At 39.7% G+C, this 256,073-nt stretch overlaps 3 protein-coding genes across 34 annotated transcripts; 2 read left to right on the top strand and 1 right to left on the bottom strand.

The window, feature by feature from the left end:
- Positions 1-4,796: 4,796 nt before the first annotated feature.
- Positions 4,797-14,123, bottom strand: PEX26 (peroxisomal biogenesis factor 26). Of its 2 annotated transcripts, XM_026678666.2 has the most exons (6): positions 13,773-14,123; positions 13,339-13,595; positions 11,448-11,594; positions 8,625-8,935; positions 6,549-6,695; positions 4,797-5,159 (listed from the first exon to the last, which is right to left on the bottom strand). In XM_026678666.2, exons 2-6 carry the CDS (start codon positions 13,557-13,559, stop codon positions 5,056-5,058), a joined length of 930 nt encoding a protein of 309 aa, XP_026534451.1. In that variant the 5' UTR covers positions 13,560-13,595; positions 13,773-14,123; the 3' UTR covers positions 4,797-5,055. The 2 variants fall into 2 exon arrangements, with proteins under 2 accessions (XP_026534451.1, XP_087824796.1); XM_087968670.1 differs by lacking the exons at positions 4,797-5,159; positions 6,549-6,695 and adding an exon at positions 6,703-7,558.
- Positions 14,124-35,552: 21,429 nt separating this feature from the next.
- MICAL3 (microtubule associated monooxygenase, calponin and LIM domain containing 3) lies at positions 35,553-252,017 on the top strand. Of its 31 annotated transcripts, none has more exons than XM_087968628.1 (43): positions 35,553-35,638; positions 130,300-130,679; positions 137,406-137,613; positions 140,123-140,239; positions 141,583-141,684; positions 142,316-142,471; positions 143,194-143,294; positions 144,890-145,147; positions 146,769-146,884; positions 149,025-149,151; positions 149,827-149,920; positions 151,286-151,433; positions 151,569-151,765; positions 152,686-152,798; positions 153,844-153,906; positions 156,955-157,128; positions 158,191-158,274; positions 163,887-163,985; positions 167,929-167,985; positions 168,989-169,102; positions 170,443-170,550; positions 174,642-174,749; positions 175,952-176,138; positions 178,578-178,666; positions 180,331-180,418; positions 197,288-197,483; positions 200,480-200,754; positions 203,253-203,342; positions 206,852-206,989; positions 210,153-210,215; positions 212,716-212,808; positions 213,722-213,856; positions 215,318-215,409; positions 217,189-219,004; positions 221,191-221,285; positions 224,852-224,902; positions 227,596-227,703; positions 228,309-228,402; positions 234,789-234,839; positions 242,423-242,488; positions 244,943-245,042; positions 246,368-246,441; positions 246,543-252,017. In XM_087968628.1, the coding sequence occupies exons 2-43, from the start codon at positions 130,416-130,418 to the stop codon at positions 246,725-246,727; spliced, it is 6,894 nt and encodes a 2,297-aa protein (XP_087824754.1). In that variant the 5' UTR covers positions 35,553-35,638; positions 130,300-130,415; the 3' UTR covers positions 246,728-252,017. The 31 variants fall into 31 exon arrangements, with proteins under 31 accessions (XP_087824754.1, XP_087824784.1, XP_087824782.1 ...); XM_087968627.1 differs by lacking the exon at positions 35,553-35,638 and adding an exon at positions 62,050-62,444; XM_087968631.1 differs by lacking the exon at positions 35,553-35,638 and adding an exon at positions 62,050-62,448 and having other exon boundaries at positions 200,483-200,754.
- LOC113419349 (ATP synthase peripheral stalk subunit OSCP, mitochondrial-like) lies at positions 81,666-82,487 on the top strand. Its single transcript, XM_087969129.1, is given in 3 exon segments — positions 81,666-81,792; positions 81,936-82,223; positions 82,225-82,487. Coding segments are annotated over 3 exon segments (621 nt in total). The 5' UTR covers positions 81,666-81,694; the 3' UTR covers positions 82,460-82,487.
- Positions 252,018-256,073: the final 4,056 nt, after the last annotated feature.

Here is a 256,073-nt window from a genome sequence, read left to right as displayed (position 1 = left end):
GGATGAACCCAGACTTAGAGCCAAAGCGAATTGGAGCAGGATGGTGTGCTTGGTTATTTTAATAGTTATTTAATAGTCCTAGATATTTAATCAGAAGAAATGGGGGAGGGGAGCTTAGAAGCTTTGAATGTCTCCTGATAACAGTTGCTAGGAGATTGTGGGCTGATCTGACAGGTCGATGTGTAAATAAAGGTGAGGGACTATATAAATGGAACTACCCACTGTTAAAACAGAATTCTCTTTGGAATTTATTTTGAATAGACTTGTTTCAGATGTATAATTTGTGAGATGGGTGGCATATAAAATTAACTGATTAGTTCACAGGCAAGGCAGCGGGCAGTGGAAGGCTAGCTCCAAGCTTTCTTTTCAATCCATTATTGGGCCCAATTCGGAGTCCAACACCCTTTGTCATTCAGGTGTAGAACTCTGAACCTGTGTCAATTTTACAAAACTGTACAGCTTTCAGCAATATGAGTCATGGTATTTTTCCAGGACAGGACTATGATGCAGTTTTGCAGGTCCTTTCTTCAGAAACAAAATGGGAAAACTTGGGACTCTTTCAGAACATACAGTCCATGTTGTGCAAAGGTCATTGCCTGACTGTGTTGTTTCAAAGCAGAATTTCACTTGTTGGCACTTACATATAAAAGTGTTATAGTGATCAAACCACCAAGCTAGCAATCAAGAAAGTGGACGTTCTAGTCCCACCTGAAGCACACAGCCAGCTGGATGACCATGAGCCAGACATGCTCTCAGTTTTGGAAGAACAAAGCAATGGAAACCATTTTTGAGAAATATTGCCTAATTAATTACTAAAGCCTATAAAAGCTTTAAGCATCACAGACCAGACAGCACTGAAGCAGTCTTCTTCTGAAAAAGAAACTTGTCTGCTGTGATAGAAAGCAGGGGTCGCCAACCTTTTGGACCTCAGGGACCACCAAACTCATAATTTTAAATCCCATGGACCAGAGACCCTGGGAAAATCCCAAAAGAAGTCTGCAGGAAAATTCCCCACCCTGTTTTCCTACCGAACAATCATTCTTTATTTGGGATCATAGGATACCGTCTCCAGCTCCGTTCTCGTGGGGGGGGGAGGGGAAGAGAGAGAGAGAGACTTTTGGCTTCATGCAAGGAAAGCAGCAGAAGCAGCAGAAGTCTTTCTTTCTCTCCCCCAAACTCCGCCAGAAATGGGTCTTTGTGAGACTTGTCGTGTCGGTGCAGCCTCTTGGAGCAGGATGCCTTGCAGGGTCCCAAAGACTCATTTCTGGTAGAGTTTTGGGGAGAGAAAGAAAGACTTTTGCTGCTTTCCTTGCGTGCAGCCAAAAGCAGAAGAAAGAAACAGAAAGAATAAGTCCGGTGGCCAAGCCAGGCGCATGGGGCAAGTTCTCCCCCGCCACCCTTTCTTCCCTCCCCTCACTACGTGTTGTTCACAGTGCAAGAAACGCAAGCCTTGTCTTCCTGCAGGCCATGTGGGTGGCGCAGCCTGGATTAATTGCTTTGGGGGGTGTTTTGGGGGTGACATTTCTCTGTGGACTACCAAAATTTTCTCGCAGACATCGATGGTCCTCAGCCCACTGGTTGGCGACCACTGATTTAAAGTACTGTTTTCCCAGTTGCAAGGTATACAGAGGAAGTGTGAAGAACCTTTTAGGTACAACTAAACAACCTGTGACCCATTCATCATCATTTCAGAGATATTTTGCTACTAAATAGAGAAATAGAATGATCATAGGCAGGCAAAAAAGTAGTGGGAGAGTGACTTTTGACTTCCTGCTGCCTTCCCCACTGACTTGCCTTATAGGAAGCTGGCAGGGAGCACCACCTGACCATGGCTGCATGGTGGTGAGACAGTGCAGAAGTACTGAAGTGGTCACAAGTTTTGCCAAATTTCAATCCCACAGGAGTCATGGGTCCTGGATTTGGGGTGTGTTAGCCCATTTGAGATATATTGATTTGAAAACCGTTGCTCTGTGATGCACCATTTTGTCCAGTTGAAAGTTACAATTAGACACAAGAGTTTCAGTAGTATATAAATATACTCATCTTTCCCAAAATCTCATAAGTGTGTTTTAATTGTTCATATGTGTTCATTTTGGCATTTGTTGTTTTATGGGAAGTGTGTACATTAATAGAGTTGCGGTGGCAAAAAAATTAGGAACCTGAGTTGAAGCGCACATAAACACAGTTCCTCATCATTCTGTGTCAAGCAGTGTCAGTTAATTTTGTTAACAGTGCATAATGTTTTGAATAAAATATACACAACAGTATAAAAATTAATTACCAAACATTTCAGCTAGCTAGGAAATGTCTCTCTGGAATTCCGCTGCCCACTGAAGACTTCTGACCTCTTCAATTTGGCAGGTTTTTCAGCGGTTATTTTTGTTTTGCTTTGTAAGCTCCACTTTAGCTAATAAGTGTTTGGTCAGCATTGCATCCCAGGGTTCCACTTAGCATTATCTTTAGCCTGTAAAATATAATTTACTGCTGCCTACAGGGGAGGGGGTATGTGGTCAAACTATAACACAGTTTATCTATTGCAATTGCATTGACAAAGTCAAAACAAAAACTGGAGTTCAGCGTTACCGAGTAACTGTGAGAGGGATCTTGGAGTCTGAGTGGACAACCAGATAAATATGAGTCAGCAGTGTGCAGCAGCAGCCCAAAAAGCGAATGCAATCCTAAGTTGCATTAACAAGGGATACAATCAAGATCAAGTGAGGTACTTATACCACTCTAAAAAGCCTTAGTAGGACCACACCTAGAGTACTGCATCCAGTTTTGGTCACTACACTATAAAAAAGATGTTGAGACTCTAGAAAAAGTGCAAAGAAGAGCAACCAGGATGATTAGACGACTGGAGACTAAGGCATATGAAGAACAGTTGCAGGAACTGGGCTTGGCTAGTCTAGTAAAGAGAAGGACCAGGGGAGACATGATAGCAGTGTTTCAATATCTGATGGGCTGCCATAGAGAGGAGGGGGTCAATCTATTTTCCAAGGCACCTGAAGGCCAGACAAGGAACAATGGATGGAAACTGAACAAAGAGAGATTTAACCTGGAAACAAAGAGAAACTTTCTGACAGTGAGAACAATCAACCAATGGAACAGAAGTTGCCCTCGGAAGTTGTGGGAGCGCCATCACTTGAGACTTTCAAGAAGAGATTGGACTGCCATTTGTCAGAAATGATGTAGGGTCTCCCGCTTGGGCGGGGGGTTGGACTAGATGACCTACAAGGTCCCTTCCAACTCTGATTATCTGTTAAGAAGGAAAATAAATAATTTCATTTATTAGATTTCTTACACTGTCTGACTCTGGGCAGCATTCAATATTCAAAACAAAAAAGTATACATCAGCATAAAAGTATACATCAGCATTCTTTGCAAACATATGTTTTGAATCCCAAGTAAAATAAAATAAAAATGTAGCTTTCTAACGCATTGGGATACTTTTGCAATCCATGCAGATACAAGCCAGTTTGCTTTAGTGGTTAAGGCACTGGACTAAGAGCAGGGGATTTTGAGCTCTAATCATTCTGGGAAGCCAGCTGGGTGCCCTTGAGCCCATCATACCCTCTCAGCCCTAGGAAGCAGGAGACAAGGTCAAAGTGCTTCTGAAAATATTGCCTAGAAAACCCCTGGCATTTGTCCTCATAGCTGCCAAGAATCAAGACTGATTTGAAGGCAAGAAAAGAAAGCATTGTTATGTGGGTATCTTGCCTTGGTAGTATTCCATTTCTTCTTCATCTAATTTCTCTTTGGTAGAGATGATGAAAGATGCCAAACAAATAAAACCAAAACACTTTTTAAAACATGAAATAGACATTAAACGGGGACAGCAACTGGTTTGAACAACATGTAATATCATTTGCAAATTTCTCCCATCCCTGAAAATGCTTACTCATCCTAACCCTTACAAAATAACGAGCAAAGTTGCTAAAAGCATCACAGCTCTTCCTTATATAAAGACCTGCACAGAAGATCACAAGAATCTATCGCTCATTAGCAAGGTCTTTTTTTTAAAAAAAAATTGTTACATTTATATGCTACCCATCTAAGGTGATTCTGGGTTTCACTACCAAGTCAGGAAAAGCAGTGTCTATACTCCCCACGAAAAGACCCAGGGCCTCTGATGAGCAAAGGGATGAAAGGAAGGTTGGGATTAAAGTGATTAATCATTTCATATCTTGCTTTCTGCACTGGCAGCTCAGTCTTAAAGTTAAAGAGAAAACCACTTAATTTGATGTGGCTTCTCTGCTTTCTCTGGAAGAATCACTTCCTCTTCTTTGCACAAAAACACTCATAAATTTTACATGGAATCTGCACCAGCTGTTTGCTCTCCAGATATGATCTGATGAATGAGGGCAATGGGATTGCTGTCCATCCCATCTGAAGGCAGCCACCGTGCTGGAATGTTGTGGACTGGCTTGCCATGAGAGAAGGGTGTATTCCAGAGAAATAAGAGGCAGCTCACTCCAGATAGTGTGAGAAGAAGTAGCTGAGACATTGCCTCCTTAATAGTTCTCAGAGAATATGCTCGATGTATACAGTAGAATGCTTTAGTCTGGCAAGATGCTGTCTATAGGTGTGGAAGAATAAAGAAATCTACTTGGAAGAATCAACAGGTGTCTTTCTTTGGTTTGGAGGGCCTCACAGCCAGGTAGAGAAGGAAAAACTTCTGCATGACAAATGTATACCAGGAGAGGAGAGGCAGGCATAGTCTTTCCCAGATAGAAAAAAAAGTTTAATGTCTCCTTGCCAAAGTGAAGATTTAAAAAAGCACCTGAAATAGTCTGTCACACCTTGATCTCAATGTTTACTTGGAAGCAAATGTCACTCACTTAAAACAAACATGTTTCTAAACAGGAATGAGCACAAAAAGCACGTTCTAATACAAGAGAAACCTCTTAATATGGACTTTTGTATTCCATCCAGCCATATCTACTTTCAGAACACATTCTTGGTCTTGGAAGAAACTCCCGTAGCTTTATGTTCAGCATTGTCCCCAAACCTGCAGTGTTGGCTTGGGAGCATATCATAGTATCCAGAGATGACAAGCTAGTCTTGAACAGGAGGTCTTCTGCTTGGAGGAAGTAAAGCCAAACGAGCTTGATGGAAAAGTTGGGTCAGCCTGTAGAGGAAGGGTAGAGAAGTAGGGGATGCTAGGAGGGAGGGGAAAGAGAATAGAAGAAAAATAAAATTAATGCCATATGCTAATTTCCTTGTGGCTTCAATACACCCCCAACCAAATTGGGATCCTTTTGTGATATTGTTTTGAAAGGCAGCCTTCAAGCTTGATTTAATCACAGATAGGCAGCTATCTGTCTGAGATAGATAGTCAGATCTGAGATAGGCAGATAGTCTGATTTTTTAATCAATCATTTCATCAATCAATGCTCACTCTGAGGGATATGGATTTTATCCCCTCACTCTCTCTTACTATTGAGAAGACACCTTTAATCTTCTGAATTTGGATGTGTTTCTCTGGCAGAAAGCAGACAATCCAGAAGAACTCACAGAGGCCAGGAAAAAGGAAAGCCACAACATTGCTCTCCTAAGACTGTGATATGAGGGAAACATTCACAAGAAGCAAGGGGAAAAATACAAGGAGGCAAGTAGGAAACTTTAGCATTGGGCATCAAGTCATTCTAAGGAAGTAACACATTTGCTATAAATACAGCATAAGATTATTTTAATTACATGTGTCTACTTTTTTTGCCTCTGACATTTATTACCTCTGAACAAACTCAGCACCTATAATGTATTGTTATGAAATTCTTAATCTTTAAATGAACTAGTATTCTCCTCATTAAAGCTTATCATAATAATGCATTTTTTCACTGTAACTAATTGCCAGCTGCTTTTCTTGGTAACTTGGATCAAATTAGTAATTGTAATAACAATCATGTTTGATTTCATTCAGCTCTTGTAAGATAGATCTATCTCCCAAGAGCTACAATTGATAGCCACATACCTTGAACTATTGTTTTAAGAAGTGGTACAACAGCATTTTCCTTTGATCAACCCATTTTTCGTTTACACATAATGAAGCACAGGTTATGTGGATCTCTATCTATCTCACACATTGAGATTAGAGGATATTAAGTACAATCATTTGTCTAAAGACATGTGGTGATAGGAGTACCTTCCAAAAACAAGATCCCAAGACCAGAAGATAGAGCCAGGATTTATTTTATTTATGCAATTTAGACGCTACACAATTTCCAATCACAGTTAAAAAAGTAAGAATACCATAAAAAAGAGAGGGATTCATAAGCAGCCTGGAAACAGATATATGCAAGAAAGAAGAAAGGAAAAATAAAAAAACCAACAGGGGCTCCACCATCAATCAACTCCAATATTTGGGAGATCAGATGGTTTTCAATAGTTTCCTGAGCATCATCAGAGTGGGAGTTACCCAGAATCCTTCTTGGTTCACACATTGTGCCATTGTCTAATTACTCATTTTCTCCACTTTCTGCCCCATATTCCTAGTTGTCTTCAGACAAGAAACTATATCTCTAGATGCTTCTTTTTCCTCTGTCCCCTACCTGGGTCAAGTCTCACTACAATGAGACACAACAGGAGGGCCGCCAAAAGTGTCTTTTTGAAGGGGATAGAACTGAACTGGCTTGCCAAAGACTCCAGCGCTCTTCTCAACTGGACCAAGATGGTCAACATCCTTTGAGACACTGAACCTGAAACACAAAAGAAAATTCACAAGGGAAAATGACAAGGACCAAGAACACCAAAACTGAGCTTTCTCGTTTCATTTTTTTAAAGATGAATGACTTTATATATTTTCTTTGAGGTTTTAATGGAGATTCTTTAAAAAAATGAACTGTCATTTAGTGTGTTATTTATATAACCTAGATTTATTATAGTAGCTCCTGACATTCAAAGTTGAACTAAATGTGTAAAAGGGTTTGCTTTACTCAATTCTTTCTAAAATATCTCAAGATTGGATCTATAACTGTCTTGATCATTGTTTTTAAACAACTGCATAATTGTTTAACAGGCACACAAAGTTAATTTCTTCAAAGTATATCAAACATTTCCTGGTGAGTTTGTTAGACAGCAATAATCATACTTAATCAAATTAAGAAACTGGGGTTTTTTTTTATTCTGAAAAAAGGTGTAACCTATCTATTCCACTAATTAATCGGCTGTAATAGGACAGCTTTATTACCCCTTATTTACACTAGCCCTGTAGAATATAAATTACACCATTCTTGTTTGGAGTTCAGATAACATGTTACACTTTAAAATACTTGGGCTCCTTATGTGTAGCTGTATTCTTCAAGATTATTAATCACTGTTAGATTATCTGTTCACCTGGCCTAATACCAGCTCCTCTTACTGACAGTGATACTCTGTAATTCCATCCTGGGATCTTTCTTTTTCCTTTAACTAAAATGGTAAAGGATTTAACATACAGTCATACAATGTTTCATGAGTCATCTGTATACATCTAAGCTAAGGTGAATGGACTCTACTGTAGACCTGTTTTTGCTTCTGATTGAAATTGTCATAGTTTCCATCTGCCTCAAGGAGAGAATTACTGGGAATCAAAAGGCATATAAATTAAATTTATTATTATGACAATTAGCACATCCAGATGCTGTGAAATACGAAGAGCCAATCTATGCGATGCAAAGGGAGAGAGACGACTACGGATCTTTTCTCTCCTTGAACCTGCTCAACAGTTTTATCAAGAAAACTCTCTGCTTGGGCCATCAATCATTGAGATGGATAAGGCTCTTGCCTTGAGCAGGGGGTTGGACTAGAACCGTGATGGCGAACCAATGGCACATGTGCCACAGGTGGCCGCAGAGCCATTTGTGCTGGCACAAGAGCTGTAGGCAAACTTACCTCACTGCGCATGTGCGTGCCTCACAGCTGATTTCAGCCTGTTTGAGGCCTTTTTCGGCCTCCCAAAGGCTTGAGGAAGGCTTCTTCAGGCTTCTACAAGTTTTGTAGGCTGAAATCTAGCCCCGTTTCGTCACTTCCAAAATGGGGCTAGATTTTGGCCTACAAAGCTTGTAGAAGCCTGAAGAAGCCTTCCTCAAGCCTTTGGGAGGCCGAAAAAGGCCTCAAACTGGCCGAAAATCAGCTGTGAGGCGCAGTGCAGGTAAGGGGGCGGCGGGGGGTGGGATTGCGCGTGCAAATGTAGGGGGGTGGGGGGGCGTGCATTGCCTTCTGGGTGCTGGCACGCGAGGACGAGCGTGCAAGCACGTGCACAATTTTTGGCACAGGAGCCCAAAAAAGTTAGCCACCACTGGACTAGAAGAATGCTAAGGCCCCTTCCAGCAATATGATTCTGTGTTCTATTGCATGTATCTAAGGAAACAGGACTGCCAGAACACAAGCTGGTACCACTGCCTTAGCGCAGGGCTCTCCAAACTTGGCAACTTTAAGACTTCTGGACTTCAACTCCCAGAATTCCTCAGCCAGCATAGTTGGCTGAGGAATTCTGGGAGTTGAAGTCCATAGGTCTTAAAGTTGTCAAGTTTGGAGATCTCTGCTTTAGCACAAGTTCAATGCTCATTGCAGGCAATGGTGCAAATGATTTCACAAGACCAGACAGAACGTTTAGACATTCAGAGTTCCATCTACAAGAATCCTACCCAACTGCAGCTTCCATGACATCTCTGGCTGCTCCTCAGGAATTGGAGATGCTTCTTTCTGTAGCCACTGATGCTGCTTCTCTTGAAGGGTTTTGTGCATGTCTTCTCGCTGCTCCTGGCTCAAAGCTTTGCAACCTTGGATCAGCTCCTCTGCCTCTGAAAAGTGTCCGAGTGGCAAGAGCACATGGAAAAGATAAAGCTGAGCCAACAGGCCATAACTTGACAGGTTCTGATTGGATGGGCAGTATAACCAGTCCCCACCAACATCTAACATCACATGAGGTTCTTCCACTTTGCTATGGAGGAGGATGCTGAAAGAGAGTATACAAATAACAGTTTAAGTCATATTTAAGACATTTATATTTCAATTGGACATGTCTTAAGACATTCAAAAGTGCCATATACAAAGTACCAGTAAGATGTAACCTCCATGCGCCCCATTGGATGCAAGATTGAAATAATTAGACCTCCTAGCTTTTATTTAAAAAAAAAGAAAGAAATGGGGAAGTTAGCAAAGTGAAGGATGTGCCTCCAGCAGAATCTATTTCCAGCAATTCTTAGGGTTTAATATGAATTCTCAGAATATTGAAAATAATGAAAAGGCTTAGTTTGACCATGTACCTATCAGGAAAAAAAAAAGACCAAGTCAGATAGTTGCATACTTCCTAAGAAGCTAGAAGATCCTGTGGTTCAGCTAAAAGAATTATCCAGTATAGGTGTGTGTATGGGAGATAACTTTTTGCAAGACTTATTACCTAGGCAAAGGAGGCCAAAACATTATTTAAGTCCCAGGAGACAAAATAATATTCAGAACTAGCTCAGGCAAAAGTCTCCCTGATTCACTGGGATATAAGACATTGTTGGGGGGAGTGATAGCACAACCAGATGTGCAAGATTCAGGTATTATGGCAAACCTCAATCAAGTGTGGCTCTAGTCTTCCTATGGAGTTGATTTTCTGGTCTTTCTACCTAATACAGGGGTCTGCAACCTTAAACACTCAAGAGCCATTTGGACCTGTTTCCCACAGAAAAGAAAACACCAGGGGCCAATAATTTAACAACAGGTGTGACTGGATGCTCCTGGCCAACTCTACGTCACTTACTCCCCCACAGTCACCTCCTGTTCTGGAATGTAGAGTGAGTCTCCATCCCACACCATCACCCTTACCTTCTCAGGCAAGGCAAGGAGTGACGGGGAGGGGAGGGGCCAGCCAGTGGTGGGATCAGCCAACTGGGAGCCGCAGCAGAAGACCGAAAGAGCCGCATGTGGCTCCAGAGCCGCAGGTTGCAGACCCCTGACCTAATGGCAGCTGGCGGTAGATGGAAAGAAAACAACTGTCCAAGATGTCAACAACTGGATTCAAGAGATGTCTTCGCTGACTTTTGAGGTGTCTTTCTATGGTAGAAATGAAAAGATAGGTTTTTGTGTGGTTTTGTTTCAATTAAAGAACTGAACCATGGGCATATTATTATAGAAATATTTTTTTCTTTTTTCCAAAGTCAATCAATTCACCACTGCCCCCAAAGGTGCAGTGCTCTCATGCCTCCAATGCCTCTAGGCCTCACAACCACTGCCAACTCCAGCATGCCAGGTGTTCCTCTGTGTCCTACTATTGTTTTTCATTTATCAATTTGGTTTCTTGCCCTCAACAAGCTGGGCAAGTCTGCTTTTGTTCATTATTATAATTATGATCTAGACAGACATTATTGTTTATTACTTTCACCTGTTAACAAGCAATTAAAAAAACAACCTAAAAATTATGTTGGACTCATGTATTGAATGATGGCTTATTTTCCCAGTATCCAAAATTGTTCTCAACATTCTGGATGTGTCAATGTGCCCAAATGTTCCTATGTAATAACATAAAGATAGGAAAACCTTTTCTTGCTATGAACTACGTTCCTGTGAAGATTATTTGGCACAAGCCAATAAAGGTTTTCTTTCTTTTCTTTCTTTCTTTCTTTCTTTCTTTCTTTCTTTCTTTCTTTCTTTCTCTTTCTTTCTTTCTCTCTCTCTCTCTCTCTCTCTCTCTCTCTCTCCCCCCCCCCCCCCACAGGATGCCAGAAATCTGCTCTTAATAGGGACCTGATGTTTCCCACCTTATTTCCCGAAGTCCATCTTATTTTCTTCCTTTGAGTATTGGTCACCTGTATGAAATCACACTGAGGATACCCACTGCAATATAGTGGACTGAGTGCATGAGAGAGAGGTTAGGTTTCACTTTGCCTGGATCATGGTCTGCACTGGTTGACCATAGCCAATCATCTCTTTTCAGCTTAACCCACCTCACAAACTTATTATGACCATAAAAATGAGGTAGCCTTGTATAAAGCATCCTGAGCTGCTTGGAGGAAAAACAAACATGACTGCAGAAAAACAATAAAAAACTCTCTAGTGTATTTAGCCAACCATGCTACTGCAAGATAATTTAAAGCGGTACATTTTTGCTTCAACAGCTAAAACAACTTAAGTACTTGCTCTCAAAAGGTTAACCTCTAAGACCACAATGATTTGAGGTTTTCTAAAAACTGGAATTGCGCCCCTACTGAAGATTAAAAACTGTCTCAGCGAGTGTAGAAAAATCTAGTCTCAACTCAATTCCTGATTTAAGCACTATTCATCTAAAAACATGACAGAATTGTTGCCTATTATTAAATTAAAAATCAGGAGTGACATGCCTGGAAGTACCCATAATTCTAGTGTAAGATTAAGTTGTAAACATTCTTGATATTTAGGTGGGAGCTATGTATACAGCCTAATATTCCTCCTTGGGGTGGAACAATATATGTTTTGCCATTCAGACGCAGAAAAAGGGGACTCACCAGAGCTCCAAAATTTTGGGAGGCCAACATTTGGGTTTGTGGTAATACTGAAGAATCCATGGGAGGACTTCTCTCCATCGATCCATTTCAGCCAAAGCTTGGATGCCAACAATACACAAAGAGCATTTCAGATCTTCAGAGTTGGATCTGCAAGTCAGATAACACTTCATATACGTGTATTGGGGTTCAATCAAAAAAAAGCAGAAAAACTGCAGTCCTATAACCAATCCAACTGCAATCTCTGCTCCAATTCTAAGTCAAGATTCACATAACCCACTAAACCACAGTTTGCTTAACCAACCACATTAGGGTTTATGACATAAATCAATCATTAAAATTCATTTTCCAGTTTACAAATCTGCTAACAGAAAGCTTGACTTCTGTACTGAGTGTGTGCTTGGTTTAGATTTGGCAATACAAGTAAATAGTCTTTGACTTATGACCAGCTGCTTAGCAACCACTCAAAATTAAGCCTGGCTCCCAAAAGGTACTTACCATCTGGTTCTGAAGTTCCAACAGCACCACATCTTGCAATTATGTGACTACTTGTCAGGGGGGCTCAGCAACCAGACTGCATTTACAACTGTTTGCAATGTCCTATACTCCCATGACTGTTTAATGACTTTTTGCCAAAAACCAGCATGTATTTCCGGTTTTGACAAAAATGCCCCATAACTAGCAATGGGTTCACTTTACAACTGCAGCAGTCACTTTACAACTGCTGCAAAAAAGGTCACAAAATTGGGTCAGTCATGTGGGTGACTGTTCTGACCAAGGCTTCCTGAGACACCAATAAACACACATTAAATCTAAAACCCTTTTATTTTAGTTCAACGGCTGTGAAATTCATAGCCGTAATGAGTGTCAACCAGTTATAAATAGTCCCCTGGAAGTCTGCCAAAGTCCTTCAGAAGAAGTCTGATAAGAATGCACCACTATCTTTCTTGAAGTGCTGCTAACAACTAAAGTACCAATTACTCTTTCAAAACCAAACTGAGCACAAATTCACCACAGAGCTTTCAGGTTCCAAACCAACCAGAGCAAACAATGTTGCTTCCTGCAAAGGTTCCTGTCCCTTTGCACTTCCTTTATATCTTATGGGAGGGGCAATCATCTCCAAGCCTTACTCCCGAGTCACCCCTTTTGTCTTAGCTGCTCTTGCCTGTTGGGAACAGGCTTCCCTTGTTCCTCTGCCTCGCTGCTGTCAGATTCTGGAGGCTCCGGAGTCAGCACACAACTCCCAGATGGCCCTGGCCCCATCTCTGTATCAGATTCAGGACTCTTGTCCAAGTCCTCCCCAGACTCCCGGACAGGCCCATTCTTCTTCCCCACTGTCCAATTATGCTGCCGTCTCCTCAGGCTGCCAGCTGACCACAACAGGTGACCACTTTATGACTGTCATGACTTATGACCATCATGGGCAAGCTCCATTACAATCCTAAGTCGAGGATTACCTTTATCGTTGCTGTTTCACTGTTTTTCTTCAGTTACATTTATTATTTTGCTGTAATACATTTATAAATTACTTTGCGGGCTTTTATATACAGGTCAAAAGACTTGGAGACCCCTCTGCCCCAAATTTAAATAATATGTCTATCATTCACTCTTTTAGTGTCCCCATATAATATATTCCCTTCATTCTTTAGACTTCCATTTCCATCCCTATTCCAGATAAATATAAATAAAAATAAATAGATATAAAGCATTCCCTTAAAAGCAGAGATAAGAAAGTAGGTTTTGCCCAACTCCAATTCTGATCAGCCCAAACAATAAATAATAAAATGGATGGGTCAAGTAGTCCAACAGCATCTAAAAAAAAATACCTGTTGTGAAGAACAATCAATTACCAGCCCGTTCTGAATGCTCACCCTTCATTCCAGTTGGCACCTACCCGTCAGAATCGCCATCGTTTTCCAAAAGGCTCTGGCAGCCTTTCTCACATCTGTCCACCGCTGCAGCAAAGTCCCTGTCCAACACCAGGAGTTCAGCCGCTTCCTCTAACAAGGAAACTGCTTGGGGTGCCGCTGGAGAGAGAAGGCTGGGCTCGCTGCTTCTTAATAGGCCCCTTGCCCTGGCGACGGCAGACAACATCACCGGCGAATCGTTCTTCATTATGGCATGGTCCTCAAAGTCAGCCCTGCTGGAAGCCTGGGAAAAATTTACACAACAGGGCGTGGATCAGTTTTGGAATTTGATTTGATGATTATTTGGATTCTCCTAATATATTTCCACGCCTAACATCACCCCGGTCCATGCAATTAGTTGCTAACAAAGAAGAGTAGAGGATTGCAACAGCTAGCACTGTGTCCTACTAAAAGATTTCACCTTGCAGTCTTCAGTACCCAAGAGAAAAAGGCCGAACAGCGATAACGATCTGCACAAAGCGAAAGGCCAGCTCCAAGTGTAGCTAGGATGGTTTATTGACTCTTGATCCTTGTCCCAAACCTTTTCCTCTCCCCTCTAATAATCCTTGCAAAAACAACCGAAACGCGCTTGCTTTCTTCACCACTGGCTGCAAAAGAGATTCCAGCAGTCCCGTCTCTGCTTCCCCGGGACGCACAGAGTGCGTTTTCTGCAGCAAAGTCCGGGTGCTTTTTGTTTTCAGTGCAAAAAATTGTAGGAACGTGAAAGGAAAAAGAAAAGAAAAAAAAGGCTGGCAGAGGAGTTCCGGACTACAAAAACCAGAAGGCTCCTCTTACAGGAAGTAGTTTAAAATGGGAGGAGCAGGAAGCGGGTTGGGATTCCTACCGTAACGCGAAACCTTAATTTGTCTTTATTTTGCGCTTTTGTTGTTGCGTTGTGCGAATACACTGTGAGGGAGGGTTCAGTGGGTCTGCTTTTTCTAAAGGTTCCTCAGATCTGATCTTTCTGGTTTTTAAAAAAAAAATTCTGCATGCTCCAATATTAATATATTTCCATTCCAGTCCCTTCCGCCCAAATTTCTAATTAGCAACTAATTAACTCAGTCTATCCTAGGTTTACCTTATTTTCTAATTTAGGTAAATTGGTTTATGTTCATAATTTGGGTGGCTAATCTGACACGAATACACACGATGGACTTTCAGTGAGATGTGTGCTTTTGAGGAACTTTTATTCTGTCTCCTCATTTTCCGTAGAAAAGAAACTGGTTTGTGTGAGATAGTAGGCTTACATGAGGTTCCCCAATTTGGGGTCCTGTTTAGTAAAAGAACCAGCGAAGTCTGGGCTGGTGTTTTTCAACTGTAGCAAGTTTAAGATATATGGATTTCAACTTTCAGAATTCTTGAGGGGGGGCGGAGTTGAAGTCCACCATCTTAAATTTCCCAAGATTGAGAAGCTCTGATTTAGGAAACTTTGTATTAAACTACCTTTGCAAGCAGTTGTTACTATCCAGAGGGATTTGGGGGGGGGGGGAATATACCATTGAGATTTTGGGGCGGTGTTGACTAGGGATTATGGGAGTTGAAGTCCAGTATATCTGAGGGCACCTGTTCTCTCCTTAAAGGCTGAGAAAAATGCAATGAAGTTTTTAGATCAGGGGTCTTCAAACTTGACAGCTTTAAGACTTGTGGACTTCAACTCCCAGAATTCCTCCTCCAGCCATGTTAGCTCAAGAATTCTGGGAGTTGAAGTCCGCAAGTCTTAAACTTGCCAAGTTTGAAGACCCTTGTTTTAGATAAATGTAGGATGTCTAGCCACTCCTCTACAAGTGAGCTGTATCTCATGAAAGTTATGTCTTTCGATATGATTTATTAATCCGGAAAGATTCAGACTCCTGATTTTTGGCTATAGTAGGCTAATATTGCTGTTCTCTTACAAGGAGTAGAAGATGCATTTGTTCTTTCTGGTCACAAGGTGTCACTCCAACCATGCGTTGCATTGAATTAAATTTGAAAATAAGAAAATAAGACTTGATCAAAATAAGACTGAGTAGCATGGATCATAGCATAGAAGATTATATTAGGTGGATTTCCATAACACACTAGCCTAAATCCCACTTTGGGCACATTATGCCAACATCCAACTCTCTGAAGAAGACACTAAGGTTGGAAAGGTGGAAGGAAAGAGTAGATGAAGACAAGCAAGATGGATGGTTTCAGTTACAGTAATGACAACCTTTAGACCTTCAATAGGTTAGAGATAAATCACCATGGAGAAAATATATGTGGTTGCTAGGAGTCTAAAATGACCAGGTGGCACAAAATCAAGTCTATGTTGTATGACTGTACGTATAAATTCAGAATACACACACACACACACACACACACACACACATATATATATCTCAAACGTTAGAGGTGTTACGTGAACACAATTTCAGAGTGCTAATGGACTTCAAAGAAAGGAGGAGCACTTTTTCCTCAATGTTATGGTATTACTTTAGAGTCTCAGTTTATTCACCAATGCTGAGAATGACCGAGGGGATTTTGGAGAAACGATGACTATTTGGGAAAACCTGAATTAAGTCCAGGATAGGAAGAAAATATTAGAAAGAAACTCTAACTAGTTTTGCCTTAGCTCCCTGCAGTAGAAGGGGAAAGGAGGGAGTATATTGTGAGGCTTCAAGATGAATGCCAGCTCTTCAAACTGGAGCCAGATCAGGAAAAAGATTCTACAAAGAATAATGAAAGTCAACTGAATTGATACAGGTTATCATAACAGAATTTGAAAGGCTGACAGGATTTTCCATCCCTCCTCCTTATACTCTTCTTTTTTATTTTTTCTTCCTGTTTTTTGCTTAAGTCATGTTTTGCTAACTGCTATGGCCTAGTCCAAGATTATCTCTGTGGCTCTTGAGAATAAGCCAGATGTGTGCTTGTCAATAAGATCCTGCAAAATATTATCAGGATTATACTTTGCTTGGAGAATTAGAACTGATCAACCTTTTCCTAATTGTTTAGCAGGTCGGAATCGAACTCCTGGCAGTCAGCAGAATTAGGCTGAAATACTGCATTCTAACCAAAGAATGCAAAACTAACATGCTGCAAAGGAAAGAAAAACCATTGCCTCAGGCATAACTTGTAGCCAAATTAGCCAAAGAGATAATCCTAGAAAATAAAGTAAGTACTGCATGATCCAAGTATAGATTTTTGTGAATGGCTGTACCAACAACAGCATCTGTTTTGTGAGACAACATGACATGCTCTCAAAATTCCAAATATATCTTTAAGGGCATTTTGCATAGTTTCTCATCCAATCCAGCCAAAAGTTAACATATCTTTAAAACATATCAATTGCAGAGAAATAAAGCTATTGCATGTGTTAAATTTTCCCACTGGGATCAATCACTGCCAGTGTAAAAGAAGAATTTTGTGTAACAGACAGATTGGCATTCAATATTTCGAATACAAGTTCATTTCATAAAAGGTACTGACTCACCTTAATTGTAGAACCATCAATCCAATTGAGAATTTTCTAAAATAGTGCTATTGAAGAGATTAGTGACATTTTCTGTCATGCCTGATAATTGTTTTGCACTAATACAATAAATACTGCAGGGAATGCAGATTTTCCCATTTCCTATATTGTCCTACAGAGTGTAGTGTGGGACCGCACAAAATCAATTGCTTGATTTTCGTGACACCTAGATTAGTAATCTAATATTAGAGTCTGAAATAGGAGCAGGTGAATATTATCATCAGCACAATCACATGGTAAGCCGCACAAGGCCAGATGTTCCTTTTGGAAAGACAAAAGGATCCCTGGGGGGGAAAGGTTGGGAAAGAATGAGCTAAGCTAAGGAGACCCACTTAGAATAAAGTAGTTCAAAATACAGCAATAGACTTATATACTGCTTCACAGTGCTTTACAGCCCTCTCTAAGAGGTTTACAGAGTCAGCATATTCCCCCAGCCCTCTGGGTCCTCGTTTTACTGACCTCGGAAGGATGGAAGGCAGAGTCAACCTTGAGCCTGGTAAGGTTTGAACTGCCAAATTGCAGTCAGCAGAAGTAGCCTGCAGTACTGAATTCTAACCACTGCGCCACCACAGCTCTTATGCTACATTTTAATATGTTTAATATTAATATTAAAATTTAATATTTTTCACCTAAGCACAACATTTTATATTACTTTGAAAGAAAATCATGATCAGCCTTTAAAATTTTACTCAATACTCCCAAAGGTGATTTCCAAAAGGCAACTGGACTTTCTTGATTTTTTCTTTGAAAATGTTTCACTTCTCATCCAAGAAGGTTCTTCAGTTCTGCTTCTTGGATGAGATGAGCCAACCAGGTTGTAAGTTTGGAACAACCATGTCCTAGATAATTGAGAATTTCCACAGACACTGGGTACTGATTGCATTGTACTTATCTCCTCCATTAACCCCATATTTTTGAAGTTAAAAGCACAATTTTCTTTCCATGCATGATTTCCACCTTTACCTGTCCACCTGTTTTTAGCTGCTTTTATGTTGTTTTCTAGTTTTGCACACCACCCAGAATCTATTGGAACATTTTTAACATTTTAATTTATTTGTTTATCAAATTTAGGTACCCCTCATCCTCTCAGAGTGACTCATACATTGATATGGAAACCTGGGCCATAGATTGAATACAGAAACCAACATCTGTTGGTCAACTGAAATCAGACTGATCTAGGTCTCCAAATCAGGGATTCATTTTAAAACCTATCTGAACCTGTTTCTCCCACCACCCAAAGCAGAATTTGCCAGCACCCAGACAACACCCAGGGACAGGACGAAGGGATGTTTCCATCCCAGCCTAAACTAGCTCAAAGGTTACCTGACTGCACTACAGCCAGAGATGCTTAATGAAGTACCTCAGATTGTTCCGTGGCAAAACCTGTATCAGTTTAGGTGGCTAAACATTAGTTTAATGCAGGTAGAGATAGGATTGGTTCATATTTGAATTGTGAATGAAGACAATATCACAAAGGCACAGTGGGAAAAATATTTCCTGGGAAATGTTTGTGTTTCAGTTAGATACAAATAAGGAATGTATCCAGGAGGCATATATTAACTCCCTGTTTTTCTTGAAGCCCTTTCAAAATGCAATATTTAAAGTCAGAGAATAATAGTGTTAATTGCATTACATTATATTTTATTTTAATCAGAATTCAGTCAAATATAGATTTTTGTCTGAGCTCTGCTCATTTTTCAGCCCCAGCCCTACCGATTTTGTCATGGATTTCCATACTACACAAAGTTGGCAGAAAGCCTAACTTTAATCTGGATTTAAACCTTCCTTATATATTCAGAGGTATAAACTCTTTTGCACTTTTATCTATCTGACAGCATGGGCGAAGTTGCCTTGTAACTTATTTTTTAATGTTCAGCCTGGAAGAGCTTGAGAGCAATAACTCGGAGCAACTACAAAAGGGTTAATGAAAGCTTGCTTTGCAAAAGCTTGCAGTTTTCTGCAGTTGCTAGGAGACATTGCCCAAATCTCCAGAATGGATCGGCTAATAAAAGATCATCCTGGTGATGAAATGCTCTTGCCTTTGTATCCCATTGGCCAATGCAACTGTCATTCCAATTTCTACTTGAGGAATAGCTGAATTGATTTCGGGAACTGAATCTTAGGTGCAGATATATGTCTATAAATTATATATAAATTAAATACAGATAATATTGCACCCACCTTTTTGAAATTAGGAAAACCTCAGGGTTCTGTCTGGTGAAACAGATGAATGTTGAAATATGTGGTGATAGAAGGATACTAGAGTTCAATAAATGCAACAGATACAGGGTGAATTGGACCATCTACATTTGTAAAAGTAATCTTTTGTATTTACTTACGTAAAAGCTGTTGCAAACAAGAAATTGTTAGATAATTTCTGAAAGTGATTTTAATTTCAAAACCATTTGTTTATTTTGAAGCTACACATTAGATGCATAGTCTTTCTTAGGTTACTGTGTGCTTCTCTGGGATTAAATTAATAGAATTCATAATAGAAATGTATTGGAATCCATTTTTCACTACAAAACTTTTGTGGGGGGTGGGTTGTATTGGCTAGATCACTCTTGCTGGGGAATTCTGGGAGTTGAAATCCACACATCTTAAAGTTGCCAAGGTTGAGAAACACTGGGCTAGGTCTTTTTCATCTCAAAAAGTCCTAGAGATGTCAAAGCAGGAATTTGATGTCTACTTAATTGTTCTGGGCACTTACGTCTCAACACTGGAAAAGCAGAAGGAAGTCAGACAGTATTTAAAAAATGATCTTGATTATCTTCCTCACCCATTCACGTGTGACACCTGAACTCCGAGGCATGAGTTTTAACTTCAGGTAGACAAGACTATATTCAATGTGAAGATAGCACTTTTCAGAAAAATTGGACTAAAATAGCTTTTGTTCCTTTTTTGCTTGCAAGAAAGATTTTACTTGCCATTGAGTTTAGTGTACCAGTTGATTGTCTGCTTATTTTGGCTCACACTTTTTTCATTGCTGAATGGATTAATATTTGGTCTAGGTTAAGGTTAGGATTATTGATCAATGGTGGACATTTACCTCTGTGAATTTATGTACTTACACCATAACTGCAAGGATGTTGCACCAATCCTTTTCATCTGTGGCAAGCACCAACTTTTCCAATCTGAGAATTCCACCCTAGAGATGAGCAAAGAAGGGAACAAAACCCTTAAAATGTTTAAAAACCCATCTTTGCATGCTTAAGGACTAGAAACTTTCAAGAACTAAAAATGGAAGGGTGAGATTCTTAATTGAAAGTCCAAAACCCAGCCTGAGGGCTGCAGCTTGCTTGCTCTTTGTGACTTGAGTGAAATTGGAGAAGGTGCAAGAGAAAAGTTGGCAGGTCATCTGGGGACCACCAACTCCTAGGAACATTGCTCTGAATAATCTAGAGGTGTTGACTCCTTTCTGGAACACCTCCAGGGCTCCTGTTCAATGGCTCCACACTCCCAAAGACAAGAAACACTTAACATTCCTATTTGTACATTGGTTCTCTTTTATCAACGAGCCCTAAATGGGTTCCCTTATGAGACAGCTGCATTGTGTTGCAGCAGCCCCAGCACATGTTGAAGTGTGGCTGCCATTAATAGCATTAGTGCACACTGATCTGCAAACTGATGCAGAGGTCCTGAACTAAAATGAAATGTATGATGAATAATGAAAGCAGACTGTTTTTGCAAAGCTGTGGTGCTTGGACTATCATAGCTGTCATATATTTTTACTTACATATTGTATATGTATATTTTTACTTACATATTGGCAAAAAAAATCAGAAAATAAAATACAAGCTGAATAGTCAAGACCTTGTTGATGATCCAAACTCTGTCAAGGACCTTGGAGTACTCATCTCTAATGATCTAAGTGTGAGAGCCCACTACATAGCCAAAAAGGCATTAAGAGTTGTTAACCTAATTCTGCGTAGCTTTTTCTCTGGTAATATCACACTACTAACTTGAGCATACAAATCATTTGCTAGACCAATATTTGAATACAACTCATCAGTCTGGAACCCACATTACGTATCTGATATTAACACAGTTGAGAAAGTTCAGAAATATTTCACAAGAAGAGTTCTGTACTCCTCTACTCATTGCAGAATACCTTATGCCAACAGACTTGAAATTCTAGACCTAGAAAACCTAGAACTATGCCGCCTTCGGTCCAATCTTAGTATATAAAATCATACATTGTGATGTCTTACCTGTCAATCAATACTTCAGCTTCAACCATAACAGTACAAGAGCACACAATAGATACAAACTCAAAGTTAATTGCACCAAACTTGATTGCAGGAAATGCGACTTCAACAACAGAGTGGTCAATGTCTGGAATAGTCTACCTGATTCTGTGATTTCTTCCCCAACCCCCAAAAACTTTAACCTTAGACTGTCTACTATTGAACTCATCCCTTTCCTAAGAGGTCTGTAGGGGGTGTGCATAAGCGCACCAACATGCCTACCGTCCCTGTCCTATTGTTTCTTTTTATTTTTCTTATATGTATCCATTTCATGTATTCATAACTATGTTTATACTTGTATCTATTATCTTGTAAGCGATTGACAAATCAAATCAATAAAAATAAATTATGATACCATCCATTGGCTGAAAGGTATGTCACTGCTTTGGCAATTTTGTATGTGTGTTCAATTATCCTCTTCACATTGGACAGACCGGGCCAAAGCCACGCTGGCCTGATGTTTCCTCTTCTCACTGGGTAGACTAGGCCAAAGCCATGTAGTCCCAATGTTTCCTCTTCGCATTGGGTAGACAAGGCCGAAGCCAAGCTGGCCCGATGTTTCCTCACGGGCTGGATCTGGCCTGTGTTTGACACCCCTGATTTAGGAGTTCTATGGATGTAGGCAAAGCAGGGGGGGACACAGAGTTAAATGTGTCATCATCTTAGAGTCCTTGTGTTGCCATAAATAATCCAAGTCCATCCCTCCTTGAATTCCGTTGACCCTTATCTAGGGCCAATTTAGTGGTGACCATTAATTCGCTAGATTCCTGTGTATAGCCTTGAAAATAATAAATGTTCTATGCTGCAATTTAATGATCCTTTGCACCTGACAATTCCCCTTCAAGTGTCAAGTCTTCTCTCCAAGAAATTATGCTTATGGCTCTTTTACTTTCTTTAAGCATCGGTTAGCGGCAATAGGTCAGACATGAAGGTTTTATCATGTCTGATGTTGCCATTTCACTGCTTTTCTTAAACTTCACTGAGGACTGTTTTGTTTTGGGGGTCATATAATCACCATTTGTGACTTTCTCAGCTGACTTCCAACAAGAAAAGTCAATGGGGGAAATTTGATTTGTTTAACAACCGTGTGATTCACTTAACAACTGCAGTGATTCATTTAAGCATGACCAAAAAAGATTGTAAAATTGGATATGACTCACTTAACAACAATTTTGCTTAATAATGGAAGCTCTGGTTCCAGTTGTGGTCGTAAGTTGAGGACTATCTACATCATGCTTCTGGATAAAAAAACCATCCTTGGAAGGAGACAACCAATATAAGGCAATCAAACAGTCAGACACAGTTTCCCTTCCACCCACCATGGTAAGATAGTGGTGGGGATGGCTGTAGCATCAGTAGGACAATCACATGTCTGAAATGGTATTTCGTGATGGCGAAACTATGGCAGAGCCATTCATGCCGGCATGTGAGCTGCAGGCAAACTTACCTCACTGTGCATGAGCATGCCTCACAGCTGATTTTTCAGCCAGTTTGAGACCTTTTTCAGCCTCCCAGAAGCTTGAGGAAGACTTCTGCAGTCTTCTGCAGGCTTTGCAGGCTGAAAACTAGGCCCATTTCTTCACTTTCTGTTTTTCTAAAAATACCAGAAGTGATGAAATGGGCCTAGTTTTGGCCTGCAGAAGCCTTCCTCAAGCCTCTGGGAGGCAAAAGGCCTCAAACCGGCCGAAAATCAGCTGTGAGGTGCAGTGCAGGTAAGGGGGCAGTGGGGGTGGGTGGTGATTGCGCACGCATGTGTAGGGGGCGTGGGGGGGGCACGCATTGCCTTCTTGGTGCTGGCATGCAAGCGCAAGCGTGCAAGCGCACATACAATTTTTGGCACAGGAACCCAAAAATGTTAGCCACCACTGGTATAGAGTGTCCTGCTTGAGTAGGGGTTGGGCTAGAAGACCTCCAATGTCCCTTCCAGCTCTACTCTGATTGATTGATTGATTGATTACTTTGCGAGCTTGTGATACAGTTCCTGAGCCAGAACTCATCCAGACAACCACAAGCTCAAATCTGATTCCACGTTTAGAGCCAGAAAGCAGCAGATGGAGGACTTCCTGAGAAAACCCTGTGTCAGCCTCAAGATATCTTCCATAATATATATATTCTGTATCCTAACTATTGCATCTTCTCTGCTGCTATGCCAATCTGTTTCTTTCGGCTGTCATTAGCAACGGAGGGAGGGGGGAACTTGGAGGGGAAGAAAGCTGGAGGTGTTTTGCATTCCTTTGCTGTGGGTAGCAAGGGGAGGGGGATTCCTGTTTTTAACTTTCCATTTCTTGGCTAGCTTCTATCCCCTTTTGCGCAACTGCGAACTTTTATCAAAATATGTCAAGGTCAACGGACAGAAGCCTCATCACCACCTGGAGATGGCCACATGATCATATTCAGAACTTTTAATTGGAAGAGTCATTTGGACTTTGGGGGTGGGAGCATTTCCATTCCTTTGTATATGTGATCTGCGCGCCAATTTCTCAGATTCGAATTAAATCTGTAGCTTTCACTTTATTCTCCAGTAAAAGGATAACTTTGCTCTAACCCATGGAGTCTGAGTATTTCTTTCTTGGATTGTGAAGGGAGCACAGACTGACACCCTGGTTTTGAATTGGGGGAAGCTGGGAATTTCTTCCATTAAGTCTTATCTGAGCTGGTGTTGGGGACCCTTTGAATATAGCTTCACATTATATTTCTGGTACTGGCAGAGGAGAATATTTGTTCTTCAGGGTTGAAATGAGAGGTCCTTGGTGTTCTCTAAGCCTGGCTGTTTTCTTGTAGACTTTACCCAAACTTGACAGTAATACACTGCAACGATGGTCACCTTGTTTGGTTAATGAAATGTCAGCAAAAATACAACCAAGCTCAGACACCATCTCATTCCTGGTGCTATTTTGCAGCCTCTGTTCAGTTCTTTGCTATGAAATGAAGACTAGGAGTATTTCCTGACCTCATGAACTTGGCCTATTCCTTTTGATCCTAGACTTTATTTATAGTTTTGCCTTTGCCAGCTGGATTTATAACCTTGTACGTGATAATAGTTGATTCCAGCTTCAGGAATCCAGTCTGCAAGCATTTTTCTTTCTTTGTCCATCTTTCCCACAAGGTCAGAAGCTCTCAAGCTTTGTACTATTGTGACCTCTTAAGATGAGCAATGAATTTGTGCAACATCCCCCTCCCCCAAAATAAAATGAATATTTTTAAGGTTGAACCAAAAATATCCCTCTAATCTTTTATCATCAAATTTCAATCTAAAGTATATAACTCAGCATGTCAATTTACATCTTACAAAGTAGAGATTATTAAACAATAAAATACAAGGACAGAATCTAATGCAAATTAAGGTAGCCACAGATTAAAATCAAAGTCATCCAAATAGTGTTTTAAAAGTATAAGAAACATTGTTTTGTTGTTGCTGAATGTGGAATTTAGAAGCCTAAAAAAATGAAGATTGTTCACTTGCATGAAAAAAAATTCCAATTTGCTTTTCATACATCATTATAAGCTAGGCATCTGTCCCAATATGCCTGTTGGTGAAGCTTAATATAATATGTAATTTGGGCTTCAGTTAGTAGAAACCAGAGAACAAAAGCACACTTCATTTTAATGTTTGCTAATTGCTTTGCCCCTTGGTTTTTTTCTGTGCTGACAAAGCCAGAATTCTATGTTCATAGAATGGTCTAAGTTTGTTTTTCTAAGTCTCAGACAACATGTTGACCATCTAAAACTAAACTAAAACACTGGTTAATATTTAGAACTGTGTGCAAATGAAGTTAGTATACAAATCCACATGAGTGTCTGTGTGACAGAATTTCACAATAGGGATTTCATTACTGAAAAAGCTTCTGCCTTGAATTCTCCACATAACTTCATGTGGTGATGTGCTTGTGGATACAAGCTTTATACAATTGTATCACGGAACAACTAATATAGATCGACATGGCTTTCTACTCCAGATTTGGGAAATGCAATGTAAGCATTTTCAATAAATAATAACAGGCAGAAAAGAAACTTCAGAATCAAGCAGAATATTATTTTCTACTTTATGTTGTATTATAATAATACAAGAGTGGGGGAACCTTGACAATACAGTAATACATTGAAAATAGGGGAAAGGAGTATGTGATAAATTCTTTTCCTGACTCTTATTTTTTATTCAAAATTCATTTTTCTTCCACTTGATACGAAAATACACATTTTTTTTTCTTGCTGGAGCAGAGATGGGTAGCATACAGTTGGCAGGGAAATGGAGAAATGTAGACATCTACACCAATAGACATCATAATTGTCTCTTCCATTGCTGTTTGTGCCCTTGTATCTAGTTTTTTTAACTGGAGCAGGAGAATGCTAGCAAGTACCACACAATGCTTGGGAGTTTGACTCTTAGTGAGTCTGGTTGTGATAACAGATGCTAGGGATATTAAAGAGCTGAATCTTTTTTTTCCCCTCTGATAATATGCAGAATAACTTCAATGAAGGCTTTTTCAGATTTTAGCAAAATCTAAGACTCCTGAAGCTGAGGCATGGGTGTGTGTGTGTGTGTGGTGCGGGAGGAAGACAATGCAGCAACATCCTATTGATGGTCCTCAACTTACAACCAGTTATTTAGTTTCCAGTCGAAGATAAAATGGTACTGAAAAAAATGAACTTATAACCAGAGGTGGTATTCAGCAGGTTCTGACCAGTTCTGGAGAACTGGAAGTGGAAATTTTGAGTAGTTCAGAGAACCGGCATATACCAATTCTGACTGGCCCCGCTCCCATCTATTCTCTGCCTCTGGAGTCCCAGCTGATTGGCTGGGTCTTCTTTTGTTGCCCTGCACAGGAGAACAGAGCTGGAAAGCAGGTTAGTGAGGTGGAGTGGGAATGGGATTTTGCAGTAACCTTCCCCTGCCACTCCCACCAAGCCACACCCACCAAGCCACATCCACAGAATCGGTGATAAAAAAAAATTGAATCCCACCACTGCTTATCACCATTTTTCATTCTTACAAATGTTGCAGCATCCCCATGGTCATGTGATCAAAATTTGGACCCTTGGTAACTGGCATGTATTTATGTCAATTGCAGCATCTTGGGATCATCACCATTTGTGACCTTCCCAAAGCAAAGTCAATGGGGAAAACCCAGATTGGCTTAATGACCGCCTCCTTAACAACTGGCAGTGAGTCACTTAACAACTGTGGCAAAAACGGACATAAAATGGAGTGCAACTCATTTAACAACTGTCTCAATGGAAATTTAGGACTCAGTTGTGGTTTTCAGTCACCTGTATAGAGGTGGCTATTGAATCTGCCTTCCAGGAGTAAGACTTTTCAGATTGGCCCCATCGGTGGAGGTGGAGGTGAAAATATTGCCAGAATCTCTGAATTGCATTGCAATGTAACGAATGTTGTTTTTATTCTGCCTGCTTCTTTCTTATACCTCTTTAAGAATGAACAAGATCCTCCCCCTCCCAACCTTGGAAAGGGGAGGAGATCCCCACAGGTGAGGAGGTAATTAGGAAAATATTAGAATGTGCAGAAATGAATAGATTAACACTAGCAATTAAGGAGAAAAAGCAAACTCTTCTCTTCTCTTCTCTTCTCTTCTCTTCTCTTTAGGTCATTTGTCTGCTTGACAGAGTTGATAGCCTTTGAATCTTATGCTGTAATGACAAAATATTTGTGCAGTTGTATGGCATGGGAGAGAAAAGGCACCAAGGAAAGCAAAGCTTGTCTGGTGTATTTTAGAAATTTTTTAGCTGCAAATCGTTGTTAATTGTAAGCAGAGATGGTTTAATTTCTCTGTCTCCCTTCAGTCCAAAACATGTTTGGTTCAGCTGTTAGCCATTCATTCATCCTCCCTGCACACCAGACTTTCACGCACATCTTGATATGATCCTAAAAGCATTCATTCCATCACTGGGACAATATGAATGATGTAACTCAGAAATATAACTAGCTTTAGGAGAAAGGGAAGGCTTGAAAATGGTAGTGAGGAAGAAGTCCGTATGAATTGACAGCATTTGAAGGAAACAGGGATAATTTTTATTTTGACTGGCAGTTGTTTCTATTCATTAACCAAAGATACATGAAAAAGGAAAAGGAAAAAAATGTTATATTAATTTTTACCTTTGTAAAGTGCCCAGAGGTATGGAAATGATGGCCAGCTAGAGACAAGTACTGTAGTTCTCAACTTACAACCACAATTGAGTCCAAAATGTATGTTGCTAAGAGATATTTTGTCAAGTGAGTTTTGCCTCAGGTTATGACTTCTCTTGCCACAGCTATTAATGGAATAATTGGAGAGGGTAAGTTAGTAACCCGATTGTTAACTGAATGTGGCTTCCCCATTGACTTTGTTTATCAGAAGGTCACAAAAAGGGATCACATGACCCCAGGACACTGCAACCATCATAAATATAAACCAGTTGCTAAGCATCTCAATTTTCTGTTCTATATTTTTATTGTTTACATATATAAATGTCGAACACAATGGGACCATCCAGGCATTTCTTTCACCATACATATTGAAGTAAAAAACAGATAACATACATACTATTTATGCAGTACTAGTTTTGTGCAATTATTTTCGACCAATATACTCATTTTGGTATATATACAGTATCACATTCTGGGTCTGCTTATCCTAGTTATTTTATTAGCATCTGAATTTTGATCATGTGACCATGGGGATGTCGTGAAAAATGTCATAAATCACTTTTTCAGTGTCATTTTAACTTTGACCAGTCATTTAATGAACTGATATAAGTTGAAGACAATAGATAGATAGATAGATAGATAGATAGATAGATAGATAGATAGATAGATAGATAGATAGATAGACGATAGATAGATGATAGATGATAGATAGATAGATAGATAGATAGATAGATAGATAGATAGATAGATAGATAGATAGATAGATAGATAGATAGATAGATAGATAGATATCCTTATTTTCATGCAAATACTATTCCCCCTTTGTAGACCTTTGGCCATTGATGGATTTACAGCAAAGATTGTTTGAGAAATTAAGCCAGCTGAGTAATTGTATATTAGCCATATTAGTCTATGATGGCAAAGAACAAATCAGAAGGAGGATGGCTATGCCTTTTCTAACTATTGGTAATAATGTTTTATTAAAAGGCATAAACTATTGTGCACTGTACAGGTAGTCCTCGCGTTATGACTGTAATTGATCCTGGCAATTGCAGCTGTAAATCATGACCCAACCCTATTTTGCAACTTTTTTATGCAGCAGTTGTTAACCTACCTCCCTTTTTTGGCTATGGGCCAGTTTTCCCCCCCCAGAAATCAGAATTAAATGCAGGTTTCTGGCAAAAATGTCACAAATCACAGTCATATGATTGTGGGGCATTGCAAACAGCTGTAAATGCAGGCTGGTTGTTGAGCACCTAAAATGCTGTCATGTGGCTGCATCGGGGAGGAGAGCAGGCAAGGTGATAGCAAAACATCAAAACTGGGTCATAAGTAGCTTTGGAGGAAGGTGTCTGAATGGTGTCTAAGTGAGGATTACCTGTAGCTCCCTTGATCACAGTTATAGAATGGGTAGACAAATGTTGACAGCATAGACTTGAGAAGGATAGCATACAGTTACAGAGATACAGTTATAGCTGCAGAAGAAAAATAATTATGTGCAATTGAGAAGGAGGAAATTCTTGGCTCTACAGGTGTCATCAGCTTCTAAGGAATCCGTTTATTAAAACACGTTGTCTGCCTTTCAGTGCAATCCTAATCCCCAAAACTGGGCATAAAATGCCGTTTAAAACCATAACAACTGTAAAAGCAGGAAAGCCAAAGACGTAAGCAGTATAGTTCAACTATAGTTAAGCATTATGTCTGAAGATAAACTGACTCCAAAGATCAGTCATAACCCATATAAAACTGTAATTTGAAGTTGGTTTGTAAATCGTAATTGCTCTGACCAAAATTAACCAGCATATTTGAACTAACCCACACTTATGGTAACACCTTCTTTGCTTGTACATTCCTAAAGAAAGTTTTGTTGGTGGTTTATTATATGAATGCTTCTGGATAGAATTTATAATGTCTAGCTTAATGAAAAGAAGGATTAGGGGTGACATGAAAGTAGTGTTCCAAGATCTAAGGGGTGCTATCAAGATGAAGGAGTTGACGTTCTCCAAGACAGGACAAGAAGCAATGGATGGAAGCTAATCCAGGAGGGAACTAACTTAGAACTAAGGAGAAATTTCCTGACAGAACAATTCATCAATGGAACATCTTGTCTCCAGAAGTTGTGAATGTTCCAACAGAGGAAGTTTTAAAGAAGCGATTGGATAACAATTTTTCTGAAATAGTATAGAGCCATGATGGCGAACCTATGGCATGAGTGCCACAGGTGGCACACAGAGCCATTTGTGCGGGCATGCAAGCCCCAGCCAAACTTACCTGCACTGCGTATGCGCGTGCCTCCCAGCTGATTTTTGGGCCGTTTGAGGCATTTTCTGGCCTCCCAGAGGCTCGAAGGAAACCTCTGCAGCCTTTGGAGGCCGAAAAACAGGCCCGTTTGTCACTTCCTGTATTTCCGGAAATACCAGAAGTGACAAAACGGGCCCAAGGCAGGTAAGGGGGTGGGGGTGGGGAATCATGCACGCATGCACAGGAGACATGGGGGTGTGTGTGCATTGCCTTCTGGGTGCTGGCACATGAGCGTGTGCATGCATGAGCGCAATTTTTGGCACAGGAGCCTAAAAAGGTTAGCCACCACTGGTATAGAGTTTCCCGCCTGAGCAGAGGGGGTTGGACTAGAAGACCTCCAAGGTCCCTTCCAACTCTGTTATTCTGTATTCTGTAATTCAAACCTTCAGTGGCCTAGAAAGATTCTCTTTTCATCCAAGCTTTCTTTCAAATCACTCTCCCTGCTTCCTACAAGCTCAGTTAGAACTAGGATTCCTCTTTTCATGGAAGGGGTAGTAGAATCTATTTTGCTTCATGATTGTTTCGTTCACTTTTTAGGGGAACTAGCAGCTTTGGCAGGGACTCCCACCCAGGAAAGCCCCGTCCAAGTATTATAAATAAAAGAAATAAACATAGATTGCTTTCTCGGCCTCAGCAGTGAGCATTTGAGGGATTCTTGCCGCTCCATCAGATACGGCAACCTTTTGCACAGGGAGCTGTGATGATGAGGTGGCTGATGAGAATGGCGCCTGCCATTAGCTGCTGTCATGTTAATGTCCTCCTTGTGACTGATGGAGCACCCAAGGCCTCTCATCTCATTAACTTGCTCCGGCAAGATGTGGAAACTGCCAAGGAGGCTGGACATGGCATGCTGCAGGTGGGAAGTAGCCGCAAGTGATTCAGCCCTGCAGAAAAATCAGGTGGATTTTTATAGGGCCAAAAGGCTGAAAGGGCCATTTCTACACTGAATTGTAAGTCGAGGATTTGTCTTGGAAGGTACACAGAGAAATCAGGTTTTTAGTCCTTGACTTACAACCATTCATTTAGTGATCGTTCAAAGTTACAAAGGCCTCGAAAAAAGTGACTTATGAGCATTTTTCACACTTATGAGCCACGGTGGTGCAGTGGTTAGAATCAGTGGTGAGATTCAAAAATGTTTACTACCGCTTCTGTGGGCATGGCTTGGTGGGTGTGGCATGTCTTGGTGGGCAGGGCTTGGTGGGCAGGGCAGGGGAAGGATACTGTAAAATCTCCATTCCCTCCCCACTCCTGGGTTAAGGTTACTACCGCTTCTCCGAACTACTCAAAATTTCCACTACCGGTTCTCCAGAACTGGTCAGAATCTGCTGAATACCACATCTGGTTAGAATGCAGTACTGCAGGCTACTTCTGCTGATCACTTGCTGCCAGCAGTTTGGCAGATCGAATCTCACCAGGCTCCAGGTTGGCTCAGCCTTCCATCCTTCCGAGGTCGGTAAAATGAGGACCCAGATTGTTGAGGACAATATGTAAATCATTTAGAGAGGGCTGTAAAGCGCTATGAAGAGGTATATAAGTCTAACATCCTCACAGTCATGTGATCAAAATTGGGATGCTTGGCACACATTATGACCTATATACAACTGCTGTGATTGACTAACAACTGGCAAGAAAGGTCATAAAATGAGACAAAACTCCCTTAACAACTGTCTTGCTTAGCAACATAAATTTGTGGCTCAATTGTGGTCATAAGTCTAGGACTACCTGTATGGTGTTAGGTGTCTCAACCACCTATTTATAATGTTGAACACATACCTTTGTTTAGGCATACAAGATAATCCTCGACTTACGACTGGTTGGTTAGCGACTATTTGAAGTTACAACAGAACCAAAAAAATGGGACTGATGACCCAGATTCAAAGTGTCAACACTTCTACACTTTACAGTCACATGATTGCATTTTTGACACTTGGCAACTAGCTCACATTTACGGCCATTTGCCACCTCCCACAGTCACATGATTGTAATTTACAATGTTCTGTGCTGGCATTTACTTCTGTTTCCAGCAAAAAAAAAAAAAAAAAGGAAATGGTTCCATCAAGCAAATCCCAAATATTATAGACTTTAATTGCTGTCATTTTGGATTAGACTTGGATGCTCTGTTGCAACCTAGCCATTAAATTGTACATTGAATGACCAATTAATTTTTAAAAAGTAAATTATTACTGAGTCCCTACAACAGGGTTGCTCAGATTAAGGATGCCAGGCAGATTCTCTGACAATAAAACTTCCAGGCAATCTTGTGCAAATTATCTCTCTTTCCATCTTGAGGATAAAATGTCTGTGGAAAAACGTGAAAGACTAGTCTTTGATTTATGATCATTCATTTAAAGACTGTTCAAAACCAGATGATCAAAATTCAGGCATCTTATTTATGATGGTTGCAGCCTCCTGGGCTCATATGATTGCCATTTACAAGCTTCCCCAGCAGTTTGTGACAAGCAAAGTCAAGGAAGAAAATAGGATTTGTTTAATAACCATGTGGTTTGCTTAACAACCACAGCAAAAAAAAGGAATAAATTGGCACAAATCAATGACTGCATCGCAGCAGTGGACATTCTGGTCCCAATTGTGGTAGTACATTGTGGACTACTTATAATGAAGCCAGACAACATAAATTGCACTTTAGATCAGTGGTTGCCAACCGGTGGGCCGGGGACGACTGGTGGTCCACGAGAAAATTTTGGTGGTCCGCAGAAAAATGTCCCCCCCTCCAAAGCAATTAATCCAGGCTACGTGGGAACACAAGGCTGCGACGCCCACATGGCCTGCCCACCTGCGACTCCCACCCTTCAGCTGAGCACAAACCTTACCTTGAGTAGAGCCATGCGAGCTGGAACTGGAAGGTAAGACCAACGGCGGGGGAGGGAAATTGCAAGGTGGCTTGCTGACGTTGGTGGGAAAGTCGGTCCCATATTCCAGAGCTGCAGTAGTCACAGGACTGGCCCTTTGGTCATCCTGGAGCAGCTCCTCCAGTCCATGGCAGGCCGGTGCACCCGGGTGGAGGAGCAGCTGCTCCGGGATGACCAAAGGGCCAATCCTGTGACTACTACAGCACTGGAATATGGGACCGACTTTCCCACCAATGTCAGCAAGCCACCGTCAGTCAAAATTCATTAGTAGTCTGCGGGATTTAAAATTATTGGTTTGGTGGTCCCTGAGGTCCAAAAGTTGGCAACCCCTGCTTTAGATAATTAAAAGTTCTATTTAAGCAAATGTTGGAGTTTTCTTTCTGGCCACTGAGATCTATGAACTATACAAATGTATAGCAACTTGCAGCTGAAGAGATATTGATTCACTCTGGAAAACATTGCTTTCTAATAACTCTCAAGTGTCCAGAATCATTCTCCATGCATATTTTTCCCAATATAGTCTGCAAAGCAGCTTCAAAAATTTTCTGTTATTTCACTGAGAAGGTTCCCCAGGGATTAGAGTCGTTCAGAGGATTAATGAATATAAAACAAAAGTTTTAAAAATCCATGGTCAGACAAGATTTCAGAAAACTGATAAGAAAGAAGCTCTTAAATTTTTCACAAGTCTTAAGCTGAGATTGTAACAGAGAAAAGCTTGATGCTTTTAAAGGAAAATTTATAAAATTTATATCAACTGCATGCAGGCTCATCAACAACAAACTCCATTAAATAAGTACTTCTAATAAGGATTTCTTCTTATCCAACAAAATTTATTTTCATGATAATTGCACCATTTATTTTCATCTCCAGTGTTGCTGTTTGCTTGTAATGGATTATACTTTAGTGGCTTATATGAATTCATCCATTGTTGTTTATTTAATAAATCATAGTTAAACAAATCATGGATTAGTATGAGGTCTGAATCTATCTGAAACTAAGACTGCTTAGTAAAAATCACCTTGAATAAGGTGAGCACTTTAGGAATTCACTTTAGGAATTTAGTTATCTCCAAACTGACATTCTTAAATATTTTTCAATTTCTAGAATTCTCTGCTAGCAAAAACAGTTTTATTAGCAGAGGTTTTGCTACTAATAGTAAGTTCATTGCCTGATATATTGAATTATAATAAGCTTCACCATATATTAATCTCTGATTATCACATTGTTGAACAAAGACCAGTAAAAAATAGTTGGCAGCCAAAATGTCTATGGAAATTCTCAAACATCTAGATCATGGTTGTCCCAATGGTGCTTTTTCCAAAGGGCAACTGGACTTTCTTGGTTTTTTTCTCCCTTCGAAACATTTCACTTCTCATCCAAAAAGCTTCTTCAGTTCTGAAAAGCGAAACATTTCCAAAAGGAAAAATAAAAGCCCAAGAAAATCCAGTTGCCTTTTGGAAAAAAAGCACCTTTGAGACAGTTGGCAGCCTAAAATGTTTATGTGTGTGTGTGTTCATGTAAAACATAAACACATTTATGGAATAAGCATTAGAGTAGTCCTCGAGTTATGACCAAGATTGAGTCCAATATTTATGTTGCTAAGTGAAACATTTGTCATGTGAGTTTTGCCCCATTTTACAACTTTTCTTGCCCAAGTTGTTAAGTGAATGATTGTATTAAGTTAGTAACACGGTTGTTAAGTGAATCTGGCTTCCATTGACTTTGCTTGTCAGAAGGTTGCAAAAGCGGATCACATGACTCCTGGACACTGCAACCATTATAAATATGAACTCGTTGGCCAGCATTTGAATTTTGATCACGTGACCATGGGGATGTTGCAATGGTGATAAGTATGAAAAACGATCATAAGTTACTTTTTCAGTGCTGTTGTAAAGGTGAATGGTCACTAAATGAATGAACTGTTGTAAGTCAAGGACTACCCGTATACAATTATAGTGGCCTGGTGGTCACCTGGTGGCCTGGTGAAAAACTGGCATCTCTCCTTGCCTTAATATCCCAAATCTGGACCAAAAGAATGACTTTCGTTGCGAGACCTACCGATTAGAAACCTACTGCATACATTACTGAGTCTTTCACTCTTTAGCATCTTTCTAGGATTTAAAAGAAAGGCAGGTGATGAGAATAATGACTAATCTCATTTCAGATTACTATACAGTAAAAGAGTTTTACTCTCTTAATCTGGCAGGACCCTGTTAAAGGGTGGGGGAGGGGGTGTAAAGGAGAAACTATATTGGCACGCTTGTATAATGAGGGGAACACAATTCGCTGCTAAGCAGCTTATACAGCCAAGATGCAGTCAGCAATCCAAGCAGTCAAATTTATGAGCCAATATCTTTTGCCAATGGACAATGGGTTCTTCATTAGCGTGGAAATGGCCTAATTTCAAACATATTCAAATATTAGAGAGGTATGCAGAGGACTGCATTATTGTAGTCTAATGCTACTAAGGAATCTCACTACTGTCTGACACATGTACAAAAAATAATTATGCATAAAATTATTCTTTTCTTATGGTGTTCCCCCTCCCTTGTCCTTCCTCTAAATTTTAGATTTTAGTCTTAGATGCTTCCATTGTAAACATACAGATGGTTCATTCAATGTAAATATACAGATGGTTTAAAATTTTCTTACTATAAGGAATTTTTGTGGTAGTTCTAAAACTACACAAAATAGGATAGTGGCAGGAAAAAAAATGGTGTTCTGAAAATTGACATTAAAAAAAAGGCATATATGAATGGAAACGTCTCTGGTAGCCTCTCCCCATAACATACGCTACACAAAATGTGTGTCCTACCTTTGCATCTGCAACATTCTGCCATAGGGACCACATACTGGTTGTCATGGCAACAGTGACGACCAGAAGCCTGCTGCATCATCACGCCATCTCCAGAAGACCCTAATAAGATGCTCACTGAAAGAGATGCGCATTGAAAATAGCAGATCGTTTTTTACCTAAGTGTTCTGTTTCCTCCATGTCTTCAAACGGGATTGAAGAAAGGAAATAGCATCTGTAAGTTTTCCAAACCAAAACAAAATAATAATAAAAAAAAAGGAACTGTGCAGAGCTGGAGGCGCCAGAGAACAAAAAAAAGGAATTTATGATGCTGGAGATTTACCAAGACAGAGGCTGTTAAAACTACAGTATGAGCATGTTAGTTAATGGCAAGGTTTTAACCAAGGAAAAGATGAAGAGGACAGCTTCATTTCTGTCCTGTGAGTAGATAGCCTTCTTTATATATGTTCTAATAGATGTTATTTGCCTTGTTGGAGCGGAAATGTGGTTGTTTTTAACGTAGCAAAACAATTCAAATAATGCTCTTTGTTAACTGGCTCAAGCAAGATACTCCAAGGGATGGGTTGGGGCATATTATCAGTGTTGTCAGCTAACTAAATATGCCTTGGAGATTGTTGCTTTAGAACTGGATCCCATGTTTCTGTTGTTCTGGCATAAATGTAAATGATGCTTTGGGGGCTTTGTTTTTTAAAAATCTACTTTTCAAGGTTTGGTTTTGCTGTTGTTCACATTTCAGTGCTTAATAGGGGGGGGGGGGAAACAACCCAGATTGAGGAAATCATCCAGGGAAGTTCCCTCGTTCACATAAGCATGTATTACTCTAAAATGATCCCTTAAGAGAGCAATTTAAGCAAAAATACAAATTCCTGGAAGCTGGTAATCTAAATTACAATAGAGGGATAAATAAGAGTGAAATACTGAGAAGTACAGGGACAACAACAAATATGTAACATGGCAGATACATACAAATCTTATCCGTGCAATCCTTTACATGCTCGTTTTGATTTAAACTTCATTTCTATTGGAATCAGACCCTTAATATCTGCATTTTAGATAATAGCTCCAAAATTTAAGATCTGTATTACAAAACAATAGGGAGTAAACACAGCAGTGTTTATATCCAGGTATATATGAATACAATTGTATTAAACATAGTTTTACTACAGTATGAGGGTGAAACATTGCAGAGCTCTGTTCAGGGAGAGATGGTTTCAAAGTCTGTATGAAAGCAAAATTGTTCTGATGTACATGTAATTGTTAACTCATACCAGACAGGACAGGTTCCTCAGTTATGGAAGCTCATGAGTTGACTTTGAGCAAGTTGTTGACTCTCATCCGACCTTATTGTCAGGGTTCCAGCAATTGCCCTTATCTCACAGGGTTACAGTGAAGGAAAAGATTACAGGAGAGATTGTTAGGTTTATTGTTAGGATGACCCTTGTTACAGCTTCAGCAACAGCTGAGAAACAAGAACCAGGTCCTGTTAAGAGTCCCTCTAAATTAAAACTATCTCCTTGTCAATGCAACCCCAGTAGGGTGACAAAATACAGAATCCCAGACTGTACCTTGAATAGTTATATAGGAGAGGGAATTTCAGCAAGTGTGGATCCCATGCTTGCCCTTCTGTTGCATCCAGCAGGAAAAGTCAAAGGCATTTTGTTAATTGGGAAGAATTAGTAGCTTCTTTTCCAACCCAGATTTAGAAGGTCACCTTGGCAATGGCAAACATTCTTCTCTGTTTGCGAGAGTTGCAAGTTGTAGCTTGGGGAATGCAGAAGGGGTTGTGTTACCTTCTGCCCTTCAAGTACCCAGTGTCTCCTTTCATCACAACATCTACCACCTTCTGTGGTGTTTCATTGAGCTAATGGTAGGTTGAGCCCTGAGATTTGACCACCCTAGGCTCCAGTGTCTCACATAGATGTCATTCCACACACACTTCCAGCTCCATTTAAATTGAAGATGCTAGAGACAAGAACTTCTACATGAGAAAAAAAAGTTCTTCATTAATTTTCTTTTTAGGACTGATTGATTGATCAATCAATCATGTTGAAGGTATAAATAACTTTTCTCCAGGAAGATCTGTCCCCAACCTATCCCTTAAGGTCTTCCAAGGTGCACCCATCACCATGGTAATCTAGTCTATTCTCGTTGCCATTCCTTCCACTTTTCCCTCTTTAAGGACGTGTTAAGGGAACATAATTTTTATATCATGTGTCCAAAATATGATAATTTGAGGTTGATCATTTGAGATCATCCAGTGAAACTCTGGACTGATTTGTTCTACTGTCCATGGGGAAGGAGAGGAAAGGTTAGCTATCTATATACCATGTTTCTCATAAAATAAGGCCGGGTCTTCTTCTTTTTTGAGCCCCGAAAAAACGGCTAGGCCATCTTTTTGAGGATGTCTTAATTTTCCTCCCACATGCAGCCTGGTGGTAGTGTGTGTGCATGTGTATTTACACCCTTATCAGTGAATGGCCGTGTTCCCACGACACCCACGCAGCCAACCACTTTCCACCCTGTGCATCGTGCCAGCTCAGCCTGTGCGGGTAGTTCTTGGTCCAGTGCATTGGCAAACCTGCAGAGCTCCATTAAGCGCCAAATTCGGCATGCCATGTGGACATGCTCGAGCTCGGATCAAGCTGCAGCACTCGGAACCGTTACTCAGGAGGCTGCTTTCTTAACCTGCCCTGCTGACTGTTGGGTTGCTTAGAGCCCCCAGGCGGCTTCCTGCCACTGCACGAGAGACAAAGGCAAGTGGGCTGCCTTTCTGGCACTCCCACCATGGCTGGTGCTCCGCCAGCTCCTCTTCCCCCAGTGCGAACACCAGCCAGCCGGTCTCGTGCACCAATTTTGTTCTACCCTCCCTAACCTCCTGGGATTTTCCCAAGTCTCTCAGCCAGACCTTTTCAAAAGAATGTAGTTGCGCCATTCAGGTGTGGTGGCCACGACCAACCTGCCCCGACTTCTTCCCTCGACAAGTTCTCTTCCCTCAACAAGTTGTTTTCTAACCCATGGACTCCAAGCTCGCAACAGGGCATGGAATCACCAAGGGCCAAGGCAGCCCCGTCAAGCTTCAGGCACTCCCAGAGATGCACAGGATACAGACTCTCTGCTTACAGAGCCGTTGCCGAAGTATACACAATGGTGCCTGCAGGTGCTCGGAAGGCCAAAAGTGCAGTCCAAGTGGGGGCTGCTCGCTGTTGCCCTGGGGCCCAGCAAAACTGGAATCTGCTGCCTGCTGCACGAACCCCAATGAGCAGCCTCGCCCGTGCTTGGGGGGAAAGGAGCTGGCAGAGCACCGCTTCTCTTCCCCCGAGCGCAGGTGAGTCTGCTCATTGGGGTTTCCATGGTGGGCGGCGGATTCTGGCTCTGCAGGATGCAGGGGCAAAAGCGTGCAGCCCTGGCTTGGGCGCCGCTGGGCTGCGCTTTCAGCCTGCAAGGCATGGCCAGCAGGAGGAGGTGCCGCTGCTGTGTAAGGTAAGAGCAACTGGTGGTAGCGCTGGAAGCCAGGCTGAGTGGGGCAAGTGAGCTTGTGGTCCCCGAGAGGAGTGGGACATGTGGGCTTTGCTGGGTTGCCGCTGCGCCCGCTTATGCCCAGAGTGAAGTGTTAGTCAAAGGTTGACGCACCAGCAGCTGGCTGGGTGGTTCACTCTTCTGCGGTTCTGCTGGAGGCATCTCTGCCGAGTCCTGCTCTGGCTGCCTGAGGGGACATGGATGGAGTCCGTTTTAAAGTCAGCTCCCGCGCCCTTGCCGGGGCTGTGGCAGGGGAGGGGGGAGCCGGTGCCCTTTGTGCAGATGGGAAAGCGGAAGCATCCACCTCTTGGTGCAGCCCCGTCTTTCCTGCACAAGAGCCCCTGGCAGCAAAGGTACTTGTTGGGAGTAGGGAGCTCTCCGAGCTCCGCCATGATCGGCCATTAGGAGTGGCTGGTGGCGAGGCATGGCTGCCTGCGGGGCACTCCTAACGGCAAGTTCTCCCCCGCCCTTCCCCCCCATTTTGCATATTTTAAACTCAGCCTAAATTTGGGGGGAGGGGCTTAATTTAACCTTATGCCTAGAAAACATGCTGGGTCTTCCTATTGGGGAAGCCGTATTGTTGGAGAAACACGGTATTATTAACCAACAATGGTTTTTATTACTTTTTATACTTTAATAAAAGTTTCAGGCTAATTAACTCCATCCAAATCCATAGAATAAAGCTGGATTTTATTTGTTGGCAACCCTGCTTTATATTACTTATTTGTGTGTAGACAGTTCAAGAGTAGCCCTTAAGATCCACTGTTGTTCTGCTCTTCAGATGCCTCTGAAAAATGTCAATATGTCTTAAAATGAGCATTATATAGTTTTAAAAGTTCCAAAAACCAAAGCAACTCTCCCAAACCTAGAGGTGGGGGGGGAGAAAACCTCAGCTCTGCTTACATGTATGATCCTGCCTGCCTGCTTTGCACCATATTTCTACTCCTTATGAATCTTATCCACTCGTAAAGTCAAAATACTGTCCATCTTTAGCATGGCACCAATGTAATATAGCAGGAAAAAAGAAGAAGTACTTCTTGCCCAAACAGAATTTATAGTCTTCAAGGAAGGGAATTGCAGACCCTGACTGCCACCACTGAGAAGGCCCCGAGTATTTGTAAAATATAGAGCCTCAAAAACATCTAATTAAGCCAATTCACTTGGAATTAGGTACCCATCTGTTCAACACCTTGTGGAATCATGGAGCTTATGTAACCTAACTTTTTGATTGGGGAATTTTCTTACTATTTAATCAGTCTGGCTGACCCTAAGCCAATGTTACTTTCTTTGTCCAAATTTAGTGCTTGTCCTTGTCTTTGGAATAAGCACTTGAGAATGATACTCAATGAGGTGGCATTAAACGTGGTTATTATAAAGCTGTTAAATTGTGCTGTACTCTGCTGTCTAACAAGAAGTTTGGAGGGACCGAAGGAGTTTGAGAGGAGGAGGACAGAATCTTTCCCAACAAAGAGAGAACAGGGCTGATTTTGGACCCAGAAGGAAAACAAAAGCCCAGATAATCTTACCTAATCAAGTAACAAACTATCTACAAGAAAACAACCAAGCTTGGAAAGCAAGGGATTGGTTGGCTCAACTAGATGGACAAAGGAAAAGGTATACACACATCTCCTTACAGTGCTAATGGAAATCACGAGATGAAATTCTCTAAGCCCCATGAGCCAAAGCCACCCCCTCAGTGTTCAAGCAGCATAAAGACGTGTCTGTGTATGTGCTGGCATGGCCACAAGCCTAGCATGAAAGAATAATAGGCATTAGAAATGTACATGAATTATTTGTACATCTTGCCTATCCCCACAGAAACCACCCCAGGGTTACACTCTGCTGTCTCCTCCAGAGAATACAGCCCCCAGTAAACAAACACACACAGAGAAGTGAAGCTGTATTGAGAGCATTCTGCAGTTCAACAACAGAGACTCTTGGAGGCTAGTTCTGGCTGAATTCTCCTAGCCTTCATTCTTCAGCACCATTTTGTATTAATCATATTTGTAACCAACTGTCACTCTGGGGTGCTCAGTTGTCCTGTTTATCTTCAAAAATTTTATTTGATCCCTTAGACTGTGATACAGTGAACAAATCTAAGGGATTTTCACAGCTGAGCTGAGCTCTGAAGCCACATTCTAAGTCCAAAATTGCTGAATGCGTAATACATTGACCTACTCACCTGTTACTGTCACATTAACTAAAACAGGGTTGATTTATCACTCAGCTTGTTCTGTGAATTCAGCCAATTTATAGTTTATTCATTAAACCCAGGTTAAGAGAATCTTAGCTCGTGTGCATTGAAAGGCAGATTCTGCGATATAAAATATAAATAAAAGGAGCAGGAACAGGAAAACAAAAGGTGAAAAAAATCCATTCATTCACTAGTCATACAGCGCAATGGTGGGATTCAACAATTTTTACTACCGGTTCTGTGAGCATGGTGTGGCTTGGTGGGCATGGCTTGGTGGGTGTGGCAGGGGAAGGATACTGCAAAATCTCCATTCCCTCCCCATTCCAGGGGAAGGATACTGTAAAATCCCCATCCTCTCCCCACCCCACTAACCTGCTTTCCAGCTCCGTTCTCCTGTGCAGGGCAACAAAAGAAGACCCAATCAGCTGGGACTCAGGAGGCAGAGAATAGATGGGGACGGGGCCAGTCAGAGGTGGTATTCTGAACTTCTCAAAATTTCCGCTACAGGTCCCCGAACTACTCAAAATTTCTGCTACCGGTTCTCCAGAACTGGTCAGAATCTGCTGAATACCACCTCTGATACAGAGAAGAGATAGAACATCAAGATGGTTAAAAGATGGTGGAAGAAAAAGCTCATAGATCTCTCTAAAAAGAGCATTCTAAGCAGTGGTGGGATTCAATTTTTTTTACTACCGGTTCTGTGGGCCTGGCTTGGTGGGCGTGGCAGGGGAAGGATACTGTAAAATCTCCAGTCAGAGGTGGTATTTGCCAGTTCTCCGAACTACTCAAAATTCCCGCTACTGGTTCTCCAGAACTGCTCAGAACCTGCTGAATACCACCTCTGAGTCTAAGGCATATAGACCTCTGTAGACAGTCCATTCACAAGCAGCCACAAAATGGCACTCTACTCTTCTTAGCATTTGCACTAGTTCTTTTCCTGATTATTTCAGCCGTTAGGTCTGTAAAGGTAAAGAGGGCCTGTCCGTTATCCTTGTTCTAGATCTTTATATCAGAGCCTTGAATCTGGCTCACTAGATAATTGACAGCCCAAGAGGTCCCATCAATTGTAATGAGCAAAATCCTCTCGGTCCAGGGAAGGTTCTTTTCTCTGGGCAGGTTGTAGCTTCTTTTCATCACAGCACATAAAGGAGTATCTCTTCTCCCAAGTCAACCCACCTTAGCTAGCATTAATAAGCCAAGATGGGTACCGATTAAGGGAACTTAAGATAGGTCATTTTCTTTGGCTTGTCATGGATGATGTCTGTTACGCTATGTGTTTATAGATAATAACAAATACACTGTGCTCTCTAGTATTTAGGAAGAGTAGTTGTTGTTTAGTCTCTAAGTCATGCCCAACTCTTCGCAGTCCCATGGCCCATGCCAGGCTCCCCGTCTTCCATTGTCTCCTGGAGTTTGCCAAAATTCATGTTCAGTGTGTCGATGACACTCTCTTACTATCTCATCCTCTGCCATCCCTTCTGCTTTTGCTTTCAATTTTTCCCAACATCAGGGTCTTTTCCAAGGAGTCGCCTCTTCTCATTAGATGGCCAAAGAATTTGAGCTTCAGCTTCAGTATCTGTGCTTCCATAGAACAGGATTTCCTTTAGGGTTGACTGATTTGATGTCCTTGTACTCCAAGGGACTTTCAAGAGTCTTCTCCAGCACTGCAATTGGAATACATCCATTCTTCGGCTCTCAGCCTTCCTTTATGATCCAACCAGTGGTGGGATTCAAAAAATCTGTGGGTGTAGCTTGGTGGGCATGGCAGGAGAAGTTTACTGCAAAATCCTGATTCCCTCCCCATCCCACTAACCTGCTTTCCAGCTCTGTTCTCCTGTGCAGGGCAACCAAAGAAGACCCAGCCGATCAGCTGGAACTCAGGAGGAAGAGAATAGATAGAGGCGGGGCCAGTCAGAGGTGGGATTTTCCAGTTCTCCGAACTACTCAAAATTTCTGCTATCGTTTCTCCAGAACTGGTCAGAACCTGCTGAATACCACCCCTGGATTCAACTCTCGCAGCTATACAGTACAGCAGTGTAAATCTAATCAGATTTTTTTCCCTCTATCAAGTCCATCTTATGCCAACCAGGAGCCTTGGAACATTCCACGGTTAAAACGATTTTCCAGATAAAATATTCATGTAGTATATTTTAACCCATCATAAGAAAACTACTGTCATACTTGTAATGGAATATTGAATTACAATATTATTTTGCAAATGTGAAATCATCGTTAAGTACAAAATAACCAGAACGTTAAAGCAGGAAGAGGTAAGATATGAAATACTTGAATTAGCATGTGAGATAGGTCTACAATGAATTACTTAGCAGGCTAACTAGGTTTGGACAAGAGAGATCTTTGTAAAACAAAAGAAGACCATCATTGATAGGGTAAGAGGGCCCTTTCTTGGCAAGGCATCCCAAAAGAGTCTTGAAACCTTGCCAAATTCTGCAGACATACATGCCAAAAAAGTCACGCCTTTCAGTATTCCTGAATGCTTTCCAGCTCTCTCTCTCTCTACAGCAGTGAGATATTTTGAAATGCAGTATAACAATTACCTCTAGAAGCAAGATCATAGGTGTTACCTACAATGCATTTAATGCATAGATATATTTAATAACATCTGAGTTTATTTATAAATATTAACATACTTGGCATCCAGCTTCATAGTAAATCTAGTCTCAATGATTCCTGAGGAAAATAAAGTGGACTGGGACATATCAATGTGTATCAGCCCCCAGAGGTTAATATATCTTTAATATATTAAAGCCTCTCCAGCTTTAAGGCATCTGATTCTGCTTGTCTGTGGTTGCACAAATAAGGAAAAGCGGCCTGCTGAATTTGCGTGGCATGCAACTATTAAAGGGACAGTCTCAAGTAGAGATAAAGGGAATGATTTCATCATACATTGTTAGCCTTGAAATTGCTTCAATTCTGAGAGGGCCCCAAACTTATTATAATGTGTGTTTGGGACTAAAGGCATAATGCAGCCAACTATAATGGAAAGAGCTTTGATCATTCTTATTATTAGATTTCTAATCTCATCTCATCTATTATTAGATCTCTGTACTCCTGAGTTTTCCAAAAGTTAAATCTGAGTTTATATCCATCTAAACTACTGTGCAAATGCATACAAACCAGTGTGTGTGTGTGTCAGTGGTGGGATTCAAATATTTTTACTACCGGTTCTGTGGGCGTGACGTGGCTTGGTGGGCATGACTTGGTGAGCATGGCAGGGGAAGGATACTGTAAAATCTCCATTCCCTCCCTACTTTTGGGGGAAGGTTACTGCAAAATCCCATTCTTTTCCCCACTCCACTAACCTGCTTTCCAGCTCCATTCTCCTGTGCAGGGCAACAAAAGAAGACCCAGCCGATCAGCTGGGACTCGGGAGGCAGAGAATAGATGGGGGCAAGGCCAGTCAGAGGTGGTATTTACCAGTTCTCTGAACTACTCAAATTTTCACTACTGGTTCTCCAGAACTGGTCAGAACCAGCTAAATACCACCTCTGGTGTGTGTTCATATAAGCCATTATCTGCATTTTATTTTCATTGCTACCTATACTAACTATATATTTATTATCTAGATAATAAATTGAGTAAATCACAGAGGTTTCTCTGTACTGACTGTGTTCCTTTGTTTTTATCCCTAGTTCATATAATCACAAGAGCCAGTTTGGTGTAGTGGTTAAAGCATCAGGCTAGAAACCTGGGGCACTGTGAGTTCTAATCCTGCCTTATGCATAAAGCCAACTGGGTGACCTTGGGCTAGTCAATTTCTCTCAGCCCTAGGAAGGAGGCAGTGGCCAACTACATCTGAAAAGAATTGCAAGAAAACTGCAGGGGCTTGCCCAGGTGGTCTTTAAATATTGGACAAGAGTAAATGGAAGAAAGAATATTCAGAATCATGACTTTCTCAATCAGTTTCTCCAGATTCACACAACACACTGAATCATAAACACACAACATGGGCAATGCCTCAAAATGTAGATGGTTACTGTATTTCAGTGTATTGTGTTAATAGAACCATAGCACTATTTTATAACTTGATGTGTTCTAAATGAACTTCACCTTCCATAATTCCCAGCATTTGCCATATTGTCTGCCAATAATGGGAAGAGAAGTTTGACACATCTGGAAGATATTAAGTTGGAGGAGGTTAAGGCCAGAGACCATTAATTCCTGTGATAAAAAGGATTAAAGTTTATGTAAAGCCCAGGTGATTCTTTTTTGTAAATAGCTAATTGTATGGATCCTTTAAAAGAGCAGAAATAAAAATGTGACTTCCTTTTTAAGTAAAACAGGGTTAGAGATAACTTTGGTAGCCAGGAGTACCTTTCTAATTTTTTAAAATTATTTTTAAAGATTTTCCTATATATATGTAATATTTCTAAATTAAAAAAAATTGAAGCTCATTGAAAATATTATTACCTCAGTGTATCTATTCTTACTTAGAAGATTTTTTAAAACTACAGTTGGATCGCCACTTCTATTAAAAAGGTAACTGGGTTGTTCTTTAAAACCCATAATAATGCTTGTTTAAATCTTCTTAATCTTTTTACTGTAATTTAATATCTTTGCTCATTAGGTTTTGTTTTATCACTTTTGCTACTGGTCAGCTGAAATAGACTACTTTGTAGCTCAATCTCTTGCAAAATCTCAACCAGTATGCTAATGTTGAATGAATCCTTGGCTGTCAGTTTGATTAAATAAACCATGATCAGCTAACAATGGATAAGACACCTAAATCGTTTTTTAGCTCTATATTGATACCATTGTGTGGAATAGCCCTCTTGGGTAAAAATTATGAATTCTTCCCATCATTTCTGTTATATAAATACTTTGTGCATGATAAGGTGGGTCTAATTTTCTGCTCTATCAAAAGATGCAGTAACCAAGAATATTTTCAGATTAGCCCTGGCTAATCTGAGGTTTATGAGGTTAAAATTATTTTACTTTGCTTTCCTGACTATAACACAAGGAATATTTTTGTGTTACCTGCACAAAAAGCCTCTTAAAATACAGATTTTTAATAAATATAAGCAGGAGGAATTTTGACTATTACAATAGTTTATGAAAATGAGAACATAAATAGGGTATTATAAAGAGGGGCAGGCAAAGGAATACAGTATAATTAGGAGAAAAACATACTTGTGGAATAAAAAAATGACCAGATTATAACAAATTTTCCAAACCAGAAATTAAACACATAAATCATGCATCTTAAAGTTGTAAATATGTTAACAAGTTACTTAGAATTAATCCAAAGATTAAGCTGTGAAACCAGACAGAATTGAATAAATATTATTCTGAACAAAGAACTGAATCTGATTAAAACAAGGGAGGGGGATTATGCAAATAAATCACATCTAGTTCTATTTATGTTCCAAAAATGAAACAAAAAATATGGTTCAAAAATGAGCAGAAGTTTTTATTGTTTTCCTTAGCTTGTTTCTGCAAGGTGGGGGGAATGACTGACTCAAATATAGATTTGTAATATTTGTATAGCAGAAGGAATTTCATCAAGTGTGTCTATGGTATGTGTGTATGTGTAGTTATTCCCATGGCCCACAAATTTGCTCTCTGTAACATGGTTTAAGCCTCTATACCAGGGATGTCAAACTCTTTGCCCACAGGCTGGATGCGTCACGTGCTGGCCATGCCCACGCCCGGTTTAGCGAAGGGTAAAAAAAGTTGCAATACATCATGTGACGCCGCCATGACGATGTGAGTTTGACACCAGGGGTCTTCAAACTTGACAGCTTTAAGACTTGTGGTCAGCTTAATCTTTGGATTAATTCTAAGTAACTTGTTAACATATTTACAACTTTAAGATGCATGACTTATGTGCTTTATTTCTGGATTGGAAAAATTGTTATAATCTGGTCATTTTTTTATTACACAAGTATGTTTTTCTTCTAGTTATACTGTATTCCTTTGCCTGCCCCTCTTTATAACTCCCAGAATTCCTCCTCCAGTCATGTTAGCTCAGGAATTCTGGGAGTTGAAGTCCACAAGTCTTACACTTGCCAAGTTTGAAGACCCTTGGTTTATACCAAGGTTTCTCAACCCTAGCAACTTTAAGATGCGTGGACTTCAATTCCAAGAATTCCCAAGTCAGCCATATTGGCTGAGGAATTCTGGGAATTGATGTCCACATATATCTTACTTGTCAAGGTTAAGAAACACTGCTCTGTACATAATATAAAGTTACCTTTCCTTTCATTTGATTCTCATTTTAATTTGTTTTTTAATGTTGAAATGTCATTTTCGTCTGGGATTTCCTTATTGTAGTCTGACATATGCATCCTTCCAATGAATCATTCAGTATCTTCCTGTTTTTGAATATGGCTTTAGAGAATAGTGACTCACTCACTTCATAACAAAGAACGTCATAAAAAGCTATTTTAAATGTCCAGCTTGCTTTTCAGTACAATTTTTTTTCTCAGCCATTCTGATGAGTTTCATGGCAGCAGGGCAAAACACGTAAAGGACTTTTCCTAGATTGTTTAGTACTTTTCTAATTCTGATTTTTATTGATGAATTTTGATGAGTGATTAGCTTTAGTTGAAAAAAAATGAAACAGGTTACAATATAGATTTGTTTTGTTCAGAACCAATACAATTTGAAGTATCCACGTTGGGGGCAAAATAATTGCCCAAAGTCACTGACACAGAGTAATGGGAGAAAAGACCAATAGAAGTGAATATGGGCCAAAATTGGTTCAGTATTAGAGGCATTGGAAGGTATCATGGGAAATGTGGACGGAAGAGAGAATTTGGGATGCAATTTGGAAAGGAGGGTTTCCAAAAGAGGGCAAAAATGTTTTCTTGGACTTCAGGTGCAGTTAACATTTGTAAAATGGTAAGCAAACAAGGATTAAACACCCCACTTCATAGATCTGGCAACTGGCCTTACTTAGCATCTTTGTAGAAATTGAAATACATTGTTCTATACATTGTGCAAAGCATTTGTTTCCTTTAAACTGTCACAAATGATCACTTTTAATTGTGGAGATAGTAAAGATTAAAACCTAGCTACATATGGAACAAGTGAACAGGTCTTGTTCTGGTAGAGATGTGTGTTCATCTGCATGCTTATAGACACAGCCATAATTGCTTAGGGCAGAAGGTCCCAGGCCCAACAGATGTAGAAGGGGCTGTAGAATGAAAGTCAAGCTTTCCTAATTTGTCACTCTTCCAATGTGATGGACTACTCCTTCCACTCATTTCCAAACAATGTAATTCATGCCGATTATGGGAATTGTTTTCCAGCACGTGGAAAGCTCACCGTATTCAATACAAAACTCACTGGGTGACTTTTTAGCTAAAGACTCTGTTTCAGCCCAATTAATTATATGTGGTTAGAATGAGGATAAAATGAGGGGAAACTCTGCTGCATGTTTCATGAATTCTTAAAAAAATGTAAATTAATAATTACTAAAGAAATAAACAGTCTGATATCTGCTGTTTCAGATCTGGTAGGTTGATATCAGCAAGGTCATCAGATAATTGTTGGGTAATTTTGACGTTAACCCCAGCAACAAACCACTGGAAAATAAAATAAGATACAGGTCTATATATTGTACCGTATGAATTTCAATCAAATTAAATCTAATTCTGGTATATCAGTATTTATGATACTAAAAATGTATCTTTTTTCATGGCTTTGCTTGGAAAGTTCCTATGGAAAAAATAATGTGTATTTAAAAAACAAACCAAAATCTTTTAGAATATGAAAATGTTAAGTACACTGGCAGTAACTCAGTCTGAGATTAGCTTCAAATAATGCATCAGAACATAATATTGGTTTGGTGTTGACTGATACTTTGTCTAAACCCATCCTTATTGTTGATTAAACATGTATCATGACTTTAGTATGGGGGTTGCTCAGGAATTTTGATAGTTGAAGTCCACAGGTCATAAAGTTGCCATAATTGCCTGCCCCTTGCTTAGTGTAGTCATACCCAAGCTGTTGTATTTTATTCAGTAAAACACACTTTGCTACATAATGGTTGCCCGAATACATACTCAATCTTTGGCTTAAGATATTGTATGAATTCAGAACAGATTTTATCCCTGATAGTGTCAAACTTATAGAAGCATTTAAAGTTATAACCAAAAGAGCTAAATAAAAAAAATACCTCCCAGTGTTCTCTTCTTGTTCCATAAAGAACTGCAATCTGATTAAATCTTATTTTAGCATTTGATCCCTGTAGTTTATCAGCTAGTCAGTACTGCTTGTTTCTTAAGAGGCAGTGATATATATCTTTCTCAATTAAAATAATGAAGGGTTCCTTTGGGAGAAGGAGTAGTATAAAAATAAATGAAATATGAAGGCTAAAATGAATGTGTATAGGTTGTAAAGATAGGGTTTATAATTGATGAGTATGACTTGCAATAAAATGTTGGAATATGATTTTATTGTTCAGCCGTGTTCCTTTCCATTCTAGCCCTCAACTCCACCGCAGGTCAATCAACAGTTTGTAACCACTGATCATAATCTCTTCCAAGTTTGTTTGTTGTCGGTGGTGGGGGAGGTTCTAAAAATAGTTTCTGCCTCCTCCAGATCTGCTGATACCTCTCTCTCTTTTGGAGGGGTGGTTTATTTTTGGCTACATTGACCCTGCTGAGATCAAAAACACAAAGGGGATCATGAGATAGGTCTTCTTAAGCCAGAAGTTGACAATGGGAGGGAATAAGGCTCTCTTTGATGCAAACTTAAAGCTGACTAAACAGAATGGTTGGATTGGTTTTAGGTGACCAAATGATAAAATGATGTCCTTAAAGTCAAGCTGGTGACTTCAAGGGAAGTGACCATGCAGTTTAATGATACATGTAGTCCTCGAGTTATGACCACAATTGAACCCCAAATTTATGTTGTTAAGAGAGGTACTTGTTAAATAAGCTTTGCCCCATTTTACAACTATTCTTGCCACAGTTGTTAAGTGAATCATTGCATTTCTTTAGTTTAGTAACACAGTTGTTAAGTGAATCTGGCTTCCCCCTTGACTTTGCTGGTCAGAAGGTCTCAAAAGCAGATCCCATGACTCGGGGACATCGCAACCATCATAAATACGAACCAGTTTTTGATTATGTGACCAGGGGATGCTGCAACTGTCCTAAGTGTGCAAAACGGTCACAAGTAACTATTTCCAGTGCTGTTGTAACTTTGAATGGTCACTAAATTAACTGTGGCAAGTTGAGGACTACCTGTAGGCAGTATGGAAGTGTCTTGTTTTCTGCTGGGATAATGCTTCCAACTTCCCTGCTTGGAAGGGCCCTCACCAGGCGGTGTCCCCCTCACTTAGCTTCCAGGCCCAGAAAAAGCCAAAGCAGGAGAATACAATGCTCACTGCATTTCATTTAGAATAGAATAGAATTCTTTATTGGCCAAGTGTGGTTGGACACACAAGGAATTTGTCTTGGTGCAAATACTGTCAGGGTACATAAAAGAAGAGGTACATTTGTCAAGAATCATAAGGTACAACACTTAATGATAGTCATACGGTACAATAAGCAATCAAATCATACTAGGAAACAGTCAAATCGTAAGGATACAAGCGACAGTCACAAGTGGGAGGGGGTGGGTGATAAGGAATGATGAGAAGATGAGCAGATTTTGTAAATAGTTGAACAGTGTTGAGGGAATTATTTGTTTAGCAGAGTGATGGCTTTCGGGGGGAAACTGTCCTTGTGTCTAGTTGTTCTGGTGTGCAGTGCTCTATAGTATCGTTTTGAGGGAAGGAGTTGAAACAGTTTATGTCTGGGATATGAGGGGTCTGTAAATATTTTCACAGCCCTCTTTTTGACTCGTGCAGTATACAGGTCCTTGATTGAAGGCAGGTTGGTAGTAATTGTTTTTTCTGCAGTCCTAATTATCCTCTGAAATCTGTGTCTGTCTTGTTGGGTTGCAGAACCAAACCAGACAGTTGTAGAGGTTCAGATGACTCAATAATTCCTCTGTAGAACTGGATCAGCAGCTCCTTGGGCAGTTTGAGCTTTCTGAGATGATGCAGAAAGAATATTCTTTGTTGTGCTTTTTTGATGACGTTTTTGATGTTAGATGTCCATTTTAGGTCATGTGATATAGTAGAACCTAGAAATTTGAAGGTCTCTACTGTTGATACAGTGTTGTCTAGTATTGTAAGAGGTGGTAGTATGGGAGGGTTTCTTCTAAAGTCTACCACCATTTCTATGGTTTTGAGCGTGTTCAGTTCCAGATTGTTCTGGTTACACCACGAGGCAAGTTGTATAACCTCCTGTCTGTATGCGGATTCATCGTTGTCTTGAATGAAATCAATCACTTTAATCGGATGTTAAATATAACAGGAACTTAAATGAATTTTCTGTTCTTTCCCTGCTGATTTTAGGAACCACAGCCAGATACTCCAATGTCAAGTACAGGTAGTCCTCGACTTACAATAGTTCATTTGAAGTTACAACGGCACTGAAAAAAAGTGACTTATGACTTATGACCACTGCAGCATCCCCACGATCGTATGATTTACATTTGAATGCTTGACAACTGGTTCATATCTATGATGGTTGCAGTGTCCCAGGGTCATGTTTTGCAACCTTCTATACAAGCAAAGTCAATGGGGAAGCCAGATTCATTTAACAACTATGTTCCTAACTTAACATCTACAGTGATTCACTTAACAAATGCAGCAAGAATAGTCGTAAAAGGAGAAAAACTCACTTAACAAATTTCTCACTTAGCAACATAAATTTTGGGCTCAATTGTGGTCGTAACTCGAGGACTACCTGTGGATTTTTAGCCCCTCAAAAAGTTACTCATCTCTACCTGTTGTATGCTAGCAATCCTCAATACACGTGCCATGTTTTACAAGTACATGGGATCTCTTAAAATGGAGGGAAGGTGTCTTGAAAATACTTGATGGGATTACAGATTACAGATTGTACTTTGATTTCTTTATAATCACAAATGCTAATATGAAGATATGAACTGGAAGTCATAGAAGCTTACTGTTGTTTTGAAGGTCATTCCATTTTTCCTCCAGAAATGTTTCACAGCTTCATAGAGAGAGGTTTATTATTTTTGACTCTGCAGATTAACATACCCATTAATTCTGAAGCATATCGCTACAGAAAATGGGCATTAGTGAAATCATGAATCTCAAAAATGAATTGGTTTCTCTTCCAATTCATTCTTAAAATTTAATATAACGAGAGTATCGGAGTTCAGGAGACTTGCTCAGGCAAATGTAAACAAACACTGGCTTGGATGATGAAAACAGAGGGATTCCCACAAATAAAAGGATTACTATCTGCCATGAAAGGACCCTTGTTAGACTTAACACAATAATCCATTATGCTGGGTGTTTATAATTTGACAGCAGCAAGTTTTTATATTTTCTCATTAGTAGTTGCTTGTTTCCCCCCCTCCCCCCCCTTCACTGAAAAGATATATGTAAGAGAGAGAGTGCAATGTGGTATTTATGAGCAAGAAAAGGCTGGACCAGGCAGGGAGCCTAAGGACAACTACGTTGGTTCATAAGAGAAAGAAAAATCTGTGATTGGACAATGCATTTATTAGGCTGTTGAAGAATTCTAAATCTTGCACGTTGTGTGGCAGTTTGATGGCAGCTGAACAAGAGTGCCAAGTGGCTCATTTGTGCAAATTTATTGGCTAGTTTTGAGAAACTGAATGTGCAATGGTAAAAAGAAATAAAAAAGTAAGGGTAAATTGCAGTGGTTTATATAACAATGTAAGCTGTGTAGAGATTATTCGGGTCTTTTCTGGAAGATGAATGCATTTCTCGATGTCAGCTTACAAGACCATCATGCTCATCACAGTGGAACATGGGTGGCTCTAAACCCCTAATGGGAAAAGATTTACTTCTCAATTATATTTTTAATTTGGCTTTATTTAGCTGTATAGATTTGTTCTACTTTGTCTCCAAGAAAAATAAGGTACCATGTGTGATATTCCCCGATTGCATATACTCATGTAATCCCAAGAAATAGATCATACTGAAATTTGGTGATGGTTTAAAGCAGGGGTGTCAAACTCGATTTCATTGAAAGCCACATCAGAGTTTTGTTTGACCTCGGGGGACAGGGTGGGCATGGCCAGTGTGGGTGTGGCCATCTTGACGTCACTCGTGTTGGGGGCACCTGTGGTAGCCCGAGCGCTCTGCCAGTGAAAACAGGTTCCTGAGCTCTGTTTTCAGCCGTGATGGCCTCCTGCAGCCCTCTGCAAGCAAAAATGGAGTTTGGGTGGGCTGTGTGTGCCCCCCCCCCGGGCCCTGTGTTTGGCTGTGACAGCCTCCTACAGCCCTCTGCCAGTGAAAATGGAGCTCCGTTTTTGCTGGCAGAGGGCTACAGGAGACTGTCATGGCCAAAAACAGGGGCCTGGAAGGGCTGCATGTGGCCCTTCCAAGCTCTGCTTTTGTTGGCACGCCGGTGCTTTGTTGTTTCCAAGGCAGCCCTGCAGGCCGGATTTGGCCCCTGGGCCTTGAGTTTGACATCCTTGGTTTAAAGTAAATCAATGAGAAGTTATTTCTCAGCCCTGTTCTTATTCTGTAATCTAGCCTAGCCACACATTCAGGATCAGAATACCACTCATTTGGATAATTTATAATTTAGCATACTGGATGAATCAGGCCACCCCATTAAATAATCATATAGTTATTTGCGGAAAGGTATCATGTGAACACAGACAAGTATGCACTTTTAAAATCGGGATTTATAAATTCAGATGTTATATTTATTTATTTATTTATTTGATTTGCCAATTGTTTACAAGATAATAAGTATAAGTGTATACATAGTTGTGAATACATGAAATGGGTACATATAAGAAAAATAAAAGAAGAATAAGAGAAACAATAGGACAGGGACGGTAGGCACGTTGGTGCGCTTATGCACGCCCCCTACAAACCTCTTAGGAAAGGGGTGAGGTCAATAGTAGACAGTCTAAGGTTAAAGTTTTTGGGGTTTGGGGAAGAAACTACAGAGTCGGGTAGAGTATTCCAGACATTGACCACTCTATTGCTGAAGTCATATTTCCTGCAATCAAGTTTGGTGCGGTTAACATTGAGTTTGTATCTATTGTGTGCTCTTGTGTTGTTATGGTTGAAGCTGAAGTATTCATTGACAGGTAGGACATTGCAATGTATGATTTTATATACCATGCTTAAATCAGACCGAAGACGGCGTAGTTCAAGGTTTTCTAGTTCTAGAATTTCAAGTCTGGTGGCATAAGGTATTCTACAACGAGTAGAAGAGTGGAGAACTCTTGTGAAATACTTCTGGACTTTCTCAATTGTGTTAATATCACATACGTAATAAGGATTCCAGACTGATGAACTGTATTCGAGTATTGGTCTAGCAAATGTTTTGTATGCTCTGGTTAGTAGTGTGATATTACCAGAGAAAAAGCTACGTAGGATTAGGTTAACAACTCTTAATGCCTTTTTGGCTATGTAGTTGCAGTGGGCCAATCATTACTAAAGACCTAATATGTTTAACACTGAACAACCATAATGGCCGGATCCACAGAATACGATGACACAAACTCTTAATAAACCACATTATGAATTTATGTGATCTAGTTTTAGGCTTCTACTTGCAGTCGGAGTCACTGGAAATTTTTTAGCATGGATACAAAACAATCTGAACTTCTCTGGCACACTGAGATAGCTGGGTTTGTTTCTGAGAAAGCAGAAATGAGAAGATTAAAAACTATATCTTGTAGTAATGGTTATGTCCACTTTCCACTACTATGGAGTTTGAATGTATTCATAGAAAGCTATGCAAAATGATGCAGAGATAACCCTTTTGTAGGATTAAGCCCGAGCAAAACTGATCTGAGTTTAACTGCCTAAATTTGTATGGATTTCAACTTGGATGCCAGCTGAAGAGTTATTGGAGTTGAAGTTTACACATCTTTATTTATTTTTTTGAACAAATTTTTATTAATTTTTAAAGACATACAAAACATACAAAAATTCAAGACATATAAAACATAAAAAATCTCTTTTCTGAAAGTTGCTTAATCCCGGGTCAAAACTCTTGGTACAGACACACATTCAAATTCATATTCATTTTACATACCATTCCATATCTTATTACATTTTCATTTTTCTATATAGCTTCTCCTTTCTTTTAAATTTTCTCAATTTTATTTTATTTATCTCCTCTCAATTCAAATCATAATATTTATTCTTTGTCTGTTCTATTTCCAACTATCCGTTTATCTTTCTTCTTAAAAGAAAAAAAAAGAAAAACCTTCTCCTGTACACTGATTGGAGTATGACGCCTATGTCTCTTTCCCCTATATTTATAATACTTGATTTAAAATACATAACTTACGTTGGGATTCTGTCTGGTACATTCTGACATTATACAATATCATCAAAACCAATACAAATCTATTCATTAATATTAATATTTATTCATATCTTAAACATCTAGCACATTTCTTATCAATTAGGTCACATATTTCTATGGGAGCACCTATTTGCCATATTAATTCCATCCCCCACATCACATATTATAAATCATTATTACATTACATGTTCCCCTCTCCTCCTTCAAACCTCTCATTTCATGAATAGTTTCACTATTATAACATAGCCTAATCATTGGTGTTAACAATCATTTATATCTTTAGACATTTTACACATTTCAATTAATTATCATACCATTATGGGAACACTTCTTATACTTTCCAAAATTATTTCCCCCCCATCACCGATCTTAAATCATTATTTCATTAAAGTACTCCCCTCTCTTAACAAAAATTTCACTAAATTATACTAAATATTTATCACATTTTAAATTACATATTATTTCCAATCTTCTATAATTATTTCTAAATACAAATATAAAAATGCAATCTTATGTACCTTTCTAGAATCCCTTTTCCAATAAAATCTATCCATTATCTCTAAAAAACTTTTGTTTTTTTGCATTTTGCTCCCCACCATTAGAGCTTCTCATCCCTTCCTTTCTCCCTTGCTACTTCTTCTCCTTATTCTCTTTACCCCCTTGTCTCTCCACCTCCCTTTTATCCTGTTTTCCCTCTTTCTGTTGTTTCCTAACTCGATATCCTCTTTTCACCTTATTCTTCTCTTTTTGGATTGTTTTCCCAGGTCTTAAAGTCTTCTTCTCCTTTTTCTCCTCCTTCTTTTCTTCCCCAACCAAAGTCACATGTTCTTCAAAAATGGCTTCTTCTTTATCCTGCTCATACGATTTTACATAAGCACAGACCGCCATTTCTATAAACTGAAAAAGAGTGCCAAAGACATCTTTCCCTTCTTGCTTTTCTCTTTCATATTTTTGATGTATAAGTTCTAGTTCATCCACAACTGATGCCATTGTACAGAGAAATTTTTTTTCAAAACAACCACCCAAGTGCTTTTAGTCTGAGATAATTCTCATAAAATCCAAAGTCATCAAACAGTCCAATCAGCTGATTCTTTTTAATACTTTCTCTTTTTCCACTTTCTCTTTTTGGGATAAAGTTTGATCACAAAGTTCTCTTTAAAATATATCTTTAGGAAGTCTCATTGCTGTTTAATAGCTCTTTAAAATTAACTCTTTAAAGTTTTAGGCAGTCTTCTCCTTATTTTCAGGTTGCTCCAATTTTTTTTTTCCTCTCCCTTCCCACTCACAGCCAAAAAAAATTCTTCTTCTTTTTCCCCCCCTTTGAATATTCAGAAATCCTTGCTCCTTCAATATTCATTTACCTCCAGAACAGATTCCCGGATTTCTCTTATGGTTCCACTGCTGTCACATTAGGGAGGAGAGTGAAAGGCAAGAAAAAAAAAAACTTACTCTTTTGAAATGTTCGCCGCTTGTATCTCTTTCTAGAAACAAAGTATCCTTAGCAGCCTTCGAGGTTACAGGAACTCTCTCTCTTAACTTTATCCCAGTCAGAAGCAACTTCCACAGCTCTTCCCTCTTCCTCCAGCACAAATCTTACCCGGCTGCTGGCTTCTTTGAGGCGGCCATTACTGACCGCCGCTCCACCACCTCAGGAAAAAGGGGTTATTCCGGCTGGAAAGGGGGTCTGCGTTACCCCCAAACCTCTGTCCAGATCCCCTCTCTCTTTGGCTTCCTCTACAAGGCAGCCATAGCCCCCAGACCTATTTAGATCGGGGGCACCTTGGCAGCGAACGCGGCAGGGATCGCAGAGGTGTGAATTCCTGCCGCTACCGAAGCCGCGCAAAACCGGAAGCCCTTTACATATCTTTAATAGCAAGGTTGAAAAACACTGCCCTGGAGAAAATTGCTTTGGACTTTATTAGCATTTTATGCAGGGGTAGGCTGCTGGGGGTTCACAGGGGTTCGGGAGAGCCTCTAGCTAAGATTCTGTGCAGTTCAGAGAACCCCAGGGGTGGGATTCTGCCAGTTTGCACCTATTCACTAGAACCGGTTGTTAACATTCTAAGCAGTTCGGAGAACCAGTTGTTAGAAGAAATTACTGGCCTAATCCTGTAAGGAAGGCAGGAAGGAAACATTCTGGTGTTGCTTACAGAAACTGCCTCTCCGTTAACTCTTATTACATTCTTGGCAGGACTAGACTTCCTGTCTCAGGAACTTCTCTGGAGTTTTTTCCCCCACCTTTGCTGGTACTTTGCTTGTGTGGAGTGACCATTCAAAGTTACAATGGCACTGAAAAAAGTGACTTATGACCGTTTTTCACACTTATGACTGTTACAGCATCCCCACAGTCATGAGAGGCCAGACGAAAAAGATGCGTGCCTCAATGTGAGTGATATTGAGTTGGCCACGCCCACCCAGTCACATGACCACCAAGCCACGCCCACCAACTAAGCCACACCCACAGAACCAGTTGTTTGAATCCCACCCCTGGAGAACTCCCAAATCCCACTCCTGGCTGGCCCTGCCCCGCCTCGCCCACCCCTCCCAGGAGTCCCCATGTGGCCCATTTTGGATGCAGCTAAGTGCAAAACATGCACAGAGGCTCAGGTAGGGCAAAAAATCGGCCTCCAGGAAGTTCGGGAGGACCGAAAATGGGCCAATTTCCAGCTTCCAGAAGTCCTCCAGAGCCCGGAGAGGCCATTTTTGCCCTCCCAGAGGCTCAACAAAAGCCTCCGGAGCCCAGGGAGGGCTAAAACACCCCCACACTGTGGTGCAGAAGGCTGGCTAGGCCACGCCTACCATGTTCACGCCCACCCAGCAACCAGGCAGTGAACCTGTTGCTAAAATTTTTGAAGCCCACCCCTGATTTTATGGTGATAATAAATAGATGAGAAGGACAAAGGACAAAGAAATTCTGATACCATCACAGTAGCAGTACAACAGAGCCTGCATCCTTAGTCAGTAAGGCGTGTTTTCCTAGCTGTGAAAACATTATTTACTTGGTTGTTTTCTCTTTTTCTCCTCCTTCTTCCAACACACAATTTCCATCTCTTTCTCCAGCATGTCTTTTACAGTAAACCTAATATATTACAGCAAGTGGTCAAGAATGTGGGTGTTGACGCCCAAAATCCTGGGATTAATTACACAATTATGCAGCACTCTGGTCACAAATCATTCAGAATGGAGCAATGGGAATTAAAAAAAATTACAACCATGATTGTATGCAGAATTGATCTAAATATCACAACTGTGATTAAATTCAACCCACTGGAAACTCTTCCTCCTTGTAATGGCCAGTATATAATAGAATAGCATGCTGTGATTTTATGGAGAATATATGTATTTCTTCAGCCAACTGTACAATCTGTTAATGCTGTGGGAACTCTTTCGCAATCAGTGTAATTCACATATCAAGCTACTCTACAAGCCATATTGTAAGTAATATGATATATTTTCTCACTGGCTTTGATGCTGCAATTGGAGAGACTAGCTGTAAAAGATGAGGAGAAAAAGAGGACACTGATGTTTCATTCAAAAGTGTACATGTGTGTATGTATTTGTATGCACATATTCTTTTTAACCTTTCTTTTTCCAGATGCTAGAACAGAACAGAAGAGAACTTAATAGAATAGAATGGATTAGAATAGAAATAGAATAGAAACAGAATAGAACAAGAACAGAATTAGAATAAGCGTAGAATAAGAATACAATTATAATAGAATAGAATAGAAATAGAATAGAAATTGAATAGAATAAGAACATAATTAGAATAAGGATAGAATTAGAATAGTATAGAGCAGAATACTTTATTGGCCAAGTTTGATTAGCCACACAAGAAATTTGTCTCCGATGTAAACAACAAAGCAATAATAAATGATACCAATAAGAGAAGGTAGTGGAACAGATGAGAAGGATATAATAATACAACCATACCAATGGGTAAATATATTTAGACATAAGACAGAACTGTGGGATTAGGTATTCAACAGAGTGATAGCACGAGGAAAAAAACTGTCTCTGTGTCTAGTTGTTTTGGCATGCGATGTCCTGGAATAGCGTCTCAAGGGGTGGGGAGGTAAAACAGATTATATCAAGGAATGTATATTTACTGACTACTTAATTACTGCATCATGAGCGCATACAGCAAAAATGAGAACTAGGGCCAATTTCTGATGGTTCATTTGGTATAATGGGTGTCTCAGGGCTGCATTCATTTTGTCTCTTAAGGTCCTCCACTTCCACACCCTGAAAGATATGTGTGTGTGTATGTGTGTATGTGTGTGTGTGTACAGCATGTATGTATGTCCTTTTCATTCTTTCTGTACTTTTTATATATCTAATTCCTCTTTCAGTACTTTGATAAAACCTTTGACAGTGTGTCCGTTTAATTAATGAAAGCATTTGAAAAATTAGTTGCATGCACTATGGCAGAATTCTACTGTAGGAATATCCCATTGGCTTGGAACATGTATCTATCCGTGGTGGCGCAGTGGGGTTAGAGTGTAGTATTGCAGGCTAATTCTGCTAGTTGGCAGTTCGGGTGTCACCAGCTCAATGTTGACTCGGCTTACCGTCCTTCTGAGGTTGGTAAAATGAGGACCCAGATAGTTGGCAATATGCTGACTCTGTAAACTGCTTAGAGAGGGCTGTAAAGCACTGTGAAGCAGTGTATTGCTTTTTTTATGTGTTTCCAAAGCTGTGAGAAATTCCAGTGTTTAATTTTCTTTGAATAAAAGAGTACTGGAGAATTACGTGCTCATATTTTATTTACAAAAATAGAAGCATGGTAGAAGCAAACAGGTATTTTTTAAACAAACAGGGAAAGTACTGTACACAAGGTTCCAAAGGCACCAAATTTTATTCAAGAAAACTTCCGCTCTGATTGTAAGTTATTTCTTTTTTAGCTGACCATAACTAGATAGCACTATCTTCATAAAATTAGTGTTATATTCCAGTTATTTGAGGGAGATCCCCAGTTACCGTATTAGGGACTTTTTGCAGTCCAAATATAATACTATAAGTCCAAATATAATACAATAATACCATTTGGCTACCCCCTCGGGAACGCTAATTCCATAACTCTATTCAAGGCAGTATGTTGGCAAGTTTAAATTTTTCTGGTTTTGATGGTCTCTCGCCAGGCTAAAAGATGCCATCCTTGCAAAATGCGTTTTTATGACTTCATTTGCCTCAGACTTCGCGGATAAGATGTAAAATACTGTACAACGTTAGTTGTGTGATCTTGGAAAATGAGCACAAATCTTTTGCTGTGGTTTTTTTTCTCTTTTTGACAGATGTTTACGGGATTATCTGTCTACGCCTCACTGCAAAAGGGTTGAATGTGTATTGAATGTGTATTTGAATGTAGACACCTCGCCTGGGTTGCTTAACAACGCAAAAACTACAATTCCCAGGTTTCTTTCGAGAACCAACGGTCTCCGTTTTGTTTTTCCGGCAGTTAAGGCTTCCATAGAAACGGCTTTTTTCCCCCCTCGGGCGTTAACGCTGGTATGTCCTGCGGTTCCTTCAGAATTACCTTCGTTACTTTTTTCTTTTCTTTCCCCATGTGTGCATGGAGAGGGCAGTGACAAAAACTGATCTGTTAAACGGCTGTGTCTCTTTAACAGAGGTCTCCAAAGTTGGCAACTTTAAGACTTTGGGGACTTCAACTCCCAGAATTCTCCAGCCAGCATAGCTGGCTGGAGAATTCTGGGAGTTGAAGTCCCCAAAGTCTTAAAGTTGCCAACTTTGGGGATCCCTACCCTTTTAAGCTTCGGCTTACTTTGTCGCAGCTTTGTTGCGGAATCCTAACGATCACAATTCCAAATGTACATATTGTTAAGCGGTCGTGCCTCAGGCGTTTAAGGGCACAGGGCGTAATTCCCTGAAGTTTGCGGTGGAACAAGGCTGCAAACCTGATCCTAAGCAGCTCCCCCCCTCCCCGATTTAAAAGTCATAGGGTCGCATCGTGCATTTTAAGGCGCCCCAAGGAGAATCTTAATTGGTTTCTATTTTCGAATGTAAATAGCCAGTGTTTTTTTTTTTGACATACCCTCCTTTCCCCCGTTGCTAAACTTCGCCCACGATGCGCATCAGGATTTCTAGCGCGCTGCTCCGACTGCAACAACTAGGTGTCCAACCTTGGCTACCTTTTTAAGTCTTGTGGACTTCAACTCCCAGAATTCCCGGGGAGAATTGGGGTGTGTGTGAAAATGAAGGGGAATTCTGGGAATTGAAGTCCCCAAGTTTTAATTTCGCTACCCCTGCTGCCAGTCAGTAGGAGATCCTTCATAAGCTCGAGCAAAGTCGATTGCCAGAACGATTTTCTCGAGTTTAGACCCTCCTGGAATTCCGCCCCACCGTCTTTTAAAAAAAAAATGTTTCTTTTCGCTATGTTGCTGTTTTGCAAACAAGGGAGGTCACCGCTGGTCTCTCCTCACGTAGCCTGTGACGTGGCCCCGCAGGGCGTATTGCTGTTTTTCTTCCGTGTCTCCGCACGCGGTCCTTTTCTCTCCGGTTTTTGGCACGTTTCCAAGACACCTGAACCGCTCCCCGGCTTGGCAAGTCGCGGCTCCTTTAAGGGTATAAGCGCCTTGGCCCTGCTGCAGTCCTTTGAGCCATGCTTCGCGCGCCTCCATTGGCCGCTCCGCTTCGCATCCCTCCACCCCTTAATCGAGCCTCAGCCAACCGCTGCCCTTGCGCTTGTATCAAAATTCGGAGCGTACCAACGGGCCCCCCAAGAGAGGGGCGCAGGCGGAAGCAACCAAGGAGCCGGACACTTATTCCCGGGCGCTTTGGCTGGAGCCTGTTCCCGCTGCGCCCGGAGACGAGCACCGCCTGGCCCTTTAAGGCGCCAAGAGCAGGCTTCTCCCTCCCGCGTGTCCAGCGGAGGAGGAGAACCGCGGCCAAGGTGTGTGCGATCGTTTGGCGGCTGCTCTGGAGATTGCACCGCCTTCTCCCTTCCCATCTCCCGCCGGCCGAGGACAGAAGCCCCGGAGCGCTCCCGAACGCCGAAGAAGCGCCCAAATCCCGGGGCTCCCGCGCGCTCTGCGGTGGGAAATCAGCCGCCGGAGCGATCCCGCCCGCCCTTTGCAAGCGGGCTTTGCCCGGGACTCCAACTTTTCCGCGCGCCCTGCAGTCACCGGTCATGAGCGGAGGGCAAGTACGGGAGGCTGCAATCTACCGGCAGGAGGGAGGGAAGGAGGGAGGGAAGGAAAGGAGAAGGACGGGCGGGAGGAGCGGGGCTGGCTGGCTGGCTTCCAGCCCCGGCGATTAGAAGCCAGCTTTGGCTGGCGGTGAGCTGGCATCGGCCACTCCGCCGTTACCTTCGTGGAAAAAACTGGCCTGTCCTTTGCAATTTGCGTGGGGTGGGGGGGGAAGGTGATCAGGCGGCGGCGGAGGTGCCTCTCCTCCGCAGGGCAGTTTCGATGCCGTTGGCTGGGGTTGCCTTGCAAGCGAATAAATGGGGATTATGGAGAGGTTGATTTTTCTTTTTCTTTTCTTTTTCTGGGAACGGGAAGCCCTCCTTGCTCCCCCTCGTCCCTTCCCTAACGGGAGAGCAGCGCCCTCCCTCGGTGCTCCCTGAAGCTAAGCCTTTCCCTTTCGGACCTGGGGGCTGGGGGTGGCGGCTTGCCGGAGAAAAAGCACGGGGGGGTGGGGGGAGGAAGAAGGCTGCAACGCCTGATTCATTCGCATTAGTGGGTATTAATTAATCCATACCGTATTGCCCTTTTTAAAAAACTATCAAATCAAACCAAACGCAATGCACAACATGCGTACAATGAAATTGAAATGAGCCTCTCTTGGTGCTGGCCCTGCAAGTCTTATCATGTGAAACCGAACCGTGGTGTTTATGTTGCGTTCAGAAGTCTGACAGCCCATGGATAAAAGCTATTTTTCAGCCTATCTGTTCGGTTGGCTATGCTTCGATATGTCTCCTACCCCGACGGTAGGAGAGTAAAGAAGTGCTGACCTGGGTGTGAATCGTTATTATTCCGATCTGGCTATTCCAGGTTTCCAAATAGCAATAGAATTCTAAGCGGGTTTCGATCACAATTACTGTAATATACCAGGTAGACTTGCCGGTGGAGACAGGACGAATTGTAATCTCGTGCGTATTTGGTGCCCAACGAGGGCGAAGGAAGCTATAGCCCCTCGACGGATCGATTTGAAGCCCCCTACCCACCCACTCCGTGCGCCTTTGCCTGCTGCTCTTGCTGCGTTCACGCTGGCGAAAGGAGAGCCTTGAGATGCAGTGGGCAGTGTTGAATGTCTGTAGTGCAGAAGCTTAAGCTGGCCTGGGAGTTAAACGTTTTTGATCCAAATCAGCGGTCTTCAGCTTTAAGACTTGTGGACTTCAACACCCAGAATTTCTCCTCCAGTCATGTTAGCTCAGGAATTCTGGGAGTTGAAATCCACAAATCTTAAACTTGCCATGTTTGAAGACCCTTGGTCTAAATCCACCCAGTGTGTAGGCTGGCCAGAGAAAGCAATTTTGTCCTTACTGTATATTTCACGGAGATAAGTGGTGATTTGGGAAGGAACAGGGTCATTCTGTCTCAAAAACACTGAACTCTTGTCTGGGAAGGACAAAAAAAAAGATTCTTGTTTTGCAATCCAGTATCATTCCTGGTTAGGGGGATATATTAGCCCCTTAGGATAAGAATTGGATGGAATTCCAAGTTTGCAAATTCTGTATCCTTTCCTCCAGGAAGGACTCTTGAGCCCAACAGTAAGATCGGATTGCAAAGTGTATGCATGTGAAGAACCCAAATAGTTATTAAAACTTCAGAAGTTGTTCACAGTCCTTGCACACATATGGTTGTTGCTCGGAGCTGCCAGAAACCTGTGACAGTCTGCTGGAATAGCAGGCATCAACCAGTAAATCCAGACCCACCTTCTGCTGTGTCCCCTTGCTTGCTCACCATATGCTGATGCAGCCCATTTTGCTGGGTGAAAGCATGATCTGGTACCAAAGGGCTGCAAAGCAGAGCAATTATCTCCAAGTTGAGCTTAGGCTGGATTTGTGAGCATGCTAAATCCCGTGTGGGGTTAGTTGTGGCTAAAGGAAAGCCAAAAGAAACAAATGGAAAACAGCCTACATTTTTAGTGGTGGTGGGAGTCTTAAGGGAAGATAGTACAGTTTTACTTGTGAGCGGTCTCCCAGGGGCAGAGTCAAGTTTAGAACTTCAATGGATTTTGGAATTGCTGTAAAAAGCTCAGCAACCTTTTCCTCAACAATTTCAAATGCAATTGTTTAAGCAGGATTTATTGAGGGGTTATCTTGCTTTAGTATAAAATGAGAGATGAATAATAAATCCCGTGAACGGCTTCACCTCCCTTATCTAAAGCGGTCTTTTGTATTAGACACAACTCATTGCTTTTCCTCCCTCCTGGGATTATTTTACGTATTACGTTCCACTGTTTACTCCAGGCACTCCTTAGATTATGCCTGAAGCATCTTTTCCCCAGGAGAAATGTAAATCTTTCCATTTGCATCGACTGGCAAATAAAAAACCCTGGTTTTTGCTATCACTGCCGTGTTACTTTGGTATGCCTGGAGGAGATGTCCTTTGAGAGGCAAAACTCATCATCCGCTGTTTCATTGAGTCAGGTGTTGGTTGTACATTAACTGTGAAGTGAAGGAGGGGTGCAGTCGCTGCCATTTTTCTTCAGGAGGAAACTACCTGGAGTCATTCAGAAGAATGATGCCAGTGCTGACGTCTGTCTCTAAAATGCCTGTTGGATTTTCAAGTATCATCATGTTCAGAACTGATTATATATAGTAAGGAATTTTGGGGTAACGTTCAGAATGGGAGGAAAATATTTTTCAGCTAGGATTTAAGGCATGGATTAATATTTCAGCTAGGATTTAAGTATGTGGGTTGATGGTTAGACGTGATTTTCATTAGATGTATCAATGCCCAGTTGATTAAATAAATATACTTCAGTTCAATAAACATATTTCTTAGGAGAATGGGTAATGGATCCTAGACAGAAGAAAAGGGTATCTTGCTTTTTCCCAGTACATATAGTCTCCTCCTGACCCAGCTTGTCTGCAGAGTTGTACAGGAAGTCCTTGCTTACTGACTGCTTTGTTTCATGACTGTTTGAGGTTAAAAAAGCTTTGCAACTAATCCTTGTAACAGTAGCAATAGCACTTAGACTTATATACTGCTTCATAGTGCTTTACAGCAGTGGCCCCCAACCTTTTTTGAACCAGGGACCGGTTTCATGATTATTTATTCTTCCACGGACCGGTACCTGATTAACGCGAGACTCCACTGCCATCGGATCGGCTCTTCGCTCAAGCCGCCCCTTCGACAAAACTAAGGCGCGAGCACCCAAACGCCGCTTCAACTGAAAACCCGAAGCAACCAAAACCGAAGCACCGTCGAAACAAGATGGCGGCGCAAGCTTTGCAGCCCGCAAAAAATGATCCACGGACGTCCCGATCCGGGACCGGTGGTTGGGGACCCCTGCTTTACAGCACTCTGGGTGGTTTACAACTGTCAGCATATTGCCCCCAACAATCTGGGTCCTCATTTTACTGACCTCGGAAGGATGGAAGACTGAGTCACTTGAGTGAGTCAGGACCAAATTCCCAGCAGTGAGCAGAGTTATTGCATTATAACCAGGGCTCTTGACAGTGATCACAACATACGATGGTCATGTGACTTGCCATTCAGGCAACAACCAGTGTGCATTTACGACCCCCGCAGCATTCCCACAGTCATGTGATTGCCATTCTTGTTCTTCACAACAAGCAGAGTCAACGGAGAGCCAGCAGTAAAATTGCAAGGGGCATGCACCTGAGGTTTCACTTAACCACCAAGTGGGAAGAGACGTTGTAAGCCAGGGGTGTCAAACTGGATTTCTTGGAGGGCCAGATCAGCACTCTAGTTTTCCTCTGCAGGCTGGGGGACGGGACCGGATGGATGGCCTCCTGCAGCACCCTGCTGGTTAAAATGGGGCATGGGGGGGCTGGGCTTCTCCGGCCTCCTGCAGCATTCTGCCAGCCCGCATGGAGGCCCCATGCAGCCTTTTTCAGCCGGCAGTGTGCTGCTGGAGGCCAGGGAGGCCAAATATGGGTCGTGCGGGGCCTCTGTGTGGCCTGTTTTGCCCAGCAGAGGGACTGTGGGTCCCTCAATATTTCCAGGCCAACCCCGCGGGTCAGATTTAAGCACCCTGCGGGCCTTGAGTTTGACACTCCTGTTGTAAGCCTATTACAGATGCATGATTTTTCACTCAGTGGCCATAGAGCTTAGCGAGAGAGTTGTGGCCATCTTCTGCCAATTGTGGTTGCTAAGCATGGATTCCCTGTAAACCCAAACACTCAGTTTGAAGCGATTTTTCATTTGCCTTTCTTTCAAGGACCTCCTCCACATCCTGATGCCACTGTTGAGCAGAATGGTGCTTTGGTCTCCACCTCATTTTAAATCCCATTTTGCAAAAGTGTTACCTCAGGGAGAGGAGAAGCATGCTTGAACAGACTCAGACGGAGGTTCAAGATACCCAGTTCTGAAATCACAGACCTTATGCAATCATTACTTCCAGTAGGAGCCATCTTCTAGGGTCATTGCAGGGATACGGTGAATGGCGGGAGAACTGTGGATGTGCCCTCAGGGCGAGATTTGTAATTCAATGCATTTTTTTCATATTTTGACTCATATGCACAGTACATAACTGGGATTTGTAAAATGTTGTGAATTTGATATGCTTCATTTTGGATGTGCAACAATTCAAGCAGTTTTATTTCATTACGTTCATTCTTAGTATTTTATGGCCCCCTCCCTTATTATATAACATTCATGTGTTGACGGTGCATTTCCCTGGCTGGCAAGTCAACTTTAATATATCAGTCAGCACTGTGTAAGGTCTTGAATATGATGGTGTGCTCACTGAAAGCTTACACGTGCATGGTCTCTGTCTTACATAACATTTGGAGTAATAATGGAAACCCTATGTGTCCTTATCACTGCTTTACTGGAGATCTTTTTCCTTTCTGAATTGGAGGAAGACCATCTACACCAGGGCTCTCCAACCTTGGCAAGGGAGGAACTCTGGGAGTTGAAGTCCACAAGTCTTAAAGTTGCCAAGGTTGGAGATCTATGCTCTTAGCTATAGGAGGAAATAATGGAAAATGAGGTTTATTTGTTAAATTACTTTTGCATGCCATCCTTGATTCGATGCACCTAAGGCATCTTTCTCTTCTTCCAGCAACCTTGTAAGACTCTTAAAATCTAGTAGTGTATGCCTCCACTGGCATTCAGTTTTGCAGACGAGAAGGGCTATGGACCCAAGATTTCCACGTCCCGTTTCAGCTGTTAGGCTTTTTGATCATAGAGTTGATCTCCTAGACCTGTCTCTCTAGTCCGATTGGAGGTCAATACCATTCTGTATCTGGGAATGTTTTTGTAATATACCAGAAAGGTGTGTGTGTGTGTGTGTGTGTGTTTTTTCCCCCCCCTGCCAAGCTACCTTTCCAAAGGATTATTCATTATCTAACGCCCCTCCCCCCCTTTGCTGTAAATCCAGAAGGAGTTTTACTGTCTGTTGAAAGCAACCGTGGAGGTGAGAGACAGCTTTACTCAAATGCTGTCCTTTGTCAAACAACAGCTGTTGGGCCTAGTAGACTAGTGTCTTGTCTAATTTGCCTAGCTGAAAGCTTGGGAGGTTGTTATTAATAGATTATAGGAGAAATAGTATCTCTTTGCTATACCTGTAAGGTTATTAGTGTTTATGCTTCTGCTTGTGGTTCCAAATTTATCTCAAGAACACTGGAAACAGAGTAAGCTAAACTCACTTTTATGCTTGGAAAGATGGTTGGCTTCCCTCCCTGACATTCTTAAAGCTCTTTAAAACCACTGTAGTGAGTTTCAAGCAGTTTTAACTGTGCTAGAGATAGTCCTTAATTACAACCCCAATTCAGCCCAAAATTTCAATTGGTAAACAAGACAGTTGTGAAGTGAGCTTTGTCCCATTTTACAGCTTTTATTGCCACAGTTGTTAAGTGAATCATTGCAGTTGTAGTAACCCAGAGAATCTGGCTTCCCCATTGACATTACTTGTCAGAAGGTCATAAAAGGGGATCATGTCACCCTGGGGCACTGCAACCGTCACAAATATGAGTCAGTTGCCAAGCATCTGAATTTTGATCACATGACCGTGGGGATGCTGCAATGGTCATACGTGTGAAAAAAGGTCCTAAGTCACTTTTCCAGTGCCGTTGTAACTTCGCACAGTCACTAAACTGGGTGTCAGCAACCAGCAGCTCCAGAGCCCCATGTGGCTCTTTGGGCCCTCTGCTGCGGCTCCCTGGCCCATCACTGGCTGGCCCTGCCCCTCGCCCTGCCTTGCCCCCCCTCGCCTGGCCTGAAAAGTTAAGGGCGATCACGAGGGATGGAGAAGCAGCCGGGGCTGATTCTCCGGCACCTCACTTTTACTGGACTTTCTTCCAGCCCTTGTTGGTAGGAGTGATTGACATTGAGTTGGCCACGCCCACCCAGGTTTGTGTCTCCTGGTGTTTTTTTTCCTGTGGGAAACAGATCGAAATGGCTCTTTGAGTGTTTAAGGTTGCAGATTCCTGCACTAAACAAATGGATGTAAGTTGAGGACTACCTCTATTTGTTGATACTCATTTTGAGAGAGGATTTTAGACTTTCCGTTGGGAAAACTAAGTGTAGAATTATTGAAAGGTAAAGATATGAATAAATACGCAATTTTAGGTAGCCATCCATATTCATTATATTAAATTGTATTAACTATCTTGGTCTAGTTTCTTAGAATTTTGGAGGTCCTATCTTTATTAATGTTAGGTATTAATTTATAAATAATAGTTGAACTACTGCGTTCACTGCAAACTTTAGCAACACCAAATGACAACACATGGGTGTTGATTTGATTGTGCAAATGCTGCAATCATGTATCTACATTGAGATACCTGATACAGTTGTGTACCTTGTGTTCCTCTGCTCATGTCATTGTACAGGTATCACTGTACAGGTGTCCCTCTGAGCCCTGCAGACTTTTGTGATGTGCCCAGAGCTTCTGGGCATTCAGCTGTAAATTTAAGCATGATGTACCTCTGTGTAGCATAGCTCTTATTCTGCATGACTAGTGACCAAGTCTTAGTTGATATAATTAAACAGCATTGTTTCCAGAACTGCTAACTGTTCACCAGTTTTGGAAGCCTATTTAAAAAATTCTTTAAAAGTGAGAGTTTAGTACACAAAAACATCTAGCACAGGGGTGTCAAACTCAAGGCCTGGGGCCCAGATCCAGCCCATGGAATGCTTACACCTGGCCTATGGGGCCGCCCAGGAAACAGTGAAGGACCAGTCTGTGGTGCTTCTGCCAGCAAAAATGGAGCTTTCAAGGGCCGCATATGGCCCTCCTGAACTCCATTTTTGCTGGCAGAAGGTCCTAGGAGGCCGTCCCAGTCAAAAATTGAGCACGGGAGCCCGTTTTCGCTGGCAGAACGCTCTGGCCGCCACAAGTGCCCCCGACATCAGGCTGGCCACGCCCCCTGCCCCCAAGGTCAAACAACCCTGATGTGGCCCTCAATGAAATAGTTTTGACACCCCTGATCTAGTAGATTCAAAGTGGTAGGAGTACATGTTTTGATGAGGGGGAAAATAAAAGTCTAAAGGGAGGTGAAAGATAAGGGAAAACATATTCCCCTATTGCCAGGAAAAAATCCTTTCCTCACCTTTTTCCACCCACACTTTCCCCTTGATTAATCTTAAGTTTTGGACTCATTTTTTCCTCCCATTTATTTTTTAAATCCTCTTCATTTCCTGCCCTTGATTAATTCTGCTTTTGCTCTCTCTTTTCCTTCAGCCAAAGTTAGGAAGTGATAGGAAGGCAGATTAGCAAATCCCAGCTGAAAACTTTGAGCTGTCCTCATGTAAATATACTACCATCTTTATGATAAGGTTCATATTTATATCCTGAGGAACCTTGTGGCTTCACAATGTTATATTTGAAGGGACAGTGAAAAGTGAAAAATCTTAGAAATCCACAGCTGTAGCAGTGCTTGCAGAATTATTGTTGAAGAGGCCCAAAATTTATTTAATATATGCAGATCTACCAATTATGTCTTAGGTAATAGGCTCCAGTTACTGTCTGAAATAATATTTATTGACAAGTCCTGGACATGTTAAGGCTTCTGAATCATTGCCTAATTTAGCAAAGCCAGTGAGAACCTGACATGGGTTTAAGGTTAAACCTACCAGCCATCACAATTCTTATGATTTAAAAAAAATTAAAATGTTGGCTAGAACTATTTTCCAATTTCCAACTTTTACAATAAAATGGAGAACATTGGATATTCAGTCTTGTGTTGGCCTTAAACCTGAAAATCTGGCGTTGTCTGGCGATTGCTTCCTCAATTTCTTAACCTATTTTTACACACACACACCCCGAGGAATTGCAAAACATTAACATATTCTTAAGAAATCTTTCCCTGAGGAGCTCAGAAAGTTAGGTCAGTAATGTTCGTCTTACATAACGGATACATTTCTTTTCAAGAGCTAAATTTGGAACAAAATAGAGTTCATACTTGTCTTAAAGAGGTCATAATCAGTGATGTGCTCAGAAATAAACTTTCAATTTCTGCACAGCTTGAATGTGGAAGAAGATTCTTGGCAGAAGAATTAATTACATGCAAGTATTGTACTTTAGCCCTGCAAATTCAAGAGCTGTATTTGTATTTCTGCCATGGCTTTATAAAGAGATAATCACTGACATAGATTTATTAGAGGCAAAAGATGGTATTAAGTTAGTTGTGGGGTGTATAAAAATCCCTGTCGCTTGAACAGCCAACTTAAGATCAGTGAATGCCTACTAAACTTTGGCTCCAAAGGCCCTCTGTTCACCAGATTCAGCTATTGCAATTTACTGTTGGAATTAAAGCTTTCATCATATAGTAAAACCCCAGTTCAACAGATTTTGATGTAATGGATTTTGGCTGCAGTGGCTTTTTTGGCTTTCACTTAAAGAGGAGATAAATCTGTTGGATTTGAAGTCTGTCCCTGTTGTTTCTTCTGCCCAGCTATTGCTACCCCTCCAACTGTTTCTTTTCACTGCCCCTACTACCCAAGAGTTTCTTGACTGACATCCCTGCTGCCACCCATCACCCTATGTCTTCTTCCTGTGTCACCTGCCGTCTTGTGCCACTACTTAAAGCCACATGTCTGGACCCAGATCACCCAATATTTCTACTCTCCCTATTATCCTTCACCTTCCACATTTTGCTCTTCTTGACCAACAGCAAATAGGTAAAGACTTATTCCTCCTATAGGTAGTCTTTGACTTACATCTAGTCATTTAGTGACCATTTGAAGTTATGACAGATTTCCCCCAAAGGTACTTATGGCCCAATTTCAAAGTTACGATGACCACACACACACATACTGGCCATGGGATCTCATTCTGTCTCTTTAGCAACCAGCTCACCTTCACAAAAATTTGCAATGGCTCGCTGTTACATTAATGCAGGGTTTTTTTTACATTTTTTGTAGGTTTCCAGCGTTTACTTCCATTTTCTTGAAAACCTGCCTATTGGGCATAATGCTTGCACAATGACTGCAGCAAAAAATGTTGAAAGTCAGTAGTAACCTGCTTAAAGATCATAATGACTTATAACTCTAATTGCAGTCTCAATTGTAGTCGTAAGTTGAGCACTACTTTTACAACCCATTTAATGTCATTGCCACCAGGACTATTCACACTCTTCCTCCTCCTGTTCCATTTCCTCTGTCAGCTTGGGCTTGTCTTGTCCAAAAAGTAAAACATGAAGAATTGGGGGGGAACCCCTTGAGCTTTAAGACATATGAGAATATATCACTCTTCTTTAGTTTGATGAAGGGTTCCGTCTGTCTCTTAAAACCAGGAAGCAATGTGGATTTTAAGTTGATTCTCTGTAGAAAAAGCTCCAAGGGGAGTAAGTACTTGACTTAAATAATAGTGACAGATAGCTCAGAGTTCTGTTGACTAACAGGCCAGTCAGCTATAAGGCGTTGACTGTCAGTAGAGCCAGGCACCAGCAGAACAAGACATAAAAATTTCAAGGATTAACATTGGTGCCAAAATTTGCCCCTGAGGTGGCAATTTGAGGGAAGACTAAAAGAGAACAAATACCGCTGTGTCCTCAGTTCAACTTAGCATGGAAGAGACTCTAGCCAACACATACTGTTCATAAGTGCTAAGGTTACAGCATATTTATTTATTTTAATTAAATGTTTAATTTAATGTAACACCCGCGAAAGCTCAACTTTTAAGCATGAAACCATAGGTTGAAAGTATAACATTTTATCACAAACATGAAATAAAACCTTTTTCCAAGAAATGGGACCTGCTAACTAAAGCCTAGATCCTATTGTTTTCGGGGGCGGGTGTGTTAATTTCCTACTGCTAGACCATCCCTAAGAAAGAGAAGTGAGTAATCTTGGGACTCTATGCATCCCCATCCCAATATTTCTCAGTTGTGTTGGGAATGGCATTGGTTGAATTTCATGGCGGTCAGGAATTGTGAGTCCTGACTATCTAAGACTGATCAGGTGGGAGAAAGCTGGCACAACCGGCCACACCTGGGAGAGAGGAAGAAAGAACCTGGGAAAAGGTTATATCAGCCAAAAGTCATAGGTTGGTCTAAAGGTCACTTGGATTAAAAACCATTTTAGACCTTTCTGAATGCAAAGAGAACAGTTGTATATCAGCCACAAACAGTATCACAGACTGGGGATTGAAGTCAAGAAAGCTTGGCATCTTGTCGCTGTCCCATGGATTCCTCAAGGGAGCAGAATCCTTAACAGGCCTTGTCTAGAAGACCAATCTGACCAACAGGTTGGACAAGATGGTCCTTGATCTGATTTGGTGCCATGTTGTACAGGACTTGTACAGGATGTCATGACCAGGTCTTTGATTTGGGCTTGAAAGCCCACTGGCATCTTTTTAATAGATTAATACAGTTGGAAGGGGCCTTGTAGGTCATCTAGTCCAACCCTCCACCCAAGCAGGAGACCCTACACCATTTCTGACAGATGGCAGTCCAGTCTCTTCTTGAAAGCTTCCGGTGATGAAGCTCCCACAACTTCTGAAGGGAAGCTGTCCTGTTGGTTGGTTGATCTCACTATCAGAATATTTCTCTGTATTTCTTGGTTGAATCTCTCCTTGTTCAGCTTCTATCCATTATTCCTTGTGTGGCTTTCAGGTGCTTTGGAAAATAGCTTGACCCCTTTCTCTCTGTGGCAGCCCCTCAGATATTTAGTGCAGCATATATAAGAGCATGGTTTTCCCCATGTACTTGGCCACCAAATTCTGTGCCAGCTCTATTTTCTAAAATCAATTTTAAATCTAGCCTTATATATTATGTGTGGTAATAAACCACTTGGGTGATGGTCAGGTGCCAGTTACCATTGTAAGAGCATCTTGGTCTAAATAGAGCTATACAACTTGCACACCAGTTTAGTTACTTTATATGATCCTGAAGTAGAAATACAGAATGTAATAAAGTCTCACTGGAATACATCTGCTATAGCAAAATTTTATTTTAAACTAGCATTGTATGTTTAAAAAAAACTTAGAAATAATAAATTTCATAGGGCATTATTGGTGTTCAATAGCTTGCTATCAATGGTGTTGGAGGGTAAAGTTTGGTAAATCGCCCCCTCCCCTTTTAGCCCATTTCTGCTATGGACAGAAGAATAATACATATGGTGTATGTTTTTGGTGAATAGAGAGCCTAAAATAACTCTTTCCATTGCTAAGCTTATAATTGAAGCCTACAGAGTTTGTGTTTCAGCTAATAGAAAAATAAACTAAGCATGCTCACAGGTCTATTATGTATGTTTTATTTTGTTTTTGAATTGTCTGGGTCAATAACCCTAATAAAATTACTTGTTTGCCACCAGAAACATCTGATATGTAAGCAATCTCACCTGCTTTCAAGAATAATGCTGACATTTGGTGGCAAAATGACTGAATTCTTGATGTGATTTCAGCTTGATTTTCAAGGTTTGGGGTAGTTTTGGAAGATTGGTATGCAATTAGTTTGCCTGAGGAAGGTTTTGTGCTTTCATGCCAGCCGTTAAAATCCCTACCCAGAGTCAAAAAAGATTTCAGCCAGCTTCAGTGGCCTCTTGTGTTCTTGAAAGTTAGGAAGTTGAGTTTGCATCTTTGATTGCTTAAACCAAGGATGTCAAACTCACATTATCACGGTGTCATCACGTGACGTATCGGGACTTTCTCCCCCCCGCCCTTCGCTAAACCAGGCATGGGCATGGCCAGCGGGCCAGGAGTTTGACATCCCTGGCTTAAACTCTGCCTGCCTCTTGATGTTGAGATCCATTAAACCTCAACATGGATCTTTTCTTTCTCTTGTAGGAGTAAAATAAAATTGTATTGTATCACATTTCTATATATTATTATTGCCTTCAAGTCAGTGGTATTTTGTGTGTGTGTGTGTGTGTGTGTGTGTGTGTGTGTGTGTTGATTCATGGTGACTGCCAATATTGGTTCCTGCATTTTTCTTGCTAATTTTTTTTTAAGTAGTTTGCCATTGCCTTCTTTCCAGGGCTTAAAAGAGTGTGGCTGGCCCAAGGTTACCCAACAGGCTTTGTGCGTAGACCAGATTTAGAACTCTGAATATCTTGGTTTTTAGCCTGGTGCCTTAACCACTACGCGCAAACTTGCTTTATTATTTGATTTTCTTAATTCTTGGATGAGAATTTACATCAGCATCAGCTAGCATAATTGTTCTTTAAAAGGCTAATATATCTAGTCCCAAATATTTGCAGGGCATCAAATTGAAGGAGAATGTGAGCCAAATCTCACAGCTTTATTAACTATGGTTTATGGCTATGCAAAGCCAATCAGTTGGAACTGGTTAAGTAAGTCATGTTTAAGGAAACCTTGGCTTAGCATGATGTGTGAACCAAGATAATAGCCTTTGCACATTCAGCTATATCTGCTATTTTACCATAATGTGATATAGCTCGCCATTTCTTGTATATATATTTGTTTAGGTTAGTATTTTTGTTTAGTGTTTTTGGACATGGTATGTTGCTATTTATCAGAAACCACAGCTAGGTAAGAGTGAACACTCTTAATATATTTTTAATCTTGGTGGATATTGAAAGGAAAATTGTATGGAATTTAAGATGTTCAGGAGCTGATAGTTTCAGTTGGGCAAACAACCTCTTAATAAATACTGTTTTGTACTTAATAAACACTGTATTTTTTGAAATGCTACACCTTGTTGCTGAAAGAAAACTTTTAGAAGTGTTTGGTTTTTTTATTTGCTTAAACTTGTAATCTTTGTGAAAAAAATTAATCTAAAAGGATATTGCATTTCATAATACTTATTGTGGAATTCAGCGGGTAATCATTTATTTCCTATTTTGTCCATGACAGCGGTGTATAACAATAATTTATGATTCAGAAAAAAATAATTGTTGTAGAGTTAACTCATTGAAAGCTGCTTTTCAGGGCCAGTCACGACATTTCCAAACCATAGTTTTCTTTTTTCTCTCTTTGTATAAGTTTCCATTTATGAGTAATTCATATATTATGTTTTTTGCGGTTTGCCCAAGTAGATTCTCTCTTTTTAAGCAGCAAATCCTGTGCCAGCTGAGAACATCCTGTTAAGATCATCAATCTGTAAGTCATGAATACAGCAAAAACTCTCAAACATTGATCGCCCAGGAAACTAAACAACTACTTATAAAAGCAAGTGTTGGCATATCTTAATTATGAATACTTCAGTTATGATGAATTACATGTTCTGTTTATAATCTAATATTTACCATAGTCTCTTACCATTATATGTGCTTATATACTTTTTTTCTCTAGTACATTTTTGTGTTTGAATTTGTCTGCCTAATGCACTGACTTGGACTAAAGCAAATTATTGACATTCTTCATTAAACTTCCTTATTGATTAGAAAAGATAACAGTTTCTACAGTAATTTTTAAATTATTTGATATTTAAATTATTCTGCGATGTTACATTTTTAAATTTCCTAATCTTAATTTTAATATTTTAATGTTTGATTTGTGGGTTGTGTATATATTGATTATATTGATTATATTGTATACCGCCCAGAGCCTTGGTTAAGAATAGAAAATATAAATAAATAAATAATAAAATTATAAAGAAAACATTGATGTGTTTTTCCAAAAAAGCAATGGGAAGTCTTACAGTTTTGTTTTGTTTTTACTCCAACAGTCTTTAAACACTTGGTTGTGAAAGGCCCAGCAAAATGGTGCTTCCTCACATATCAACTCAGCCTTCTAAATATTAAAACCCTAGATTTCACAAGGAAGTTAAAAACATATGCAAATGTATGTCTTCATTTAGATTGCAGAATTGTTGATCGGGAATTAGTTGTGATGGCATTCGGGAAAAAACTGTTCTTGTGTCTAATTGTTCTGGTGTGCAGTGCCCTATAGTGTCGTTTTGAGGGTAGAAGTTGTAACAATTTATGTCCAGGATGTGAGGGGTCTGTAGATATTTTCACAGCCCTCTTTTTGATATGTGCAGTATACAGGTCCTCGATGGAAGGCAGGTTGGTAGCAATTGTTTTTTTCTGCAGTTCTAATTATCCGTTGAAGACTGTGTCTTGTTTGGTTGCAGAGCCAAACCAGACAGTTATAGAGATGCAGATAACAGACTCAATAATTCCTCTGTAGAACTGAATCAGCAACTCCTTGGGCAGTTTGAGCTTTCAAAAAACATTATGGCAATGGATAAATCTACTGACTAGAACGAGCAAAAGGGATGAAGGAAGATTTCAGGTGGCAGATTTACCTCTACTAATGTCATTTATGGCTTAAGATGTGGAAGGCCTATTTCCTCATAAAACCACCCTAAAGGAGTTTCTAAAAAACAAAACAAAACAACCACCCTCATTTTTTCCCCCTGGGTTGAATAGATGCCACGCTATCCGAATAACCCTCCCACGCTAAACAGGAGCACAGAATGGCATTGTTAATGGAGTTTACAGACGAAATAATAGCATTTCAAAGCAAGCAGCAGTCTCTTGTTGCAAATGTAATCATTTACAGTAGTGCACCAAACTAACTATTTTGGTTAATCCTGATTAAACTCCTCCAGGAAATACCTTAAGGGAATTTAGTTTGGAAGTTTCATATCACCCACTTGGGAGGAAGCACACCATTTTTTCAAAGGCACAGAATGATCTTGTTGGTTATTCACCCTTGGAAGTTTCCCACAAGCAATGAATGAGTAAATATATATTTAAATTTATATGGATGTATTGTTTTGCAAACATGGTCAAAGCCAGCTTAAATAGAGCTGATAAATATTTTGATTTCCTAAGTGGCATATTTAAATCTATATAGATGTATTATTCTGCAAACAAGGTCAAAGCAGGCTCTTAAATAGAGCTAAGAAATATTTTGATTTCCAAAGTAGTATATTTAAATCTATGTAGAAGTATTATTTTTTAAACAAGATCAAAACAGACTCTTAAACAGAGCTGATAAACATTTTGATTTCCTCAGTATCAGTGTGTTGGAAACTGTTTTTATCTCTTCTTAGAGCTACCAGTACCATTGAGATTTCAACCAGAATAATCCTCATTCTGTCACTGAAAGATTTCAGGAAATTTTCCTAACGTGGCATCTAAGCAGGTTGGTCTACAACTCCTTAGTACTCGGAGATAGAATGACCATTGGTTGAGGAAGGGCAAGCCTACAAATAGATAGGGAATGGGAGGGTTGTTCACTTTGCTGTTACAGGATTCAATTTCACCATGTCCAGATGTAGTTTGGCACATCTGGAGGGAGATTGGGTTAAGCAGAGCTGGGTTGGTGAAATCATAACTTAAAAATATGCATATGACTCCAGAGCAGACATTTCAAATCCCTTGTGATTTCAGACAGCTATCTCTACCCTGACTTGGTAATGTTGGGTTTGAACATAGATCTTTGCCTGCCATAACTCTTGGTGTCAAAACTATGACCTTTGTCTGTCTCTTTGCATCATTTTTAAGTTGTGGAACATTTGCCAACCATTCCTTATGTTTGCGATGTTAAATTGAGTATTTGGAAGGTTCTAAAAGTACTATCAAACAGGTGGCAATTGTTTGTAACAAAAATTAGGACTCAGTTCTTGATTATATCAGTTTTCCTTTATACTCATATTCTGTATGAAGTGCCCTTTTTATTGTTTAAGGAGAGTGCTGTCTACTTAATGTACTTTTAACAGCTTTCCCATTTTTTCCATTTTATTTAAAGAAAGCTGTATCAACAATAAAGAAATATGCTCTGAGAAACAAGCAAAGAACATTCCTTTTCCTTTATTGTCTCTTCCCTAACTGACCAGACTTAGGTCATATGATGACATGTTATTGCCAAGTCTAATGCAGTTTTGTGGGCTGTTGTCATAGAAAGATCTATGTTTTATATGAACCTTTTTTAAAAAAACAAAAAAAAACCAGGCTGTTAGTCATCATGATTTCATATTAGACAAGCATTCGCAGATAAGGACTTTGAGAAGAAGGATTGCAATTAGAATTCTGCAAATTTGTTCATTTCAATCTGAAAAAAAAATGCACTTTTAACTTTTGCCTTTATCAAATAAATATGCAGATTTTGAAAATGGCTTACTTTGGTTTTGGCTTTATCAATTCTCCAAAATATAATAAAACTGTACGGCAACTTTCTGTACTTATATCTTAATGTGAGGTTGGAGAAGCTGCAACGTATTTTATGTGTTTGTGTTTAGTTCTACTTTATCTCCTTTTTATACTGCCAAGAAGCTTGGTAAGCAGAGCAGCAAAATCCAATTAATAGTATCCTGTGTTCTATATAGTGTTCTAAATAGTATTCTCTTTTTAGAAGCTTGTATCATGGGGAAATGCCTAAGTAGAGACACTAAAGAGAGCTCCTGATTTTAGGCCAAAAATGCCATTCATTCAAGACTTCCATTTAAGAAAGTGCATTTATTGTTTCAGAAGAGAGATTGAAATAAATACATACTTCTCAGGTTCCTGTGCTTTCAAGTCAAACTTCACTCTTGGTGACTGCCAAGACGCTCCCCCTTGGCATTTTTGGAAGTCTTTTGTCTTCTCCTCCTCCCTCCTCCTTTTTTCTCCTTCTTCCTCTTCTCCTTCCTTCCTGTCCTTGTCCTCTTCCCCTTCCCCTCCTTGATGTAAAATATAGGGTTTTCAAAATGCAAAAGATACATCCTTACAGAAACTAGTAATCCACTTTTTTCCCCTTGGGAATGATTTGCAAACATGCAGCAAGTTATTTTATTGCATAATAATCCATTTTATCACTAGAGGTCAAGAGTAAGGATTGGTAGATAGCTACTGCAGAGAAAACTCTTTTGATATGTAGTGCTACCAAATTCTGTAACTTTCTCCCCAGATATTGTTGGTCTGGGTCTTTGAACTTGGAAACACTAGCATAAAAAAGAGGTGGTTCCATTTTCTTTTTCTTTTGCCTTTTGAGCTGTCCTAAATTACTTGTATGTTGGATTTTCCCTGGACTTTCAATGATGGATCTCTTATATATTTGCTTTTCCTTGGTTTTAAGTTGTATTTCCATTGTGAGCCCTCTTGAAGTTAGAACTATCATGAATAAAGAAAAGAACTTTTTTTCCTTAACAGCTAATTCCAATTCTAGGCTAATTTTCCTTCCCCCCCAGCCCTCCCAGATTGGATATGAGTACAGGTATTCCTCAATTTATGACAGTTCGTTTTTAGTGACCAAAGTTACAATGGCACTGAAAAAAAGTGATTTATGACCGTTTTTTCAACATTTACAACTGTTGCAGCATCCCCATGGTTGCATGATCAAAAATTTGGATGCTTGGCAACTGACTCATATTTATGACAGTTGCAGTGTACCAGGCCCATGTGATCACCTTTTGCCATCTTCTTACAAGCGAAGTGGGGAAGCCACATTCATTTAACAACTGTGTTGCTAACTTAATAACTGCAGCGATTTATTTAACAACCGTGGCAGGAAAAGCCATAAAATGGGGCAAAATTAAGTTAGCCACAGAAATTTTGGGGTCGGTTAGGGTCGTACTTTGTAAGTCAAGGACTTACCTGTATGCTGCCCCAGTGTTGTCCCTCGTTTCTTATTCTCCTTATTGCTACTGAATTGAATGTATAACTTCTCCTGTATTAAAAAAAAAATCGGTCTGCGAAGCTGCTGAGTTGTGTTTTTAAACGCCATAACTTAAAACTATAAGAGAACCACTCCAGTATATTTTACACAAAAATGCATCCTTTCAACACCTCACCAGCTGTTAACATTTACAAAGGAATCTGATGAGGGTGTATCAGGCGAATGTTGGAAACCAGAGAGCTGGAGCACTTCACTTCCCATGGAACAGTTGAGCTTTTTAATCAACGAGATTAGCAAAGCCTCACCAAATGCCCAAGATCCAAAATGTTGGCAGGCTTTACAGATGTTACTTGAGTGTTTGTTTGAAAGAGCGCCTTTCCCAAACTGGTTGTCTCCAGATGTGTTGGATACAAGTCCTAGAATTGCCAACTATTTGACTTACTACTCATGGCGGTGGAGCAACGTGTTGGCGATAGATCAACTTATGTGGAGGTCACCAGCTTAGAGAAGACTGTTTGTTATCTGCTTGCTGCCAGGGAAGTGTGTAGGTTGTTAGACCAAAATAGACACGTAGTCCTCGACTTACAACCACAATTGAGCCCCAAATTTCTGTGGTTAAGTGAGACATTTGTTAATTGAGTGTTTGCCCTATTTTACGACCTTTCTTGCCACGGGTGTTAAGTGAATCACTGCAATTGATAAGTTAGGAACATGATTGTTAAGTGAACCTGGCTTCCCCGTTGACTTTGCTCATCCGAGGGTTGCAAAAATTGATCACATGACTGTGGGATAGAGCAACCGTCATAAATATGAACCAGTTGCCAAGCCTCTGAATTTTTTTTTTTATCACATAATCATGGAGATGCTACAAAGTTTGAAAGACAGTCATAAGTCACATTTTCAGTGCCGTTATAACTTTGAATGGCCATTAAATGAACTGTTGTAAGTTGAGGACTATCTGTACTATAAATAGATCTGCCCTATTTCTGTCAAAGCTCATTCCCTTTGCCAAACAGCTCATGAAAAGGAAACAAAGATAAACATTAGCTATAGGTTAGCTGGTTTTTTTTTCATGTCCTTGTTTTCAGCTTTAGATACGGTAGGTTTGTGCATTCCAAACTGCTATCTGAATTGTGAAATGTTCAAACATACAGCCAAGCGGAGAGAGAGAGAGTCGGTAGCAAAATCAAAGTTCTTTTTTACTCTTAGATTCATCCTTTTTTGAAGATAAATGAGATAAATTTGCTTTAGGAATACAATGTCTGGTGCAAAGACAAAAGTTCAAAATTACAGAGGAGAAGATGGCAGCTTTGGTGGCAGGGTTGGGTTTGAAGCTGCGTCACTTCAGTACCTCTGTTATTAGGCCAGCATCCAAGCTAGTACAGCCCCCAATTCAAATCTATGGGTTAGAACAGAGGTCTCCAAACTTGACAACTTTAAGACTTGTGGACTTCAACTTCCAGAATTCTCCAGCCAGCATAGCTGGCTGGAGAATTCTGGGAGTTGAAGTCCACAAGTCTTAAAGTTGCCAAGTTTGGAGACTTCTGGGTTAGAAGGCCGATATGCCACTGCACACTACTCTGCTGCTTCTAAGCAGAAGAAATTGGATCAAGTAGAAAAAGAACTGACTCGTGTGTTGGCAGTAATGAAGGTGCCTACATTATCCGGCATTGTCATGAATCCTTATGTAAAGGCCAAAGTAAAACAACAGGTTATGAATGATCTTTTACTTAAAGAGAAGATGTCTCCTCTCACTGTCATCAATTTTGTCAAAACGCTTGCTGAAAACAGTCGGTTGCCTTACACTCCGGGTGTAATTTCTGCATTTGGTAGGAGAGATATTGTGCTCTGTAACTACTGCTCAGACCTTGGATGAGGCCAATCTTACTGAATTGAAAACAACTTTGAATGGTTTTCTAGCCAAAGGAGAAACTCTAAAATTGGAAATTAAGTCTGATCCATCAGTTGTGGGTGGAATGATTGTCAGCATTGGAGACAAGTACATTGACATGTCTACAAAGACCAAAATTCAAAACATGAGGAGGATCATGCAAGAAGTTGTATAATGTCCATCCAGTTATGAATGTTCATTAAAAACTTGTAAGGTCTATAATGAGAACAATAAAAATGTTTAATGAAAAAAAAGTTCAAAATTACTGATTTATTGGTCAAGCGTATGAATAGGAATCTTTTCAGACTGATGGTTTGTATCTGGGTGAAATGCATTAAAGAGAGGTTGGTCTTTGTCCCCTTGTGGCTATGTAGAGACTCTAAATTTGTGCCTTGTTTGACTCCTCCCCTTGACTTTGCCAATCTATTTTCTACATACAGGTAGTCCTTGACTTATGACTACAATTTTGGCTCAGTTATGGTACTAGAATTTTCACTGCTAAGCGAGGTGGTCACTAAATAAGTTGTTTCTAATTTTACAACCTTTTTGCCATAATCATTAAATGAATCTGGCTTACCCCATTGACTCAGCTTGTTGGGAACTTTCTGGGAAGATTGCAGATGGGCCATTATCTGAAGCCTATGACCATTGTAGATACATGCCAAATGCCAAGCACTCGAATCACAGTGACTTGGTTGTGGGGACAATTCAACAGTCATAAGTGCAAAGGACCGATTGCAAGTCACTTTCTTCAGCATCGTCCTAACATCAAACAGTCATTAAACGAATGGTTGTAAATTGAGGACTACCTTTATATGCGATCGTGTTAAGATTAAGCTCTTGTCTCGGCCTTGTTTAAGATGTTCAGAAAAGTTTTGTTTGTGGTGGCATCAGATAATGCCTTGCTGTTTTGTCCAAGCCTAACATTCTTTTATTTAGCCTTAACAAAATACTCTAGCATTTATATTACTCTAGTACTTAATTACTCTAGTACTTATAAGTACTCTGATGGTACTTATAAGGCTCCATATCATTTTTTTTTAAAAAATAAAATTTTAATTAATTAAGATGACAAGAGCAAGATTTTACAGGCATTCTTAGAACAATAAGAGCCACAAATATCTGTCTGGAAGAGAGCAGGCCAACATAATCCTCTTAAAATGGGCTCAGAAAATCCTGGCTTGTTAAATCATAAAATTAACTTGGAATTAAATGGATTACAAATCATGGTTAATTAAAAATGAAAAGAAAGTCTACTGATTTCTTTATAACTATTCTGGGAAAAGTCTGCATGTTTCCTTCAGAAGAAGATAAAATACGAAAGCTCCAATATAAATATAAATATAAATCTGGGTAATTCTTGTCTGGCCTTCGAAAATGGAAGCACCACTATGCAAAATTATTTGGTTGGCGTTGCTGGTTACAAGCAATCCTCACTTATCGATGATAATTGGAATCAGGAACTCCATGGCTATGCAATGTAGCTATAATATGCAACATCTTGCGACCATACCAACTTATGACAGCAGTTCTGGCAGCTCCAGGTATCATTGTTAGACAAATCCCTTGTGATCACACTATCCCACAATCACATATAATTGCCACTTGTAGTCTTCCCCTTTGACTTTGCTTGTTGGGAGCTAACTGTGAAGGTTGCAAATGGCAGGTATGTCATCACGGGATGCAGTGATGTCATAATTGTGAACTGGGGATTCTCCATTATGCTGGATGGAGAATCCAAAGTGTGGGGTTGATTCTGCTTCCTTGCTTGAAAGGCTGAATCAATCAAATTCTTAGTCCCACCTTCTCCTATTGAGCATGTCCAGTTTTGATTCAGTCTTTCATGCAAGAAAGACACACGGAGAAAGGGCTCAGGAACAAGAACTTTGAAAGCATGCTTTGGATTCTAAGAAAGCAATCAAAACTAATTCAGCAAGGAAAAGCAGAAATAAGGCAGAACGGAATCCATGAGTAACCACGTCAGAGATGCTCCATGAGTGACTGAGCAGCTGTCGGTCGTGGAAGACTACAAGGACTGGTCAGATATCTCTCATTCTGCGCTGTTGTAACTTCAAAGCAGGCATTAAATGAGGACTACCTGCATTTTAAAAATAGGCTTGATTTATTGCATCCTCTACTTCAGAAGTCTCTAATAGGTGAGAATGTTTTAAATTTCCAGAGTGGACATCATCTTTTTTTGATGCGATGGTGAAACATTTCAGAAGACCTGGAGATGTGACCTAAAGAAAAATATGTTGATCAAGAATCTTGAATTTAAAAAATATTATATCTACTTGTAGATGCTCTAACCTTACACCTCATTTTACTTTCTAGGGAAAAAAAAGACTTATCAACAGAGAATCTTTTAAGACTTATTGGCAAGGTTTGGAAATGTATTGGCTACCGTAGGCACTGCCGTGGCAACCCAGAATTGGGAATGAAATACTGCATTCTTTAAATATTTTTGCCCATGGACTAATTCAGAATGGCTGCAGAAGGTCCATCTGCAGTGGTTGCCAGGGTCAGATGCCACTTTGCCAGTGTATTTTCCAGTTGGACAAAGCGTGATTTGAGCAAACCTATCCAGAGAGTCAGATGTTTTGTGTTCATGTTCTGCCAGCAGCTTCTTTTTCAACCTTCTGTATTCTTATCTTTCTTATCTTTCAGCCTTGCCCTGCTTGTGATAAAGATAGCATTGATGGTCTGAGGACCCAAGCTTCTTCCCCTTAATGCTTGTTGTAAAAGCAGATAAATTATTTCCATTTCTTAGACATGCCTCCTATAAGAACCCTTTCATTTGGATGTTAAAATTACATTTTAAATTGGCCTACTCTGTCAAATCTTGGATGAAAATAGATTGAGCAGATCTGTCAGCAGTGATTTTGGTAAGCTTCCCTTTTTTTCAAAGAAACCACTCCAAAGCAACCACACATTGTGCTGCTCCTGGAGATTACAATGTCCTGAAGGACAAGAATGGTCTGTTTTTCTTCTTGTTACTGGAAGGCCAATACTTTCTACGTGGCCTTAGGAATCAAGATCTGCACTGAAGGCTGGTTGCAAGTTCCCTGTTGGGTGGCTGTCTAACATTCAATGGTTCTTCAGGATTGATTCTTCTCAACCTACAACAGTTCATTTACTGATCGTTCAAAGTTACAACAACACTGAAAAATGTGACTTACAACTTGTTTTTCATAGTTACAACCTTTACAGCATCCCCATGATCATGTAACCAAAATTCAGATCCTCCTCCTCTTCCTCCACCACCACCTCCTCTATCTATCCTTTCTATCTAACCTTTCTATCTACCCTTTCTATCTATCTTTCTATCTATCTTTATCTATCTATCTATCTATCTATCTATCTATCTATCTAATCTTATTTTTCTTTATTATTATTTTATTATTATTATTTGTTAAGAGCCAAGGTGGCCCAGTGCTTAGAATGCAGCACTGTAGGCTACTTCTGACTACCGGATGCCTGCAGTTTGGCATTTCAAATCCCACCAGGCTCAAGGTTGACTCAGCCTCCCATCCTTCCGAGGTCGTCGCTACAACTTTAAAAGCACAACTATAATGATGTGGGAAAATACCCGAACAAAGCTGAATATTATACATATATATGTATGTATGTATGTATGTATGTATGTATGTATGTATATGTATATGTTTTCTTAAGTTTTCACGGGTACTTACATGTATCAGCTTTGTTCAGGTATTTTCCCACGTCATTATAGTTGTGCTTTTAAAGTTGTAGCAACGTTTTGGCAGAATCTCATCTGCCATCATCGGGCTTCTGTATTGTGTTCGTCTGTGAGTCAGACTTTCACAGCCGTTTCAGTTTTAAATTTGGGGCTAGCCTACTGCTGTGCCAGAATGTTTTTTCTTCATCCTGATTGGTTGGGAGTCAACCAATCAGAACACAGCCAAACCCCGAACCAATGAGAACACACCCCACCCAATCAGAACACAGCCAAGCCCCCACCCAATCAAGTCACACCCCCACTAGCAGTTAAAAGGAAGAAGCAGCTGCAAGCTCACATTACTCCGACAAGCACAAAGCTGAAGACACAAGCCTGAAGATGATGAATGAGACTTCATCGAAACGTCGCCTAGATACTTCCAATTTTATGCGGGAGAAAACCCGAATAACCAAAGATCCACCTACAAATACCCGCGAAAACCTCAGAAAACAAATATAAATATAAATATATGATATATGACACCCCTAACACCCCTCGGGTATGTGTGCCTTAAAATGGCTTCTTCCTGTCAGGGCTCCAACAAATCCCCCTCATTCAAAGCAAAAGTCTCTATCTCTGGAAAAAGTATCTTTTTAGTTGACACTGCCATGGTAACGGCTTCACAGGGCTCCCTCTTTTGTGGAGGAATAGAAGAATTGTGACACTGCCCGATAGACAGACAACAGTGTGAGTCCTGACTACAGGATTTTCTTGTCTGATACAGGATTGGGATAAATAAAATACCCAGGCAATGCCGGGTTATTGGCTACTGATGTTATAAAATCATGCACTATTTGGAAAAAACATATAAAATATTCTTTTAATTGCAACAAACATACATGATGACAGATTAATTAAACAGAGGCCAGGATTTTCTCCAAGATGTTAGCATTAATAAGCCAATTGGAAACCGTGGCCACGATGCTATTTTATTCAATGCAGACATTGGATGATTGCTAAAAGAAAAGTCTGACATCACATTTGACTAATAATAATTTCTTAGTTGGGGAGATTAATAAAAAGTCATAAAATTAAATGTCGCCTTGAGTGACTGAGGAAGCATGCCTTCTCCATTGGTTGCCCAGGTCCTTTGGGGCAGCATCCCCCAGAGATTTGAATAGTGCCCAGAGGCTCCATTCTAGCTTTGCTCCCAGGCTGGAGCTTAGTATATTTGGGAGGCCCCTGACATTTTTTTTATTGTTGTTATTTTTAGTCCAAGCTGTCACAAAACTGTGTTACGCATCTTTATGTTTGTAACTGTTCTAACTTTGTATTTGGATTTTGTAAGCTGCCCAGAGCCTACTGACAGCCATAATAAAATCTAATAAAATAAATTTAAGGAAGGAATAGTTTTTCAAAGCCAAATTGTAGAAGTTTAGTTAGGAACTTTAGCTCAAGCCTGGAAGTGTGCCATCCAGTTATGCTGAGAATTGCCAGCATGGTACCAAAGCTGATAAGAGAAAATGATAATGGAAAGGTGACAGTGGAAGTCTTCTGTATCTGAAGAGGATGAAAAGAAGGGAAGAACAGCATTGCAAATATTGTTTTGCATAGACAAGACAAATTCTTAGTCTCACTTTTTGGGACAGTTCTTATGTCCCTTGCTTGCTTAATTCTGTGGCATTGGTAGCAACTACCTATCAATAATTTGCTTTTAGAGTGCTTATAGGAAATTTCTTCCTCCCATCACTTTGTTGTGTCTTTCTGGTAAATAATGATTAAACAGACCCTTGATTGCATCACCTCTTTCCTTTCAGTGTCCCTACTTTGTGCTCCTATTAGAGTTGTTTTTAATTATGTTTTGTGAGAAAACCTTTAAGTTTGAAGAAACCACGTTTCCCCTAGGATTGCAAAGCTAATTGAATGAGCCCCAAAGATAATAAGGAGTCTGGAGGCTAAACCATACAATGAATGGTTGAGGGAACTAGGCATGACCAGTCTAGCAGAAAAAAGGACTAGGGGTGATATGATAGCAGTCTTCCAGTACTTGAGGGGCTGTCCCAGAAGAAAAAAGAGTCAACTTATTCTCCAAAGCACCTGAGAACAGGGCAAGAAATAACTGATGAAAGCTTATCAAATAGAGATGCAGAATAGAATGAAGGGGAAATTTCCTGACAGTGAGAACTATTAATCAATAGAACAGCTTGTATTCACAAGTTGTGGGTGCTCCATCACTGCAGATTTTCAAGAAGATTGGACAGCCATTTGTCCAGAATGGTATAGGACAGTGGTGGCTAACCTTTTTGGGCTCCTGTACCAAAAATTGTGCACACGCTTGCACTCGCACGCTCGCATGCTACCACCCAGAAGGCAATGTGCGCTCCCCATGCCCCCGCGCATGTGCACACAATCCTCCTCCCTTACCTGCACTGTGCCTCCCAGCTGATTTTTGGTCCATTTGAGGTCTTTTTCGGCCTCCCAGAGGCTTGAGGACAGCTTCTGCAGCCTTTGCAGGCCAAAAAATGGGCCATTTTTGTCACTTCCGGTATTTCCGGAAATACAAGAAGTGATGAAACAGGCCTATTTTTCAGCCTGCAAAGGTTGCAGAAGTTGTCCTCAAGCCTCTGGGAGGCCGAAAAAGGCCTCAAACAGGTCAAAAATCAGCTGTGAGGCGTGCACATGTGCAGTGAGGTAAATTTGCCTGCGGCTCGCGTGCCACCACAAATGGCTCTGCGTGCCACAGGTTTGCCATCACAGGTATAGGATATCCTGCTTGAGCAAAGGATTAGACTAGAAGACCTCCAAGGTCCCTTCCAACTCAACCCTTCCAACTGGATTCTGTATGTGCTTCCAAATAGGAAACCCTATTCAGCCAATAATCAGAAAGCATCTGGTATCATCTTTTCAATATTCTGATTCATTGATAAGACTGTAGCTCAATAACTAGATTCCAAGTTCTTTTCCAGTATTTGTATGTTCTGATGTGTTCAAACAACAATTTATAATATATAAATCTATATATTTTGGATCAGTTTATATATAAAACAATGTATAAAACAATGTACAAGTGTTTAAATCAACCTGGCATATATTCAGTCAGCTGTTTGAATGCTGCAGACTGATGGTTATTCAGAAGCATTGGTATAGAATTTCTGAACTTCTCAAGAAGAGTGGTGGAAAGTTTTTGATTTCTCATTACTTTATTTTATATCTGTCCAGGCTAAATAAAATTCCCTGTGCAGTTTATGTTATCTTTTGTTACGTAAGACTTTGAAGTGAGGATATTGTCAATTCTTTATGAATATAGAGCCAGTATCCTAAAAAATTGTAAGAAGTCATGGATACCACATTTTATTTTATGGAACTCTGTGGAATTGGTAGGAGGCATGACAAAATAGTAGATTCCTCTTTTGAGGTTTCTACGTGGACTCTGTGATTTAAAAAAACAAAAACAAATCTGACCTTCTGGTTTAGTTCTAGTCTCTGGTTGTGTGATTGCAATTTCTTTTTATGGAATTGTTAAATGTCTTGCCAAAGGATATTTGTAATAGCTGTTGTAACTGGAATTGCAGGTTTGTACCCTTTTTCTTACTTATCTAAATTAACAATTGCATATTTGCTCCTATCATAAATGTTTTATAAATTGATCTCTTCTCTAATTTATTTATTTTGCTTAGGTACTTAGGACTTCAGACAGGTAGAGGTAGGTTTGGGTTCACACTTGTTCACAGAGCTTCACAGGGTAGTTTACTCTGCCCAGTTATCTTGGGTCATAGAGATAGATAGATAGATAGATAGATAGATAGATAGATAGATAGATAGATAGATAGATAGATAGATAGATAGAAAAGCTCTAGAACAGGGGTGGGCAAACTTTTTGGCTCGGGGGCCGCATTGACTTTTAAAATTTGACAGACGGGCCGGGTCAGCACAAGATTTTGGGAATCGCCCCCACCCTTTCCCCCCTCTTCTCCTCCTTCCCCTCCCCTCGGAGGCCCCCTGAGTCAGGAGTTGCTACCGCCGGCGCGGCTCCGCGCAGCTCCAGTCCCGCGTTGCCTCGGGAAGGGAAAGGCAAAAAGAGCCACGGCGGTGCTTTGCAACGGCAGCAGCGGCACCGGAGGCTCAGGCTCAGCGGCTCCTGGTTTTGCCTTTTCCTTCCCAAGGCAATGCGGGACTGGAGCTGCAGCACGGAGCTGCGCCGGCGGTAGCAACTCCTGACAGCCCCAACCGGACACCTGAGCCCGGGCGGAACTGCCTGTTGCTGCTGCCGGAGCACCGCTGGGTCGCCTCCTCCAAGCAGCCTGCCCGCCCACCGGGCTTCCTTCGCTGCGCGGCTCGGGGCCAGGCGCGGCGCCACGCGAGTTAAAGGAAGCCGAAAGTTGTTGGGAAGTTGCTCGGGTTTCCAGGGCTTCCAGGCTTAAACTTTGCACAGGCAAAGTTTGCAGGCGGGAGCGTCTTCCCGCCGAGGAGCGGGAAGGGTTCCGCCCGCGGGCGGGCTGCTTGGAGGAGGTGACCCGGCAGTGCTCCGGGTTTCACCTTCGCCACGCGGCTCGGGGCCAAGCGCAAGCACCAGCGAGGAAAAAGGAAGCCGCAAGTTGCTGGGAAGTTGCTCGGGTGCTGGGAGCAGGCTTTTAAGTGCCGCCCGAGCAGGACCGCCGAGCCGAGAAACGGGGCACCAAGGCAGGGCAAGGCTCCATCAGCAGCGGCCTAGCTTTAGGTGGCTCCAAGCAGCCCGCTCAAGCAGCCTGCCCTCCCACCGGGCGGAACCCTTCCGCTCCTCGGCCGGAAGACGCTCCCGCCTGCAAACTTTGCCTTTGCAAAGTTTAAGCCTGGAAGCCCCGGAAAAAAAAGGGGATCGGCGGGGACTCACCTTCGGAGAGGTCGCACTCGAAGGTGATTTCGAACTCCCAGCCGAGGCCTTTGCAAAGTTCTTCTTTTCTTTCCTACCCTGAGAGCGCTCCGCACTGTTTTGCAGCTTTGGGGCCATGCGGCGCAGGGTAATAGCCCAGCTATTTTTTTTTCAGAGGCGGGCAGGATTGGACAGACCAACGGGCCGGATGTGGCCCGCAGGCCATAGTTTGCCCACCCTGCTCTAGAAGATGCTTCCATGCTTTTGATTTAAATCTTAACGATCAAAGCAGCTTCTATCTTGAGATTTTTGAGAGGAGCAGGGTGAACAGTTTGTTTTGTGGTGGAGCTGAGTTCAAAAATTTATTTTTCTTCTGGAGTGTGTCTACTGAAAGCAACTTTGGTCTGCATGATGAAAGCTGCTCTTCAGTGTTGGACTGGTATTGACCAATTTTCTATCAACTGTGATTAAGGACGGAAGGCTGAAAAGATCAGAAAACTGGATTTTTAGACAGGTTTGTGCCTCTTTACCTTTATTTTGAACTTCTTTGCAGTGTAAAACATTTTCTTTTGATTCAGTTCAAAAATTATAGGTCTGACTAGAAGAGAAAAAGAGCTTCATTGTTGGTGGAGATTTATATGTGGGTCTTCTGAATGGAATCTATGTTTAATTCCTGATAGCAGATCTAGAACCAGAGTGCTACAGATCTAGAGCAGTAGATTTGCAGTTAGCCTAGTCTACATATTTCAGTACATCTTTATGCTTTGTATGCTTTCTTCTTCTCTTCTAGAGAAAAAAGAGCAGAAAGGCACTCCTGGGAATAGGATGGGAAATTTTACTCAGGTCTGTAGTGCAGCTAGTATTAATTCCTACTGCAAGATGGCTACTCATGAGACGAACTTTTTTACTATTATTATTATCTATATATATAAAAGCGAAATGCCATCATCACAAAATTTCCAGAACCGTAAAGTCTACAAACTTGAAATTTGGCATGTATGTTCCTCTTGAATTCTAGGTGCTCACTACTATTGGAAGAATTATCCTTCTGGTTCAGTTCCAAGTGGGGAAAAAGACACTGGAAACATGGAGGCTGTTTGGAAAGATGGTTTAATGGTGGACAGGATCACATGGCTTGGAGCTCCAAAGAAGGAAGAATGATCACATGCTTCAAGATGAAGGAAAAGAAGGAAAGGCTGAGATGCTGAGTGTGCCTGGGTTTTATATCCTCTGTTGGGGTTTGAATTTGAGCTTGTATTCTGATTGGTTGTCAGACTCCCATGGGGCCAGGCAGGGGCAACTCTGCAGGCTGTCCTGAGTCCCAGGCTTGGTTGAGCCTTGCTGGATGTTGATGTAATGAAAGGGCTTTGGGCAATTACTATAGCTTTACCTGGAGATCTTTGTTATGTAAAATAGGCTGGCCTAGGCCAGAGTAATGGCCCATTAGCAAAGGTGGCGGGGGGCTGAGTTTTTGCTTCTGAGGTGAGTTTCTGCTTCTGAGTTTCTACTCTTTTTAGGGGAAATATTCTGCCTTTTTAATATTTCCTAGGATATTTCATTTTTCTAGGAGAGGGTTGGGTGATAACTTCCTACATTATGAAAGGTGGAAGTCTACCTGCAGCCATATAATCTGACTGGATGATTTTAGTCCAGTCACTCTGTTTCAGCTCAGACTTCCTCACAGGCTTAAAACATTAGAGCAGAGGTCTCCAAACTTGGCAACTTTAAGACTTGTGGACTTCAACTCCCAGAATTCCTCAACCAGCTATGCCGGGAGTTGAAGTCCACAAGTCTTAAAGTTGCCACGTTTGGGGACTCCTGCATTAGAGAAAAGAGTAGTATGTTCGTTGCATTACATTCCTGGAAGAAAAGTGGGGTATAAATCTAATGAAAAAAATAATAATGAATTTGCTGTGCTTGCCTTTGAAGACCATTGAAATGCTGATACAAAATGAGAAGGTTGAATTGATAGCAGGCAAGATCAGTTATGGTCTTCTAATATCTTCCTTGTAAGAGCTTTATTGATGGACAAAGTGGCTAATTATTGTTTGTAAGCCTCCTAGAGTCACAGAGTAAGCGGGTGGCCATATAAATCCTATAAATACACATGCACATACACACACATGAATGCTTATATACTTCAAATTTTACATTTGGGGATGGTGGTATTTGGGAAACCAGATAAAATTGCGTGAAAACACTGGCTAGAACAGGGGTTTGCAATCTTAAACCCGCAAAGAGCCATTTGGACCCGTTTCCAGGGGTGGGATTCAAATTTTGTAACAACCGGTTCTGTGGGCGTGGCTAGGTGGACATGGCTTTTTTGTTTTGCAGTGCACACATACACCCAATTTTGACGGCCTTCTGGGCCTCAGGGAAGCCTCCTGGGGGGCATTTTTGCTCCAACAAGACTTCCCTGGGGCTCAAGAAGGAAATAATTTAACAACCGGAGTGACTGGGTGGGCGTGGCCAATTCGACATCACTCACTCCCACCCAGTCACCTCCTGCTCTGGAATATGGAGCAAGTCTCCATCCCCCACCATCATCCTTCTCAGGTCAGGCAAGGAGGGGAGGGGCCAGCCAGTGGTGGGATCAGCCGACAGGGAGCCGCAGCAGAGGGCCGAAAGAGCTGCATGTGGCTCCAGAGCCGCAGGTTGCAGATCCCTGGGCTAGAAAAAAGAACAGACTAAGAATCCCTAACCACCAAGAGATTTAACAGGAAACAGCCCATATAAACCAATCCCCTTTCCTTTGGGAGAACTTGCTCCTGTTTTTTTTTAAAAAAAAGTTGATTTCCCATCTCACATTTCAAAATATGTGAATTTTTTGCTTTCTCATGGAGCTTTCAAAGCTTGAAGGTTCATATGCATGATGGGAATGTTTTCCCCCTGGTTTCTGAATGATAGATGATGTGTGGAATATGGGCTGATGGTACCTTGAAATTTGGTTAGTTTAGGGGAGGGGAATTATGTGCATTTTCAGTTATATATTGTTAAATGCTATTGTCTGGGTGTTGTGGGCTGCTTAGAGTCATTAGCTTGAAGCAGCATAGAAGCCCCAATAAATAAAAGAAATATTGCTTCCCCCCAAAAAGCAGACTGATCTAATGCAGCATTCTTCATTGTCTTGTTACTTGGAATTATGCAAGTGCAAATCTAGCACAAGAGGAGAATTTGGACTAGCTCCATAAACAGCCAGTTGGCCTCAATAAATAATAAGTAGTCCCATCCCTGCACGTGCGTGCTGTTTTTCCTTGTCCTTCCTCTAGGAATTTGCTAAATTGGCTGCTGTTTTAGCCAGCTTGGTCATGAGGCAGTCTTTACAGCTGAAGCAGTAGTACTACTTCTTGATAGCCCAGCTGCAGACTTTAAAAAAAAAAAGAAAGGCAAAATAGCATGGTTATCTAGCCTGTTGATGCTGGAAAACTGATAACCCAGCCACCTGCTGCTTTGCATCACACCCGCCTATACACTGTGTGTGTGTGTGTGTTTTTTTTTTTTTAATTGGCAAATGACTCTACTTGGAGGAGAGACAAAGCTTGTTTCTGTATTGGAAAGATAGCTCTAGTTGTGTAGCTTTTGAAGGGCCCTGGGCTCTTTTGTCTGATGTTGTTACAGGGCTGGTTCAAAATGCAGAAGAAGGGCATACTGCTGTTCTTATAAAGATAGTCCTTCTGCGGAACATGTCCTTACAAGTTGCCTTCAGTTCCCGTGGGAAGGGCAGTGTTGATCTTGGTCACTCCCCATTAAGAGCTGGATATTTCCCTTTAAATTGGCATCTGCTTTTATCTGGCTAATTTGCTAGCAGTGTTTCAATGGACTTTGTTTATATCCTTCTTCCCCTCTCACATTTAGAAGGGGATGTGTTGTGGTTCGTGGCAGCTGGTGCAGATGGCAGAGGTATCTGACAGTGAGGACGAAAGGGAACCAGTCAGGGAGTCTAGCGAGGACTTGGACAAGGGTCCTGCATCCGATGCAGGGATGGGGCCAGGACCATCTGAGAGTGGGGTGCAGCCTTCAGAGCTTTCAGAGTCTGGCAGCAGCGAGGCAGAGGACCCCGGAGAGCCTGTTCCCAGTGCGCGTTTGCGCAGAGCTGCTAGAAGGCGAGAGCAGCTGAAGCAGAAGGGGCGATTTGGGAGTAAGGCTGGGAGGGGATTGCCCCTCCCATAAGGGATAAAAGTCAGTCCTCAATGACAAAGAGCTTTGCAGGAAGCAGAGCAGTTCAGTAATTTCCAAGTCTGTACTCTGGTCGTTTTTTTTCTGGGTTTTTGGGTTGGTTTATGTTAAGCCTTAATTGGACGTCTGTTTGTTGACAAGCATTCCACAGCACTGAGAAGTGTGCTCTTATCTGGAGGAACTGTGTATAATGAGTTTTGGCTGGGAATGCAAGTAATCCCCAGCGTCGCATTAAAATAGGTTTTACTTTTCAATTCAGTTTGTGTTTTATTAAGTTTGATGAAGCCTGGGTCAGAACAGGATGTGACTTTTCCCTTTTGGATTTCTGAGCAAACAATCAAAGTGATAATGATGCTCCAGGTTGTCTGGGAGTATCTTTTTGTGACTGGAAGGCTTGGTTGGTTGGTTGCTTGAAGATTACTGGAGGTTGCGAGGAGCTGGTAGGGACAAGAGTCTTTTCTTTTGGGCTTAATGAAAAAAGACTTGGGAAAAAAAATTTGGAACTCTGATCTTCAAGATTATTATATGCACAAAAATGGAAGGACATTTCGACTCCCACCATGGATGAAGAGCTACAAAAGTTGATGGAGTTAGCAGAGATGGCTAAATTGACTGTTTTGATCAAAGAAAAGAATATAAGTACTTTTGTACTTATATTCTTTTCTATTCTATTCTTTTCTATTTTCTGTTCTTCTATTCTTTACTTGGAAACAGCTTCTATATTTTTGTAATTTATACTACATACTAATAAAAATAACAATTAAAAAAGTAAGAGTCTTCTTTCACCACCTTATGCTCACCTGTTTTATATTATTGCCAAATATGTTCAGTTTAAATTAAGTAATAATTTATATCAAATAACGGAGAAGAATAAACATAATAGCATCAGATGCTCTGGTGAGTAGAGACTAGCTAGGACTTCTTCAGCCTTTTGTTAGTTTGCTTTTAGTACTTCACTAGCATGGAGTTTATTACATATTTTATGACCCAGGATCCATTTACTTACGAGAGTCTTGTTCTCTTACTGTATGCACCTGCCCATGGCTGAATGTAATGCAAGCACCTAATCAGAGTATGCCTTCATTCTTTTTGAGAAAACAATAGATGCTGGATAATGTATATTTGGGAAACACTGAATTTATCTGAGTGTTGACATCTCTCCTTGTTCTTCTGTAAATATTACTGTAGCATCTGTGCCACTTGCTAGTAACACTACATTTTTTTTTTAATTTTTAGGGGAAATGAAAAGCAACACCCTCATCAAGCTCAATTTTATTCTTGATGCTGCATTCAATATTGACTATATTCCAAACAGATTGTGTTGGGTTTCTGAACTAGAGCAGGCCTTGGATAAAGTTGCCTCTTTGGAAGTTGCCTTATTCATTTAAGTTGCTGCCACCTAAATTTGCAGGTAGAGCATCTTCAGAACCCAACTGTTCACATGGTAAAATATTCTCTATTGCCAGGGAATAGCTTACTACAAACCTGCCAGTACATGAGTAGAATAGAGTAGGTGAGTAGAGAGAGTAGAAGAAGTAGTGAGTAGAGGAACTTTTCTTGTTCCTCTAAGAAGCCGTCTATCCTCAGGATAATAAGGGAAAAAATATATATAGAAACAAATTTGAAAGGGATTCAGGTGAATGTGGCTCTTTTTTCATTCAACATTGAATTGAATTGGAGTTCTGCTAGTCTCTGTAACTTCCCTGACTCTGTGTGGCATTTCCTCTCTCTAGAGTTGCTTGGGTCATATCCTGTGATAGCTGCCAGTGTGTTTGACTGTTGCATCCTCTTCCCTGATTCCAAAGAAATAAAACTTCCAAGGAGGGAAAGAGAGGAATAGAAACAAAAGGCTTTGTTAAGCAGGATTTTTTACTCTTTGAGGATATAACCATTGCAAAGAGATGGTTTTCCATCTGGAATCCAGGCTGGAATGTTCACCTTTCCAAACCAGCTCTTCTTATTCACAGGAGGAGTTTGGAAATGTATTTCAGACTTACCCAAATGGGTTGGACTTCAACTTCCTTACTCCATAGCTAGTGTGGCCACAAACTTATACTGTGTGTTGGCTCAGCTTGAGGCTATGAAACTTGCCAACCCACAGATATTTTTACTGCCTCGTATTACCAATATATTCTTCGAGACATTTGTGGCCGTTGGTGGTCCTTTCCCTCCTGCCCCAAATCCCATGTGTTGGCTTCTGTTGATGGGATGTAGAGAAGGCATTAAGGGTATGTAGCTGTCCACGCACATGAAAGTCAAGGAGTGATGCTATCTCACATATTTTACTCTATACTCCGTATTTTTCATAAGATTACCAAGTGAGTAAACGCAGCAGTCATCAGGATATTTCATTTATATGTACTCTTCTGACATTGTGCATCAGTGTACAGATTAATTGCAGCCTTTCAGATTATTTACATTTCAGAGCTCTGGATATACAAAACTGCATATCAATACTTCTGGCCACATTCATTCATTGCAGCCTCATATGCTTTTGTAATTCATAGATACTCTGAGGGTACATATTTTAAAACTTTACATTCTTGCTTCCCACCACAGCCTGTAGCAAGCTACTCCGTAGTTGAAAATGGATATGGTTTGAGGGAAAAATATTTCCTTTCTGTCTGTTTGATTCTCCATATGGAGGGTCTGTAGCCACGGAGAGTTGAGGCTACGTTGGTGAAGAACTTGCTTGCTAAAAAGGATATATATATTTCCATTAAAAATGACTCTTAGTTCATAGAGAGCAATAGAACAGTAAAATAAACCCCGAATGCTGATTATGCCTCTGGAATGTACAAAATATTCTTTTATCACTCTCTGCTTATTTTCTTTTCTTTGTGGCAATGGTTTTTTGTTGATGCCATGTGGCATCAATGTTCATGTTAAGACCGCTGCAGTTATCCGCATGCATTATCTTTTCAAACAGGCCATCTTCTTTATCTCTCTGTCATGTAAGAACAAAGCACTAGCTTCTTCAGGGACTCAGTTGTGTGCGAGCAAGATTAGTATGACTTTAGTTTTTAAATCTAGCAATGTACTGTAGGGTGGGTTTTTTTTTAGCACTGATAAAATAGGGTAGAGCAAAACGTAGTAAATTTAGCAAGGGATGTTTTGAGCTCCATGGCTGTATTGATGTTTTCACCTGTTTCTCGTACCATGTCACTGTCCTTTATTCCCACTTGCCACAGTATTATGTATCAGGAAACAGCTGAAGTCTCACAGGAGATCATTTTCTGAAACCCACAAATCTGGATCCATTATCCCTTGTGTAACTGACTGCTGTGTTCAGTTTTCTAGGAAACTTGGGCTGAGGAGTTGCATGACAATATGGATTTTGATATGGTGGTTGCCTGGTTTGCTATTGCCATCTTCCAAATAATTGACAGTCTGGTGGAATCATCTCTTCTCTTCATGCTTTCAGGTCTTTTTTCAATCTACGGCTTCTCTGATAATTCTGTGGAAGCCATAGAGATTGAAAAAAGATCTGAAAGCATGAATAGAAGAGATGATTCCACCAGACTGTCAATTATTTGGAAGCCTGCACTCACAAACAAAAAAAATCTCCACACCACAAGCCAGGCAAACACCTGGGCACAAACAGATCCCCCCTGATACCTCCAGCTCAAACATACCCCAACCAGGCACCCAGATGAAACCTAGTTTCCTGACAAATGATATCCGTCCATTTACTCGGAGCCAAGCTGCACTAAAAGCCTCCAATACAGGAACACAATGTTGCCAGCCAATCAAGACAAAAAAAGCCACAAAACAGACAGAAGATATTAGAAACACCAATCAAGCAGAACACAGCAAACTCCAAGACCAATAAACACAGACCAAGACTCCCAACCAATCAGGATGAAGAAAAAACCATTCTGGCACAGCAGTAGGCTAGCACCAAATTTAAAACTGAAACGGCTGTGAAAGTCTGACTCACAGACGAACACAATACAGAAGCCTGATGATGGCAGATGAGATTCTGCCAAAACGTTGCTACAACTTTAAAAGCACAACTATAATGACGTGGGAAAATACCCGAACAAAGCTGAATACCATGCTTGTAAGTACCCGCGAAAACTTAAGAAAACACACACACACACACACACACGTTAATATATAATGAATGTATATATTAATTATATATTACACATCTCTATTGCTGGCTCTTGTTCTGACAAAGCATTCACATATAAGCCAAACTTAAACTTGGATGCTACTGTACATAGAAAGTAACACGCTGTTCTGTGCCTTTATACATTTTTATTTAATCTTTGCTTTTTATAAACTCAAGGAAAGTTTATAATTTATAATCCTCATTATCAGTTAATAGTGGAGATAAATAGGGAGGGAAAATAGGAATTTAATAAGAGAGATTCACAGTCCTTATAACCTTTGCTCAAGAGAAAATAATCTGCTGTTATCTAACCTTATTTACTCCATACCTTAGTATCTCTTGAGTGTAAATCGATTCAGCTATCAAATCAGATCCAATGTTGAGGACATCTCATTGTAATTTGGCATCCTGACTAAACTGGCACGCCTGTTTGCCTAAAGTGGGTATCTAAAACATAATTTTTGCTAATCGATAACACTGTTCTTAGCTTTCAAACAAATGGCTTTGTAGGACTAGAGCTCTGCTCATTTGTGGTAGCAAAAAAAATGAGAAGGAGTCAAATTTCTTTCCAATTGACAGGATGTGTTTATGAAGCATTGCAAATGAAATGCTACATCAGTCTAGTCTCACTTCACCTTATAAAGTAAGCTGCAGTTCATGAAAGTTATTGAGTTATTTGGAAAAGGTGCTACCAGACTACTCCTGACTTCAAACCTGTGGCCTGTAACCCATTATCGAATTCTCAAACCAACTGTCCAGGGCTTATTTGGAAATGTTCGCTCTAAAAAGTTGCATTATATAAATAAAGTAGCATTAACTTAATGCAACATTAAGTTAAAGCATTTTTTCTTAGGTCATTCCCATTTGTATAACTTCAAAGTGGGACTTGGTAATTTCACATTGCAATTTGAGTTTTTAGTTGTTGCCTTTCATTACAGCAACTGGCTGTTAGTTTATATAAGACTCCTAACATAATGTATGCAGTACTGCATGCAGCCTGCTGTGGAACTTTATATTAACCTAGTAATGTTTTAAGTAAATATAGAAAACAATAGTCTGGCTTAACGAGCTGTAACCCATCCACTGTCCTGCTGCTTCAACAGCCTTGCCGATCTAGCAGTGTCCATAGATATAGGAGCATCATCAGAAAACAACATGCAGTAGAATATATCTGATCGGCATCAGATAAGGAATGGCTTTTCCTCTTACAATGACACACCTATTTTCCCCATCAGAGAAAAATTGTAGGATAGACTTATCTTGTTGGTCTCTTTGGCAAGAAATATTCTTACATTCTTTCAAGATTTGGTTTGTGTAGAAGTATACCAATTGAGCTTAGCTTAGCTGAAGGCATAGTTTAATATTTGGAAGGGTTAGTTTTTCTAATATAATATCTGATTATATTCAAAAGAAGGCATTTATGTATCACAGATGCTTTTAATGTACAGCCCCTATCTCTTTTTCAGTATTATTGCAAAGAACAGCACTTTCTGTTTTCCGTACATACACTGAACTCATCCAGCCACTGTTTCATGGCCCCAATGAAGCCTGGGTCCAAGGAGGAGGAAGAGATAACAGCTGGGACTGATGGAAGGGGATGGCGCAGTCCCTATGGTCCAGGAGGAATGACCTGGGGAGGGAGGACAAAGCAGTCCTGTGTCCCTCAGAAGAGTAGGCAGGGAGGAAGAAAGAGCGCACGATGACCAAGGGAGGAGGGAGGAGAGGGAAAGGGCAGGCAGCAGAGCAGAGGAGCTCCGGAGCTCTGGAGACGAGCAACTGCCTCCCCCGCCTGATGCCTGAGTGTGAAAAATGGAGAGGAGGAGTCGTCAGCACAGGATGGCCTGACAACTTGGAATGAGGGCACCCCTCTCCTCCTCTCAAAACTCACTTGGGGGCTTTTGCCAGGAACCAGTGTTTGTTTTCGGATTACACTCTCCCAGCTTTGACTCGGACCTTTTGCCTTGCTGTGAAGACTGTTCTTGTCTTGTCCCAGCTTTGAAGACTTTGCCTTCGAAACTGCCCTTGTTCTTAAGCCTGGGCTTTTGCCTTGTGGCCCGGCTGGGTAATCTATGAACTGTTGTTTAGGGGACTGAGAGTGGAGCCTTACTGGTCGGTGGAGGGTCATTTTTTTTAACCAAGAGAAGTAAAGGACTCTCTGGAGGCTTGCCTAACCATGACCACCTGGGTCATAACACACTGTCTTCAACATTGTTTTATTTGTGTCCATAACATTGCAGAAAGGTTTGGCTTCCAGGAGCAATTTTAAGAATTAACTTCTGTTGATAGACATTACCGCACTATCTTAGCCAGTCCACTAGAATTTGCTTGGATAAAAAGACATGGCACAGGTAGAATATTGGAATACACAGTGCCATACTTAGAAGCAGAAATCTGTGTGTGCTGTCAAGGAGAAAAATCTAGTGATTGCAACTTATTTCAAGGAGTACCTAGCATTCAATATCAAGAACCTGTAATAAGAGAATTATCTGGTGTTGCAGGGGCAGATTTTTCCCGATTGCAGTACCTCAGTATTCATTGTTAATTGCTTCTGGGAGTCACGATGAATACTAAAAATGATGAGTTCCAAACGATTTTTTCCCATAAAAAATAATTTAGTAAACCACAAGGCAGTTGACACTGACAAGTTCTAGCATGTTTATCCCAAACTTCAGGACAAATGTTCATGTCAAAATGTAAGGTAAAGGTAAAGGTAAAAGTTCCCCTTGCACATATGTGGTGGTCGTTTCTGGCTCTAGGGGGCAGTGCTCATCTTCGTTACAAAGCCGAAGAGCCAGCACTGTCTGAAGACATCTCCGTGGTCATGTGGTTGGCATGACTAAACGCCGAAGGCGCACGGAACACTGTTACCTTCCCACCAAAGTGGTCCCTATTTTTCTACTTACATTTTTACATGCTTTCGAACTTCTAGATTGGCAGAAGCTGGGACAAGTAACAGGAGCTCACTCTGTTATGCGGCGGTAGGGATTTGAACCGCTGAACTGACTTTTCTGATTGATAAGCTCAGCGTCTTAGCCACTGAGCCACCGCATCCCTATGTCAAAATGTATTGAGTACTAAATTCAATGAGTTTCAAAGCAGCTGAATACCAAGGTACCACTGTATGTATATAGGTATATTTCATACTTCCTGAACACTCATCTCCCTCAGAGAGGGGTTTTGGGAAGAGTAGAATTTAATCAAACGTTAGACATTAAAATCGGAATAATTTAGGAAAAATTCAAAAGGTGGACTATTTGTGATGATGGAGACTTGGGAAGGAAAATCATGCACTGTTAAGGATGTGCAAAGTGGCATATTTTGGATTTTACAGAAGTCCACATATTGCATTTAAGCTTGCTGGCCAACATTTCATACTCTGCTCCCCAGCAAACATATAATCACTGAGCTATCTTTAGTCCCTCGATGGCTTAACTTCACCTCGGGAGAGACAGAGTGGCACAGATGGCCTATGTTTTACTGTGTAAAAAACATCCACACTAACAAGAATATATCTTTATTCCCATCTACCAGGTCTGACAGATTTCCCCTCCTCCAAGCAAGGCATTGTTCAGCTGACTTCCCTTGCTTTTTAAATTTCCTTTGGATGACCCGCTGAAAAAGTTGAAGACATAAAACGGACATAAATTAAACCTTAACTTTTGTACCTTTACTTAAAACATTTACTGTATTTTCTTTTCTTTATAGTCACGTTGTTCCTTTCCTTGAAAGGGTTGCAACACTCTTTCAGTTACTCTTGCAATGTATTGTGTGTAGCAATAAAAAAAAAACATTGTGTTTCAGTAATTGGCTGCAATTGTATTCATAGGAGCACTGGAGATAACAAAACATATTCAAGCTGTTAAAAAAAAAACCCACCATAAATCCTCGACAAAAATATATAGTTTTAAGATCTCTACTTGGCAAGATTTCTTCATTGTTGATTTGTTGTTTAGTTTTAACAAGTGCTCATCATTGATATACTTTGGCTCACATTAAATGAGCATCTGAGTCCTTGTGTTCAGAATGGTGAACAGAGATTTCGTTTGCTTGTTACTTTAAAAGGAGAATTTCAGCTTAACAGAATTTATTGCCGGACTTGCATAATAAGATTTTGATTTATTCTTACAGCGGTCTGACAGGGTTCTGCAGCAATTGTTTGAAGATGGTCTGTTGAAGACTGAATTAGAGATCTGTGGGACAAAAATATAGATTAAAACTGCATAATCATCTAAGCATATTTTAACTGAGTAGTATTTCTATGTCACAGACAATTTGGATGTAAAGCTGAAGTTTTATTGAGGCTTAATTGCAACTGAAATTATTTACAAACCTGTTTTGGGTTAATACAATTTCTACAATATTTAAGGCTGTTGCCTAACTTAACAAAATAATATACAGTTTATATGTCATACTTTAGGTGGATTGGTAGGTGGGTAGGTAGAGATAGATTTTGGAATTATCTATCAGGAAAACACTTAGGATTTAAGTATCTACAGATTCCATTCTGAAATCTGCCCTAATTAATCTTGTTACAGATCACTGGTAATTAGGCTTTTCTCATCCATGATCATATTATCAATGAAAAGATCAATCTAGCATTTCCTATTGGAGCCTAGCTGGGCATGGAGGGTGGAATTCCCTTCTCAGGATTGGGTCTAGCTAAGTTTCAAGTGTGGCATCAGTTTTGATCCCAGGTGAGTAACTTATCTTGTTTTGTTTTTAATTACATTAAAACATCCTGGATAAGGAGTTCCACAAGAAAGTTTCACAAAGCCAAAGAAGATGTAGGTTTAGTTGGCCATTAAAGTGCAATAATAGGGATATTCAAAGTAAGTTTTAAAAAGTTGAAACAGGTAGAAAGAGAAATGCAGAAAAACATAGTCCTTCAACAAAGTTTCCTTCAACTTTGAAGATTGACTCAGATTGACTTCTCATAGGTGCTTTGATATCTAAGCCAAAGAGTCTGCTTTTCCACTCTATTAGTCAGTGGTGAGACAGCCTTCTGCGATTAAAAAGGAGCGGTCCAGAATTTATTCTCTGCATGTGGAAGAGTTCAGCTGTTCTTTTCTTAAGACCATTACGCTTCTGTTTTTCTCCATTCCTATATAATCTATTCGGAGAAGCCAAATGAAAAGTGATGGCATTTTTTGCATGGGGGCCAAACCCACCTACAATTTCTATTTCAATTGTTTTGCTAGTCCATATTGGTGCCTAACAAAAGTGACATATTAATGCTTTGGTTCTTATTGTGAATTGGAGGTAGGGGTTAAATAGGGCCTAAAGTTTGACAGGAAATACAATCCTAGTTTCCTATCACTGCTACTGGCTGACACATTGCCTCTTGCATATTCACCTCTCCTATCTGTGAAAACTATGAGGTCACAATCACTCTGGTTGTCCTTGTCAGTCTGTTGGCCAAAGGTCATTAAGGGGGTATTCCAGCTGCTTTTTTGACGATAAAAAATGTCTTTTTACTAAGGCCAAATGCGTGCCTTGTTTGATAGTTGGCAACACTTTTCAGTGAAGACCTATGAATATCTACTAGAGTTGAACCCAAGTATTCAAATAAAGTTCTCTATCCACATAATTTCATATTGTATATGAAGATAAAATGAACCTGTTTAACTTTTAATGAACTTTGGATTGCTGCAAACTATCTGGAACTATATAGTTACTGTGTTTATTGCCACAATTCTTTGTCATAAAATCCATAATGTGATGGCTTCATCCATTTGGAATGGAAAAACAATAGTGAAAGAACTTTTACCGAATTTCTGGAATACCTTCTGGTGAAGTGGAGATAATTTACAACTCTTGTCAAACCAATTTTTAAAATTACCTCGGGTTTATCATTCCTAATTTTAACTCCAAAGAATATATTTCAAACACTAAGAATAACATTGGCTGTTACTGTACATGGATATACGCTCCAAATTAATAAACAGTTATCGCTGAAGTGTTTTTAGTTGGTTTGGTCAGTTCATTGCTTATATTTTGTGTTGAATATATTCTAGAAGGTAAAAAATAAGGCAGATCTTGGAGGTGGTTGATAGCAATTTCCTGACTGACTCACTTCGTATTTATTTTGACATTCCTCCTGGTTGAGTATTTTTGACCTTGTGGGCACTTCCTTATTGGAGAAGGCAAACAGTCTGGAGTATAGAGGGAAAGACAATAGTGTTTCCTTTCCATTAAAAAGCTCAACATTTATCTCCAGGATCCTCTAAAAAGGGGTTTTAGGCACAAGCTTGCATTCTGCCTTCCTCCCTTTGTTTCCCTGATTTGGCAGTTACTGAATTGGACAAACTTGGAAAATGAATAATGAGTGTTGACTCTTCGTAGTTCTGCAAGCAGAGCTGCTTTGAGCAGGAACAGCTACCATAATACAGTATGCAATCTTGGTTGTGCCTTATTCCACTTTGAACAAGCCATGATTTGATTTTTGCATTCTGGTTTGTTAGAAGTCCAGTTGATCAGTGGTATTAATAGAACACTTGTATTTATTTTCAAAAGTTACATCTACTTGTAAGGAAGCAGTTCCCTCAATGTTTACGATCACGTATTACAGTGTTTTGTGCCCCTTGGCATCTCGTCATGGTGGCCACATGATCACAGAAGTGTCTTTGGACAACTCTTGCTCCTTCAGCTAAGAAATGGAGATGAGCTTTGCCCACTAGAGTTGGACATGACTGGATAGGAGAAAGCTGTATCTTTTTAAACAAAATATTATTATAGTATAAACTTGAATGTCTAGAGCAGGGGTGTCAAACTCAAGGCCCGCGCAGCGCTCCCCGAGCTCTGTTTTCAGCTGCGACGGCCTTCTGCAACCCTCTGCCAGTGAAAATGGAACTCGGGAGGGCAGCCCCCCTGAGCTCTATTTTCACTGGCACAGTGCTTGGGCCACAGGCGCCCTAGACATGAGTGACATCGAGCTGGCTACACCCCCTTGCCACGTCCCCCAAGGTCAAACACAACCCTGATGCAGCCCTCAATGAAATCGAGTTTGGCACTCCTGGTCTAGACCAGTGGTGCGATATTGCCCCCCGGGATGGATTATGTTTTTCAGGAGGGCGATGGAACGAAAAGGGGCGATGCAGGGGCGAAGGAATGGAAGGGGGGCGATATGGGGGTGATGGAGCGAGAAGTTTTGGGGACACTTTTGAGACTTTTCGTACAGTGAACCACTGTATATCTGTTGTACAAAAACATCAGATCGCTCGCTATTAGTGGATTGAACCGTGTTTTAAAATGTTCCTCCAGCTAGCTTCAATACAGAACGCTGTACATATGTGAATATGCATTGCTGATCTTCATGCAGTCTCTATCACTCTACCCATTAAATTTGTCGCTCTGATCTTTGTTGCTTTCCTTCTGTAAAAATTTTCTTTGTGTCTTTTTAACCCTTTTTACAGTGTGCATGAATATATATTTTCCTCAAATCTTAATTTAGTTTCAGAGTTTTCGTCTTGAAATTTTTAGCTCCTGCATTGCGGTTTGTTCTTATGCCCTTTTTATATTTCTTTTTGCATCTTAAAATTCACTTGTAATTAAATCATTAAATGTTACTGTTTTTTTCGGGCATTTCATTTCCTTGCAATTGAATTTTGTTTTCAATGGTCATTGCATTTAAGTGTCTTGAATAAATAAGGTAATAATGAAATACATGTATCACAAAGTTTGGGAGTAAAGTGATGGGTGGCATCAGAATTTTTCACACAGTTGAGATATGGGAAAAAGACTGGAAATAAATTACTCTCCCATGAGCTGTTCAGAGCATCCAGTAGTGGGAGGTGCTTCAGTCTCTGCATGTCTAGGCTGGGCTTAATTTCTGGAACGCTCCTCCTCCTCCACGGGACTCCTCTCCAGCGTTCCCAGTTTTGGCTCAGCCTCGTGTGGGATAGGGCAGTGCTTGTGATTCTTCCTTGGCCGAAACAGGAAAAATTGTTTTTTATTAGGAGGTTTGAAAATTGACCAGTTTGTCTTTAAGACTGTTTAGCCTCCTAATCGCATTACGATCTCCCGACGTTGGCTCTTTAACATCTGGCAGTCGGAGATCGTTCGCATTATAGGGAAGCGCTAATTCGCGCCCTGAAGTGGAGGGAGGCTTCGGCGTCGTTCCACGCCCCCTCCCCACAACCGCTCTTTCTACTCCTGCCATTCCGATAGATAGCCACAGAGTTTATTACATCTGAACAACGGCGTGAGCGTTTTTGCTCACAACAGGGTCGTATCGCTCTCCTTCCCCCCTCTGAACGCTGTCTGGGGGTGGAAGATTTAAACACTTAGTTCCTTCCACCCTTCCCCGTGTTTGCATAAATTGAAGAATTATTTCCCTGTGTTATGATTGAGAGGTTATGTTGGGGGAGGGGGGCAATGATAACTTCCTCAATGGCTCAAGGGGGCAATTCTTTCAAAAAGGTTAAGAACCACCGGTCTAGGCCAGGGGTGTCAAACTGACATTGTCATGGCAGTGTCATATGACATATCGGGACTTTTCCCCCCTTCGCTAAAATAGGTGTGGGTGTGGCCAGTGCATGACCTATCCGGCCCGCGGGCGAGGAGTTTGGCACCCCTGATCTAGGCAAACAACAATTTTTAATTCAGTTTTTGCTCAGAAAATAACAATGGGGTGGGGAGGTACTGTAGTTCAGATCCCAATCAAAAGAGATATGAATTAATTTAAAAAATAAAAAATGGGAATTCTCTATCTGTGCTGTGCAGCTGACAATAAATGGAGAAGAACTCTGTGTGTGAGTTTGTCTGCCTCTCATTTAGCAGATGTTTTTATATCTGGCTTCCAATCCACCAATAGGTATTTTTGCTGCCTCTGAACACCAGAAAAACAATCTCATTCAGTGAATCACACTTTTTATTGATTTTCACATAACTTGTGACTTTTATGTTGGTTTAATAGTCATCAAATTTACTATCAGCCGGTTTCCTTTGTAGCTTTAATTTCCTTTTAATCAATTATCTTAAAATTAGATAATTGTTATATGACAGCCCTAGCTGAATTTGGCCACTGTGATAAGGCTAAGGAAAATTAGATGTAGTTGGTTAATATTTAGAAAAAAGACCTCCAAACTATACAGACTAGAATATAAAGTTAAAACAAACAACAACCGTGACAGTGGCAAAGCACTTCCATAAAGCTTCCAAGAAAACAAATAGGGAAATATCTAAGAAGATTTTGAAAGTCACACTGAACAAGACTTTGCCTTTTAGAGATTGCTTGTTTATGAGCTATTGGGCGGAGGTGGAGTGACCCTTCCAAAATATGTCTAAACTCTGAAAAAATGCCAGTTTGTTTTTCTCCCTCTGCTCCTTGTTTCATTTCTTAAGCTTAAGAAAAATTCTTGAATCATAGCATAATTCCGGTATTTTCTTTCATTCATCCAATACTGTAACTTGATAAGGCCTATCTTATCCTCTTAATTGTTCTTAGTTGCCCTGTAAGAGAAAACTTCACAAGCTCCTTCAATTAAAGCTGAAAGCAAAGCAGGAACTTGCAACTGAAATTGTACAATTAAGAATCAGATCTGAACATTAAGAAAGTGTGTGTGTGTGTGTGTGTGTGTGTGTGTGTGTGTGTGTAGAGAGGGGGGGGGGGAGAAATTTACATTTTTGGCTATGTTCACAAAATCTTTAATGACTTTCTGTGTATTACTTATCTTTCCTCTTGCTGTTTTGTTTTGTTTGTTTAATTCGGTCCAACATCAGAGCTCCTTGATGTAAGCTGCCAGCAAGTTCTTTCATGTAGTTGCACTTTATATGATGATTCTTCATATGTTTGCCTCTTATTTTATGGAGTCTTCTGTCTGCTGATGTGTATGAGATTGGTAGTGTTCAGAACACAGAATCAGATTTTAATAATATCTTGGTAATGTAGTTCTCAGATCTTTCTCTGTCGATCAGAGGTTTATCCCATCTGCACCTTTTAAAAATAGGAAATAATGTGACATTCTCATTGGAAATCAGTCTTTTTGACATCACAGATGAACATTATTTTATGAACTATTAATATCGTAGTATGGGAGATTTTTTTGTTGGGATTGAACATTTTATTCTTGAGTATTTTAGATGGCTCTCTGTGGTCTTTGACATAGTTTAAAAATAGCTGTAGCAAGCTCAGTGATTGTAGATTTGCGGACAAACATCCTCAGTTTACTCACAAACTCTTCAGGTAGGGTTTGACTGCGATTCTGCTATCTATCTATCTATCATCTATCTTTCTATTTTTCCATCTATCTATCAACTACCTACCTACCTATGTATCACATAAGAAATAAGTTCTTCTTAGCCATATTTGCCTTTTTGATTTGGGTTCAAAATATAGGGTCATTTACCAAGAATCTAAAGCCAGAAGAGCTATTCCCCCCCAAGGTCTGCTATCATTTTTCTGTCCTTCCAAAGTGATTCATACAATCACATCAGAGACTTTAATTACTTGGATCTCCTATAGTTCCAAGTTAAACAGTACCATCAGACTTTCAAATCCTGGAATTGATGTTGGATTATACTTCCGAGAAAGGCTTGCAAATGTTCTACTTTTAATATGGGGTGTATGTGTAAATATTAAGATGTTGAATTCAGACAAGGACAGTATGATTAAAATTTTCATTTGACCATTGAGCACATTGACAGAAAGACAAGAGTTTGTTTCAATCATTGATCAATAAAAATACAATCAATAAAACCAGCAACGCAAGAACAACAACTATTAGCAGCCATTTGCAAGAACAACAACTATTAGCAGCTCTAACAACAACTATTAGCAGCCATTTGCCTGAGAACAGTGAGTGACTTTAAACTACTTACTGTTTTTCTCAGTTGAATCAATTTTAGACTGTTGTTCTGAAAATGAATAAGACATAAGACAAATACCCATGTACTGTAATAAACAAACCATTCGCCTCTTTTCTTGACCTGCTTGGGTCTTTCAAACCATCGGTACTTCAGAAATATTGTAGATTATCTCTGTATTATATTGTATTTAGCAAAACACATTTTTTACCCTTTAATATATAATCAGCATTTAGGAAGTTATGCTATCCTATGATTCCTGATTTAAGTTTTTTGAATTATTTTAAGGCTCTTGACTTTTTTTTTTAATTGCCATGTGATTGGTTGCTCTGATTTTTCCATCAGGAACTGCTCTGTGAACTTTCCATATCTGTCAGTCCTCAAAAGTTCTTTTAGCTGTTGTGGTTTATAACCATCCTTTCAGCTTAATCGTTTGTAAGCTTGCTTGAATACTATATATAGTGCACAAGTCACACTTCTGCTCTAGGCTCACTGAACTGCTTAGGTTACTCATGGATATAAACCGCACCAAACTTGATTGCAGGAAATACGACTTCAGCAATAGAGTGGTCAATGTCTGGAATACTCTACCCGACTCTGTAGTCTCTTCCCCAAACCCCAAAAACTTTAACCTTAGACTGTCTACTATTGACCTCACCCCTTTCCTAAGAGGTCTGTAGGGGGCGTGCATAAGCACACCATCGTGCCTACCGTCCCTGTCCTATTGTTTCTCTTATTCTTTTATTTTTCTTATATGTACCCATTTCATGTATTCACAACTATGTATACACTTATACTTATTATCTTGTAAGCAATTGGCAAATCAAATCAAATCAAATAAATAAATAAATAAATAAATAAATAAATAAATAAATAAATATAGTTGACTGAAAAATACATGCCTCATAGGATTTTTATTACAGTGTGTACAATAAAAGATAATAATACACTCTGTTAGCTGAAAGTGATAAATGGGCACTGTTAAATGGACTGTTGACCTTAAAATCATCAACAGACATGTCCTGATTAGATTTCTTACACTGTAAGAGAATGTGTGCTTTTCACTAAAAAAAATAACCTCATTGCAGTCAAAGAATCAGGTAGCAAATTTTGTGGGAAGAACTTATGAACTGATACTAGAATGGACACTTCTGGGGATGGCTAGACAAGAGCTTGATGTGGCAGAAAGCAGTGTCCTGTGTCAGTTGTATTTGTATTGTCCCTGTGTGTTGTATTTAATTTAGGAATAGGAGAATACTTTTGCCCGTGCAAGTAATGGATCTCAGTGAGTAAAGATCCAAAAGATTTGCCACAAAACAAAGAAGACCTTCAACCCCTGAGAGGTTGATCATATCTTAATGTAGATGATAGACCAGGGGTGTCAGGCTCCATTTCATTGAGGGCCTTATCAGAATATGGTTGACCTTGGGGGGCTGAGCAGGTGTGGCTGACTGGGTGGGTGTGGCCATCTGGGTGGGCGTGGCCAGCTTGATGCCACTCCCCAAACTGCTAGCATGTTTCCTCTTCACATTGACCAGGCTGAAGCCACGCTGGCCCGATGTTTCCTCTTCGCACTGGATAGACCAGGATGAAGCCACGCTGGCCCAATGTTTCTTCTTCACATTGAATAGACTGAGTCGAAACCACACTGGCCTGATGTTTCCTCTTCACACTGGGTAGACCAGGATGAAGCCACACTGGCCTGATGTTTCCTCTTCACATTGAGTAGACTGGGCCAAAGCTACACTGGCCTGATGTTTCCTCTTCACACTGGGCAGACCAGGATGAAGCTGCACTTGCCTGATGTTTCCTCTTTGCATTGGATAGACCAGGATGAAGCCACGCTGGCCCGATGTTTCCTCTTTGCATTGGGTAGACTGGGCTGAAGCGATGCAGGCCGGCCCCTTACATTTTCCAGGATGGCCCCTGTATAGGAATGCATAAACATATGGTGAAAGACCCTTCAAACAAGGGTTGCAGAAGTAGAAAATTTTACTTTTATGGAAAATAAAGTAGTGTTCTCTCCATTTTAGCTACAATTTTGTAGGGAATTTGCCTGTACTATAATCAACATCTCGATTCAGACTTGTTTTTTTTAAAAAAAGAAAGAATATGGACTTGTTTTTAAAGTGTAAGCTAGATTCTACTACAGACTGGTTCATTTTTTATTTACCCTGCTCGCCTAGGCATCCGCGGGTATAAGTACAGGCTACACATAACAAGTACTTAAACTGAACTCTGAAAAGAACAGCAGTGCACAGATTCGGAGCTATAACCTTCCATGTTATAGTATATTATCTGATGTGCATTTTCTGTATATTGAGGCAAGAGAATCAACTTGCAAAACCCTAGACCAAAATATTGGCATTTAAAAGTCATCTTCCTGAAGTGTTGACATATTGCAAAGCAGTGGTGATGTATAGATAGAGTGGATGTTATAAATCTCAGAAAAAGTTGAAAGAGAAATGACTGACCTCTTGCTTCTCTTTAGAACCTTCTCCAAAGAAAACATTGACAATACAGTCAACCCATTTCAGGCAGAGGAAGGGCTATAGATGTATAGAATTTGAAGGAACCACTTAAACCACGGGTGTCAAAATTGCATCATCACGCCATTGTCACATGACATATTGCGACTTTCCCCCCTTTGCTAAACCGGGCGTGGGTTTGGCCAGCACATGATGCATCCGGCCCATGGGCCACAAGTTTGACACCCCTGATTTAGGCTATCCAAAATAAGGCAACCATCCACGTTAAAGCATACAATGAGGGATAATGATACAGCTATGTTTTGTAGACAAAACTTCAGTTTCAATCCTGACAATCCAGTTACAAAAATCTAAGGCCACGGGGCTTTGCAAAGATTTCAGGCCATGTTCTTTTAGAAAACAAGCCCAAGCAAGATACAATACGGGCTTTATATTCTTGTAAATGAGAAATCCTCCATTTGAGTACTCTTACAGGTTGTTCTCTACTTACAATAGTTCGTTCAGTGACTATTCAAAGTTACAATGGCACCAAAAATAGTGACATGACCATTTTTCACACTTAGAACCCTTGCAGCATCCCCAATCGTCATCTGATCAAAATTCATAGGTTTGTCATAAATATGTGATCCCCTTTTGCGACTTTCTGACAAGCAAAGCCAATGGAGAAGCCAGATTCACTTAACATCCGTATTACTAACTTAATCACTGCTGGGATTCACTTAGCAACTGTGGCAAGAAAGATCATAAAATGGGGCAAAATTCACTTAACCAACTATCTCACTTAGCAAAAGAAATTTTGGACTCAATTGTGGTCATAAGTTGAGAACTACCTATAGTCAGTATGGGTTTTCCTTTGCCTGTCCTGTTGCTTTCCTTCTTTCCCCCTTTGCAGAGTGGAGAAATTGGAGAAGAAGGGATTACAAGAGTAAGTAGGCACACAACGGGAAATACACATGAAAAGAGTACGGTGCAACTGACAGCACCAAAGGCACTATGCAGACAGCCCAGTGTGTTTCCCATTGTGGACCTGCTTGTTCTCTTATAATCTCTTCCTCTCCAATGATTGTGAATACAAATATTAATTTCCTTTTTGCTAATTATCCCAGTGGAGGAAGGGCGAGTATTTCGAATGGGGGGGTTGCGGGGGAGAGAAAAGGAAGCACAGTCAAGGTCACGTGATTTTCCACTTAACAGCCTCATTGCTTAATTATGTAGTTGCAGGTCCTAATTGTGGGTTGCTAAACAAGAACTGCCTGCATTTATGTGCAAGTCTCTAGAAAAGTAACTGAATAAATAATGAAATAATCAAATTTAGCAGTTTCACTTAAGTTGGCCTTTCTCTCTCAACTTCGCCCCTTGCATCTGTAAAGATTGCAGGTGGAATGGATTGTGGCCTATTTCCTCAGCTCCATAAAATCCTTGATTTGATGTTGTGAGAGGGGGGAAAAAAGGTTTTGGAAGTCCATTAAAGGGCTGTTCTTGTTCCTTACTCTTCCATTCTTATCCTTGCCAGGAGTGAGGTTTGGCTGTTTTAAATAAAATTCCTAACTCCCTTTTAAGTTTCTTAACCTGCAATACCCATTCCACTTCTAACAAGCCTTCCACTGTGGAGGCGTCCTAGCTTGGATCTGCTGGTGGTTCCAAGGACAGATGATGCATCCTGGAAGATGCCTGCAGGCAGGAACAGCAACACTTCTAATCTTGTTACCAGCTCCTGACAAAATTGATTTCCTAATAGGATTTTATTAGCTCCTGGTTCTAAATTTTTATTTATTTTTCTAGCTTATAGACCTGTGATGGCAAACCTGTGGCACACAGAGCCATTTGTGCAGGCATATGAGCCCTAACTAAACTTAACTGCACTGCGCACGCCTCCCAGTTGATTTTCGGCCTGTTTGAGGCAGTTTTCGCTGTCCCGGAGGCTCAAGGGAAGCCTCTGCAGCCTCAGGAGGCTGAAAACGGGCCCGTTTCGGCACTTCTGGTATTTCCAGAAGGCCCACTTTTCACCCTCCCAAGGCTGCAGAGGGAGGGTGAAAACAGCCTCCCTCGGGCTCCAGAGGCCCTCCGGAGGCTGAGAATGGACACTTCCGGTATTTCCGGAAGGCCCGTTTTTCAGCCTCCTAAGGCTGCAGAGGCTTCCTTCAAGCGTCCAGGAGGGCGAAAACGGCCTCAAACGGGCCAAAAATCAGCTGGGAGGCATGTGCATGTGTATGCGTAGTGCAGGTAAGGGGGCAGGGCGGGGGTGTTGCATACCCATGCACAGGTGGGGCAGGACGCATTGCATTGTGGGGCTGGCGTGCGCGCTTTCAGCACACCACAACAAAAAATGTTCCCCATCACTGTTATAGACAGATCTGATGTCTTGAGGCAAGTCCCTCTGAATGAATGAAAGTTACTTCTAGCCTCAAGTAGGAGTCAGGTGTCTAAGCTGGGAGGAGAACATGCTGCCCAGTTGCTTTTTTAAGTGCTGGTAGCTGTCCTCTGAAGCAGAAACTCTGGTCACAATCAGCTGTAACTTTTGCCAAATCTAGGTCAGGGCTTCTATAGAGTGCTGTTTGCACAAGAAATTGCAGCAAGCAATTTCCAAAGAGAAACTGCATGGGCCCTTGCCAGTCCTACGAGAGTGCTTCATGGGAAAATAATTTGTTTTGTTAACCCGGCTAACGAAGCTTTATAATCTGCCTTGGCAGACAGGGGCGGATTGATACAGCACCAACCTAACAAAACAAGATTTGTGTTCTGGAATTCTTGGTCTCTCCCACCACTGAGGAGGACGTGGTAAAGTGTGGTTGACTTGAAAGAGTGTGGAGCGTTGAATGTAAAAGCCCAGCAAATTTGTTCCTAATTGCTTTGCTTGATCTTCTGGTTTCCATGATGGCATTGCTGTTTTTAAAATAAATAAATAAAGGGAACAGAGATGGATGGATGTTTAGATAGTTGATTTGGTGTGGCTGTAGATTTAATAATCCAAAACTGGAATAAACAAAGTGTGTGAGAGAGATGCTATCACTTGGTCTTCAAGATGCATTCGGAGGATCGTGTAATTCAGGTTGCTTTATGGGTTTAACCTGTGAGTGCATTTAAGGAATGAGATAATGGCAATTAGCCCAATCATCATCATATACCTGAATTGTGTGCTGAATATGCAGCTGGAGAAAATTAGTTAATTACACCTTATTTTCTTGAGGTTTCACCTTTCTAATTTAAACAGGTAGCCTTAGGGAAGCCAGTAGTTCCCAGATGAATCTTGGTCTTTGTGCGATCTGCTTTGTTTGGGATTAATATTATATGTGAATCTAATCATGTAAGCCACAGTTGACAATTGCTGTCATAATTAATAAGCCATGCCTTAATGGCTTAATAAGCCATGCCTCAAATCAAGTCAATATTTCTCCGTCTCATTTCTTTTGCACTAAGTCCGGTGGAAGTTGTTATAAAGAATACAGATGCCTTAAATGCTTTTAAAGTTGCCTAAAATGGTAATGTTATCCCTCACTATGATGGGGCTCGGGATCTTTTAATGGAGTCAGGCTCTTAGCACAAGTATTTTGATTCCTGGTATGTTAGTGCACTTATCTGGTAGAGTAAGAACTGGCAAAGAGAGAGATAATTAGAGATTGTAATGTGGCTGCTGCAGGGAATGGGATGGGCTAAGTGGTTGGCCCCCCCCTTATCCCTTCAGGTTGAGCTTAACCAAGGAAACTTAGGGAATAGAGACAGTGAATCCTTCAGACTGAAGTTCCTACTTTTCAATGTCGGGTCAGTTGCTCATAAAACATCCAGAATTCAATGCTGGATGAAAGCATTGATTTGTCAACTATTAAAGAGACCTGGCAAGGGAAAAGACAATCAACTCTAGCAAAAGTTGGAAAACATACATTTGTTTGTTTTATTTAAAATATTTATATGGCTGCCCATCTTTCAGACAACTCTGGGCGTCTCCCAATAAAATCATTTTAACGGCAGTAAAATACACTCAAAACATAAAACATTTAGCAAAGTAAAAAAAGATATCTGGTGCCAGTCCAGGCAAACATATCATTGTTTATAATCTTCCAACACGTGAGGGGAAAGCCAGGTCTTTAAGACTGAATGGAAGGCTAAAAGAGTGGGGGGCTGACAAACCTCAGGGGACAAGATGTTCCACATAGGCAGTGGTTGCCACAGAAAAGGCACACTTCCTAGCTCCCATTAGGGGATAATATTTTGAGAACCAGGACTGTGTCCATCCTATCTGACCTGGTTGGATGGGTAGATGTTCTTACGGAAAAGTGATCCCACAAGTAGCCTGGCCCTGTGCCATATAGGACTTTACAGATGATGAGCAACACCTTGAATTGTACCCAGAAAGAAACAAAACCACAGCAGCTCAGGCAACAGAGCTGCACTCCATTATTGTGTGTGTGTTGCTGTGTTCTGGACCAGTTGAAGTTTCCAGGTGGTCCCGGGCAATCCCATGGAGAGCATGTTGCAGTAATCGAATCAGGAGGTGATCAGGGCATGGGTGACTAAATATATTGTGTGCTGAACTCTGTAACTTACCCATACTATTGAATATGGTATTTTTCTGGGCCATCTAGCTGGGTTGGACCTTAGAGGCCCTCTTTTGCAGGGGTTCTGGCCCTTCAGTTGGGATGTGCCACCAGAAGATGGTGGACTAATAAAACATATAGATTGTTGATCTATGGCATTCTGTGGGGGTTCTTCTATCTTGTCTTATCTGCTGTTTAACTTGCAGAAGTTTGGAGCTTGGGGTATTATTAATGTGCTGGTGACACCCAAATCTACTGCTGTCTACCTTGTAACTTCACAGAAGCAACCTGTATTCTTGATCATTGCCTAATTGTGAAAACAAAGTGGTTGGGAAAGGACAAGCTTGAAACTAAAGGCAATGGTGTGCTGTAAGTAAGAGAAAAGCTAATTGCGAACTTAGCTTGTTCTGGACGGGTCTGCATTTCCCCCAAAGAAGTAGATTTGCAATGTGAGAATATTTTCAGTTGTCATGCTTTGCAGGTTGTAATTCATAGTGAAGAGTTGTTGTTTTTTACATCTAGTGCAATTCTTCTGGACTGTTAGGACTGGTTAACACTTACCCATGTGTTAGTTACAAACTAAGTATATATTCGTTACATGGGTTAGACTGCTGACTAGTGCAAAATACAGAGATCAAATAATGTCTACTGAAAGATCAGCACTACTTACTGAACACAATTGAAGATGTTGGTGTTGAATAAGAGTCGTCAAACTTGGCAAGTTTAAGACTTGTGGACTTCAACTCCCAAAATTCCTGAGCTAACATGATTGGAGGAGGAATTCTGGGAGTTGAGGTCCACAAGTCTTAAAACTATCAAGTTTGAAGATCCCTGGTGTTGAAATGGCTTAGGCACTGATTATCTTCCAGACCACTTCTAATTTTATGAGCTGTTTGGTTACTGAGACCAGAAGAACATCCACAGTGCCAGAAGCTCATCTATAGGATACTTATATTGGTGGCGCAGTGGTTAGAGTGCAGTACTGCAAGCTACTCCTACTGCAATTTGGCAGATTGAATCTCACTAGGCTCAAGGTTGACTCCGAGGTGGGTAAAATGAGGATCCAAATTGTTGGGGGCAATATGCTGACTCTGTAAACTGCTTAGAGAGGGCTGTAAAGCACTATAAAGTGGTATATAAGTCTGAGTGCTATTGCTGTACACAAGAAAAGGCCTTCTTCTTTATGGCTCTCGGGCTATTGAGTAGGCTTCCTAAAGGATTTTCTTTGGCTTCTCCTGTCTCATCAACTAGGAAGGTAGTGAAAATACATTTTTCTCAAAGTGTTTAGTTGTCAGTTACCTTATTCATTGATTTTAATTGTATTACTTTAGTTCTGTTTTGTACATTGTGTTTGTTATTATTTGTAAGTTGCACTGGAATAAAAAGAAAAATGGAGTATGATTTGAGTAGTTCATGTCAATAGATTGTCCCTTTTGTTGCTGTTAACTGGAACTTTGTTGCCTCTCTGATCTCTGTTTGTGAAATTATTACTTACTACTTTTACTTGTACATAGGTGTGACTGCCCTCTCCTGGATGGGATTGGTTGCCTTTTATCTCAGCAGATGGCATCGCCTGGCAGACCATGTCTGGTCTTGAAAGATAGCAGGGCTGGGCCTATTTAGCATTTAGAAGATTCTGGGGAATACCTGGCTAGAGACTAGGCTAGGAAGTTGAAACATATCCCAGAAAAAATACTAGAACTGTTGCCAAGAAAACTGTGCGGTTGTGACCATATATTCATTAGGAGCCAAGCTCAGCTTGAATCTAGCTACTATTTTCTTTTAAGTTCATACATGGCATACTGATTAACAGCCAGGATAGAAAATAATCACTTTTGTAAAGCAAGGATAAAAGCATGGCGGAACTGTAGAGAAGACTGTAAGTTCAGGCTGGGATTGATTTAAACGGAAATAAATTAAAAACCCACTCAGGGGGAAAATACTCTTTAATTAATTAGGCCACTCAATTCCGCAATGACTCCAGGCAGTACATAGTAAAAGCAATCGTGCCATGCAGTTTAAAAGAAAAACACCACCAAATGATATATAAAAAAAACCCCAGCCATAAAAAAAAAACGGGATCCACAACCCACGTTAATCAAAAGGCTGGGGAAGCAGCCAGTTTTCAGAGCTCTTTTGTAGAGTGCCAACTGCATGGATGGGTGGCGGGTATGGTTTTCCAGTATTCAAATAACTAATCGGGAAAATTTAGTCACTAAATTGTGTCCAACTCTTTCGACCCCATGGGCCATAGCACGACAGGGCCCCCTATTCTCCACTGCAGTGGTGCGTTTCAAATATTTTTACCACCAGTTTGGTGGGCGTGGCTTGAGCGTGCTTTGCATGTGTGCCCGTGCCAAACACGCACTTTACGCAGGCGCAGAAGCTTTCTGACTCACCTCCTGCAATCCTGCACTCTCAATGTCGCTTCAGCAGCTGCTACGTGGCAATCTGCTGTGCCGTGCAAAGCAGCTGCGCTTCAAAAGCAGGGAATAAAGGTTAACATGGGAGCCCGGGATGGCTGGTGGACCCAACAGCAGAACATTGGAGAGAACCAGTTTGGTCTCCGCTGCTCATCGGCGCTACTGGCTCCAACCGGTAGAATACCACCACTGCTCCACTGTCTCCCAAACATTGCCCAAATTCATGTTCATTTCGTCAGTGACGCTATCTAATTATCTCATCCTCTGCTGTTCTTTTCTTTTTGTCTTCCATCTTTCCTAACATCAGGGTCATTTCCAAGGAGTCCTCTCTTCTCATTTTGTGGCCAAAGCATTTGAGCTTCAGCTTCAGCATCTGTCCTTCCAAAGAACAGTCAGAGTTGATTTCCTTTAGGAAGATTGCATGCAATCTTGTAAAAATGCATTGCACCTCTTTTCTGTGCAAAAAATATCATGGCAAAAATACCTATTTAAAGGCCAGATACCAAGAATGAATCTTGGCTAATAGAAATGTGGATAGTGTGAGAAACGAAAAGGCTGAAATAGCCTCCCTTAATATAGCTATTTGCACTCTGTCTCCTGTAATCTTTAGACATCATAAAGTGAATTGAATTGAACAGAACAGAACAGAACAGAATACTTCATTTGGCCAAGTGGGATTAGACGCATGAGGAATTTGTCTCCAGCTCAAAAGCTCTCAGTGTACATGCAAAGCAACAGAATAAAAATAATCAGGGAGGGGAGTAAGAAGGGTAAATAAGAATGATAAATAATAATACTACAGCCATACTATAAGGGTAAATACATATTGACATTATACAGTACTGTGAGAATTAGGTGTTCAACTAAGTTTAAGCAAGGGTCTTCAAACTTAGCAAGTTTAAGACTTGTGGACTTCAACTCCCAGAATTCCTGAGCTAACATGACTGGAGGAGGAATTCTGGGAATTGAAGTTCACAAGTCTTAAAGCTGTCAAGTTTGAAGACCCCTGGCCTAAAGGGAAAAAACTGTCCCTGTGTCTAGTTGTTTTGGCCCGCAATGCTGTAGTGTTGCCCTGAGGGGCAAGTTGGAACAGCTTATGTCCAGGATGTGAGAGGTCTGCAGATAACTTCTCAGCCCTCCTTTTGATCTGCTCAAATATGCAGGTCTTCTATGGAAGGCAGTCTGGTTGCAATTATTCTTTCTTCAGATTGCTCTCCTAAGCTGCATCTGTGAAAGTCCTGGCTCCATCATATCAAAGCTTGCCATATTGAAAACAGTGAAATCTTGCAAGTAGAAATGCAGCATGTTAGCAAGGAAAATTAACCCAGAGGCATCTCCCTAGGATGCTGACATCGTTTTGTGGAGGAAATGTGAAATGCGTGAAGGAAATTTGCAGGTTGGACAGTGTTTATGAAGGAAATTTGGAGGGTGGACAGGAACATTCTCCTGGTTATGGATCTTGGGACATGCTGAAGAGCTGCTGACCACAGCTCTGTCAGAAGCAACTGAACGCTTTAACCACAACAAAGCATCTATCATGTGATCTTCCCCCTTTCATTGAGATCATGGGATCTACTTCGCAAGTAGCATTCAAATCTGTAATGCTCCCTATACGTGTACTTAAAATTGGCAGTCTAATTCTCCAGAGGGAGGGACTAGAACTTAGTAATGAACAGTAATGAAATTTTCAACTGCAGGGGTTTCTTAGTTCACTGTTCCAGACCCATTTCAGGAGTGAAGTTTTTAACGGCAGTCCAAGTCTATTTCTTGGTGCACTTAGAAGAAAATATTTTTTTTCTGTATTTATTTTTAGCTCCCTAACTGATTTCCATGTGCTCTTATAAGGCAACATCTAGCATCTAGAGATGTCCTAACTCTTGGTAGCTCCCCCCACCCTTTTTTTTTTCTTGAAGGGATCAGCACAGTGTTTGTGTGCATATCATGGTTATGATTACTTAGAATGTGACTCATGCAAGCAGGTCAAAATGAGCCTCCAGGCACAGAGTCCACAACAGAGTTGGCAAAGATCACCTGTTCTCTTCTGTTGTATAAAAATTGGAAGGAAACTCAACACACAGTTCAGAAGCTTTTGATGTTCTTCCTACATAAATGGAAAGATGGCTAGGTGGCCACACCTACATGTTCAGCCTGTTTGAACTGGATATTCATTGTAGGAACTTTCCACATTTTTCCATCCATTTGCTGGAAAGCTGCCACGTGCCATTGTGGGTAATACATTGAAAGAAGTAATAGCTGTGCTTTCATATAAGAATAAACTGAATTCTGGCTTGCTCAGTTGCAGTGTAAACATTCAGGATTCTGATTCATACTGTTGCTCAGTCCTGCTTTCTCCTCTTTTTCCAAATCATCCATACTGCTTTGGTTTATGGTACCCAAAATTGTTACCAAATTATATGTCCAAAGTTCTTTACCTACTCTTCTGAAAAGGGGGGCAGGAAGAAGGGAAACAAGCTGTGTCCTTACTATATGTTTTTTCCTTTCTTAGCTTAGTGAACACTGCCAGTAAGTGACTGAAGAATGAGACCACCTTTCAACCCATTTCTGAAGTGTACTTTATTTTTTCAGCAACATTGGTTAAACAATTCACGCTTAAAGTTTTGATAGAGGAAAAACCTCTGCCTCCAGGATTTAACAACTGGTTTCCCATAATTTCCAACAGCCGGGAATTTGGAGACTTGAAAGCCAATACTTCCAGAGGGTACCAGGTTGGCATTTAATAATGAAAAGTGTTCCACAGAAAACACTGAATTTAAGCCAGCCCTGTGTCTTGCTGAAGCGACATTGTGAAATGTCCTAAGGATGAATATCGAATATGTTAGGTGTTGTGTAATCCTGCCATAGGAAACATTTGTTATTTATTAATTTGATACGCAGGGCTTTTTCAGTTGTGATACCAATGTTTTGAGATTCTTTCCTGAAGCAACTTATTGCTGATTGCTTTAATTTGCTCTTGATGCTATTAGATTATTTATTTATTGGTTATATTTTTCTTTCATTTTCTTCTAAGACAACTATGATCTCCATACATGATTAAGTCTCATTTTATTCTGATAGCATAGCAGTCCTCCTTGAAAAAGTGACAGATCCAAAATCATACAGTTAAGTTGTATGATTTGACAGATTCAAAATCATGTTTTAGGGTTGACTTGACCAAAATCTTCTAACCTCTCTAGTGTGTTGCGTGTTTTTGTTTCTTTAAAAATCACATTCTATTTTATTTGTCATTATTAATAATTACGATAAGTGGTTCCATAGTGTAAATTTAAATAAAATGGAAAACATAACCTTTTAGCTAACTCATCTGTTAGCTTCTCTTTTCCAATATTAAAAATGATATGGAACTGCATGGCATTTTTACATTTATTTTGTTTATTGATTGAATTTCTACACCAGCCATTTTACCTAAAGTGACATTGGGAGGTATACAGACAACACAATAAAATAATATAAAAACATGATTTAAAGCACAGTTAAAATGTAATGAAAAACAAGGTTAAACTTTGCAAGTGGAAACTAAGAGTCAGAGTTAAAAGACTCAGTATTAAACTGTTGAAGTTAAGAAACAATGCTGTACTTATTGTTAGTAGGATTCATGATGATGTTTGATAAATATTGGTCATTTTAATTAATTTTACATGAACAGTTGGGTTAGCTTACATGTAATTTATATAGTATTTGCAGCTCAGGGCTGAATTGTGGAGTCCTTGGTTAACTTGTTAACTTGATTGTTTTCTTGCAGACGTTTTATTACCCAGCTAGATAACATCTTCAGTGGTAGAAGAGAGTGGTGTTTCTCTCTGTTTATATTCAGTGGGTTGCCCTGTCAGTGTTGCTGAGAGTGATTTTTTTCTTGGTAGTGCCTTGGTAAGACTGTTATTTACTATTTGATATACTGCATCTGGGTGTTAATTGCTGGTGAAAAGGAGTTCTGGTCTTTTTTCCCTTTTTACAACAGACAAATATACCAACAGATTAGAGGAACATCCATGGGATTACCACTCTCAGAATTCAAAGTAAGATTATAATGCAGTGTCTAGAAATTATAGTACTCTCATTCATATAACCAAAAGTATAGATCTGGTAGGGATTCATCATCAACACCCAGATCAGCTAGGATTAACATCAGGATGAATACCAGACCAACAATCAATGAGTAGACCCAATCAAAGAACTGCCAAATCAGATAAAAGAAACTCTAATCAAGAAACTACCAAGAAGAAAACAATACTCCAACATGAACTAAGGAGAAATTTCCTGACAGTTAGAACAATTAATCAGTGGAACAACTTTCCTCCAGAAGTTGTAAATGCTCCAACACTGGAAGTTTTTAAGAAGCGATTGGATAACCATTTGTCTGAAGTGGTGTAGGGTTTCCTGCCAAAGCAGGGGTGGACTAGAAGACCCCAATCCCTGCTAGTACCGAATGTGTTAGCTAGTTGGGCGATGAAACGTCTGTGAGAAAACAACCAAGCTCAGAGAGCACCAAGGTCTCCATATAATTTTCTTCTTGCCATTATTCTCTCTTGTGTTTGTTGTAGAACTCAACTAAGATGTGTCTTTCTGTACATCCTCTTAGGCAACATAACATCTGAGCAGGCCTGACTTGTGGTTTACATAGTTCAGCTTTCAAGGCATGGGTGTCCTCATGATTTTGAGCCTCTTGAATTGGCTTTGTGTTTGTTTATATAAGTGTTAAAAAAAATACATTACTTCTGGCAGACTGCAAGATTCTCTCTGATAATTATGGATAGTTTACAGTACATTCCTCTTTTCTTCCCCTCCTAGTGATTATATGCAGCACATCTGCCATAGTTATAATTCACAAAGCTATCATAGAGAAGTGGAAGGAGAAAACTTTTCATGGGCTGCCTGGTGGCCTTGCCCTTTGCAACTGGGAATCTTTTGATATCAGCGCACCAAAGGATTAAAAAGGTGTTTCAAAACAGCTCTCCGAAACAAAAGGAAAGAAGCACATTAGTGGCATAGATGTTTTTATTCTGTTGAGGAGTGAATGGAAAGTGGCCTTTCTTTGATCCCTGCTACTCTATTACGAATGATCTCACTAGAATGCTATGGGCCTCTGACCCAACCTCTTTGCTTTATGTCAGAAACTGTCCAGCAGGCTTCTAAGACTATATATGTACAATCGTGCCTACCGTCCCTGTCCTACTGTCCCCATTTATTCATACTTATTTCCTGTATTCTTACTCGTGTTTATACTTATACCTATTATCTTGTAAGCAATTGACAAATAAATAAATAAAAAATATATTGATCCTTTCACTTCTTAACCTGGGTGACTCTGTTATAGCAATTCTCCATATGCTGCTTGCAGAGTGTTACGTGTTGAGTAGATTCGTGTGGAGAAAGGTTAATATTCTGCCTTTCCCTTAAGTATGTCAAGTGCAAAACACAGCTGTTTTATCCTGGGAAGAACAACAACACCTGATTGGCAGTAATCATTTAGGGACTTTTTGTTGTCTGTCCTCATGTATTATATATATAGTCTTTTGTTGGTACTTCCTTTTGTTCTGGAACCCGAGAGGCAGATGGAGTCATGAGTCAAGGACAAGTACTTACTAGCCGTTGTACAGGGGGAAAGGCTTTTTCTCTGCGTCTTTCCTCACAGATTAAAAATCCATCTGTTCCCTTCCTTTCCTTTCTTCCTCTTCTCCAATGCATAGACCAGGGATGTCAAACTCAAAGCCTGGGGCCCAGATCAGGCCCACGGAGTACTTAGATCTGGCCTGTGGGTCCACCTTGGAAACAGCGAAGGACTGGCCTGTGGTGCTTCTGCCAGTGAAAAAAGAGCTCAGGACAGCTGTGTGCGGCCTTCCCGAGTTCCGTTTTTGCTGGCAGAGGGCTGGAGGAGGCCGTGGCAGCCGAAAACAGAACTCAGGAACCCGTTTCACTGGTGGAGCACTCAGACGCCACAGACGCCCCTGACATAAGTGACGTTGAACTGGCCATGGAGATCAAACATAAACCTGGTGCAGCGCCCTCAATGAAATCGAGTTTGACAACCCTGGCAGAGACCAAGCAATATGTAGAGGCTGTGAGTCAGTGCTAGGACAAAGTATACAAGGTGTTGCAGGCTCAGAGTAACATCCAGCCCAGACACGCATAAGCAGTACCTTGGAAACTTGGCAGATGTGTCTCCCTCCCATCTCACTTCCTGCCCCTGGGGATTCAAGGGGAAGGGAGGGTGCCTCCTCTTGGGAGGAGAATGGAAATTATGGTGGATAGGTTGTATATTACAGTTAGTTTTCCCACTAACAGGATTTCCAATCCTTTTTCTGGAATTCTTGATAGCCCCGTTGAGGTTTGCACAATGCAAAGCTTTGAGTACTAGACCAGCAAAAAAAGAAGGATATAGATTTCCCCTGTCCAGTCATGTCCGACTTTACGGAACGGTGCTCATCTCCATGTTTAGCCAAAGGAGCCAGTGTTGTCTGTAAAGATGATCAGATTTCTTTTGGCAGAGTTTTTTTTTTCTAGAGTTCATTTCCACAGATGTCTGAAAGGTTTAGCCTCAGTTGGTCAGTGGATCACAAAAGTAAAGAATGAGCTGAAAACACTTCTATTGAAGACTCGGCTTTCTGAGATGAGAAGAATTCCAGGGCTTTCTGTTTTAACCTCCTTTGAAATTGTTTACATACACCAGGGGACCCCGAATGTGGCAACTTTAAGACTTGTGGACTTCAACTCCCAGAGTTCTCCAGCCAGCTTTGCTTGCTGAGGAACTTTGGGAGTTGAAGTCTGCAAGTCTTAAAGTTGCCAAGTTTGGAGACTTCTGATATACACCTTATTATGGAATCCAGGTTAGGCAAAGTGTCATTTCCCCTTTTTCTCAAAACGAAGATATAGGAGGGGATATAGATGTGCTAAATGTAGTGTTGAATTTGGTCTGTAGATTTGGTACTTAATTGCTGAGTGTTCTTTGGTTTATGGTTCTATTAATACATAAAGTGTTTAAGCTGTAGTAGAAGGGCCTAAGTGTAACTTGACACACTAAAGAGGTTTGGCAGTACATGCAGATAGGGTTGCTGGGAAGACACATTCTTTAATATGGATCAGAAAATTTAGAATACTTACCCAGAGTTGTTCATTATTGTTGTTATTAAACAGTAATAATTATTGGTTCATGTTTATATATTTTTTAAAAACAATTCAAAGTGAGTTTTTATCTTAGATTATAAGCAATTACTAGAAGAGAGGAAACAGATAGCTGATGTTATTTTTTTTTTTTCTCATTTATTAGTTAGTGGGTTTATTGTGATAACTGCTATACAGAGCCGTTGAAAAACAAGCTTTGCAGAGCATGGCAATGCAATTGAGCAGTTTTATTCACAGCATTAACACAGCTGTATCTTTACACACTTTATATGGCTGCTTTAAAAGTTGTCTCTGGTTGCCTTTTCTTATATATGCATGGACATGCAGAACTACTTCACTTGCCTGGGAGTCCTTATGGAAGGGTTATTTTGCACCCGGGACACAGATGTGGAGATAACCAAGAAAAGTTACTAAATATCATATGAAGCTTTAAAAGGATGCAGGTGCTTTAATGCTTCAAAAAGAGGTGCCTTTTGAAAGAGCCCTTTTGAATGCTTTGCACAACTTTAGGCATTTGCTTTTTGTATACATTAGGTTTTACTGAGTAACTTTGCAGGAAAAAAGATGTGCCAGAGGCGCTCTGATAAAGGAACATAGTGCTGCCTTTGTGTGAACGTGAACCAGGATTTTTAAGCCCTAGTCAACCCTATCAACCATAGTGATTTGGTTTACAAATACTGTAATGTTGAAACCTAAAGCAAGGATGGGCAACTGTTTGGTAGCTGCAGGCCACATATTTCAGAGAAGTCTGACACCCATCGTGGGTGGGATCATTACGCAGATGGAGAACTTAAATTTTTTTTGCTTTTATCTTCCAGAGATTGGGGGGGGAGTGGCTAGAGCTTTCTAAAGTTTCTCCGAGACTATTTTTTTTTATTTTTTATTGTTATATTTTATTGGTTCGTCAAACATGTACAAGATAACAAGTATAGGTATAAACATAAACATGAACAAAGGAAGTAAATACAGATAAATGGGGACATTTTAAGACCTATAATATAGTTTTCACATGTTTCCTGACTCAGAATGCTAGAAAACCACAGATTTTCAGTGCTTGTCAGAGATGGCTCTATAGTCCTCAAGCTAGGGTCATCTAGAAAGTTATGAGGTACCCAAGCAGTTGAAGCCTCACCCTTTTTGTATGTGAATATGTGACACATGCAACAAAGGGATCAGATTTTGCACTGTTGCAGAGATCTTGACTTTTTTGACCCTTTCCCACATCCTAGACTCAAGCAGCCCTCTTGTTACAGATTTCCCACCTTTGCTGCAAAAGCCAGTTTGAGCTTTGTGCTAAAGTAAAGCCAAGATGCGTTATGGTATGATGAATAAAAACATCAGGGTTTACTTCTACTTCATAAGGTCCCTTCATGTGTGTGTGTGTGTGTGTAAAAAATTCATCTGCCTCAATATCTTGATGCCTTTAAAGAGGGAAAGGGACAATGGAAAGGTAGTGCTTGAGGAATGTATTCAATCCAGCTGCACTTCTATGTCTGGACAATGGGCAATAGCTAATCTGTCATGTAATTAGTCTAGGATTTGTTTCAGGAAGTGGGTGGGATATGTAGCATGGGTAACTCGTTTTCAAAGCATATTAAGTGGGTAGATTTGGATTGCTGGCTCTGTAATGTATATAATCTTTGGTTTTTCAACTGGCACATATTGCGAGTCAGAAGGGAATTTGGTCCAGAACAAATAACAACCCCATCATTTGTGGAAGTTTCTCTGCCTGGGAGGCTCAATGAATCCTCTGCTATTTTAATGTATTCCTTAAATATGGTATTAAAAAAAAAATGCCTCACGATGTTAGGGGCTATATGTAGATATATATTGTAATAGTTCTGTAGCTATAGTTAAGCATTATGTCTGAAGATAAACTGACTTCAAAGATCGGTCATAACCCGTATAAAACTGTAATTTGAAGTTGGTTTGTAAATCGTAATTGCTCTGACCAAAATTAAGCAGCACTAACCCACATTTATGGCAACACCTTCTTTTCTTGTACATTCCTAAAGAAGGTATTGCTGGTGGTTTATTATATGAATGCTTCTGGATAGAATTTATAATGTCTAGCTTAATGAAAAGAAGGATTAGGGGTGACATGATGGTTGTGTTCCAATATCTAAGGAGTGCTATCAAGAAGAAGGACATTCTCCAAGATAGGACAAGACGCAATGGATGGAAGCTAATCCAGGAGGGAACTAACCTAGAGCTAAGGAGAGATTTCCTGACATAACAATTTATCAGTGGAATATCTTGTCTCCAGAAGTTGTGAATGCTCCAACAGTGGAAGTTTTAAAGAAGCGATTGGATAACAATTTTTTTGAAATGGTATAGAATTTCCCGCCTGAGCAGAGGGGGTTGGACTAGAAGATCTCCAAGGTCCCTTCCAACTCTGTGGTTCGAATCCCTAGCACCGCGTAACAGTGTGAGCTCCCATTACTTGTCCCAGCTTCTGCCAACCTAGCAGTTTGGAAGCATTCTTGGAATTGCAAGTAGAAGGTAAAACAGAAGGTAAATCGTGAAGTAGAAGGTAAAATTGGTGGGAAGGTAACGTAGACGATCCGTGCGCTTCAGTGTTTAGTCATGCCTGCCACATGACCATGGAGATGTTTGAACAGCGCCTGGCTCTTCAGAGATGAGCACCGCCCCTAGAGCTGGAAATGACTAGCACATATGTGCGAGGGGAACCTTTACCTTTAAGGAAACAACCAAGTTCAGAGAACTCCAAATATCTCTCATTTCAACCTTGAGCTACAAATATTCTCCTTTATTGGTACTTTTACATTCTTAAAATTAATTGAGGGTCTCCAAAAACTTTTGCTTTTTTTTTGTGAGTTGTATCTATCAATATTTATGAATAATAGAAATTAAAATGAACTATGGAACTAAAAGGTGAAAGCTGACATGGAATACAATGCAATATGGCAAACATGGTATTTGTGGATTGACAATAGACATATAATAGAAATGTAAATAATGTATATAATAGTTATGAGGGTGTGAAGTAGTGTGTATTGAAAGATTGGATAGGATATATAAATGTGTGTGTATTATATATATATATATATTGTCACAGTACTGTTTAATTAGTAATGGTATTATGTATAAATGAAAAAAAAATGCAATAAAGTATTGGGGGGGGAAAAAGAAATTAAAATGGAAAAATGTTATTTCCTTGACTTTGTGACTTCCTGAAAGGGTACCAGGGATCAGCAGAATGACTACTGTAGAGTCTACGCAGAAGTAGATGTTTTAGCTCCATGCTTATTTTCAATACAGAACCTCATAAGCTCAGAGATCGAAACTATAGACCAAAATAAGATGTGGAGTAAGAAGCAGGAAAAGAAGTACACTTTTGTTTTGGAAGTGTACTTTTCATTGATAATTGTGGGGTTTTGCATTATTGCTTTCATTTTGGAGGAAGAGGTAGAGAGGCTTAACTCTTCCACAGAGAGAAAACTGCTAGATAATGCATTGTAGATTTTCTAATCGTGGATGAATGATACAAACCTTGATAGAGCTCACAAAGCATTGTTTTAAAAGCCTTCCTTAAAAACAGAATTCCTAATCTTTATTTTGCTAGAAACATGAAATCTCTGCTTAATGAAATTAAGGATGTGATAAAAAGCAGAACATATGGTCTTATTACTCAGAATTGACCTTTCTGGGCCCTTCCCTCTGTTTAGCAGATAGAAGCTGAGTGGGTTTTTTTTTAAATGCCGATGACAGGATGTTGAATGTAGATATAAATTCATCTATGCCTATTTAGTAAACTTTCCCCCCCACCCCCACCTTTCCTTTCTCTAGATTAGTTATGCTTATGGAATAAAAGAAGCAATTATTGATGAGCAAAATAGTGGACCAGAAGATAGGCAGACTGGAACGGATCAGCTGCCGGGGGAACCCCTGGACGAACTGGAAGCATGGAGGAGGGGATTAATGGAAAGATGAACCAGGCCCATGTCCTCTTTGACCGATTTGTCCAGGCTTCGACCTGCAAAGGGACTCTGAAAGCCTTTCAAGAGCTCTGTGATTATTTGGAGCTGAAGCCCAAGGATTACCGCACTTTCTACCACAAGCTGAAATCCAAGCTGAGTTATTGGAAAGCTAAAGCTCTTTGGGCCAAGTTGGATAAGAGGGGCTGCCACAAAGACTATAAGAAGGGGAAAGTGTGCGCCAACACGAAGGTGAGCATGGAAAAACGGCTTACATTTCTTTGAGTCCTACTTGTGAGAATGGCTTCCATACGCTATACTAATTATGTGTGGATGAACTGAAGCAACAAACTTTAGTTTCCCACATCATGGGTCCATGCTTTACTAATTTGAGCTGGACTATGTTCTATGTCAGCTGAGATGGGGGATAATGCTTGTGTAATGTTTAGATTAAATTGAAGCTTTGGAAGGCATCTTTAAAAAGGAAAAACCCCGATGGCTTATGCTAGCTTGTGCTGTTTGTTCATGTGGGTTTGGGTTCTATTAACAGCCCGAAATCAGCTGATACATATTGCTCTTCATTGGCAGTTACTCATGGTTTTGCTTATATATGAATAGGTGAAATAATAATTACAAATGGTGGTTTGTTCCTATTGCATCTATTCCAAGGGTCTTCAAACTTGGCAAGTTTAAGACTTGTGAACTTCAACTCCCAGAATTCCTGAGCAACAAGACTGGAGGAGGAATTCTGGGAGCTGAAGTCCACAAGTCTTAAAGCTGTCAAGTTTGAAGACCCCTGATCTATTCTGTCACTTAAAATGTTGGTTGGCTCCCAAAATGGTTGCTGCTCTAAGCCAGTATTTGCTTAGATCAGTTTCTCAATTCAAGTGACTTTAAAATGGTTGGACTTCAACTCCCAGAATTCCTCAGCTAGCATGCTAATTGGAGAATTCTGGGTGTTGAGATCCAACCATCTTTAAGTTGCTGAGGTTAAGAAGAACTGGTTTACAGCAGTGAATGTCAATCCCCATTTAATGTCCTACAAATTCCGTTATTTCTTTTCTTTTTTTTAAAGTTCATTACTAATTCCTGTTTCATTTTGACTTCATTTTAATCAGTGAAAAGGGTGTTTACATTTTCAGGGGAAAAAAATTTGGGAGAAGATGGGCTGTTTAGCGATATGTTAGACAAGAAAATGTTTATTTTTAATTTTCTAGTTGGATTTTGATCTTAACAAGGCTCTCTTGAATAATCAAATAATCAGTTTTACGTAAAATAGGATAAAGTTAAGTTATTCTTTGAAAGCGTCAATTAAACTTAAATGCCTGTCTTTCCTGAACTCAACTCCCACTTCTGTCAGCACATCTTCTAGTAATTTTTCAGGATTCTGTAAAACAGAGTCATATTTAAACAATGATTCACTTGAGCGTGTAGCCTGCCTTGTACCAGCGATGAGTAGAGAAATGGTCAGCAGCTGTGTTTGCTTCTATTCCTTATGCGCAGTTACGACAGGTTCCTAAGCTGTGTACAGTTCACTGTGTGCTTTGGAGACCATCTGTGCATCATTTCTCAGTATTCAACCTTTAGCCTTATGGTTTCTGTTCTGGCTGCCTGGTAGCTTAATGAGGCATATCCAAATATGTCTCTAAATGAAACGAATCAACAATCATGATCTTCCAATAAAGAAGACAAATGTTTCCTTCCAAAAAAATACAGATAAAGAGGAATGAAGAAGTTCTCTTACATTTTAACGATAAGAAGAGAAGTAGCTATTGAAAACAAAGGGACGGGGTAGGAGATAAAAGGAACTGTAAACACGACTGCTATGAAGCATAGTGCCTTTGAAGATTAGGCTAAAAATCAACTGAAGGGGGTATTTTCTTGTGGTTTCCAGATCTTTTTCCTATCTGTTCTGTGTTATTGTTCTCTCCTGTGGCATTTTTTTAATAGAATCATAAAGTTGGAAGGAATCTTAGAGGTCTTCTAATCCAATCTCCATTGCATTCAGTTATGTTCCTCTTCTAGTCCTGGGGCAGTACACCCTGTTGGCTTATTCCCCCCCTTAAAAAACAACAACACTATTTTTGCTAAATTAGGGATCTCCAAAGTTGACAACTTTAAGACTTTTGTGGATTTCAACTCACAAAGTTCCTCAGCCAACTGGCTGAGGAATTCTGGGAGTTGAAGTCAAGAAGTCTTAAAGTTGCCAACTTTGGAGACCCCCTGTGCTAAATGATGTCGGGAAGGGTTTTCTGGGGCGTCTGTATCATATGTTTCTGAAAATATTTTGTGTGTGCAAAAAGGAATGGTCTGTGCAGATGGAGGTCAATTTATTGTGTAAATGTGGTGTCTTGATTTACTGTCCATTAATTGTAATTCTTCAGTTTTCTTTTATATCCCAGGTGGTCCTTGTTTGTTTGTTTAAAGAACATGAGTTCTCTATATTTACACACATTGAGGGGGTTGGATGGAAAAATCCCCAGGTCTGATATCAGATTAAAATCAGTAACCCAAGTTGGTTGCCAAGATAACTAAGCAAAACACAGGACTTTTTCTGCGTGCTTTTAATTCATTTTGATTTCTCTGTCTAACCTTCCTTCCATGGGATCATCTTAAATTTAGGGCCATTTTTTATTGTATGCAATATTACCTTTGTAACATTGAGCAATGATTGGTCCCACTGCATTTGCTTATATGTCCCAAAGGTTCTTTTTCAAGAGACAACTGGACTTTCTGGTTTTTCTTTGAAGATGTTTAGCTTCTCATCCAAGAAGCTTCTTCAGCTCTCTTGGATGAGAAGCGAAATGTCTTCAAAGAAAAACAAAGGAAGTCCAGTTGCCTCTTGAAAAAGAACCTTTGGTGTAAACATGACCTGGATGACTGAGAATCTCCATAAACATTGGTTTATGTGGATATTTGCTGTGATATGTCAGATGTCTCTGTTGTCTTGGATGAACATCTCCCACCAATTTTATTTTATTCCAGTAACACTAAGAGGCAAAAGAGGATAAGAGAGTAAAAGGGAAATTCTAAGCTTCACATCTATAATGTGATATGCATATGCAGCAGAAAGAGGGCTCTGAGATAATTGAATAAATTGTTGTTATAAGTAGTCCTTGATTTAGGACTACAATTGAAAGCCAAATTTCTGTGGCTAAGCAAGACTCCTTTTAAATGAATTTTGCCCCATTTTAAGACCTTTGTTGCCATTGTTGTTAAGTGAATCACCAAAGCTGTTAAGTTAGCAACATAATTATTAACGGAACCTGGCTTCCTAGTTGACTTTGCTTGTCAGAAGGTCGCAAAAGGCGATCAAATGATGTCAAATGGGACACTGCAACCGTCATAAAGATGAGTCGTTTTGGGACTTCCGGTTTGTCGGCTTCGCGAGCGGCAGGGATTTGCGAAGCTGCGCGATCCCTGCCGCGCTAGCCATTTTTGGGGCTCCACCCAGCCGGGTACGAGCTAGGCTGCCCTGCAGGGGCAGCTGAAGTAGGGGGATCCGGAGAAGGGTTTGGGGTGCTGCAGACTCCCTCCTGGCCGGCAGAACTCCCTTTTCCCAGGACGGTGCAGCGGCGGTCCGTAATGGCCGCCACAAAGAAGCTGGCAGCCGGGTAAGAATGCGCAGGAGGAAGTGGAGAAAGTGATTGAGAGGAGAAAGTTTTTCTTGGCTTCTAGGACTCTAAGACATATTTAATAAAATTCCTGAAAAGTATGATTCTCTGAATAATACCTGCCAGAAGAGGAAAAAAGCGGCTGCTTGAAGGTGCTGAAAGGATAGCTTTCCTCTTTTCCCTACGGAATAAATAACTGGATATTAAGAAACCTATTTTTTTAGGTGGAAATTGGTTTTAAGCGATGAGTGGGAAGAGAGAGGATTAAGAAGAAAATATTTGTATGCTAAGATTTGTTGGAGCAGATGCCTTAAGGATTTGAAGACCAGAATATATTGTAATAAGATTTTAAACAGATTTGGACTTTCTTTCTCTTTGATTAATATTACCCCAGAAGGAGAAAGTGAGAACTCTGCCTTGGTTTGGACTGATTGATAACTTTGGGACTGTTTTATCTTTTTATTTTCTTTTGAATATTCTGGTTGTTGTAAGAAGAAAGAAGGAGAAAAGAAAAGAAAAGATTTATAATGGCTCTTTCTGTTGAGGAACTAAGAAAAGAATATGAACAAGCAAAAAAATGGTAAAGATGGTGTGGAAGAAGCTTTCCTTTTCTTAGAAATGGCGCTTACTAATTATCAACAAAAATTACAACAGATGAAGACAGCAGAGGAACAAGAAAGAAAGGAAGGAGCCATCTTTAATGAATCTCAGAATTTGATCCAGAAAAAGGAAGAGAGAAACAAAAGAAGAGAAGAGAAAAGAAGAAAACTAAAGGATTTAAGGACTTAAGATCCAAAAAACATTTAAGAAAGGGAAAAATAAAGTGCAAAACCAATATGATGATTGTAAACAAAGGGGAAAAGAAATACGACAGAGAAGGGAAGCCGGTAAGGCAGAGGCTAGAAGAAGCGGGGGTAGAAAGGTTTGTTGGGAAAAGAAAGAAAGGGAAAAGGTGGAGAAAAGCTACAATGTTTTGAAATTAAATGGAAAAAAGGAATTTTTATGGATAATGGATAAAGTATAATTTTTTTAAAAAAAAAGATTTTGCAAGGTACATAAGATGAGATGGTAGTATTGCAATGGTTTAAGAGTTGATAAGAGATTAAAATGTTAAAATGTTTAAAAATGATTGGCTTTAAAACTTAATAATAGGAGAGGTTTAGAATATTGTTTTAATTAAAGAGTTTAATAAAATTATGGTATTGATGTTATTATAAAATTTTTATTATAGTATTTCTTTTTAATATTTGGATTTATTGTCTAATTATGCACTTAATTGTGTTGGATGTATTAGTTAGATAGAATGTACCAAGCAAAATCTGATTGGGTATTAGATATTATTTTAAAGATTAATTTGATTAACTTAGGGGAGATAGAAAGGCATCATACTCTGATTAATGATTTCAGGAGAAACTGATTTTCTTTTTTTTCATAAGGGATGAGACAAAGGGATGATAAAAATGGACAAAAGATACAAGTATAATGATTTAAACTAAGATGATTAATTAAGGTAGAATTAAGAAGTGTGAAATATGTGGAGAAGTTAATATAGAAGGTTTAGAATGGTAAATAAAATAAGTAATGATATGTAAGATGAGCATGAATATAATTGAAGTCCATGAAGAGAGAGATACCTGGGCCCAAGTTACTTTCCAAAAGATTTTTTTATGTTTTGTGTGTTGTGTGTATATGTCTTTTTGGGGGAGAATTGGTAAAAACTTGTAGAAATATAGAATGAGAATAATGGTAACTAAGTCAGAAAGAATCAGATGAAATAATAATAATGATATTGAATAAGAGTAAAGAGAAGTAAAGAGAAATTGAATAAGAGGTTTTGGTATATTATATGGAAATGGTTTAAAACAGAATCATAATTTATCTGACTTGTTAAATTTACAATGGAAAAAGGTTTAAACATGTAATGAATAATGATAATTTGTGTGTTTTAAAAATTAATAAAACTTGTTTTAAAAAAAAAAAAGATGAGTCGTTTTGCAAGCGTCTGAATTTTGGTCATGTGACATGGGAATGCTGCAACGGTGGTAAGTGAAAAAGGGGATTATAAGTCACATTTTCCAGTGCCGTTGTAACTTCACAAATGGTCACTAAATGAATGGTTGTAAGTCAAGGACTATCTCTACTTCTGGCTACAGATGTGGGTTGCCCTTAATACTTTTGTAAAATTAAAACTCCTCTGCAAGTAAAAACTAACAGATTTAAAAGATTAATAGAGATGGAAGGGATGTTGTAGGTCTTCTTGTCCAACCCACCACCAAGCAAGAGACGTTGCCTACACCATTTCTGACAGATGTCCACTCTCTTCTTGAAAGCCTCCAGTGATGAAGCTCCCACAACTTCTCAAGGCAAGCTATTCCATTGATTCATGGTTCTCACTGTCAGACTAGTGCAACTAAGACTGGACTTAGAATCTTTCTCCATAATTTGTTCCCCCCTCTATATTTTCAGTCACTGATCTGGCTAAGGGGAGTCATTCCAAAGCTATGTGACATCTGAAATTATATGTTGTGCTCTATCACATTGCACAGCTGTATGCCCCTGTTTGACTTATTGGAGGGTGTAATTGGAGCTTCTGGACAGCTGCAGGTGGCTAACCAGATGTCACTGGAAAGAACAGAGCTAAAATGTTTTAACTTAGTTAGAAGGGGAGGGGGAGGGGATGCCTTTGAGGAGCAAGCTAACTTGGTGGTCTTGCTGAATTTTGAGATGTTGTGGGACGCAGATGGATGCTTCATTTGGCCCACAAGCTACAAGTTTCCTGCTGTTGTAATTCAGCCATCCTTGGCTTGGTTCGGTTTTAATTGTGGTGCCTTGGAACTTGCTTGAAATCTTATTAGAGGGTCTCACTTGAAGCTGCAGGACTGCTGTAAAGGAAGATATAAGTACAACTCAGGCAATAATAAGTTTCGAGGCCTCGGCCATTGAGCCGTATTTCTCCCAAAATACCCTGATGTCTGGAAGTCCAGTAACCGCTTATTTGGAATCCCATCTGTTTCTATGCCAAATGGATTACATGTTGTAGGACTGCATTGTTTTTGCAAAGCAGTTGATACACACAGGTAGCACTAACTTTTTCTAACTTAGCTAATCCATGCTGCAGTGGGAATTGTGGTCTGAAATCCTGAGATTTCTTGATACAGGTAAACAAAGCTTTTAAAATTACTTTGTTGTTATTGTAAGTTGTTTGCACTGAAGCAATGACACTGTTTTGCAACAATAAGTCTGGAAAGCTTATTTTAAGATACAAATATTCTTCACTAACTGCTTCAATACCTTCCTAGTTTCTGGTGCATCGAAAGTTTGTTTGTGTCTGCATAATAATGCTGATTCTTCCCTTCTCTTCTAGTGTCTCATTATTGGGGCTGGACCCTGTGGCCTTCGGACAGCCATTGATCTCTCCTTTTTAGGAGCAAAGGTGGTGGTGATAGAAAAACGTGATGCCTTCTCCCGCAACAATGTCCTGCATCTGTGGCCATTCACTATTCATGACTTGAGAGGTCTTGGCGCCAAAAAGTTCTATGGCAAATTTTGTGCAGGAGCCATCGACCATATCAGTAAGGACTGTTTACACGTGGAAGGGATGGATAATATATGATATTACCATAGCAAAGGACAAATGGATTGTGTCGGGGTTTTCATGGACAAGGTAGACTTAAGAAAGAGATGCTAGTGTGAAAATCTAGGCATAAGTTGAGAAGAAAGCATGAGTAATTTAAAATTTGGAAGTTTATGTTTTATACATATACCACCAGCTTTAATAAAATCTTCTTAAAAAATTGGAAATACGGTTTTATCCCAATAGTGATGGTGGGATCCAGAGGATATAAGGAGTTTTCAGCTGTCCTATCCCAAAACTCATTTGGGTTCTCATTCTCTAGCCCCCTGCTTTGCATTGGGATAGCAGCTGGGTGTTTCCTGCTGCTATTATCCAGAGAGCATTTCACTTGGCATCCATAATCTCAGTGGAAGAGAGTGGAGCATGATCTTATACCCTGTGTTGGTGATTAAAAGGTAAAAATACCAAAGATGAAATAATTTCTACCTGGTTATATATATCATAGAGATGTGGTATCTAGAAGATTCCCCTTTACCTCAATCGATCCCACAGTAAATGAAGAAAATCAAGCTCTTATGAAGTAAAATAAAAAATCTTTTTCCCCCCCATGAGCTGTTCAGAGCATCCAGAAGTGGGAGGTGCTTCAGTCTCTTCTGTTTGTCTTTTCTCGACTTGACGTTCGAAGGGCGTTAAGCATCTATCTAGACCGCATGGCGGCATTTCGAAAATCTGAGGCTCTATTCCTATCCTTCAACCCATCCACTTTAGGACACAAGATGTCGACGACCATTGGTAGATGGTTGAGAGCCACCATAGCTAAAAGTTACAAATGCCAGTCCATCTCAGTTCCTAAGGGCATTACAGCCCACTCAACAAGGAATGCGGCAACATCAGCAGCATGGGCCACACAGGCTTCCATAGACGAAATTTGCAGAGCGGCAACTTGGGCTTCACCATCTCCCTTTGTCAGAAATTATAAAATCGATGTCTATGCCTCGGCGGACGCTTCATTTGGCAGAAGAGTCCTGCAGAGGATCCACAGAGTTTAGGAGTGGATTTTGATCCAGACGGAGTCCCTCCCTAAGGACAGGCCAAGCTTTGGTATGTCCCACTTCTGGATGCTCTGAACAGCTCATGGGAGAAAGGGCGTTGGTACTTACCTGATACGCCCGTTCTCTGTGAGCTGTGAAGAGCATCCAGCCCCACCCATTTCTTTCCGTCTGGTGGGGTTCCGTTCCAGTCAGGGATCTAGATTAGGTGATGAGTTCTGGACTTTGGCACTCAGTCTTCGCCAAACTGGGGGATGCTGGGGAGGTGTCCCGTGGAGGAGGAGGAGTGTCCTGGAGTTTTAAGCCCAGCCTTTCCAGAAGAGACTGAAGCACCTCCCACTTCTGGGTGCTCTTCACAGCTCACAGAGAACGGGTGTATCAGGTAAGTACCAACGCCCTTTTTCTTGCAAGCATTCAAATGATAACATTCAGTATGGGAAAAGATAAATTCAGAAAACCCCAGTTCTTACTAATGCAGCACCTTTCAAATTCACTAAGAAAGAATATTCCAGAACATAATGGAGTATTCTGAAGAGACCAGCAGGTGGTGGTATCTGCCACAAAAATTGAGGACTGTAAAGTTCTTTTTTAAAAAAGTTATATCTTCATCACTATAACATGAAGTATAAATAAGAGTTGAAATTAAACATCCATGTCTAGAATGTTTACAGGGACAAAGAAAATTAGGATTAGTACAGTGCAGAAAACAGAAAGCACAAATTCTGTGTTTATCTGTTTACCAGAAGTAGCAAGTTTCCTGAAGTAAAAGGTTCTCAGCTTCAGCTTCTTGGAGATCCCAAGTATTCATCGAAAGCTGCTGGGAACAATAGAAATTAATATTCAAACTTTTCTATATCCAGCATTTGGAGGTTGTGGGCACTCTGACTCCAAATTAATCCATGTATGTATCAAAGAACACCCATCACTTTTAGAGATGTGGATTCTTAGCATGTACAATTACATGCAAATTACATTCATAGCAAACTCTTGTTAATAACAGATCCAGTGTGATGCTTTTAGACTGAAATGGAGCTGTAATCTGTATATGACAAAAGTTAATGAAATTTAAAACATTCCATGGACAAATTTCTTATTTTGTTAGTTGTTACTACCTGAAAGAAAGTCCTAAAAGTGCCGTAGGCAGCTTAGTTGTTCAAGAAGGAAATCTACACAATAATTTTATCCTGACTATCATGATTAAATGGAACAGAGCTTGGAATAATTTTGTTTTGTCTGATTTATGGCCAGTTCCATTTGGAACTTACTTTGGAAAGTTCTTCTTTCCAAAGTAAAAGTAACAAAATAAAAAAAAAGCATTTTCAGATGCTTTTAATCATTTTGTTGACTAGGTTACATTTTAAATGACAAGCTCTTGTACAGATCTTTGAAAGGTGCAACTGTTGCATAAATTGTGAGGAATATGTTGTCTTTATTATTATTTATGCTTCTGTTTCTCAGGTATTCGTCAGCTTCAGCTGATACTCTTGAAGGTCTCCTTAATTCTCGGTGTGGAGATCCATGTCAATGTAGAATTTCAGGGTCTTCTCTGTCCTCCTGAGGACCAGGAGAATGAAAGTAAGTAGCGTTGGCATTTATAGCAGATTCGGGGTGAAATTCTTGCTCTTTTTACAACATCTCAGCAATTGCTTTTGTACAGGTAGTCCTTGACTTACGACCACAATTGAGCCTAAAATGTATGTTGCTAAGTGAGAAATTTGCTAAGTGAATTTTGCTCCATTTTATGACTTCCCTTGCCATGTTTGTTGTTGAGTGGGTCACTGCAGTTGTTAAATTAGTAACACACTTGTTAGGCGAATCTGGCTTCCCCATTTGACTGTCAGAGGGTTGCAAAAGGGGATCAGATGAGCCCAGGACACGGCAACCATTATAGCTATGACTGTTGAATTTTGATCACATGACTATGGGGAAGCTGCAGTGGCAGTAAGCGTGAAAAATGGTCATAAGTCACTTTTTTCAGTGCCATTGTAACTTTGAATAGTAACTAAATGTGGTAAGTTGAGGATCACCTGTATAAGGCAGCATAATGGCTCACCGGTTAAGAAGTTGGGCTTGTCAGCTGGAAAGAGACCAGAGTGTTGCTCAACAGGGTGAGCTCCCATCTGCACCCTAACTCCTCCCAACCTAGCAGTTTGAAAGCATGCAAATGTGAGTAGATAAATAGGTACCACTTCGGTGGGAAGGAAACAGTGCTCCGTAACATCATGCTGGCCACATGGCTGCAGAAACATCTTCAGACAATGCTGGCTGAAACGCCCTTGAAATGGAGATGAGCACTGCCCCCTATCGTCAGCAATGGCTAGCGGAGTAAAATCCACAAAATCTACTCTTGTATAATCAGACCATCATGAATAGTGTGTCAGGGCTTCGGTAGTTACCCCCATTTAAATCATGAGTCTCTAGCCGGATTTTCAAAGCTTAAAGAAGATTTATTAGGAGTAAACATGCTGATGCTACCTGGGTGTAGCCGACTCTGAGATACATCATTCATTATCACCCTTGACCCTGGTTTCCCCCCACCCCCTGGGTATATCATAATTCATATTCTCCAATGGGACACATCCATAGCTAAGAGTCATCAATCATACTCTCTAGTTAGAATTTTGCGCAGCAGAAACTTCGGTCGCCTAGAAACTATCTATGAAAACATTTATGGAATGCAGTTTGCAAGCTGCTGGACTGCTCCTCCCTCCCTTTCTGCTGGCAACTCTAAAAGACCAGAGAAATATTTTATGAGTCAACATAGTGACTGTATGTGGCTAATCCACTTTACAGATATAAAGAGACGTTTAACTTCCCACGCTGGTACTGAAAGGCCCAATTATATATTGCTTGAGTGTTCAGTCCATTCATGTAATGCATTTCTGTACATGCTGTGTTAATATATAATTTATCCACAGGGATAGGTTGGCGTGCACAAGTCTATCCAAAAACACATCCTGTATCAGAGTACGAGTTTGATGTGATAATTGGAGGGGATGGAAGGCGAAATACTTTGGAAGGTAACTGTTGCTGACGTTTATGCTGATGTGTAGGTCATGCCTGCAATCCAACTATTGTCAGGTTAGCCCTACTGGCTGAGGATGATGGAAAAAGATGTCCATCACAGAGAGAAGACTTCTGTAGCCTCTGCTTATTACTACATTTTGCTGATTTTCTTGTGGCTCTTTATCCAGGGAGACATTTTAATGAGAATAAATTATATTAGATATGTCGACTATGTGTTCAAGCACCTTGTTTGCATACAAGAGGTTCCTTATTAAGTTATTTTCCAGTTTTATGTCCTAGATAATGGAGCTGGGAAAAGAATTTTCAGCTAAGATCTTCCAGAATTATTATAAGGCAGAGTTGAGAAAGGCCAGACAAAGTGATGACTTAACTAAGTGTAGAATTGTTTGGATTGTATTTTTTCTTCAGTGTTTCACTGAAGAAAAATTCCATAGCTCTTTGTGTATTACTTTGTACATGTACATGTCAGTACAGTTTCATTTGGAGGGGAGAAAATTAAATACAAGGTTGGTTAATGTAGATGTAGAACTAGAGTTATCCTGTGTATTCATCAAACTTATTTTTTTCTCAGGCAGTTGATTTGAAAATTGAGGCCTGTTTTGTCACTGTGTATTTTTTCTGTAGGGTTTCGGCGAAAAGAGTTTCGTGGGAAGTTGGCAATCGCCATTACGGCAAACTTTATCAACCGGAATACCACAGCTGAGGCCAAGGTTGAAGAGATCAGTGGCGTGGCTTTCATTTTCAACCAGAAGTTTTTCCAAGATCTTCGAGAAGCAACTGGTTTGTAGAAGTGATTGATAGCTGAAAATAAGCAACATTCTCTTTGATCCAAAGATGCTCTTAGCCCACAGGTGTCAAACTTGCTGCGTCATGTTGCTGTCACGTGATGTTTTGCGATGTTTCCTCCCCTTTGCGGAGCTGGGGTGGGCGTGGCCTGCGCATGATGCATCCAGGCTGCTGGCCACCCGTTTGACACTTCTGTCCTAGCCTATGAATACTGAGTTTTACAGTTTGCATGCAGAGAAGATGAACTAAAAGAAGGGTGTACATACTGCAGCTTCTACAGTATGTTTTCTTTGTGTATTCACGGCAACCAGTTCTTCGCAAACTAGAACAGTTTTCTCAGCACGCAAAGCAGGTTTCTGGCCTTGACTTCCAAAGCAATTGGACATGCCTGGAAGAAGATGGTTCTGCTTTGACCTTTTAAAAGAAGGTGCTTCCTAATTTGTGCTTTCAGAAGCCCTTCTTTTGAAGGACAGCCAGGAACTAATAATTAGTGTCATAATCATGAATCATCCAATATTGGTGTGGAAGGAATTTTAAAGAGAAACCTGACCTTGTGAGTTATATTCAAAGTGATATGTTGAACCTGAGTGAACAAACATGCTAAGTTGATATGCATTTCTACTATTGGTGGCAGTGTTTGACTCATTTTGCTGATTTGGGCTCAAGCACTTATGGTCCTGTTCTTTGACTCTTGGTCTTTCTCGATTCCATTTTAGGCATTGATCTAGAGAACATTGTCTACTACAAAGATGATACCCACTATTTTGTCATGACTGCCAAAAAACAGAGCTTGCTGGACAAAGGAGTTATATTACATGTAAGTGTGCTCATTGAAACCTCAGTTTTACCTGGGTGAGGAGGCCATTGACCTTCTTAAAAAAGGTTAAGGGATCATAATATTAGTTTTCATTGCCCTATAATCTTTCAAAACAGATTGTAATGGACAATTATCCATCTTTCTTGTCTGCTGAAGGAAATTTGCTTTGCAGCAGGGAGGAATATGCGGATAACATCCTTTTGTTTTAAGATAGTCATTGTGAAATCAATTGTCCTGGGTAACTATTTCCTTTTAATTTACTCAGAACAATAGAATTTTAATGCAATCTTAGTTGGTTGCCAACTTTTTCAAAGTAAGGAGAACTTTTTCCTGCATAAGCTTCAAACAATGAATTGCATTCATTTTTCTTTCTCTGGAGAGACATACAGATTTGTTTTAGGTCACAAAATAATCACAATAGGGAACAATTGCGACAAAGATAAAGGAAAATGCAGCTACTTCTACTCATGTTCCCCAGCAATTGAGGCATTTCATATTTTTGTATGAATGTGAAATGCTGTGCAAATCAAACTGACAGTTCAATGAAAAATATGAATGCTGAAGGCAATCCATTTGCAGAGAAACACCAAATCCATCTCAAATGTCAATATATTGTGCTACAAATAATCAACCCATCAAGTCAGATTTTGCATGATCTCCTTTGTACTGGGCCATCTTCTATCTATGTGCGTTATTGATGTGGGCAGACTTGGGACCAGTACAGGTAGTCCTCAACTTACGACCACAATTGAGCACAAAATTTCCATTGCTAAGCAACAGTTGTTAAGTGAGTTGTATCCCATTTCACAACCTTTTTTTTGCCCCAGTTGTTAAAGCGAATCACTGCTGTTGTTGAACAAATCATGCAGTTGTTAAGAGAATCTGGCTTGTTGGTAGCCAGCTGGGAAGGTTACAAATAGTGATCATATGACCTCAGGACAGTGCAACTGTCATAAATACATGCCAGTTGCCAAGCATCCTGATTTTGATCACGTGACTACAACACATGATAACACTGCTACAACAGTCATAAGTGTGAAAACCGGTTAGAAGTCACTAACCATTTTTTTTCAGTGCAATTGTAACTTCAAACAGTCACTAAGTGAATGGTTATAAGTCGAGGACTATCCATCATTCAGTACATAGTTCCTGGACTGTATATTCAGTACAAACATAGCTCATGGTTCGTTTGTCAACCCTGAACCTGACATGACCGAAGCCATTTTGGAGCTTCAGTGTTGCCACACTGGAGCTGAGGGATAGGGAGGGGGAAATAGTGATAGCGGGGGATTTTAGCCAAAACAAAATACTTTCTCTTGAGAACCAAGGACATTCTCACACTTGGTCAGAGGAAGGAGGAGTGATGTCACCAGGAAACCAGACTGCATCTTGATTGGACCATGTGACTGTTTGGGGAGGGGGATAAATGTTTACTTTTAATTAGGTGAAAACTGTGGAAACCTTCAGAGTCTGTTTCACTGTGCCAATCTGATATATCCAATAAAACTTTCTTTGAAGAATTTACCTGCTTAGGACTTTTTTTGCTATGGATGTATTACTTGGAACCCTGACGTCGTTTTTATTTTGCCTGGCAGGATTATGCAGACACAGAACTGTTACTGTCACGAGAGAATGTGGACCAGGAGGCTCTGCTCAGCTACGCCAGGGAAGCTGCTGACTTCTCAACTAATCAGCAGCTGCCATCGCTGAACTTTGCCATCAACCACTATGGACAGCCCGATGTTGCAATGTTTGACTTCACGTGCATGTATGCCTCAGAGAACGCAGCCATGGTTCGGGAATTGAATGGTCACCCGTTGCTTGTGGCATTGGTCGGGGACAGTTTGTTAGAGGTTTGTTCTCCTTGAACCATTTCTTTTTTCTTGTTCTATTTCTTTTTTTTCCCTTTTAATATTTATTCTCACTGTAGGCTAAAATGGTAAACAGGTAAACATTTCAAAGTACCATCATATGGGCATTTCTGAGGAGAAACGTGTAGATCATTTGCTGAAGGACTTAAAATGGAAGCAAGCTTGAGTTTTATTCAAGGTTTCCAGTCTAGGATTTTTTAAAAATATAGAAAATAATATTTTTAAGGGGGGAAAATGAAAGTGAGTGTAGAGATAGTTTCCACTATTCTTCTGTATGTCTAGCTTAGTCATTCTGCTTCTCTAAAATCCTTTTTGCACAAGAAATACAGATAGTCTTTGACTTAATAACCACAATTGGGACTGAATTTCAGTTGTAAGTTGGTATGGTTGTAAATCATGTCACAATGTCATCAGACCCAATTTTATGACAATTATTATGTTTGTTAAATAAATCATATAGTTGTTAAAAATCCAGCTCCCCCAGTGAACACACTAAGCTGTTTTTTTTAATGCTACTGGGGTGGTGTAACAGTTTTAAGTGCAAGTACAGGTTGTGAAGCAATGTTTACAAGGCCATTGTAACTTTAAATCATCATTAATGAACAGTCATAAGTTGAGAACTATTTGTATATTATATGTTTTAGTGAATTATGGTAAGTTACTCTACATAATGAAATTTCATTTTGTCCTCAAACATTAAATGAGTAGCACATGTGCATTTCTGAGGTGATTTCGTTGTTATATATTGAGGGTATATTTTTACTTTTCAGAGTCACAAATATCTCTGAAGATGAACAGAAATGCAATATGAACATTTCAGTTGAGATTAGAATTATTGTTGTTTTCAGAACTAATGAGTTTGGTTGTAACTCTGATTTCAGGGTAAAAAGGAGTGACATGAAGAAGTCACATGAATTTCTGACATTTTAAACATAAGGCCCATTAGGATACAAGGCCCCATTAGAAGTAGTCCTTTACTTGATATTCCATCGGTATGAAAAACGTGGTTATAGAGAGTCTTTAATTTGACATCCAATAATATATTGGATTTCAGGAAATTATTATAGGACTTTAATGTCAACTCAAAAATATTTCTCTGGTCTGTTAGAGTTGCCAGCAGAAAGGGAGTGGGGGAAGTAGTGCATTCCTTAAATGCTTTCATAGATAATTTCTAGGCGGCTGAAGTTTCTGGCATGCAAGATTATTACTGGAGAGCATGATTGATGATTCTTGGCTAGGGATGTGTCCCATTGGAGAATATACATCCAGGGGGTGGGGGAAGACCAGGGTCAAGGGTGAAATGAATGATGTGTCTCAGAGTCGGCTACACCCAGGTGGCACTGGCATGTTCACTCCTAATAAATCTTCTTTAAACACTGAGAGATGCGGCTAGAGACTCATGATTTAAATGGGGTGGATGCCGGAGCCCTGACATTTAAATGATCTCTAGCAGTCCAATCAGATCTTGTCCTACAGAAGCTCCCTTGGAGTTTTAAAGTAGTTTTGCAGTGTACATGCAAAGAAAGTGTCTCAGCCATGGTTTCCTATAGAATATATGTTCCCTCTCTTATTCCTCCCAACACCTTTTTATGGTTGCTTCCAGCCATTTTGGCCAATGGGAACTGGAATAGCCAGAGGCTTTCTTGCTGCCATGGACTCTGCCTGGATGGTACGAAGCTGGTCCTTGGGAACTGGTCCTATGGAAGTCCTAGCAGAAAGGTAACAAAATGCCCGGTTTCTCTGTATGTATGTTTATACTTGCAAGTGTATGCTGTTGTAAGCAGGAAATTTATCTGCTATTAAAATGTATCTACTGTATGTCTTAAGAGTATGCAACTTCAGGCTCATTAATGTGCAGAGTGTGTGCATTTATTAGCATCTTCCTATATGTCAATTCTATGCCCTCCTATTTGTCCCTGTGCTAATCAATGTATTATCCAGAGATATTTGTCATTTTCAGTGTTCAGCTACAATAGCTTAGCAAGGAATAACACACTTTTCTCATTGTGCATGGGGTAAAAGATGGTTTAAACTAAACTATCTGAACGTAATTAGGTGGACACAGAGAAAGTTGCCTAATTATGCTTCTGATTGGCAATATTCTTAAGCCCCAAATTCAGGTTAAAAATTGTTATGTTCCCATAACATACTAAGCTGAAAACAGACAATATAAAGTTTAATTTCATAATTGTTTCACACAATTTGCAAAACATTGTTTGGGTTACTACAATGTACAAACCACAAATTATTCAACCCTTTTAGCTTAGTTTTGTGTGTGGTGTGTATACCAACACAAATGCAACTCTCTCTGTGTTTGGTGATTTTTAAAAGTGCCGTTTTTAAAAAAATGGCCGTATTAGTGAATTATTTAACTCAGTTATTTAACTAACCCAATAATTTAACTCAATTATTTAACTATGTAAATAGGACGCGGAAGATTTGTCTAGGCAGATTGATCAAGAAAAGTATATGACATAATTAAGGTTGCAGTTCATATGGGTTAGGATGGATTGAAATAAGTGAAACCTACATTTAAGTGGCATTGTTAAAAATGGCATTGAATACACTAGCCTTTTAGAATTACAGGAACTGATTATTAGGAAATGAGCTATTATACAGTATACTTATCTATCTTAAGAAGTGCTAAACAGCAGTGTAATTATCTATCTTAAGAAGTGCTAAACAGCAGTGTAATTCTTTTCCAATATGCATTTTTCTTTCATTAAACAATAGTATTATTAGCTTCACTTTTTGTACATTGGGGGAGATGGTAAACGTGTAAAAGTGAGGAAATGATGGCAGTATAGAAACTTGGAACAAATTAAATCCTCTTGTTAAGTATTTTCATTTCATAGAAGAATTAACAACACAATGCTCATTAATACTGCCTCTTTTTCTCTTGTTTAACTCCCTTAAATATTCCAGCCTAGCTTCACTCACCTTTCTGAATTTTCTCATTGCATTTGGCTCAACAGAACAAGCACTGTCCTGGTTTGAAGACTGCATGAAATATGCAGTTTGTCAGATGCCACTTTGCTTATCTTTGCAAGGCATTTTTTTCCCTATTGGTATGTACTTCGCTGGCAGTCAGTGAAGCATAGCTCACGAGAATTGGAAATTAAGACCATAATCCAAATGACTTCTTCTCTATTATACCTGCCTGTGAAGGGGAGTTTCTTCCTCTGCTTAACCCAACCAAGCAGCAGTCTCTTGCAATATGGAAAACTCGGAAAGGGCCCTGTTTTATTCATTTGAAAGTATAAATGCTAGCTTCAGACTGTTTGGGTATGGATCAGGCAATTCTAAAGGCAGAAAAGTTTAGCCATTTGAGAGAAATACAGGTAGTCTTTGATTTATGACCACAATTGAGCCCCAAATTTCTGCTGTTAAGCAAGACAGTTGCTAAGTGCGTTTTGACCCATTTTATAAACTTTCTTGCCACAGTTGTTATATGAATAGCTCCAGTTTTTTTTAAGTTGGTAATACTGTTGTTGAGTGAACCTGGACTCCTCATTGATTTTGCTTGTCAGAAAGTCACAAAAGGTGATCACATGACCCTTGGACACTGGATAAATATCAACCAGTTACCAAGCATCCAAATTTGGATCATGGGACCCTGAGGATGCTGCAGTGCTCCTAAGTGTGAAAAGCAGTCCTAAGTCACTTTTTTCAGTGCCGTTTTTAACTTTGCATGGTCACTAAATTAATAGTTGTAAGTTGAGGTCTACCTGCATTTGGGACGCCATTGTACATGCCATCCACCCAGTAGAATATAGCAATTTTGCTTTAAGTGGTAAAGTGATGTCCATCAATGTCTTTTATATCACTGAAGCTGGCACCATTGTCATATTTTTCCTAGAGAGAGCATCTATAGATTGTTGCCTCAAACTACGCCAGAAAATGTCAGCAAGAACTTCAGCCAATACAGCATTGATCCTGTCACTCGATACCCCAACATCAATATCAATTTCCTAAGGCCAAGCCAGGTAATTGGGTCTATCCTGTGGCATTCCAGGATATATGATGGACACCTTATGCAACCAGTTGAAGAAACGGCATTGAAGTAATATAAACATAGCACTGAGTATAACACATCAGCTGCAGCAACAGAACAAAATAAATCAAAACTTGCCACAAAAGAAGTCTTGGAGTCACTTTTGACTTTGAGTAGTTATGTTCTTTTCTGCCCATGGAAGGATATTAAATAATAGAAACTATTGTTTTTATACATGTCCAAATAATTAAGACAAAAAGTGTATTGGAAAGGGAAATAATTTCAGAATTATTTGGGCAGGGTTTTTTAAATTAATCTTTATTCAGTGAAATGTATAAACAAGTGATAGCCATTGGCTACCATAATCTAAACTTGGAGGAGGAACATCATTGGGCTTGTTAAATATTTAGATGTGAGATCTCAGTGAATCCTAGGGTATAAAGGCAAAATGTGGAAACAGTTTGGGATGGTTTTTAACATTAATGTGCAATGTTCCAAAGCATTAAACAAGCAAGAGTCATTGGCCATTAATCTTCCTGTGCTATATTAGAAGTGAGTTTTCTGCAGATACTTAACACAGTTTGCCCACTCTTTGGCCAATGGACAATTGTTTTGTTGTTATCTTGACATTTGATGTGATACATGCACTCTTTTTGGACTGCTGCAGGTACGTCATTTGTATGATACAGGAGACTTGAAGGATATTCATCTGGAGATAGAAAATTTGGTGAATTCTAGGACACCAAAGTTATCACGGAATGGTAAGTCAGTCCATGTATTCCTTGTTACTGTCTTTTTTTTTTCTTCCCTTCCTGGAAATTTGAAATTGGATTCCATGCCAGCTGCCATTTTCAAATAGTGCATTAAGAGAATATTGGCTGGATATTTACTTAAGCTGTGTTGTAGCCATTAGTGATCTCTTTGACCCCTCAGGCTCTTATAAATATACTTAGTATTCACTTATGTACACTTACATTTTTATGAACAGGAATGAGAATAAAAACATTTTCCTTAGAGTTCTGTGTGCATTAAAAGCAGAGAGACGGAGGGTTTTGTTGTGCTATTAAAACCAGGAAATTGGTATTTTCTGACTGATGTAACTCTTATAAGCAATCTTTCCTAATGTGATGCCCTATTAACTGTTATATTACAGCGCTCAAAATTCTTGGCCAACATGCCCTTTAGGTCAATATATCCTTTAGTTATACAATACTAGCTCAATACCCGTGCTTCACTATAAAACTATGTGGTCGAGCTTAGTTTTTGGGGAGGAAACTAAGGGAAAAAATGGTGCCTCTGCCTTCCAGTATCCATTGGTATTCATCTGGCTAGAGTTGAGGGCTGTTTGGAAAGTGAAACAGTATTTGCTGTGTGAGCAAGAAGGAGACAGCAAGGAGCCTGGGCGTGGCTTAGCTCAACTGTTCTGTACTAAAGCTGCTTGGTGCTGTGAAACTAAAACTGAAACTCCTTTCCTCTGCTTGTGTTTTGCATTTGGAACAGATTTCTTTTAATGTGGGGGGGGGAGTAGAACTCCTTAGCATCAGAGTGTGTTAATAATAATGTAGGAAATACGAATGCTCTGATGGTCATTTCAAAAAATCCTTTCTTAGTGAGCACCTAGAAGTCAAGAGGAACATAGGTGCCAAATTTTAAGTTTGTAGGCTTTTTGTTTCTGGAGGTTTGTGATGATGCGTGAGTGGTATTTCACTTTTATGTATATAGATAGACATGAAATTCTTTAATTTCTAGTTCAGTATATATGAAGAGAACCAGTCAGAATAAAATTGATTTATATTGAGGAGGGAAAGCCTATAGCTCTGGGACTTCATGTTGACTTGAGTTCCATTTTCAATGCCCAAGCTAAGCATGATTGTTGAAGGCTGATGTCACAGTTCATGGGCCATTTTGAATTGGGAAACAGAAATAATTTAAAAAGGGAAAGACAACTATCAAATTCCTCCCCAAAACCTAGCTTAATCCATATGTATAATATATCGCTGCTACCTTATATTTCTTAGTTCCTTGCCCAAATATTACAACTGGCCTTTGTCCACCAGAATGATTGAGAATGCTACTTTCATAGTCACATCAAACACTAAAATACTGTATCTCAATTTTTATTTCAGAGTCTGTGGCCCGTTCTAGCAAACTTCTAGGCTGGTGTCAGAGGCAAACAGATGGATATGCTTGTGTGAACATAACAGATCTTACAATGTCATGGAAGAGTGGTCTAGCACTGTGTGCTATTATTCATCGATTTCGTCCAGACTTGATGTAAGCAATAGCATTTGCTTGTGAATGGCTATTTGAAGAAATTCAGTCAGGCAATTGAGGGGATATTTAGATTTTCCTAAGCTATAGTAGATAGAATTTTTGTTATAATTTAGAAAGTGTATTTTTCTCTTCCAGAGATTTTGATTCTCTAGATGAATATAACATTGAGAAGAATAATCAGCTAGCATTTGACATTGCTGAAAAAGAGCTTGGAATATCTCCCATCATGACTGGCAGAGATATGGCATCAGTTAGTGAACCAGACAAGCTGTCCATGGTCATGTATCTCACCCAATTTTATGAAATGTTCAAGGACTCTCTTCCTTCCAATGGTAAGATACATATCATGTATCTATTACAATCTTTGAAAGTTGCAATATAGAATTGACTGCTCTTGTTCTAGAATACAACAATTTATTTTCTTTGATGCTGAAAGAGAATGTTTTCTGTGCCTAATTTTTTCTCAATATAGTGAATACAATTAGCAAACTGGAATCCCAGCTGTTCTTATGGGGACATTATTTTGTGAAGCATTCTGGAATGAATTATTTCTGAGGTGATGAGATAGAAGGTTGACCTGTCTGCTACTATCATAGTGTCTTTCCAACAAGACTAGCTCTTTAACTTTGTCATATTTTTACTTTGCTGATTAATTATGTAAAAATGTTCAAACTGGTTCTGTTACAATTTAATATTAAAGGCAAAAATGTGACCTTAATAGAAGTAGGAACTTCTAGAGGAAGAAAAATTGAAGACTTTCTGTTAGAGCAAGTTGTGAATAACAGGTTGTAGTGAAAAATATATACCTTATATGACCTAACCAAATGGTTAGTAGCAATAATATCTGAAAATGTAGTTGTGTTGTCAAAGCTAAAGTAATTTTGCAGTAAGGATAAGACAATAAATTGATCACAGAAAAATAATACTCTGTATTTTGTCTTTGGAGATAAAGAATACATAAATATGTTTTAAAAAAGAATACCTTCCTTGTTAAGCATCACTGGTGCCCTCATCTCTAATTGTGGGTGGCAACCATTGTCTTTTTATGGATCTTAAATGATTGCAATGAAAATCAATTCCTACAATGGAAGAAAGATTAAATAGAGGATTCGCTTCTGTGGAACTTTGCAACTGAATTTAGACAGTGGAAATAGCTATACTTTTATCGCAAAGAGCCAACATCAAAGTCTGAACTTTGAAATCTGAGATTTTTTACTTTGTTATATCTCCATTTTTTTGTTGCTTTTTATAGATAATCTGGAACTGAATGCAGAAGAAAAAGCTGCTTTAATTACTAACACCAAATCACCAATTTCCTTCCTAAGCAAGTTGGGACAGACCATTTCACGGAAACGGACACCAAAGGTAATAACAATGTTTTTGAAATAAAGATAAATCTCCATAAGATTGTGATTTGAAGGAATATGAGTTAAATCCAAATTTATATCATTTGCATTGTATAATTACCCAAATGAATCAATTGGACATAATTTTCTCAATGTTCGTAGCAACTCGGAAACGAAGCTCATATTTCAGAAATAATATATTTTGCTTGAAGATTGAGATTGAAGTCCAAACTAATTAAATGTCCAGTGCATAACTGAATGGAAGTTAGCTAATCCAGTTGTACTGAATTCCTAGGGCTGAATTCATTATTATTTATTGATTAGCCTATAGGCCATCCAACCCTAGGGCTGTATTTCGATATGAAGCTGGGTGTGTGATTTTTCAGTGTCATATTGGGTAGCTTGGAAAAGAAGCTCAGCGTGACAGGTGCTGACACTGCTTATCTCCTAGAAGGATGACTATGATGGCTTATTTTAAAGAGTCTGCACATCTGTAAAAATTCATTTTATCTATATCACTCTGGAAGATTGTCATTATTTACTTAGAACTAAGGAGAAATTTCCTGACAGTTAGAACAATTAATCAGTGGAACAACTTGCCTTCAGGAGTTGTGAATGCTCCAACACTGGAAGTTTTTTTAAAAATGTTGCATAACTATTTGTCTGAAATGGTGTAGGGTTTCCTGCCTAAGCAGGGAGCTGGACTAGAAGACCTCCAAAATTTATTCATTTAATGACCGCAGCATGTGTTTTATATAACCACAAAAAAGCCAACAAATAGAGTTCGGTCATCTGATGCCTCGACTTACGACTGCAGTGACATATGATCATAACTCCAGGGTCAGCTGCAATCGTAAGTTGAGGACTGCCGGTGATCAAATGTGGGGGCACATTGTCCCAATTTTTCCAACTGAGGTTGTAGTGGATAGGTTGAACTAAAAAGTTGCAGACACACTGGCTCACTTCAGAAAAAGGTCCTTGGGTTCTTCTCAGATGGGAAAAACAGGAATAATAAATATAAATATAAAACAATGGGGACTCAGAATTCTCTCTCTTCTGCTTAGGATAAAAAGGAGAAAGATCTGGATGGATCAGGAAAGAGGAGGAAAACCAGCCAGTCAGAAGATGTAAGTAATACTGTTTTCATTTTTCCTGTTCATTTAAAAAATCTTACCTAATTTGAATTAGAGGAGATCATATATTTGCACAGTACATTGAACTTAGCAAAGCATTTTTAAATCAGTAATTTCTACTTCAAATGAAATTGAATGCAACAGTCAAAATAGGCAATAAATTTTGAAATCAAGAACTAAAATATCCCAGGTTTGATTCTGTCAAACCACAGTCAAACTAGAACAGGGGTCTCCAACCTTAGCAACTTTAAGACTTGTGGACTTCAAGTCCACAAGTCTTAAAGTTGCCAAGGTTGCAGACTCCTGACCTAAAACAATTAGCACTCATTCTGAGTGCCAGTATAACTATTTTCGGTTGAAAACAAATCACACTTCTTTTGATTTGGGCACAGCTCTGGCACTTAAATAACTATCTTCCTGCAGTTTAATCCCTAGGTAAATACCACCAGTCAAAACTGGGACAACTGGAACTCGCAACATCCTGTACATTCCAGTGATTAAAAATGGTGCTCTTTTTAGCTTAATTAATATGTATTTTTCTATCTCGATGCTGGACTTTGCAGGATTATCCCCTATACTGGCACACTATAATCGGGATAATATTTATGCTTTACAGTTTTTAGAATCCTGTTCAGGGGTACCTTCCCCCTAGAGAGATCAGAGGTATAAGAACTCCCAAAAAATGTCATTCTCAGTGATGGGCTACTCATTGTGGGACCCTTTATTCTCTGGCTTTAGGCTGGCCTCTATCATTTTATACATTAAGAAGCAACTGAAAATATTTTGAGTTTGGAAGCCACAGCACTTGTTTTTTTTAAAAAGATATTTAATATTTGGATTTTATGGATATCTTGAATTTACTCTTGTAAACCACTGAGAGTCACTTGAATAAGCGAAGTACATACCACTGTAAATAAAGGAGTAAGAACTTAATTTTAAGAGGTTGAGTTCTAACTGGAGCTCAGAAGAATCTTGCATTTTTTTGACATAGTTTTGGGATTTATAACAGCAAGAAGCCTGTAGCCCTTGTTATTAAACTTCTTGCTCAAAGTCACTTGGGTTTCTAATCCTTAAGAAGACATTGAATGGCTGCCATCTAGTTTATAAGATGCTTAATCATCAACTTTAATTTCTACAAATATTAGATGGGGAGAAAAATGTGTTTCTGGGCTTTCACTTCCAACAGTGATCTTGGACACGATTGAATATTTATTTAATGTTATGTATCATATTTCTACACTGTTCATCTTGCCTAAATGACTGGGCAGTTTATAATCTTGTGTAAACTTACCTGGGACATATTTCTAACTTTACTTTGGTCACAGAATCTTTGGAAGGGAAATTTAAAAATATGGGGTATATCCTGATGGAAGATTATACATTAACATTTGTCATTCTGAACCAATAGGATTTGTTTTTCTTTGCATTCCTTAGTTGAATTTAGGGAATTTGCATTTTTAATTTGTTTTTTTTTAAAAATGCCATAGACCAGCGGTGTCAAACTCGTGGCAACACATGACATATCACGACTTTCCCCCCCTTCGCTAAACCGGGTATGGCCAGCGTGTGACGCATCGAGTTTGACAGCCCGGCTATAGACCATAGGAGAGGAGAAAAAAACAGAAAGATTGATTGTAATAAATAAAAATTATGTATACCCATGAGCAAAAGTCAACATGGTAAGTATGTAGAACTTGGTAAAGAGTAATGTATTATGAATTATATCAAAGTTCTATATACAAATTATCAAGAGGATCTGAAAAAACACACTCAAAGTTATAGATAAGATAGGTGGAAAGAAAAGAACCTGGGCTTTTGCTTGTAGACCAAACACATTCTAACCACTACATTTTTGAAACCAGCTGAGAAATTTCAGTGCCATAATCTTGTAGCAGCTGATCTATAATCACTGATCGTAATAATTGGGAAAGCTTGATAATAAATGATTTAATGAGCCAAATATAATATAATGAGATTATCTTGCTACATATATGCCGCTGATTCAACCTTGTCAGAGAGTGCTGTTGTTCCTCAGCCTTTATCAAATAGTGTGTGTGCATTAGATCTGAAATCTCTCTCTATAAAAGCGAAATACCACTCACGCATCATCACAAAATCTCCAGAACTGTAAAGCCTACAAACTTGAAATTTGGCATGTATGTTCCTCTTGGCTTCTAGGTGCCAAGAAAGGATTTTTTGAAATGACCATCACAGTATTAGTATTTCGTATATTATTATTATTAACATGCTCTGATGCTAAGGAGTTGAACTCCTCTCTCCCCACCTGAAAAGAAATCTGTTCCAAATGCAAAACACAAGCAGAGGAGAGGAGTTTCAGTTTTAGTTTCACAGCACCAAGCAGCTTTAGTACAGAACAGTTGAGCTAAGTCACGCCTAGGCTCCTTGCTATCTCTTTCTTGCTCATTACAGCAAATACTGTTTCAATTTCCAAAGAGCCCTCAACTCTCTCACACACTGACAGGACGCTAGCCAGATGAATACCGATGGATGCTGGTAGGCAAAGGCAGAATTTTCCCCTCTTATTTTCCTCCCCCAAAACTAAACACGACCACATAGTTTCGTAGCAAAGCACGGTTATCGAACTAGTATTTAATATGCACAGCATATTCTCTGATAGTGAGCAATTATGCTACTCTATACTCTGGTTTCTCTTCAGATCATATAAACCAGGGGTGTCAAACTGACATCGTCACGGCAGCATCATATGATGTATCGGGACTCCCCCCCCCTTCACTAAACTGGACATGGGCGTGGCCAGCATGTGGCGCATCCGGTCTGTGGGTTGGGAGTTTGACAGCCCTGATATAAACCGTTCACCTACACTTATTCTTTTAGAATTTGATGGTAAAATTAGGTTACTTTGAACTTGGAGGAAAATAGGCAATGTAAGCAAAGCTGAACTGGCAAGAATGAGAACATGTGTCAGAACTCATAATGATGCTCAGAACTGGAATTGGGTAGAGGGATTTTCACGTGCACCCAAAAGGAATCTCTTAATCTATTCTTGACACTGATTTGTAGGAAGACTCTTCCAGAAGCTGTCGTGAAGACAGGCCCACCCTTGTAAGTGCCCTGACTGAGAGAAGAATTGATGCTGCTATCGGGAACCAGAATAAAGTGAAGTCTATGGCAACACAGCTGCTAGCCAAGTTTGAGGAGAACGCCCCTGTACAGTCCACAGGCCTCCGGAGACAGGTGAGAAGGGACCTTGCATTGGATGAATTTGGGGCTTTAGTTAATGCTCTGATAAAGGATGGATCTTCTTGCCTTTGGGGTGGGGGGTGCATTTGAATTTGATTGGAGGGCATGCAGTCTCCCTCTGTAGCCAAACAAGTTATAAAAGCTGCTTTTGCATTTTTCTAGGAATAAAGAAGCCTTTTTTAAAATCCTGGTGGAGTTTTTTTGCCAATCTGTCAAAGAGCATGCTGGCAAGTTGCCATTTCTTTGCTCAGTGTCTAGAAACAATTTGGGGTTGGAGGCCTGATCGGGTTCCTAGGTCATGAAAGCTAACTGCTTGAGAGCACCATCAGCTCCGGCTCTGTGCTCATCCTGAGTCAAATGTAGCCTTCACAGGGAACTCCTTTGTAAAATAATCTTTGATGAATTGCCATCTGTTCAACATACAGAAGACAATTTTCAGTAGCTGTTGCAATGAATCATTAATACATAACCAGCTTCTCTGCTTGAGAAAGTGGTTCAAATAACTGGCTTTGCCCAGGAATCCTGAGGATTTATTTAACTTGACTGAGCACCACAGGACACGTATCTTTTCCCAGTGATCATTGTGTCCAATCTGCAGTGTGCTGCAAATGGAATGCCAGAATTTCAAGTGATACCCTGGTAAAGATACTGTTGGCATGAAGAGTGGATTAAAACATCTGTGCTGTGATTATTTTAGGGATTCCCCCCCCCCCCACCTCTGATAATTCACTTCCAATCTAAACGGATTCAAATAACTTGTCCAAATAATAGGAGACAGATGGCCTGCTCGTGGCTAAGTTTCTGTTTTCCTTCCTCCTTTTTTTCCCCCCTTCCATTTTTAAATATTTCTCTATATTTCTTTTTTGTTTGTTTGTTTGCCAACTAATTTTTCCTTACTCCATTTCCTCCCCGCCCCTTGATGTCTGTCTTTGAATCACCCCATTCAATATCTACCCCGTCCCTTTTGTGGGTTTCTTTGTGAGTTCTGTTTTTGCCTTTTGTGGAAATGCCCACCATCCTGGGCATGTTATGATCTGCATGCAACATTCTGCCCAGCCTTATCAAGACAGTGCTCTCAGCCATCCTGCCTATCGACAGCGAGAGCAGGGCCGCCATGCCCCAATACCTCAGTGGAAACAGGTAAAATGAACCCCAATGAATGGCTGTCACACTGCCAATGCCATTAGCTACTGCTTTTCCATCCCACACCACTCTTCCCCCTGTTTCTTTATGCAGGCCCTGCTTTCTGTTCAAGATGTCTGAGCTACTAAAGAATTATGACTTATATATGGTTCCTAGTTTCTAGTCATCAGTAAAATTGAGAGCACAGAAAAGATAGCAAAGATCCTTTCTAACGCATCTTATTAACAAAACCTTGAGCAGTCATGAGATCACTACTGTGAAAGCATCTAATAAATGTAATTTCATTTATATGGAAGCATTGCTATCCCATCGGTATATATAATCATGATTTGAAGATGTTTACAATTGAGTCTGGGGAGCCCTTAATATTATGGCATTCTTCTGTAAGGAACTTTCTTGAGGGAGATCTAATCCTCAGCACTGGCAAACATGATATGAGAATTAGCCCTGACAGAAATACTTCACACATTTTGAAATATACCAATTGTGCATCCCTCTTGCCCTAATATAGAGGAACTGGCCAGTTGCCCAAAGATGCATCTTTCTGTTTTTGTTACAGATAAGAAAAAGTTTATTTCATTTGGCATTATGGATTTTTGCTGTACTTAGTAGATGCTGGTCTTTTTTAGCTTTAAGAATTTTCAAAGAGATTTCATTACAGTATAAATGTAAAAAGGTTATTTAATTGGGAGAAATCATTTAGAAATTAAACACTTTCTTTTCTGTCTTCTGATTCCTATTCTAATATTCTAATACTATTCTAGTATTCAATATATAGATTTTTCAAGGAAATCGGTTAGGGAACAATCTCTCATCAGAATTTGAGCAACTCCCCCCCAAATTAATGTGAGAATTAATAATATACTAATATTGTTCCTAAGCATTCACATACAACAGGTATATAGATTATTTTAAAGGAAAAGTATAGCAGTACTAGAGCTTCTAATATTTTCTCAGTTTGCATCTGCCTAAAACACAAATGAAAATGAAGATGAGTCTATTTAGGCTCAGTAAATTCTTGCTGGTGAATATCTCTTGTTGGCTTATTTATAGCAGTTATTGTCCATCATCATTATCAACCTATGGATAGCCTCCTTTAACGTGTAACCATCAGCAGGACATCAGATTATGAAATGCTCCTGTACTTATTTACCAACATATTTTAATTTGTATATCAGCCACTCAGTCAAAACATATATGCTTCCTACTTGTTTCTGGCCAAAATTGTGCACATCATTCTGAAAGCAAAATGAAGTGGAAAATAGCAGACAGAACATAACAACGCCAGATGGATATGCTTCATTTCCAGCGTAGGTCATGTGCGGAGCCAAGAAACGTGGAATTAATCTGCAAGCAAGGAATATTTTCAAAATTGTTTTGCAACATGGCTATCTTTTTGGTGTGTAACTTAAAATTCCAAGTTTGGTACAGTAGAACCTTTGCCATGTTATATAGCTTAACTTCCTACTATTGAGGAATTTATGCACAGGACTCAGGACCAATCCATACAACTCAGACTTAAAGGTTTTTCACTTTTTTTTGTAGCAGATAGTTTAATTTCTTAACCTAGATTCAGGTGAGTCCCTGAGAAAGCAGTAGTCTGAAATATAGTTATGTCATTGGTATGATTCTGGCTACCAAAGTGAAATTGCTTTGAGATCTTAATCTTCACAATTGTCGTATGCGAAGACAATACTGCTAAAGTATGATGTTATGCTTTCTCGATCAATAAAAAGCACATCAAGGATGAGTTACTGGAACAAGATGAATTATCATAAGAAATTTCAGCATTTGAAGAACTTTTGGTGGCCAGCTAATGGAGAAGACACTGTAAGAATGTAACAAATATCCCACAAGCTATCCAAAATCAGTAGATAAAGAAGATATGTCTTTCTAACAATGGTTGAAAAATCTTATGACTTTGTTTCTTATATTTTTTTCTTCTGATTGTACAATGTGGTAATCGTTTGTGAACAACACTGTTTGTCTTCTCTCTCCTCTATGTGCACCATAAACCCCCTTTTCACCCCAAAAAGGCAATCTTTAATGGAAATTTCTATTTTTATTACAACCAACACAGGGAGGATAGTGTAATTACAGGAAAAAAAATTAATTAGGGCATTTTTTTGATGAGCTTCATTCTGGTCAATACCATAGTGTTCTGACCCAAACCCTTTTCCAATAAAACAAGCACGAACCAAAGGGAACAGAAACCTTTTAATGATTCTTACGAATCTCTGGTTAAAAGGCTGCTGCAAACAAATTAACTTTGATAAGCACAAGTCTCGCCAAAACTGTGCGAGGCTGCCAAGAATAACAGATAAGGTTACCTAGAAATATTTTACAACACAAGAGTCTTCAAATACCAACTTTAGATACTGCAATGTCCATGAGGCTCGAGTTTCAAAACGTCTTTGCTTCCTACAAAGAACATCTGATTCACAGCTGGCTTTTATATTCTGGAAGGAGGGTCCATTACCTTGCAGCCTTACTCCCGAGTTGCCCATGCTGCTGCAGCTGCTCTTTCCTGTGAGCAGCCCTGCGCACACATGCACTTGGCACAGGCTCCTCGGGAACCTCCTCATCACTGCTGCAAGCCCCCACAATCTCTGAAGGCAGCAGTCCATTCCCTAATGGTCCTGGCCCCTCATCTGAGTCCTCGCTCTCCTCAGCCATCCACACCTGCTGCCGGCTAACCACAACACATAGTTTCTTCTTGAAGATGAAGCATATATGGCTTTGAAGATGAAAGGTAAAAGGTTTTCCAAATTACCATTTAAGAATCTTACAAATTATGGTATGGACTTTTGCTGAAGCTCATTGAACAAGTCAACCATCTTTTTGCTCACCAACTTGAAGCATGTAGAAGCATGGTATTTTCTCCAACAGAAGATACAGCAACAGCTGTATACAGAAACAGCAGCAAATTTAAGTGGAACAGCTCTTTGGTGTTCTTTCAGCTTATAGGCATATGTTTTGGTCAGATCAAAGAGTGTCTGAGACGTTAGGCTTTGTGTTTTGATTGTAATACACAAAAAGATGTGACCAAAAGAATCTTATCTCTCTTATTCACTTGATGCTTTACCTTGAACAAGTTTAATATATACGAGAAAAAAAACACCCCCCCAAAATTCCCCCCAAAAAATATATTTTATTATATCCCCCCCCCCCCCCCCCCCCCCCCCCTTTTTAATTTTAATAAAATATAAAAAAAAAAAAAAAAAAAAAAAAAAAAAAAAAAAAAAAAAAAAACCACACCCCCCATAAGTAGATTCAACATCTTTCTACCACTTCTAAATATCCTCACATTTTTTATTAGCATGAGTATACACAGAAGTATAGTCTCTTATTTTTATAAAAAGGGCATTATTAAAAAGATTAAATCTACTCTTCTACAATGTCAGGGGGAAATTTTAGCAATAGTTCTGAAGAAATAAACATGACTGCTCTATGGTTGAAGACAATTTCATCTTGAACTTAACAGCTTTACTCTTCATTTGCATACTAATAACACAAGTGTGTGGGGGGAGAGGGAGGGGAAATAAAATTTTGAAACTGGAAGTTGTAGATTGGAACTGTGATGATAGGTCATTGTGTCAAGATAATCAAATGTGTTTATTACTTGATGGATAAAAATTATGTTGGCAACAACATTGGATCGTTTTAAACTGAAATAGTAAAATGATAATTATAGAAGAACATCAGTAGTGAACTCTGTCATGCACAATTTCCTTTTACCTTTAATGCATTGACCCAGAGAACATCCCTCGTTGTATTTTTTGTGAACCAAGAACTCAGTGCCAACCCCCAAGTAGAAAATAGTTTATCCTACATTTTTAGAAGTTTGATGGAATGGTCCATACTTTAGATCAGGGGTGTCAAACTCAAGGCCTGTGGGCCGGATCCGGCCTGTGGAGTGCTTAAATTTGGCCTGTGGGGCCACCCTGGAAACAGCAAAGGACTGGCCCATGTTGCCTCTGCCAGGGAAAATGGAGCTTGGGAGGACCGGTCTCTGCAACGGCCTCCTGCAGCCTTTTGCCAGCGAAAACAGAGCTCAGGGACTGTGCGCAATCCCCCCAAGCTCCGTTTTGGTGGCAAAGGCCTGCAGGAGGCCATTGCTGCAAAAATGGAGACCGGGAGTGCTGTGCGTGCCCTCCCCCCCACCCCAAGCTCCGTTTTCACTGGCAGAGGGCTGCAGGAGGCTGTCGCAACCGAAAATGGAGTTCAGGATGCTCACGTCGGCCATGCCCCAGGTTGGCCCCCTGAAGTCAAACACAACCCTGATGCGCCCCTCAATAAAATCGAGTTTGGCAGCCCTGCTTTAGATGCATGTATTGGGATATGGTAGATTGGAGCCCAGGACCAAAAGTAAGAAAATACAAAACAAGAATAATAAACTGCAACTGTGAATTTGGTGTCACAAACTGTACTGATATTTATGAAGAATAAGGTTATTAATCATTACTGATCATGAAGACTTGCTTAAGCGGTCAGAGGTTGAACGTCATGGCATTCTGTCAACTGCTGGGGAACAATCATGTGTATGGACTGACACACTGACATCTTGTTTGTATGCTTTCGAAAGATGAAAAAGATGGGCACCCAGCAGCGTGGTCTGCAAAGTGTCTCTTACATTCCTGTGGAACACCGTAACTCATCTGTAAACACATAGTCATTGTAGCACCAGGAAGTTTGGAAGATCAGCATGTGTAGATATAGAAATGTCAGGTCCTATTATAGTGTAGTGTAGCTTAGGAGAACTAGAGATCCAGGTGGAATCTTACGTCAATCATCATCATATGATCTCTCATGATAGGAATCATCATTAGGCAAGCAGTAAAGTTGATCATATACCCATGTTGTATGACCTGTATATTCTGGTTACATTTTGCAATTAATATTATTGGATTAGGAAAATAATACAAAAGTAGGAAACAGCAGTATATTTCTACAGAACAACAATAGCATGAGTTGTTTTATGCAAATTGCTCAACATTGCATAGAATAGGGCAGGCAGTTTGTTTTGCTTGACTGCATTTTGGTGTTTTTGAAACTGCACACAGAATTCTATATTTGAGCACTTCAGAGCATTTCAGACAAATGAAGCAACCTGTCGTGAACATTTGTGAAAGTTTTCAAGGGAAGTGAAAACCCTGCCCTTTAAGAGTTTGCTCTGCAGAGGTTCTAGCTCCTAAGCTAAGAAACAAAACATGGTCCATTTGCTTCAAATCACTTGTTCTTGTTTTGATTCCTTCCCCGTATATTCACCCGCGACTCTCATTATGCCCAGCAACATCGCAGTGGCTAAAGGCCACAATCTAAATTTTGGAGGACCCCAAAAGTTTAAGGAGCACTGCTCCAGATGATGCATTTTTCAGCCGTGGCTCAGGCAAAATGCAGGGAAAGGTACGCAAATATATTCCTTAGCTACACAATTTGAGATTTAAGCAGTCAGTATTTGAACAAAAAGGTTTTGTTCCTAGGCTGGTTTTCTCTGCCGAAAAAAATAAAAATTAAGATGTTGAGTTTTCTATGCAGGGTATTAACATAAAGCCGGTGATATTGTTTCTTGTTCTATCGTTTTCCCCTTCCATTGTTTTAAAACAAAGATGAGGAAAAAGGAGCGTTGTCGGACCTGTCCCAAAAAAGTGATCATGCTCTCTTCTTCCTCCATTTGTACTTCCTCTCCATCGTACCCCAGTCAGCAGGTGATTTCATTCTGCATGCTCTGTCCTTCTGCCTTTTTCTCTTCCTCCTTGCTTCTTCAAATGAGTGGGTTACATGCCCTTCTTGGGTTGAGTTTCTCCTTAAAAGCCTGAAGATCTCTTGATCTGATTCTCCCTTTCCTCCCAAGAAAAAACTTAATGGTACACATTGGATTTCAGTTTAGTAGCTTATGATTAAACGGAATCTACTTGTAGTCCATTATGTGTAATATACATAAGTTGCTGAACCCAATAGCATCCAGAGCTTAAATAAAAGCTAATGTTGGGAGTGGCAATAAATACTAGCAATTTAAATTCAAAATAGTTTGATTCTATTTTTAGTTTAAGATCTTTGTGATTGCCTGTTGTTTGGGGTTTTTTTTTGTTTTTGTTTTTGTTTACTATGATTAAAGTACTCTATTTGCCTTCAACCATTAGAGGCATTGTTCCTGTTGAAGTGTTCTTCCTGCTAGAAAATTTGTAGGCATTTTTCTCTTTTTTAAACTTCTTATTTTATACATATGCATATGTATAAACATATACATACATACATTTATGAAACAAATTTATGCAGCCTCACACACTGTGGCTACATTAATGCAAGGTTGTTTTGATAATAGCAAAATCTATTTGTTCTTATCTGACTCTTGGTAGAGTTGGATATCTGTGCTTGTCTATGGACATTCTCGATCATCCAGGTCATGGTTGCCCCAAAGGCGCTTTTTTCAAGAGGCTACTGGACTTTCTGGTTTTTCTTTGAAGATGTTTCACTTCTCATCCAAGAAACTTCTTGAATGAGAAATGTAATTTCTTCAAAGAAAAACAAGAAAGTCCAGTTGCCTCTTGAAAAAGCACTTTTGGGATATCTGTGATGTTCAAGATTAATTTTTTTTCTTTTCCTGTCATCATTGCCACTGGTGAAAAGCAAATTCTTTCAAATCTTGCTTATTTTATTTTTTAAAGAGAGAAAGTGAGATTCAAAAACATGTAGATCAAGTTTTTGTGCTGTGAAGTGACCACTACATTACTCATTTCTTGAGAAGCCTTTTGTTAATGAAAATTCTTAAAGAAATCCTGCTCTTCAACGGAGCACATTGACATTATCTTCATTACTTGTGAGTGTCAGGGCTCCAACAAATCCATCCTCATTCAAATCAAAAGTCTCTAGCCGCATCTCAGAGAAAAGTAAATTGATTTATTAGGAGTGGCCATGTTGGCGGAAGCTGGATGCAGCCGATACTAACTTGCATCATACATTTCCCCCTTGACCCTGGTCTTCCCCCCAACCCCTGGATGTGACTTCTCCAATGGGATACATCCATCTCCAAGAGTCATCCATCATGCTCTCCAATAACCTTCTTATGCTCCAACAACTTTGGGCTACCGGGGTGATTATCTAGGCACTTAAGGAATGCACTGTTTTCCCCCACTCCCTTTTTTCTGGCAACTAAAAAGACCAAAAGAGTATCTTTTTAGCTGACAGTGAGATTGGAAAACTCAATCATGTTTGACACTTAAGAAAAGAGTTCCCAGTTCAGTTGATTCTAGCTCTTTGACATTTTTACCTTACTTCCTTTAGTGCTTTCTTTTGTCTTCTCCCACTTATAAAGCATTAGTAAACAACTCAATCCTTTAAAATGTCTACATCTTGCACATTATCTACTTTTCGGGGCACCTTTGTTTTTTCTGGTTATTCTTTCCAGGCAGTGTTCCTTGGTGTTTTGCCAAATGTCAGGGCAGCGATCAGGTGCCCAGGCAATTGGTTCTTTTCCATCTAAAAACAATAAGCAGGCCAGTTAACAAAGGTAGCTTAAGCTTTATTATTAGTTCAAGCAAACAGAGGAGCTGCCGGGAGCTTCTTAATAATACCTCAAGGGTAGCCAGTTTCCATAGTTCCCAGAGGTGGATTCCATGCAGAAGCTCCCAACAAACAACAGTCTCAAGGTTTTTATCATAACTTCATGGCACTGTTTGGTCATGAGATTATAAAACCTGACTTTTTGACTTGGTGGCAAATGACTCTGAGATGGGATTTGAAAATTAGATTTTTCCAAGAGAGAAAAGCTTGCAGCTAGGTGTAAATTCCTCCGTTCTCCTTTTTTTTTCTTTTTTTTAGAAAGCAAGAATAAGAAAAACCAAACAGGTTAGCTCAGAATGAACTTTAAACTTCTAGATTTTTCCTAATATGAAGGAAAAATCAAAACATGTCACTAAACTTGAAATAACAATGTCATCTGCATTGGCACTAAACTTGGAAAATAATGTGTTTCTCCAAGTATAAATAGTTATGCAACAGCATGACAAATCAGGAGACTAAATCAGCTGTAGCTTAAGAAGCATACCAATTTTGGTATCCTCATTTGTAAAAAAAATAAAATTGATCTTCTAACCATTGTCCTCGTGGTTGGAAAAACAGACACAAATCAAAATGTGTGCTTGATTCAACCAGGAGGGGGAAAACTCCTGTAGTTAACTTGTCATTCCATCTTATAAAGCTGTGTTGTTAGGACCACATCTAGCATTCAAGAGACAGGCTGAGATTTCAAAAATAGATTTCAGGAAAACACTTAAATCTATTTAGTTAAAATAAATAGAAAATCCTTCCATTTATATTCTCCTGTCATTTTGGAAAGAGTAAATCACTGGTCCTTTTGAGGGTCTTTGAATTATATCCGAAGGTATTCTTAGAGGGAGGAAGAAAAGCCAGGCTGATGAAGCAATTTTGCAGTACCCTTGCAAACTATGCCTCTTTGTTATGTATGACAGTATAGTAGTCCTTGTTTAGCAACCCCAATTGAAATCAGCAACTGGGTCATTAAGAAAAGCAGTTACTAAGTGACTGCTTACAAAGCTTTCCTTTGTTTTACAGACCACTGAAGGCCATAAATGGGAGGATTAAAGTTATTTTTTTCATCATTGTCATAACGGAATGATTTCAGTTGTTAAATGGGGACTACATTATGTATGCACACCTCCAGGTGTTAGAGCTTGGGGTGTGATGCCCCAATGCTGCTTTCATGCTGGCAAAAGGGCAAGAAGCGGCTGTCCATTCCCAAGCCTTTAGGGAAATATATGCTTCAAAAGTCTGAAAGTGTTAACTTTGGCCACAGATTGTGGGCCCCTTTATAAATCAAAGCTCTTTAAAAATATATGTAAAATGGTTATGATTTGAACATGGCAGTCAGAGGATAGTATCTTTCTATATTGGCACTTCAGGAAACAATGTCATTTAAGCAATATATAAATATAGACTTGATAGAAAGATTATGGCTATAGTAGTTTCTTAGTGAAGAGTTGATAGTTTCTGGTGTTCTTTGAAATTTCAGTTCGATAAAACAATCATGTCCTTTCAAGTCATTCTCAGCTCTTAGCAATCACATAGATTTTCTCCAAGATGACTAAACAATAGATAGGTGAATTATAATACAGGCATCCAGTTTTCTTAAGGCAGGATAGTTTATGGTCCCCATAGATGGAAATAGGAGCGAGGCTGGGCCAGAAACCTATTTACTTGTCTTGTTAAGGAGAGTTGGATCTTTTCAAAACAATAAATGTATTTTTGAAAACTACGGCATAATACATTTATCTGGTTTTAATTAGCCAAATTATGTCTAACTCCCCATGTTATTTCTAAAACAAGGTAGATTTTAATGCACTAACTTGGTCATTTCTTGGAAACTGTCTCTTTTTCCTGCATGCCTTTTATTACTGTGTATGCAGTGTTACGTCACTGGTTATTAACACAGTTTGTCCAGAGTGTTATTTTTAACCATGCCACATAAAGTTGGATAAGTATGTTCTCTCCCTATCCTGGCATGACCTGTGCCGAAATCAAAATATTTCCTGGACTTGTCATATTTTTCTCTTCTAGGGCGATCCTAATTAAACTCTGCTGTTTTTTGTGTGTCGGGGGGGTGGGGTGTTAAGGTAACTCTTTTCCCTGCAGGCCACCAGAGATCCTCAGACAGATCCACCTGGAGAACAGAGTCCCAGGCATCAATGGGTAAACAGGCATGAGCAAAGCAAGCATGAGTTGTAGAAGGCACATCGTCAGCTGGCAGGGGAGGATGGTTGTATGTTTATCTGTGTGCTGATGACGCTAATAACCTCAGTGCAGCGCTGCTGAAGACCTTTCCAAAATTAATAATTCTCTTGAGTCTATGAGGTTTACTGAAGTACTTGAGTCTGACCAACCTTTAAGTGTATGTAATACACCTTTTCAATTTGGCACGTTGCTCACTGCAGATATGGAACCAGCTTTGGGGTAGGAAACGCTGTGGTGAAGCAAAAGGAGCTTTTTCCCCCCCCCCCCCCTTCAGTGCTATCAGATTTACTAGAGTGCTGCTGAAATATAGATAAGATAACCTTTATTGTCATTTTTCTTTTACTGTGAGCACACTGGCAGACATTAAAAAAAAAACAGGGAGCAAAGTTGGAGTAAGAAAAGAAATAGAGCACTTCCTTTCTCTTTTGCCTAGCCCTTACATTGCATCGATCTTTCTGTCCTTGCTTTCTAACTCTCACAGTGCTATATGGATTCAGTCCCCAAAAGATTCTTCAGAGCACACAGGAGCACAATTCTTCTCTCTTCAGTACTTCAAAAAGAGCCCTACCTCTCCCCAGCCTTAATCTCTCGCTCTGTATCACTTAGAATGATTGTGGTGTTTTGATAGACTTGAAAGCATGTTTTATTTCACGTTGCTGCAAGATGCACAGTTCAGAATGCAGCCTATACTTTCAACCCACTGGAAACCAGTAGGTCTTCAACAGCAGACACGATCAGATTGGGCCACTCTAAATGGCTTATTAAAAAGTTTTGGTTCCACCCAAGGAGGGAAATAGCTTCTATTCCAGAAGAGTTTTACAGCTCCCTCAAACGTCATATCGTTGAGCTGTCTGGCACGGACACTTGTCAGCTTGGCTTCTGTGCTTCCAGCTCTCTTGTTTTTTTTTCCTGTGCATATTATTTCCTCTGGTCATTTTCTTCCTTCGTTGTTGTTCTGCAGAGGACTCATCATTTCTTTTCAGATGACCATATGGCCGAGCATACCCTCACCATTGAAGAGAGGGCAAGCCAGCTGGCTGCTCTTCTGGAGCAGAGGCCAACAACCAGGCACCAGGTGATGGATTTCCTGCTTGTCTGGTCTGGTTTGATTGCTTGCTGTTCCACAGAAAGGGAATGAAAAGTTACTGCGGCTCTAATGTGGCAGGCATCAGACGCCACATATTAATGGCTGATCACTATATACTCACATTATAGCAGAATTCATTCTACTGTTCTGAGCTTGCAAAAAAATAATAAAACTGTGATCCCCTTTTTCTAACAAATATTCCCCCTTGTGGAATCAGTATTTCAATAGATGCTTCTGGCATGGAATGTAGCTTCTGTGGGAAGGAAGTGACTAAATGAAAAAGGATTTTTAATCAAAAGCATGTTTTGTACTTCCAAAGAATTGGGATTACATTTTTCAGAGGCTGAAACAGATTCAACCAGGGTTAGCAGAGCATTGCTTGGCCACTCTGGAGCAGAATAATGTCTGCAAATATTTATTAGGTTTGGGCAACCATGTTTTTGTAAAATAACCTTCTTAACGAGTAGCTAAACCCAAGAAATCAGAAAGTAACCCATAAAGGGGTTAAACCCAATTTAAAAATGGGTCTTAGGAAAAAAAAGAGAGAACAAACCCAATTCCTGAATTTGCTCTGCTTCATTAATCTGATTCTCAGTGCCAGGAATTCAGTCATATATTATCCCTTGAAAATTAGAATGTATTCTGAAACAATTCTCAACACACCCTCTGAATGAGTTGAGACTGCAGATCCTAAAATTCCAGTGTCTGGGAACTCTGGCATTTGCTGTCTAAACACAATGCAGAGGGTACCAGATTCAAGAAAACTAGAATATACTTTCTAGTTTTGTGTAAGCTGCTGCAGTGTCAAATTCTGTTCATTTAGCTATCAGTTTTGGCTGATGGGGTTAAACCCCAAATTAATCCTGATGGTATTAAAAAACATTCCTCTTTTGACACATTCCAGTCAGCAGCTTTGCCATAAAGCTGTAAACTCTTACCATAGCTTTTTTTAAAAAACAAACAAACAAATCTCTTCAAAAACCCCAATCTTTTGTTTATGGTTGTATTTCATATCCACAATATTTCTGTTTATTATTATCAAAGGATATTCTATGACATAAACTTTTCAAGGAAGATTTCCCAGATTTTCTTCAGAGCAGATTGTTGACTACTGTGTAGTGTAAATTTTTTCCAAATCCCACAGTCCGTCCTCATCAATTTGGATAGATCCTCATTTCTAGAATTTGAACAGAAGACCCTCATGGCAACACTAGCACTTAGGCTGTTTCCCCACTGAAAACATCTGATATGTTGAAGCTTGGATGGATTTCATTTTCCCATGGCTTTTAAACATGTCATCGCCTGACTTTCTCGCCTTTATTTTGTAGCCAGAGACTGAGCGAGCTCGTCGATCGGTTGTCGAGCAGTGGGAGCTCTCCTGTAGCCTCCGCTCTTCCAGCCGCCCCGCTTCTCCCTCATCTGATTCCCTCAGACAGGTAGCATGGTGTGGGGCTTCTCGCTACACCCGACTGCATACGTGAGCCTGCTCCATCTCCTGCTGTTGAATAGACCTCAGGCATCTCCAAGGTCTTTGCTTTGGCGAAGCTGAGTTTAATTCTGTTTGCTTGTGAATGAGAAAGCTTAAGCTGCTTTATACCCAGGGTATTCCAAGGCTGATAGAAATCGGTACCGATGTGCATCTTGCCTGTCTTAACATCACTGGCTATATTTTAGAGTATGCCTCCAAAGTCGTTCACAAGACACAAGGACACACATCACGGATGTCTCCAAGAGCCTCTTCCTTCTAATATTGTTATTTACAATTGGACTGCTTGAGGCACCCCCGGAGCTCAAATTACCAAACTATGGTTTGGTCAGCAAGTACATATCTTTCTCACCTTGCTCCACTCTTATCTCAGGATCGTGTCCTCCTCTTGTTTTCACTTTTGTAGTAGTTGTAATTGTGATGACTGAAGTTGCAGAGCAACTTACAACAAAATGTACTGTACTTTGGAAATTTAAAAAACGGAGACCAATAAGCGGTGAGGAACTGAAATGCTTATCGCTTGCCTTGTTGAAACTAAAGCTCGTGAATGTTCCTAAACTAGGAAACATTATATTTATTATCAGAAAATGTTGTCTGTTTCTGCAGATAAACAGGCAGCACTGACCCTCAACCCATGCAAGCGCCCCCCCCAGCAGTTCACCTCCCAATGACCCTGACTTGATATAACCAATTCATTCATTGATATAACCAATTCACAAGATATCATTGATGACTTACACCTGGCCCATCACAAGACACATCACAGACCCTCAGTTGACAAACACGCACCTGAAGCCCTTGTAAACAGAACACTGACATTCCCTAAACTCTGTTACCTAGCCTGGTAACAAAATGCTCAGAAACCAACCCATAAGCTCGGAGAATGAACCTTCACCTTCATCCTACACCAAAGCTATAGATATTTGCCACTATTGCAAACATACATATATTATTGAAAGGGTAAAATCCACTTCTAATCTTGTTTTCCTATGTGTTGGTTTGCTTTTATCTGGGTAGCAGAAGGAGATATATTTTTGAGTGGATATATCCAACGTGATGACTAAATTTACTGGTATCCAGAAACACTTTCTGGTTAGAAGACTGGGAATATAAATCTCCCATTCCAAGCCAAAAAAGGAAATTCTTCCAATCAGATTTGGGGTAGAAAAACAAGACTAAAAGGCCTCTGTATCATTTGCTCTGATTGAAGCAGAACCCACTTAAACCAATTACTAAAAAACTTTTGGTGACCAATAGGTCACCCACTTTCTCCAGCCCTTCCAAATGAAAAGAAAGAAGCATTTACAAGTCACAATCTACTCTCTGTGAGTTAAGACTTGCTGATAAGCAGAGAGAAACTGTTTTCTGGCAGTTATCCAATATAATTGGCCAATTATACTGTCAGTACATGAATAAGACAGAAGGTCATAATGTATGGAAATAAGCAGGGTTTTCTAAGGACCTTAATTTGCCAGACTTCAAGATAACATGCAATTTTAGAAGACTTGCTTGCTTCATTCATACAGAAACAGGAAGTAGCAACATTATCTTCCAAACAATTATTACTTCATGGGTGTTGATTGCAAGGTGAGATGATGATCCATAGATTAGCCAGACTTGTAGATGTTCCTGAAATATAGGACATGATGAAAAGCAAAGCAAATTGTGAAGAATTTCAAATTAGATGAATAGGCAATAACATAATAAATAAACTCCAAACGTTGCAGGAAATTTATGTTAAAGAAGGCAAGAATCCCAACTTTATGTACAGCATACATTTATGAAGTCCAAACTCTCTGTGATTTCTCCAGCAAAAAAGGAGGGGGTGGCATGTTGTGTTCTTACGTAAAACTTTCAGCCACAATAAAAGGTGATTTAAGAATTACAGATTATTAGGTAATCATCCAGGATTGTAATAATTTTATGTAAATATGTGGAGTCCACTTCTCTGAATAATGTGTACATTTTTGATATCCCAACTCAAAATAGACATTGAAGAACTTTCCATACAAGGTTGAGAGTAACTTGTGGGTTTTAGTTGAAGAACATTATTCTGTGAGATATTTTCTTGCACATTATGGGGATTTTTCTTTGACATAATGCTAGAATTATGTCACAGGTGATTGGCAGTAGAGTTGGCGATAGATCATTAAACAATTTCTTCATACCGATTGCTGTCAACATTGAATTTCGTGAGCTTTAACGGTTCTTTAAAAGGAGACAAAATAAATCCAAAGAAACTGAAAAATATTTGTAGAAACTTCAGTCAACCTAGTTTATTTATCATGGAGAGATAGGCAGCAAACAAATTTAATAAATAAAATAAATTATTATTAGATTTATACCTCTTCTTTACTTATACAACTCTAGGCAGTGTTCCTAATGTTTCTGTCTCCTGTTTCCCCAACAATTACCCTGTATGATGGGTTGGGCTGAGAGAGAGGAACCGTCCCAAAATTGCCCAGTTGGCTTTCATGTCTAAGGAAGGACTAGAATTCACTGTCCTCCAGTTTCTACTCCAGCACCTTAACCATTGCAACAGACTAGCTCTTTCTGACTAATGGGTATCAGTTCAGGAGTTGGGGGAGGGGGGCAAAACAGATAGCAGGCCTTTTAATCTTTCTTGCTATGTGTGTCTAGATTGACATTATAGTCACAGCAGTTTTTACAGTCATGGTAGTTGGGCAATATGGAAATGTACTTCTGCATATCCACCCAACATCAGGTTGGAGAAGGGCAAAGCTATCGTACCTTTTCTACTACCTTCAGTCACTCAAGAAGGCAAAAGGAAAAGCTTGCAGGTCTTCGCCTGTGTTCCTCTGTGCAAAGGAAATTAATGTATAATCGTTGGAACCCCCTTTGTTTCTGAAACGACTGAACTGTTGGATGGTTCTACTTTGTTTTTGAATCTCTTTTCAAACTTGTTTTTCTTGAAGGGGTGCCATCCAACATCAGTCTGTTTTTCGTTTCCCATGGAGGTGTTGGCAGAATGTATTTTGTGAGACTTCTCAAACAAAAGATTTTTCTCTTCCAATATAGTTCTTGAATTATAATCCTGTCTGTTTTTTTCTGTAGTGCAGTTTGATTTATAGTTTGCTTTTAGAATCCTGTAGAAACGCTCTTCTTCTTGGGCTAAAAGCTAATATCAGCAATTTTCACATTAAGTGTCTCTTTCCTGCTGTCGTCTTTTTTTTCTTTTTCTTCCAAAATATCCTTTATTCAGAACATACAATTCCCAAGCTTATGTTTTTGGATATCATAGGTACTCATAATATCCAAATACTTGGATATTGCTGTGAATAACATTCTTCCGTGTACTGTATATCCCTTAAATAGCAACAGGACTTTTTTCTAACGCATCTTTCAGACGGGGAAGATTAGTTTAAATTTAGCAAAGATGTGGTAATGGAAGCAAGTTTTTAACTGTCCAACGTTCCATGGTTTTTTTTCCTTACATTTGGATTGTCTCACTTTGAGCAAATACAGCACACGTCTCTTGCTGAAACAGGAGTTTATTCACTTCCCTTGTGCACCATCAGGGCCAAATTGCTGCTAAAATCTAGGGGGCTTTGTCTTTGAAGTGTCAAATTTATGTTTTACCGGTGTTTATGTTTGGTAAAACATAAATGTTAACACAAAAAAGTAATTTGTCGGGAAGGCCCTTGGATAAAACGGAAGCAGTGTGCTCCATCCCATAATTGGATAGACCAGGTTGCCCTGATAGACCAGTCCCACTGGAGAAAAAACACTTTTGGTCTTTGATTTGTTGAAGTGTTTTCTGACAAATGAGTTAGGCTTTTCTGAGAATCACGTGGAATTGGTTATGGACTGTGCGTGGTTACATTTTGTGTTGCTTACACCACTGGTTGCTGCTGTCACCTGTTTTGCTGGTATCACACCCACTTGCGTGATACACTGCCCTGGCATGGTTTAATTCATTTTTGCACCCTTTTTTTTTTCTTTTGTTGGTTTCAACGCAATTTATATTGTTTCTCTTTCCATCCATTACCTTCTCTCTCCCCAATTATTTTCACCTGGTAGAAGTATATAAAGATGTATACAGGAGGCGTGAGCTCATTGGCTGAGCAGATAGCCAATCAGCTTCAAAGGAAAGACCAGCCTAAAACCCTGCTAGACAAAAAGGAACTGGTAAGAGAATGACTTTCAGAATGCAACGTGTGTTTGAGAGCGTGAGATTTGAAATTAGGTTCTCTTTCTTCATTTCATAATAAAGCATTGCCCCCACCCCTTGATGCTTTATCTGAGGTAGTCAGACATCTATGAAGATTCTCAATCATCCAGGTCATGGTTGTCCCAAAGCTGCTTTTTAAAAGGCAACTGGACTTCCTTGGTTTTTTCCCCCTGACTCTTTTGAAGATAGCAAAGTCCACATTTTTGAACAGAGAGGACCATTGGTTTGAAAGAAAGAACAAAGAGGCCATCTGTGTTAAAATTGAACAGCCCTCTCTTAACAGAGGGGGAGGCATAAGACATCAACCATCTCTTATCTACAACACAGTCCTTTTAGCAGTCCAAAAAAGGTTCCACACCCGTTTGCACTCTAATTCAGGTAACCGTGAGGATACAGGTGAACCCCCAAGCGTCCTCAATGACTCTCAGAGAGCTAAAGACCAACCTTCAGAGTGTCAATGACCAGATGATTTCAAAAATATAAATCCTTTCATTCCCCACCATTCAATCAGAACTGAAGGAGCTTCTTGGATGAGAAGTGAAACATCTTCAAGGAAAAAACCCAAGAAAGTTCAAGTTCAAGGGGGGGGGAACCAAGAAAGCCCTTTGAAAATCATCTTTGGGACAGGTAGTCAGACATACCTGTTTCTGTTCCTGACTCTTATAAAGACTCCTATGAATAAAAGATGAGTTGAGAGATAGATTGTGTCTTTAGGATTATATATGCGGACGTCACTCGATATCATATAGACCGGTTGAAACTCTTGCTCTGGTGGATGGGGAAGCTTATTACCATTGCAATTTTTATATCACAAGTACCTCTTTCATAATAACCGATACAAAGTAAATAATTATTTCCTCCTTTAGAGATGGGAAGTGAAGGTCAACAAGACTATGAATTATTTATATATCCTCTAATCCATCCAATGCCACAGGGCTTGTATACTTAGGGTAGTTAAGTGCTACATGTCCTGGGTTACTTGTACCATTTGCCAACCTTTTCTCACCGTCTCAGGATCCTTGGTTTATTGTTTACTCTGTTTCGGGCGTTCTCTGGAGCATCCTCCATACAAAATTTCAAGACAACCGAAGAGAAAATGAATGGCTTCAATGGGAGTGAAACCAAACTTACAATGCTTTTCTTGCTCCTATTGCTTTAGGGTTCATTAAAAAAAGAGTTCCCCCCCAATGTTGGAGGCAGTGATGTCTGTTACTTCTGCCACAAGCGGGTTTATGTGATGGAGAGGCTCAGCGCTGAAGGCAAATTCTTCCACCGCAGCTGCTTTAAATGTGAATACTGCGCCACCACTCTGCGCTTGTCCTCCTATGCCTACGATTTGGTGGACGGTAAGTGACATTGTCTTTGAAGTTGAATTTGTCTTCTGGGGCTGCACATCTGCAGAAATAAATCTTGGGATATGTCCTTAGAGGAAGGAAGAAGGAGGTCATTGCATGTTGCTTAGGTCATTTTTAATCTAAAAAGGCTGAGGTGCAAAAAAACAAAACAGAACTGATGGTAAATGGCAAAATCTGAAACTTCATTGAATTAGAATTATTTTAATTAATTTGAGCGATTGGTTTCTACAGGAGCTCACGGCTGTTTACTTGAAATCTTGTTTCCTTTTATTCCCTCATCCCCCAAGAAAAGCAGCCTTATCAAGTGAGTTAGAAAAAAAAGTGTGAGACCTACAGTCTTCCAGTGAGTCCCAAAGGCTAAGAGTAAAATTAACATGGAAGTCCTTGGTGTTAGTCCACCATCTTAACTACAAGGGTCACATCCAACCTAGAGGAAGTCCCTGACTGATAGTCAATCCATGACTTTTAACTACAGAAATCACAACCTTCGTCTATGATCTTAACAACAGGGTTCACAAGGAACTTCGATGAGATCATGATTTCCAAAAAATCTGATTGGGTTTGCAAAGATAAGTAGGAATACCATTAAAAATCATTTTGGGGTTTATAACCCACTTTTCCTAGGCCAGTGAACTGTGGGGTGGTTTAGGTAAAGTAGGAGTGAATTTTAGCAGCATTTTTGCTTTACCTCCACAAGCCACAGAGAATGGATGGAGTCTTTGATAACTGTGATATATAGTTTAAAATTTAGTTATTAAAGTAGTAAATTTGTTTCTTTCCCAACCATAACCCTAATGAAATTATTAGTTGTATGCATGGTCACAAGTTTAATTATTATTTTAGTGGGTTGAATTACTACAAAATGTAGGAACCAGTCTCATAGCTAAAATTTAGCTATTTTAAATAATGTTAACTATAGATTGTAAAATTGAAATAAATACCAGAAAATACTTATGTAGACAACTTATGCTGAACTATAAACTGGACCAACTTGAAGGAGACTCCTGTCTGTCTTCAGCTGTGGAAGCTCTGTGGGGGACTTGGGGCCAGTTCTTCTCTGTAGTCCAGGAGCCAGACAGGTGCTGGATTACAGTTGGGGAAACCAAGGTTCTAGTCCTTCCTCAACCATAGGAGTCTTTGAGCAACTCCCTTTTTCAGCAAAAGAGCCAGGGTGATAGAATAATGAAGGTTTTTTGATAGAAGATGGGAGCTCCCAAGTTCTAATCAACCTTCCCCATGACAATACTCTGGGAGACTTTGGATGAGTCCCTTTTTCTCAGCTCAACCTATCTCATATTGTTGTTGTTATGGCAAAAATTGGAGGAGGAGGTGGTATTATGTATATCACCTTGAACTCTTGACATAGTACAAACCTTACACATATTAATATCTAGGTTTATATTAAAACTAGATTTAATATAGACTTAGATATACTAACTTTTTACAAAAGCACCAAGTGAGACTACTCAGTTGCATTTACAATGAACAACGGTTATTGCTATCTCTTACAGAAAGGAGGATTTAGTTTTAACGATAAAAGAATAGGTACTTTTAAATCTCAGCTGTAGGTTTTCAACGAGACTAATTATTTCATAGAGAAGGATACATACATATGATTCAACTCCTAATTGATGGTATTGTTGTGGAAAACATTGCTTAATAATTAGCGAGGCTGGTTATATTTTACAATTTACAATAATACTATTTCAGTGCTGAGACTGTAGATCTTTGCAGCCACATATTAATTAGATTTCTCTTGAGAGATCCCATAAATTGCTAACTAAGACATTCCCTGAGGAGAGGAATGGCCAGTTTCTCAACTTTTAAGATCTTTGTTATTAGATTGCTGTAACTTTCCATAAGGAAGCGTCCTCAGAGACTTTTCAGAAGATTTTGTGGATCATCAGAGGTTCTTGTACCACTGACTTCAGGAGCAGATCTATTGGCTGTTAGAATAGAATATATTAGACAAATATTTAAAATGTATAGTTGGAAACCACCTGCCTTGGCATGACACATTCCAACAGTTTTCCCCATTCTTCATCCCCCAAAATTTCCAAGAGTTGCTTGCAAGCTGTAGCCTGTTTGGAGTTAATGCCTAGCCCTTCTGTTTTTGCATTCATTTTCTAGCAGTTTTTCTGCCAGATTTTCATGTGATACAGCCTTTGTTCCTTAACAGTGGCGCTTTGTTTGGGATAACATACAAGTTTCTCTGGGATGCTCGGGTGGCTAACTGGGTGTTGGTTTATAGATGTCAGGGAAATGTAGGGAAATTGATTATTTTTCAAACTGGAATAAGTTAATTTAAATTCAAACTTACATAGTTGACATGACAAAGTAGACATGATACAAGGAAATTCCTGCCCTGCAAGTTTTAAACAGTTGTGGCGTTCGTCTATTATCTTATTGTTTTCCTTGATCTGTTTGTAGGAAAATTCTACTGCAAACCTCACTACTGTTACAGACTTTCAGGTTATGCCCAGAGGAAGAGACCAGCAGTGGGTCCATTGTCAGGAAAGGTAAGATGTAGTTTTATTTTTTAATAAGAATTGCTTCTTGGTATTAAAAATGGCTTTGAGTCACTTGTAAGGGGAGGTTTAATTTTAAAACTTGCAGAACTGTAAAATGTAAAATCATACTTTTCTATAGTCAAAATTGAAAATATTGTATAGAATCATAAAAATACTCTTCATTATTTCCCGTATGTTCAATTATTTCACAAAGGAGGGGATTTTTTTCAATCAGTTGATTCAAAACCGTCAAGGCTGGCTATTAATGAGTATGTCCTCCAAATGTTTTGGGCACTATCTTTCATCAATGTGAGGCAAAATGGGTCACGGAAAGGTTTTATGGAAACTATAAGTCAAAATATGTGGAAGACATTGGGGTCTATATCCCAATCCAGAATGCAGATGAACGAGATGAAGGGATAAATTAAAACAGTCACATGTTCATTTTATCTCTATGGTTGACTTTATATTCTTTCTTTGCATTTAAAACTTTGCATAACATCAAATGGCCAAATCTGCATCTATAAATCCATGTTTTAGTTTATTTATTTTTGTATAATATATAATATACATATACACATACACATTATGTATGTATGTATGTATGTATGTATGTATGTATGTATGTATATTCACCAGAAATTTAAGGGCCACCTACCCTTCTGGAAGGTAATGAAGACCTGGCTGTTTCCATCATGATTGGGCTAGGGTGGTGTTGAATCAGGGAGTCAATACCGATAGTATGATTGGTCTGACACCTGATGAAAAGAGTTTATATTTTAATATTTTTGTATTGGTTGCTATGAACTGCCTAGGATCCCTATGTAAGATAGGGATAATTTAAATAAACTTTATTTAATTTAAATCAATTAAATAAATTTTATTTAATTTAAATCAATTAAATCAATTTAAATAAATAAGGAAATAAGTGGTCATGTTTATCTGTTATCTAGGGAGTATTGATGATGAAGGGAAGCATGAATTATGGATGGCCAACTTCCAGTTCACTGCCGGTTTCACCCCTGACATTTTGCCAGTAGACTTTGTTAGCCGTTCACCATCTGATTCACAATCTGTCATAAATTAGCTTTGCTCATGGATGCGGGGAAGGGGGTTAAGAAACTGACCAAATGGATTTGTATGCATTTCTGGGCTGATGCAGCCTCTAAATACTTGGTTGTTGTCATTCTGGTATCTTTGGATCAAACAGCAGCTTATGCTCAGTTTTGTCCTCTCTCAGAAACAGCCTGATTCCCAACAATCCATTGAACATGGATGGGAGTGAGGGAAGTAGGTGCAAAGACAAGAGTGTGTAGAAAGAAAGGAATGTCAGAAGGTGATGAATGAGCTGGAGAAAGCTGAAGCAGTTGTGGGGTTAACAAACAGTCTTCAACTGTACGTTTTATTTCAATTTCAGTGAAAAAAACCTCTCCACATAGCCAGCAGAGGAGAATATGTTGAAAATCAGTTCTCAGTCCTGAAAAGCTATCTTTGTTTTGAAGGAATTAAAAATAGCATAATGAATCAAACCATGGTTAAGTAAGATCTCAGCAGCTCACCATCGCAAACATGTTTAGCTTTTTAAGCAAAACAGTGTCACCCTTTGTTCATTTGCATCTTCCTTTACCTACACTTAACGTTCTCTATTTCCTTACCTATCCCTCCCACTCCAGGAAAACAAAGGGACTGTACAGGACAACATGGCGGCTGATGGTTCAGGGCGTGCCAATTCCATCTCAGCCTCATCAGAGAAGACCCCAGGTAGCTCTGCTTCCTTGTTTGGCAAGATGGTGCGGTACTCGCTCTGTGCCTTTGACAGAGTTAGGGAGGCAAGCCAGCTGCTGCAGGGCATGGTTTCCTCCATTGGGTACCACATAGCCCAAAATCCTTTGGACTCCTTTTTCATGTGCCAGCTGGTAGCATTTGGAGTCCCCTTTCTCTATGTCCAGTCGGAGATCCTTGTGCAGATATTGGGAGAGTTTTTATCAGCACTAGGATATTAACCACAGCATTGTAACCCTGATTTGTTTGGGGAGACCCTGTGGGACCAATATGTACATGGGGAAGGGGGGAAGGAGCAACATATCTTGTAGTTTTGCCAAATCTCTTCAAAAATGACCTTTAAAAATATTGTTTTGAATCTGGTTCAGGTAAACACAGACAACCAGTTCAGCATTTCCTTATGGTGGGGTCCAGTTTTTTCAAAAAAAAAATGACCTGTGAAATGGGTAACTGATGAATTATTTATGATGCTTGAAAAGGCTTGGAATATGGCTTCATTGATTAAATTTCTGTGTTTACTCAAACTCTTGACTGCTGTATGTATCCCCTGTATCCCCTGACTCTCACTAATGTGGTATCTGAATAGCAAAACATCAAAACCTCACCAATAATCCTCCTTGATTTCTCTGACAGCTAAGAGGGGCCCACAGCCTTTAACTCTAGTGGGCTCTGAGGTTGACAAGCTCTGATCTCCTCATCCTAAATATGGAGGCTTTCTGGTGGTTCAGGAATGGGCTGTCAAGTCAAAGTGCTATTGAGAGGATTCTGCTTGACCTTGAAGTTGATGCTTCCTTCAAGGCAGCGTCTTGTGCCAAAAACATTCATGTGGCTAGGCTGTCCTTTTGGACCATTGGTAACCGAACTGGAAGGAAACCTGAAGGAAAATCAGAATGGATTTAGTTCTGGGTCTGGAAAACTGTGGGCCTATTTAGTTTATGGCCAATATTTGGGAACGAACCCATGATGGTTTGGCCTTCGAATAAATATTTAAAATGCATGAAAAAATTATAATTGCATGACTTGAGCCTTGGGGTTTTCCATTAATGTAATTGCTTAGTTGCTGTCACAGAGTGAATCCCCTAAAAGGAATCGAAACCTAGTAATCCAGACAAATATCGAACAGGAAAGTTTAATTTAATTTTGTTATTTGATAGGACAATTTAGGTAATTTGCAAGTGGAACAAATTGCATATGAACCAGATTTCCAATAATTCTAGGGAGCTTCTGACTTATTTTTCTCAGTTTAATTTGAGTTAATGTCTGGTGTGGATTCTTCAGAAGGTACTTAACCTGTTAATTCCTGTTTCCTGCTGGTCAGGAGAGAAAATTGGCACCTCACGTTTCATGACTGTCTGCTAGGTAGAGTGGCATTTCAGTAGTGAGTGACAAGTATAGGAAATCAATATATATGCTACATTAAGCAACTAGAGAGTACTTTATATATTTATAGTGTGACTTCAGGGGTCAAATAGCTATTTTGCTAATATGTGTGTTTCTATGTGTTTGAATTATAGAAGTAATATTTTAAGCATCCTACTAAATTGATTATAGCAATAATTAAAGCATGAATTAATCCTGTGTTTTGTGGTATAAATGCTTTATGGCTTTTGGTGAAAGTTAAAGCTATTTCAAATCATCGCATACCAGCGTGGACTCAGAGCTGAGGAAATGTTGAATTTTATCTAGGTCAGACTGGACATCTTTGGATTTTTCAGACCTAGCTTGCTTCCAAAAACAAGTCTTGCAAAGTCTTTGTGCAAATTCTGAATTGCTACCAAGAATAAAGAGAGTGGATTCTTTTTAACTGCCAATGAGAGAAACTGAAATTAAAGCAAATTGGCATTTTGAAGTGTGCAAATTATTCCTGATTTGTCAAGAAAAAGTGGCAGGGGGATTACTAATATATTAGAAATGCTGGACAAACTCTGTATCAATCTATGTTTGTGGTCAGTTGTCCATTCTAGGCTCTTGGTTCAGAGTGGACCAGGGCATGAGAGTGGTGTGCTGCTTTTTTTGCTGTTTGCATGTTTCAAGAAAGTTAGCATTCAATGTTTGCTTGATTACTATGGAATTTTAAATCTCTACTCTCCCTTGTCTATTAGCTAACTTGGGTAGCAGAGAAGAGAATCTTACTGTATTCAGGCTTGTGGTTTAATAGATAAAATAGGTACTTCCTGTAAGTTGTTATTAGTTTTCCTGGCACATGTGTCCCTTCCACTTTATGGAATGTGTGATTGTCATTAGAATATAATTCTAGATCAAAGACATCATTCACCGAACTTAAAGAAACACATTTAGTACAGCTGTTAAAGCAGGCCACATTTCCTCTTCATGGCTGCTTCTGATTTACAAAGGCCCCTGAAATTGTTTTCCGTGAATTGCTTTTGATGTTCCTGCTATCTGGAGACATTTTTTGGAAATTGACTGTCAAAAGGTTGCAGTCCTCTCTGCTGATCCAAGAGTGATGAAAGTCACAACTGGTGCTTTCTATACTTGAACTCCGACATACTTATTGCAGTCCTTGTATTAAACTTTTCTTTGTACTTTTTTCCCCTGAGACTCTTATGCCAAATAACTGCTTTACTTTTGCCTATATGATACAGTTGCTGCTGCCAATTAAAGCTATGAGAGTCCTTGCTTTTCAGTGGTTATCTCCTGTAACAGTTGCCTGTCTTGTTTTTTTTTTGATTGTTTTACAGTGAGTGTTAATTTTTTAAATTTGTATTTTTAAATACACAAATGTTATTCATTGTTTGTAAAATGTTCTAAAATATGTTGATTGTCCCATGAGTCTAGTTCAGAGTTCCCACCCTGATGTCTTCTAGCTGTATCTTCCAGAACAAGTCTCAAAATTTGGCAACTTTAAGATTTGTGGACTTCAGTTCCCAGAATTCCCCAGCCAGCAACTGAAATCCACAACCCTGAAAGTTGCCAGGGTTGGAGATCCCTGTTGTAAAACTGCAAGTCAATATGGCCAGTGATGAACCAGCACATCTGGAAAACATCAGATTGAGGGAAGCACATTTTAGGGGCATGGGACAGTCTCATAGATCTAATAAACGACAATTTTCTTTTCATGAAAAACCTGAATTGTTACCTGCGCAATCATATCTCCCATGATTTAAAAAAAACCACAAGAACATTTACATTATTTTTTGAAACAAATATTCTTACTAGTGAGATGGAAGTTAAGTAGTTGGTTCCTTTTGGATTAAGAAATTAAGAGATTGTTCAAGAAATTATGATCTTTCCCAGACTGGTGCCACGAGATTAATTAAACTACCTCTCTTTGGTTTCCAAGTACTTCAGTTATTAGTTATTCTGGCTGGTGATGATGGGAGATACAATTCAGTAGTCTGGAGGGCACTAGAGAAGAAGTCTACCCAGCACTGACCAAGATACTTGAGTTACTAGAAAATTAATTTTTACATTCATAGATTATGGTCTGGATATATATTTAATCATATAATGAAGGCAGTGTTCTAAGCGGAGATTTTATCAAATGGCATACAGACTGCATATTGGGGGTGTGTGTGTCTGCTTTTTGATATTCTTCAGTGAACATTGATTGGATTCCTAATGGTTGTTAGGGATTTGCTGAAGAATAGAAAAGGGATAGAATGCTAGAGGGGGTGAAAGGATTCTAGTTTTATCTGTCTGTTGTAGAACGAAATTCTAGATAATTCACCAAAATGATCACAGATGGTTCCTAAACTCACATGGTTTAAACAAACCAAACTTAACGTTTCTACAAACCAATTGATTAATCCAGTTAATTATCCAGATTAACAAATAGAATTGAATAAGGTTTCTGATGAGAGGCAGTTAAATATTGTTGATAATCAAGTGGTATAAAAGTTTAATAAATTACTAGATTCACAATCTAAGACTAGTGAAAATTAATAATTCAAGTCCCAATTGAGGAGCCCAGAATTATTAAGATAGCATCTAAGAATAAAGGCAAGTCCAAGGAGGGTGGGTTTTTTGTAAAATTAGGGTGTTCAGATCTGATAAATTTAATGTTTCCATATACCAAGCAAATCCTTTAGGTATTATGATCATTAATTTAGCTCACTGCTAAAACTTGATAATAGTATTTTTATAGCAAGATAGCTATAATAAGGAATTAATGACACATGCTCCATGCACTATATGCACACGTATAGTAAATAGTATTTACAAATTATATCTCTTTCTTAAAGGCAAGAGGTCTTGATTTAAAAGTATTTTTTAAAACTACTATACATGATTTTTGTGTGCTGGTAATTCAATATACTAAACTTAGGTTTGGTTAATTTAAGCTTTTCACCAAGGATTAATTGACTATGTTTCTAACTTAAATCAATTGCCAACTTTAAGTAGAAGATAAAGCTACATAAAACACTGCTTTGTCATACAGTACAAATAGACCTCTCTAGGACCTGCATTGCTGACTTGAAGTTAACATGCCCCAAAACTCAACTTGAAACATTATTTGTCCAGCTTCAATGTTTGTGTTAGTGACACCAGTTTTACTTTAATGTAGCACATATTTCACCCAATTGACCATTAAATTAGTAAATATTTGGAATATCCAGAGTACTTTTGCATAGGTGAGAAACCCTTTAGAATATCTATATATTTTTTCTTATTGTACCTGGCCAAGGCACTACAGTATAAGAGAATTTCAACTCTGTAATGAAACAATATATTTTTATTATCTCCACTGCTGCTGTACAGTATCTGTCAAATTGCTAAATTAATCCTTCCTAAAATGTTTCCCTTATATAGCAAATTACTTTGGAAACCTTATAAGTCATCAAAATTTATACTGTGGACTCCGAACATACAAGACTGAGACAAGGTGTTTTTTATTATTTTCCTTGGCAACTGGATAAAATAGTGGCACTCAAACTATCATGTTAGATTAAGTGACATATCAAAGATGGAAACAGGCCAATCACACCCAAGAGATTTTGGATATTTGGTATATGAAAACAGCTGTTCGGAGTCTGCTAGTTTGCATCTTATCTGCATCTGTTCTCAATGAGATCCTAAGTTAGCCTTCCCTAAACTATTCTTCCTCCAGATGTGTAAACCTCAGTGCCCAGAATTTTCAGCAATAGACATGTTGTCTGGGCAACTTGGAAGTCTTCATATTTAGAGAGTACTCAGTGTGGAGAAAACTGCCATTGTATAAATAGCACTCTAGAACACTGCCTGTTTTACATAGGCTACATATCTTTAATGTAGATGATGCTGTCATACAAAAGCATCTTCATGTGATAGAAGTCATTCTATGAAATATATTGCTTACATACATTAAAGTTTCTCTCTGGAATAACATATTATGGATTTATTTCTATATCGTTTAGAGTTAGACCAATGTTTCTTAATCTCTGCAACTTTAAGATGGGTGGACTTCAGCTTCCAGAATTCCCCTACCCATTGCATAATAGCCAAAGGGAGTTTGGGAATTGAAGTCCACCCATCTTAAAATTGCAGAGGTAAAGAAAAACTGGCTTAGATAAAGCTGCTGCATTGTATGAAACTGCCATTAGGCTAACGTTGATAAACAGCCTTGCTCTTCAGGAGGGGTAATTATTACACTGTATATTGTGGAATTATATCTGTGTAGGGTCCCTCTCTTTTGAAAAAAAAAATCTTTCAGAACTTGACTTGGAATTGTCGTGTTCTGGGTTCCTATCACATCATGTTCTTACTAAGTTTTTAAAGCAGAACAAAATCACCTCTCATACAGGTGAGATAATGATGAAAGGTCAGGATATGGAATCCCAAAGAAACTATAGTAAAAGAACAGGGATAAAAATGGAGTCTTCTGCATTTTTACAACGAAGGAAACATTTAGAAGTGCTACAAAGCAGAAAGCCGTAGGACACTGGAACTCCAGCATAAAATATGGTAGAGAACATTTTTTTGCTGGGCAAATGAGTCTTTCTCTCTCGTTCCCTTTCATCTCTTTTTCAACCTTACAATGACTTGCTTTATTTGTATGTAAATGCATTTCTTGAAGGACATGGGTTATTCTGGGCATTTTCATAAACAATATGCAATACTGCTTGTGCATTGATGTTAAAATATTTTGAAGCTTGAAAAAGTACAGTAGTTTATCTCTTTTTGACTCCAAGGTGCTTTTATTTAAACCACTCGGTTTTTGAAATGCAAACTTGACCGACTGGCAGCCTACTTGAGATTTAGACTGGGGCACAGGGAGGAAAGGGGAATGTACTCCAAAAAGCTTGATATTTACAGCTGGAGATGTTGCACCTTACTTTTAGCATTTGTTTCGGGGATTTTTTGCACTTATTGTGGGGGGGTGACAGTGCATGCGCATGTTTACATTCTGTAACTTTGGATTTATTCCTACTGTGAAACCGAATTGTGTTTTTGTGCATTTAAAAAAAAGGAAATAAATTCCAAGCAATATTCAGTTTTCTGAGTGTTTATTTTCTATTCTATTGTTCATCTTGCGTGACTTCAGCTTGGAGTGGTTGGAAATGAAAACCTTTTAGGAGGTTCTGCAGCTGACCCACAACAATTAAATTAGGATCACCCTAGCACTAAAATAAAGTATTCTTCTTTAGGAAGTTTGAGAGAATTGAGGTTTGCTTGGCACAATTCCAATGCTTGCATTTCCAATTTGTGATTCTATGCAGAGGTGGGGAATGATGGCCCCTTTATGACTTGTGGCTGGCTCAGGAATTCTGGGAGATGTAGTCTACAAGTCATAAAAGGGCCATCATTCCCCACCCCGTTCCACAGTATGCATAGAACCCTGAAACAATAGGATAACGCAGCATATACATCTGTGTATAGAGCAGACAGCTGTGCATGAACTGTGACTTCATGTCTTTCATCTTACTTCTGCTTATTATTTTTTTCCTTTTCATTGGTTTTTAATTCTGTGCTCATTGCTCAGTCACAGTTACAAGCTGGGCACTTACATAAATGGAATGAATGATTAAATAAATAACTCTGCCCGTCTTTTATCTCTGGTTCATAGTAGGTAAGCTAAATTGTAAAACAATAAACAAAATACCAATAAAGGATAATATTTGTAGCTCAGGATTGAAATGAGGGATCCTTGGTGCTCTCTGAGCTTCGTTGTTCTAGTACTGCTTGTTCTGTACTAGTACTGATGATGTTACCTAGTTTGGGTAATAAAACGTTTACAAGAAAGCAACCAAGGTCAAAGAGCACTAAAGACCCTCCAGTAAACCAAATAATCAAGAAATCAAGCAAAGGAGAACAAAAATGGCGAAACCCATGCCATTTACCCCAAGTGGGTTAAGGTGGTGTTTTTATATTAAGAATACTGTACATAAGTTAAATACCCACAGATTCTGTTGGTTGACAACTGAATAAAATAAAATAAAGTACAAATTAACCTCCAGTATTTTGCCCACGATGCTAAATCACTGAAGATGTTTCCCACTTTGTTGTAGAATACTGATGATATTTTCCTCATAGTGGCAGCACTTTCTGCAACTAAGAAAATGGGGCAGAATTATGTCAAGAATGAGGAATGAACTGTCTGAACTCTGGAAGACATTGTTATGTAAATATTTTGGGTCACTCATGATGCAGTAAGAAAACGTCATAGCTCCTAAACACCTAGTTTTGCCTCTGAGTTCCAGACAATCACAGTGCTCTTCTGAGAAATGTTTCTCATTGTTTAAAGTGAGAGCAATAAATGCATATGAGAACTCTTCTAAGTCCTCTTTGCTTTCCAGTAGGGCTGAGTCATAATACACATGGAGTGAAGGTAAATTACAGCAGTGCATATAAAAATCACTGTTAGGATAAATGGCACTGTGGTAGCAAATGCTACAAAATGCACCAGGAACTTTTCTTTCTCCGCTACACTTAACAGTTTGAGGAACATTCTGTATCAGTAATTCTACTTTGAAGATAACAATTCCTGGCATGATTTGTACTCCATTCATGGTTCAGTTTTATTAAAAGAGTTCAGATCCCTTTCTTGTAAACCAAACCTATAGACAGGGTTCTAAGCTTGTTCATCTGTCGTATTCTTTTTCCACGTGAGGAATGAGTGGGCTGTTTAATCCTGAAGATTATAAATTCCACGTCAAGAGAAAAAGCAATATAAGTCTCTCTGAAAAACCAATCAGGCAAGTTCTTCAAGAAATCTAATCTGGGGAAGGAAGGAATAGACTGCTATAAATCAATTTATAACAACCCTTGGGGTGCTGAAGAGTAGCAGTTACAAGAGCTTTGGGGCACTTAACCAGCCTCATGGCTGTGTCTTTCTCTGGGAGTCCCAAGATAGATGACAACGCTAGGTCTTTCAAAAGGCTGAAGATTGGGGGTCTACCTCACCTTTGGGGGGGAGAATATTCCAAAGGGCAGGGCAACAGCAGACAATGCTCTCTTCCTGGGGCCCACTGCAGAATTCTGTATATGTGCTGATGTGATGGGACACAGATGGTTCCATAGGTAGTTTGGTCCCATGTCACTAGGGCTTTAATGATCATAACCAGCATCTTCAATTGGACCTAGAACCTGGCCGACACTCAATGCACTCTTCCTTGGGTGCCCAAGTTAGCTTGTATGGCTGCATTTTGTACCAGCTGAAGCTTCCGGATGCTTTTCAAGGGTAGCTCCATGAAGAGGGCCAGTTACGTCTGGTTGGTGGACAAAGTCATCAACAGAGCTAAATGCAAGTCTTTAGCAGAACTTAAAAGCCAAGTATATGGCTGTAAGCACTGAGTGGCTTCCCCACAACACACATACTCGTGCTTTTCATTTCTTCTGTTAACCTTCTGAAGATAATCTTCAATAGAAAAAAACTCAGATTTTTTTTCTACAGATTGCTATAGAAAATGGCTACAACTTAATGTGAGATGCTAAGATAAGATAACATTTAATTGATTTAAAATAAAAAAGTATATTTAGTATCTCTTTCTCTCTACCTCTTCTGAGATATGATGCCTCCTAGTTCAATTGTACCTGAATGGATGCAGTGTGAAGCTCATTTCATAATAATACTGCTTTCATAACACTTCAACAATTTTAGACTTCTGAGATCTTCTGGTTTTTTTTTTACTGTACCACTGCAAGTTTTGCAGTCTCGTTCATATCAAATAAATAGAATTTTTAAAACTTCTTCTGTATTCTTTTCTCTCTGAGTGTTTTGAAAAATCAAGTTGTGAGAGTCGTATTGCAAGGACTATGAAAGAAAAACCTAAACCAGTTTTTCTGCGCCTTGGGGTAGAAAAGATGTATTACATCAAAGTCCTCTGGCATAATTTAGATTCTTTCTAGATGGCAGAGACCAATATTTCTCAAGCTCTGAATATTTAAGATGAAAGGACTTCAACTCCCAGAATTCCCCAGCCAGCATACACGAGTTGTGGTCCAAACATCTGAAAGTCCCAAAATTAAGAAACACTGGCCTAAATATATAACCCATATAAGGAACAGATCTTCATTTCAGCCTTACTTGAGATGCTGGGAATTTAAACTGATATCTATATAAAGTATCTGCTTTGCAAACTACCTGTAGGCCCTTCTCAGATGGCAGACAAAATTTGGTTCATATGCGGTCTTGATTATTTATGCTTTAAAGGAAATCATCAACATTTTTAAATAGGCCCCTAAATAATAAACAGCAAGGTTGATTCAGTGTTACAGCAAAAAGAAAACCAAAGTATTAGTTTACTAAAATCCAGTGTATCAACATACAAGAGAGCCAATTTAATGTATTGGTTAAAAGCATCAGGTTAGCACAGGGGTCCCCAAACTTTAAGACTTGTAGACTTCAACTTCCAGAATTCTTCAGCCAGCTAGCTATGCTTCTGGACGTTGAAGCCCGCAAGTCTTAAAGTTGCTAAGTTTGGAGACCTCTGGGTTTGCAAATCAGGCGATCTAGTCCTATCTTAGGCATGAAGCCAGCTGGGTGACTTGGAGCTAGTTCCTCTCTCTCAGCCCTAGGAAGAAGAAAGCAATGACAAACCACTTCTGAAAAGATTGCCAGGGCTCTTCAGGCAGTTGAAAGGAGTCAAAGACTCACAAGCATACACACAGACACAGACACTTCACATACACAAACTTACCATAACACCAAATCCAATAACTTGGTTCAAAACAAAACATACTTGAATATAACACATGACATAACAACTATAAATGTGTTTCTTGAATATAACAGGTTCCAGGACTCCCTTAAGGCATAATGTGGCTTAACTACCCTAACATTGCCAAAAACTCTAGAAGAAACTGAAAGACACTTGAACAAGCTAGAATGCCTCCAATACTATTGGCATTTTACTGTATGGGAGAAAAAATGTCACCCCAAGTATTTTTTCTGTTAAGTTACAAGAAAAATGGACTTTGAATGGTTTATAGTTTTGTATTAAATCAGAAAATGAAATGAATTTCTGTATAAAATGATTATAGCTCTATTGCTCTGCTGCATTAACATCAACAAGGCCCTTTATTAGGAAACATTCAGAAAAAAAACGCATACATTACCATATTTGTACTTATCCAACTTTGGTAGGCAGGACACCTCCTAGAAGTACTGAGGCTGTAGGCCAGACTGGGAGGTTAAAATAGAAAGAGGTAATGGCAAACTATTTTAAATATTTAATCAAAAATAACCATAGAGTTATTTGAAGTTAAGGAAGTTTCCAGGAATATTTCATTAGTGATTACATCAGACATGTCTAACCTTGGCAACTTTAAGCCCTGAGGACTTCCAACTCCCAGAATTCCCAAGCCAGCCAGCTGTTGAACTAAATAAAGTTACTTTCTACTCATACTCTAGTACACGGGTGTCAAACTCAATCACATCATGTGATGTATCATGACATTTTTTGCCTTTGCAGAACTGGGGTGGGCATGGCCTGCGTGTGACGCATCCAGCCTGAAGGCCACCAGTTTGATAGGCTGCTCTAAGACAAAATCCCTATGACTAAAGAACTGAGTCACTCTTCAGTAGCTGGTACCTTTTTAAGAATTGCCAACACAACCTTCCCTTCCATTACTGATTGCATCTTGGCATGGCCCTTTTTTTGGCCATGAGTGCCTTTCCAGTCCGCCCGCCTTCCCAGGATATGTTCCAGTTGGAGAGTAGTTGAATATGATAAACATCTCAGCTATCCTACTCTATTCCTAGTACAATCCCATATGGATTGTTGGTGTTGAATTCAAAGTGTTCTTCTAAGGTGAATGAATCAGTCTCTCGGATAAATTAAAGGGAAAACATCCTTATTGCTCTACAAGCGTATACATGCCAAATAACACTGAAATCCCCACCATTTTCCAAATCAACCTAGTCTAGTCTTCCCCTTCTTCCTCTTTCCCCCAAGTTAATTATTTGTGAATCTTCAGTGTGACGCAAGATCTCTGTTATATGCCAGAGCCACTTCACTTCGAGAGTCTCTAGGAAGCCATTTTGCATCCTCAGTATTATTTCATACCTTCCAGAGGCTGATAATGGATGAAGAACTCATCTGTATCTTCATGTTTTCATTTCATTTCCATATTTGAAAATTATTATGAAATGAACAGGATGATATCCAGTGGCAATACTCCTGACAATACATATTTGGAGATACTGGAGTATGGAATTTTATCTGCCCAGGTTTAGGGTCTTAGTCTAGAATTCCTGGACTCATAACATTGGAATGATCTCCCAGTTCATTTGAGGAATTCAAATTAAAACTTCCCAAACAGATGGATGTTTAACCTCTCTTTAAATACTTTCAGTGAAGGAGATACACCAATCAGTTCCACTATTGTCAAGCTTGTGAGCTAATCCAAACAGAAAATATGCCTATATGAACTATGTATTTTATTGTCAAGTTAAATTAACAAAAAATTGCAAATCTGATTCCTTCTCCATCACCTATACAGCCCAAGAAACTAGAGAGGGTCCCTCAGGCCCACACTCCTTCTGACCCAAGCTCTCTCTTATTTGACCTTTTTTCTGACTGTAGTTCTTTCCCCTGTCTCCCAAGGTCAGTCCCACTTGTCATTACAATAGTTGAACTACTCTTACATCAGGAAGTTTCTTATAACATTTAACTGGAATCCATCTTCCTGTAAATTTTTGCTATGATAGAAAATAGGCTTTACCTTCTTATAGGTATAGTATTTTGAGAAGGTTATAATACCTCTCTCATTTTTCTTCTTCTCAAGACTAGCAGTGCTAATTCCTTCAATCTTCTCATAGGTCTTAGTTTCTAATTCTATTGTTCTTTTCTTAACCCATCGATTCATTTCTTGATTCATTGATCCCTTAGGTTGATCTCCACACTGTACTAAACAGGGGAACTCAAGATGGGGTCCCATCAAGACCAAAATGAAATGGATTCATGACTTCCTGTGATTTAGAAACTTCCTTCTGTTGATACAGCCTAAAATGGCATGTCCTTTTTTGTAGTTGCTTCACCGTGTTATCTTATATTCAATTTGTAATTCAATACAGTTCCAAGATTCCCTGATGCTGTACTATATAGTAGCTGCTAATGCTAACCCAAGTAACATCTATTCATTACTTTTACATTGGCTACTATAGTTAGGAGGCTTACTTACTCACAAAACACATGCCGTGATAAAATTGGAAAGCAGAATACGAGAGTTCTGTGGGTACATTGAAGACCTGAGAATTAATTAGGCAATTGGGCAATTTTGAAAGTGAGTAATATACCAGCATTGAACTTCCTTGGAAACTTGTCATCACTCTTTCCAGTCTTCCACCAGGCTTATCCAGCAAATGCAGAATTTAAAGCAATAGACTACAAATTCTTGCCTGATGTGCAGAGGGAGCAAGATAATAACAATCTATGCAAAATATTCCTGTTGTTCCTCACACACACTAACTTTACTTTAGTTGCTGTTGGCCTTTTTTTCCCTTAGTTGGGCTTGGGCTCTAAGGTTTTGTTGATATGTACGGAATTTAGAAATGTTTTATGGATGCCTCTGTGAACTATACTTACCTATTCAACTTTAGTTATATACATACACACTTATTTTGCTGAAAAGTGCTCAAAATTACAATGTGTTCTTGACATCTTTTAATTATTCTGGCTAATAGCAGGTAGAAGTTCCAATGTACTTCAGATCCAAGTGCCTGATCATTTTATTTGTCAGTGGCACAGATTCAAGCAATTACATTTGACACTGATTAGAGATAATGATAAAAGGAAGATAATATAGCTGGAATTTGTGGTTATAATTTAAAATATAAAACACTGCATTAGACAGTGGTACTTCATGCTGAATAGGAATATTAGTAAGATTTAATATCTAATAGCTTATATTTGTCACAAGACAAAGGATTTATTAATGATACAGATTATCAGGAACCAATTGCCTGATAAATTGCATATTTTAAGTTTATGATCAATAGATAAATAGACACATGGTACAAATACAAAGAGAAAGGATATTCTGTATGTTGGATGTCTGGTTGTTTTTGGTCTGGTTTGATTTGTAGTATGTCTGGGTATATTAACAGCTGGGAATTAAAAAGACTGAGCAAAATGCTGTTCTAATTCTGGACACAGCAATTATCTAGTAAAAACATAGTAATCTAGTACCTTCCCTTCCCATTCCACCCAGTATCTAACAATATTCAGTAGCAGTTGCAGCAAAGGCTGCTATCTGAGAACCCCTTATTATTATTTATTTTATTTTCTCTCTGTATCACACTAATGGGTTTGCATTCATGCGGATGTTCATTGTGAAACTGTTTATGATTGATCTAAAACAGTGGTAGTCAACCTGGTCCCTACTGCCCATTAATGGGCATTCCAGCTTTCATGGTGGGCGGTAGGGGTTTTGTCCCCTACTTTTTAACTCACCATTACTGTGGAACCGGTGGGCGGTTAGAAAATTTTACTACTAACAGAGATACAAAAGTGGGCGGTAGGTATAAAAAGGTTGACTACCCCGATCTAAAACAAGAGTCTTCAAACTTGGCAAGTTTAAGACTTGTGGACTTCAACTCCCAGAATTCCTCAGCTAACATGACTGGAGGAGGAATTCTGGGAGTTGAAGTCCACAAGTCTTAAAGCTGTCAAGTTTGAAGACCCCTGTTCTAAAAGGTGACAGCTCTCTTCCTTCAACTCTCTATGGAAGAGTAATCTGACAAAACTGTTTCAGTTCCTCTTTGTCTCGGCCATTTTGGTGACCCTATGAGGAGCATTCTTTGCATGTTGGGACTTGAGCATATATCTCTTTCCTCTTTCTTAAAAAAAAGTGCACTATCATTTGTAGCTCACAGTTCTTCAGTAGCTTCCAGCCCCAGCCCTTCAAGATCAGCTTTGAAGCTCTTTAGCCAATTTCTCTTTCAGGTCCTTCCATATAAGCCTGAGATGGAATTCCTGCTGATTTTAAGAAAGGTTGAAAATGCTAAAGTCCTATTACAGGTCACAAGTTCTTGCCTAATTGTCTGGCCTGCAGGGTGTTTATATCTGGTCCATGGGGCTGCCCTAGAAACAGTGAAGGATTGGCCTACGGTGCCTCTCCCAGGGAAAACGGAGTTTGGGAGGGTTTCATGTGGCCCTCCCAAGCTGTTTTCCCTGGCAGAGGGTTGCAGGAGGCCATCATAGCTGAGAACAGAGCTCGGGAGCCTATTTTCGCCAGCAAACCACTCGGGCCACTACAGGCACCCTGGCACAAGTGACGTCAAGCTGGTACGTCCTCCTGACCAACCCCCTCGAGGTCAAACACAACCCTGATGCAGCCTTCAGTGAAATCAAGTTTGACACCCCTGATCTAGTGGATGTTCTCCAAATCTTGCATTCTTTACAGCAGGGATTCCCAACCCCCAGGCCACGGCCCACTACTGGCCCATGAGCCGTTCGGATCCTGGTCGTAGAAGCGGCGGGCAAGTGCATGCATGCACATCCCTACTTGCATGAGCAGCGGACAAGCATACCCATTCCATTTGCTCAAGCGGCGGTGTGTGTGTATGTGCTGGCCTCTCGCACAGATGGAGCTATGCCTGCATGTGCCGTTCACTCGCACAGAATCATCCCCCCCCCCCCAAAAAAAACAGTCCACAAAGTTGGAAAGGTTGTGAAACTTCTTTAAAGTATCTTTAAAACCTGAAGGAAACTTTCTACTTTGTGCTAATGCAAAATGGAATAGATATTGCCTTTCTACTTGATAGGAACAGATTAGTCCTTGTTCTTTGCCAGCAGAGATGCCTTTTTGTTTCCTGTTAAGTATTAAATGGAGACCCTATTAAGCTTTTAGGATTTATTTGTGCAGCAATTCAGTTTTTCATTCTACTATATAAATACTACTAGTATTTCATCAATTTTCATTTCTTTGTAGTTTAAACAATTTTGATTTAGCTTTCATAGCTTATTTCCAACCACTTACTAAATGGGCCCCTTCTTGGAGACTTTCCATTATCCTTGCTCAGTTATCATCCAAAAAATTTTGTGCCAAGGATCTTCTGCATCTTATATCTTTTCACTGTGTCTCTGTCTGCCATACAAGTAAACAGTGTCAGCTCTACATAACTTTGCATAAACACAAGATTATCGTCTGTGATAAGGGCATTGTTTCTTTAAATTTTCTCTACTTCTCAGATGTCACAGGTTTTAGTGGCCTGATGTTTTTTTCCCATAATCCTAGTAAAAAACAACAACCCCATTTTACACTGTCTTTGTGTCTGACATATTTTGGCACTGATTTTCAGCTAGGAATAAGACTATGTGCAAATGTTCTTCCTTGTCATTTTAATCCATGCAATGACCTCTCTGTCTAAGCATGATACTTTTTGTACTTGATCATTGAGTTGAACTAGCTCACTTTTTGCATTAATAGCTTTAGCTCTTCCAGAGGATGCTCAGGGTCTTTTCCCCAGTTCCACTGCAGCTTCTGAAGCTTCATCCACAGGAATGAAGGAATTGTCCACCTCTGTGAAACATCATTGGCTTGATGTTAACTGTATAATGGATGCTTTTTCCCCCCTGCAGAGCTGTCCTTCGTTAGTTTTCAGAACCACTTAATTGATGTCCTCATATAAGTGTGCTATTCTTCCAGTTGCTTATCTGGAATGGAAATTGTTTCGTTTGGTCACTTGACTGAATAGTCAGCCATCCTGCCTTACTCCGTCTGGTAGTTTGTTTCGTGTAGGAGACACTGAGCAGCTGGAGAATCAGATCACATGACTGTGGGACACTGCAAATGGCTGTAAATGTGGCCCAGTTGCCAAGTACCCAAAGTTCAGTCCTGTGACTGCAGGAGGTGTGTGTGATGGTTGGAACTTCCAATCTGCTCTCATGATATTTGCAGCCTGGACCTGATAGCACTAAAACTAATACAGTCTTCTGGCATTGCTCCACTCCCAAGAGGCCATCCTGAGCCACTGCTGCTGCTGTTCCTCCCTCAGAATGGCTAGCTTGTGCCACCCCAGCACCAAAACTTCCTCAGGTGTAGCAATTCATGGATCAGAGTGTTCTACTTAAACTACACCAGATGTGTTTCAACTTTGTTCTTAAAGTCCCCAGCTAGTAATGAGAGGAGTCTAAGATATCTGAAGGACACCAGGTTGAAAAGAGAGTACTGAAGGAGTAACACAGCATATGCCATTTGGCCCAAAAGGAGAAAAAGACAACTTTTTTGTGTTTTTTTACATTGTAAGAAAAAGTAAATTGTTGTTTTCTCCAAAACATATCCCCCCCTTTGCAACTTTGCTTTGAAAGACTGCTATGAGTCTCCTGTAGTCAGATCCTGGTTGGAAGTCAACAGTTTAGCATCCTGGTGGGACTGTTACAAAGGCAATTGTTCCAGATTTGCCTGCATGATTGGGATCAGGGCTCATAATATCTTTTGGTTGTTTGTTTCTTAATTCTTCTCCAGCTTCCAACATAAATGGCGTAGAGGAACCCAGTCTTGCTAAGAGACTGCGTGGTACACCAGAACGGATTGAATTGGATAACTATCGGCTCTCAGTACAACGGGAAGAAGACTTGGAAGAAGTGCCAGAGGAGACATTGGCAGAGCACAACCTCAGCAGCGTGCTAGACAAAGGAACGGAAGAGGATGTACCCAGCAGGTTATTTGATTTGGGCATCTTTTAAAACTTCCGCAGTTAGGTTTTTACAGACTATGCTGAAATATACTTCTTCAAATTAACTAGCAAAATATCTATTAATATATTGTGACACCACAGACTGAAAAGAAAGACGGGTTTTGAGATCTATTATAAGGTCACTATTATACTCTGGTTTCCCTCCAAATCTTATAAAGCGTTTGTATTCTAGTTGGTGATCTCAACTATTTTTAGCACCGAACACATTTTGCCCTAAATAGCATTTACTGCTATTTTTTTACTCTTTATCCTATAAAACTTAGTAAGACCAAAAATGATTTGCATGCTTCTTCGGATTTAAGATTTTGGGGCACTTAAATGAAATGAAGGACCTGAACCTAAACACTGTCCAAATAAGAGGTCAACCAAAATGCTACATCTTGGGTTCAGCCTCTAAATTAAAAAATGGCAACAGCCAAATTATAAAGCTTGCAATTTTCCAACCTTTTTGTTTTACAGAAAAGGTTTGTAAGCCTTCTTCTGCAAACACAAAAATGCCCTCAGATGTTAACACTTTACTTTAAAATAGGGGCATCCAAGTTTGGCACCTTTAAGACTTGTAGACTTCAACTTCCAGAATTCCCCAGCCAGCTATACTCCCTGGACACCCCTGCTCCAAAAGAAGTACAAAAACTATTCAAACATTGCATTGGCACCCTTTTTTCTAGTACATGGTTTCATCAGAACTCTATTGCTTGGAGATTCACTCAACCATCTTAAATCATAGAATCATAAGGCTGGAAGGAACCTTGGAGGTCTTCTAATTCAAGCCCCTGCCTAAGGAAGGAGTCCTTATACCCACCCTGGACAAATGACTGTCCAATCATTTCTTAAAAACCTCTACAGGCAAGTATTAAAAATGTACAGAAACAATTGAAGGACTCCATAGGTTCCAGCTAGAGTACTTGCTGTATACTCTATATACTCCATTTTCAAGTAACAGCAAATTCTTTTGTCTTTCGAAGAAAATAAAGCTAACATTCTTTCATGACGGTTTCTTATCTGACAAAGTAATATACTGAAATAAAATAATGTTTTTGTATTTGCAGGGATTGGGAGGGAGGAAAATACCCAGATGATTTACATAAAATTCCCAGATGATTTACATTTGTTAAGTTTGCCCATAATTTTACTTAGCAACCTTGCTTTTTTAAAAAAAGAATCTGTTTGAGGAAGATAGAAATAGAGGATAGAATGAATGATTCTCTAAGTTTGGTGATTATTTTTCCCCCCCAAATAAGGGCCATTATTTAAAATGTATTAATAAAGCATGGGTTGAATAAATGAGATACAGACATTTAAGTGACTTAGACTATTAACTATGGAGAGAGAAAACTTGAAAATGCAATTCTCAAGCTCTCTCCACTCATACAACAGATTACAAAAATTTCCATAGGTAAAAAAAATGGTAGGGACAACTTTTTTTCTGTGAAGGTAGCGAATGAAACTATCATAGAACATCTGAAGGACTTAAAGTCAGGAATAAGTAATATTCCTTCTGATGGTTTGACAATTGCTCTCATAGTCTCTGCTCATTGGGCATGCTGACTGCTGTTGAAGGGTATTGAACTACATGCTCTTCAGATAGGGGTATGGTTGTTATACCCCTATTCTTAGCAAATCAGCTTCTCTAAATAAAGTTCTAGATTCAATTTTGCCTTTATGCCATAGAATATCCAAGAACTTATATTTCAGGTTGTTGATGAAGATAGAAACTCATTCATTCCCAGTGTCTCCTACCCCATTAAAAGAAGTGGGGGAAAATTTGAATAGAAAAATTCAATAGACTATATAATAGATTATATGATCTCAGATACAGCTGCTCGTCTTTTGAAAATTCAGAATCATGGAAAAACCACAACTTAGCACTAAGTGCATGTTTGTGTGATCTCCTCTTTTCTCCCAGAAATCTTTAATTGAAATGAATGAATGTAATACATAAATATATGAAATTTGTATCTGATATGCAAAAAAGCTATTGCTGGCTAGATGTACAGGTAGTCCTAATTTATGACCACAACTGGAATCAGAATTTCCATTGCTAAGCAACGTAGTTGTTAAGTTATGCCCAATCTTATGTTTTCTACAATTGATAAGGGAATCAAGTGATTGTTAAGCAAATCCAACTCCTTCCCCCTCCATTGGACTTCGTTGTAGGAAGCTGTTTGGGAAGGTTGCAAATGGCGATGATATGACCTCAGAACATTACAACTGTTGTAAATGCATGCCAGTTGCCCTGCGCCCAAAATGATGATCATGTGATTGTGGGGTTGCTGTGATGGTCATAAATATGAAGACCATGAGTCATTTTTTTCAGTGCCATTGTAACTTTGAATGGTTGCAAGTCAAGGACTACCTGTACCAGGGGTGTCAAACTTGCGTCATCATGTCGTCGTGTGATGTATCGTGACTTTTTTTTCCCCTTCGCTAAACCGGGGATGGACATGGCCAGCATGTGACCCATCCGGGCTGCAGGCTGCAAGTTTGACACCCCTGGCCTGTACGATATCGGGCTAAATGGTTAGGTATTCTGAACAGTGGTGGGATTCAAAATGTGCTACCATCGGTTCGGTGGGGGTGGCTTGGGGGTGCGCTTTGCGTGCGTGCGTGCATGCCAATCACGTGCTTTGCGCACGTGCAGAGGCTTTCCTACTGACGTCTCCTGCAATCCTGCACTCTCCCTGTGTCTGCAACAGCTGGCGCGCGGCAATCTGCTGTGCCACGCGCAGCAGCTGCATTTCAAAAGCAGGAAATAAAGGTGGACCCTACAGCAGATTGCTGGACCAAACCGGTTCGCTCCCAGATGATCTTTGGAGCTACCAGTTCGGCCGAACCGGGCCAAACCAGTAGAATCCCACTCCTGATTCTGAACTGATAGATGATAGTTTCCTTTGGCTATATTGATTGAAAAACATTAGCTGAAAGCCTTTCAAGATGCCTTTTGCCTGTTTTCTCAACAGTAGTTCAGAATCAGAGATAGAGGAGGAGGAAGAGGAGGAAGAGGAGGAAGAGGAGGAGGCAGCAGAGCAGCCCAAGCAACCGACCTCCGATCTTGGTGGCGTGCCGTGGAAAGAGGCTGTGCGAATACATGCCATGCTGAAAGGGAAGAGTGAGGAGGAGCTGGAAATTGAGAAAAACCATGATAATGAAGAACAGGAGGAGGTGGAAGAAGAGGAGGAGGAGCCGGAGGAAGAAGAGGAGGAGGAGGAGGAGGAGGAAGAAATCTCTAGCGAAGGTTAGTAATAGTTTTTTCCCCCGTCTAGGTATAAATTTGTGTGCTGATGAATACATATGTGTGTGTGTGTGTGTATTCCTCTTTTTCTCTGGAAAACTTACATATTAATACATAGCAGTAAATCTGATTGAGTTTGATACATAAAAAAATTCTAGGAAGTTAGAAAGAAATCCTTTGAGGAACTAATAGAATCCAAATTGATGGCTGTTTTTCTCATTGTATTTTGTCTTATCCCTCTTTCATTGCCTTTATTTAATGTTAATATCTTAAACACAACACTCGGTTGTACTATTTGGGTTTGCCAAAAGAAAAAGCTACGAATGAATTCGTTTGCACTCAAGATGAAGACAGAACCACAGTATTAGGAGCCAGGAAACCAACCTCCACAGCAGACATTTTAGGAAACAGTTATATCATTGTTGTAAAGCGTATTCTTTATCTACGAAATTCAGTGCTCCACTTCTTTCACTTGTGGGGAAGGCTGAGAAAAACCTCTATCTGAAATTTGCAAAGTTGTTACTAGAAGCTGTAAACAGTTTGGAAACAGCTGCAAGCATCCTGGGATCATGTGGTCATTATTTGCGAGCCAGCTTCTGAAAAGCAGTCAGTTGGCGAAACTAGATTCATTTAATGACCACGTGATTCATATAACAACTGCAGAGATCCTCGGTGGCGCAGTGGTTAGAGTGCTGTACCGCAGGCTACCTCTGCTGACATCCGTCTGCCTGCAATTTGGCAGATCAAATTTCACCAGGCTCAAGGTTGACTCAGCCTTCCATCCTTCCGAGGTGGATAAAATGAGGAGCCAGATTGTTGGGGCAATAGGCTGACTCTGCAAACCACTTAGAGAGGACAGTAAAGCACTGTGAAGCGGTATATAAGTCTAAGTGCTATTGCTATTTCACAAATGTGGCAAAGAAGGTTGTAAAATCAAGGACAACTCACTTAACAACTTTGCTTAATAATGGAATTCTCGCCCCAATTGTGGTCCTCAGTCAAGGAATAACCTGCAAGTAGTAAAGACTGTGAGGAAGGATACTAACGTTATCCTTCAGGAACTTTTCCTTTTTTTTTTTTAAACTAAACATTAACAATGTCTAGCAGAGAAATGAGGTGGAATATTAAATGGGGGAATCTGTATATGACAAACAGCCATTTCTCATTCATGGGGATGAGGATGGGATTGTGAGCTTGCAATTGGTATACATTCAATGAACACAATGGGCTAGATTCACAACTGTCTAAAAAAAACCTCTAAAAAGCTGTGAGTCAATTATCATCAAAAACCTGTAAGTCACTATTTATTCTAGCAGCTAGTAGAAAATCATAAACATGTAGAATGTGTAGGTTGGAAGGTGAGTAGGCGCCCAGGATCTCTGATTTTTACATGAAAAAATGGAGAAAGACAAAATTGAATCATAACTGACAAAACTACCAACTTTGTTACTTTTGGAACTGATCTTTTTTAAACAATTAGTTCCTATTTTAAAATAAGTGTGGTCTCTCAGAGCATTGGATCACTCTCTTGAGTTCTGCATGGATCAATTCCTTTAATAATGAAACACAAGAAGGGAATTTTAGCCAATAAGAGCCTAGGCCAAGGATCTTCAAACTTGGCAAGTTTAAGACTTGTGGACTTCAACTCCCAGAATTCTTCCTCCAGTCATGTTAGCTCAGGAATTCTGGGAGTTGAAGTCCACAAGTCTTAAATTTGCGAAGTTTGAAGACCCTTGGCCTAGGTCCGTGATGGCGAACCTATGGCACGCAGAGCCATTTGTGCCGGCACGCGAGCTGTAGGCAAACTTACCTCACTGCTCATGTGCGCGCCTCACAGCTGATTTTCGGCCGGTTTGAGGTCTTTTTCGGCCTCTCAAAGGCTTTGAGGAAGGCTTCTTCAGGCTTCTACAAGCTTTGTAGGCTGAAATCTAGGGTTAGGGTTAGTGGAAGTGACAAAACGGGGTTAGATTTTGGCCTACAAAATTTGTAGAAGCCTGAAGAAGCCTTCCTCAAGCCTTTGGAAGGCCGAAAAAGGCCTTAAACCTGCGGAAAATCAGCTGTGAGGCACAGTGCAGGTAAGGGAGCGGCGGGCGGGGTGGGATTGCGCGCACATGTGTAGGGGGCGTGGGGGGGACGCACATTGCCTTCTGGGTGCTGGCACAATTTTTGGCACAGGAGCCCAAAAAGGTTAGCCACCACTGGCCTAGGTGCAGGAAAATTGCTTGTAAATCCACACACAATTTTTGGAATATATACACATTTTCCAATTTTGTAGCTTCTGTGCATTGTGGGATAGATGTGTATCTATTACACATGTATGTGTACATATTTAGTATGCTCAGATTCTTACGCGCAATTGAACATGTGTAAGACTACTTAGAAAGGTGAAGCAACTTAAGGCCTCTGTGGGTTTTCTCAGCTTTCACCTGTGTTCCTTCTCCTCTGTCCTTTCTTTCCCTCTGACAATGCTATTTGTTGGTGTCTTCCTCCCCCTGCTGTAGAGGGAGAGTATTACCCTTGGGAGCGAGAACTTCAGCAAGGCCTCTGGCTTCAACTACTATCAAATGAAGAGGACATGGGTACTTTTAAAGGTACCCTTGCACAGTCACCACATCCCTTGAGGAAAAAGGGGGAGCTCCTTTATTACAAAGAGCAGGTCTCATGTTGTACAGCATATTTAGAAACTGCTGTATTCAACAAAATTACATTCTAAATAAAAGCATACCTACCGTATTTGCCGGCGTATAAGACGACTGGGCGTATAAGACGACCCCCCAACATTTCCACTCAAAATATAGAGTTTGTTATATACTCGCCGTATGAGACTACCCCTCTTCCACACACCTTCCACTTTTGCACTTTTTTTTTTTTTTGACGCACTTTTCTGCTTTGGACAATTTTGAAATGAGCTAATCCAATTTTGAACCAAGAATATGCAAATAGCTATGGAGTTTAGAAATGAGTTTTAAAAATATTTTTCATTGCTTACCATTAAGCGTAAAATATGTTGTAAATAAAATGAGAACACAGGAAACGTTCTCTTCTCAATACAGCTGATCTCTCTCTCTCTCTCTCTCTCTCTCTCTCTCTCTCACACACACACACACACACACACACACCAAAAACCCGGACACTGAAAAGGCTGCCAAGGAACAGTATATTCAATGCCTTCTCTTTAATCAAGAAACAAGGAATTCCTTAGAATCTTTTTTTTTTCCCCAAGTGGCCCTCTTTAAAAAAAAAAATGGAGGTAACACTTTCATTCAAAAAGTCTTCCAGTATCTGGAGTCGCTCAGACATATTGAAGTGAGGCAGGAGAGTAAGTGAAATTTGAAATGATCCAGCTACCGCTTTTCTTCCCTCCCGCCCGAAGGCCATTATCTCCACGTCAAAACGAACGAGGGAGGCAAAGAAGCCAAACACGCTAAAAAGGATCTCTTTATTTTCCTACACAAGGTCACACCTACTTTTCCGCATTCAAAGGACAACCTCTTCTCACCACCACCACCACACACACACACACCCCAATACCCGCAAACAATGTTCTGGGCATTAATCACCATTGCTACATTAACCTGGTAAATTTATACCCTGCCTCCCCCAGTGTTGCTTTGACGGCAGGATTTCACACAGCGGGCGCTCGCCGCTCTCTTCTCCGCTCTCCCACCGTTCGCACATGTTGGAAGCACCGTAAAACCTGATAACCCACCCGGGGCTCCCCATCCTTAACCTACAGCCGCCGCATGCAAAACCTGCGTGCAAAAAGAAAAAAAGAAAAAGAAAAGTACGCCGCACGTGAGGATCTTCGAATCCTCTCCTCCCCACACCGCTAAGGAAGGAAGAGGGGAAAGGTTGCGCAGCGCGTGGCGAGTGACACCCGCCACACACACACACACACACACACACACACACACACACACGCTCCCCCAGCCTTCCTCCCGGCTGCAACTCAAGCTCGAAGTGGGAGTCGGAGTCCTCCCGGCGTATAAGACGCCCCCCACTTGGAGGCATGTTTTTCAGGGCAAAAAAGTCGTCTTATACGCCGGCAAATACGGTATATCCGTTTTTTCCTCAAGATCAGTGTTTCTCAGCTTAGCAATTTTACGTTATGTGAACTTCAACTCCCATATTTTAAAATAGCTAAGGATAGAAAAACTGCTTTAAGACATTAACATGGTAATTTACCATGTGGTTTACCTTCGTTTTTCATCACAATAACTGAAATAAGACATAGAGATTACTCAATTCAATCCCTGATCACCATAGTCAAATGGGGACTGGCTCTCTTTAATTCTTATTGAACATTTTAACCATTATATTATTAGGAGCAAATATAACATTTGCTTTTTTTCTGCCTCTTTCATAAGATAAATAGAGTAACACTAGATTAAAGCTCAGGCATTTCTAGATTAAATTCCATGGCCAAATATGTGTCTGTTGCAGCACACTCATATACTGTCTTTTTTGTGCTGCTTATCTGGAAATGAGTCAAACTAAGCAGCATTCAAAGACAAGCAGCATTGCGATCTTGTGTTTTTCACTGCCAGATTTTTTATTTATTTATGTCATAGCTTGACATTTTTGTTACAGTGATAACTTTGTCAGAAAGAATCCAAACTATCCTCTCTTTTTATTAACCAGAAAAAAAGTATTTTTTCCCCAGTTTTTGAAGACTTGGTTTGAAAAGTTGGAAGTTCCAACTATATATCTGGCTTAATATATAATACTTTTACATGTTTTAACATTTATTATAATTTGATCAAAGCTGTTTGCTTCTAGTGTCTGAAATTCAGCTGCAAAAATGATTATATATAAATAGAGAATAGGGTACAATAGCAGTCACTAGGCTATATATTGTAATAAGTAGAATTTTGAAGAATTATATCTTTCTGAAGAACAAGTAGAATAGGAGTGTGTGCTGTTTTACTCTCACACAAATCCTACCAGCAATTGTGGATAACAATAACAGACTACTCTACTTTTTGTTTATTGGGACATTTGAACAAGGTTTCTATCTGTTATAGAATAAGCCAGATCCACATTTTATTCTTGCTTTCAAGGTCTCTTTTTCAGAGAAAATGATTTTTAAAAAGTGCCAGCTGAAACATCAGAATTCATCAGCGATCAGATGACCAGCATTCAATCAGCAAACCCCTTTTCTTTATACTAGATTTTCAGGAATTCAACATGATAATACCCTTTGTTAAAGTTTACCAGTAAGTCAAAAGCTTCAGAGGAGACAAATCATCTTTAAGGGCTTAAAGAAAATTGGAAATAGTGAGTTTTGTTGGATACTATCAGAATAACACACTTTAGTTCCGATCGTTAATGAGGCCTGCTCTTTGAGAGCCTTGCTATGGTTCTATGTATGAATTCCCAGACATTTTTTAATCTTGCAAATTAAACTCATCTTGTTAACTCCCCAGCCGTGTGTTCTAACACTAACAATACTTACCCAAGGATTTGTGATGGAAAAGGACAGTTGGCGGCATGAGTTGCCATAATTCAACAAGAGAACTTGAGTGCATGATGTTCTTCAAAATTCCACAGGATGGTTTTATAGTTACATCATTCTTCTTGGAAGCAAAGTATGATTGGGTGTGAATTAAAGAAAAAGTACAAAATTTATTTAACATTCTGCCTCTATTTTTAGTTTCTTCTTGGCTATTCTATGATTTAAGTTGCATATATTGGGCAGTTATTGTTTTAAATGCTGCTCAGTAAAAGAGAAGAAGAAAATAGTCTGTTCTAAACCATACTGGTGAACGTGATAGCTTTATTAGCAGTTAAAGAAGAGTGACAAAATATACATGTTGGAATTAGATGCTTTTTTAATAGTCTTAACCCTGGTGAATCTTCAAGTATTGGATGCATCACTGAAGGATTATTGTATTTTGCGGTGAATTGAATATATAAACTGCAATGTGGAAGGAAACATCTGCATGCCCAGTGCTGATCTTTATCTATTTTCTCTTTCAATCTACTTCAAATAACTTTTTTTTCTTTCCCTGTCTTTCCTGTACTCCTGTATTCCTTTTCCTCTCTGTTTTCCTTTACCTGTGCCTTCTACATGATCCACCACTGGTGTTTTGTCTGCTAGCTGGAAACCTGAGGCTGCAGCAGATAGTAAATCCAATTGATCCCCTGGAAATCTTGGCTGATGTGCATTGGACACACATCCGTCAGAAGGAGGAGGAGGAAAAAGTGGGCCTCACTTCTAAGTCCTCCACCTCAAGAGGTAACCATGTCCCACTGCATTGACCCCCTCCCATATCATAAGGACATTTGATTCCCATTAAATGCAGAATGACCAATTCTGAGACCATCCTCATGTTGCTTTTAGAGCTTTCATGTTTGTAATAGAATGGAATACGTCTTGTGTCTATGGTATGAACATTTATTTATAATGGAAGAGAGATCTGCTGGTATGTACTATGAACACTATAGTAGGACGTATCTCTTTTTAGCTTTAAGTACCCATGACACCCTAAGAGAGGCAGAATTAGCTAGATTAGTAGCCCAGGGGTGTCAAACTCAAGGCCCGCTGACCGAATGCAGCCTCTAGGGTGCTTACATCTGGCCCACGGGAACGGCGCGCAGTGCCTCTGCCAGTGAAAACAGAACTCAGAAGGGCCGCAAACGGCTTCCCAGAGCTCCATTTTCACTGGTAGAGGAATATAGGAGGCTATCACAGCCGAAAATTGAGCTTGGGGGCCCATTTTTGCTAGCAGAATATTTGGGCCACCACAGGCACCCCGACACAGGTGACATCAAGCTGGCCATGCCCACCCCAGCCCTCTGAGGTCAAATACAATCCTGATGCGGCCCTCAATGAAATCGAATTTGACACTCTTGGTGTAGCCTAATGCAAGAGAGAAATCGAGTCTATACAGTTCTTTAGGCTGGCTTAATGAAGAATAGCCTCCCTCAGCCTGGTGGATCCCAGATGTTTTCCATCTTCAAGAATTTCAATCCAGCAAGGGTCAATTTGATGATTGGGTAGTTTCAGAACAGAAGAGTAAAAAAGGGCAAGATTGATAAGGAGCAAATAGCTAAGAGAATTTGAGAGGACTATGGGCACTGCATCTAAAGGGGTGGCAGAAAGATAAGAATATTTTAAATAAAACACTTGAAGTAATAAAATAGCATAAGGTCTCTTAAGAATGATGACAACCGATTGTCTGAAAAACAGGTCGTTCACTAAATGGGCAGAGAACAAGATGGTGAAGAATGAAATTGTTTTTTGAAAGTTGATCTTTCAGTAAGATGTTGAAGATGTTATTTGTCAAAGACAAATGTTGTTTCAATTACTTTCTTCATGGAGATTTTTTAGAAAAGAAATGTAAAGGACAGTTATCCCCATTCTATATTTACAGAACATGTTGGATTCCAATTCCCATCATCTGTAGCCATTTGTGAATGGTGGCACTTGCACTTCCAGTAACTGGAAAGTGTTGATAGGGAAAGTTTAGTTAGAGGACATCTCAAATATTGGATTATTAATGTCTGAACAATTTGCAAGATGTAAAGTTATGAGAGTCTAGATAAAAATATTTTTCCTGTAAACTACAAACTGTAGGGTAAGATCCTTCTTCTTTCTTATTGGCTCTGATCTTGAGTGCATCATACAAAGTAGATCCCATACAGAATTGGGATAAGAAGCTGTTACTTATATTTAGCTTAGCAAATGCTTGATGTTTCCATACTCTAGAGCAGGGGTGTCAAACTCACATCATCACAGTGGTGTCACGTGATGTATTGGAACTTTTTTCCCCTTCGCTAAACCAGGCGTGGATGTGGCCAGCGCGTGACCCATCTGGCCCACGGGCCAGGAGTTTGACAGCCCTGCTATAGAGCTTCTGTTAGATAGGTAATCTTAGTTTTGTGTTCCAAACATTTTTTTACATTAAATCTGCAGTTTGTTACTTTTCTGAAACAAAGACACTCAGATGTCTGTTTTCTAGGATTGGGCAAAGTGCCCTTATTCTTCCCTGATGGTTATCTTAGCTGGGCTACCAAAATTTGTAGTTGAGCAGCATCTGGAGGCCACTCATACTTCATTCTAGTTCAAGACAGTACTTCTTATGACCTACTTTTTTTCCTATTCCTAAATTTGAAATATTAATACTTAGCAAGGAAGGACAAAAAGTTCTCCCTCCCAAAGCCACTGAAATTGCAACTCCTTTGTTCCAATTGCATATTGACTAACTTTTTCCAAATCCTTTAGAAAGTTTCCTTTCTTATACTTCCCTTCAAATGAAAGGGGTGGGTATATAAGTGTGTGTGTGGTATGTGTGTGAGAGAGAGATGGGGGGAGAAAGAAGAGGGAGGGAGAGAGAGGGAGGGAGGGAGAGAGACTGACTCAGACAGACAGAGAAAGACTAAGAATAATTATTAGCAGAGGAGGTATTATGAACTTTACAAGGTTGCTCGTTTGATTAGTCTCGGGAGTTCTGCACTTGTCATATACCATGTAATAGAAATAAATCACCATCTGCCCTTTACTGCACTTTTCACTGAATGTAAGACAGGGGTGTCAAACTCAAGGCCCATGGGCCAAATTCGGCCCACGGGGTGCTTAGATCTGGCCTGTGGGGCTGCCCTGGAAACAGCAAAGAACTGGCCCGCGGTGCCTCTGCCAGTGAAAAGAGAGTTCTATTTTCGTTGGCAGAAGGCTGCAGGAGGCCATCGCAGCTGGAAACAGAGCTGGAGACAATAGATCCTGCCAGCCCTGCCAGGGCCACGACAGGTGCCCCTGACACGAGTGAAATCGAGCTGGCCACCCCCACCCCAGACACACCCACCCAGTTCCCTAAGGTCAAACATAACCCTGATACGGACCTCAGTGAAATCAAGTTTGACACCCCTGTTATAGATAGAACAGTCTTTATTAAATCTGGATATATTTGGCAGGAGAACATGGGAGATGACAGTTTGGGGACTTCTAAGAGTTGCGTACTCTATGGCAGAGTAATCATCAGAAGAAAAATACATCCACTTAAAGGAAGGGATTGAGGGAGTCCATTGATCAGAGCATTTCTGTTTTTAAATATTTTTTATTTTACTAGAGGATCTTTGATTTCTACAAGAAAGGTCAGAGCTCAAGCAAATGTGAATCTCAGCTTGTAATAATTTTTCAACAGAGTTGCCTCAGGTAGGTAGTGGAAGCCATGGCAGCAGATACCAGGATCAAGGAATTCATGTTTCAGTCTTCCCCTTCTTACAATCCCACTTTAGAGTCTGTTTGTCCCACTTTAGAGTCCGTCTGAGTTTGTTTTCCCATGGTTTGTTTTTGTTTTGTTTTTCCGCTTCTGGACTTTTTCTTTTGTGATGTTTCCATTTCAAAATACATATTGAGTGTGCTGTGGAATTTATTATAATTTTATTTTATTTTAATTCAGCATCTGACCTTCCCTCCATCCGCCACGAGGCAGTACAGGCATGGCTGGATGCAGTCCCAGGAGGTAGTTTTGGTGATGTTCTGTTTATAGCTCACAAGTAACCCTGCCCGCCACTGCTGGCAATGCCACTTCTCCATGTTTCCAGTGCCCCATTTGCTGGCCTTTTTTTTTTAACCCAGGAACTATCAATGTCTTTACTGCTACTGCATGGCAGAGTTGGGGAGGCAGGGAAAAGGGGGTTGCATGTCTCAAAGAGATGAGCCATTCTTGCATGAATTAGACCACCATCCTAATTCCTTTAGCTTCCCTTCTTGCAGAAAATACTGGAAATGCAGATGTAGTTGAGAAGAGAAGTAGATTTTCTAGATATACCATAGGACCTATTTCAATGTAAACACTGCCTGAAAGGTGAAAACAAGGCAGAGCCTCTACATAGGTGTTTCTCTGAGTCCTCTTAGATATAGTCCTGATGACTAAACACCCATAGTTTGTTTAAAAAAAACAACAACACAAGATTTCTATTGGTGCCAGTAGAAGATTGCACCCCGAGATAAATTACTTTCTTTACTCAACTCTCATAGACTTTATTTTAAGCAAGGCCCTGGCAATTGTTTTCTAAAATTACATTTAAGTTAAATGCTGTTTCAGGTGATCTGAAGTGTGGCTACTCAGTTCAGCCAATAATCTTTCAAGTGGTTCGATCTTTAAAATTTATAATGGGAAGATCTGTGATCTTATTATATTACAATTTCTACAGGACATCTTCCTAATGTGGGAAAAAATCTTCTCACTTGCTTTATACTTTAGCCATTATTTTCATTACTTTAGCCAGTTTCAAAACTTTTTTTTAAAGTAGGAATGGTAGACAATGTGTCTACAATTCTGAAAAGAGGTATAGCTTGAAGGAGAAGTCATTGAGGATCACTGAGCTGGAAGAATGCTTGTCTAATTAGACCTTAAGTTGACAAAAACTTCAATGAGAAGTTATTGTTGAAGTCAATTTGGAGTGTATTAAAGTCAGAATTGATATAAGCTTGTGTGCCTGGAATTCCACTATTTAAATAGTTGCCATAATACATCAGATTCTTCGTAAAATGACTTTACTGTAGGATGACACATGGTTAAATGAGTGTCTTTTATTTATATAAAATAGCTAAATTAAACAGGTTGCTTCTAAACCGCCTTATCCTTTGATCTTATTGTTAAGGCTGAGTCCTTTTAAAAGAATTGGTTATAATTTTAAATAATAGAACAGAGATTGCTTGAGACTTGGCAATTTAGAGTTTGCATGGATGGCGCTAGTGCATTTCTAAAACTTTTTTTTTCCTGCTTCTGTCAGCGGAATTTGCATATTGCCTTATTCTTAGCCAGTTTTGACTGCTGGCCAACCTGAGCAAAACATTGCTTCCAGTAGTTTGGGATATAGTAGTGCATCGCTCTTAAATTTCTGTGCGACAGCTTCCCCCACCCTGCACTTTATGTTTATCTGCTTAATATGTGCAAAGATGTATTTGCAAAATAATTATGAATAGAACACATTTCCTCAAGAATAGATGTGCACCAATATATGCTAATTTGTGCCTCCATTAACATATCACTGCAATTTGATTTTGGTTCATGGGAATATGCATGGTTGCTTATAGGAGAGACTAGTCTTTCCTATACTGAAGGATGTTCCAAAATATTACATCAATTAAATGTGTAGCACCAGTTATGTTTGATTTTAAAATGCTGTATTTGACCTCCACATACAGTGGTACCTTGGTACTCTGCTACTTTGAAACTCATTGAATTTGATACCCAAAGCATTTTGACACAAAGATTTTATCCCAGTGCTCATTATTTGTTTGGTACTCAACACACAAGCTAGAACTTGTGCTGCCAACAACCTTATGACTCACTACAGTATTCCTTATGGGGAAAAATTTGTTTGGAGCTCATCATTTTTGGTGCTCATTGTGCTTTCTGGAACAATTAATGATGAATACCAAGATATCACTGTACTCTTAGTTTGGATGGTTGCTTAGAATAGCTACAGCTAATATGTATATTTTATAATATGTATATAAATATATTTCAAATTATGTTTAAACTTCAATAGGGTTACATGGTCCAATTGTATAATATTACAAATATTTAAATATGAATATTCTAAAAGGTCAGCCTCACATCATTCATTTCATATATTGACCAAACATATTCTACTTGTTTTGAAAAGATGTATTTGACTAATGGCCTGAAGTTTTTGTTTTTATGCACTGAGTTTTTATGATTAAAAATATCATGTGCTGTAGCTCATATCTGATTGTCTCAGCTCAGGTGCATCAATGTTACATACAACAATGTTCTTCGGTGTTTGTAAGCAAATCTTTATTCCAGGGTAATCTTGTCCCATCACACATACCAATCTCAATCCCAAGTGGTACATTCTTAGCAGAATGCTCCATCACATGTTGTATTTGGATTACGGGAGTGTGTCTTAAGTGGTCTTTCAAACAGAAATCTATTTTCTCTTCCACCCCATTGTCTCTTTTTTAAAATTTGTACCAACAATTTATTGTAGCCCTGTGTGAAGAGAATGATGATGAAGATGAAGTGGGTACCGAGCCTGCAGAAGCGATTGAAGATGGAGACACTGGGGCAGAGTTGGATGACGGTAGGAATCTGAGGACATCTTCACTCCGTATGTTATTGATTGATGTAATGGAACATGTGAATGCCATTGGGGGATGAGAGGAAGAGATGCTCCCTAGATTCTAGAGCTTAGAAAACAATCAGATAAGAGAGGGAGGAGCCCCCAGTGGCTTAAGAGTCAGAGAACGAAATTTAGGAAAGACTGCCCTCACTGATTAGATGGTTAAAAGTAGGGATGGGAAGTTTGTACCTTCAGACTTGCCAGATTCTATTAATGTGCCCTTACTATAAAGTAGAATGAGCTCATCTAGTCTTATTTCCTGTCTGATTTACATGTGAGGGCTGGCAATGAATACTGCAGAAATGCAAAGTCATGAGGCAAAACAATTGTGTGCAGATTTGACAACCCCAAACAAAAGAGCTCAGTTGATATAGTAATTTAAGTAGTGGCTTAATGGTGGTGAGACTTGGAGACGGTAGAGAAAGATTTCAAGATAATTATACATGTCATTTTTTTAATCATATGTGGAATAGCCACATTAATTTAAAATGTAGTAAAGGGCTTCAGAAACAGAGAGAAAGCCTATTTCTCACTCTAAAATTGTGACTTAGAACTAACAAAACTAGGTAATTTAGCATGCACATAATTTACTCTGAGTAGCAAGTATGGAAAGGGAGGGAGAGAGGAAGGAAGGAAAATAAAGAGAGAGAGAAAGGGAGAGAGGAAGGAAGGAAAATAAAGAGAGAGAGAAAGGGAAGGAAGGAAGGAAGGAAGGAAGGAAGGAAGGAAGGAGGAAGGAAGGAAGGAAGGAGGCAGAAGCCTACATAGTTTCACCATTTCCTTCCCTTGTTATGAAGTTACTATAAACATGTATAAAATTTGAATCTTAATTCTTTTTTGTTTTCCAATTCCTGATACATTGATGGGGGTTTAGATGACATTCCTTCTGATGCAGAGGCAGAGTGTCGCATCCATCAAGAAGAAAAAGAAAAAGAAGGAAAAAAAGAAGAACTGAAAATCTCTGAGCTCAAGGAAGCAGAAACAGTCACCCCTTTCATTATGACGGAAGGTACTAAACATTTCAGCACTGCAGAGAACACTGGATTGGCTAAGAACCTATCGGCCAAATTATGCAGTTTTCCCTGTTTTTTTAATTTAGAAAAAAAAATCAAAGAAGGATTCCCATTAACTGTGTTTTCGAATAAATCTGTTATCCCTTGCCAGCGAACATTCGCCACTCAGGAAATTCTTGCAATAATTACCATAAAGATGTCACTATGGAGGATATAATTTCAGAACTATTTCTGCCTCATAATAGTCTCATGCATTTTTAGCCTGACTGTTGTAGCAAAAAAAAGAGCAAGGAGTCTGTGTGTGTGTGTGTGTGTGTGTGTGTGAGAGAGAGAGAGAGAGAGAGAGAGAGAGACTATCTATCTATCTATCTATCTAATCAAGTTTATATGGCTACCCATCTCACAGAAAGTGACTGGATGCCATATAATAATTCAGTAAAAACAATAAATAAATAAATAAGACAAACATTAGATAAAACCATTAGATAATAATAATTTATAAGAATTTAAAATTAAAAAAGCAGAACTAAAATTGGAAAAGAGAACGGAAGGATATCAATAATAAGGTAGCCACCTTTTGAGTTTAGTGTTCCCCAGGTCTGTTGGCATGATCAGATTTGAGGGAACCTTGGAAGCTCAAGAATGATGAGGATATCCTTATCTTGTATCTTGATGCTTATGAACTGCATGTAGTAATCAAATATTTAGCCTTTGACTCTTGGTAGCTGGTTCTGTTTGGATATTCAGGTCTCATGAAGGGGAGTAAAGTAGAATATACAACTGGGTCATTGATTTCTGCCATTGTACTTCAGAAGAGCATCAAGTTGGCCAGTGTGGGACACAAGATACTGGATTCAACAAACAAATATCCTTTATGATTAAACACATTGTTTTCAAACTAAATAGCAATACATGCTGCTGTCCCAAAGGAGCTTTTTCAAAAGGCAACTGGACTTTGTTTTTCCTTGAAGATGTTTTGGTTTTTTGGATGAGAAGCTAAACATCTTCAAGGAAAAACAAAATCCAGTTGCCTTTTGAAAAAGCTCCTTTGGGACAGCAGCGTGTATTGCTATTTAGTTTGAAAACCACTTGTTTAATCATAAAGGACAACCATGATCTGGAAGACTGAGACTCTCCATAGAAATTCACACTGCTATTACTACCAGTGCAGAATACCATTTTGGAAATAGTTCAGCATGTAAAGCCTTCTTCTTTGGCAATAATCGCTAAAATATACAGGGATTTCCTTCTGAATAATGTGCATAATAATCATAATAATATGTATAAGAAGAGCTTGTGCAAAGTATAATGCCAAGGAGTGTTGAAGAGAGAGATAATCAAATTTGGATCACATAGCAAATTTACTATCTAGAAAGGAGCATGAAAGGAGGCACTTAATTCCGTGTACTTTGTTTGGTTTTAAGATAGTTATAGCTTTGTTTTTTTTGGTTCTTCAGATACCTGTAATACTTGTCTTCCAGTCCAGTCACCATGTGAAATGACCAGTCCTCTTTCTCCAATTTGTAATCATAAGGAAGAAGAAAAAGAGGTAAAGAATTGTCTTCATCCATAAATCTAAACCATGATTTTAATTATACAGGTCATAGTAATCTTATTTATATACAATTAAGATATGATTATTAAGTTTACATCTTTAGTCTAAAACAAACCGTATTATAGGTGAAGAAGAAATGGTGAGAACTACAGTGACTTTCTTTCACACAAATAATACTGTAGTTCAGTCAAATCAAAATTCGTTAAAAGAGTTATTTAATTTTCCAGGCTGAATGGGAAGCTGATGTTTTTCATTGTGGAGATATAATCTGCCTCCCTGGAATGGGAAGTTTCAAGACTTAAGGAGAACATTGCAATGCCTGCTCCTTGGGAGCCAATGCTGGAAGGCTCAATCAGCTTGGAGCATTTTTATAATTTTACCCAGCTAAGGAAAAATAGCAGAAGGCAATGAGGCATTAGGTAGACAGCAGCTGACATTGCTTCCAGCTGAGTGCCCATAATTTCAAATTCAGTTTCAAAATGGCAAAGGTTTATATGTCCACGTAATACAATGCCCCTTACACCAGAAACCACTAGTAGTATGTAAAATCTGCCGAATGTAAATAATGGGCCTCAGTTGTTTTCAATACTAGTTCTATTTTTACAGACTTGTGTTAAGCCTGAATTCCCCAACGAGTGTTAAGGAAAACAAACTAAACAGAATGTGTAGCGTAGTCAGATAGGCAGACAGGTAAATGTGTGAGATAAGTTTGTATTTTAGTTAACACGCAGTAAAAAAACAGATACGCTTTGTGCTATCAAAAATATAGTTTATTCCATTAGGAATTATAGCATAGTCAAAATAAACGGTCCATTAGTCATGTATCATTTCAGTCAGTTCAGTCGAGGATACTCAATTTGCAAAGTCCGTGTTGAATAGCCAATGTCAGTTCACTTACAATAAATCAGTCCGTATTATCTCTTCTCTCCATTGAGAAATCAACACTCCTTTCTCTCCTCTGTTCCAGTAAGGAAAAACGCAGTCATCAATCCATCCAGTAATTAGGGATCATTAAGCCAGAGAGAGAGCTGCAATTGACTTGCTTCTTTTATGGTGCTTTTACAACCACACCCTTAATTACATTCTTGTAGTTAAAGTTACACACACTTTAACCAACAAACCATGATAACTTATTTATTATTTTTACCCAAACCAGTTAGGGTAAACAATGTTATCCCTAACAACTTGCATTTTTGTTTCTGTATTTTGATTGTCTGAACAGGTGTGGAATTCTTTTGAACTATACTTTTTATATTGTAACTACATATGCTATTACATTCCTTCAAAATTTGTCGAGAGTCTGTCACTAAGGTGGCCAGTAACAGTAGGAATAGCTGAAAAATAGCTTGGCCAAGAGCTATTTATTTTCCATGTAATGTACACTAACTGGGACAATTTTGAATAATAGTGTTGACTTCAAGTGTAGCAAGAAGTAGCCTTGGTGCACCCTGGACTGTCTCCTCAGAATCCAGTAGTAATACCCTAAAGTTCTGCAACAAAACTGTAGGCATTATTCTGTAGCTGTATTGATGAGGAAATATTATCAGAAAGTAGGAATAGGAAACTATTACTCTAGAACAGGGAGGGTCTCCAAACATTGCAACTTTAAGACTTGTGGACTTCAACTCCCAGAATTCCTCACCAAGCCAGGAATTCTGGGAGTTGAAGTCTACAAGTCTTAAAGTTGCAACGTTTGGAGACCCTCCCTGTTTTAGAAATTAGTGAAAGATGCTTTAGGCCACTAACTATGCTCTGATTTTATCATGTTTGTAGGAATCTCTTATACTGTTGCCATACAGAGAAAAGTCTTCGGATATCCATTTTTTCTCTGAGCCTTTCCTCCCAGAAAAAGAAAAAGAGGACAAGATCCTTGATGATGAAAAAGCCCAAAGTCCACCAGCATCAATTTCACCCATACGGTCACAGCCGGTTGCACTGCCTGAAGCCATCCCACCAATATCACCTGTAAAATCTCCATCAACAGTACCCATAGAATCAATTTCTCCACCTCTTGCCCCCCTGCCTATTTGTTCACAGCCTTTACCCACCACCGAAGCCTCCATTACACCTCCAGCAGAGCCACCGGTGTGTTTTCAGCCAATCCCAGCTTTTACTTCTACTCCTTTGGCCAAACTTGCTCTAAAAAGTAAAGATAGGCAGATGGAACAACTGGGAAGTCCCACCACGACAGAAGAGGCTTTGAAAAGGAATAACCTTGTGGAGGAATTCTGGATGAAGAGTGCTGAAATCCGAAGGAGTTTAGGCCTCACCCCTATCAACAGAAGCAGGGGGTCAGACCTGAACTTCACCTACTTGCCCCTTGAATCTGATCCTCTTAAATTATATAACTCTGACGTGGGGTCAGAAGAAAAGGGAATCCATCCTGTCAAATCACCAAAGGTAATCATGCCAAAGTTGGATAAGGAACAATTTTCTTTGCTGACGCCAACTTCCCAATCAGAGAAAGAGCTGAAAAACTCAAAGGATGTGAAAAGAGATCTCTCCAGCAGTTCTGGACTGGGACTTCAGGGTAGTTCATCCAACATGAGGACACTGGCCAGCCAAAGTTTCAACACATCGGATTCCACCATGCTCACCCCTCCATCTAGCCCTCCCCCGCCGCCACCTCAAAACGAAGAACCAGCAACGTTGCGAAGAAAAAGGCACCAGGCGATGTGGCAGAAAGAAGCAGAGTCCGTACAGACACCTCAGGTGGCACCAGCCAGTGAAAGGATCTGGCCCACCAGAAGTTCATCTCAACCACCCAGAGAGGAGGTGAGGAAGTCATTTGTTGAGAGTGTGGATGAGATACCATTTGCTGATGACGTAGAGGACACTTACGATGACAGAACAGAGGATACAAGCCTTAATGAAAAATACTACACTCCACCTAGCAAGCCAAGGCCTGAGAAGCCTCTTCAACTGCGTGTGGCTAAGGAAAATGATAGGTCATCATCCACAGAAGGAGGAAAGAGAGGCCTTCCTCAGGTCTCTGCTGAAGCTAAGGAGTTAGCGGAGGAAAGGATGAGGGCCAGGGAGAAGTCTATCAAAAGCCAGGCCTTACGGGACGCTATGGTTAAGCAGCTCAGCAGGATGAAAGATCTGGAGATGACCAGCAGTGCTGTTGCTGCAAAATCGCGCAAAGCATCGACAGCACCTTCAAAGACCAAAGAATTTATTTTAGACACCTCAAAGCATTCGGCTGGTAAAACCAGTGAGGGCCCTACTCTGAAGCATGAAGCTAGCAGTGAGAGGTTCTTTCCCCCGTTAACGGACATTGGTGGTCATGATGGGTCTATCACATCGTCAGAAGGCTCCAGCGGGAAGAATAAAAAAAGGACTTCTCTCTTCTCTCCCCGGAAGAGCAAAAAGGGGAAGAAGTCAAAGAATGAAACTAAGCAATCTGACAAATCCAGCAGCGCAGCTGAGGAATCCACAAAGCCCAAATCCCTTTGGAAGTCTGTTTTCTCCGGGTACAAGAAAGACAAGAAGAAAAAGGCAGATGACAAATCTTGCCCTAGCACACCTTCCAGTGAGGCCACAGTGGATTCTGGGAAGCATAAGGCATCTCCATTGGTTAGGGCAGCAGGTATAATATCAGTCCTATCCAGGGGTGGGCTTCAAAAATTTTAGCAATGGGTTGTCTGCCCGGTTGCTGGGTGGGCATGGCCATGGTGGCTGTGGACTAGTCGGCCTCCTGCACCATGGCCCGGGGGGTGGGGTGGCTTTTTGCCCTCCCTGGGCTCTGGAGGCTTTGTCGAGCCTCCAGGAGGGCAACAATGACCTCCCCAGACTCCGGAGGCTCTCTGGAAGTTGGAAATGGGCCATTTCCAGCCTTCCTGAACTTCTGGGAGGCCCATTTTTCACCCTCCCTCAACCTCCACGCGCCCCCCGCACTTACCTGCATCCAAAACGGACCACATGGGGATTCTTGGGAAGGGAGGGGCAGGTGGGGCCAGCTAGGAGTGGGATTTGGGGGCTCTCCAAATTGCACAGAATCTTAGCTAGGGGCTCTCGCGAACCCCCAGCAGCACACCCGTGTGCCTATCTATTATAATGATTTCACCATACCCAGAAACTCTTCCAGGCATTGTACACGTCATCATATTTGCTCCAGCCTGACAGTTTTCTGTAACCCTTTTATGTTTTTAGTGGTAGCTGAAAAGGAAGAATAAGTATGAGAGATCACAATAAGAATATACAGTCCTTTTTTAAAGGCATCAGGTATCTTTAGATTTCTGCCAGATATTGGGGAGTTCTGTATCTAACCTTAGCTAGATTAGACTGAAGGAGAGTGGTTCACCCAGTGTCACCAGTGAGCTGATGGAAAGTTGAATACTGTGTGCCTAATTCTTATCCGGTACTTTTGTCTTCTCGTATCTATGCATTTACATATTTATGGCAGTTATCTCGGTCTGTAAGAAACCCAACTCTGCTCCAGATAAAACAACAGTCATTAAAAAAAAATCATAGAAGGGTTCCACCACCCATTCTAACCCAAGACTTGGAGAATGGGTCAGTTTAGGGCCTGATTGGGTGGGAATGAATATGAATCCCAGGAAGGGCGAGGCGGGGGAATGGTGTTGATAGAAAAACTCGACTTCGTGGATCCTTGGATTAGGAAGCATTGTTTAAATCAACAGAATCTGGAAGTGCTGAGTTTCTCAGACTGTGTGGGATGAGCAGAAGTGGTGACAAGGGAGGGGGCACCTCAGTTTTTTTTAGAAGTAGTTGACTGCAGACCATGTATCCCCGGTTTCAACTACACTGCCTGGGAGATACCGGGACTCACTGAAAGACCAAAAAAAAGTTAGGTTGTTGTGTCGGGAAAAGGAGGTATCATTCAGTGGTAGGATTCAATTTTTTTTTACTACCACTTCTGTGGCTGTGGCTTGGTGGGCGTGGCAGGGGAAGGATACTTTAAAATGTCCGTTCCCTCCCCACTCCTGGGGGAAGGTTACTGTAAAATCCCCATTCCCTCCCCACCCCACTAACCTGCTTTCCAGCTCCGTTCTCCTGTGCAGCGCAATCAAAGGAGACCCAGCCGATCAGCTGGGACTCGGGAGGCAGAGAATAGATGGGGGCGGGGCCAGTCAGAGGTGGTATTTGCCGGTTCTCCAAACTACTCAAAATTTCTACTACTGGTTCTCTAGAACCGGTCAGAACCTGCTGAATGCCACCTCTGGTATCGTTGCCTCTAGAGCACCCTTCATTCACTGGGACCTGAGATGTTTGAAAAGGCTGAGTTGAATCACTGTTGCAGGAAGGGATGATATGGTCCTTTTTCAACCATAAGTATGTGTCTTATTATTTAGTGCAGGGATCCCCAACCTTTTCGATGCCGCGGCCCGGTTCCGGCATCAGCTGGGCGCCGCGTGCCCGGTACCGGCGTCAACTGGCGCGCCGCCATCTTTTGACGAAAAGCGCTTCGGTGACATCACGGGCGCTGTCAAAGATGGCGGCGCACGCTCCGGTGAGCTTTTTCGGGTAGAAATGGCTTTCTACCTGGAAAAGCTCACGAGCGCTGGCGCCGCCATCTTTTTGACGAAAGCGCTTCCGGTGAGCTTTCTACCTGGAAAAGCTCACTGGAAGCACTTTTTACCAAAAAAAGATGGCGGCGCCCAGCAACCAGCGGCCCGGTAAGGCTTGTTCCGCGGCCCGGTACCGGTCCACGGACCGGCGGTTGGGGACCCCTGATTTAGTGCATTATCAATTTTACTATGATGCAACTGCTCCTTAAGTTTTGCAATTTGACCCCTTTCTTTATTGCCTCAGACTTGCAACTGCGCCAACACTTAAGCTTCTCCGAGGATTCTGACCTCTCCAATGAAGATGTCTTAGAACGTTCCTCACAGAGATCTAAACGAGAGGTAAGTTGATACTGCTGTGGTCATTTGAAGGCAAGGTGAGTCACAAAAGCTTCACAAAGGCTGGGAAGCTTTTGTGGGTCATTTTAATATTTCCCTGTGATTTTGGATCCAATAAGAATGAGAAAAGTTAATTAGACCAAACTTCATAAGTTAATACCTAAAAGGTTCATTTCTGTTCATAACCATAGGTCTGTTTGAAACTAAGTTGGGGAAGTAGAAGTGGTCCTCAGATTACAACTATAATTGAAACTAGGATGTCTATTACTAAGCAAGGCAGTTATTAAGTGAGTCACAGCCAATTTTACCATTCTTTTTGGCACAATTGTTAAGCAAATCACAGAAGTTTTTAAGTGAATCATGTCATTAAGTGAACCCGACATCCCCACTGATTTCACTCATTGGAAGCCAGCTTGGAAAGTCAGATCACAAAACCCCGAGATGCTGCAATTGTCATAAATATATGCCAATTGGCCAAATTCTGATCATGTGACTGTGGAGATGCTGCAGTGTTTGTAACTGCCGGAACTGGTTATAAGTTACTCTTTTCAGTGCTGTTGTAACTTCAAACAGTCACTAAACAAATGGTTATAAATCAAGGACTATATGTAATCTCAGATTCTTGCACGGTTCTGAATTCTAGGTGAGTTTAGGTAGCTAGCTACTCCAAAAGTTATTTTAATAGAAGTGGAAATGAAGTTTAATTATATTGCCAAAAAGGCAATATGTATAAAAAGTATTATTTTTCTAAATTATGCAATAACCAAAGGAGTTGGCCAGGTTTTTCCCCCAAAATAATCACATATGCACTCTCATTGTTTAGCAAAGTTTGGCAATGACAAATTATATTTATACTGTTGCTTAGTAAAACTTAGTGGAAGTGTTCCTATAGTCACCAATAGTCAACTTGGAATTGAGAAAGATTTAACTAACCATTTTTGTAATTGTGGAAGATAATTATCCTGCAAACTTCTTGATTGAAATAGCAGGTTGGGTTTATTTGCAAACTGAGCTATTTGGAAATAGTTCTTTTTGCTACTCAAGTATACCTGTGTCCTGCAGGGGTGGGATCCTACCGGCATAACAACTGGTTTGGGGAGCGCACGCATGCGCACCAAACATGTGCTGCACGCTATCGGCTCCAGCGAGCATTTACCTTCTCCAGCTGATGAGCGGCACTCAGTTTTGCCGCACAAAGCAGCTGAGGAGGTAAAAGCATAGGATAAAAGACCGTTTAGAGTCCAGGCGGGTGGGTGGGCCAAACAGACAAACAGACGGTTGTTGCAGTGAACCGTTTCGGTGTCAGTTGCTCTTCGGAGCTACCGGTTCTCTAGAACCGGGCCGAACCGGTAGCATCCCACCCCTGGTAACCTGGTAACAGACTTGCTTTTACCCAGGATAGCTTAAGGCAATTCTGGTGGGGTGAAGAATAGTGAAGATAAGGTCGCTGGTTCAAAGGTCAACTTCTTTCATGTTCAATGCCTAGATTTTTCTTCTGGATTAACTTCTCTGTAACCATTTTTTTTTTGAATTGCTCTTTTTATTTGATTTTTTTAAAAAATATAACACTGTTATGTTTTGCCTTCTAGCTTTCCATGGCAGGTTCTATATTACACGTGGGAATTTTTTTTTAAAGGATATACTTGCGATATTGGAAAGGGATAAAGATTGTAGTTTCCTATGAGTTCCAATGTAATCAATCATCTTGAAATCTAAACCTTGCTACTTAAGGCAGGTTGGACCCAAGTGTAACTGAGAGAATTTCCCCCTTAAAAAAACCCAGTCAAAGTGAATATTGTGCTTTTCCTGCCTAGTTTGCATAACATAGAGATATTTCAGATGTCATAATCCCTAAAGAGCAATGGTGCTAGAAATAGATTTAAATTGAAAGTGGAAGCTAGAAAATCCTTTTTTGCTAGCAATAAGTGTTAAATTTTCCATAGGTTAACTAATCCGCTCTAAGTGTTTTAGTAAGAGTACATTTAGAGGCATTTCTCAGAGTCGTTAAAGGATCAGGCTGTCAATAATAACAGGTGTTTAACTCCTACTTTAAACATAATTGTCAAAGAGCTTTTGCTGTACGTCTCTTCTTGTGGGATATTTTTTCATAATAGTGACAAAGTGGCATAGGATATTTTAACTTTAACAATGAGGAATAGATGAGCTGATAAGGTAGTTTTACAGGACTGTCCTTGAATCATAGGGTGTGTGATTTGGAAGGAAATATGAAAGTCACAAGTCACGTAATCCCTTGCTCTGTCACTGAATATTAAAAAGCAAGAGCCAGAAATTACATAAATCTTACACAGAGCCTTGGTCTAAGGCAGACTGGGTATATTTATATCTTGGTACAGGGTTGGGCGACTATAGTCTCTTTACAGCCTGTGGATTTCAACGCCCAGAGTTCTTGAGCCAGCCACAGGTAAAGGGGCCATAATTGCCTATCTTTGTCTTAGTGGAAAACCCTAACTACAAAAATAATTATTTTCCAAGTGATGAAGAAGCAAAATAAACAAGGAAACTGATACAGGTATCCTTCACAGTGTGAAATCACCACAACAATATTCCTAGAAAGGAAACATGCCAGTTTATGACTAGGTGCAGAACTGTACAAGAATTAAAATCCAATTCTTAAGAATGCTACATAAGAAATACAGAGAATGACAAAGAGAAATGTGGACCTGGTTATAAAATTAGTTGAGTCTAAATTTTTATTCCAACTCTCAAAGTTTCTAGGAAACATTGTCAGGCCAGGGAAACAAAGCACAGTCAGCATAATTTTCTAAGCAGAAAAAGTGACTCACACATGGCTTCTAGACCAAGGCTCAGCTGCCTGTTTGTGATGACTAAAATGGCATTAGTGACTAGCATTGGGGGAGACGCAGGACCTGATTTATAATGTTGAAAGCATCTGAACAATGAATATATCATTTCCTGCAGCTTGTATTCCTGAATCAGTTATCATCCGTATATGTATGTGCTGCTGTCGTGAAACATTTAAATCATGTAGTAGTTGCAGATTGCTCAAAAATGTTGCCTTTTCCTAAATGCAGAAATTTTATCTAAAACTCATCTAACCTTTCTCACTTCCCTGTGTTGCCAAAAGTATTGAAGGGCAGGCATTCAGAATAGGAAATCATTTTGTGTTTTGTGCAGTCCTGTCAGTGTTTTGTGTACTTACTTACCCAAATAAAGTGTTAGATCCAACATTCAATATCTAATTCCTAAGCCCTTAAAATCTAATACTGGGACTTAGGGAAGAGATTGCATTTTGCACACTTGCATAAAATGTGCAAATTTTGAAAATGCAAATGCAACTAATAATTTGGGACCCCAAGATTATTTTATTTTATTTTATTTTTTGTAAAGCTATTTGCTTCCATTGCGAATTTCCAAATTCTAAAGTATTTGTATTATGTAGTTTCATGTAATATTTGAAGGAGCTTTTTTCTTATTATTATTGTCTTTCTGTTTTGAGTGTTACAATGTTGAACTGATCTTGCTCCATTTTGTGTATTTCTTTTATTTTTGCCTTTGCTATTCTTTCCCCTCCCTCCCCATTTTTAAAGTCGATTTACATACCACACGCCTTGGCATTCAAGAGATCATATGCATCAAAGGTAGTGTCTCCATTATCATTGACTGGCCATTGTTGCATGCCTTCCTGTTATTAACCTACCAGCTCCATAGCCTCTATATCTCCTCTGCTTTCCCCTGCTTTCATTTATACTAATACAACCTGAGCTGTGCATGTATGTAGCAATTAACAATATCAACACATCAGATCATCTTCAAGTCCCAAAACATCAAGTCCATTTGAAGTGTATGTAATATCTTCATTGAAGATCCAGCTGGGAAAACTATTGATCTTAATCACAGTTTTTGGAGGCACTCTACAAGGTGCTTACCTTGGTGGGTTGGATATTCGCCCTGTACCTAAAAGAGGGATTGATCTAAATAGTAACACATATTATAGATTCTACCTCTGTTTTATTCTCACAGCAACTCTTGGTAGGTTAAACAGAGAGAAAAGGATAGGTTCAGAGTTAACCAGGGATTTGTCTTTAGATCTTCATGATCTTAACCATTTGGATTACCATTTGTCTGAAGTGGTGTAGGGTTTCCTGCCTAAGCAGGGGGTTGGACTAGAAGACCTCCAAGGTCCCTTCCAACTCTGTTATTCTATTCTATTCTAATCTCGTAGCCCAATCATTATACCATGTTGAGTCTTAATTGATGAGTATCCACTCTGTCCTTTTGTGGGTAAGAAAGACTTTTAAGAAGCATAGATCTTGACCTATGGGCACATAAGAAGCAATTATGGTTGTAGGTTTGAATCGTGAAGGGGAAAAAATGAAATAAGCAGTCCATTAATTTGTTTATCTTATGCCAATTACATGAGCTATATATTCTCTCTAAGGTATTAATTTAACTATGGAACTGATTATCAGACTGACGTAGTAGAAGGCTTAAAGCAGCTTTCATCAAACTCCAAATGTATTGTAATTGGAGCTTCCCAAATTCTGGTATTTTCTCATCCTAATTGGAGAAGGCTCACTTAAAGGGACACTGAAGAGATTTCTTGTTGTATGACATCTTTTCAGCTCTAATGAACTCTGGTGGTGACTTTAATGGTATTACTACTCTTCCTTCATCTTATCTGTTGAGGGATTCAGCTATAATGATCTAGCTCAATTGATTATTTTAAAATGATGTGAAAATGTGGGAAACTTGAAAAAAATAGCCTTTAGCTGCTTATATAAATGAAGATCTGCTGTCTTAATATAAAAGGAGATATAGTAGGTGATCACAAAGCGTATATTACAATTACATGGATATCTTTTTCTTAGACACAGGATTTTTTAAACTCTAAAAGGAATTATACACATCACATAACTACCTTGAAAATAAGTATGTGCATTAATCACTTACATGACATATTTTAGATGCCGGATTTTGTATTTTTAAAAAAAGATGAATTATAGCATTACAGGACAATTTATATAAATATATACATAGCTAAGGTGTAATGCAGCTACTGCTGGTGTATCTTTTAAGACTGTTGTTAATGTGATTCCATTATATCTTTATTGACATGAAATTTTCCCTCAACTATTGGCCCGATTGGCAAAACTTTTCTAATAAAGGAGAATATTTGCAGGGTTGAAATGAGGGGTCCTTGGTGCTCCCTGATGTTACCTAGTATGTGTAATGAAACATCTGCTAGAAAACAACCAAGATCATAGAGCCCCAAGGACCCCATTTTCTAGCCTACCTTCTTCCAAGTATTTTGGTTGAAGTTGTGTTGGAAGTTGATTTGTTTTAAATATTATGATGGAGAATTCAGTCCTTTTCCTGTGGTGTGGTTTCCAAGTGAATCACAAAATGCATAATACATCTCTTCTCATTATGTTGAGAGTGCAAGTCATTGGGTCATTCAAAGGGTTTTCGAAATGTGAATTGAATTGCGGGTTACAAGTAGTCCTTAACTTACAAAATTTGCTTAGTGACCATTTGAAGTTACAACGGCACTAAAAAAAGTGACTTATTACCATTTTTCACACTTATGACCATTGCAGAATCCCCATGGTCACGTGGTTTATATTCGGATGCTCGATAACTCACTCATATTTATGACAGTTGCAATATCCTGGGGTCATGTGATCATTTTTTGCAACCTTCTGATAAGCAAAGTCAATGGGGAAACTGGATTCACTTAACAACTGCAGTGATTCACTTAACAAATGTGGTTTACAACAAATGCTGTAAAATAGGGCAAAACCCACTTAACAACTTTCTCACTTAGCAACATAAATTTTGGGCTCAATTGTGGTTGCATGTTGAGGACTACCTGTAAAGACTTAGCAGCAGCATTTAAAAAGGCTCTTGGCCACACATCATACTTTGTTCAGATATATTTAGCCCAGTTCTTTAAATGTTTGCTCAACAGATCCATAAGGAATCATACCTAGGAATTCATAGGTAATAAGAACATGAATGAAATCAAGAGCATCTCTCGTGTATGTGACAGGCCATAAGGAGCATTAAGAAGAAAACAGTCATAACATGAAGCTCTCTGTCAAAATCACTGCTTTGCATCTGGTTCAAGCCTCTTCCTTCCCCTCTTAGAACTCCACCAAAGCTCACCTGCTGCGCCCTTAGCACACACCCACCTGGGAGAACAACTTGCTTGCTGAACAGAAAGCACAGCAAGTGGCACAGTGCTCTAGAAAAGTAGGATGCTTCAATCCCAGAATCTAGGGACAAGTTTCAGCAAGGGATTAGACTATGTTGTTATTTCTTGTTATTGCAGAAAGCCTACACAGAGGAGGAACTCAACGCCAAACTGACCAGGCGAGTACAGAAAGCTGCTCGTCGTCAAGCCAAACAAGAAGAACTGAAGAGGTTACACAGGGCCCAGGTACAGCTCTCCCTTCTCAGGAAAAAGCTTTTCGTGAAGGTGTAAGAAAGAAAACTTCTTGGGCCTATATCTGCACTATGCATCAGGAAACATACTTCAGATTTATGAAATCCTTAAAAAAATATACCTGTTTTATGAATTCCTTAAAGAAGATATACCTCAGATTTATGAAATCCTTAAAGAAGATAGTAGTCATTCAAGTACAACTTGAAGTTTTGTTTCTCTCTGCTTACTTTAATGTTGGGCAGTATAGTATATTGGGGGTGCTACTGTAAAAGTCTTACAAAATCTGAGGTCCAAGAAGGGAAATAATAAATTACTGCATCATTGTATATAGCAAAGGTTTTCTTTCCAGCTGTGAATATTGTTCTGTGGCCGCATCTCCAAGTATCACTGTGGTAAAAGCTAGGGAGGGAGAGGTATTCCTAACAGTTACTAGCCATAGATATGCACTTGACTACGTTGCAGTGGCCCTACAGAATCAACTGGGTAGGGTGTGTAGAAATGGACTGCTAATGAGTATGTCTTTCCTTGCAATACTAGAAGGAGAAAATCTCATATATGCAAAGTGCATAGTCATTTGGATCATTGTTCTCCTTCCATAGATCATCCAAAGACAACTAGAGCAGGTTGAAGAGAAGCAAAGGCAGCTGGAGGAGAGGGGAGTTGCAGTGGAAAAAGCCCTGCGGGGTGAAGCAGGTACTTTCCAGCATTCAGTATTGTGTCTGTCCTTTTTAGAAAAAAAATGTCAAATTTTCCTGCAAAAATATGCAATGACTTTTATGCTGTCTTTAGAAAAACAGGTTGCTTTCTAAGCTGCAAATAGTTTGATTCATCAGTCCTTTTAATATGTGAATGAAAATTCACCAGTTCCCTTTTCTGCAAAGTTGTGTTCATGGCAAGATAACACCGTGGAAAGGGATTTCGGCCCAAAACCTCTGTTTTTCAGCCTTTGGCCAATTCTTAATGTTTTCCAGAAAGTTGTGATGCACTTGCACTTCGTTTCGGGACTAAAACTTGCCATAGTAAGAAAAGCTCAGCTGTTTTCAGCAAGTGAAAGGGAGACAATGAAATCTGTCGTGGTTTTAATTCATCATGTTGTGAGTTAAAACCAATAGCCTTGCAAGGGACCATCACAGAACAGCCCCAACCAATGCCACGTACTCTTTATTGATTTTTCACCAATCCAGTCTTCTCACCAAGATACATGGAACATACATTCATACAATGCATGAAATGATGTTCTGCATCATTTGTTCATAGAATGAGTTTGCACCCTTGGTTTTAGTGAGCATTTCCTGGAGTCAACATACCAGATAGAAAAAAGTAAAAGCTCACAAGAAACACAGGACTTCTATTTGAAATCTGATATTTCCCTTTTAAAAATATCAATTGTAATCTTCCCTCATCTGGTAGTTCCTCAGAAGTATTGGGATTAAGTTATATCAGCATTCTAGATTTTATGTCAAGCTATCTGGGAGTTGCCATTTGAACAGATCTGGAAGGCCCCGGATTAAGAAAATGAAAGCTTCTTGAGCAATATTAGTGATCACACCATCTGTAGCAGATGTCATCAAAGTGTGGTGACATTTTGTCGCGCAGTAGGTTTCCCTGGACTTTGAGAATGGGGGAAAATTATAAATGAATATATTGTGGGCAAAAGAGAAAACATAGATCATGCTTCCCCTTTGCTTAGAATAAGGCCAAAATGATCTCTTAGTTCTCTAACAAGGAAACTTGGGAAAAGAAAATAAGTGTAACAAAAGTTCTAAAAACTTAGAAAATCTTTATTGTCATATTTGAATGTTCTTACAAGGACATAATAAGAGTTAGTATTTGTCTGTCAAAATAAACTTGTTGCTATCATAGGCAGTCCCCAGGAAAAAGAATGTTTGATTTAAGGACAACCCCTAAATACGAACATACAAACAGGCTGCCTGCTACTAAAAATGGGGGATGGATTGTCCTTCCTTGACCTGATCAGCCACTGAAGCTGCCTGGTGCTTTCAGGAACCGCTGAAGCAATGTGCTTTTAATATATAGACGGTTTTCAATAGCTCCTGAAAGCATTTGTAGCTTCAGCCCTTTGTTGGCTTGAGGAAGGACAATTCCTTCTGCCATTTTTAGCAATTAGGCAGTCCTTTTGTACATATATGTATAAACTTAAATACAAAACTCATTCCTAACCCAGAGACTGCCAGTACATTATCAGTGTACCAAGAACAGATAAAGTTGAACAAGGCATATAACCAAAACCAGAAGTGAAACCCCACTAGAATGAGTTACTGTACTGTACTGGCCTTGTTCTTGCTGTAGGATTTCATCTCATGCTTTCGTTATAAAAAAAAACTGAAGTAACAAATATTTTAATATAAATATATTATATAGGTATTTTATAGAAATATTCAGTACGATTCAAATTTTAGAGATATAGCATTTTTTATCCAGCAATTGACTCTGGTTTAAATTTGTTCTGGAAAGGACAGAGGTTGATTTAAAAGATTATTGGGTGGTAGTCATGTATCTATTTATTAAAAATTCTGAGGCCAAAGAAGTTACCAGCCTCAATGGTCCTTTTGCATTCTGCACAATTATTTTTATGATATTTGGCAGCCAGATACCCTCCAATTCACCCACTTTTTAAAATATGGAAACAACAGTAGAAGAGTGGTTCTGACATTCTTCTATGTGAAGCTTACTTGTCTACTTATATTTGTTTGTAAGATAACTGTCATTTAGGCAGGTGATATGCAACATGCTAAGAATCTAATAGCTACTTTAAAACATAGGAGACATACACAGTTTGTAAAAGCTTATTTTGAAATTAAATGATCAATTTGTGAGAAAGGATCAATGTTTTCTAAAACAGGCAGATAATTTTCATAGGCCATTAGGACATATGTGGGTTTAAAGCCTTTTTACATACAATGCATGTAGCAATCTCTGCATTCTACTGGAAAGAGAGTTCCACAGACCTGGAGCAGAGAAAGATACACCCAAGGCTTGACCATCATAGGAGGTGAACATCTCCAGTTAATAGCAGGAATAGTTTTAGGAGGTTTTTCTCCTCCTAAATTATATTGTCACAAAGGTACTTTTTTAAAGGACTTCCCACCAGTTAGTTAGAACTGAAGAAACTTGTTGGATGATGTTGGAAGAAATATCCTTCTGGGTTCAGTTCCAAGTGGGGAAAAAGAAATTGGAAACATGGAGGCTGTTTGGAAAGATGGTTTAATGGTGGACAGGATCACATGTCTTGGAGCTCCTGGGTGAAAAAGAGCAGAAATGCTGAGAGTCCCTGGGTTTTATGCCCTCTTTTGGGATTTGAATTTGAGATTGTTTTCTGATTGGTTGTCAGACTCCCATGGGGCCATGCAGGGCCAATCTGTAGGCTGTCCTGAGTCCCAGGCTTGGTTGAGCCTTGCTGGATGATGATGTAATGAATGGGCTTTGGGATTCTTATTATGGGTCTGCCTGAAGGAGGTAGGCCTTTGTTATGTAGAGTAGACTGGCCCAGACCTTAATGGCCCATTAGCAAAGGTGTAGGGGCTGAGTTTCTGCCTCTCTGAGTTTCTACTTCTCTTTTAGGGGAAATATTCTGCCCTTTTAGTATATCCTAAAATATTTTGTTTTTCTAGGAGAGGGGTGGGTTATAACTTCCAACAATGAGAAGTGAAATAACTTAACGAAAAATCAGGAAGTCTAATTGCCTTTTTTTTAAAAAAAAGCACCTTTGGGACAAAATTGACCCAGATGACTGTGTAACTCCCCTCCTGAGAACCTTTCCTCCATAGACCTTACATTATATTGTAATCCCTTGACCATTTTCTAGAGACATTATCACCCATGCTTTTCTAAGGCAAGGATGAAGATACATTTGAAGACAGTCTATAGCTAATGCCTGCCTTTGTTAGTCCACTTTCCTGGTTCTACAACAGGATGTGATAGTTTAATCCATCTTTGTCCTTTCACATGTAGATTTCTCTTATATAGCAGCCAATGCAGGTTAACTTTTTTGACTTGTTTCTTTTCTTTTTGGTTGGGCTGGTAAATAGGGCCACAAGAGACTCAGCCATTTTGTAAAAGGAGAGATCATTAGCTCCCACATATTACATACAGTGGTGGTGAGCTGGTAGGCAGAAGATCTTCACAGTTCCACTAGATGACCTATAAGGTCCCTTCCAACTATGATTATCTGTTATATACAAAATGTGATGGGAGATAAAGAAAGTAGTGGCTGAGGAAAATATCCAGAGACTTGCCTTCCCCCAAGGCTTCATTTTTGTGCCAGCCTGTTGTTACTGTTAATTGTCTTTTCAACTCAGAATTAAAAATTTAAAATAGTTTTTTGCTACTACTATTGAAAAAGAAAGAGAAATGGTTGGTTCAGACTCTTCTGCTATCAAGTGGGACATAAGATTTCTAGATGTTCATGTCACTTCAATCTCAATAGTGACTTATCCTCAACTATTTCCCATCTACAGATCTTCCCATGTGTATTTTTTTTAATGTAGTTTGTCAGTTGAATGCACTTAGCAGTAATCCCTCGTGAGTCTCCCTGGCCTCTAAGGATAATTAGATAGTCTTGCCAAAATACAATTGTGGAGTGATGTTAAGAGGAAGGACTTCTCTGTGGTATCCCCACATCTTTCAAAATTCTATCCCCAGAGATATACCTAGTCCACTCGCTTCTGGCATTTAACGTTCTATTCGTTTTAAGTAGCCTTTAGTGCCTATATTATACTGGTGGGTCACCCTGGACTTTTATTGTACTTCATTATAGTTTATTCTTGATACTGTTTTGTTGTTGTTGTATACTTCATAGAATGCAGTGGTATACTGTTTTTGAAGTAAATTACTGAAGAGCTGCATTCTCTCTCCTTTAATGACTAATTGTTAGTGTGGTCAGAGATGATGCTCTTCTGACACTGCATAATGGGAAGAAAAACTTTGCAAAACAGCCATCCTTTGTTGGCTGATTTTGTATGTTAAAATAACATCCTTGTGAAGTGGGTTGTTTCACTCAGGAGACACACCTAGACCCTCTAGTTATATTTCTGTTCATTATACCTTTGATATGGAGTCAAAATTGATTGGTAGCTAAGGTATTAAACTACAGAGACCCAGATATAGAAACTCATGGGTGACTTTGAATCAATCCCATTCTCTTACTTCACCTTGTCTCACAGAGTTGTTATTGTGGAGATGTAAAGAAAGGAAAACCTCTCTTCTGTATAAAGCACAAATTTGCACTCTGTATATCGTTTTATGTGGATTGTGGAGTTCTCTGCATCAGGCAAAAATGTGTTATCTGTCAAGAGAAGTATAGTTTGTACAGTTTAGAGGTAGCCCAAGATATCTTGGCACTGGAGGAAAAAAATCAAACTTCTTCCCAATGGCAAATCAACAATAATCAAGTAGCAAGTGTTTTAATCAACAATAATCAAGTAGCAAGTGTTTTAATGCCTTTTAATAGTGCTTACAAACATTGGCACTTGTCACAACTTCTCTCTGTGTGCTGTCTAAGAAAGCCATAAAGGAAAGTTTGGTACATCAGGCGTGTTATTGGTAATTTCTTACTAGAAATTGAATTTCAAATAATTAATATTATATGTCTTTTTCTTCTTTTTATAATCCATAAAGAGGGATGCTTTTAATAAATAAAAGTATTCACATAATTACTTTGCAAATATTTTTTAAAACCATTTTGACTCCTACAAAGCCCGACAACCACATTTTGTATCTAAAGGATGTTCTATTGGAAGAATTTTCCATTGGATCTCTCCATAGAACATAATTTTGGGGAGGAATATTTCTTTTTTATAGAAGAGACATGGCATCTCCTTAATGCCACTGAGTTTGAGATTTTGTGTTGTTATTACACCATTGCTCAGTTCCAACAGTATTGGCCCGAACCTTTTAGTTCTGTGAACTGATCAAGAGGACTACATCAGATGGACTACGTTAATTATTATTTTATGTATACAAAGTGATAGTTTGTTGAGGAAAGTTGTTACAGCGTTGTTTAACAACTCAGAGTTACTTAGGATCTCATAAGCAAACTCCTGAATTCTACTGAGTCCTATTGGTGAATGTTCCTCTGAAGAATGCGTAAAATGTAAAAAATACTTGCAAGAGGAAAACTTTGCACTTCTTTGGCTGCCTAGATAAAAACCGGCAATATGGCTGAACAACTGAAGGATCAAGGATGAAGTAAGAAAGTCATCCTTGAGGGGTCATTGGTGCTCCCTGAGTTTGGTTGTTTTCTTGCAGACATTTCAATATCCAAACTAGGTAATATCATCAGTGCTTGACTGAAGATGAAACAAGCAAACTCAGAGAATACCAAGGACCCCACATTTCAAACCTGAGCTACAAATATTCTCCTTTAAACTCATCCTTGCAACACTCAACAGTGTCCAGTCCAGCGGCATCCATGGGAGCAGACCGTATCAACAAGTCAAAGTAGTGGCCACAGCAGCATGATCAAAGCAACTTCCCCTTTGTATAGTGTCAACACATGTCCACAAAGGTGGAATTTCAACCATGCCGCTATGCTTACCATCTTGACATTCTTGATCTCTCTCCTATGAACATAATTTTTCTCTCCTATGGACTTTGTTGAATGGAGAATACATATAACATACATTGAATTTCTTCCTACTGGAAAATGTTTGCGGAACCTACCTTAATGCCCCCCCCCCCCCAATACCATGTAAGAAACAGGGGAGTGCACATGCTGGAATAAACTTTACAAAACTTAGCTTGTTCCCTTTCTTTGCTTGGAAGTCCATCCCTGCCTGTCTTGCCTGCCTGTGTTTTTAGGGAATGTTACTTCCTCTCCTAGTCTTTTTAGTAGCTATCATATATATGTATGTGCATATGATGATTATAAAGATGCATGATTTATTATTGTTTCTCTCTCTCTCTCTCTCACTCTCTCTCTGTCTTTCTCTGTGCCTTCTCATGTTTGCAATTTCTCTAATAGAATGCTTTGAAATCTGGGCAGGGAGCGGGGAGGGCAGGCGAGGGAGGGGGGGGACTTGAACCAATAACTCTCTCTCTTCACCAATTCCTTGTTGTAGACTATTGGGGAGAGTCTTATTACAGTGACCTCATCGACTTGCATCTGGGTGGTATGTATGGCAGACCCTCTCTTCTGGCACTAACCTTGCTGACACCCTCTCCTGCTCCAGTTCCCCTGCACTGACTTCTCGCCACCCCAGCTCACAAGCAATGAGATGGAACCACCCAAGGCGAGGGCACAACCCCTTTTCCAGCTCAAAGGAAAGACTTCATTCTCTGGAGCAGCCCTTTCATTAGCAGGTTTTTGTTTCAGAGCTCAGTTTGGCTGGAAAGCACCAGACCGAGAAAGCAAATTATATCTGCAACATGTGGAATTTTGTCTTGTCTGGACATATAGTACATGGTTTCTTCTTTTTTATTATTGTTTTCTATTCTTTCAAAATACAAGCCATCAAAAGTTGTTTTGGAGTCAAGCAGCCTTTAAATCTAATAAATAAATGAGCAAACAATCAAGCTTGTTGCAGTAAAAAAGGAGGGATGGAAATAGATTAAGAGAAAGCTCCTTGTGAACCTCTAGAGTCGTGTTTCTCAAACTTAAACCACCTTAAGATGTTTGGACTTCAACTTCCAGGATTCCCTGACCAGCAGTTGTTATGCTTTCACTTCTTCCTTCAGAACCTTGGCCATCATTGCCAAGAATAATGGCAATAATATAAGATGTTGTTCAGCATTAACTGATGGCCACAGGTTGCTCACTCTTGCATTAGATATAGCAACAACATACAGAAGAGACCTCAAAACTGCAGAGAAGATGTGAAAACACACTGACTGCTTTGAATATTAAAACAGTTTTACAGATGGCCCTGGTTCAACTTTTTTCAAAGTGAAATCAGACTTGGCTTTCACGTCAATTTAAGCTGTCCCTCCCTGAAGAAGAATCTCACTGCTCAAAACGACCTGTCAGGAAATTGGTCCTTAGTTCATAATGTAAACATTTTTTTGTCCTAGGATTAATCATGTGTTTTTGGACTGTTACTTCTGGGAATTGTGGTTTTCTATTTTCATCCAGAACTGTGACATCCATTCCTAGATATTTGCATAGTCCTAAGCATTGGGATATGATTAATTTGATTTAGACAAGTTTATTCAGTAACAAATTAATTAGAAATCCTATTCTTCTAGAAGCTTGATAGCATGGCAGCCTATTTGGGAGGTTCAAATCTCTAAATCTCTTTTAACTCTTTGCATATGTAACAGTCATTAAATTGAAAAGCGGCCATTATAGTTTGCTATACTGCACATTTTACACTTAGGAAGTGCAAAATGGAAGTATTTCTCAATCTTAGCAACTTTACAATGTGTGGATTTGGCTGGTGGATTCTAGAAGCTGAAGTCCACACTTCATAAAGATGAGAAATATAGTTCTAGATGACTATATTATTCTTGAGCTGATGACTTTAAGAATGCAATTCATACTTTTGTTTTTGCATTCGGTTACTGTAAATTCCACTATATGTCACGAAGATACATCAAACTCCAGTTTCACCTATTCTTTCTTTAAAAATCTCAACAATCCTTTTTCCAAGGCTGTTAACCTTTTTCCATCCACCCTTGAAGCCTTGCTTCAAGAAAAAAGTGTGTTCATTTATGCTTCATTTACACTACAATTTTTTTTAATATATTTCGGGATTCAGTGGTTGCAAAAAAAACCACCATGCATATTTCGCTCGTAGATTGTTTTGAACCTTTCACATACATGCCGCCACATTCACAAACACTACAATTTATAGGGACTCAGTGTTAGTCCAAGGTATTTTGTTTTGTAAGACACAGGACAGAATGATGTCATGTATTTATTTATATTCAGTTTATATGGCTGCCTGCTTGCTAAACAATTCTGGGTGGCTAACAACACTAAAAACATCCAGAGATGCAAATAATAAAAATCCAACAAATAGTTTTTTAAAAAACACACAGTATAAATACCTTCAGTGCCAAAGTAAAAATTCATCTCATTTATCTTAACACATAATGATCACTGACGTAGTATCCTGCTCGGTAGAAAGAGCCAAGTTTTCAGAGTCTTTCTAGAAAGTCTTGTGTCTATAGATGGAGCTGTAAAAGGGTTCATGCTAAGTTACACCTAGTAGTTACACCTCCTTCCTGGCTGATGTTCCTCCCACTCTACTACTATTTCTGCTTCCTCTTCCTAATTCCTCCTGGAAAACAGTCTTCCTTTCACTTTTGCTAACTGATGGCTTTAAAAAATAGTCTTTGAAATAACTTAAAGGAACACTGTCATTTTTCATATAACAGCTCAAACTAAAAAGAAAAAAGAAAACCAGTCAAATTTGCTTTCCATAACCTGTGTCCTTTGGCTATCTGCATATCCCATTTTGGAAAATGGACTGTATGCAACACTACTACTTATTACTTCCTGCCTATTTTTGGAATTATTTATATGGTGTTTCTTTCATTGAAATTATGCTAATAGAATGACGCAGTTTCCAGTTATTTCTCTTAAACCATGGCATAAACATTTACTTTTCAGCTATTTTTGAGATTTCAAAATCTAAATACCAAAAGGAAAAAATGGGTATTCCTTTAATTAAATGGCAGTATCCCTTTATATCAGTTTTTCTCAGCCTTGGCAACTTTAAGACATATGGACTGCTGGCTGGGATATTCTGGGAGTTGAAGCCCACATCTCTTAAATTTGCCAAGCTTGAGAAACATTGCTTTAAATGCAACGCTGTGTTAAGTGCAGAAAAGGAAAGTTGTGGCTTTCTAGTTGTAGTTCATGTTGTGTGACTGATGTTGATGCAATTACTTTGTCAGGGGGCTGCCAGAATGCTCACAAGTTGAATTGGAACTGAAACAGGAATTTCCAATTTAAAAATCCAATTAAAGTATCTACAGTAAACTTAGCAGCCTTAATTAATGTCTAATGAAGGGAGTCTTCAGTTACTATTGTGAAAATCTGTGGGATTAATGTTTCCCTCCAAAAGAAACCCTCAGAATGTGACTTCATCTGAACAACTTGGTCAGAAGTAAAGAATTCTGGGAGCTGTGCCCCAATATATTTGCAAAGTGCTGTGTTGAGGAAAGCTGTTTAAATGTTAAGGGAGGGAATGTGAAGGCTCTAACACAGGGGTGGGCAAACTTTTTGGCTCAGGGGCCTCATTGACTTTTAAAATTTGACAGACGGGCCGGGTCAGCACAAGATACGATACATATAAAAAACTGCAAAATCTCTGCAAAATCAAGTCACTGCGCCTAATGCACCACCTGGTGTCGAAATGTCTGTCATTACAAGTCAAAATCAAATGAATTCAATCATTCACATCAAACCTTAATTCTGTACCAATCTTCGGCGGGCTGGATTAAAAAGACCAACGGGCCGGATGTGGCCCGCGGGCCGTAGTTTGCCCACCCCTGCTCTTACATAATACCAATTTTAGCATATTTGTGGTAAATCTTACTTAAAGGTCGATTTTCTGAAATTAATTAGAAAAGGGAGTCTTTAAGGGTCCATAAAATGCATCAGTAATTGGATCACGAGAGCTATTTCCTCATCTGAACTTGCCAGAGACTGCTGTCTTGCAATCTCTTCTCCTTATCCAGAGAGGTATTACAAAGAGTCTTGTCTACTCGTGGAATCATCTTCATTCAGCCAAGGTCGTCAGCTTCACTTTTAGTGAAGTCATCTTCAGTTCACCATTTCTGCCCTGGAAGTCTGATGTTTCAGTGATGTTTTTATTTTGGATAATACCTGTATTGACAATTGATTCACCACTTAAGCAGTGGCAAAGGGATATATCTAAGTTTATGTGGCAAGGGGGGAGGGGAATCACAATTTAAACAAGTGTTACAAGATCCAAACAAAAAAGGAAAATTAGTTTTACTTGATTTGAAATTGTATTTTGTAACTTGCTGTTTGGTTTGATTAAAAGACTGAGTGCTGCTGGGAAATAAAAAGCTCTTAATGTTAAAAGGACATAACCTGAGGTTTGAGTGGCATGGATATTTGTGGTATGATAAAGTCAAGATTAATGTGAATTTTAAAAAACCTTCATGTTAGACATGCCCTATTGAGAATATGAAAGAGATAAAATTCCAAACTGTCCAAAAACCTATTGTGGCTGTCAGCTTTAGGAGACGATAGAACTTGCTGATTGCCACGTTAATTTGTTTGATTAGAGAAAAATAATATTTATTGCCAACTCGAAATCTGTTACAGATGTTTCACATAAAACAGAAAAATGAGCTTTATGATTTATAGTTTTGATAATTAGATAGGATAGATCATAGAAAGGAGACATAATGCAACTTTGGAGAAAGAGGTAAATTTATAATTGTATTATTTATACCTGCTGTAAAGCTACTTCTTTATATCTTTTTTCTTTCTTTCCTATTTTTCTTTCTGTCTTGCACTTTTAACTTTATCTTTGATTAGTTTCTTTTTATTTATTTTTAATTCCTTGCTCTATTCAAAGAGTATGGCTTAATTTGACCATTTACCTTTTACCTTGTTGTTACAAATCAAGATGTTTGGAAGTGAATTTCATTAGATCTCTGCTGCAGGAGCTGCCCTGATCAGTGGTAGGTTTCTGGATACAGTAGAAGATGCTGGCTGCGAAGACCTGTACTGGCCCAAGGCCTGGGTATTGTAGAGATTGCCTTTTTCTGCTTGCCCTGTTCAAAAAGGAAGCACTTACTAACGATCCCCACCTACTAGGAGACACAGTGGGGAAAGCCCAGCAGTAGGCATTCTTTTAACAGCACCCATTGAAACAAGGGAGTTTCCCATCATGGCCTTCCAAAAGACGGTTGGGGATTAATTTTAACCAGCTGTGCTGCACCAAGTGAATTTTAATGTTAGTCTCCAATTTGGGGAACTAGATTTTGAAGTTTACTGTTTTAATTACAAGTATATTTTGTATTTTGTGCTATGTTTCATTTGTAAGTTCTTTCAATCGAGTGTTGAGCTTTGAAAGCCGGTGAGATGTACAAGGTGTAACTGCATTGGTTGATCAGCAAAACAGTGGAGATGAATGTTATGTAATTCACCTATTTAACGCTTTGTTTCTACCCATATCTGGAAGATGTGAAAGTAGGGAAGTTTACCTTATTGTGTAGCATTTGATAGAAAGGATCTTTTTAGGGTTGTGGGAGTCTTCACTGTTGGATTGGATAAGGAGTTGTCTGAGACTGTGGTGACCTCAACAAGGCTTTTTCTGCAAAATTTAATTATTTGGCAAATCATCCAAGGGATAGTCAAGGTACAAGGTTTTACAATTGTAATTAAAAATAAGACTTGGCATACCACATAGATCTTTGATATGTGTTGTATGACCTGTATACCAGTTAGCAACTTAGACGTTCATTTTATACATACTTTTTAAGGATTAGGTTAGATAGGAAACACTTTGCAGTAGTCAAAGTATGATGTCTTCATGCACAGATTACTGTTGCTAGTTCAAAATTAGTCATAGTTGGTTCAGTATGTGTTATTGTGCAAACGCTTTCTTTGTTTCTGTTGCTATCTGTCAATCTAGACTAGAGGCTGTGAAAGTTCAAGAGAATATTCCCATGCTGCTTTGTTGATGCAAACCTAATTAATTAGAGCTGTAAAATTCCAATAGCTTGAAATAGATACCCAATCTGGGATCTTGAGAGAGAATTCAAAATTAAAACTTGTTCTTCCAGGTTTATTTTGTTATTTAAATAATACACAGATTGTTCTTGTTGACATGTATCTCCATGTCTGATTTCTTCAAACAACAACAAAAAAGCACTTTGGGGACATTTGAACTAGTTATTTTATGATTATATATCTCTAGATATACTGTAGATACCAGCAGTAGAATTTCTTCAAATATGATTAAGTTCAGAAAATATATACTTTGTAAAATATTTATGCAACTACCATACTGTACCCTCCTTTCCTCTGATTAAACATTTCCATACTTGATATAAATGTTTCTTCTGTCTATGAAAATTGGTTTATCCCCACCCTGTTTGCAGACTGGTGTTTCTTTCTTTAATTTTGACCTGTCCTGTGTGTTTCTGTTCTAGTTCTGTGATGGTCCCTTCTAAAAGACCTTCCCTTCCCAAATTGTATAGTTCTTCAAAATGGAAAACATGACTCTTACTCTTCCATTTTGAGTACATGTAACTGGCTTCTACTGAATGCTTTCAAAGGAATGTGATGGTTCTTCTTCATTTCACAGTAGTTTCACTACAGTTCATCTGCTGTAATCCTTACGTCACAAATCTTTCTATAAGACTTTGCCTCTTTACATATAAACTCATGTAGTTGTTCCTGAGGATCCTCCCAGAGTTTTTCCTCTTCAGCGTGTATTATTGTTCTGGGACCGTCATGCCTAGTAAACACCACTGATACTAGATAATCGATTCCAGAAACATTTAGAGCAGAGCTGTCAAACTCGCGGCCTGCAGACCGGATGCATCAAGGGCTGGCCATGCCCATGCCCGGTTTAGTGAAGGGGGGGGGAAAGTCCCGATACATCACGTGATGCCACCGTGACAACATGAGTTTGACACCCCTGATTTAGAGTGTATCTTGAATTCTTCATGATGTTGGGTAGACCTTTCTAGTCAACATAGCTAGATAGGAAATGATTGGATTTGTCTAAACAACAGCTGGGATCTAAAGTTGATTCAGAATATTGAACAGTGAGAAATATGCCTCCTCCTACCTCTTCAGAGGGAGAGATTCCGAGCCTCTCTCAGAAGGAATGTTTGTTTACTGGTCCTGGTTCCATGCAAATTTTTCCTTTACAAACACATTACAGATCAATGGAATATATTCCATAGTTTTCTGCATTCTCTTTCTATTTGAATCCCTAAAGTCTAAAACAATAGCTGAGGGCCTTACTTACGTTTCACATGAAATTCAAAAGGGGGAAATATCTGTGCTTAGTAATAAACATTGTTCAATTTATAATAATATTATTAGTTAACAAGTTGTAGCCAAAGATTATTTTCTGTGATTATAGATATTTCAGGCAAAAGGATAAATTTTTGACTTTAACTCCAAAATATTTAACATAAGGGATACATAATCTTGGTCAATCTGCTTTAGAAAAGTTGGGTAGTTGGTCCTTCTTTATATACCTTTGTTTTCTAAATATTAAACATTTCCTATCCTTGACCCGTTTTTGTGGGGGAGTCTCACCCCAACACAAAGCCAACTGTAAAAGTGGCCTTTCAAACATATTTTGTAATCCTGCTTTCTTAGAAACTTAATATTGCTCAGCAACCTCTTAGTACTACCTTCTCTTTATATCCATAAAGTGTAATATTGTGTGAAAAATCTACATGCACAAAACATGTCTTGGCAATTTTTCTTTCTCCTGGTAATGTTCGTGGCTCTTGCTGATTTCATTTCCAATGCCCCAGTCTGTTCTCTTCCATCAGTGTTGACAAGGGATGTTTCATTTGTAGACTATTCTCCTTGTTTCTGAGTCTCCATTTTTTGTATTATTTTTTTCTTTCCTATTTTCTTCTGGTTGGTTGCTTCCTTTCTTTCTCACTCTTGTGCTTTTTTTTTTTTTTTTGTCCTTTTGCTTGTCTGTTTATTTTCACCCTGTTTCTCCTCCTTTTTCTCTCCACTTCCGATATCCTCTTCCCGTCCCTTCTTCCTCTCCCATTTTTGGTCCTATTGAAGTTGAGCCCAATGCCGGGACACCACGCCGTAGACCTCTCTCCTTCTGTCCTTGCTGTGCCCATGAAGGTAACGTACGCTCTTGCATTCCCTCCATCCACATTCCAAACTGCAGTTGAATTTATATAGGGACACTGGTCAACATGTGACAGTTTAAGTGCTTCACAAAACTTATCCTTTCTTTCCTTCTTACTCAGTGATACCTTCACTATAAAACGTATTGCAAAATGTCCCTGATAATATTGTAAAATTACAATATTCCTTTTTTAGATGTGAACTATGAGGGTGACTATAATACTCCAGGCTACTTAAGCTCTTCCTTTGGGATGGTAATAGTGCAATACAGCAAAGTTCCTGTTTGGCATGCTAGGTATCCCAAAGAGGTTCTTGGAAAATAGAGGAGAAACCAAAATCCTTATAAAATTAATGGGAAAAAGAAATACTGTAGTTTGGCTTGGTTTGGTTTTTTGCAACTGATTTTCCTTGATTTCCCTCAAATTTGAATGATCAACCTCCTGACTTATGTGATATAGTTTGATTTCCTGAAGTCCATATCTTGCTCAGCATTTTCTCCACTTTATCTCATGTGGACCCAATATCCATTGTAGAGTTTCCATTTCCCAAGGCATGGGGCAAAAGGGTGGAATGTGACTGTTGTGTGTAACTTATGCTAACCACTGTATCTGCTTTTCATGGTGGACTTTCATCGACTGTACATGTTTCTTCCCCACCTCCACCTTCTCCTTCTGCTCATTGGCTTTTACAAAATAAGTCAAATAAAAATTTCTATAGGTCAGTAATAACACATATTTGGCTATTTTGTTTAGGAATTTTTCTTGGATGTATCCTCTCAGTGGACAGAGTGGGGAGGATTTCCAACGCTTTTCATGGTTCCACCATTCTGGCCATTTGCATGTATAAGCTTTTCTTTTTCTCTCTCCTTTCATCATGGCTATAAGGGCACTTGTGCAGAGATGCTCAGAAAAGCATGCTTGGACTGAGCAATGGACAGGTATTGCCACTTGCAACATGAAAATCGTAATGCATTAGGATGAAGGGTTCATATGGTTTCTGTTCTCCTAATTCCATAGATGTTTTAGTGGTTTGAAGGAGGAAAAAACACAGGATGCCAGGCGACTGGAAGTAAGAATGCTACCAAGAACCAGTTGGTTCAGTTCAACAATGAGGTTCATGTGACAGTGAGATTCCTGAAACAGTGCCTAGTTTCAGGGACAATTGTATTTTCAGATGCTAGAAATATATTTTGTTATAGAAACCAGCTGCTGCATAATGTGTCCTAATAATATAATCAAACAATGGGGGGAAAAAACTGTTCCATTCAGTTGGAATTAGAAAACTGCACATAGAATCCAAATTGATTATGACTTCAGCAATTTTATACTATATTGATAAAATTCTAGGGAAACACTCTTCGGTTAGGATCTACCTTGTTAGTTGATTATTTCACTTCCAGTATTTCTTCTTGGCCTTTAAATGTAACCGTGCGCTGTTGAAGGCCCTGCAATTTTAAATATACAAAACACCTTTTGATAGAGTTGTTGATGATCTTTTCATTTTACTGTCTGTGAATTTTACAAATGGCAGTTGCAAAACAACTGGTTTGTCAGTTCAGGAAAGTTTGGATAGATTCACATTAAGAGAAAAGGCTTATCTGTTGGATGTATGAGGGTTTGGGAAACTTTTGTTGGTGGTCTTTCCATTTGCTAATTTTCTAAATGTTTCTAGGTCAATTTAGCCAATAGAGGCAAGTCCTTCATAATCAGAATTGCTTAGAATCGCTTGTTTGTATTTGAATTGTTATTGTCTGTAATGAACTGCCACTATATATTATACATTGGTTGTGGATGCAACTAATTTGCACAAACATAATGTGCCATTTAATCTGCCCTCAGAGATGGTTGTTGGATCTACTACTAGAAAATACATCTAGAAATTATTGTGATAGAAATCAGGAAGTGATTGCTTTTAGTCATTAATGTAATGTACAAGCCATGTCAACAAAGATATTTTAAATCAGCTGTGACACAAGGAAGTGTGCTGAGTTTGTACAGTGATCTATCTGTTACTCACTCTGTAGCTATGTGTCAAGTTGTGTTATGAGAATGGGTGAGAGATTAACATGCTTTTGAATATCCAGATCACCTAATATCCGTTATTCAAAGCTAGGCTGCTTGAAGATCTGAAATTACACAAATTAAGAAATACAACACAGTACCGAACAGAGCATTGCCATTTTGGCTATTCTGGGGGTGGGAGGCCTACCATCTAAGGAAGAATCTAGATGAATGCATAGATCCAGGGGAAGGTTGGGGTTTTGTTTTGTTTTTAATGTGTGTTAAAGGCAAACTAACAAACAAACCTGTTGGGAGCGCTCTGGCAGCATCTCGCTCAGCTTTCTTTGCACATTTTGCCCCCCTCCATTTTTGTCCCTGCCTGACTGTTGAGCTTGTGAAAATAGCGGAGCTTGTATCTGAGAGCTGACTCCAACATTTCTCTTGGCAGGCATGGGGAAGAAGGATGACCCTAAGCTGATGCAAGAGTGGTTCAAGCTGGTGCAGGAAAAGAACTCCCTGGTGCGCTATGAATCAGAGCTGATGATATTGTGAGTAAGCATTCTATACTTTGTGCCCCAACATAGAAAAGTAACAAATAGGTTGTAGCACCAATATGACTGCGGTTACTGATGCACTGCTTTCTGATAATCATGACAAGAAAAAGTGGAAAATTGCTTTAAAGATGACTTGAATAAATGAAACACGAAAAGACGAATGTGATGAATGAAAGGTGAATGAAAAAGTCAGAATAGACGGTACTGTGTTAGATGAATTGCTGAGTCCATGATAGACAGCTTCCACAGTTCTAGACTGCGATTCCTGCATTACACCCATGCAAAATTCCGATTGTTCAAAACTGCTGATCCTTAACTGGAATAACTCTACAGCTGATTGATATGACAGTGTGGACTGTTTGGATTGTACAGAAATCATGATTTGGAATGCCCTTCTCATTAATAAAGAATAAATAAAATAAAAATAAAAAAATAATTCAGCCCAGCTGGCAGATTCTGTCATAGATTTATTTTCTTTCTTTCTTTCTTTCTTTCTTTTTGCTGTGCTTATTATATCTTTCTAGACCAGGGGTGTCAAACTCGATTTCATTGAGGGCCACATCAGGGTTGTGTTTGACCTCCGGGGGGCCACGGGGGTGTGTGGCCAGCTCGACACTTGTGCCAGGGGCACCTATGGTGGCCCGAGCGCTCTGCCAGTGAAAACAGGCTCCCGAGCCCCATTTTGGCTGCGACAGTCTCCTGCAACCCCATGCCAGCAACAATGAGCTCCATTTTTGCTGGCAAAGGCACTGTGGGCCAGTCCTTTGCTGTTTCCAGGGCAGCCCCGCGGGCCAGATCTAAGCATCCCAAAGGCCGATCTGGCCCCCAGGCCTTGAGTTTGACACCCCTGTTTTAGACTACATAAAACTAGAATTCCCCACCTAGAATTTTCAATGGGAGCACCATCTTAGTATCCTTTTGTTCTTCTATCGATGTACATCAGGAAAAGTACAAAACTTCTGATGTTGAAATATCCCACTTGGGTGTTTACCTGATCCCCTTACATTAGAGAATAGCTTTGCCCAGTCCTCCTTTGTAATCTGTGGAAGGGAATTGACCATTTTATTTAATTAAAGATTATTTGAGTTCATGCACTCGTGAAGTTTCTTTGATCCTGGAAATTATGTTATGCCACAAAAATAGCATAGATGTTAAAACTGAAGGGTGTCACTATTGTTGAAAGCTTGCTTGACTGTTAATCCTTTAAAAGAGAGAGAAAATATTGGAATATGTCATTTCCTAAGCATCCTAGAGTTAGTCATAGCTGAGGTTCCTGTTGAAGTGACCAATGATTAACGATTCTCCATCTTTCTCTTCAGTGCACGCGAGTTAGAACTAGAGGACAGGCAGAGCCGGCTACAGCAAGAGCTTCGAGAGAGGATGGCAGTGGAAGGTAAGCCTGGTAGGGAGTTTCTTGTTCTCAGTAGAAACGAGATGTTCCAAATCCTTAGGGATATCTTGTCTTGACAAGTTTACTATTTCCCCTCTATCCAGATCAGCTAAAGACAGATGAAGAACTCTCGGAGGAGAAGAAGATCTTGAATGAAATGCTAGAGGTGGTGGAGCAGAGAGATTCTCTTGTGGCCCTACTTGAAGAACAGCGCCTTCGAGAGAAGGAAGAAGACAAGGATTTAGAAGCAGTTATGCTGTCCAAAGGCTTCAACATGAACTGGTCCTGAGTGCATCACCATGACTGGGTTGCTGATCTGCGCTGTCCATTTGGCATATGCCAAATTAGATGGAGCTTCCTGGTTAGAGGAGATAACTTGGAGCAGGAATTGCTTCAGGAATCTTCCAGCAGCTAAGTGCTTGAGCCAGGAGCTTTTTGCTAACCGGGCTGCTTGTAAGGATTCAGAGACCTGTGTGAGGCTACAGAGCCGAGAACGAAGTCGTGATCTGAGATTGCGTGCCTTCCTTGAGGACCTGTGCAAGAGGTCAATGTCTTTTTTTGTGTGTGCGTGTGATCTCCGAGAAAGACTAAAAATGAAAACATTTTGTGTGATTTTTTTTTAAAAAAAGAACTTTAGCCAATTTAGGTGGGCCACAACCTGTTCATTTCATATTTACCCAACCTGTGGTATTAATGGATTTGTTCATTTAAATAACAAAGGAAAGGGGTGTCTAATTAATCTTCTGAAAGGTCACCTTGTAGCAGCCTTTGGAAGAGCAAACCACTCACAAAGCACACTGTGTATATGCTCTTCTCACCAAAGAAATCAGAAACTGCCACTGTGGTCTATGGAGGAACATCTGTATCCAAATGTTGACAGGGAAACTTGGAACACTAAGAACTTGAAACGTGGTTTCTTGTGATTTATGGAACAAACACAGGGACAGAGACAGACTTTTTCCACACACACCCTTCTCTGCAATCTCCACAAGTTGCCATTGTTCCAAGCGGATCCACCATGAAACCTTTTTCCTTTCAGCCACGAAGTGCTCCAGACTGAAAGAACCAGTTTTCCTGTTTTCTGATGACCTTAGACTGCTCTATGACCATTTAGACACTGGAAAGTGCTTGCGTTCAAAAGATGAGTTCATTCTGAGGCATTTGGAGGGAATCCCATGGGGGCAATTCTCCAGCTTCAAACTTTCCAAGATTGGGCTGTTCAGTAGGTTTTTGATTCTTTGTGTTTTGGGGAATATATTTTTCCTTTTTTTTTTTTTTTTTTGCACGTCAGAAATGAAGCAGAAGACCTATCCTGGCCCTTTAGTCACTTTAGATCCTTTAATGTCTATTAACTTATTTTTTAATACTTGAAAGAAAAATTGGTTTTGTACCTTTTTAAGAAGTGAACAGATGAGTGTGTGGTAAATCTGTGTGCCAGCCCAACCTTTCCATCTTTGTGTGTTTAATGCTTTCCCCTCTTCCCTGTATCTATTTATTAGAGTCATTATTAATGATATTACTGTTACACAGTACATTTGATCTGAAAGAAAGATGCTTTTAAATTCCAGACTATTGATTCTGATTTGGGCTTCTTTATATTTAAGGGGAGGACCTGGGAAGTACATGGGAAGAATTCCCACACAGTATTTTCTTGCACTCTCAAGGGAAAGTTTAGGAGGAAAGAGCAGTGGATTTATTTCCTATACTTCAAAAGGGCCCCCTCTCTTCTCTGAGTATTGGTAAATATACAATGTTATTTACTGTTGTAAGAGACTTGTAACTAGAATGGCACTGGCGCTTCTCTTCATGTAATCAACCAATAACAGTGGGCCTCACAAAGTCCAAGGGAAGGATTAACACCAATTTCAATGGTTTTTTCTCCAGTGTCCCATTTCTGGTTTGTTCAGGAAGGGAGTGGGTGATTTTCCCCCAGTGTAAAAGCAAAAGGGACAAGAAATAGACTCATGTTTAACACCAGGTCTGAGATTCCATAAGCACATATTTTTAACCATGTTTCTCCAAGGTGCTGGCCTGCAACTTGCAGAATTTTCCATTACCAATGCACTGTGTTAGGGGGAGAAAACGCCAGTCTCTGAAATAATTGCATCTTAATTTATTAGACTGAACAGAGGATGGAGTTCCAATGCTGTACTTATGCCAAGAAGGAAAGTTTCCAGCAAATTTTGCTTCTCCGGCATTGCAACAATGTGAGAAGATATTCCTGCTGCTATGGCTATAAAAGCTTCCCAGAATTTTTTAGCCAGATGTTGGTTAATTGAAACAAGGATTTCCTTTCTGGTGTTGGCAACACCTACCTCTGAAAGGGACTGTACCTCTTTTTGTCTTGAAAGAAGCCTTAATTTTTACTTTTTTAGAAGAATATGGCTGCTGCCTTTTACCTTTAATCAATAGTGAGTTTCTTTCCATTAAATACTTTGATGTGTATGTGTTCAAAAGCAGCATCCTAGCAGCTGTGTTTTAGACAGTGCCTAGAAAGATGGTTTTTTTTCCAGGAGACTGTACAGGTATTGTTTTCTAAGTATATATGGTAATTGCTGCTTTAGGCCAGCAAGCAATTCTGGCCACCTTAAATATCTTCATACCCAGTTACTTCAATTCCCAGAATTGGACTTCAATTCCCAGAATTCCCCAGCCAATTCTGGAAGCTAAGTCTTAAAGTTACCAAGCCTGGACATCCCTGATCTCCTCCATGTGATTGAAAGGAGGACAGACATTGTTTCTTTAATAGCTTTGTAAAAGAGGGAATCTGCAACACAGTTGATCATGTGGCTTCCTTTAAAAAGGCACTGTTGTCCTATCCTCCTTTCTACCTGGCTACCTACCACAGCTTCCTGCCATTAAATTTCTACAAGTATCCCCCTCTACCACCCCGTTACAGCAACAGATGACAGGCAAAATCCTACTTCTGAAATTCTGTCTCACCTAATAAATTGGAAACAAATACAAATTGTTTACCCAAAGGTGCTTTTTCAAGAGGCAACTGGACTTTCTGATTTTTCTTTGAAGACTTTTCGTTTCTTATCCAAGAAGCTTCTTCAGCTTCAGAGCTGTGAAGCGAAACGTCTTCAAAGAAAAACCAGAAAGTCCAGTTGCCTCTTGAAAAAGCACCTTTGGGACAACCATGACCTGGATGACTGAGAATCTCCATAGACACAAATTGTTTACACATGTAAAGAAAAGAAAAGAAAATCCTATTTAATGTTAAACTCCTTTTCTTAGCTGTTGGGTTAAATTGATAATGACCATGGCCATTGTTAAGAGTTTAATGTGCATCGTTTCCCATCAACAGATAGTAGTACGAAGGGAGATTTGATACATCATATTATTATTTTTGGAATTTTGTTTTAATGTCATCAGTAGGAGGATTCCAGACAAACCTGTTTTTCAACTTCATTATTTTCTAACCAAAATTTGACATTAATGAAAGAAATTCATTCCATTCCACAAACAAAACTCTACTAGCTTTTTAGGACCTTGAAGTAATATTGTGAATTGAAGAATTCATCCTGTGCTAATAGATATTATCGTTTCCTGTGAGGATCTCTGTACAAATCCCCATGGAAGAGGAAAAGTCAGATTTGAAGCGTGGTTGTGTGATGATAGGCGTACACAGAGAAAGCTGCTCTTATATTGTATTTTGGTGATTAAAGCTGCACTACAAACACAGTTCCTTCTAGTTCAGGCAAATTCAGGTAAGGAGCCATGGTAGCAGCATGTCTCTTTTATTACATTTTAGCCAAATCAAAGTCCCCTTCAGGAATGCCGAAGAATGTCTTTCAACATCTCAATCACAAATGTCCACTTCCAACATTCATGTTGCCTTGATATCTAAGAATGGATATCAAAGCCAAACAAAGAGAACATCCAAGGACAAAACATTGTGTTTAGAGCTTTTCACAGAAACAGGTACTTCTTTAATATTATGAGTCCTTAGTAAGTCCATTCCTTCAGCGTTTCATTTCCATTCCAGCTCTTCCAAATGGCCATGTTACCTGAGGCATCTTTATTCCTCCATGAATTGATAATTGCTTTTTTTGATCTCCACCAACCATTCATGCAACAATAAAACCATAAAACAAAAGATGATTATCCCCATAAGGCAAAATTATGAATGTTTTAAATTATCTTTATGGTCACAGCTGCAAAATGAGGAAATTAAGCTATTTTGGAAGTAATACACATGGTGGATGCATCTTTGCAATGAGTTGAATTTTGAGGAAATGGTTTTTGAGCACTTGATAACCATATTGAAGAAATTGTATTTATTGGTAGGAAAGCCTGCAGAAAAAGTAGAAATATTATAAACTCTCAAAAAACAATGTGAAGAGGCAGAACATTGCTGGAAGAAGGGAATGTCTTTAGAAAAGCTCAAATCACACTTTTGAAAAGCTGATGGTAATTACTACACATGCCATGTGCTGAACATAATGGGGGATTGGAAAGGCAGAAATACATAGCACCCAGATGTTTCACACCAAGTAAGATTGTAAAGCAAATAGGGTGCATAATCTCCTGGGTTAAAGTAGGAAGAGATTTTTTAAAGACTTTTCATGGGCCAGATTCCTGATATCTAGGAAGAAGAAAAGAAAATACAACTTTCAGGTCTTGATATGATATGAGTGAGAATGGAAATCATTTCCTCATTTATTTATTTATTTGCCTTTAGCTGCTATATCTTGGCACCTATTCAGATGAAAGAGACACTGAATGGTTCAGTGTTTCTCAACCTTGGCAAGTTTAAGAGGCGTGGACTTCAACTCTCAGAATTCCCCAACTGGTTTGAAAAACACTGGTGGCTAATAAGAATCAAGGCTGTCATGATTCTTATAAGAATTTACAGGAATTATAAGAATTAAAACCTACTGCATTCAAGTAAACCAATAGAAATCAGGCTTTACTTTTTGGGAAATCCTTTTTTTTTTTTTAATTAATTTTTGTGACAAGAAAAGAATCACCCTCACTCTTACTAATTATGCTTCTTCCTCTTTGGCTGTGGGTATCATGAGGGAAGAATTGACTCTAGCGTAAGTGAGGATGGAATAGCTTCATCTCTTCAATCTCAGCTCTAACCCAGTTCTGGAGATTCAAGACCTTTCTTTCATTCAAGATTTCCACGGTTAAGACACAGCTTGCCCCAGGAACCTTAATCAGTTTGACACTCGTAGCGTTTCCTGTAATGTTTTGCACTCACCAAGCTTATCATTTGACTGAATTATCAGGGAGTTTTGTTAAACGTGGCATCTTGCCTTCTTTAAGACAAGTAGCAAGCATACATGTTGTGGCCTCTGGCTTTTTAACCTTTTTTATAGTACATACCATTCAGGAGCCTTTTAGAGTTACCGGCAGTGATGTTTAGAGTTGCATGATCTCCTGGTGCAAACAGAAAAAAAAAAGTTGTCACTCTCTTTATATGGATTTAAGACAATGTATTCAACAGTATGTTTACATTTGGCTTCTCTTCAGAGATAACTGTTGTATTCATTTTCCATCCTCTTCTGTAAGGAAAATGAAAACGCTGTGAGTTTGGGAGTGTTTGCAATAAAAAGAAAACAAAACCCCCAGGAACAGCCTATTATTAAGAGGAAACAAAATTTATATGCACCATAAAAGAATAAAAGTATTTCCTAACACAGGTAGTCCTTGACTTATGACCATGATTGAGTCCACCATTTCTGTTGCTAAGTGAAACATTTGTTAAGTGAATTTTGTCCCATTTTACGACTTTTCCTGCTGCCGTTGTTAAATGAATCACTGCAGTTATTAAGTTAGTAACATGGTTGTTCAGGGAATGTGGCTTCCCCATTGACTTTGCTTGCAAGAAGATTGCAAAATGTGATCACATGACCCTGGGACATTGCAACCGTCATAAATATGAGTCAGTTGCCCAGCCCCCAACTTTTGATCATGTGACTATGGGGATGCTGTAATGGTTGTAAGTGTGAAAAATGGCCATAAGTCACTTTTTTCAGTGCCACTGTAACTTTGAATGGTCACTAAATGAACTGTAGTAAGTTGAGGTCTACCTATAATACATTTGGGATATTTAATGGAAGTTGACAGGCAAACTAGCAGATAATATTGTTAAAGCTATCAGATAGTGTCATTTCCTAATGAGACTGCAGGAAAATATATATTATGAGAACTCTCATAATCAGACTGTTCTATTGTGAGTATATGTGTAGTGCAACAGGAAATTACATACTGCATGTTTTACATCCAAACCATACACAATTCTTTACTTTCCAGTATGATCATATTTCATTCTGTAGAACCTTAAGCATCCTTGTTTTCTTGGGGATCAGATTTTTGCATCTTAGGTCACTGACAGATTATTTTTTTTAAATAGTCCTTAGGGTTGTTTTTTTTTCTTGTTTTGTTATGTGTCTGGTTTGCCTCATAGCCAATTGGGGAGTTACCTCTACTTAATTTGGCTGAAATTCCTGAAGGATGGCTTTTATTATTCCCATACCAATCCTTTACCAAATGGCAACATATTTATTATGAGTATCATGTATCATCATTTGGCCATTACATCTGGCAAAAAAGTCATAATTTATTATGGGTTAGGGTTAGGGTACTGTAGATAAAGTAAACTCTGTCCACAGTGGAATTAGATCTTGACCAGCTCAAGGTTGACTCAATCTTCCATCCTTCCAAGGTCAGTAAAATGAGAACCCAGATTGCTGGGAGCAATATGCTGACATTGTAAACCACCCAGAGAATGAGGATGAAGGTTCGTTCTCCGAGCTTGTGGGCTGGTTTCCAAATGTTTCATTATCAGGGTAGGTAACATTTTCAGTGGAGTTTAGGATGAGTGAGGGCTGTTCAATTTTGACATAGATGGCAGTCTGGTTTGAAAGGAGTCAAAGAGGCCATCTATGTCAAAACTTGATCAACCCTCTCTCAACAGAGGGAGAGGGATATGTCATTTATCTCCAGTCTACAACAGTCCTTTCAGCAGTTCCAAGAAGGCTCCACAACCATTTGCACTACTCCAGTGACCCTAAGGACGCAGATAAACTTCCGAGTGGCCTCAACAACTCTAAAAGAATGCAAATGACCAGCTGTCTGCAAGGAATATAAACCCTTCCATTCCACACCCTCCAGTCAGAGCTGAAGAAGCTTCTTGAATGAGAAGCAAAACATCTTCCAAAAAAAAAAAAAAACACAAGAAAATCCAGTTGCCTCTTGAAATAAACAGCTTTGGAACAACCATGACTTCGATGACTGAGAATCTCCATAGACAAATTGTTCTGCACTTTCCTTTGCATGAATGCTGATAGTATTTTAAGATGTAGAAGTCACAGAATAACAAAGTTGGAAGAGACCTTGGAAGTCTTTTAATCTAACCCCCTGCTCAAACAGGAGACCCTATAACTGTAATGGAGAACTTATGGCATGTGTTTCGGAAGTGGCACATAGAGCCATCTTTTCGGGCACATGAACTGTTGCCCCAGCTCAATTCCATTCCGCATGCGTGCACGCCTCCCGCCAGCCAACTGATTTTTGGGTATCTGCTGCGTATGCAAGGGGGGGCAGGGCACACGGAGATGCGTGCGTGTGCACAGGGGGCGGGGGAGCGTGGGAGGGTCATGCACGCATGCACGGGTGGGCAGGAGTCACGCGGGGGTCGCATGCACTTTGCATTATGGGTTCAGGCACGCGCACACTTTCGGTACTCGACAACAAAAAGGTTAGCCATCGCTGCCCTATACCATTCCAGACAAATGACAAGCCAATCCACTGATTATTCTGTCAGGAAAAACAATAAAATTCGAGAAAAATGAAGTTTAAGCGCTAGACAAAGGCATCTTACAGGATTCACAATTATTTTATTCTGCTTTTGAAGTCAAAGTGACTATCGGTGCTCATATTTCCACTTCATCCAGGAGGTGAAGCTGGTGCTTCAGAATGGAAACTTGAACATTTTAAACAGAGCATCTATGCAAATATAAGGCAGAGGGTTGCAATAAAGTTAGGGAAATGAAACTTGAGCAACTACAGAGTGTTTGCAATGAGAGGCAAGACAAGTAACTTGAGTGCTAGGAATCTGTGTGTCCAGGGTTTGTAATTAGTCAGGGCAAAACAAGGGAAAATGAACATAAATGAAAGGAAATTGGTAACAAGAATGTGGCACGAGATTTTCTCAATGAACAATGGAGTCTGCAATAAAATGTTAAGTAGGACCTTCTGATGGGAAGAAATGGTCGCCCATAGAACTGAGAGGAGGATGAAACAAAAGTTGGAATTTGGAAATCGTATAAAAAGATGTAGAGATGAGAGGTTTAAATGATGCAGACCTGGGGACTTTGATGTGGACTGGTTTGACCCAGGAAAAGCGCATGCCTGGAAAAGATGCCTATGGAAAAGAATAGGAAGCGATTAGCTTAGCAAAGCCACATGAGGAAATAAACAAGAGTCAGAGACTGAATAGGACACAAGAGGTGAAAGGAGAACACACAGCAGTTTCCTCCCTGATGTCTGCCTGGGTTTGAGTTCAGTACAGAGGTGGTATTCAGCAGGTTCTGACCAGTTCTGGAGAACCGGTAGCGGAAATTTTGAGTAGTTCAGAGAACCGGCAAATACCACCTCTGACTGGCCCCTCCCCCATCTGTTCTCTGCCTCCCGAATCCCAGATGATCGGCTGGGTCTTCTTTTGTTGCCCTGCACAGGAGAACGGAGCTGGAAAGCAGGTTACCGGGGTGGGGAGGGAATGGGATTTTGCAGTAACCTTCCCCCAGGAGTGAAGTGGATTTTACAGTATCCTTCCCCTGCCACGCCCACCAAGCCAGCCACACCCACCAAGCCATGCTCACAAAACCAGTAATAAAAAAAAATTGAATCCCACCACTGGTTCAGTAGTGATGGAAGGGTCAGGTGGAATCAGGATGGAGGGTGAGGAGGATGCCTAGTGACAGCTAGAGAGCAGAATCTGACTGGAAAATCCAGCAAGTGGCCAACAACTTGGATTTGGGTGGGAACCAGTAAAGAGATGTAAGAAAAATCAAATAGAGACAAGAGGAGGGTAGAAACTGCTCCAACAGACTTCATAAAGCAATTAAGGTGGTTGAACTGAGTAAATATGTTTGGGGCTTAAAATTCTACAAGCAACTCTCAAGGAGTTCAGGACTTACTGTTGTATAAAAACCTGATGTAGATCTGTATGACTGTTGTTCTATGCAAAGCTGTCCTCAGCAGACACTTCTGAAAACTGGAAAGCAAAGTTGCAGTATGTTGTCTGATCCTAACTAGAAGTCTGTTGGATCTTACTGGATCTATGAATGCCCCTAATGTTTCCTGTGGGGTAGAGAATTAGGGGGTTAGGGTTAGAAATAAAAAGGTAAAAAACTGTCAGGAACACAGACTTTAGGGAGTTTCCCAAGGTACAGTTTCTTGTACTGAGGTCTAGGCACTATGTACAAAATCAAACTAGCTAAAGAACTATACAAGAATTGTTGCTAATTCTAGAAAACTGAACATTTTGTTAGAGTGGGGTTACATATTCATTGCAAGAAGGAATATAGAAATTGAAATAACTATGTTACGGAAGAGCTCAGTTTTACTAGTAAAGATGTGGCCAAGTGAGACAGATCACAAAATACTTGCAAATTCCA

This window comes from Notechis scutatus, chromosome 6 (genome assembly GCF_049901735.1).
Source record: "Notechis scutatus isolate UNSWTSFEM ecotype Mainland chromosome 6, rNotScu1.2, whole genome shotgun sequence".
NCBI classification, from domain to species: Eukaryota; Metazoa; Chordata; class Lepidosauria; order Squamata; family Elapidae; genus Notechis; species Notechis scutatus.
The sequence above is the reverse complement of the archived record's forward strand: the minus strand, read 5'-3'. Positions and strand labels throughout refer to the sequence as shown.

Excerpts from the sequence above, each read along its gene's own strand:
- PEX26 (XM_026678666.2), bottom strand. The coding sequence starts at position 13,559 with ATGAAGAACGATTCGCCGGTGATGTTGTCTGCCGTCGCCAGGGCAAGG. Across the intron at positions 6,696-8,624 it reads GTCATGGAAGCTGCAGTTGG|GTTCAGTGTCTCAAAGGATG; the intron begins GTAGGATTCTTG and ends TTTGTGTTTCAG. Across the intron at positions 5,160-6,548 it reads TGTAGTGAGACTTGACCCAG|CATCCCCTACTTCTCTACCC; the intron begins GTAGGGGACAGA and ends CCTCCCTCCTAG.
- MICAL3 (XM_087968628.1), top strand. The coding sequence starts at position 130,416 with ATGGAGGAGGGGATTAATGGAAAGATGAACCAGGCCCATGTCCTCTTT. Across the intron at positions 145,148-146,768 it reads TCGGGGACAGTTTGTTAGAG|CCATTTTGGCCAATGGGAAC; the intron begins GTTTGTTCTCCT and ends GGTTGCTTCCAG. Across the intron at positions 200,755-203,252 it reads GGAAGAAATCTCTAGCGAAG|AGGGAGAGTATTACCCTTGG; the intron begins GTTAGTAATAGT and ends CCCCTGCTGTAG.